Source organism: Haematobia irritans, chromosome 3 (assembly GCF_050003625.1).
Source record: "Haematobia irritans isolate KBUSLIRL chromosome 3, ASM5000362v1, whole genome shotgun sequence".
Classification (NCBI taxonomy): Eukaryota; Metazoa; Arthropoda; class Insecta; order Diptera; family Muscidae; genus Haematobia; species Haematobia irritans.
Genome location: NC_134399.1, coordinates 25,546,260 through 25,834,617, shown reverse-complemented (window position 1 = coordinate 25,834,617; position 288,358 = coordinate 25,546,260). Strand labels below are relative to the sequence as shown.

The following is a 288,358-nucleotide window of genomic DNA, read 5'->3' as shown; positions in this document are numbered from 1 at the left end:
TAGGACGCATATTTAAGGAGATATGGCCAAAAGAAGTTTTTCATATAAAAATTTCAATTTTTTTAGGTTTTGGGTGGATTTTTCAATTTTTTGAGAGTGATCACGAATTATCGTCCTTTTCGCTCTAGGACGCATATTTAAGGAGATATGGCCAAAAGAAGTTTTTCATATAAAAATTTCAATTTTTTTAGGTTTTGGGTGGATTTTTCAATTTTTTGAGAGTGAACTCGAATTATCGTCCTTTTCGCTCTAGGACGCATATTTAAGGAGATATGGCCAAAAGAAGTTTTTCATATAAAAATTTCAATTTTTTTAGGTTTTGGGTGGATTTTTCAATTTTTTGAGAGTGATCACGAATTATCGTCCTTTTCGCTCTAGGACGCATATTTAAGGAGATATGGCCAAAAGAAGTTTTTCATATAAAAATTTAAATTTTTTTAGGTTTTGGGTGGATTTTTCAATTTTTTGAGGGTGATCACGAATTATCGTCCTTTTCGCTCTAGGACGCATATTTAAGGAGATATGGCCAAAAGAAGTTTTTCATATAAAAATTTAATTTTTTTTAGGTTTTGGGTGGATTTTTCAATTTTTTGAGGGTGGTCACGAATTATCGTCCTTTTCGCTCTAGGACGCTTAGTTTAGGAGATATGGCCAAAAGAAGTTTTTCATATAAAAATTTCAATTTTTTTAGGTTTTGGGTGGATTTTTCAATTTTTTGAGGGTGATCACGAATTATCGTCCTTTTCGCTCTAGGACGCATATTTAAGGAGATATGGCCAAAAGAAGTTTTTCATATAAAAATTTAAATTTTTTAGGTTTTGGGTGGATTTTTCAATTTTTTGAGGGTGGTCACGAATTATCGTCCTTTTCGCTCTAGGACGCTTAGTTTAGGCGATATGGCCAAAAGAAGTTTTTCATGTAAAAATTTAAATTTTTTTAGGTTTTGGGTGGATTTTTCAATTTTTTGAGGGTGGTCACGAATTATCGTCCTTTTCGCTCTAGGACGCTTAGTTTCGGAGATATGGCCAAAATAAGTTTTTCATATAAAAATTTCAATTTTTTTAGGTTTTGGGTGCATTTTTCAATTTTTTGATGGTGGTCACGAATTATCGTCCTTTTCGCTCTAGGACGCATATTTAAGGAGATATGGCCAAAAGAAGTTTTTCATATAAAAATTTAAATTTTTTTAGGTTTTGGGTGGAATTTTCAATTTTTTGAGGGTGGTCACGAATTATCGTCCTTTTCGCTCTAGGACGCTTAGTTTAGGAGATATGGCCAAAATAAGTTTTTCATATAAAAAGTTAAATTTTTTTAGGTTTTGGGTGGATTTTTCAATTTTTTGAGGGTGATCACGAATTATCGTCCTTTTCGCTCTAGGACGCATATTTAAGGAGATATGGCCAAAAGAAGTTTTTCATATAAAAATTTCAATTTTTTTAGGTTTTGGGTGAATTTTTAAATTTTTTGAGAGTGATCACGAATTATCGTCCTTTTCGCTCTAGGACGCATATTTAAGGAGATATGGCCAAAAGAAGTTTTTCATATAAAATTTCAATTTTTTTAGGTTTTGGGTGGATTTTTCAATTTTTTGAGAGTGAACTCGAATTGTCGTCCTTTTCGCTCTAGGACGCATATTTAAGGAGATATGGCCAAAAGAAGTTTTTCATATAAAAATTTAAATTTTTTTAGGTTTTGGGTGGATTTTTCAATTTTTTGAGGGTGATCACGAATTATCGTCCTTTTCGCTCTAGGACGCATATTTAAGGAGATATGGCCAAAAGAAGTTTTTCATATAAAAATTTCAATTTTTTTAGGTTTTGGGTGGATTTTTCAACTTTTTGGGGGTGATTACGAATTATCGTCCTTTTCGCTCTAGGACGCATATTTAAGGAGATATGGCCAAAAGAAGTTTTTCATATAAAAATTTAATTTTTTTTAGGTTTTGGGTGGATTTTTCAATTTTTTTGAGGGTGGTCACGAATTATCGTCCTTTTCGCTCTAGGACGCTTAGTTTAGGAGATATGGCCAAAAGAAGTTTTTCATGTAAAAATTTAAATTTTTTTAGGTTTTGGGTGGATTTTTCAATTTTTTGAGGGTGGTCACGAATTATCGTCCTTTTCGCTCTAGGACGCTGAGTTTAGGAGATAAGGCCAAAAGAAATTTTTCATATAAAAATTTCAATTTTATTAGGTTTTGGGTGGATTTTTCAATTTTTTGAGAGTGATCACGAATTATCGTCCTTTTCGCTCTAGGACGCATATTTAAGGAGATATGGCCAAAAGAAGTTTTTCATATAAAAATTTCAATTTTGTTAGGTTTTGGGTGGATTTTTCAATTTTTTGGGGGTGATCACGAATTATCGTCCTTTTCGCTCTAGGACGCATATTTAAAGAGACATGGCCAAACGAAGTTTTTCATATAAAAATTTCAATTTTTTTAGGTTTTGGGTGGATTTTTCAATTTTTTGAGGGTGGTCACGAATTATCGTCCTTTTCGCTCTAGGACGCTTAGTTTAGGAGATATGGCCAAAAGAAGTTTTTCATATAAAAATTTCAATTTTTTTAGGTTTTGGGTGGATTTTTCAATTTTTTGAGGGTGATCACGAATTATCGTCCTTTTCGCTCTAGGACGCATATTTAAGGAGATATGGCCAAAAGAAGTTTTTCATATAAAAATTTAAATTTTTTAGGTTTTGGGTGGATTTTTCAATTTTTTGAGGGTGGTCACGAATTATCGTCCTTTTCGCTCTAGGACGCATATTTAAGGAGATATGGCCAAAAGAAGTTTTTCATATAAAAATTTCAATTTTTTAGGTTTTGGGTGGAATTTTCAATTTTTTGAGGGTGGTCACGAATTATCGTCCTTTTCGCTCTAGGACGCTTAGTTTAGGAGATATGGCCAAAATAAGTTTTTCATATAAAAAGTTCAATTTTTTTAGGTTTTGGGTGGATTTTTCAATTTTTTGAGGGTGATCACGAATTATCGTCCTTTTCGCTCTAGGACGCATATTTAAGGAGATATGGCCAAAAGAAGTTTTTCATATAAAAATTTCAATTTTTTTAGGTTTTGGGTGGATTTTTCAATTTTTTGAGAGTGATCACGAATTATCGTCCTTTTCGCTCTAGGACGCATATTTAAGGAGATATGGCCAAAAGAAGTTTTTCATATAAAAATTTCAATTTTTTTAGGTTTTGGGTGGATTTTTCAATTTTTTGAGAGTGAACTCGAATTATCGTCCTTTTCGCTCTAGGACGCATATTTAAGGAGATATGGCCAAAAGAAGTTTTTCATATAAAAATTTCAATTTTTTTAGGTTTTGGGTGGATTTTTCAATTTTTTGAGAGTGATCACGAATTATCGTCCTTTTCGCTCTAGGACGCATATTTAAGGAGATATGGCCAAAAGAAGTTTTTCATATAAAAATTTAATTTTTTTTAGGTTTTGGGTGGATTTTTCAATTTTTTGAGGGTGGTCACGAATTATCGTCCTTTTCGCACAAGGACGCTTAGTTTAGGAGATATGGCCAAAAGAAATTTTTCATGTAAAAATTTAAATTTTTTTAGGTTTTGGGTGGATTTTTCAATTTTTTGAGGGTGGTCACGAATTATCGTCCTTTTCGCTCTAGGACGCTTAGTTTCGGAGATATGGCCAAAATAAGTTTTTCATATAAAAATTTCAATTTTTTTAGGTTTTGGGTGCATTTTTCAATTTTTTGATGGTGGTCACGAATTATCGTCCTTTTCGCTCTAGGACGCATATTTAAGGAGATGTCCAAAAGAAGTTTTTCATATAAAAATTTAAATTTTTTTAGGTTTTGGGTGGAATTTTCAATTTTTTGAGGGTGGTCACGAATTATCGTCCTTTTCGCTCTAGGACGCTTAGTTTAGGAGATATGGCCAAAATAAGTTTTTCATATAAAAAGTTCAATTTTTTTAGGTTTTGGGTGGATTTTTCAATTTTTTGAGGGTGATCACGAATTATCGTCCTTTTCGCTCTAGGACGCATATTTAAGGAGATATGGCCAAAAGAAGTTTTTCATATAAAAATTTCAATTTTTTTAGGTTTTGGGTGAATTTTTAAATTTTTTGAGAGTGATCACGAATTATCGTCCTTTTCGCTCTAGGACGCATATTTAAGGAGATATGGCCAAAAGAAGTTTTTCATATAAAATTTCAATTTTTTTAGGTTTTGGGTGGATTTTTCAATTTTTTGAGAGTGAACTCGAATTGTCGTCCTTTTCGCTCTAGGACGCATATTTAAGGAGATATGGCCAAAAGAAGTTTTTCATATAAAAATTTAAATTTTTTTAGGTTTTGGGTGGATTTTTCAATTTTTTGAGGGTGATCACGAATTATCGTCCTTTTCGCTCTAGGACGCATATTTAAGGAGATATGGCCAAAAGAAGTTTTTCATATAAAAATTTCAATTTTTTTAGGTTTTGGGTGGATTTTTCAACTTTTTGGGGGTGATTACGAATTATCGTCCTTTTCGCTCTAGGACGCATATTTAAGGAGATATGGCCAAAAGAAGTTTTTCATATAAAAATTTAATTTTTTTTAGGTTTTGGGTGGATTTTTCAATTTTTTGAGGGTGGTCACGAATTATCGTCCTTTTCGCTCTAGGACGCTTAGTTTAGGAGATATGGCCAAAAGAAGTTTTTCAGGTTTTGGGTGGATTTTTCAATTTTTTGAGGGTGGTCACGAATTATCGTCCTTTTCGCTCTAGGACGCTGAGTTTAGGAGATATGGCCAAAAGAAATTTTTCATATAAAAATTTCAATTTTATTAGGTTTTGGGTGGATTTTTCAATTTTTTGAGAGTGATCACGAATTATCGTCCTTTTCGCTCTAGGACGCATATTTAAGGAGATATGGCCAAAAGAAGTTTTTCATATAAAAATTTCAATTTTGTTAGGTTTTGGGTGGATTTTTCAATTTTTTGGGGGTGATCACGAATTATCGTCCTTTTCGCTCTAGGACGCATATTTAAAGAGACATGGCCAAAAGAAGTTTTTCATATAAAAATTTCAATTTTTTTAGGTTTTGGGTGGATTTTTCAATTTTTTGAGGGTGGTCACGAATTATCGTCCTTTTCGCTCTAGGACGCTTAGTTTAGGAGATATGGCCAAAAGAAGTTTTTCATATAAAAATTTAAATTTTTTTTAGGTTTTGGGTGGATTTTTCAATTTTTTGAGGGTGATCACGAATTATCGTCCTTTTCGCTCTAGGACGCATATTTAAGGAGATATGGCCAAAAGAAGTTTTTCATATAAAAATTTAAATTTTTTTAGGTTTTGGGTGGATTTTTCAATTTTTTGAGGGTGGTCACGAATTATCGTCCTTTTCGCTCTAGGACGCTTAGTTTAGGAGATATGGCCAAAAGAAGTTTTTCAGGTTTTGGGTGGATTTTTCAATTTTTTGAGGGTGGTCACGAATTATCGTCCTTTTCGCTCTAGGACGCTTAGTTTAGGAGATATGGCCAAAAGAAGTTTTTCATATAAAAATTTCAATTTTTTTAGGTTTTGGGTGGATTTTTCAATTTTTTGAGGGTGATCACGAATTATCGTCCTTTTCGCTCTAGGACGCATATTTAAGGAGATATGGCCAAAAGAAGTTTTTCATATAAAAATTTAAATTTTTTTAGGTTTTGGGTGGATTTTTCAATTTTTTGAGGGTGGTCACGAATTATCGTCCTTTTCGCTCTAGGACGCTTAGTTTAGGAGATATGGCCAAAAGAAGTTTTTCATATAAAAATTTCAATTTTTTTAGGTTTTGGGTGGATTTTTCAATTTTTTGAGGGTGGTCACGAATTACCGTCCTTTTCGCTCTAGGACGCTTAGTTTAGGAGATATGGCCAAAAGAAGTTTTTCAGGTTTTGGGTGGATTTTTCAATTTTTTGAGGGTGGTCACGAATTATCGTCCTTTTCGCTCTAGGACGCTTAGTTTAGGAGATATGGCCAAAAGAAGTTTTTCATATAAAAATTTCAATTTTTTTAGGTTTTGGGTGGATTTTTCAATTTTTTGATGGTGGTCACGAATTATCGTCCTTTTCGCTCTAGGACGCTTAGTTTAGGAGATCTGGCCAAAAGAAATTTTTCATGTAAAAATTTAAATTTTTTTAGGTTTTGGGTGGATTTTTCAATTTTTTGAGGGTGGTCACGAATTATCGTCCTTTTCGCTCTAGGACGCTTAGTTTAGTAGATATGGCCAAAAGAAGTTTTTCATGTAAAAATTTAAAATTTTTTAGGTTTTGGGTGGATTTTTCAATTTTTTGAGGGTGGTCACGAATTATCGTCCTTTTCGCTCTAGGACGCTTAGTTTGGGAGATATGGCCAAAAGAAGTTTTTCATATAAAAATTTCAATTTTTTTAGGTTTTGGGTGGATTTTTCAATTTTTTGATGGTGGTCACGAATTATCGTCCTTTTCGCTCTAGGACGCATATTTAAGGAGATATGGCCAAAAGAAGTTTTTCAAATAAAAATTTCAATTTTTTTAGGTTTTGGGTGGATTTTTCAATTTTTTGAGGGTGGTCACGAATTATCGTCCTTTTCGCTCTAGGACGCATATTTAAGGAGATATGGCCAAAAGAAGTTTTTCATATAAAAATTTAAATTTTTTTAGGTTTTGGGTGGATTTTTCAATTTTTTGAGGGTGATCACGAATTATCGTCCTTTTCGCTCTAGGACGCATATTTAAGGAGATATGGCCAAAAGAAGTTTTTCATATAAAAATTTAAATTTTTTAGGTTTTGGGTGGATTTTTCAATTTTTTGAGGGTGGTCACGAATTATCGTCCTTTTCGCTCTAGGACGCATATTTAAGGAGATATGGCCAAAAGAAGTTTTTCATATAAAAATTTCAATTTTTTAGGTTTTGGGTGGAATTTTCAATTTTTTGAGGGTGGTCACGAATTATCGTCCTTTTCGCTCTAGGACGCTTAGTTTAGGAGATATGGCCAAAATAAGTTTTTCATATAAAAAGTTCAATTTTTTTAGGTTTTGGGTGGATTTTTCAATTTTTTGAGGGTGATCACGAATTATCGTCCTTTTCGCTCTAGGACGCATATTTAAGGAGATATGGCCAAAAGAAGTTTTTCATATAAAAATTTCAATTTTTTTAGGTTTTGGGTGGATTTTTCAATTTTTTGAGAGTGATCACGAATTATCGTCCTTTTCGCTCTAGGACGCATATTTAAGGAGATATGGCCAAAAGAAGTTTTTCATATAAAAATTTCAATTTTTTTAGGTTTTGGGTGGATTTTTCAATTTTTTGAGAGTGAACTCGAATTATCGTCCTTTTCGCTCTAGGACGCATATTTAAGGAGATATGGCCAAAAGAAGTTTTTCATATAAAAATTTCAATTTTTTTAGGTTTTGGGTGGATTTTTCAATTTTTTGAGAGTGATCACGAATTATCGTCCTTTTCGCTCTAGGACGCATATTTAAGGAGATATGGCCAAAAGAAGTTTTTCATATAAAAATTTAATTTTTTTTAGGTTTTGGGTGGATTTTTCAATTTTTTGAGGGTGGTCACGAATTATCGTCCTTTTCGCACAAGGACGCTTAGTTTAGGAGATATGGCCAAAAGAAATTTTTCATGTAAAAATTTAAATTTTTTTAGGTTTTGGGTGGATTTTTCAATTTTTTGAGGGTGGTCACGAATTATCGTCCTTTTCGCTCTAGGACGCTTAGTTTCGGAGATATGGCCAAAATAAGTTTTTCATATAAAAATTTCAATTTTTTTAGGTTTTGGGTGCATTTTTCAATTTTTTGATGGTGGTCACGAATTATCGTCCTTTTCGCTCTAGGACGCATATTTAAGGAGATGTCCAAAAGAAGTTTTTCATATAAAAATTTAAATTTTTTTAGGTTTTGGGTGGAATTTTCAATTTTTTGAGGGTGGTCACGAATTATCGTCCTTTTCGCTCTAGGACGCTTAGTTTAGGAGATATGGCCAAAATAAGTTTTTCATATAAAAAGTTCAATTTTTTTAGGTTTTGGGTGGATTTTTCAATTTTTTGAGGGTGATCACGAATTATCGTCCTTTTCGCTCTAGGACGCATATTTAAGGAGATATGGCCAAAAGAAGTTTTTCATATAAAAATTTCAATTTTTTTAGGTTTTGGGTGAATTTTTAAATTTTTTGAGAGTGATCACGAATTATCGTCCTTTTCGCTCTAGGACGCATATTTAAGGAGATATGGCCAAAAGAAGTTTTTCATATAAAATTTCAATTTTTTTAGGTTTTGGGTGGATTTTTCAATTTTTTGAGGGTGGTCACGAATTATCGTCCTTTTCGCTCTAGGACGCATATTTAAGGAGATATGGCCAAAAGAAGTTTTTCATATAAAAATTTAAATTTTTTTAGGTTTTGGGTGGATTTTTCAATTTTTTGAGGGTGGTCACGAATTATCGTCCTTTTCGCTCTAGGACGCTTAGTTTAGAAGATATGGCCAAAAGAAGTTTTTCATATAAAAATTTCAATTTTTTTAGGTTTTGGGTGGATTTTTCAATTTTTTGAGGGTGATCACGAATTATCGTCCTTTTCGCTCTAGGACGCATATTTAAGGAGATATGGCCAAAAGAAGTTTTTCATATAAAAATTTAAATTTTTTAGGTTTTGGGTGGATTTTTCAATTTTTTGAGGGTGGTCACGAATTATCGTCCTTTTCGCTCTAGGACGCTTAGTTTAGGAGATATGGCCAAAAGAAGTTTTTCATATAAAATTTTTTGAGGGTGGTCACGAATTATCGTCCTTTTCGCTCTAGGACGCTTAGTTTAGGAGATATGGCCAAAATAAGTTTTTCATATAAAAAGTTCAATTTTTTTAGGTTTTGGGTGGATTTTTCAATTTTTTGAGGGTGATCACGAATTATCGTCCTTTTCGCTCTAGGACGCATATTTAAGGAGATATGGCCAAAAGAAGTTTTTCATATAAAAATTTCAATTTTTTTAGGTTTTGGGTGGATTTTTCAATTTTTTGAGAGTGATCACGAATTATCGTCCTTTTCGCTCTAGGACGCATATTTACGGAGATATGGCCAAAAGAAGTTTTTCATATAAAAATTTCAATTTTTTTAGGTTTTGGGTGGATTTTTCAATTTTTTGAGAGTGAACTCGAATTATCGTCCTTTTCGCTCTAGGACGGATATTTAAGGAGATATGGCCAAAAGAAGTTTTTCATATAAAAATTTCAATTTTTTTAGGTTTTGGGTGGATTTTTCAATTTTTTGAGAGTGATCACGAATTATCGTCCTTTTCGCTCTAGGACGCATATTTAAGGAGATATGGCCAAAAGAAGTTTTTCATATAAAAATTTCAATTTTTTTAGGTTTTGGGTGGATTTTTCAATTTTTTGAGAGTGAATTCGAATTGTCGTCCTTTTCGCTCTAGGACGCATATTTAAGGAGATATGGCCAAAAGAAGTTTTTCATATAAAAATTTCAATTTTTTTAGGTTTTGGGTGGATTTTTCAATTTTTTGAGGGTGGTCACGAATTATCGTCCTTTTCGCTCTAGGACGCTTAGTTTAGGAGATATGGCCAAAAGAAGTTTTTCATATAAAAATTTAAATTTTTTTTAGGTTTTGGGTGGATTTTTCAATTTTTTGAGGGTGATCACGAATTATCGTCCTTTTCGCTCTAGGACGCATATTTAAGGAGATATGGCCAAGAGAAGTTTTTCATATAAAAATTTAAATTTTTTTAGGTTTTGGGTGGATTTTTCAATTTTTTGAGGGTGGTCACGAATTATCGTCCTTTTCGCTCTAGGACGCTTAGTTTAGGAGATATGGCCAAAAGAAGTTTTTCAGGTTTTGGGTGGATTTTTCAATTTTTTGAGGGTGGTCACGAATTATCGTCCTTTTCGCTCTAGGACGCTTAGTTTAGGAGATATGGCCAAAAGAAGTTTTTCATATAAAAATTTAAATTTTTTTTAGGTTTTGGGTGGATTTTTCAATTTTTTGAGGGTGATCACGAATTATCGTCCTTTTCGCTCTAGGACGCATATTTAAGGAGATATGGCCAAAAGAAGTTTTTCATATAAAAATTTAAATTTTTTTAGGTTTTGGGTGGATTTTTCAATTTTTTGAGGGTGGTCACGAATTATCGTCCTTTTCGCTCTAGGACGCTTAGTTTAGGAGATATGGCCAAAAAAAGTTTTTCATATAAAAATTTCAATTTTTTTAGGTTTTGGGTGGATTTTTCAATTTTTTGAGGGTGGTCACGAATTATCGTCCTTTTCGCTCTAGGACGCATATTTAAGGAGATATGGCCAAAAGAAGTTTTTCATATAAAAATTTAAATTTTTTAGGTTTTGGGTGGATTTTTCAATTTTTTGAGGGTGGTCACGAATTATCGTCCTTTTCGCTCTAGGACGCTTAGTTTAGGAGATATGGCCAAAAGAAGTTTTTCATATAAAAATTTCAATTTTTTTAGGTTTTGGGTGGATTTTTCAATTTTTTGAGGGTGGTCACGAATTATCGTCCTTTTCGCACAAGGACGCTTAGTTTAGGAGATATGGCCAAAAGAAATTTTTCATGTAAAAATTTAAATTTTTTTAGGTTTTGGGTGGATTTTTCAATTTTTTGAGGGTGGTCACGAATTATCGTCCTTTTCGCTCTAGGACGCTTAGTTTAGGAGATATGGCCAAAATAAGTTTTTCATATAAAAATTTCAATTTTTTTAGGTTTTGGGTGCATTTTTCAATTTTTTGACGGTGGTCACGAATTATCGTCCTTTTCGCTCTAGGACGCATATTTAAGGAGATATGGCCAAAATAAGTTTTTCATATAAAAATTTCAATTTTTTAGGTTTTGGGTGGAATTTTCAATTTTTTGAGGGTGGTCACGAATTATCGTCCTTTTCGCTCTAGGACGCTTAGTTTAGGAGATATGGCCAAAATAAGTTTTTCATATAAAAAGTTCAATTTTTTTAGGTTTTGGGTGGATTTTTCAATTTTTTGAGGGTGATCACGAATTATCGTCCTTTTCGCTCTAGGACGCATATTTAAGGAGATATGGCCAAAAGAAGTTTTTCATATAAAAATTTCAATTTTTTTAGGTTTTGGGTGAATTTTTCAATTTTTTGACGGTGGTCACGAATTATCGTCCTTTTCGCTCTAGGACGCATATTTAAGGAGATATGGCCAAAATAAGTTTTTCATATAAAAATTTCAATTTTTTTAGGTTTTGGGTGGAATTTTCAATTTTTTGAGGGTGGTCACGAATTATCGTCCTTTTCGCTCTAGGACGCTTAGTTTAGGAGATATGGCCAAAAGAAGTTTTTCATATAAAAATTTAAATTGTTTTAGGTTTTGGGTGGATTTTTCAATTTTTTGAGGGTGATCACGAATTATCGTCCTTTTCGCTCTAGGACGCATATTTAAGGAGATATGGCCAAAAGAAGTTTTTCATATAAAAATTTAAATTTTTTTAGGTTTTGGGTGGATTTTTCAATTTTTTGAGGGTGGTCACGAATTATCGTCCTTTTCGCTCTAGGACGCTTAGTTTAGGAGATATGGCCAAAAGAAGTTTTTCATATAAAAATTTCAATTTTTTTAGGTTTTGGGTGGATTTTTCAATTTTTTGAGGGTGGTCACGAATTATCGTCCTTTTCGCTCTAGGACGCTTAGTTTAGGAGATATGGCCAAAAGAAGTTTTTCAGGTTTTGGGTGGATTTTTCAATTTTTTGAGGGTGGTCACGAATTATCGTCCTTTTCGCTCTAGGACGCTTAGTTTAGGAGATATGGCCAAAAGAAGTTTTTCAGGTTTTGGGTGGATTTTTCAATTTTTTGAGGGTGGTCACGAATTATCGTCCTTTTCGCTCTAGGACGCTTAGTTTAGGAGATATGGCCAAAAGAAGTTTTTCATATAAAAATTTAAATTTTTTTTAGGTTTTGGGTGGATTTTTCAATTTTTTGAGGGTGATCACGAATTATCGTCCTTTTCGCTCTAGGACGCATATTTAAGGAGATATGGCCAAAAGAAGTTTTTCATATAAAAATTTAAATTTTTTAGGTTTTGGGTGGATTTTTCAATTTTTTGAGGGTGGTCACGAATTATCATCCTTTTCGCTCTAGGACGCTTAGTTTAGGAGATATGGCCAAAAGAAGTTTTTCATATAAAAATTTAAATTTTTTTAGGTTTTGGGTGGATTTTTCAATTTTTTGAGGGTGGTCACGAATTATCGTCCTTTTCGCTCTAGGACGCTTAGTTTAGGAGATATGGCCAAAAGAAGTTTTTCATATAAAAATTTAAATTTTTTAGGTTTTGGGTGGATTTTTCAATTTTTTGAGGGTGGTCACGAATTATCGTCCTTTTCGCTCTAGGACGCTTAGTTTAGGAGATATGGCCAAAAGAAGTTTTTCATATAAAAATTTCAATTTTTTTAGGTTTTGGGTGGATTTTTCAATTTTTTGATGGTGGTCACGAATTATCGTCCTTTTCGCTCTAGGACGCTTAGTTTAGGAGATCTGGCCAAAAGAAATTTTTCATGTAAAAATTTAAATTTTTTTAGGTTTTGGGTGGATTTTTCAATTTTTTGAGGGTGGTCACGAATTATCGTCCTTTTCGCTCTAGGACGCTTAGTTTAGTAGATATGGCCAAAAGAAGTTTTTCATGTAAAAATTTAAAATTTTTTAGGTTTTGGGTGGATTTTTCAATTTTTTGAGGGTGGTCACGAATTATCGTCCTTTTCGCTCTAGGACGCTTAGTTTAGGAGATATGGCCAAAAGAAGTTTTTCATATAAAAATTTCAATTTTTTTAGGTTTTGGGTGGATTTTTCAATTTTTTGATGGTGGTCACGAATTATCGTCCTTTTCGCTCTAGGACGCATATTTAAGGAGATATGGCCAAAAGAAGTTTTTCAAATAAAAATTTCAATTTTTTTAGGTTTTGGGTGGATTTTTCAATTTTTTGAGGGTGGTCACGAATTATCGTCCTTTTCGCTCTAGGACGCATATTTAAGGAGATATGGCCAAAAGAAGTTTTTCATATAAAAATTTCAATTTTTTTAGGTTTTGGGTGGATTTTTCAATTTTTTGAGGGTGGTCACGAATTATCGTCCTTTTCGCTCTAGGACGCTTAGTTTAGAAGATATGGCCAAAAGAAGTTTTTCATATAAAAATTTCAATTTTTTTAGGTTTTGGGTGGATTTTTCAATTTTTTGAGGGTGATCACGAATTATCGTCCTTTTCGCTCTAGGACGCATATTTAAGGAGATATGGCCAAAAGAAGTTTTTCATATAAAAATTTAAATTTTTTAGGTTTTGGGTGGATTTTTCAATTTTTTGAGGGTGGTCACGAATTATCGTCCTTTTCGCTCTAGGACGCTTAGTTTAGGAGATATGGCCAAAAGAAGTTTTTCATATAAAAATTTCAATTTTTTTAGGTTTTGGGTGGAATTTTCAATTTTTTGAGGGTGGTCACGAATTATCGTCCTTTTCGCTCTAGGACGCTTAGTTTAGGAGATATGGCCAAAATAAGTTTTTCATATAAAAAGTTCAATTTTTTTAGGTTTTGGGTGGATTTTTCAATTTTTTGAGGGTGATCACGAATTATCGTCCTTTTCGCTCTAGGACGCATATTTAAGGAGATATGGCCAAAAGAAGTTTTTCATATAAAAATTTCAATTTTTTTAGGTTTTGGGTGGATTTTTCAATTTTTTGAGGGTGGTCACGAATTATCGTCCTTTTCGCTCTAGGACGCTTAGTTTAGGAGATATGGCCAAAAGAAGTTTTTCATATAAAAATTTAAATTTTTTTTAGGTTTTGGGTGGATTTTTCAATTTTTTGAGAGTGAACTCGAATTATCGTCCTTTTCGCTCTAGGACGGATATTTAAGGAGATATGGCCAAAAGAAGTTTTTCATATAAAAATTTCAATTTTTTTAGGTTTTGGGTGGATTTTTCAATTTTTTGAGAGTGATCACGAATTATCGTCCTTTTCGCTCTAGGACGCATATTTAAGGAGATATGGCCAAAAGAAGTTTTTCATATAAAAATTTCAATTTTTTTAGGTTTTGGGTGGATTTTTCAATTTTTTGAGAGTGAATTCGAATTGTCGTCCTTTTCGCTCTAGGACGCATATTTAAGGAGATATGCCCAAAAGAAGTTTTTCATATAAAAATTTCAATTTTTTTAGGTTTTGGGTGGATTTTTCAATTTTTTGAGGGTGGTCACGAATTATCGTCCTTTTCGCTCTAGGACGCTTAGTTTAGGAGAAATGGCCAAAAGAAGTTTTTCATATAAAAATTTAAATTTTTTTTAGGTTTTGGGTGGATTTTTCAATTTTTTGAGGGTGATCACGAATTATCGTCCTTTTCGCTCTAGGACGCATATTTAAGGAGATATGGCCAAGAGAAGTTTTTCATATAAAAATTTAAATTTTTTTAGGTTTTGGGTGGATTTTTCAATTTTTTGAGGGTGGTCACGAATTATCGTCCTTTTCGCTCTAGGACGCTTAGTTTAGGAGATATGGCCAAAAGAAGTTTTTCAGGTTTTGGGTGGATTTTTCAATTTTTTGAGGGTGGTCACGAATTATCGTCCTTTTCGCTCTAGGACGCTTAGTTTAGGAGATATGGCCAAAAGAAGTTTTTCATATAAAAATTTAAATTTTTTTTAGGTTTTGGGTGGATTTTTCAATTTTTTGAGGGTGATCACGAATTATCGTCCTTTTCGCTCTAGGACGCATATTTAAGGAGATATGGCCAAAAGAAGTTTTTCATATAAAAATTTAAATTTTTTTAGGTTTTGGGTGGATTTTTCAATTTTTTGAGGGTGGTCACGAATTATCGTCCTTTTCGCTCTAGGACGCTTAGTTTAGGAGATATGGCCAAAAGAAGTTTTTCATATAAAAATTTCAATTTTTTTAGGTTTTGGGTGGATTTTTCAATTTTTTGAGGGTGGTCACGAATTATCGTCCTTTTCGCTCTAGGACGCATATTTAAGGAGATATGGCCAAAAGAAGTTTTTCATATAAAAATTTAAATTTTTTAGGTTTTGGGTGGATTTTTCAATTTTTTGAGGGTGGTCACGAATTATCGTCCTTTTCGCTCTAGGACGCTTAGTTTAGGAGATATGGCCAAAAGAAGTTTTTCATATAAAAATTTCAATTTTTTTAGGTTTTGGGTGGATTTTTCAATTTTTTGAGGGTGGTCACGAATTATCGTCCTTTTCGCACAAGGACGCTTAGTTTAGGAGATATGGCCAAAAGAAATTTTTCATGTAAAAATTTAAATTTTTTTAGGTTTTGGGTGGATTTTTCAATTTTTTGAGGGTGGTCACGAATTAGCGTCCTTTTCGCTCTAGGACGCTTAGTTTAGGAGATATGGCCAAAATAAGTTTTTCATATAAAAATTTCAATTTTTTTAGGTTTTGGGTGCATTTTTCAATTTTTTGACGGTGGTCACGAATTATCGTCCTTTTCGCTCTAGGACGCATATTTAAGGAGATATGGCCAAAATAAGTTTTTCATATAAAAATTTCAATTTTTTTAGGTTTTGGGTGGAATTTTCAATTTTTTGAGGGTGGTCACGAATTATCGTCCTTTTCGCTCTAGGACGCTTAGTTTAGGAGATATGGCCAAAATAAGTTTTTCATATAAAAAGTTCAATTTTTTTAGTTTTTGGGTGGATTTTTCAATTTTTTGAGGGTGATCACGAATTATCGTCCTTTTCGCTCTAGGACGCATATTTAAGGAGATATGGCCAAAAGAAGTTTTTCATATAAAAATTTCAATTTTTTTAGGTTTTGGGTGAATTTTTCAATTTTTTGAGAGTGATCACGAATTATCGTCCTTTTCGCTCTAGGACGCATATTTAAGGAGATATGACCAAAAGAAGTTTTTCATATAAAAATTTCAATTTTTTTAGGTTTTGGGTGGATTTTTCAATTTTTTGAGAATGATCACGAATTATCGTCCTTTTCGCTCTAGGACGCATATTTAAGGAGATATGGCCAAAAGAAGTTTTTCATATAAAAATTTCAATTTTTTTAGGTTTTGGGTGGATTTTTCAATTTTTTGAGGGTGATCACGAATTATCGTGCTTTTCGCTCTAGGACGCATATTTAAGGAGATATGGCCAAAAGAAGTTTTTCATATAAAAATTTCAATTTTTTTAGGTTTTGGGTGGATTTTTCAACTTTTTGGGGGTGATTACGAATTATCGTCCTTTTCGCTCTAGGACGCTTAGTTTAGGAGATATGGCCAAAAGAAGTTTTTCATGTAAAAATTTAAATTTTTTAGGTTTTGGGTGGATTTTTCAATTTTTTGAGGGTGGTCACGAATTATCGTCCTTTTCGCTCTAGGACGCTGAGTTTAGGAGATATGGCCAAAAGAAATTTTTCATATAAAAATTTCAATTTTATTAGGTTTTGGGTGGATTTTTCAATTTTTTGAGAGTGATCACGAATTATCGTCCTTTTCGCTCTAGGACGCATATTTAAGGAGATATGGCCAAAAGAAGTTTTTCATATAAAAATTTCAATTTTGTTAGGTTTTGGGTGGATTTTTCAATTTTTTGGGGGTGATCACGAATTATCGTCCTTTTCGCTCTAGGACGCATATTTAAGGAGATATGGCCAAAAGAAGTTTTTCATATAAAAATTTCAATTTTTTTAGGTTTTGGGTGGATTTTTCAATTTTTTGAGGGTGGTCACGAATTATAGTCCTTTTCGCTCTAGGACGCATATTTAAGGAGATATGGCCAAAAGAAGTTTTTCATATAAAAATTTAAATTTTTTTAGGTTTTGGGTGGATTTTTCAATTTTTTGAGGGTGATCACGAATTATCGTCCTTTTCGCTCTAGGACGCATATTTAAGGAGATATGGCCAAAAGAAGTTTTTCATATAAAATTTGAATTTTTTTAGGTTTTGGGTGGATTTTTCAATTTTTTGAGGATGGTCACGAATTATCGTCCTTTTCGCTCTAGGACGCTTAGTTTAGGAGATATGGCCAAAAGAAGTTTTCAGGTTTTGGGTAGATTTTTCAATTTTTTGAGGGTGGTCACGAATTATCGTCCTTTTCGCTCTAGGACGCTTAGTTTAGGAGATATGGCCAAAAGAAGTTTTTCATATAAAAATTTAAATTTTTTTTAGGTTTTGGGTGGATTTTTCAATTTTTTGAGGGTGATCACGAATTATCGTCCTTTTCGCTCTAGGACGCATATTTAAGGAGATATGGCCAAAAGAAGTTTTTCATATAAAAATTTAAATTTTTTTAGGTTTTGGGTGGATTTTTCAATTTTTTGAGGGTGGTCACGAATTATCGTCCTTTTCGCTCTAGGACGCTTAGTTTAGGAGATATGGCCAAAAGAAGTTTTTCATATAAAAATTTCAATTTTTTTAGGTTTTGGGTGGATTTTTCAATTTTTTGATGGTGGTCACGAATTATCGTCCTTTTCGCTCTAGGACGCTTAGTTTAGGAGATATGGCCAAAAGAAATTTTTCTTGTAAAAATTTAATTTTTTTTAGGTTTTGGGTGGATTTTTCAATTTTTTGAGGGTGGTCACGAATTATCGTCCTTTTCGCTCTAGGACGCTTAGTTTAGGAGATATGGCCAAAAGAAGTTTTTCATGTAAAAATTTAAAATTTTTTAGGTTTTGGGTGGATTTTTCAATTTTTTGAGGGTGGTCACGAATTATCGTCCTTTTCGCTCTAGGACGCTTAGTTTAGGAAATATGGCCAAAAGAAGTTTTTCATATAAAAATTGCAATTTTTTTAGGTTTTGGGTGGATTTTTCAATTTTTTGATGGTGGTCACGAATTATCGTCCTTTTCGCTCTAGGACGCTTAGTTTAGGAGATATGGCCAAAAGAAGTTTTTCATGTAAAAATTTAAATTTTTTTAGGTTTTGGGTGGATTTTTCAATTTTTTGAGGGTGGTCACGAATTATCGTCCTTTTCGCTCTAGGACGCTTAGTTTAGGAGATATGGCCAAAAGAAGTTTTTCATATAAAAATTTCAATTTTTTTAGGTTTTGGGTGGATTTTTCAATTATTTGATGGTGGTCACGAATTATCGTCCTTTTCGCTCTAGGACGCTTAGTTTAGGAGATATGGCCAAAAGAAGTTTTTCATATAAAAATTTAAATTTTTTTAGGTTTTGGGTGGATTTTTCAATTTTTTGAGGGTGGTCACGAATTATCGTCCTTTTCGCTCTAGGACGCTTAGTTTAGGAGATATGTCCAAAATAAGTTTTTCATATAAAAATTTCAATTTTTTTAGGTTTTGGGTGGATTTTTCAATTTTTTGATGGTGGTCACGAATTATCGTCCTTTTCGCTCTAGGACGCATATTTAAGGAGATATGGCCAAAAGAAGTTTTTCATATAAAAATTTCAATTTTTTTAGGTTTTGGGTGGAATTTTAAATTTTTTGAGGGTGGTCACGAATTATCGTCCTTTTTGCTCTAGGACGCTTAGTTTAGGAGATATGGCCAAAATAAGTTTTTCATATAAAAAGTTCAATTTTTTTAGGTTTTGGGTGGATTTTTCAATGTTTTGAGGGTGATCACGAATTATCGTCCTTTTCGCTCTAGGACGCATATTTAAGGAGATATGGCCAAAAGAAGTTTTTCATATGAAAATTTCAATTTTTTTAGGTTTTGGGTGGATTTTTCAATTTTTTGAGAGTGATCAAGAATTATCGTCCTTTTCGCTCTAGGACGCATATTTAAGGAGATATGGCCAAAAGAAGTTTTTCATATAAAAATTTCAATTTTTTTAGGTTTTGGGTGGATTTTTCAATTTTTTGAGAGTGAACTCGAATTATCGTCCTTTTCGCTCTAGGACGCATATTTAAGAAGATATGGCCAAAAGAAGTTTTTCATATAAAAATTTCAATTTTTTTAGGTTTTGGGTGGATTTTTCAATTTTTTGAGAGTGATCACGAATTATCGTCCTTTTCGCTCTAGGACGCATATTTAAGGAGATATGGCCAAAAGAAGTTTTTCATATAAAAATTTCAATTTTTTTAGGTTTTGGGTGGATTTTTCAATTTTTTGAGAGTGAACTCGAATTATCGTCCTTTTCGCTCTAGGACGCATATTTAAGGAGATAATGCCAAAAGAAGTTTTTCATATAAAAATTTAAATTTTTTTAGGTTTTGGGTGGATTTTTCAATTTTTTGAGGGTGGTCACGAATTATCGTCCTTTTCGCTCTAGGACGCTTAGTTTAGGAGATATGGCCAAAAGAAGTTTTTCATATAAAAATTTCAATTTTTTTAGGTTTTGGGTGGATTTTTCAATTTTTTGAGGGTGATCACGAATTATCGTCCTTTTCGCTCTAGGACGCATATTTAAGGAGATATGGCCAAAAGAAGTTTTTCATATAAAAATTTAAATTTTTTAGGTTTTGGGTGGATTTTTCAATTTTTTGAGGGTGGTCACGAATTATCGTCCTTTTCGCTCTAGGACGCTTAGTTTAGGAGATATGGCCAAAAGAAGTTTTTCATATAAAAATTTCAATTTTTTTTAGGTTTTGGGTGGATTTTTCAATTTTTTGAGGGTGGTCACGAATTATCGTCCTTTTCGCACAAGGACGCTTAGTTTAGGAGATATGGCCAAAAGAAATTTTTCATGTAAAAATTTAAATTTTTTTAGGTTTTGGGTGGATTTTTCAATTTTTTGAGGGTGGTCACGAATTATCGTCCTTTTCGCTCTAGGACGCTTAGTTTAGGAGATATGGCCAAAATAAGTTTTTCATATAAAAATTTCAATTTTTTTAGGTTTTGGGTGGAATTTTCAATTTTTTGAGGGTGGTCACGAATTATCGTCCTTTTCGCTCTAGGACGCTTAGTTTAGGAGATATGGCCAAAATAAGTTTTTCATATAAAAAGTTCAATTTTTTTAGGTTTTGGGTGGATTTTTCAATTTTTTGAGGGTGATCACGAATTATCGTCCTTTTCGCTCTAGGACGCATATTTAAGGAGATATGGCCAAAAGAAGTTTTTCATATAAAAATTTCAATTTTTTTAGGTTTTGGGTGAATTTTTCAATTTTTTGAGAGTGATCACGAATTATCGTCCTTTTCGCTCTAGGACGCATATTTAAGGAGATATGACCAAAAGAAGTTTTTCATATAAAAATTTCAATTTTTTTAGGTTTTGGGTGGATTTTTCAATTTTTTGAGAATGATCACGAATTATCGTCCTTTTCGCTCTAGGACGCATATTTAAGGAGATATGGCCAAAAGAAGTTTTTCATATAAAAATTTCAATTTTTTTAGGTTTTGGGTGGATTTTTCAATTTTTTGAGAGTGAACTCGAATTGTCGTCCTTTTCGCTCTAGGACGCATATTTAAGGAGATATGGCCAAAAGAAGTTTTTCATATAAAAATTTAAATTTTTTTATGTTTTGGGTGGATTTTTCAATTTTTTGAGGGTGATCACGAATTATCGTGCTTTTCGCTCTAGGACGCATATTTAAGGAGATATGGCCAAAAGAAGTTTTTCATATAAAAATTTCAATTTTTTTAGGTTTTGGGTGGATTTTTCAACTTTTTGGGGGTGATTACGAATTATCGTCCTTTTCGCTCTAGGACGCTTAGTTTAGGAGATATGGCCAAAAGAAGTTTTTCATGTAAAAATTTAAATTTTTTAGGTTTTGGGTGGATTTTTCAATTTTTTGAGGGTGGTCACGAATTATCGTCCTTTTCGCTCTAGGACGCTGAGTTTAGGAGATATGGCCAAAAGAAATTTTTCATATAAAAATTTCAATTTTATTAGGTTTTGGGTGGATTTTTCAATTTTTTGAGAGTGATCACGAATTATCGTCCTTTTCGCTCTAGGACGCATATTTAAGGAGATATGGCCAAAAGAAGTTTTTCATATAAAAATTTCAATTTTGTTAGGTTTTGGGTGGATTTTTCAATTTTTTGGGGGTGATCACGAATTATCGTCCTTTTCGCTCTAGGACGCATATTTAAGGAGATATGGCCAAAAGAAGTTTTTCATATAAAAATTTCAATTTTTTTAGGTTTTGGGTGGATTTTTCAATTTTTTGAGGGTGGTCACGAATTATCGTCCTTTTCGCTCTAGGACGCTTAGTTTAGGAGATATGGCCAAAAGAAGTTTTTCATATAAAAATTTCAATTTTTGTAGGTTTTGGGTGGATTTTTCAATTTTTTGAGGGTGATCACGAATTATCGTCCTTTTCGCTCTAGGACGCATATTTAAGGGGATATGGCCAAAAGAAGTTTTTCATATAAAATTTGAATTTTTTTAGGTTTTGGGTGGATTTTTCAATTTTTTGAGGATGGTCACGAATTATCGTCCTTTTCGCTCTAGGACGCTTAGTTTAGGAGATATGGCCAAAAGAAGTTTTCAGGTTTTGGGTAGATTTTTCAATTTTTTGAGGGTGGTCACGAATTATCGTCCTTTTCGCTCTAGGACGCTTAGTTTAGGAGATATGGCCAAAAGAAGTTTTTCATATAAAAATTTAAATTTTTTTTAGGTTTTGGGTGGATTTTTCAATTTTTTGAGGGTGATCACGAATTATCGTCCTTTTCGCTCTAGGACGCATATTTAAGGAGATATGGCCAAAAGAAGTTTTTCATATAAAAATTTAAATTTTTTTAGTCCTTTTCGCTCTAGGACGCTTAGTTTAGGAAATATGGCCAAAAGAAGTTTTTCATGTAAAAATTGCAATTTTTTTAGGTTTTGGGTGGATTTTTCAATTTTTTGATGGTGGTCACGAATTATCGTCCTTTTCGCTCTAGGACGCTTAGTTTAGGAGATATGGCCAAAAGAAGTTTTTCATGTAAAAATTTAATTTTTTTTAGGTTTTGGGTGGATTTTTCACGAATTATCGTCCTTTTCGCTCTAGGACGCTTAGTTTAGGAGATATGGCCAAAAGAAGTTTTTCATATAAAAATTTCAATTTTTTTAGGTTTTGGGTGGATTTTTCAATTTTTTGATGGTGGTCACGAATTATCGTCCTTTTCGCTCTAGGACGCATATTTAAGGAGATATGGCCAAAAGAAGTTTTTCAAATAAAAATTTCAATTTTTTTAAGGTTTTGGGTGGAATTTTCAATTTTTTGAGGGTGGTCACGATTATCGTCCTTTTCGCTCTAGGACGCTTAGTTTAGGAGATATGGCCAAAATAAGTTTTTCATATAAAAATTTAAATTTTTTTAGGTTTTGGGTGGATTTTTCAATTTTTTGAGGGTGATCACGAATTATCGTCCTTTTCGCTCTAGGACGCATATTTAAGGAGATATGGCCGAAAGAAGTTTTTCATATAAAAATTTAAATTTTTTAGGTTTTGGGTGGATTTTTCAATTTTTTGAGGGTGGTCACGAATTATCGTCCTTTTCGCTCTAGGACGCTTAGTTTAGGAGATATGGCCAAAAGAAGTTTTTCATATAAAAATTTCAATTTTTTTAGGTTTTGGGTGGATTTTTCAATTTTTTGAGGGTGGTCACGAATTATCGTCCTTTTCGCACTAGGACGCTTAGTTTAGGAGATATGGCCAAAAGAAATTTTTCATGTAAAAATTTAAATTTTTTTAGGTTTTGGGTGGATTTTTCAATTTTTTGAGGGTGGTCACGAATTATCGTCCTTTTCGCTCTAGGACGCTTAGTTTAGGAGATATGGCCAAAAGAAGTTTTTCATGTAAAAATTTAAATTTTTTTAGGTTTTGGGTGGATTTTTCAATTTTTTGAGGGTGGTCACGAATTATCGTCCTTTTCGCTCTAGGACGCTTAGTTTAGGAGATATGGCCAAAAGAAGTTTTTCATATAAAAATTTCAATTTTTTTAGGTTTTGGGTGGATTTTTCAATTTTTTGATGGTGGTCACGAATTATCGTCCTTTTCGCTCTAGGACGCTTAGTTTAGGAGATATGGCCAAAAGAAGTTTTTCATATAAAAATTTAAATTTTTTTAGGTTTTGGGTGGATTTTTCAATTTTTTGAGGGTGGTCACGAATTATCGTCCTTTTCGCTCTAGGACGCTTAGTTTAGGAGATATGTCCAAAATAAGTTTTTCATATAAAAATTTCAATTTTTTTAGGTTTTGGGTGGATTTTTCAATTTTTTGATGGTGGTCACGAATTATCGTCCTTTTCGCTCTAGGACGCATATTTAAGGAGATATGGCCAAAAGAAGTTTTTCATATAAAAATTTCAATTTTTTTAGGTTTTGGGTGGAATTTTAAATTTTTTGAGGGTGGTCACGAATTATCGTCCTTTTTGCTCTAGGACGCTTAGTTTAGGAGATATGGCCAAAATAAGTTTTTCATATAAAAAGTTCAATTTTTTTAGGTTTTGGGTGGATTTTTCAATGTTTTGAGGGTGATCACGAATTATCGTCCTTTTCGCTCTAGGACGCATATTTAAGGAGATATGGCCAAAAGAAGTTTTTCATATGAAAATTTCAATTTTTTTAGGTTTTGGGTGGATTTTTCAATTTTTTGAGAGTGATCAAGAATTATCGTCCTTTTCGCTCTAGGACGCATATTTAAGGAGATATGGCCAAAAGAAGTTTTTCATATAAAAATTTCAATTTTTTTAGGTTTTGGGTGGATTTTTCAATTTTTTGAGAGTGAACTCGAATTATCGTCCTTTTCGCTCTAGGACGCATATTTAAGAAGATATGGCCAAAAGAAGTTTTTCATATAAAAATTTCAATTTTTTTAGGTTTTGGGTGGATTTTTCAATTTTTTGAGGGTGGTCACGAATTATCGTCCTTTTCGCTCTAGGACGCTTAGTTTAGGAGATATGGCCAAAAGAAGTTTTTCATATAAAAATTTAAATTTTTTTTAGGTTTTGGGTGGATTTTTCAATTTTTTGAGGGTGGTCACGAATTATCGTCCTTTTCGCTTTAGGACGCTTAGTTTAGGAGATATGGCCAAAAGAAGTTTTTCATGTAAAAATTTAAATTTTTTTAGGTTTTGGGTGGATTTTTCAATTTTTTGAGGGTGGTCACGAATTATCGTCCTTTTCGCTCTAGGACGCTTAGTTTAGGAGATATGGCCAAAAGAAGTTTTTCATATAAAAATTTCAATTTTTTTAGGTTTTGGGTGGATTTTTCAATTTTTTGATGGTGGTCACGAATTATCGTCCTTTTCGCTCTAGGACGCTTAGTTTAGGAGATATGGCCAAAAGAAGTTTTTCATATAAAAATTTAAATTTTTTTAGGTTTTGGGTGGATTTTTCAATTTTTTGAGGGTGGTCACGAATTATCGTCCTTTTCGCTCTAGGACGCTTAGTTTAGGAGATATGGCCAAAATAAGTTTTTCATATAAAAATTTCATTTTTTTTAGGTTTTGGGTGGATTTTTCAATTTTTTGATGGTGGTCACGAATTATCGTCCTTTTCGCTCTAGGACGCATATTTAAGGAGATATGGCCAAAAGAAGTTTTTCATATAAAATTTGAATTTTTTTAGGTTTTGGGTGGATTTTTCAATTTTTTGAGGGTGGTCACGAATTATCGTCCTTTTCGCTCTAGGACGCTTAGTTTAGGAGATATGGCCAAAAGAAGTTTTTCAGGTTTTGGGTGGATTTTTCAATTTTTTGAATTGAACGAATTATCGTCCTTTTCGCTCTAGGACGCTTAGTTTAGGAGATATGGCCAAAAGAAGTTTTTCATATAAAAATTTAAATTTTTTTAGGTTTTGGGTGGATTTTTCAATTTTTTGAGGGTGGTCACGAATTTTCGTCCTTTTCGCTCTAGGACGCTTAGTTTAGGAGATATGGCCAAAAGAAGTTTTTCATATAAAAATTTAAATTTTTTAGGTTTTGGGTGGATTTTTCAATTTTTTGAGGGTGGTCACGAATTATCGTCCTTTTCGCTCTAGGACGCTTAGTTTAGGAGATATGGCCAAAAGAAGTTTTTCATATAAAAATTTCAATTTTTGTAGGTTTTGGGTGGATTTTTCAATTTTTTGATGGTGGTCACGAATTATCGTCCTTTTCGCTCTAAGACGCTTAGTTTAGGAGATATGGCCAAAAGAAGTTTTTCATATAAAAATTTAATTTTTTTTAGGTTTTGGGTGGATTTTTCAATTTTTTGAGGGTGGTCACGAATTATCGTCCTTTTCGCTCTAGGACGCTTAGTTTAGGAGATATGGCCAAAATAAGTTTTTGGGTGGATTTTTCAATTTTTTTAGGGTGATCACGAATTATCGTCCTTTTCGCTCTAGGACGCATATTTAAGAAGATATGGCCAAAAGAAGTTTTTCATATAAAAATTTGAATTTTTTTAGGTTTTGGGTGGATTTTTCAATTTTTTGAGGGTGGTCACGAATTATCGTCCTTTTCGCTCTAGGACGCTTAGTTTAGGAGATATGGCCAAAAGAAGTTTTTCATATAAAAATTTAAATTTTTTTTAGGTTTTGGGTGGATTTTTCAATTTTTTGAGGGTGGTCACGAATTATCGTCCTTTTCGCTTTAGGACGCTTAGTTTAGGAGATATGGCCAAAAGAAGTTTTTCATGTAAAAATTTAAATTTTTTTAGGTTTTGGGTGGATTTTTCAATTTTTTGAGGGTGGTCACGAATTATCGTCCTTTTCGCTCTAGGACGCTTAGTTTAGGAGATATGGCCAAAAGAAGTTTTTCATATAAAAATTTCAATTTTTTTAGGTTTTGGGTGGATTTTTCAATTTTTTGATGGTGGTCACGAATTATCGTCCTTTTCGCTCTAGGACGCTTAGTTTAGGAGATATGGCCAAAAGAAGTTTTTCATATAAAAATGTAAATTTTTTTAGGTTTTGGGTGGATTTTTCAATTTTTTGATGGTGGTCACGAATTATCGTCCTTTTCGCTCTAGGACGCTTAGTTTAGGAGATATGGCCAAAATAAGTTTTTCATATAAAAATTTCATTTTTTTTAGGTTTTGGGTGGATTTTTCAATTTTTTGATGGTGGTCACGAATTATCGTCCTTTTCGCTCTAGGACGCATATTTAAGGAGATATGGCCAAAAGAAGTTTTTCATATAAAAATTTCAATTTTTTTAGGTTTTGGGTGGAATTTTCAATTTTTTGAGGGTGGTCACGAATTATCGTCCTTTTCGCTCTAGGACGCTTAGTTTAGGAGATATGGCCAAAATAAGTTTTTCATATAAAAAGTTCAATTTTTTTAGGTTTTGGGTGGATTTTTCAATTTTTTGAGGGTGATCACGAATTATCGTCCTTTTCGCTCTAGGACGCATATTTAAGGAGATATGGCCAAAAGAAGTTTTTCATATAAAAATTTCAATTTTTTTAGGTTTTGGGTGGATTTTTCAATTTTTTGAGAGTGATCACGAATTATCGTCCTTTTCGCTCTAGGACGCATATTTAAGGAGATATGGCCAAAAGAAGTTTTTCATATAAAAATTTAAATTTTTTTAGGTTTTGGGTGGATTTTTCAATTTTTTGAGGGTGGTCACGAATTATCGCCCTTTTCGCTCTAGGACGCTTAGTTTAGGAGATATGGCCAAAATAAGTTTTTCATATAAAAATTTCAATTTTTTTAGGTTTTGGGTGGATTTTTCAATTTTTTGATGGTGGTCACGAATTATCGTCCTTTTCGCTCTAGGACGCATATTTAAGGAGATATGGCCAAAAGAAGTTTTTCATATAAAAATTTCAATTTTTTTAGGTTTTGGGTGGATTTTTCAATTTTTTGAGAGTGAACTCGAATTATCATCCTTTTCGCTCTAGGACGCATATTTAAGGAGATATGGCCAAAATAAGTTTTTCATATAAAAAGTTCAATTTTTTTAGGTTTTGGGTGGATTTTTCAATTTTTTGAGGGTGATCACGAATTATCGTCCTTTTCGCTCTAGGACGCATATTTAAGGAGATATGGCCAAAAGAAGTTTTTCATATAAAAATTTCAATTTTTTTAGGTTTTGGGTGGATTTTTCAATTTTTTGAGAGTGATCACGAATTAGTCCTTTTCGCTCTAGGACGCATATTTAAGGAGATATGGCCAAAAGAAGTTTTTCATACAAAAATTTCAATTTTTTTAGGTTTTGGGTGGATTTTTCAATTTTTTGAGAGTGAACTCGAATTATCGTCCTTTTCGCTCTAGGACGCATATTTAAGGAGATATGGCCAAAAGAAGTTTTTCATATAAAAATTTCAATTTTTTTAGGTTTTGGGTGGATTTTTCAATTTTTTGAGAGTGATCACGAATTATCGTCCTTTTCGCTCTAGGACGCATATTTAAGGAGATATGGCCAAAACAAGTTTTTCATATAAAAATTTCAATTTTTTTAGGTTTTGGGTGGATTTTTCAATTTTTTGAGAGTGAACTCCTCGAATTATCGTCCTTTTCGCTCTAGGACGCATATTTAAGGAGATATGGCCAAAAGAAGTTTTTCATATAAAAATTTAAATTTTTTTAGGTTTTGGGTGGATTTTTCAATTTTTTGAGGGTGATCACGAATTATCGTCCTTTTCGCTCTAGGACGCATATTTAAGGAGATATGGCCAAAAGAAGTTTTTCATATAAAAATTTCAATTTTTTAGGTTTTGGGTGGATTTTTCAACTTTTTGGGGGTGATCACGAATTATCGTCCTTTTCGCTCTAGGACGCATATTTAAGGAGATATGGCCAAAAGAAGTTTTTCATATAAAAATTTCAATTTTTTTAGGTTTTGGGTGGATTTTGCAATTTTTTTATGGTGATCACGAATTATCGTCCTTTTCGCTCTAGGACGCATATTTAAGGAGATATGGCCAAAAGAAGTTTTTCATATAAAAATTTCAATTTTTTTAGGTTTTGGGTGGATTTTTCAATTTTTTGAGAGTGATCACGAATTATCGTCCTTTTCGCTCTAGGACGCTGAGTTTAGGAGATATGGCCAAAAGAAGTTTTTCATATAAAAATTTCAATTTTATTAGGTTTTGGGTGGATTTTTCAATTTTTTGAGAGTGATCACGAATTATCGTCCTTTTCGCTCTAGGACGCATATTTAAGGAGATATGGCCAAAAGAAGTTTTTCATATAAAAATTTCAATTTTTTTAGGTTTTGGGTGGATTTTTCATTTTTTTGGGGGTGATCACGAATTATCGTCCTTCTCGCTCTAGGACGCATATTTAAGGAGATATGGCCAAAAGAAGTTTTTCATATAAAAATTTCAATTTTTTTAGGTTTTGGGTGGATTTTTCAATTTTTTGAGGGTGGTCACGAATTATCGTCCTTTTCGCTCTAGGACGCTTAGTTTAGGAGATATGGCCAAAAGAAGTTTTTCAGGTTTTGGGTGGATTTTTCAATTTTTTGAATTGAACGAATTATCGTCCTTTTCGCTCTAGGACGCTTAGTTTAGGAGATATGGCCAAAAGAAGTTTTTCATATAAAAATTTAAATTTTTTTAGGTTATGGGTGGATTTTTCAATTTTTTGAGGGTGGTCACGAATTATCGTCCTTTTCGCTCTAGGACGCTTAGTTTAGGAGATATGGCCAAAAGAAGTTTTTCATATAAAAATTTAAATTTTTTAGGTTTTGGGTGGATTTTTCAATTTTTTGAGGGTGGTCACGAATTATCGTCCTTTTCGCTCTAGGACGCTTAGTTTAGGAGATATGGCCAAAAGAAGTTTTTCATATAAAAATTTCAATTTTTTTAGGTTTTGGGTGGATTTTTCAATTTTTTGATGGTGGTCACGAATTATCGTCCTTTTCGCTCTAGGACGCTTAGTTTAGGAGATATGGCCAAAAGAAATTTTTCATGAAAAAATTTAATTTTTTTTAGGTTTTGGGTGGATTTTTCAATTTTTTGAGGGTGGTCACGAATTATCGTCCTTTTCGCTCTAGGACGCTTAGTTTAGGAGATATGGCCAAAAGAAGTTTTTCATGTACAAATTTAAATTTTTTTAGGTTTTGGGTGGATTTTTCAATTTTTTGAGGGTGGTCACGAATTATCGTCCTTTTCGCTCTAGGACGCTTAGTTTAGGAGATATGGCCAAAAGAAGTTTTTCATATAAAAATTTCAATTTTTTTAGGTTTTGGGTGGATTTTTCAATTTTTTGATGGTGGTCACGAATTATCGTCCTTTTCGCTCTAGGACGCTTAGTTTAGGAGATATGGCCAAAAGAAGTTTTTGATGTAAAAATTTAATTTTTTTTAGGTTTTGGGTGGATTTTTCAATTTTTTGAGGGTGGTCACGAATTATCGTCCTTTTCGCTCTAGGACGCTTAGTTTAGGAGATATGGCCAAAAGAAGTTTTTCATATAAAAATTTCAATTTTTTTAGGTTTTGGGTGGATTTTTCAATTTTTTGATGTTGGTCACGAATTATCGTCCTTTTCGCTCTAGGACGCATATTTAAGGAGATATGGCCAAAAGAAGTTTTTCAAATAAAAATTTCAATTTTTTTAGGTTTTGGGTGGAATTTTCAATTTTTTGAGGGTGGTCACGAATTATCGTCCTTTTCGCTCTAGGACGCTTAGTTTAGGAGATATGGCCAAAATAAGTTTTTCATATAAAAAGTTCAATTTTTTTAGGTTTTGGGTGGATTTTTCCATTTTTTGAGGGTGGTCACGAATTATCGTCCATTTCGCTCTAGGACGCTTAGTTTAGGAGATATGGCCAAAAGAAGTTTTTCATATACAAATTTCAATTTTTTTAGGTTTTGGGTGGATTTTTCAATTTTTTGAGAGTGATCACGAATTATCGTCCATTTCGCTCTAGGACGCTTAGTTTAGGAGATATGGCCAAAATAAGTTTTTCATATAAAAAGTTCAATTTTTTTAGGTTTTGGGTGGATTTTTCCATTTTTTGAGGGTGGTCACGAATTATCGTCCATTTCGCTCTAGGACGCTTAGTTTAGGAGATATGGCCAAAAGAAGTTTTTCAAATAAAAATTTCAATTTTTTTAGGTTTTGGGTGGAATTTTCAATTTTTTGAGGGTGGTCACGAATTATCGTCCTTTTCGCTCTAGGACGCTTAGTTTAGGAGATATGGCCAAAATAAGTTTTTCATATAAAAAGTTCAATTTTTTTAGGTTTTGGGTGGATTTTTCCATTTTTTGAGGGTGGTCACGAATTATCGTCCTTTTCGCTCTAGGACGCTTAGTTTAGGAGATATGGCCAAAAGAAGTTTTTCATATAAAAATTTAAATTTTTTTAGGTTTTGGGTGGATTTTTCAATTTTTTGAGGGTGGTCACGAATTATCGTCCTTTTCGCACTAGGAAGCTTAGTTTAGGAGATATGGCCAAAAGAATATTTTCATGTAAAAATTTAAATTTTTTTAGGTTTTGGGTGGATTTTTCAATTTTTTGAGGGTGGTCACGAATTATCGTCCTTTTCGCTCTAGGACGCTTAGTTTAGGAGATATGGCTAAAAGAAGTTTTTCATATAAAAATTTCAATTTTTTTAGGTTTTGGGTGGATTTTTCAATTTTTTGAGGGTGGTCACGAATTATCGTCCTTTTCGCACTAGGAAGCTTAGTTTAGGAGATATGGCCAAAAGAATATTTTCATGTAAAAATTTAAATTTTTTTAGGTTTTGGGTGGATTTTTCAATTTTTTGAGGGTGGTCACGAATTATCGTCCTTTTCGCTCTAGGACGCTTAGTTTAGGAGATATGGCCAAAAGAAGTTTTTCATATAAAAATTTCAATTTTTTTAGGTTTTGGGTGGATTTTTCAATTTTTTGATGGTGGTCACGAATTATCGTCCTTTTCGCTCTAGGACGCATATTTAAGGAGATATGGCCAAAAGAAGTTTTTCATATAAAAATTTAAATTTTTTTAGGTTTTGGTGGAATTTTCAATTTTTTGAGGGTGGTCACGAATTATCGTCCTTTTCGCTCTAGGACGCTTAGTTTAGGAGCTATGGCCAAAATAAGTTTTTCATATAAAAAGTTCAATTTTTTTAGGTTTTGGGTGGATTTTTCAATTTTTTGAGGGTGATCACGAATTATCGTCCTTTTCGCTCTAGGACGCATATTTAAGGAGATATGGCCAAAAGAAGTTTTTCATATAAAAATTTCAATTTTTTTAGGTTTTGGGTGGAATTTTCAATTTTTTGAGGGTGGTCACGAATTATCGTCCTTTTCGCTCTAGGACGCTTAGTTTAGGAGATATGGCCAAAAGAAGTTTTTCATATAAAAATTTCAATTTTTTTAGGTTTTGGGTGGATTTTTCAATTTTTTGATGGTGGTCACGAATTATCGTCCTTTTCGCTCTAGGACGCTTAGTTTAGGAGATATGGCCAAAATAAGTTTTTCATATAAAAAGTTCAATTTTTTTAGGTTTTGGGTGGATTTTTCAATTTTTTGAGGGTGATCACGAATTATCGTCCTTTTCGCTCTAGGACGCATATTTAAGGAGATATGGCCAAAAGAAGTTTTTCATATAAAAATTTCAATTTTTGTAGGTTTTGGGTGGAATTTTCAATTTTTTGAGGGTGGTCACGAATTATCGTCCTTTTCGCTCTAGGACGCTTAGTTTAGGAGATATGGCCAAAAGAAGTTTTTCATATAAAAATTTCAATTTTTTTAGGTTTTGGGTGGAATTTTCAAGTTTTTGAGGGTGGTCACGAATTATCGTCCTTTTCGCTCTAGGATGCTTAGTTTAGGAGATATGGCCAAAAGAAGTTTTTCATATAAAAATTTCAATTTTTTTAGGTTTTGGGTGGATTTTTCAATTTTTTGAGAGTGAACTCGAATTATCGTCCTTTTCGCTCTAGGACGCATATTTAAGGAGATATGGCCAAAAGAAGTTTTTCATATAAAAATTTCAATTTTTTTAGGTTTTGGGTGGATTTTTCAATTTTTTGAGAGTGAACTCGAATTATCGTCCTTTTCGCTCTAGGACGCATATTTAAGGAGATATGGCCAAAAGAAGTTTTTCATATAAAAATTTCAATTTTTTTAGGTTTTGGGTGGATTTTTCAATTTTTTGGGGGTGATCACGAATTATCGTCCTTTTCGCTCTAGGACGCATATTTAAGGAGATATGGCCAAAAGAAGTTTTTCATATAAAATTTGAATTTTTTTAGGTTTTGGGTGGATTTTTCAATTTTTTGAGGGTGGTCACGAATTATCGTCCTTTTCGCTCTAGGACGCTTAGTTTAGGAGCTATGGCCAAAATAAGTTTTTCATATAAAAAGTTCAATTTTTTTAGGTTTTGGGTGGATTTTTCAATTTTTTGAGGGTGATCACGAATTATCGTCCTTTTCGCTCTAGGACGCATATTTAAGGAGATATGGCCAAAAGAAGTTTTTCATATAAAAATTTCAATTTTTTTAGGTTTTGGGTGGAATTTTCAATTTTTTGAGGGTGGTCACGAATTATCGTCCTTTTCGCTCTAGGACGCTTAGTTTAGGAGATATGGCCAAAAGAAGTTTTTCATATAAAAATTTCAATTTTTTTAGGTTTTGGGTGGAATTTTAAATTTTTTGAGGGTGGTCACGAATTATCGTCCTTTTCGCTCTAGGACGCTTAGTTTAGGAGATATGGCCAAAATAAGTTTTTCATATAAAAAGTTCAATTTTTTTAGGTTTTGGGTGGATTTTTCAATTTTTTGAGGGTGATCACGAATTATCGTCCTTTTCGCTCTAGGACGCATATTTAAGGAGATATGGCCAAAAGAAGTTTTTCATATAAAATTTGAATTTTTTTAGGTTTTGGGTGGATTTTTCAATTTTTTGAGGGTGGTCACGAATTATCGTCCTTTTCGCTCTAGGACGCTTAGTTTAGGAGATATGGCCAAAAGAAGTTTTTGATGTAAAAATTTAATTTTTTTTAGGTTTTGGGTGGATTTTTCAATTTTTTGAGGGTGGTCACGAATTATCGTCCTTTTCGCTCTAGGACGCTTAGTTTAGGAGATATGGCCAAAAGAAGTTTTTCATATAAAAATTTCAATTTTTTTAGGTTTTGGGTGGATTTTTCAATTTTTTGATGTTGGTCACGAATTATCGTCCTTTTCGCTCTAGGACGCATATTTAAGGAGATATGGCCAAAAGAAGTTTTTCAAATAAAAATTTCAATTTTTTTAGGTTTTGGGTGGAATTTTCAATTTTTTGAGGGTGGTCACGAATTATCGTCCTTTTCGCTCTAGGACGCTTAGTTTAGGAGATATGGCCAAAATAAGTTTTTCATATAAAAAGTTCAATTTTTTTAGGTTTTGGGTGGATTTTTCCATTTTTTGAGGGTGGTCACGAATTATCGTCCATTTCGCTCTAGGACGCTTAGTTTAGGAGATATGGCCAAAAGAAGTTTTTCATATAAAAATTTCAATTTTTTTAGGTTTTGGGTGGATTTTTCAATTTTTTGAGAGTGATCACGAATTATCGTCCTTTTCGCTCTAGGACGCATATTTAAGGAGATATGGCCAAAAGAAGTTTTTCATATAAAAATTTAAATTTTTTTAGGTTTTGGGTGGATTTTTCAATTTTTTGAGGGTGGTCACGAATTATCGTCCTTTTCGCACTAGGAAGCTTAGTTTAGGAGATATGGCCAAAAGAATATTTTCATGTAAAAATTTAAATTTTTTTAGGTTTTGGGTGGATTTTTCAATTTTTTGAGGGTGGTCACGAATTATCGTCCTTTTCGCTCTAGGACGCTTAGTTTAGGAGATATGGCTAAAAGAAGTTTTTCATATAAAAATTTCAATTTTTTTAGGTTTTGGGTGGATTTTTCAATTTTTTGAGGGTGGTCACGAATTATCGTCCTTTTCGCACTAGGAAGCTTAGTTTAGGAGATATGGCCAAAAGAATATTTTCATGTAAAAATTTAAATTTTTTTAGGTTTTGGGTGGATTTTTCAATTTTTTGAGGGTGGTCACGAATTATCGTCCTTTTCGCTCTAGGACGCTTAGTTTAGGAGATATGGCCAAAAGAAGTTTTTCATATAAAAATTTCAATTTTTTTAGGTTTTGGGTGGATTTTTCAATTTTTTGAGGGTGATCACGAATTATCGTCCTTTTCGCTCTAGGACGCATATTTAAGGAGATATGGCCAAAAGAAGTTTTTCATATAAAAATTTAAATTTTTTTAGGTTTTGGTGGAATTTTCAATTTTTTGAGGGTGGTCACGAATTATCGTCCTTTTCGCTCTAGGACGCTTAGTTTAGGAGCTATGGCCAAAATAAGTTTTTCATATAAAAAGTTCAATTTTTTTAGGTTTTGGGTGGATTTTTCAATTTTTTGAGGGTGATCACGAATTATCGTCCTTTTCGCTCTAGGACGCATATTTAAGGAGATATGGCCAAAAGAAGTTTTTCATATAAAAATTTCAATTTTTTTAGGTTTTGGGTGGAATTTTCAATTTTTTGAGGGTGGTCACGAATTATCGTCCTTTTCGCTCTAGGACGCTTAGTTTAGGAGATATGGCCAAAAGAAGTTTTTCATATAAAAATTTAAATTTTTTTAGGTTTTGGGTGGATTTTTCAATTTTTTGATGGTGGTCACGAATTATCGTCCTTTTCGCTCTAGGACGCATATTTAAGGAGATATGGCCAAAAGAAGTTTTTCATATAAAAATTTCAATTTTTTTAGGTTTTGGGTGGAATTTTAAATTTTTTGAGGGTGGTCACGAATTATCGTCCTTTTCGCTCTAGGACGCTTAGTTTAGGAGATATGGCCAAAATAAGTTTTTCATATAAAAAGTTCAATTTTTTTAGGTTTTGGGTGGATTTTTCAATTTTTTGAGGGTGATCACGAATTATCGTCCTTTTCGCTCTAGGACGCATATTTAAGGAGATATGGCCAAAAGAAGTTTTTCATATAAAAATTTCAATTTTTTTAGGTTTTGGGTGGAATTTTCAATTTTTTGAGGGTGGTCACGAATTATCGTCCTTTTCGCTCTAGGACGCTTAGTTTAGGAGATATGGCCAAAAGAAGTTTTTCATATAAAAATTTCAATTTTTTTAGGTTTTGGGTGGAATTTTCAATTTTTTGAGGGTGGTCACGAATTATCGTCCTTTTCGCTCTAGGATGCTTAGTTTAGGAGATATGGCCAAAAGAAGTTTTTCATATAAAAATTTCAATTTTTTTAGGTTTTGGGTGGATTTTTCAATTTTTTGAGAGTGAACTCGAATTATCGTCCTTTTCGCTCTAGGACGCATATTTAAGGAGATATGGCCAAAAGAAGTTTTTCATATAAAAATTTCAATTTTTTTAGGTTTTGGGTGGATTTTTCAATTTTTTGAGAGTGAACTCGAATTATCGTCCTTTTCGCTCTAGGACGCATATTTAAGGAGATATGGCCAAAAGAAGTTTTTCATATAAAAATTTCAATTTTTTTAGGTTTTGGGTGGATTTTTCAATTTTTTGGGGGTGATCACGAATTATCGTCCTTTTCGCTCTAGGACGCATATTTAAGGAGATATGGCCAAAAGAAGTTTTTCATATAAAAATTTCAATTTTTTTAGGTTTTGGGTGGAATTTTAAATTTTTTGAGGGTGGTCACGAATTATCGTCCTTTTCGCTCTAGGACGCTTAGTTTAGGAGATATGGCCAAAATAAGTTTTTCATATAAAAAGTTCAATTTTTTTAGGTTTTGGGTGGATTTTTCAATTTTTTGAGGGTGATCACGAATTATCGTCCTTTTCGCTCTAGGACGCATATTTAAGGCGATATGGCCAAAAGAAGTTTTTCATATAAAATTTGAATTTTTTTAGGTTTTGGGTGGATTTTTCAATTTTTTGAGGGTGGTCACGAATTATCGTCCTTTTCGCTCTAGGACGCTTAGTTTAGGAGATATGGCCAAAAGAAGTTTTTCAGGTTTTGGGTGGATTTTTCAATTTTTTGAGGGTGGTCACGAATTATCGTCCTTTTCGCTCTAGGACGCTTAGTTTAGGAGATATGGCCAAAAGAAGTTTTTCATATAAAAATTTAAATTTTTTTTAGGTTTTGGGTGGATTTTTCAATTTTTTGAGGGTGATCACGAATTATCGTCCTTTTCGCTCTAGGACGCATATTTAAGGAGATATGGCCAAAAGAAGTTTTTCATATAAAAATTTTAATTTTTTTAGGTTTTGGGTGGATTTTTTAATTTTTTGAGGGTGGTCACGAATTATCGTCCTTTTCGCTCTAGGACGCTTAGTTTAGGAGATATGGCCAAAAGAAGTTTTTCAGGTTTTGGGTGGATTTTTCAATTTTTTGAGGGTGGTCACGAACTATCGTCCTTTTCGCTCTAGGACGCTTAGTTTAGGAGATATGGCCAAAAGAAGTTTTTCATATAAAAATTTAAATTTTTTTTAGGTTTTGGGTGGATTTTTCAATTTTTTGAGGGTGATCACGAATTATCGTCCTTTTCGCTCTAGGACGCATATTTAAGGAGATATGGCCAAAAGAAGTTTTTCATATAAAAATTTCAATTTTTTTAGGTTTTGGGTGGATTTTTCAATTTTTTGAGAGTGAACTCGAATTATCGTCCTTTTCGCTCTAGGACGCATATTTAAGGAGATATGGCCAAAAGAAGTTTTTCATATAAAAATTTAAATTTTTTTTAGGTTTTGGGTGGATTTTTCAATTTTTTGAGGGTGATCACGAATTATCGTCCTTTTCGCTCTAGGACGCATATTTAAGGAGATATGGCCAAAAGAAGTTTTTCATATAAAAATTTAAATTTTTTTAGGTTTTGGGTGGATTTTTCAATTTTTTGAGGGTGGTCACGAATTATCGTCCTTTTCGCTCTAGGACGCATATTTAAGGAGATATGGCCAAAAGAAGTTTTTCATATAAAAATTTACATTTTTTTAGGTTTTGGGTGGATTTTTCAATTTTTTGAGAGTGAACTCGAATTATCGTCCTTTTCGCTCTAGGACGCATATTTAAGGAGATATGGCCGAAAGAAGTTTTTCATATAAAAATTTAAATTTTTTTTAGGTTTTGGGTGGATTTTTCAATTTTTTGAGGGTGATCACGAATTATCGTCCTTTTCGCTCTAGGACGCATATTTAAGGAGATATGGCCAAAAGAAGTTTTTCATATAAAAATTTAAATTTTTTTAGGTTTTGGGTGGATTTTTCAATTTTTTGAGGGTGGTCACGAATTATCGTCCTTTTCGCTCTAGGACGCATATTTAAGGAGATATGGCCAAAAGAAGTTTTTCATATAAAAATTTAAATTTTTTTAGGTTTTGGGTGGATTTTTCAATTTTTTGAGGGTGGTCACGAATTATCGTCCTTTTCGCTCTAGGACGCTTAGTTTAGGAGATATGGCCAAAAGAAGTTTTTCATATAAAAATTTAAATTTTTTTAGGTTTTGGGTGGATTTTTCAATTTTTTGAGGGTGGTCACGAATTATCGTCCTTTTCGCTCTAGGACGCTTAGTTTAGGAGATATGGCCAAAAGAAGTTTTTCATATAAAAATTTAAATTTTTAAGGTTTTGGGTGGATTTTTCAATTTTTTGATGGTGGTCACGAATTATCGTCCTTTTCGCTCTAGGACGCTTAGTTTAGGAAATATGGCCTAAAGAAATTTTTCATGTAAAAATTTAAATTTTTTTAGGTTTTGGGTGGATTTTTCAATTTTTTGAGGGTGGTCACGAATTATCGTCCTTTTCGCTCTAGGACGCTTAGTTTAGGAGATATGGCCAAAAGAAGTTTTTCATGTAAAAATTTAAAATTTTTTAGGTTTTGGGTGGATTTTTCAATTTTTTGAGGGTGGTCACGAATTATCGTCCTTTTCGCTCTAGGACGCTTAGTTTAGGAGATATGGCCAAAAGAAGTTTTTCATATAAAAATTTCAATTTTTTTAGGTTTTGGGTGGATTTTTCAATTTTTTGATGGTGGTCACGAATTATCGTCCTTTTCGCTCTAGGACGCTTAGTTTAGGAGATATGGCCAAAAGAAGTTTTTCATGTAAAAATTTAATTTTTTTTAGGTTTTGGGTGGATTTTTCAATTTTTTGAGGGTGATCACGAATTATCGTCCTTTTCGCTCTAGGACGCTTAGTTTAGGAGATATGGCCAAAATAAGTTTTTCATATAAAAAGTTCAATTTTTTTAGGTTTTGGGTGGATTTTTCCATTTTTTGAGGGTGGTCACGAATTATCGTCCATTTCGCTCTAGGACGCTTAGTTTAGGAGATATGGCCAAAAGAAGTTTTTCAAATAAAAATTTCAATTTTTTTAGGTTTTGGGTGGAATTTTCAATTTTTTGAGGGTGGTCACGAATTATCGTCCTTTTCGCTCTAGGACGCTTAGTTTAGGAGATATGGCCAAAATAAGTTTTTCATATAAAAAGTTCAATTTTTTTAGGTTTTGGGTGGATTTTTCCATTTTTTGAGGGTGGTCACGAATTATCGTCCTTTTCGCTCTAGGACGCTTAGTTTAGGAGATATGGCCAAAATAAGTTTTTCATATAAAAAGTTCAATTTTTTTAGGTTTTGGGTGGATTTTTCCATTTTTTGAGGGTGGTCACGAATTATCGTCCTTTTCGCTCTAGGACGCTTAGTTTAGGAGATATGGCCAAAAGAAGTTTTTCATATAAAAATTTAAATTTTTTTAGGTTTTGGGTGGATTTTTCAATTTTTTGAGGGTGGTCACGAATTATCGTCCTTTTCGCACTAGGAAGCTTAGTTTAGGAGATATGGCCAAAAGAATATTTTCATGTAAAAATTTAAATTTTTTTAGGTTTTGGGTGGATTTTTCAATTTTTTGAGGGTGGTCACGAATTATCGTCCTTTTCGCTCTAGGACGCTTAGTTTAGGAGATATGGCTAAAAGAAGTTTTTCATATAAAAATTTCAATTTTTTTAGGTTTTGGGTGGATTTTTCAATTTTTTGAGGGTGGTCACGAATTATCGTCCTTTTCGCACTAGGAAGCTTAGTTTAGGAGATATGGCCAAAAGAATATTTTCATGTAAAAATTTAAATTTTTTTAGGTTTTGGGTGGATTTTTCAATTTTTTGAGGGTGGTCACGAATTATCGTCCTTTTCGCTCTAGGACGCTTAGTTTAGGAGATATGGCCAAAAGAAGTTTTTCATATAAAAATTTCAATTTTTTTAGGTTTTGGGTGGATTTTTCAATTTTTTGATGGTGGTCACGAATTATCGTCCTTTTCGCTCTAGGACGCATATTTAAGGAGATATGGCCAAAAGAAGTTTTTCATATAAAAATTTAAATTTTTTTAGGTTTTGGTGGAATTTTCAATTTTTTGAGGGTGGTCACGAATTATCGTCCTTTTCGCTCTAGGACGCTTAGTTTAGGAGCTATGGCCAAAATAAGTTTTTCATATAAAAAGTTCAATTTTTTTAGGTTTTGGGTGGATTTTTCAATTTTTTGAGGGTGATCACGAATTATCGTCCTTTTCGCTCTAGGACGCATATTTAAGGAGATATGGCCAAAAGAAGTTTTTCATATAAAAATTTCAATTTTTTTAGGTTTTGGGTGGAATTTTCAATTTTTTGAGGGTGGTCACGAATTATCGTCCTTTTCGCTCTAGGACGCTTAGTTTAGGAGATATGGCCAAAAGAAGTTTTTCATATAAAAATTTCAATTTTTTTAGGTTTTGGGTGGATTTTTCAATTTTTTGATGGTGGTCACGAATTATCGTCCTTTTCGCTCTAGGACGCTTAGTTTAGGAGATATGGCCAAAATAAGTTTTTCATATAAAAAGTTCAATTTTTTTAGGTTTTGGGTGGATTTTTCAATTTTTTGAGGGTGATCACGAATTATCGTCCTTTTCGCTCTAGGACGCATATTTAAGGAGATATGGCCAAAAGAAGTTTTTCATATAAAAATTTCAATTTTTTTAGGTTTTGGGTGGAATTTTCAATTTTTTGAGGGTGGTCACGAATTATCGTCCTTTTCGCTCTAGGACGCTTAGTTTAGGAGATATGGCCAAAAGAAGTTTTTCATATAAAAATTTCAATTTTTTTAGGTTTTGGGTGGAATTTTCAAGTTTTTGGGGGTGGTCACGAATTATCGTCCTTTTCGCTCTAGGATGCTTAGTTTAGGAGATATGGCCAAAAGAAGTTTTTCATATAAAAATTTCAATTTTTTTAGGTTTTGGGTGGATTTTTCAATTTTTTGAGAGTGATCACGAATTATCGTCCATTTCGCTCTAGGACGCTTAGTTTAGGAGATATGGCCAAAATAAGTTTTTCATATAAAAAGTTCAATTTTTTTAGGTTTTGGGTGGATTTTTCAATTTTTTGAGGGTGGCCACGAATTATCGTCCTTTTCGCTCTAGGACGCATATTTAAGGAGATATGGCCAAAAGAAGTTTTTCATATAAAAATTTCAATTTTTATAGGTTTTGGGTAAATTTTTCAATTTTTTGAGGGTGGTCACGAATTATCGTCCTTTTCGCTCTAGGACGCTTAGTTTAGGAGATATGGCCAAAAGAAGTTCATTTTTTTTAGGTTTTGGGTGGATTTTTCAATTTTTTGAGGGTGGTAACGAATTATCGTCCTTTTCGCTCTGGGACGCTTAGTTTAGGATATATATTTTTAAATTTTTTAATGGTGGTCACGAATTATCGTCCTTTTCGCTCTAGGACGCATATTTAATGAGATATGTCCAAAAGAAGTTTTTCATATAAAAATTTCAATTTTTTTAGGTTTTGGGTGGATTTTTCAATTTTTTGAGGGTGGTCACGAATTATCGTCCTTTTCGCTCTAGGACGCTTAGTTTAGGAGATATGGCAAAAAGAAGTTTTTCATATAAAAATTAAAATTTTTTTAGGTTTTGGGTGGATTTTTCATTTTTTTGAGGGTGGTCACGAATTATCGTCCTTTTCGCTCTATTACGCTTAGCTTAGGAGATATGGCCAAAAGAAGTTAAATTTTTTTAGGTTTTCGGTGGATTTTTAAATTTTTTGGGGGTGGTCACGAATTATCGTCCTTTTCGCTCTAGGACGCATATTTAAGGAGATATGGCCAAAAGAAGTTTTTCATATGAAAATTTCAACTTTTTTAGGTTTTGGGTGGATTTTTCAATTTTTTGAGGGTGGTCACGAATTATCGCTCTTCTCGCTCTAGGACGCTTAGTTTAGGAGATATGGCCAAAAGAAGTTTTTCATATAAAAATTTCAATTTTTTTAGGATTTGGGTGGATTTTTAAAATTTTTGAGGGTGGTCACCAATTATCGTTCTTTTGGCTCTAGGATGTACATTTAAGGAGAATTTCAATTTTTTTTAAGATTTGGGTGAATTTTTCAATTTTTTGAGGGTGGTCACGAATTATCGTTCTTTTCGCTCTAGGACGCTTAGTTTAGGAGATATGGCCAAAAGAAGTTTTCCATATAAAAATTTAATTTTTTTTATATTTGGGTGGATTTTTCAATTCTTCTTTTGGCTAAAAAATCAACTTTGGCTTAGAAATATATTAGTGGGACAACCTAATATCGTAAATATGTGACATATGTACCATATACTACTCAATCTTTTCTCCATTAGAGCATTTTTAATTCTCCACAAAAATTGGGTGGTTTTAATCACTGTATTGTGTGGTTGCTTGAATCAGCAACAAGCTAATTAACGCCAACACTGCAACGAATTCATTTAACCAACCATCCAATGTCTCACAATTATTCTCATCAATTTTCCTTGAGTTGTGATTAAGGGGATTATGGAAATTTTGTTAATTAAACTCTGACTGCTGATATTAGTCTGTGCGTTCGTCCGTCCGCCCGTCAGTCTGTCTGTCTGTGTGTAGCTGTATGTCGTGGTTGCTTAATAACATAAATGAGTTGCCAACTGCAAGTTAACAAATGTTGCAAATCCTAAATGACAGATTGTGAGAAAGGTTAGTGGCATCATATTGAGATGGATATCTATAATTGAGTATAATTTGTGAGGATTTTAAGCGAGGCTAATTGTAATGAAATGAAGTGATATTTACGACTTTGCTAAAGCATTTGGGGTAAGAGGACTTCTAGTGGTGAAGTGTTCACGGTTGCCACAGTTTGTAGAATTCTACCAAAACTGGTAGATTTAGTACTGTTTGATAGATTGGTAGATTTCTTGATATTTTGGTAGATTTTGAAAAATATTCCTCTACAACTAAGAGTTACTCCACAAATTTTCTATAAAAACAAGTAAGGAAAGTCTAAAGTCGGGCGGGGCCGACTATATTATACCCTGCACCAATTTGTAGATCTAAATTTTCGATACCATAATGTGTTGGGTGCTATATATAAAGGTTTTTCCAAAATACATACATTTAAATTTTACACGATTTGGACAGAATTTGATAGACTTTTACAAAATCTATAGACTCAAAATTTAAGTTGGCTAATGCACTAGGGTGGAACACAATTTTATTAAAAAAAATATGGAAAGCAATTAAATCTGAAGCACTTTTAAGAAAACTTCTCAAAAGTTTATTTATGATTTATCGCTCGATATATATGTATTAGAAGTTTAGGAAAATTAGAGTCATGTTTACAACTTTTCGACTAAGCAGTGGCGATTTTACATGGAAAATGTTGGTATTTTGACCATTTTTGTCGAAATCAGAAAAACATATATATGGGAGCTATATCTAAATCTGAACGGATGTCAACCAAATTTGGCACGCATAGCTACAATGCTAATTCTACTCCCTGTGCAAAATATCAACTAAATCGGAGTTAAAAATTGGCCTCTGTGGTCATATGAGTGTAAATCGGGCGAAAGCTATATATGGGAGATATATCCAAATCTGAACCGATTGTAACCAAATTTAGCACGCATAGTTACAATGCTAATTCTACTCCCTATGCAAAATTTCAACTAAATCGGAGCAAAAAATTGGCCTCTGTGGGCAAATGAGTGTAAATCGGGTGAAAGCTATATATGGAAGCTATATCTAAATCTGAACCGATTTGGCTGATATTTTGCAAGTTTTTCGAGACTCATAAAATATTCGGATGTACGGAATTTGAGGAAGATCGGTTGATATACACGCCAATTATGACCAGATCGGTGAAAAATATATATGGCAGCTATATCTAAATCTGAACCGATTTTTTCGAAAATCAATAGGGATCGTCTTTGAGCCGAAAAAGGACCATATACCAAATTTTAGGACAATCGGACTAAAACTGCGAGCTGTGCTTTGCACACAAAAATACATCAACAGACAGACGGACATCGCTAAATCGACTCAGAATTTAATTCTAAGCCGATCTGTATACTAAACGGTTGGATCATGATTACTCCTTCTTGGCGTTACATACAAATGCACAAACTTATTATACCCTGTACCACAGTAGTGGTGAAGGGTATAATAAAGTTTTGACAAAATTTTCTATAGACATAATATTTTGAATAATTTTTCTATTGAAATAAAATTTTGACTAAATATTCTATAGAAATAAAATTTTGAAAAAATTTTCTGTAGGAATAAAATTGTGACAAGATTTTGCTATAGAAATAAAATTTTCACAAAATTTTTCTGTAAAAATAAAATTTTGACAAAACTGGCTATAGAATACAATTTTGACAAAATTGTGAAAAAAAATCTACAGAACTACAATTTTGACAAAATTTTTTACAGAAATAAAATTTTGACAAAATTTTCAATAGAAATAAAATTTTCTACAGAAATAAAATTTTGACAAAATTTTCTATAGAAATACAATTTTGAAAAAAATTTCTATGGAAATAAAATTTTGACAAAAATTTCTATAGAAATAAAATTTTGACAAAATTTTCTATAGAAATAAAACTTCGATAAAATTTCCTATAGAAATAAAATTTTGACAAAATTTTCTATAGAAATAAATTTGTGACAAAATTTTCTATAGAAATAAAATTAAGACAAAATTTTTTATAGAAATAAGATTTTGACAAAATTTTGCTATAGAAATTAAATTTTGACAAAATGTTCTATAGAAATAAAATTTTGAGAAATTTATCTTTAGAAATAAAGCTTTGACAAAATTTTCTTGAGTATGCTATAGAAATTAAATTTTTAACAAAATTTTCTATAGAAATAAAATTTGTACAAAATTTTCCGTGGAAATAAAATTTCGACATAAAATTCGACATAAAATAAAATGTTGATAAAAGTTTCTATAGAAATAAAATTTGCTATAAAAATAAAATTGTGACAAAATTTTCTATAGAAATAAAATTTTTAGAAAATTTTCTATAGAAATAAAATCCTGAGAAAATTTTCTATGGAAATAAAATTTTGAGAAAATTTTCTATAGAAATAAAATTGTGACAAGAGTATGCTATAGAAATAAAATTATCAAAAAAAAATTTTTTCTATAGAAATAAAATTATGACAAAATTTTCTATAGAAATAAAATTTTGAGCAATTTTTCTTTAGAAATAAAGTTTTGACAAAAATTTTCTACAGAAATAAAATTTTTACAAAATTTTCAATAGAAATAAAATGTTGACATAATTTTCAATAGAAATAAAATGTTTATAAAATTTTCTATAGAAATAAAATTTTGAAAAAATAGAAATAAAATTGTGACAAAATTTTCTATAGAAATAAAATTTTTGAGAAAATTTTCTATAGAAATAAAATTTTGAGAATATTTTCTATAGAAATAAATTTTGACAAAATTTTGCTATAGGAATAAAATTTTGAGAAAATTTTCTATAGAAATACCATTTTGACAAAATTTTGTTATAGAAATAAAATTTTGACAAAATCTTCCATAAAAATAAAATTTCGACAAAATTTTCTAAGAAATAAAATTTTGACAAAATTTTCTATAGAAATAAAATTTTGTACAGAAATAAAATTTTGACAAAGTTTTCTATAGAAATACAATTTTGAAAAAATTTTGTACAGAAATACAATTTTGACAAAATTTTCTATAGAAATATAATTTTGACAAAATTTTCTATAGAAATTAAATTTTGAGAAAATTTTCTATAGAATTACCATTTTGACAAAATTTTGCACAAGCATTGTTGTTGTTTTTTTATTTCAGCTTAAAACCATACATTGACTAAACTACAAGTGTAGCTTAACCAAGAGAGGAAAATAATGTTTGTCAAATTTATTGGTTGATAGTTTTGCTGCAAGTAGAGGATGCTGATGAGGAATGTGGTAATTCCGAAACGTGCGTCCATCCAACCATCTAGCATTCTATAGGGCTTTGCCCAAATAAATTTGACAAACATTATTTTCCTCTGTTGGTTAAGCTACACTTGTAGTTTAGTCAATTTAAGGTTTTAAACTGAAATAAAAAAACAACAACAATGCTTGTGACAAATATTTCTATCGAATTAAATTTTTAGAAAATTTTCTATAGAAATAAAATTCTGAGAAAATTTTCTATCGAAATAAAATTTTGAGAAAATTTTCTATAGAAATAAAATTGTGACAAGAGTATAGCATATATGCTATAGAAATAAAATTTTCAAAAAAAAAATTTTATAGAAATAAAATTTTGACAAAATTTTCTGTATAAATAAATTTGTGACAAAATTTTGCTATAGTAATAAAAATTTTACAAAATTTTCTACAGAAATAAAATTTGGACCAAATTTTTTATAGAAATAAGATATTGACAAAATTTTGCTAAAGAAATAAAATTTTTACAAACTTTTCTATAGAAATAAAATTTTGAGAAAATTTTCTTTAGAAATAAAGTTTTGACAAAATTGTGTATAAACATAAAATGTTGACAAATTTTTGTATAGAAATAAAATTTCGAGAAAAATTTTCTTTAGAAATAAAATTTTGAGAAATTTTTCTATAGAAATAAAATTTTGAGAAAATTTTCTGTAGAAATAAAATTGTGACAAGAGTATGCTATAGAAATAACATATTCACAAAATTTTCTATATAAATACAATTTTGACAAAATTTTCTATAGAAATAAAATTTTGACAAAAATAAAATTTCGACAAAATTTTCTATAGAGTTGAAATTTGTACAAAATTTTCTATAGAAATAGAATTTTGACATAATTTCCAATAGAAATAAAATGTTGATAAAATGTTATATAGAAATAAAATTTTGAAAAAATTTGCTATAAAAATAAAATTGTGACAAAGTTTTCTATAGAAATAAAATTCTGAGAAAATTTTCTATAGAAATAAAATTTTTGAGAAAATTTTCTTTAGAAATAAAATTGTGACAATTATATAGAAATAAAACTTCGATAAAATTTCCTATAGAAATAAAATTTTGACAAAACTTTCTATAGAAATAAAATTTAGACCAAATGTGGATAAAATTTCCCATAGAAATACAATTTTGACAAAATTTTTTATAGAAATTCAATTTTGATTAAATTTTTATAGAAATATATTTTTTTTTAATTTTAAAATTTTTCTGGTTGGTAGTTTTTTTGGTAAAATTTGCTCCAAATTTTGGTAGATTATTTTTGGCTCGAGTGGCAATCGTAGAAGTGTTACATTCTTGAGGATATCTTAACAATTATTAGAAATTCTGTAAAAATACTTTCAAATAAATTTAATCGATCTGTTTAAAATTTTTGGCATTGTAGTCTTATCGGTTGTTATCTGCTCCCATAGCGCTAAGGTCAAGGTAACCGTTGTGCCATATTAGTGGCAAATTTGGCATCTTTTTCAAGCATTAATACTAACGACCATTTTCATATAGCTCCGTTAAGCTTTAACTGGCAGTTAACAGAAAAAAATGGAAATATCTTTTCTCCAGTTAATTTAACTGAAAATTTTTCAACAGTTAAGTTTCTAACTGGCATATGGAATATATACGCAAGATGACAGATATGTAGATATCACGGTTTAAAAGTTCGTTAGCTAACGTAGCTCTAACGGAGCTTCATGAAAATGGGGTGGTATTTTCATGTCACAAAAAAAAAAAATTAAAATAAACTTTAAAGCCCTTCAGCTATTGCCCTGAATCTGGGCATAAAAATTGTTTATGATGTTTAAACCTCAAAATAAATTGAATTCCTTTGTCTACGTCTTATCCAATTTCCAGAATAAAATAATTCAAGTCGAAAAATCTCACATTTCTATTGATAAGCCCATTCATGTTCAAGTTCAATTGATTTTGGTTTTTCTAAAATCCTTTAACATGGATTGAATTTATTTTCGGCTATCGTATCGTGATTCCATTTATACTTCAAACAGGAATTTATATTCATTTTCAATTTCTATGAAAATAGAAAATTCTATTAAGTGAAAACCAATCCGCAATGTAAATAAATAGCGGTGAAGAAAAATCTATATTTCCTCAAATCGTTGAGGCTGCCAAAGAGCCTGTTAGGCATATTCGTTTCTCCACATATGATTGATGATTTTACCATTAGCTTTGAGTGGTGCCTAAAGGAATATTATGGTGTGATTGGGAATTGCTGTTTCTTCTTTTTCATTGGTTTTCGTTTTTCTCCGAAGTCTGAAATATGAAAACACGTTCACATAAAAATAAATACACGAGAAATGTTTGCAATCACTTCTACATAATGTGAATTTCAAGCCAATGGTGGAAATATGAAATCTTTCATCCGAGCCAGTGGTTTTTCGATGGAAACATGAAATTGCGGTTTTCCTTTTCCACTCTCCAAACAAAAAATGGCGGGTGGGCCATACTAGTATGTGGTTCCTGTTTAGACTTCAGAAGAGTTTTCATTTCTGAGGAATATACATTTAGCCAAGCCAAAATTTCTTTTGGCGATAGTTTTTTTTTTTACTTTTTAAAACGATTTGTGACAATCATATAATCTTTTCTTATAAGTACAAGTTTAATTGCTCTTAAAGAAAATTTAAATTATTAAAGAGGAACTTCGTTTGTTTAAAATTTCGCTCTGGAAGTAAGTAGTTTTTCTTTGGGTGCGGGTATCTTTCCGATTTCACTTGAAAGGCTGACGGAGATATTTTCCCCTCGAGATTGTCATGCTAAGTACTTTCCCCCCACCGATGGTGGAACTATTCACATACGTTTTTTTTATGGTTGAAACAAAGATAGTCTGCCTTATTTGCAAATAGAAGGGTTTGAAACTTAATTAAATATTATATTATAATTTTTTCAAAAATTAAAATTCAATATGATAAACCCTCACAAATTGAAAATTCCTTCCAAATTAAAAAAAAAACCCTTTGCTCATATCTTCTGAACTAAGCGTTCTAGAGTGAAAAGGAGGTTAATTCGTTATCATTGAAAATTCCGATATCCGAAAACTGAAAAAAATTCGAATTTTTTTTTATGAAGAATTTATTTTGCTCATATCTCCTAAACAAAGCATCATAGCATAGCGGTTCCAAATCGTTTTTTTTTTTAAATAATTCTTGAACTTTGGAACAGATAAAAGATATATCCAATAAAGGAAAAATCATCGTAATCGGTCCATAATTGCGGAATTGAAATCTAAAATAAAATTTCATACCCCCGAGATGACCAATTTTCAACGCCTACAGGTCAGCTCGTGGACTCACTAGGGACCCATAAACTTGCAAAAAGAGGAAAACACCTCAGCTTTCACACAAAGAAAAAAATGTCAAAAAAAATCTATTTGGAACCCCTGTGCGTAGGGAGAAAATAAAAGAGGTTAATTTGTGATCCCCCCAAAAAATCGAAAATTTCATCCAAATTCTGAAAAAAATTGATTTGTTTAATATTTATTGTACATCTACTTTTCGGTCGTATCTTCTTAGGTAGACGTTTCAAAATACCCACAAAATTTAAATTGTTAATCATACAGTCAGTCCGACCGATGGTTACCACAGTTTGTAGAATTCTACCAAAAATGGTAGCTTTTTTACTTTGTGGTGTATTGGTAGAATCCCTAATGTGTTGCTTGATTTTACAAAATATTCCTCTCCACCTAAGAGGTACTTCGTAATTTTTCACAGAAATAAAATTTTAGCAAAATTGTTTCTAGGAAGAAAATTTTAACCAAAATTTCTCTAGAAATACAATTTTGACCAAATTTCTTCTTTATAAATAAAATTTTATAAAAATAACTAAATCTATATATATAAAATTCAATCTATGTTTGTTTAATTGTTTGTTTGTTTGTTTGTATGTTCCGAGTTGGCTCCGAAACGGCTGAACCGATTTACTTGAAACTTTCAGAGATCGTAGGGGGCGTTCATGTGGTGAAAATAGGGTACCTCATTTTTTGACACCTGGTCGCGGAGGGGGACCTCCCCTTTGTCGGACTTTTTGAAAATTGGACCAAAGTTGACCGATTTGCTTGAAATTTTCATTGAAGATTGGGGTTGGCATCTAGATCCAAGATCCGCTACTTTTTATTTCCATATTTGGCGGAGGGGGCCTCCCCTTTGTTCGACTTTTTTAAATTACAGTGAAAAAACTAAAATTCTCTAAATTATCTGAGATTTACAGAGAACATGTGGTGAGGTTATGGAATTAATATGGGGTACCTGATGATTTCATATGTGGATGGGGAGGGGGACCTCCCCCTTGCCCTACTTTTTGAAACTTGGAACAAAATTATGCGATTTGCTTGAAATTTTCATTGAATGTTGGGGTTGGCATCTAGACAAGAATACGCTACATTTTTTTCGGTATTTGGTCGGGGAGGGGGACCTCCCCTTTGCCGATTTTTTTGAAAGTACAAACAAAACTAAACTCCCCCGACTGAAATTTTACGGAAAAATTGGGTTATGAAATTTATATCAGGTTCCTGATTTTTTAATAAAAATAAAAGGGCATAGGGAGACATCCGCTTCTCTTAAGTACATACAGAGAAACAATTAAACTTTTACCGAGTTACTTGAAATTGACAGAGGACTGGGGAGAGGTTACGATATTAATAGTTGATACCTGATTTTGTGATATTTGGACGGAAGAGAGGCCGCCCCTTTAGGCTTATAATTTGCTTGACATTTTCTGGGACGTTTACAAAAGATACTCTACATCACTTTTCGGTCGGGGAGGAGGTCCTCCTCTAAAACTGCAAAAAAAATTTAAGTTTTCTTGAAATTTACAAAAGCAGTGGGGGAAGGTTATGAACGAAGAGGTAACCTTCCTTGCCCCACACTTGAAGGAAAGTTTTAAGAATTTTCAGGGAAGGTTAGGGGTGCTATTCACTACGGTGTTTGTCGATATTGTATCGGGGAAAGTGACGTCCCTTTAAAACAATAGAGCAAAATTTAAACATCGCCGATCTACTTGAAATTTACAGGGAATGTGGGAGGAGGTGATTAAATTTATACATGATTTTTAAATTAGTATATGATTTTTCGATATCTGGTTGGGGAAGGGGAAAATTGAAATAAACTTTGTCGATTTACTTCGATAGAATTTATAGGGACCATTGAGTAGTTGCGAAATTAATATAGAGTACGTGATAGCCCAATATCAGGTCGGAGTGGAGCGAAGGTGGGGAGAGGGTTCCCTTTTATCTGTTTTTTTTTTTCTTAAATTGAAAGTAGACGATTTTCCGTAAATAGGAACTCGGTACATAATTTTATGATTTTTGCACAGGCTTCTGCCAGACTTCTTTTTAGTAAAGAACTTAAATTTACATGAAATTGGTAGCCAACGTAGAGGGTGCATCATTCTCCAACATTTTAGCAAATGTTAATGTGGTAAAATTTTTTACTACTTTTGCTTTTTCCGATTTATTGCTTAATTTTCAGATATGTTGAGGAAAAGGATACCTTTCCTTGACAAACCACACTTAAAATTCACAAGAAATATAGAAGATTGTCCAACTACTTGAATACAGAACATTATTAAAAAATTTTGGAGGAAAGGGTACACCCTCTCCCGCCGTATTTGTACCTATAAACGAAAAATCAAGTAGTCCGATTTGTTTAAAAGAATTCAAATCTTTTCGAACTTGTTTTCAGCACGAAGGATATAGTTGACTAAGTTAACGCAAAATGTTCCTCCAAATATGCTTCGGAAGGCGCAGCGAAGCGGGCCGGGTTACGCTAGTTTTCTATAAAAGTTCCTATAGAAAAGAAAAATTTCTATAGAAATGATATTCTGACAAATTTTCTATAAATAAAATATATAAAGTTTTGAAAAAATTTTCCATAGAAATAAAATTTTGACAATATTTTCTGTAGATATAAAATTTTGGCAAAATTTTCTTTAAAACTTAAATGTTGACAAAATTTTCTATAGAAATAAAATTTGGACAAAATTGTTTCTAGGCAAAACATTTTGACAAAATTTTCTTTTATAACTAAAATTTTATAAAAATAACCAAATATTCTATAAAAGTTTCTATAGGAAAGACATTTTTTGTACAGAAATAAAATATTGACAAATTTTTCCATAAAAATACAATTTTAACAACATTTCCTCTAGGAATAAAATCATGACAAAATTTTTTCTAGGACTAAAGTTTTGACAAAATTTTCTTTAAAAATAAAATTTTCTATAGAAATAAAATTTGGACGATATATTCTATAAACATAAAATTTGACAAAATTTTCTATGGAGATAAAATTTAGACAAAATTGTTTCCAGGAATAAAATTTTGACAAAATTTCCCTTATCAATAAAATTTTATAAAAATGAGCGAATGTTCTGTAAAAGTTCCTTTAAAAAGAAAGGGAAATTTGACTAATGTTTCTATAAAATTAAAATTTGGACAAAATTTTCTATAGGAAAAAAATGATTGACAAAGTTTTTTCTGGGACTAAAATTTTGACAAAAGTTTTTCTAGGATTAAAATTTTGACAAAAATTTCTATATAAATAAAATTGTACACAAATGACCAAATGTTCTATAAAAGTCCCTATAAATTTCTATAGAAATATAGCTAAAATTTTATAAAAATTAACAAATGTTCTGTAAAAGTCCCTGTACACACAAAAATTTTTTTTTCTGATTCAATCACGAAATTAATTGATCCAATTAATTTTTTAATTGAAATGTCTTCAATCACAGAAATGATAGTATCAATTAAAAAATTAATTGAAGGTCAATTAAAAATTAATTGATCCAATTAAAAAATTAATTGATACTATTAATTTTTGTGATTGATTTTTGTTTCAATTAAAAAATTTTCTGAATCAATTAAATTATTAATTGAAAAATTTTTAAAACTCAATTAAAATTTTAATTGGAAAAATGTTCGTGAATTTTTTTTTTCTGTGTAGAAAAGAAGATTTTCTACAGAATTGAAATTTTGACAGATTTTTCTATAAAAATAAAATTTAACTAATTTTTCTATAAAGTCAATATGAAGTCAACAATTTTACAAATTTTAACTCTCATTTTAGATAATATTATCACAGTTCATTATGGGTAAGTTCCCCTGTTGGTGCAATCTAAAAATATTTAAAATTTTCACACACTTGTAATTTAAGGGATAGTTAGAGACCCAAATAAATTTTCGCTATTAGAATTGATCATAAAATAGTAAATAAGCTTCTAAAATAATCTTTTCGAAGAAACCTTGTTTTTCATAATAACCACACACAAAAATTTTTTTTCTGATTCAATCACGAAATTAATTGATCCAATTAATTTTTAATTGAAATGTCTTCAATCACAGAAATGATAGTATCAATTAAAAAATTAATTGAAGGTCGATTAAAAAGTTAATTGATCCAATTAAAAAATTAATTGATACTATTATTTTTGTGATTGATTTTTGTTTCAATTAAAAAATTTGTTGAATCAATTAAATTTTTAATTGAATATTTTTTAAAACTCAATTAAAATTTTAATTGGAAAAATTTTCGTGAAATTTTTTTGTGTGCACCATAAGTTGAACAAAAGCTGCAAAATAAGATTTTTTGTTTGGTTGTTTTTTGGTAACCATGCCGACATTCCACATATGTCTCATGCAACGGATACCTTTCCGAAAATCTTGGGCGACTTCAAGTGCACTTGACATCCTCTATGTACAGTGCTCTTTATGTGGCTTCAATTCGAATTATTATCGATTTTCTTGTTGTTTAACACGATAACTCGTATTAAATGGTATGTTTGAATAATTTGGAATTTTAAATTCCTTAAATTGGAATTTTAGTATGCGAAAATATTTCTCACTGTGAATTAAGCTCTATTAGCAGTTACTTTATTTACACATGGAACGTGAGCAGAAATGCGTATCCTCATTTCATATAAACATTTTCGTTTCTAATCACAATTGGCATGTGTTATGGATTGAATGAGTGTATGTGTGTGTGTGTGTGTTTGGGGTATATCCTTACACTGTCATTCTTTAAAGATACATTGGCTTACACACACACAGAATACCCCATTTGTATTTAAATTTGAAGCTTACTTAGTTCGAGTGTTTATTCATACATTTCACGTTCTTACAATTCTTGAATTCGTCGAGAGGGAAATAATATTATAAGGATATTTCCAAGAGTCCTTTTGAGTGTATAAAGTAGTAGTTTTGTTTTGTTTCTTTATAAGCAAAAATACTTGAGGAATTCTTAGTATGTTCTTTGGAATTATTTTACTCTATAATCTAGATATGTGATTCTTAGGGTGTATCATAAAAAAATAGACAGTTGAAAGTATTTGGTTTTAGGTTATTTGGAAAAAAGATTTATACGCTTTACAAAATGTATGCAAACTAAGAAATCAATAACTAAAGGTTTTGCATTTCATAATGATAAGATAGTCACTCTTTCATTCATTTAAAGGTTTTTGTAACCTAAACCCCATAGTGATTAGGGTATATTGACAATAATTTACAAAAGATGTGCCTGCAAGAAATGTTGATTTTAGACTCTATAAAATATATATTGATCGAATCAACACCTGAGTGTCCGTCCGTTTGTCCATGTATTTATTATTCGTAAGATTCCGGTCCCATTTTTTGATGAAATTTGATATCTACACGCCAAAAACGGTAGGAAAACGTGTTCTTTTGTTAATTTTTTTTTATTTTTTTCGAAAATTTCTAACTTTTATCATCAAAAAATTGTTCATGCCACACTGTGGAACAGGGTATTATAAGTTAGTCAGTGTTGCCAGAAGTAGGGGAAATTCCCTACATGTAGGTTTGATTCTAATATTAAGCATCTTGTAGGGACGTACTGGCACAATGTAGGGTCTTTCTTAATCAATACAATTTTCAAAGAGGAGGAAAAAGCCGGCAAGACTTGATCTTTAGCAATGTTTGGTAACCACGGTTCCCAAAAAAAAATATCAACATTTAAAGAAAATCTTACCAGGAATCTACTAAAAGAATATTTCTATAGAAAATTTTATTTTTATAGAAAATGTTGTCAAAATGTTATTTCTATAGAAATTTTTGTCAAAAATTTTTTTCTATTGAAATTTTTCTCAAAATTTTATTTCTATAGAAAATTTTTTCAAAATTTTATTTCTATAGAAAATTTTTTCAAAATTTTATAGCTATAGAAAATTTTCTCAAAATTTTATTTCTATAGAATATTTTTTCAAAATTTTATTTCTATAGAAAATTTTGTGAAAATTTTATTTCTAGAGAAAATTTTGTAAAAATTTTATTTCTATAGAAAATTTTCTCAAAATTTTATTTCAATAGAAAATTTTCTCAAAATTTTATTTCTAAAGAAAATTTGTTCAAAATTTTATCGCTATAGAAAATTTTCTTAAAATTTTATTTCTATAAAATTTTTCAAAATTTTGTTTCTATAAAATTTTTCAAAATTTTGTTTCTATAAAAGATTTTGTCAAAATTTTGTTTCTGTAGAAAATTTTCTTAAAATTTTATTTCTATAAAAGATTTTGTCAAAATTTTATTTCTTAAAAATATTTTTGAGTGTTGTTGACCTATTTTATGTTTATTCTGATTATTAATTTTGTTCGGCTTGAGGTCATAGAAACAATCGATTATTGATTTGTTTTAATATTTATTTCCAATATTTCGGTTAGTGCCACTAACCATCTTCTGGGATTTGTGGCACTAACCGAAATATTGGAAATAAATATTAAAACAAATCAATAATCGATTGTTTCTATGACCTCAAGCCGAACAAAATTAATAATCAGAATAAAATTTTATTTCTGTAGAAAATTTTGTGAAAATTTTATTTCAATAGGAAATTTTGTCAAAATTTTATTTCTATCGAAAATTTTGTCAAAAAAAATTTAATTTTATAGAAAACTTTGTGAAAATTTTATTTCTATAAACAATTTTTTGAAAATTGTATTTCAATAGAAAATTTTGTCAAAATTTTATTTCTATCGAAAATTTTCTCAAAATTTTATTTCTATAGAAAATTTTTTAAAAATTTTATCGCTATAGAAAATTTTCTTAGAATTTTATTTCTATAGAAAATGTTATTAAAATTTTATTTCTATAAAAAATTTTGTCAAAATTTTATTTCTATAGAAAATTTTGTTAAAATTTTATTTCTATAGAAAATTTTGTCAAAAATGTATTTTCATAGAAAATTTTGTGAAAATTTTATTTATATAGATATTTTTTTCAAAATTGTATTTCAATAGAAAATTTTTTTCAAAATATTATTTCTTAAGCAATTTTTTTCAAAATTTTATCGCTATAGAAAATTTTCTCAAAATTTTATTTCTATAGAAAATCTTTTCAAATTTTTATCGCTATAGAAAATTTTCATAAAATTTTATTTCTATAAAAAATTTTCTTAAAATTTATTTCTATAGAATTATTTTTCAAAATTTTTTTTCTATAGAAAATTGTGTTTCCATAGAAAATTTTGTCAACATTGTATTTATATAGAAAATCTTGTGAAAATTGTATTGCTATAGAAAATTTTATGAAAATTTTAGAAAATCTTGTCAAAATTTTATATCTATAAAAAATTTTCTTATAATTTTATTTCTATAGAAAATTTTGTTTAAATTTTATTTCTAAAGAAAATTTTGTCACAATGTTATTTTGATAGAAAATTTTGTGAAAATTTTATGTCTATAGAAAATTAGACATTTTTGTGAAAATTTTATTTCAATAGGAAATTTTCTCAAAATTTTATTTCTACAAAAATTTTTTCAAAACTTTATTTCCATAAAAAATTTTGTCAACATTGTATTTCTATAGGAAATTTAGTGAACATTTGATTTCCATAGAAATTTTTTTGAAAATTTTATTTCTATTGAAAATTTTGTGAGAATTTTGTGAAAATTTTATTTCAATAGAAAATTTTGTCAAAATTTTATTTCTATGGAAAATTTTCTCAAAATTTCATTTCTTTAGAAAATTTTGTCAAAACTTTTTTTCTATCGAAAATTTTGTTAAAATTTTTTATTTCTATAAAAAATTTTGTCAAAATTTTATTTCTATAGAAAATTTTGTCAAATTTTTTTTCGACCGAAAATTTTCTCAAAATTTTATTTGTATAGAAAATTTTCTTAAAATTTTATTTGTATAGAAAATTTTCTTAAAATTTTATCGCTATAGAAAATTTTCTTAAAATGTTATTTCTATAAAAATTTTTTTAAAAATTTTATTTCCATTAAAAATTTTGTCAAAATTTTATTTCCATAGAAATTTTTGTCAAAATTTTATTTCTATAGACAATTTTGTGAAAATTTTATTTCTATAGACAATTTTGTGAAAATTTTATTTCAATAGAAAATTTTATCAAAATTTTATTACTATAGAAAGTTTTGTCAAAATTTTATTTCTATAGAAAATTTTGTTAAAATTATATTTCTATAGAAAATTTTGTGAAAAAGTATTTCCATAGAAAATTTTGTGAAAATTTTATTTCTATAGCAATTTTTTTATAGAAATTGTTTTCAATATTTTATCGCTATAGAAAATTTTCTTAAAATTTTATTTCTATAGATTTTTTTTTCAAAATTTTATTGCTATAGAAAATTTTCTCAAAATTTTATTTCTATAGAAAATTGTTCCAAAATTTTATCGCTATAGAAAATTTTCATAAAATTTTATTTCTGTAAAAAATTTTCTTAAACTTTTATTTCTATATAAAATTTTGTCAAAATTTCATTTCTATAGAAAATTTTGTGAAAAATTTATTTCAATAGAAAATTTTTTCAAAATTTTATTTCTATAGAAACTTTTTCCAAAATTTAATTTCAAAAAAAAATTTTAGTTTTTTTCAGAAACTTTTTCCAAAATTTTATTTCTATAGAGATTTGGTCTACCAAAATAACAAGAATTCAACAAATCTACCAAACAGAAAAAAATTTACTATTTTTGGTAGGATTCTACCAACTGTGTTAAGCATGGTGGTAATAGAAATTAATTGTTACGCAATATACGTTGCATTTTTATATTTTTTAAGATAATAAAGTACATGGTTTTGTAAATTTTGTTTAAATTTAACGAAAAATATTGTAGGGAAATTTTTTTGGGAATATAGGGGAAAGTAGGGAATTTTTTGCCCTTATAGGGTAAACCGTAAATTTTCCCAGGCAACACTGAAGTTAGTGCATATGTTTGCAATACCCAGAAGTCCGTCTCTCTGTGAACACAAAGCCTAGGTCGCAATTTTAGACCAATCGACTTCATATTTGGCACAACTATGTGTTTTCAGTCAGAGTAGAACCCTATTAATTTTGAAAGAAATCGGTTCAGTTTTCGATATAGCTCCCATATATATCTTTCGCCGGATATCTACTTATATGGCGCCAGAAGCCAGAATAATTGATAGTGTCGTAAAGTGTGCCTAATTTGGTTGAAATCGGTTCAGATTTAGGTGTAGCCATATATATCTTTCGCCCGATATGCAGTAGAGTTTTTCCCTGCTAAACGAGTTTATTACAATGCACTGAATAGTCTTAGTGAGCGTGAAACTAAATCGGGCTGCCACTTTAGCCTAAACAACGTTAAAAAAGCCAGTAGGAAAAACGCCAAATTGGCAACACTACCCAGGAGTATCCTAGCTACGTCAATGGAAACAGGGAAAAGAATATGGACCTGTAATTGTAGTTGTTTTGATAATGAGACTGATATTGCCTTTCATTAATAGGGTCATGCACTTCTCTTAAATATGAAATAAATGTCCGTTCATTTATCTTAAAACAAATAAATTTTTCTTGGAATACGGAAAACAGCCTTTTATTGGAGAAACTTTTACGAAATTTACCCCATCCCAACGTATAACAGTATAAAAGCAATAGTTTAACTTTATGCTTAGCTAAAGTTAGTAATTTTGTTCCATTGTCTAATAAAGTTCAAGGCAAAAAAAAAAAAAACTAAAACTAAACGTCATGCTTAATAAAGGACATAACTGTTAGAAGATCCTTGAAAGAATAGAATTAAAAAATAGTTTTTTTTACACCTTGACACCTGACAGAAGCCAGAAATGTTTTAGTTTTGGCAAATTGCAAGGTAAAAGGAATACAAATGAAAACAGAAAAAATTATGAGCATTCTGTTTTAATAATAGCTCTCATGAAAGTTCGAAAGTAAAATACGAAAATTTATGTAAAAGTTTTGCTTGATAGCCAATTATTTTTATTTCGATTAATTAAAAATGTTTGATTTTTATTTTTGATGACTAAAAATTGTGCATAAATGGAATATCATGTAGCTGGGATTACATTGAAACAAAATTATTGATCCATTATTAAAGATTATACAATACAAATTTTTGGAAACATATTTCTTAAAAATAAAGAAATTTTAATTTAAACAAGTTCATAATTTTTGCTTTAATTTTTATACCATAAACCACATAGTGATCAGGGTATAATAACTTTGATTTGCCAAAAAATGTGCCTAACAGAAATTTAGATTTTAGACCCCATACAATACATAGCGATCGTCTCAGAATCACCTCCTGAGTCGATCTAGCCCTTGGTGTTCGTCCGTCCGTCTGTCCATGTATTTGTTCTTCGCAGGATTTCGGTCGCATTTATTTATTTGGAAGAAATCAGATCAAATTTAGATATAATTGGTAGATTTTTTCTGTTTGGTAGATTGGTAGAATTCTTGATGGTTTATTAGATTTAGCAAAATATTCCTCTACAACTAAGAGATGCTTCATAAATTTTCTATAGAAATAAAATTTTTCAAAAATTTTCTATAGAAATAAAATTTTCCAAAAACTTTCTTAGAAATAAAGTTTTGACAACATTTTCTATAGAAATAAAATTTTCCCAAAATTTTCTATAGAAATAAAATTTTTCAAAAATTTTCTAGAGAAATAAAATTTTTCAAAAGTTGTCTATAGAAATAAAGTGTTGACAAAAGTTTCTGTAGAAATAAAATTTTGACAAAATTTTCTATAGAGCTAAAAATATGACAAAAATTTCTATAGAAATAAAATTTTTCAAAATTTTCTTTAGAAATAAAATTTTTCAAAAATTTTCTATAGAAATAAAATTTTGACAAAATTTTCTATAGAAATAAAATTTTCCAAAAATTTTCTATAGAAATAAAACTTTTCACAAATTCCCTATATTAATAAAATTTTCCAAAAATTTTCCATAGAAATAAAATTTTGGCAAAAGTTTCTGTAGAAATAAAATTTAGACAAAATTTTCTTTAGGAATACAATTTTTCAAAAAATTTCTATAGAAATAAAATTTTTAAAAAAATTTCTATATAAATAAAATTTTTTACAAAATTCTCTATAGAAATAAATTTTTTCAAAAGTTTTCTATAGAAATAAAATTCTGACATATTTTTTTTATTTTTTGTTATAATTTTCTTCAAATTGTGGTACATTTATTTTGGCTCGAGTAGCAACCGTGTATAGCTCCCATATATACGTATTACCCGATTAAGACAAATATATAAATAAAATTTTCAAAAATTTTCTATAGAAATAAATTTTTTTACAAATCTATATATATAAAATTCAATCTATGTTTGTTTATTTGTTTGTATGTTCCGAATTGGCTCCGAAACAGCTGAACCGATTTACTTGAAACTTTCAGAGATCGTAGGGGGCGTTCATGTGGTGAAAATAGGGTACCTCATTTTTTTTGACACCTGGTCGCGGAGGGGGACCTCCCCTTTGTCGGACTTTTTGAAAATTGGACCAAAGTTGAGCGATTTGCTTGAAATTTTCATTTATTTTATTTATTTATTTCACATATTATCCTACACAACAAGATTTGAATCTTATAATTATAGTGTAGGAGTACAAACGCACATTAGTAAAAAGGTATATAAAGCATAAAAAATTACATATATAAAAACAAAATAAACGCTAAAAAAAATTAAAATTAGAACTACTTGAGTATCCATCATACATTGAAACAACAAAGAAGAAAAAATTATAAACTTGTAAAACAAAATTTAGTTTTAGTTTGATAAAAACCAAAAGAAAATAAAAAAAATAAAAATAAAAAGAAAATAAATAAAACACTTTAATTCTAATTAAATTAATGATATTAACTTAGATTAAATTGAAATTTAAATACTTTTTAATAATTTAAGATTGGGGTTGGCATCTAGACAAAGATCCGCTACTTTTTATTTCGATATTTGGTGGCGGAGGGGGGCCTCCCCTTTGTTCGACTTTTTTAAAGTACAGTGAAAAAACTAAAATTCTCTAAATTATCTGAGATGTACAGAGAACATGTGGTGAGGTTATGGAATTAATATGGGGTACCTGATGATTTCATATGTGCATGGGGAGGGGGTCCTCCCCCTTGCCCTACTTGTTGAAACTTGGAACAAAATTATGCGATTTGCTTGAAATTTTCATTGAATGTTGGGGTTGGCATCTAGACAAAAATCCGCTACATTATTTTTCGGTATTTGGTCGGGAAGGGGGACCTCCCCTTTGCCGATTTTTTTTTTAAGTACAAACAAAACTAAACTCCCTCGACTGAAATTTTACGGAAAAATGGGTTATAAAATTTATATCAGGTTCCAGATTTTTTAATAAAAATAAAAGGGCATAGGGAGACATCCGCTTCTCTTAAGTACATACAGAGAAACAATTCAACTTTACCGAGTTACTTGAGGACTGGGGAGAGATTACGATATTAATAGTTGATACCTGATTTTGTGATATTTGGACGGAAGAGAGGCCGCCCCTTTAGTCTTATAATTTGCTTGACATTTTCTGGGACGTTTACAAAAGATACGCTACATCATTTTTCAATATTTGGTCGGGGAGGAGGTCCTCCTCTAAAACTGCAAAAAAAAATTAAGTTTTCTTGAAATTTACAAAAGCAGTGGGGGAAGGTTATGAACGAAGAGGCAACCTTCCTTGCCCCACACTTGAAGGAAAGTTAGGGGTGCTATTCACTACGGTGTTTGTCGATATTGTATCGGGGAAAGTGACGTCCCTTTAAAACAATAGAGCAAAATTTAAACATCGCCGATCTAGTTGAAATATACAGGGAACGTGGGAGCAGGTGATTAAATTTATACATGATTTTTAAATTAGCATATGATTTTTCGATATCTGGTTGGGGAAGGGGAAAATTGAAATAAACTTTGTCGATTTACTTCGATAGAATTTATAGGGACCATTGAGTAGTTGCGAAATTAATATAGGGTACGTGATATTCCGATATCAGGTCGGAGTGGTGCGAAGGTGGGGAGAGGGTTCCCTTTTGTCCGTGTTTTTTTTTTCTTAAATTGAAAGTAGAGTGTTGTCCCTAAATGGGAACTCTGTACATAATTTTATGATTTTTGCACATGCTTCTGCCAGACTTCTTTTTAGTAAAGAACGTAAATTTACATGAAATTGGTAGCCAACGTAGAGGGTGCATCATTTTCCAACATTTTAGCAAATGTTAATGTGGAAAAATTTTTTACTACTTTTGCTTTTTCCGATTTATTGGATAATATAGTGCTTAATTTTCAGACAAACCACACTTTCCTTGACAAACCACACTTAAAATTCACAAGAAATATAGAAGATTGTCCAACTACTTGAATACAGAACATTATTAAAAAAATTTGAAGGAAAGAGTACACCCTCTCCCGCCGTATTTGTACCAATAAACGAAAAATCAAGTAGTCCGATTTGTTTAAAAGAATTCAAATCTTTTCGAATTTGTTTTCAGCACGAAGGATATAGTTGACTAAGTTAACGCAAAATGTTCCTCCAAATACGCTTCGGAAGGCGCAGCGAAGCGGGCCGGGTTACGCTAGTTTCCTATATAAATAAAATTTTCCAAAAATTTTCTATAGAAATAAAATTTTTCAAAATTTTTCTATAGCAATAATATTTTTCAAATATTTTCTATAGAAGTAAAATTTTTCAAAAATGTTCTATAGAAATAAAATTCTGACAAAATTTTCTATAGAAATAAAATTTTTCACAAGATTTCTATAAAATAAAATTTTTCAAAAATGTTCTATAGAAATAAAATTCTGACATATTTTTTTAGTTTTTGGAATAATTTTCTTAAAATTTTGGTACATTTAATTTGGCTCGAGTGGCAACCGTGTATAGCTCCCATATATATGTATCACCCGATTAAGACAAATATAAAAATAAAATTATTCAAAAATTTTCTATAGAAATAAAGTTTTGACAAAAATTTCTATAGAAATAACATTTTGACAAAATTTTCTATAGAAATAAAATTTTCCAAAAATTTTCTATAGAAATAAAATTTTTCAAAATTTTATAAAATTTTTCAAAATTTTATAAAATTTTTCTACAGAAAAAACATTTTTCAAAAATTTTCTATAGATATAAAATTTTCCAAAAATTTTGACAAAAGTTTCTGTAGAAATAAAATTTTGACAAAAGTTTCTGTAGAAATAAAATTTTTCAAAAATTTTCTATAGAAATAAAATTTTTCAAAAATTTTCTATAGAAATAAAATTTTAACAAAAGTTTCTATAGAAAAAAAAATTTTCAAAAGTTTTCTATAGAAATAAAATTCTGACATAATTTTTTGGATTTATTTTGGCTCGAGTGGCAACCGTGTATAGCTCCCATATATTTGTATCACCCGATTAAGACAAATGGGGGCACATTGTGCTTCCTTTCTAACCTATTATCGTCAAATTTAGCACAAGGTAATTCAATTCACCATTCTTTAAGTGTGCATCGAATTTCATCGAAATCGATTCAGATTTAGTTATAGCTCCCATATATATGTATCGCTCGATTTTCTTAAATTTGCTATGAAACCCTAATTTATCAACCGATCTTACTCAAAGTTGGCTAGATCTAGGCTAGTTTATGGTAGTAACTGTATGTGCGAAATTTAATCAAAATCGGTTCAGATTTAGATATAGATCCCGTATATATGCATCGCCCGATTTCCCAGAATGTGGTCATAATAGCCTTATTTATTAACCCATCTACTCAAATTTAGTAAAAGGTAACCTTCTGTGATATCAACCAAACCTGCCAAATATCATTCAAATCGGTTCAGATTTAGATATAGCTTCCATAAAACTCTAATTTATCAACCTATCTGACACAAAGTTGGCTTACTCTATACTTTAGTCACTTGTTTTTAAATATGCGTAGCATTCATTCTTGTAATTTGTGTAGCTTACGAGCAAGTAAAATCCACTGGGATGTGGATTTCGCATAAATCTGGTCTTAGCTTTTCAGATCATTTCTGGTCTTTGTACCACTTTATTCGTTCACTGCCAGTAGCACGATAATGAGAAATGATACAGAAAATAAAAAATTTATTCACATTTAAAGGCGGCTCTTACGATAGCCACTTGTTGTTTTCCATGCAAATATACAGCATTCACATTATCACACTTGAATGCCATCACGTATAACATTAATTCTGAATGATATAGATAAAAATGCTTTTGTAAACAATAAAATGAACTGTCTCTGGAATAAATCATTCAACTGCCAGACGAGCGGTTTAGAAATGATAGCAACCTGAAGTTGATTGCACTACATATTAGCCACCCTGTATGTTTATATGAGGATACTGTATTATAAAAATATGAGGCAAAATATCTTGGAATTACTACAGCAAAGCTTACACTCATATGAAAAGTCTCCTCCGGAGTTCACTCACAGGACACAAACATGTCATAATTCTACATCCTTGTTCGGAGAACTACGAGACAATAATAATTTCACATTTTCTCCATATTTGCTTTCTGTAACATCTGGGCACATATTTATTATTTACATTTCATGCTGTTGTGAATGGAAATGCAATATATTAATATTTCACTCATGTTCCACAATATCCTTGAAACTCATCATCTGCTCCCTTGTCCTTTCCACATTGGAGTTTTGTTACAATACTCGTATTTCTCATGTAACTCAATTGCCTTAATGGGGAGATTCTCTGTTATAAACTGGGGTTGTCAGTCATGCAGGATGGATGTGCAAATAAAATAAAATAAAAAAAAAAGAAAACAGCATTTTATTATTTACAACTTAATATGAGTAATAACAAACCACATACTCGTATATGTGTATGTATGTCCAATGTATTATCAACTCTCTACTGTGTATATGAGAACTGATGAAAATTTTATTGGAGTAAATTGTGTGAAATGATTTTATAAAACAGGATCAAATTAAGATACATTAACTAACAAAAGACTCTACACTATCATGTTCATATTATAAGGAGATTGTAAAAACGTTTTTGGAAAAGCCAATTCCATATACGAGTAGTACTAATAATTTTGGGCCAAGAATATATTTGGCTATAATGTGAATAATAATAGAAAAGGATTTTCGCGAATTTTTATTTGTATAGGAAATTTTTGCAAATATTTATTTCTATAGAAAATTTTTGCAAAATTTTATTTCTAAAGAAAATTTTTGCAAATATTTATTTCTATAGAAAATTTTTGAAAAATTTTATTTCTATAGAAAATTCTTACAAAATTTTTTTTTATAGAAAATTTTTGCAAAATTTTATTTCTTTAAAAATTTTTTTAAAATTTTTATTTATATAAAAGATTTTATTTCCATAGAAACTTTTTGCAAAATTTTATTTCCATAGACAATTTTTACAAAATTTTATTTCTATATAAAATTTTTGCAAAATTTTATTTCTACATACAATTTTTGCAAAATTTTATTTCTATAGAATTTTTTTTTTAACTTTTATTTCTAAAAAATTTTATTTCCATAGAAAATTTGTGCAAAGTTTTATTGCTATAGAAATTTTATCAAAATTTTATGTCTATTGAAAATTTTGTCGAAACTTTGTTTCTATAGAAATTTTTGTCAAAATTTTATTTCATTAGAAAAAATTTCCAAAATTTTATTTATATTGAAAATTTTTGCAAAATTTTATTTCTATAGAATTTTTTTGCACAATTTTATTTGTATAGAAAATTCTTACAAAATTTTAGTTATATAGAAAATTTTTGCAAAATTTTAGTTATATAGAAAATTTTTGCAAAATTTTATTTCTTAAGAAAATTTTTTTAAAATTCTTATTCCTACAAAAGATTTTATTTCCATCGAAACGTTTTGCAAAATTTTATTTCCATAGAAAATTTTTGCAAAATTTTATTTTTACAGAAAATTTTTGCAAAATTTTATTTCTACAGAAAATTTTTGCAAAATCTTATTTCTATAGAAAATTTTTTAAAATTTTTATTTCTAAAAGATTTTATTTCCATATAAACTTTTTGCAAAATTTTATTTCCATTGAAAATTTGTTCAAAGTTTTATTGCTATAGAAATTTTATCAAATTGTTTAGGCAGTAGCCGACTATCAACCCCTTTTTCGGGAGGTTCAAGTGTAGTTCTCTTTGGGTTGAATGAATTACCCGAATTTATTCTGATAATTGGTTGATAGTTTTGCTGCAAGTAGAGGATGCTGATGAGGAATGTGGCAATTCCGAAACAGCTGTACATCCAACCATCTTGCAGTCTATAGGGCTTTGCCCAAATAAATTTGACAAGCATACTTTTCCTCTGTTGGTTAAGCTACACTCATAGTTTAGTCAATGCATGGCTTTAAGCTGAGATAAAAAAACAACAATAATTTTATCAAAATTTTATATCTATAGAAAATTTTGTCAAAACTTTGTTTCTATAGAAATTTTTGTCAAAATTTTATTTCATTAGAAAATTTTTCCACAATTTTATTTATATTGAAAATTTTTGCAAAATTTTATTTTTATAGAAAAATTTGTCAAAATTTTATTTCCATAGAAACTTTTTGCAAAATTTTATTTCCATAGAAAATTTTTGCAAAATTTAATTTCCACATAAATTTTTTGCAAAATTTAATTTCTACATAAAATTTTGTCAAAATTTTATTTCTATCGAAAAATTTTGCAAAATGTTATTTTTATAGAAAATTTTGTCAAAATTTTATTTCCATAGAAAATTTTTGCAAAATTTTATTTCTATAGAAAATTTTTGCAAAATTTTATTCCTATAGAAAATTTGGGCAAAGTTTTGTTGGTATAGAAATTCTATCAAAATTTTGTATCTGTTTAAGTTCAAATTCGTAAGGTCAAAATTTATTCGTTAGATGGGGACTTAAAATCTTGTAAAATGACAATTTCCCCCTCGTTAGAAAATGTACCCTAAGCTCTGGATGCAGCTCTGTGCTTTCAGCACAATTCGTTACATTTTTCTAACGAGTCGCGCCATTACCGTCTTGCGGCGTCTAAGCTTTTGTTATTATTCGTTACTGGATTACGTCCGTCCAACGATTGTTTTGTAAAAGGTAAATTAATCTCCCAAAAAATTCAATAAAATTACGTTTTATTGAAAGAATATTGAAAAGAAAAACTAAATCCTTGTGTTTTTATTTATTTTATTTCTCGGTGCTACGCATTCATTGGTCCAATCGAGCCGGATACTTGCTTACAGCAATTAATAAAGGATTTTGTTTTGTCTTTTTTTCAAAGGAAAGTGCTGATATTGTGAAGCAACAACAAAAAGCAGCCACTTTGCAGCCATATTTGTGAAGGATTTATATTGAAAATTTATTTAAATAATTAGTTATCAACACACAGGTGCGTATGTCAGTGTTTTATTAAAATAATTGAGCAAATCGCGAGTGTTTTAAATTTAAACCGCGGTCGTTTTACAACATTGATTCAATTATTTCGTTTTGCCGACGGCAAATTGCATTTCAAAAAACACACATTCGTTGCTACATACATACGTACGTTTCTTTCGTTTGTTTAATTTCGTTTTGCTAAAAAATATTCAAGTGAAGGAATAGTCAAAATAAAAAGTGAAAAATCTATTGTATATATTGGTGTTGTGTGGTGAATTTAAACGTTGACAGTGCTTATTTACTTCAAAACATTATTTGCAATTACGTTGCCTTTAACTTGAAGTAAATAAAACAATAACAAAATACACGCAGACTCTAAAGGCTCTGTTGGTCGTATTACCATTGTAAACAAAGATCAATCGTCACTGCAGTCAACGTTTGAATTACATACCTACGTATGATCAGTGATACACACACGTATATACATACATATTTTTTTTGAGCTGTGTTTCTTTGGTTTATTTGTTAACCCTCACGGGGCCGCGAGTTGTAAATATTTTGAAGAAAATTATAAAAATTTTTGAAATTGAGTTTTTTGGGTTATCGTGTTGTATGACCCATTAGCGTTACGCGCATTAGTAAAAATTATCGTTTTGGTCACTGTGCACCCTACAGGCGGTCCGGTACGATCGTATAATTTTTATTTTATCGTATATATTACGTATATATATTTTTATTTCTATATTTTTTATTATTTGTGATTTTTAATTTTTTTTGGGGAGATTATTTGGCGTGGAAGTGTAGAGGTGTATTTTACAGTCCGTGCACCCTACATTTGGTCTTACAGACATTTTTTAAAATTTCTTATAAGTTGTTGAATTTTTTTGATTATTTGGTTTTCGTGTGTGAAATTTTGATACAAATTGGCGGCAGTCAGTATTCTTCGGTACACTGAGCGTAATTTTCGTAAATTCATTCTTACACTGAGAGAAATAGTTTGAAAATTTTAGTAGAATTTTGAGATTTTTTGAATTCAACTTGAATAATTTGCCTATTTTTTGTACAAGGGGAAAATATTTTGTGATTCGGTACACTGAACGAAAATTAATTGTTTCTACACTGAGAGAAAAATAGTCCAATAGTTTACAAATTGTTTGAAATTTTTGATTTTGAGTTTTGAAGTGGTTGTTTTACGAACAATTGTTTACACTTCAAGAAATTTTGTGGTAATTTCGGTGCAGTGTGAGAATTTGATACACTGAAAGAAAAATTTTGTAAATTTTTGTTTTTGCATTTTTGGGCATTTTGTGCAAATTTATTGATTTTTCGGCCAGTTTTCGCTGTCGATAAGTGCGTGTTCACATACTTTACGAGTTTTTGTGAATTTTTGTGACGCTAAATTATTTTCAATATGCCAGTCAATACATTCGCGCGATTCATTAGAGCCGCTGATGCGGTTGTGAAGCTTGGGACACGGGTTAGCTCTTTGAAGGAGGAGAATTTAGATGTTTATTCTCTAAGGGCTCAGGTCGAAGAGACGAAATCACTCTGGGAGAAAGTGAAAGAGAGGTATGAGGAGTGTTTAGACGATCTTCAGGAGGATTCAGATAAGGGAAAGGTAGAATCTGCTGACGGCAAGTATGAGGCAACTTATGATGCCTATATTCGTATTGTTTCCTCTATCGAAAGGAAGATAGACGGTCTAAAAGCCGTTCATAGGGCGTCAACTCCTATACAGCAGGCCGATGTGGCGGATATTTCTGCTCGTTCTGGTAATGTGGATGTATCGGGAAATTCTCTTTTGTTAGGTGTTGACCATGGTGCGGTCCATAGTTTGGCTTTACCACCATGCGATATTGAGGTTTTCGATGGTGACTTTCAGTCTTGGCCAACATTTAGGGATTTGTTTACTGCTGTTTATGTAAAAAATTCCCGTCTGAGTGATATTGAGCGCTTGTGTCATTTGCTCAAAAAGACTAGTGGCGACGCCCGTGAAGTTGTAAGAAGATTTCCTCTCACTGATAGGAGTTTCGAGTTAGCTTGGAGGACGTTAAAGGAAACTTATGACAACTTGAGAATTTTAGTCAGCAATCAGTTGAAACTACTTTTTGACCTTCCGGTCTTAGACACTGAGACAAGTTCTGGGTTGAAGAACTTGCAGCGTGGTATAAACGCATGTATTTCGGCGATGGCTGTGAATAACGTTCCTACGAACGATTGGGATCCGATTTTGATATATTTGTGTGTGCAACGTCTACCGAAGATTAGTGTTACTTTGTGGGAACAGGGTATAAGTGATAAGTCTGCGTTGTCGTCTTGGGTGGACATGGATCGTTTTCTTACGGAAAGGATTCAGACACTCACGTGTCTCCGCGATTTGAAGGGTATCGATGCTTCGAAGAAAACTGATGGCAGGAAACTGCGAACGCATTTTACGAATGCAGCTCCGAAATCTTCGCCATCTAGGTCGCGTAATTCGCAATACACTTCTCATTCTTCTAGAGATTCCGTCGATAAGATGTGTGTTCTTTGTCCACGACAAAGCCATCATCTTCGTGTTTGTCCGAAATTTAGGAATCTTTCTGTGAATGATCGGTTGACTGCTGTGAAACGGTACCGCTGTTGTTTCAATTGTCTATCTCGTAGACATGACGTTAACAACTGTGCTACATCTCGCAGTTGTGAGAAGTGTCAAGGAAGGCATCATACTTTGCTTCATCGCGATTCTTCCCATTCTACGAATGTGGCGACTACGTCTTCGACGGTTTCGGCCGCTTGTCCTACGGATTCTAGCGGTTTGATTGACCCGCAGCCTTCCACTTCGTCTGGAATTGTGTCTGGCACTTCGGCCAGGCAAGTATTTCATGTTTCCCAGAACAGGTCGGTACTATTAGGGACGGCTATGGTGAACATCGTTCATCAGGGTACGACGTACCCAGCTCGGGCTCTTATTGACCCAGCATCGGAAGCCTCCTTTATAACCGAAAAAATGCAAAAGTTGCTTAGGATTTCGATAACGAGTGCGACGTCTTCGATATCGGGCGTGAATCAATCGGTTTCGATAACTTCTCGCGGTATTTGCCCTCTGAGTATAGGGTCACCAATAGATGAATCGGTCTTGGTAGAGGCGACTGCGTTGGTCCTGCCTAAGATTTCTGGGAATTTACCGTCTTTCCAAGTGAGTCGGAATTATATGTCACGTTTGCCTAATTTACGTTTAGCTGATCCTAATCTGTTCGATAGTCGTCCGGTTGATCTATTGTTGGGGGCAGACGTGTATCCCAGAATTATATTACAGGGGGTTCGGTCTGGTATTTTAGGATCGTTGATTGCTCAACAGACAGTCTTCGGTTGGCTCATTACTGGTTCAATTCCCACTTCTAATGTGACGGTTTTTTCAACGACTGTTGAATTTATGGAAGAAGATGGTCTTGACAAGACTCTTCTTCGGTTTTGGGAATTAGAGGACTTACCAAGACGGGCAATTTGTTCTCCCGCAGATAAATTTTGTGAAGAAAATTTTAAGAATACCACATATAGGGATTCCGATGGAAGATACGTAGTGACTCTTCCGATAAAACCCGAATTAAAGGGACAAGTTTTGCTTGGACATTCGCGGACAAGTTGTTTGAAGCAGTTTATTCGTGGTGAGGCTTCGCTTTTACGAAAGCCTGAAACAAAATTAATGTATGACGGGGTGATTAAAGAATATTTGGACTTGCAACATATGAGACCAGTGTCGTCGACTTCTCCTGCAGATCAAACTGTGTGTTATTTGCCACACCACCCGGTAATCAATCCGGACAAATTGACGTCCAAACTTCGAGTTGTCTTTAATGCTTCGCATAAGACCTCAAATGGTAAAAGTCTGAACGACATTCTTTATGTGGGACCCACATTACAATTGGAATTGGTTCATTTGATTTTGAGGTGGAGATTTTTCAGATATGTTTTTAATTGCGACATCACACAGATGTACCGCCAAATTAGGGTAAATTCGGCCCATACTTCTCTGCAGCGAATTGTCTTTAGGGACTCCCCACAAAAAGATGTACAAGACTATGAGCTGCAGACCGTGACATTTGGAGTGAATTGTGCTCCCTATTTAGCCATACGGACGTTATTGCAATTGGCCGATGACTCCGAAGATGACTATCCCCACGCGGCACATATTCTACGAAGGTGCATGTACGTGGATGATGTTTTGACAGGGTACCATGACGTGGATACTGCTGTTGAATCTAGGGATCAATTGATTAGGGTATTATCATCGGCAAAGTTCGAACTGAGGAAGTGGACTTCTAATGAGCTAGCCATTTTAGAATCGCTTTCGGCTGACCATTTGGTTGACGCCAAATTACTGGAGTTTGTTGAAGCTAGTAGTTCGAAACCGTTGGGTATTAGGTGGAATGCGCAGTTGGACTTATTTTATTTTGAGATGAAACCGATTGAGCGAAAATCTCGGTTTACGAAGAGAGAGGTTTTATCGGCTATAGCTAGGCTATTTGACCCTGTTGGCTGGCTGGGGCCAGTTATTATAGTGGCGAAGATAATTATGCAACAGGTTTGGTTGGATAAGATAGGATGGGACGAGTCTCTTCCGTTACAAACTGAGCGACAATGGCGAAAGTTTGTCGAGACCTATCAGGATGTGAATCACGTTCTTATTCCTCGATGGGTCAATTACTCCACAGACTGTGAGGTAGAATTACATGTTTTTTCCGACGCCTCGGAAAAAGCATACGCGGGGGTAGTATATGTTCGTGTGGTTACGCCGCAGGGACATATCTTCACCCATTTGCTATCTTGTAAGACTAAGGTAGCCCCCATCAAATCTATATCTTTGCCACGTTTGGAGCTTTGTGGGGCAGTTTTGGCCTCAGAACTTTACAAGTCTATAGCCAGGGAGTTAGATATTGAATTTCGACGTGTTTATTGTTGGACGGATTCTACGATCGTCCGCTCTTGGCTTCGAAAGACGCCATCTACGTGGTCTACTTTCGTTGCGAATCGCGTATGTAGGATTCAGGAGAATACTGGGGGACAGAATTGGTACCATGTTCGCTCTGAGGACAATCCGGCCGACTTGGGAAGTCGCGGAGTGTCGCCTGCAGAGTTGGCGGTTTCGTCGCTTTGGTGGCATGGACCAGAGTGGCTCTGCTCAGATAGTTCTCAGTGGGATATAAATGATTTCACCCCTCTTGAGACTGACGTTGAGGTACGGGCGGTCAAGACTCACGCATCGTTTTTTACGAACTATGAGGACATTTTAGAGAGATTTTCTTCGTTAGATAGGGCTCTACGAGTCATCGCATATATATTTAGGTTTTATCACAGGACCCATTATTCACATGCTAGTCGAAATGTGTATCACGACACGACGTTGACGGCAACCGAATTAAAGGCAGTGAGATTACGTCTAGCTGTTCTTTCTCAAAGGGCTCATTATCCGGATGAGTGCCGTTTTTTGATGGAAAAGAAACCGTTAGGTTCCTGGAGCTCGCTGTTGTCATTGAATCCATTCCTGGATGAGGAGGGGGTTATGAGGTTGAATGGTCGTTTGAGTAGGTGTCCTACCCTGTCGTATAGTGAGCGACATCCAATTATAGTGCCGTATAATAGTAGATTCGCTAGGTTACTAGTGAAATATGTTCACGACATATCTATTCACGGAGGGAACCAGTTGGTTCTACGTCTTATTCGGATTGAGTATTGGATTCCTCGTTTAACATCTTTGATTAGATCGACTATTAACCGGTGTAAACGGTGTCTGTTGGATAGGAAGAAGTCTTGTACGCAGATCATGGCGGCTCTCCCACCGGAGAGAACTGTACTTACCAGACCGTTTACTACGACTGGCGTTGATTTTGCGGGGCCTTTCGAAATTAAGTCATTTATAGGGCGCGCATGTAAGATAACAAAGGGTTATGTTTGCGTTTTTGTATGCTTTTCGACGAAGGCCATACACTTGGAAGCCACATCAGACTTGTCTACGACAACGTTTCTGGCCGCTTTTCACAGATTTATATCTCGACGCGGTTGTCCCAAGACCATTTTTTCGGATAATGGTACAAATTTTGTAGGCGCTTCACGCGAAATGGAAAAGGATTTGAGATGTGTTTTTAAAGAAGGTCGTGATAAGGTGTGTTCCGCATACCAGTTTCAGCAGCTTTCCTGGCAGTTTATCCCTGCCGGGGCGCCACATATGGGTGGTCTCTGGGAAGCTGCTGTCAAAAGCTTCAAGACGCATTTTAGGAAACATGCATCAGGATTCAAATTTACATTTGAAGAGTTTTCGACTGTTCTTTCGAGAATTGAGGCTTGTTTAAATTCTAGGCCGTTGTGCCCAATGAGTGAAAGTTCTCAAGAATTGGTAGCACTTACGCCTGGCCATTTTTTGGTAGGATCTCCGATCTTGGCGCCTCCTGAACAGTTAGAGGAGGAATCACCACTTCATTTGGTGCATCGATTTAGGAAAATGAAGGCGCTGTCGCAACAGTTCTGCTTACGGTGGAAAGATGAATATTTGAAAGGCTTACAGAAAAGGTATAAATGGAAATTTCCGCAGCGTGATATCGAAGTAGGGGACTTGGTAGTAATTCGTGATGAGCAATTGCCTCCTACATCGTGGAAATTAGGTCGTGTGGATGACGTCCACCCAGGATCTGACGGTCGCGTTAGAGTTGCAGACGTGAGAACGGCAAACGGTGTTGTAAGACGACCGGTGGTAAAATTGGTCATACTGACCGAATAGTTTTCGATCGTTCATATAGTAAGCGTCATCTTTCTTTTCGCAGTACAATGGAAAATATGAGGGAAATTGTTAAGACTCTCCCTGACTACGAGGATGACGTCCCGATGTCCGATGAGGAAAAAGAGATTTTAGAAAATAATGTTGCACCGGTTCTCCGCGAGCCGTTACCAGCCATCGAGCAGGTCCCTGACGTCGGGATGACCCCAGTCGTCGCCTCTTCACAAGGGGTAGTACCGACGCAGAAAGTTGTCCCTCCGTCGGGGGCTGATACGGCTCCTGCTGACGTATCCGCAACCAACGTAGCCAAACCATCGTCATCCCCTACGGGGACTGCCCAAAAGAATTCAGGTGTGAATAAAAGAGGGCACTCGAATGTCTGTGTGTTGTGTATGCGAAGTCACAATCTACGGTCGTGTCGCAAATTTTTGAACATGCGTTTGGAGCAACGATTGCGCACTGTAGTGTTGCATCGGGTATGTTCAAACTGTCTGGGCAGGTCTCACATGCGATCGACCTGCAATAGTCGCGAGAGGTGCCGCGAATGTGGAGATAGCCACCATACGCTGCTACATTCATTTGACCAGCAACAACGTCCTTCCGCTCAAACCTTGTCGAAGAGAAAGTCCAAGTCAAGTTCGTCCGTTAACTCGTCCGCGTACTGTATCACGAATACCGCTCCCCTATCTGATCCGATGTTGGTTCTACAACCAATCGTCACGCTTGGTCCCACTATAGTCCTCTTGCTTGTCTTGTCCGATCGTCGAATTCCTGTCCGAGCTGTCCTCGACCCGTGTGCGGGGTACAGTATGATTTGTAGCAGTTTAGCTCTCAGCCTACGGCTTGTCTCAGCGATGACGTCGCAAGACGCATTTTGTCCGCTTGTTGCTGTCTCCCGACACAATGCAGAAAGTAAATTGGTTTTTTCTGCCCGGGTAACAGACCTGACCCGTGTTGTCACCCCATCGTCGTCGGCTCCAGATACGATACGGGAACATTTCGAGTGTCTTCAGCTGGCCGACCCAAGGTTTTACCGTCCTTCCGGGGTGGGGTTGGTTCTAGGGCCCGATGTCTACGCACGGGTTCTAAAGACACAAATATTTTCGAGTCCTGGATTCCCATTGGCGCAGCTAACGATGTTTGGCTGGATAGTGTCAGGTCAATGCCAACCATAAGTGTCGTAGGTCATCCTGGCCAATAACCCAGACACTGCAGACCCTCCGGGTCAACGGCTCTACGAGCATTTAGTTAAGAAAGAATGAAGTTGGAAAAGATGAATACATGAACTAATAAAAAAAAAAAATTGCTCAATTTGAAAATGAAACTGACATCGCATTTTATATTTATTTTGATATTAAAATATTGTATGTAATGTCTATGTATTAATGAATTTCAATTACAACATAGCTGGATGTTGCAAGGCGGGCGGAATGTTTAAGTTCAAATTCGTAAGGTCAAAATTTATTCGTTAGATGGGGACTTAAAATCTTGTAAAATGACAATTTCCCCCTCGTTAGAAAATGTACCCTAAGCTCTGGATGCAGCTCTGTGCTTTCAGCACAATTCGTTACATTTTTCTAACGAGTCGCGCCATTACCGTCTTGCGGCGTCTAAGCTTTTGTTATTATTCGTTACTGGATTACGTCCGTCCAACGATTGTTTTGTAAAAGGTAAATTAATCTCCCAAAAAATTCAATAAAATTACGTTTTATTGAAACATTATTGAAAAGAAAAACTAAATCCTTGTGTTTTTATTTATTTTATTTCTCGGTGCTACGCATTCAGTATCTATTTCAAATTTTGTTAAAATTTATTTTTATAGAAAATTTTGTCAAAACTTTGTTTCTATAGGAAATTTAGTGAAAATTTTATTTCTATAGAAAATTTTTGCAAAATTTTATTTCTATAGAAAATTTTGTCAAAATTTGATTTCTATAGAAAATTTTCCCAAAATTTTATTTCTATAGAAAATTTCTGCAAAGTTTTATTTATATAGAAAATTCTTGCAAAATTTTATTTATATAGAAATTGTTCTCATAATTTCATATCTATAGGAAATTTTGTTAAAATTTTATTTTTAAAGAAAATTTTGTCAAAATTTTATTTCTATAGAAGATTTTATCAAAATTTTATTTTGTAGAAAATTTTGTCAAAATTTTATTTCTATTAAAAATTTTGTGAAAATTTTATTTCTTTAAAAAAAATTCTCAAAATTTTATTTCTAAAGAAAATTTTGTTAAAATGTTATTTCTATAGAAAATTGTGTCAAAATTTTATTTCTATAGAAAATTTTGTCAAAATTTTATTTCTATAGAAAATTTTGTCAAAATTTTATTTTTAAAGAAAATTTTCCCAAAATTTTATTTCTTAGAAAATTTTGTCAAAATTTTATTTCTTAGAAAATTTTGTCAAAATTTTATTTCTATATAAATTTTTCGCAACGATTTTATTTCTATAGAAAATGTTTGCAAAATTTTATTTCTACCAAAAAAATTGCAAAATTTTTTTTTAAGGAAAAATTTGTCAAAATTTTATTTCTATAGAAAATTTTCGCAAAATTTTATTTGGTAGAAAATGTTGCCAAAATTTTATTTTATTTCTTTAAAAAAATTCTCAAAATTTTATTTCTAAAGAAAATTTTGTTAAAATATTATTTCTATAGAAAATTTTTGCAAAATTGTATTTCTATAGAAATTTTTTGCACAATTTTATTTTTTCCGTTTTAGAGGAGGTCCCCCCTTCCCGAACAAATATCGAAAAGTGATGTGGCGTATCTTGTGTAAACTTCGCAGAGAATTTCAAGCAAATTATAAGTCCAATTTTCAAAAAGCAGGGCAAGGGGCGGCCCCTCTCCCCATCCAAATATCACCAAATCAGGTATCCAATATTAATTTCCTAACCTATCCCTACGTCTTCTATAAATTTCAAGTAAATTGGAAAAGCTTAATTGTTTCTCTGTGTGTAAACTTAAGGAGAAGCAGATGTCTCCTTATGCCCTTTTATTTTTCCCCGACCAAATATAAAAAAATAAGAATCCCAGTTTTTCCGTAAAATTTCAGTCGGAGGATTTTAGATTTGTTTTCACTGTACTTTAAACAAGTGGGCAAAGGGGAGGTCCCCACTTCTACCAAAATATCGAAAAATAAAGTAGCACTTATTTGTTTAAACGCCCCCTTCAACTGTCCCTAAAAATTTCAAACAAATCGGATAATTTTGTTCCAAGTTTCAAAGGGGGAGGTCCCCCTCACCGTCCAATTACGAACCTCATATTAATTTAACACTCTCATCGCATGTTATCTGTAAATCTCAGATCAATTAGAGAATTTTAGTTTTTTCACTGTACTTTAAAAAAAGTCGGACAAAGCGGAGGTCCCCTTCTGCGACCAAATATCGAAAAATAAAGTGGTCCATCTTTGTCTAGATGGCAACCCAACTTTCAATGAAAATTTCAAGCAAATCGGTCAACTTTAGTCCAATTGTCTAAAACCCGGACAAAGAGGGGCCCTATTTTCACCGCATGAGCGCCCCCTACGATCACTGAAAGTTTCAAGTAAATCGGTTTAAACGTTCCCGTTACATACAAACAAATAAACAAACATAATTGATATATATATATATATATATATATATATATATATATATATATATATATATATATATATATATATATATATATATATATATATATATATATATATATATATATATATATATATATATAAGTTAGTCCATACGGGGTATATATTAAGCAAAAATAAAAAAAGGTCGATTAAATACGTATATAATACAGTTTGAGAAATTTTTCGATAGAAATAAAATTGTGACAGAAATAAAATTTTGATAAAACTTTCTATAGCAATAAAATTTTGATAAAATTTCCTATAGAAATAAAATCTTGGCAAAATTTTGTTTAGTAATAAAATTTTGACAAAATTTTCTATAGAAATAAAATTTTGACAAAATTTTGTATAGTAATAACATTTTGACAAAATATTTTTAAGTAATAAAATTTTGACAAAATTTATATAGAAATCAAATTTTGGTAGATTATTTTTGGGGATCGAAAATTTTAGCAAGGTTGTTAGCGGCCATATACTAGCGCAATGTACCAAATTTCATCACGCACGAAATTTCAACCGAATCGGATGAATTTTGCTCTTCCAAGGGGCTTCGGACGTCAAATCTGGGGATCGGTTTATATGAGGGCTACATAACATATAATTATGGACCGATGTGGACCAATTTTTGCATGGTTGTTAGATACCATATACTAACACCATGTACCAAATATCAGCCGGATCGGATGAAATTTGCTTCTCTTAGAGGATCCCCAAGCCAAATTTGGGGGTCCGTTTATATAAGGGCTATACGTAAAAGTGGACCGATATTGCCCATTTGCAATACCATCCGACCTACACCAATAACAACTACTTGATCCGAGTTTCAAGTCGATAGCTTGTTTCGTTCGGAAGTTAGCGTGATTTCAACAAACGGTTGGACGGACATGCTTAGATCGACTCAGAATTTCACCACGACCCGGAATATATATATACTTTATGGGGTCCTAGAGCTATATTTCGATGTGTTACAAACGGAATGACAAAGTTAGTATACCCCCATCCTATGGTGGAGGGTATAAAAAGAGTAACTGTTACTGGCACTTTGGCAGTATCCAAGGGATAAAAAATCCACCAGAGGTTTACAAAAACGGCATCAACGTCTTCATAACAGTCATCATTCGCGTTCATGCGAAATAGACACATAAATTGATGTCAAATGCAGCAATTTATGCTGAATGAAAAAAAATATATATTATCTCATATATTAGAAAAAGAAGAAGGGAAGGGATATAACACCAAAAGACATTAGGCTATGTACAAGTAAAAGATCTTGTTTTAAATTAAGTCATAATAATTTCTTATAATATATATTTTTTATTTGTTATAAATTAATTTTATTTAATAAATTAGTATTAAATTTAGTAAATAGATATAAGTAAATTTTAAACTAACATTTACTTACTCAAAAATATAATAAATTTACACTGTATTTATAAGCTGGAAGACTCCACACTGTTAAGTTTTTTCAAGAACTCCTAAGAATATTTTAAAAAGTTTTTGTTTTACAACTTTTTCTTACGTGATATGCAAGTGAAAACTTGAGTTTCCTTTCAACTGTCCTTTTTAATGCCCATTTATAGTTACAATGTTAAGTCTTCTACTTAACATTGTTACATGGATAGGGAATCTTTCGGAAGCAACGCTTGCACTTGCACTTCACTAGCATTGGGGACTAGTTGAACCACAGCATAAAGCATTCAAGAATTTTTCCAACACAGTCATCTTACTACTTGTTCTCCATTAGAAATTCTAAGCAATTTTTTGCAATTTTTCTTCTTTTCGCAGCGTTAACAAGAAATAACAATGAAATGAATTGTAGTTGGCATTTGGACTGGATTTGAATGGGGGAGAGCAATACCCGTAGGAATGTAAAGAAAATAAGAAAAGAAAAAAGAACGCAACCACGAATGCTCTTTGTGAAATGAAAGTATGTACATACACAAAAGAAAAGGTACTTCAAAAAATGGAGGAATATAAATATACACTAATCGATAAAAGTGTTCACGAAATATTTTGTTGTAGTTTTAAGATTAATATCCAAATTGAAAATTAGGTTAATTTAGGTTAGGTAAGGTAACTGTCTGTTTTTACAGACAAGTGGCAAAATTTTATCATTTTGGTGCAAATAATTTGTTAAGATTCTGAAGAGGTAACAAGACATCTATATTAGATTTAGTGTTGATTCAAAGTGGTTCTCAAAACGACAACTACTTGAAGGGTAAATCGACGGAGACAGTATTACATGAACTACCCAGCAAAAAAAAAGCGTGCCAAAAAAATAGTGAAAATGTTTATTTGGATTCAGAAGTGGTGCCAAATTGACGCAAAAGCGATGAATTTAACATGGGCTTGTCATAGGATGGGTGTCCACCATTTCAATAGCCGCTGCACTGAATTTGCATCACCAAGGCCGTAGCCAGGATTTTAATTCGGGGGGGGGGTTCAACTTTAAAAAAAATATTCATATAATCTCATGTGTAGAAAATTTTATTTATGTATAGGTATGTATACAATATCTTTATAATATTAAATTGAGCCGACGGGCTTTTTGGGCACACGCAGAGAAGAAACATGATTGCCACAATCATATTCGAAGAGCAAAATAATATGATAGCAGCTATTTTTGCGGCGACCATGTAACATTTTAACCTGCAACCATGTTGGCTCAGTGAACATGGTTCTAAGAAAAATACAATTGTCCTCATCTAAAATGTTATTATATTGATAAAAAGAATTTTGTTTCCATTAAAAGACAATGGTCACGATCTAAAATGTTATGTTATTCGTCAAAAATGTTTTTCTTCTAGTTAAAAGAACATGGTCACAACCTAAAATGTTTTGATTTTTATGAAAAAACTTTTTTCGTCGTCGAAAAAAGGACGCCACTTGAGAAAAGAAAACACAAAATCAACTTTATTTATTTGTTTTTATTTATTTATAAACTAATTCATTGTTTATTTGTATTTATAATGTCGTGCAAGCAAACTTCACATATTTTTACACACTCCAGTTTGGTTCAATTTCAACAATAAGTAATCATTCCATATTTACTTCGTGACCATCAAATGTACAAACGCAGACATCATGTAACTGCAAATAAAAATAAATTATACCATATATCAAAATGCAGAACAAAAACCAGGTATATTTTTTTCAATTACACTTTCCTTGTTTGTATTCACATAAAACCACGTGCCATTTCTGAATAAATAAATTAACACAAAACACAATAATTCCGTATTCTCCGTCCATTCCAAGAAACAATCAACACACGACTGACGCGCAAAATGAAAATCGTGTGTACCTTCTCAATGTTTTTATAAAATTCTTGTCGCTGCAAAAAAATTAAAAAATTAAATGGTCACGAAAACAATGTACATGGTCTTTATGGCCATGTAATGGTTGTAGACATGTCTATACGTAAACTATAAAAATATTTTTTTCTCTGCAAAAAAGTAAAAAAATTGAATGGTCAGATACATGATTTTCCTGACCATATAATGGTCTCAAATTCTTTCATTTAAATAATAGAACATGTTTGCGGCATTTGAGAACCATTTAAATGCTTATTGCCAACATATATTTTTCTCCGCTCGAAAATTATTTTTACAAAGACAAAATACATGGTTTTCGCGACAATTACATACTCTAAATAAGCATTAAATGGATGCGGCAACCATGTCCAAACATGTTTTTTCTGTGCGTACAGCAAATAAATCAATGACTTCTTTAGTCGGCACATTTATTCGGCGATGAACCGAAATTAATGTCAATCCATTGAGTCTACTCTCGCTAGTCGAATTTCTAAGATACGTCTTTAATCTCTTCATTGTTGAAAATGAACGTTCGGATGAGCAGGGATGGAAAATGCAGTACTATAGTACTTTTTTCAATACTTTTTCACCCCGGTCAGTACCGTAGTACCCCCGCGAAGGATTTAGTACCTTTTGTGTAGACATTTTTGAGTCGATATTTATGGTACAATCGCTTTGACAAAATATTTTAATATTTTGAGAAAGTTTTTATCAATCTTATTTGCTAATAGTCTTTTACAAATATGGCAAAACAGACATGTTCATGTGGGAAGAAAATCTCGATTTTGTAAAAGACATAGTCAAAAACAGGATTTTATTGAACTTCAAGAATGTTTTAGTCGAAAAAAGAATGCGATTCTATATTATCGATTTTTTATTTCGGTAGAAAATGTTGTCAAAGTTTTATTTCTATATAGAATTTTTGCAAAATTTTATTTTTATAGAAAATTTTTTCAAAATTTTATTTCAATTGAAAATTTTGTAAAAATTTTATTTCTATAGGAAATTTTTGCAAAATTTTATTTCTATAGAAAAAATTTTGCAAAATTTTATTTCTATAGACAATTTTTGCAAAATTTTATTTATATAGAAAATTTTGTCAAAATTTTATTTTCTTTAAAATTCAGTCTCTTGACAATAATCTTCCAGTGAAATTTTTGTTGAAATTTAGTAAAAAGTACCTTTCCGCTCAAAAAATACCTTTTTTGTACTTTCTTAAAAATTGTATTTTCCATCCCTGAGTAACTGGCAAAGTGACCAAGATTTTTAAAAGAATATGCACGTTTGGAAATATCTCTTTATTGCACTCTCCAAGTGCTTCCATCGCTGAATTAGGCAGGTTCTCCAGCTTTTCTTCAACATCTTCGATAAGATTTTTCTATGCAGCTAAAAATATATATTTATTTATATAAAAATATTCATTCATTTCGGGGGGGGGTTTGATCCCCCTCATCCCCCCCCCTGAATACGGCCTTGTGCATCACTACTTTAGGGGTGAGGCGAATTCAGTGTTTTGGATGTGAATTAAGGATCTAGTGATATTTTGACAAATAAATAATTTCTAAATTTTTTAATGATTTTTAACGTATTATAACGCTTGTCTGGAACGTTTTTCATCAAATATTTTCAAAAATTCGCAATTTTTATAGAAAGCCTTTAGAATTTTTTTTGGCAAAATTTAAATAATTTGTACCATTTTATTAATTCTTAATCTGTTTTTAACCTATTTGAAAAAAAAAAAAAACAAATATATACGGCCGAGAGTTCGGCCAGGCCGAAGCTTATGTACCCTCCACCATGGATTGCGTACACGCTCACAAAAAATCGTTTCTGTAACATATACTCCCAAACATATTTTGCTTCAAGCATATACATTTTTGGGTATTGCCCAAACATTTATATGTTTGATCTCTTCCAATATATAATATGTTTGAAAGCATATTGGTCTAAACAATATATGTTTGGGTAGTCTAAGTTCCAAACATTTTGTATTTTTGCATCCAAATTCAATAATGTTGTCTTCCAAAAAACAATATGTTATTATGTGAACATATAATATGTTTGGAAGCATTTTGCACCCAAAAATACTATATGCTTAAAAAAAATCTCCCAAACAATATTGTGCTCAAAATTTTATTTATTTATTTATATATTTACAATCATAATGAATTATGAAAATAAACAGGTAATATAGGTGCTAACAACATAGGTTTTCGACCTGAATGCTCAAAATTTTGTTTCTGCCCAATTGTATATTCCTCCACATCTTTCTCACTTCCACGAGATTTTTTAGTTCTTAGCACCTTTTTCTGTAATACAAACATTGTAGAAGAAATTATTCAATTTTATGATTTTTTTTTATCCGATCCCCATTTACCTTTTGCCGGACGGGGATTCGAACAGCGGACCACACAGTTTGTAAGGATCAAAGAAGTAGCTGATCAATTGCCCAAGGAAAAATAAAATGTTAATTTTGTAATAACAAGCAACAACCACCAACTTAGTTCAATATCGCTCCCTGTTAAGTAGCGCTCCAAGCTACTAAACACATATATGTTTATAGGCTATTTCTAAATTAATATATGTTTGCATCCAAGCATATTATATTCACAAACATTTTATGTCCCAAACATAATATGTTCTAACATATTAACATATATGTCCCAAACATGTTATGCTAGTTTATGAACATTATATGCTTGCACTCAAAAATATTGTGTTTAAAAATTTGTGTTCCAATCATATAATGTTTATAGCCAAACATATGAAAAACAGTCTTTTTCATCCGTGTAGAAACTCCTTCTAAACACTACCATCCACAATCGAATTACCTAAGTTGCCGTAACGCTTGCCGATGGCAAGGTATCCTAAAACCTCCTAACACCGTCTTCTAAATTGTATGTATGTCCATACGTGGTATATATTAAATAAAATAAAAATCGATTAAATACGTATATAATTCAGTTTCACAAATTTTTCTATAGAAATAAAATTGTGACAAAATTTCTATAGACATAAAATTTTGACTAAATTTTCTATAGAAATAAAATTTTGACTAAATTTTCTATAGAAATAAAATTTTGACAAAATTTTCTATAGAAATACAATTTTGACAAAATTTTCTATAGAAATAAAAATTTTCTATAGAATTTTCTATAGAAATAAAATTTTGACAAAATTTACTATAGAAATGAAATTTTAACAAAATTTTCTATAGAAATAAAATTTTAACAAAATTTTCTATAGAAATAAAATTTTGACAAAATTTTCTATAGAAATAAAATTGTGACAAAATTTTCTATAGAAATAAAATTTTGACAAAATTTTCTATAGAAATAAAATTTTGACAAAATTTTCGATAGAAATCAAATTTTGACAAAATTTTCTATAGAAATAAAATTTTGACAAAATTTTCTATAGAAATAAAATTTTAACAAAATTTTCTATAGAAATAAAATTTTGACAAAATTTACTATAGAAATGAAATTTTAACAAAATTTTCTATCGAAATAAAATTTTAACAAAATTTTCTATAGAAATAAAATTTTGACAAATTTTCTACAGAAATAAAATTTTGACAAATTTTCTATAGAAATAAAATTTTGCCGACAATATTTTCTGTAGAATTAAAATTTTGGAATGTAAATTTTGACAAAATTTGATCGAAAATTTCATTATACCCTTCACCACTACTATGGTACAGGGTATAATAAGTTTGTGGAGAAGGAGTAATCATAGACCAACCTTTTAGTATACGGATCGGCTTAGAATTAAATTCTGAGTTGATTTAGCGATGTCCGTCTGTCTGTCTGTCTGTCTGTTGATGTATTTTTGTGTGCAAAGTACAGCTCGCAGTTTTAGTCCGATTGTCCTAAAATTTGGTATAGGGTCCTGTTTCAGCTCAAAGACGATCCCCATTGAAAATCGGTTCAGATTTAGATATAGCTGCCATATATATCTATCACCGAATTGGTCATAGTTAGCGTGTTTATCAACCGATTTTCTTGAAATATCGTACATCCAAATATTATATGAATCTCGAAAATCTTGCAAAATATCAGCCAAATCGGTTCAGATTTAGATATAGCTCCCATATATATCTTTTGTCCGATTTAGACTCATATGACCAAAGAGGCCAAAGTTTACTACCGATATTCGTGAAATTTTGCACAGAGGGTAGAATTGACAGTCTACCAATGCTTGGTAAATTTGATTGAAACCAGTTGAAATTTAGATATAGCTCCCGTATATATCTTTCGTCCGATTTGAACTTATATGGCCACAAAAGCCCGAGTTTTGCCGTGATTTGCTTCAAATTTTGCACAAGAGGTGCATTTATTAGTATCGTTAAGTGTGTCAAATTTTGTTAAAATCGGTTCAGATTTAGGTATAGCTCACATATATATCTTTCGCCCGATTTGGACTTATATGGTCTCAAAAGCCAGAGTTTTGCCCTGACTTACTTCAAATTTTGCACAAGCGGTACTTTTAACGATACTATTATATATGCCAAATATGGTCGAAATCGATTCAGATTTAGATATAGCTCCCATATATATCTTTCGTCCGATTTGAACTTATATGGCCTCAAAATCCAGGGTTTTGCCGTGATTTGCTTCAAATTTCGCACAAGGAGTACCTTAAAGTAGTATTGGTAATTGTGCCAAATTTGGTTGAAATCGGTTCAGATTTAGATATGGCTCCCATATATATCTTCCATCTGATTTGCACTCATATGACCAGGGGGGCCTAAGTTATACTCCCATTTACGTGAAATTTCGCATAGATAGCAGAATTATTATTCTAACTATACATGTCAAATTTAGTCAAAATCGGTTCAGATTATATATAGCTCCCATATATACTTACACCAGAGTTGGGGAAATATGGTAGACTTTAGACCCATTTCCAATGGAAGTTTCCTCCAATTAACTGGATAGCGTTAGCCGATTTAAATTTTAATTCTAGATATTTTGTAGAAGTAAAAAAATTGTCTCCTTTATATAGCTTCCAGCAAATGTGAAGTATTTGAGATGGTAACACAAATTTTGGCCTACATAGGGATCAGCGTTGCCAGAATTGTTTCACCAAAAACCGCTAGATTTGCCCAAAAAAATAGCTAAAAAAAGCTAAAAAATGTTAAAAAATAGCTAGAAAAAAAGCTAAATTTTTTTGTATCAAAAGTCGCATTTTTGATTGAAATTTAACAAACTTAAAGGCTTTATTTCACTTACAATGCATATTATTTTCATTTTAATTCCACTTCTGTGAGACTGTAACAATATCTAAGGCATATTAGCTCTGTTTGAGTATTCGATACATTTTGATTACTATCACAAATTTTTTACTGGAAGTCCTTCGTTTTGTGGGAGCTACCTTCCCAACACCTCTATTTTATTTACTTGTTATTTTAAAATATTAAATGATCTAAGCATGCTTTGGATTTGGTAAAAAAATGATTTGTCATTTTTTTAAATAAAATTTTAGTTTGGATTTGAAATTGTGAAAAATTCGAAATACATTACTTTTATTTAAATTGTAGAAAATACCTATAGTTTACATTTCCCAGTAAAAACATTTTCCTTTTCTTCATGAGTTATCAAAGTGCTTTAAAAACGTGCTAACGCCAACTTAAATTTCCAAATTGTGAATCGACTTCAAGTAGAAATTATTGTATATATACGTTTTTAAAATAAAGTGTTGAAAAACATCTTCTATTTTTGAACACTATTTTGGTATGTGGTTAAGATGCAAAAACTCCTCACATTTAAAGACTATTTCATTAATTCTTCCTTCTTTCATGAAAACATACCCATTTTTAAGTTGAATCACTTAATTATAAGGACAAAACGACTTTATCGTCTTTTGGACAAGGAAAACAGTTTATATAAAAGAAATTCACAAATGCTATTATAACCAAAATTCGCGTTCGTATTTTAAGGAGACGACAATATTTTTTCAGTGCACAAAGCTATTCACATCTACTATTTTAATTTAGTAATATCGTAATAACTTTAGAATATTATAATAACATAAAAAGGATAAACGACTCAAATGATAATATTCCCAATAATTTACTGACAGAGTATCTAACAAATTTGTATGGTAATAGTAGATTTAAAGTTTACGATAACTTTTATGTATATAATGAAAAAACTTTACAACAAGGTGTATTTGCTACAAAAATGCCCGCATAATGGCTGGACTCATTATTAATGTTTCAACTGAGCTTTGAAATATGTGGAAACCCTTATACTTGCAGCAAGGCTTAGATAAAAACGCCGATTTATCCATATTTCAATAGAAACATGTCGAAAATAAAAAAGCCAAAAATAGCTAAAAGGGTCATGAAAAAAAGCCAGAAAAAAAGCTAAAAGCTAAATGCATTTTTTTCCCGCTAAACGTCTTCAAAAAAAGCCAAATCTAGCGGGAAAAAAGCTAAATTGGCAACGCTGATAGGGATGAAGGGTATAATATAGTCGGCCCTGCCCGACTTTAGACTTTACTTACTTGTTTTTTAAATTTGGTAGGTTTTTAGTAAATTTTTCTTAAAATGTTGGTAGATTTTTTTGGTACCTGTGGCAATCGTGTTCCAGAGCCAATTTCAACCGATCCGGAACAAAATCGATTTTAACGAATTCCATACCATTCGAGGATCCATAGAAATAATAAACATAAATTTGCCATAACAATGTATTCGATAAATTATCTTTTTAAATTGCTTTGCATATAGGTACACACTTATATTATTAAATAGTTTTTGTTGATTTAAGCATTGTGTCACACTGTTTCACAATAGTGTACCCTAGTAATGTCAAAACTTATTTGAAGACAGCCCGGTTGTGATTTATATGTTGGCATTGGCGTTAAGGGTATATACATTTCTTGGAATTACAATAGATGGATGGATGGCGTTATATGCCGTAAGAAATCAACCGCACTCAATATCTATCATCCATATCATTTCAATAAGAAGTTTTTTTTTTTTGCCTATTACCATTTGCAATTTCTTGTATTTATTTATCCATTTTTATTCTCGCTGTTTACTTTGCTAGAAAGAGAAAGCCAATTATTTTCCCAACTACAATTGTTTGTTGTTACTCCACTTGGTTTACGTGTGGATGTTGACACAATAGGCAATTTAAGTTATTGGGAAATGAACAAATATCTTGAGAGTTGCCTTTAGTCATCATTGTCATCAATCAAAATAAGATTTTTATAAAAGATAATTTGTATGGAATTTTTATGGATATTGATCTTGTATGTCTACGCTGTCAAATGGCGATTTAACAAGGAAAATGTTGGTATTTTGACCATTTTTGTCGAAATCAGAAAAATCTATATATATGGGAGCTATATCTAAATCTGAACCGATTTCAATCAAATTTGGCACACATGACTATACTACCAATTGTACTCCTTGTGCAAAATTTCAAGCTAATCGGGATAAAACTCTGGCTTCTGGGTCCATATAAGTCCATATCGGGCGAAAGATATATATGGGAGCTATATCTAACTCTGAACCGATTTCAACCAAATTTGGCACGCATAGCTACAATGCTAAATCTACACCCTGTGCAAAATTTCAACCAAATTGGGCCAAAACTCTTTTAGGACCATATTAGTCCATATCGGCGAAAGATATATATGGGAGCTATATCTAAATATGAACCGATTTCAATCAAATTTTGCACACTTGACTATACTACTAACTGTACTCCTAGTGCAAAATTTCAACCAAATTCGGCCAAAAATCTGGCTTCTGGAGCCATATAAATCCATATCGGGCCATATAAATCCATATCGGGCGAAATATATATAGGAGCTATCTAACTATGTAACTCTGAACCGATTTCAATCAAATTTTATACGACTAAGTGTTATGTTTGTACAAAATTTCAAGCAAATCGGTATAAAACTCTGGCTGCTGGGTCCATATTAGTGCATATCGGGCAAAAGATATATATGGGAGCTATATCTAAATCTGAACCGATTTCTTCCAAAATCAATAGGTTTCTATTCAGACCCAAATTAGGAACATGTGCCAAATTTAAAGGCGATTGGACTTAAATTGCGACCTAGACTTTGATCACAAAAATGTGTTCACAGACAGACGGACGGACGGACAGACGGACATTGTTATATCGACTCAGGGACCCACCCTGAGCATTATTGCCAAAGACACCATGTGTCTATCTCGTCTCCTTCTGGGTGTTACAAACATATGCACTAACTTATAATACCCTGTTCCACAATGTGGCGCAGGGTATAATCACCAAAATATTTCCAAAACAAAGATAATGGAATTGAATATGAGTAGTGACTATAATTTTGAGATAAATGGGAAAGAAATAGAAAAAGTGACACAAATAAAATACCTTGGCTTCGTAATTGACTATAAATTAAACCTTAACGAACATGTTGACTACATTTGTAAAAAAATTAGTAAGAAAATTGGCTTCTTTAAAAGAATAAGAAATAATATAAACACGTTAACTGCAATAAATGTGTACAACACGATAATCAAACCGCATTTCGAATACTGTTCAACAATTTTATATACATGTTGCACGGAAACACAAATAGAAAGAATGCAAAAACTGCAAAACAAGGCGATGAGAGCAATACTAAAATGCAATAGATATACAGCAATAGACACTATGCTATGCACTCTAAAATGGCTAAATATAAAACAAAGACTAACTTTCAATATCATTAAACTGATTCGGAAAATGAACAATGGCGAAGCACCAGATTATCTCACAGAAAGATTGCGATATGTTGGAGATGTACAACCATATAACCTCAGAAATATAGGAGACTTCAGATTACAACGCGTAAATTCATCAGCTTCACAGAGATCTCTTTTTTACAAAGGCCTTCAATTATACAACAGTCTACCCAATTATATAAAAAATGAGGAGAATGTGAATTTATTTAAAAAATTTTGTATTAATTATATAAGAAATAATAATATTGGTTCATTCTGTTAAATATCTTAATTAAAACGTATATAATATCTACATAATTTGTTAATATTTATAGTATTTACAATACTGAAATAAATGAATTCAATCAATCAATCAAAAAGTTGATTGAAGTTGGAAATTTTTCCAATTAATAAATTAGTTTATACAATTAACTTTTTAATCAAAATGGAAACATTAATATAGTTAAATTTAAAAATGTTTAAAATTACAAAATAAATTAATACAATTAACTTTTTAGTCAAACTCGGAAGACTAAGTCACTTAAAAAAAGTGATCGAATTCTTGCAATTTTTAACTAAAAATTTATTTCAAAAAAGTTTTTAATCAAACTAAAAAGACTAAGTCAGTTAAGAAAGCAATTGAAAATAGTTACGTTTTTAATGAAAAAATTAACTCAGTTTTGCATTCGACATCAATTAAATTTTTAATTGAATCAATTAAAAAATTAATTGAAATTTGCTAAAGGGTGATACGGTCAAAATTTGGTCAAGGGAAAACGCGTGTAAATCGGTGAAATCGTTTATTTAAAAAATCAAATTAAATTTCTTTTTCAAGTTCAATTAGTATAAAATTCAGGAAAAATATTCAGTTAGGCTTTCGCTTTTCCAAATCTGAATTGCCGGGCCTCACGCTTGACACCTGCCATCAGATTTTGTACAGCCACCTTGTCCACCTTCTTCGCCGCAGAAAGCCAGTTTGCCTTGAACTGTTGCTCGTCCTTAGCAGTGTTTTTGTTCTTCTTTAGGTTCCGCTTGGCAATAGCCCAGTATTTCTCAATTGGGCGGAGCTCTGGCGTGTTGGGAGGGTTCTTGCTCTTGGGAACCACCTGCACGTTGTTGGCGGCGTACCACTCCATGACTTTTTACCATAATGGCAGGATGCCAAATCCGGCCAAAACAGTACGGAACAACCGTGTTTCTTCAGGAAAGGCAGCAGACGTTTATTCAAACACTCTTTCACGTAAATTTCTTGGTTGACAGTCCCGGAAGCTATGAAAAAGCTGCTTTTCAAGCCACAGGTACAGATGGCTTGCCAAACCAGATATTTCTTTGCGAACTTTGACAGTTTTATGTGCTTGAAAATATCTGCTACCTTTCCCCCTCCTTTTGCCGTGTAAAACTCCTGTCCCGGAAGCTACTTGTAGTCGGCTTTGACGTAGGTTTCGTCGTCCATTACCACGCAATCAAACTTCGTCAGCATCGTCGTGTACAGCCTCCGGGATCGCGCTTTGGCCGTCGTATTTTGTTTATCATCGCGATTTGGAGTCACTACCTTCTTGTAAGTCGATAGTCCGGCTCGTTTTTTGGCTCGATGCACGGTTGTAGACGATACACCCAGCTTATTTGCGGCATCTCGGAGAGAGAGTTTAGGGTTTCGCTTGAAACTACCGGCAACTCTCTTTGTCGTCTCAGCGGCTTCCGGTTTTCGATTTCCCCCCGATCCAGACTTACTGGCTGTCGACAAACGTTCCCCAAACACTTTAATTACATTTGTAACGGTTGATTTGGCAACTTTTAGCAATTTTGCCAGCTTTGCGTGCGAGTAGCTCGGATTTTCGCGATGCGCGAGCAAAATTTTGATACGCTGCTCTTCTTGCTTTGACTGCGTTTTGACAACTGAAGAGTGAATTCCAAAATCAAAATAGGAACAACATTCTACACACATACACCTTCAAAATGAGGGGTGTCCAGGTTTTTTAAATGCAAAATTGAAAGAAATACGTCAAGTTTATATTGACCAAATTTTGACCGTATCACCCTTTAATGAAATCAATTAATTTTTTAATCAAGTATTTTTATACCCTTCACCACTACTGTGGTACAGGGTATAATAAGTTTGTGCATTTGTATGTAACGCCAAGAAGGAGTAATCATAGACCAACCTTTTAGTATACGGATCGGCTTAGAATTAAATTCTGAGTCGATTTAGCAATGTCTGTCTGTCTGTCCGTCTGTCTGTCTGTCTGTTGATGTATTTTTGTGTGCAAAGTAGCAGTTTTAGTCCGATTGTCCTAAACTTTGGTATAGGGTCCTGTTTCGGCTCAAAGACGATCCCTATTGATTTTGGAAGAAATCGGTTCAGATTTAGATATAGCTGCCATATATATTTTTCACCGATCTGGTCATAATTGGCGTGTATATCAACCGATCTTCCTCAAATTCAGTACATCCGAATATTTTATGAGTCTCGAAAAACTTGCAAAATATCAACCAAATCGGTTCAGATTTAGATATAGCTCCCATATATAGCTTTCGCCCGATTTACACTCAATTGCCCACAGAGGCCAATTATTTGCTCCGATTTAGTTGAAATTTTGCATAGGGAGTATAATTAGCATTGTAAACATGCGTGCCAAATTTGGTTGAAATCGGTTCAGATTTGGATATATCTATCTATCTATATATAAAATTCAATTTATGTTTGTTTATTTGTTTGTTTGTATGTACCGAGTTGGCTCCGAAACGGCTGAACCGATTTACTTGAAACTTTCAGAGATCGTAGGGGGCGTTCATGTGGTGAAAATGGGGTACCTCATTTTTTGACACCTGTTCGCCGAGGGGGACCTCCCCTTTGTCGGACTTTTTGAAAATTGGACCAAAGTTGACCAATTTGGTTGAAATTTTCGTTGAAGATTGGGGTTGGCATCTAGACAAAGATCCGCTACTTTTTATTTCGATATTTGGTGGCGGGGGGGCCTCTCCTTTGTTCGACTTTTTTTAAAGTACAGTGAAAAAACTAAAATTCTCTAAATTATCTGAGATTTACAGAGAACATGTGGTGAGGTTATGGAATTAATATGGGGTACCCGATGATTTCATATGTGGTCGGGGAGGGGGACCTCCCCCTTGCCCTACTTTTTGAAACTTGGAACAAAATTATGCGATTTGCTTGAAATTTTCATTGAATGTTGGGGTTGGCATGTAGACAAAACTCCGCTACATTATTTTTCGATATTTGGTCGGGGAGGGGGACCACCCCTTTGCCCAAATTTTGTTTTTTTTTTTTTGAAAGTTCAAACAAAACTAAACTCCCCCGACTGAAATTTTATGGAAAAAATGGGTTACGAAATTTATATCAGGTTCCTGATTTTTTAATAAAAATAAAAGGGCATAGGGAGACATCCGCTTCTCTTAAGTACATATAGAGAAACAATTAAACTTTACCGAGTTACTTGAAATTTACAGAGGACTGGGGAGAGATCGTAACCTCCGTCAACCGTAATAGTTGATACCTGATTTTGTGATATTTGGACGGAAGAGAGGCCGCCCCTTTAGGCTTATAATTTGCTTGACATTTTCTGGGACGTTTACAAATGATACGCTTTTCGACATTTGGTCGGGGAGGAGGTCCTCCTCTAAAACTACAAAAAAAATTAAGTTTTCTTGAAATTTACAAAAGCAGTGGGGGAAGGTTATGAACGAAGAGGCAACCTTCCTTGCCCCACACTTGAAGGAAAGTTTCAAGAATTTTCAGGGAAGGTTAGGGGTGTCGATATTGTATCGGGGAAAGTGACGTCCCTTTAAAACAATAGAGCAAAATTTAAACATCTCCGATCTACTTGAAATTTACAGGGACGTGGCAGGAGGTGATTAAATTTATACATAATTTTTAAATTAGTATATGAATTTTCGATATCTGGTTGGGGAAGGGGAAAATTGAAATAAACTTTATCGATTTACTTCGATAGAATTTATAGGGACCATTGAGTAGTTGCGAAATTAATATAGGGTACGTGATAGTCCGATATCAGGTCGGAGTGGAGCGAAGGTGGGGAGAGGGTTCCCTTTTGTCCGTTTTTTTTTTCTTAAATTGAAAGTAGAGGGTTGTCCGTAAATGGGAACTCGGTACATAATTTTATGATTTTTGTACAGGCCTCTGCCAGACTTCTTTTTAGTCTTCATTTTAGTAAAGAGAGGGTTCCCTTTTGTCCGTTTTTATACCCTTCACCACTACTGTGGTACAGGGTATAATAAGTTTGTGCATTTGTATGTAACGCCAAGAAGGAGTAATCATAGACCAACCTTTTAGTATACGGATCGGCTTAGAATTAAACTCTGAGTCGATTTAGCGATGTCCGTCTGTCTGTCTGTCCGTCTGTCTGTCCGTCTGTCTGTCTGTCTGTCTGTCTGTCTGTCTGTTGATGTATTTTTGTGTGCAAAGTACAGCTCGCAGTTTTAGTCCGATTGTCCTAAAATTTGGTATAGGGTCCTGTTTCGGCTCAAAGACGATCCCTATTGATTTTGGAAAAAATCGGTTCAGATTTAGATATAGCTGCCATATATATTTTTCACCGATCTGGTCATAATTGGCGTGTATATCGACCGATCTTCCTCAAATTCCGTACATCCGAATATTTTATGAGTCTCGAAAAACTTGCAAAATATCAGCAAAATCGGTTCAGATTTAGATATAGCTCCCATATATAGCTTTCGCCCGATTTACACTCATTTGCCCACAGAGGCCAATTTTTTGCTCCGATTTAGCTGAAATTTTGCATTGGGAGTAGAATTAGCGTTGTAACTATGCATGCCAAATTTGCTTGAAATCGGTCCAGATTTGGATATATCTCCCATATAAAGCTTTCGCCCGATTTACACTCATATGACCACAGAGGCCAATTTTTAACTCCGATTTAGTTGAAATTTTGCACAGGGAGTAGAATTAGCATTGTAGCTATGCGTGCCAAATTTGGTTGACATCGGTTCAGATTTAGATATAGCTCCAATATATATGTTTTTCTGATTTCGACAAAAATGGTCAAAATACCAACATTTTAATTGTAAAATCGCCACTGCTTAGTCGAATAATTGAAAAAATGACTCTAATTTTCTTAAACTTCTAATACATATATATCGAGCGATAAATCATAAATAAACTTTTGCGAAGTTTCCTTAAGATTGCTTCAGATTTAAATGTTTCCCATATTTTTTTACTAACATTGTGTTCCACCCTAGTCCATTAGCCGACTTAAATTTTGAGTCTATAGATTTTATAAAAGTCTATCAAATTCTGTCCAAATCGAGTGATATTTAAATGTATGTATTTGGGACAAACCTTTATATATAGCACCCAACACATTTGACAGATGTGATATGGTATCGAAAATTTAGATCTATAAAGTGGTGCAGGGTATAATATAGTCGGCCCCGCCCGACTGTAGACTTTCCTTACTTGTTTTTTACTAACATTGTGTTCCACCCTAGTCCATTAGCCGACTTAAATTTTGAGTCTATAGATTTTGTAAAAGTCTATCAAATTCTGTCCAAATCGAGTGATATTTAAATGTATGTATTTGGGACAAACCTTTATATATAGCACCCAACACATTTGACAGATGTGATATGGTATCGAAAATTTAGATCTATAAAGTGGTGCAGGGTATAATATAGTCGGCCCCGCCCGACTTTAGACTTTCCTTACTTGTTTTTAACTAAAAATTTATTTCAAAAAAGTTTTTAATCGAACTAAAAAGACTAACCCCCATTTTCATAAAGCTCCGTTAGTGTTCCGTTAACTAACCAACTTTTAAACCGTATTATGGACGAAGCTGTCATCTTGTCTTTATATTCCATAGGCCAGTTAGGAACTTAACTGACGAAAAATTTTCAGTTAAAGTTAACCGGAGAAAAGATATTTGCAATTTACTTTTTGTTAACTGGCAGTTAAAGCCTAACGGAGCTACATGAAAATGGCCGTAAGTCAGTTAAGAAAGCAATTGAAAATAGTTACGTTTTTAATGAAAAAATTAACTCAGTTTTGCATTCGACATCAATTAAATTTTTAATTGAATCAATTAAAAAATTAATTGAAATTTGCTAATGAAATCAATTAATTTTTTAATCAAGTATTTTTATACCCTTCACCACTACTGTGGTACAGGGTATAATAAGTTTGTGCATTTGTATGTAACGCCAAGAAGGAGTAATCATAGACCAACCTGAGTCGATTTAGCAATGTCTGTCTGTCTGTCCGTCTGTCTGTCTGTCTGTTGATGTATTTTTGTGTGCAAAGTACAGCTCGCAGTTTTAGTCCGATTGTCCTAAAATTTGGTATGGGGTCCTGTTTCGGCTCAAAGACGATCCCTATTGATTTTGGAAAAAATCGGTTTAGATTTAGATATAGCTGCCATATATATTTTTCACCAATCTGGTCATAATTGGCGTGTATATCAACCGATCTTCCTCAAATTCCGTACATCCGAATATTTTATGAGTCTCGAAAAACTTGCAAAATATCAGCCAAATCGGCTCAGATTTAGATATAGCTCCCATATATAGCTTTCGCCCGATTTACACTCAATTGCCCACAGAGGCCAATTTTTTGCTCCGATTTGCATAGGGAGTAGAATTAGCATTGTAAATATGCGTGCCAAATTTGGTTGAAATCGGTTCAGATTTGGATATATCTCCCATATATAGCTTTCGCCCTAGTGCATTAGCCAACTTAAATTTTGAGTCCATAGATTTTGTAAAAGTCTATCAAATTCTGTCCAAATCGAGTGATATTTAAATGTATGTATTTGGTACAAACCTTTATAAAGGGTGATTTGTTAAGAGCTTGATAACTTTTTTTTTAAAAAAACGCATAAAATTTGCAAAATCTCATCGGTTCTTTATTTGAAACGTTAGATTGGTCCATGACATTTACTTTTTGAAGATAATTTCATTTAAATGTTGACCGCGGCTGCGTCTTAGGTGGTCCATTCGGAAAGTCCAATTTTGGGCAACTTTTTCGAGCATTTCGGCCGGAATAGCCCGAATTTCTTCGGAAATGTTGTCTTCCAAAGCTGGAATAGTTGCTGGCTTATTTCTGTAGACTTTAGACTTGACGTAGCCCCACAAAAAATAGTCTAAAGGCGTCAAATCGCTTGATCTTGGTGGCCAACTTACCGGTCCATTTCTTGAGATGAATTGTTCTCCGAAGTTTTCCCTCAAAATGGCCATAGAATCGCGAGCTGTGTGGCATGTAGCGCCATCTTGTTGAAACCACATGTCAACCAAGTTCAGTTCTTCCATTTTTGGCAACAAAAAGTTTGTTAGCATCGAACGATAGCGATCGCCATTCACCGTAACGTTGCGTCCAACAGCATCTTTGAAAAAATACGGTCCAATGATTCCACCAGCGTACAAACCACACCAAACAGTGCATTTTTCGGGATGCATGGGCAGTTCTTGAACGGCTTCTGGTTGCTCTTCACTCCAAATGCGGCAATTTTGCTTATTTACGTATTGCTTACTTGGTCGATTATGTAGACCATAAATCGGACGTAAAGCGCGAAACACATTTCGAACCGAACACTGATTTTGGTAATAAAATTCAATGATTTGCAAGCGTTGCTATTCATGATGAAATGTCAAAGCATACTGAGCATCTTTCTCTTTGACACTATGTCTGAAATCCCACGTGATCTGTCAAATACTAATGCATGAAAATCCTAACCTCAAAAGAATCACCCTTTATATAGCACCCAACACATTTGACGGATGTGATATGGTATCGAAAAAAGTGTTGTATACAAATGGTACAACATTTTATGGTGTTACCACAGTGTTGCCGAAACCCCTTGCAATGACAACACCGTTTGCGTGTGAAAACGAACAAGAAATGTGCAACACTGATATAAAATCAAAACAAAAGAAATTTGGCGGAATATTTCGATTATTATTAACAACTATTATTGGAATCTCGACACGCAAATTTTTCTTGAACTAAGGGAAATTGTTAAAACTTTTGTTTTGTTGTTAAATTTTTTGGTACGACCTTCTTATTCTTTATTTTTGGTTATTTTTAGATCTGTTCTAAAATGGGCTTTCAAAGGTCTCTCAATATGCAAATAAAAAGACTTTATTTCATATTTAGATCCGACGTTTCGTTGCTGATTTCCAACTTCTTCTGGGATGAATTTTTTATTGAAATATTAGTCTTTTATCATATTTTTTAAAATTAATTTTAAATTGTAAAAAGTAACGGCACAGGAACACCACGACATTAAACAAATATTTAAAATAATTACAAAACTAAATTAAAATATCACAGATGTTTTTCCTTATGACTTTATTACTATTTATTATATTTATTATTTTGATTGTATATATTTTTAATGATCTTACTTCTACTTCAGAGTACAAATTAATTACATCCTCAACAAAGTTTTTAACTCGCCGTTGGTAATTTCATCCAAGCAATGATGTTGTAACTTCTTCATTGTCGTCAGAAGAACTACTCTCCAATAGCGCATCTACAATGGTGTTGGCTTAAAAAAAACGCATTTGCTTTTTGCATTTTGCTATTATATTAAAAATATTTAATATCGAATTTTGTTGTCGCGGCACTAAACAATTGATATGCTTCTTCTTGGTAAATTAATCAGCTGTGTTGTAGCAATTGAAAAGCAACTGCAATACACGTGTCACGCACTTTCTTTTGTATTTGCAACAACGCTATTATTTAGGTCGAAGAATAAAAACGTCTTCAACATCTGATTGAAAGTGTAACCATCTGCACCGTAGACCAGCTACGGTGTAAAATGGGTTACACTTTTGCTCTTGCGATGGGTAACACCCCGTCAATCGAACGTGCACATTTTGGGTAGGCTGCACCGAATTTTCCAATCGAACAAACATTTTCGATTTATGGGGGTAAGGTGTAAAATATGCAACATATTTTTTACCAATCGAAATTACCATAACATATCATCATACACAGAAAAAAATATTTTATTGTCTTCAATCACGAATTTAATTGATTCAATTCATTTTTAATGGAAATTTCTTCAATCACAGAAATGATAGTATCAATCACCAACGTCAATTAAAAAATTAATTGATCCAATTAAAAATTTAATAATACTAATAATTTTTGTGATTGATTTTTGTTTCAATTAAAAACAAATTTTTGAATCAATTGAAGTTCAAATTTTCAATTTTTATACCCATCACCATAGGATGGGGGGGTATATTAACTTTGTCATTCCGTTTGTAACACATCGAAATATTGCTCTAACACCCCATAAAGTATATATATTCTGGGTCGTGGTGAAATTCTGAGTCGATCTGAGCATGTCCGTCCGTCCGTTCGGCCGTCTGTTGAAATCACGCTAACTTCCGAACGAAACAAGCTATCGACTTGAAACTTGGCACAAGTAGTTGTTATTGATGTAGGTCGGTTGGTATTGCAAATGGGTCATATCGGTCCACTTTTACGTATAGCCCCCATATAAACGGACCTCAAAATTTGGCTTTGGAGGCCTCTAAGAGAAGCAAATTTCATCCGATCCGGCTGAAATTTGGTACATGGTGTTAGTATATGGTCTCTAACAACCATGCAAAAATTGGTCCACATCGGTCCATAATTATATATAGCCCCCATATAAACCGATCCCCCGATTTGGCTTGCAAGGCCTCTAAGAGAAGCAAATTTCATCCGATCCGGCTGAAATTTGGTACATGGTGTTAGTATATGGTCTCTAACAACCATGCAAAAATTGGTCCACATCGGTCCATAATTATATATAGCCTCCATATAAACCGATCCCCCGATTTGGCTTGCGAGGCCCCTAAGAGAAGCAAATTTCATCCGATCCGGCTGAAATTTGGTACATGGTGTCAGTATATGGTCTCTAACAACCATGCAAAAATTGGTCCACATCGGTCCATAATTATATATAGCCCCCATATAAACCGATCCCCCGATTTGGCTTGCGAGGCCCCTAAGAGAAGCAAATTTCATCCGAACCGGCTGAAATTTGGTACATGGTGTTAGTATATGGTCTCTAACAACCATGCAAAAATTGGTCGACATCGGTCCATAATTATATATAGCCGCCATATAAACCGATCTCCAGATTTGGCTTGCGAGGCCGCTAAGAGAAGCAAATTTCATCCGATCCGGCTGAAATTTTGTACGTGATGTTAGTATATGGTCTCTAACAACCATGCACTAATTGGTCTACATCGGTTCATAATTATATATATCCCCCATATAAACCGATCACCAGATTTGACCTCCGGAATGTCTTGGAAGACCAAAATTCATCTGATTCAGTTGAAATTTGGTACATGGTGTTAATATATGGCCTCAAACTCCCATGCAAAAATTGGTCGATATCGGCCCATAATTATATATAGGCCCCATATAAACCGATCACCAGATTTGACCTCCGGAACCTCGTGGAAGACCAAAATTCATCTGATTCAGTTGAAATTTGGTACGTTATGTTAGTATATGGTATCCAACAACCATGCAGGAATTGGTTCCTATCAGTCCATAATTATATATAGCTCCCATATAAACCGATCCCCAGATTTGACCTCCGGTGCCTTTTGGAGAAGCAAAATTCATCCGATCTGCTTGAAAGTTGGTACGTGGTGGTAGTATATGATATTTAACAACCATGCCAAAAGTGGTCCATATCAGTCCATAATCGTACATAGCCCCATATAAACCGATCCCGAGATTTGGTTTTGGAACCTCTTGGAGGAGCAAATTTCATCCGAGTGAGTTGAAATTTGGTACATTGTGCTAGTATATGGTCGTTAACAACCATGCCTAACTAGGTCCATATCGGTCTATAGTTATATATGGCCCTCAGATAAATCGATCCCCAATCACACAAAACTTGGACCATATCAAGTTCATAATTGTATATAGCCCCCATATAAGCGACCCCCATATTTCAATTCTGGCTCTCTACGTACAAAAAGTCCATATCTATTCGTAATTATTTGTAGACTTAACTATACATAACTTTTTTGTCTAATATATACCATGTATGGACTAAATCACAATTTAGAAAACGATGTTAAGAAGTTTTAAGATACCACAACCCAAGTAATTAGATTGTGGATGAAAGTCTTTCGTAGAAGTTTCTACGCAATCCATGGTGGTGGGTACATAAGATTCGGCCTGGCCGAACTTGCGGCCGTATATACTTGTTTAGTATTCAATTAAAATATTAATAATATTAATTATGCGAAATCTATGCAGCGGATGCGTAATGTGATCTCATAATAATTCTCTTACATTTTTATATTCACCCTCCCACTTTTCTCATCCTCACACCCATAATCTCTCCTTCACATGGATTTTGTTGGAGTCGGAGTTGTAAAAATATTGTTGACTCCCACTCTAACATAACTAACATTTAGAAAATTCATATCTTTGTAAAAAACGAAATACTTGCCAGTTCAATTGATGACAATTGACGACTTAAACCGTTTTTAATGCTAATGATATAATGTATACCCATAAATTGAATTACATAGATATGCAGACATTTCTAGGAATCCCATCCTAGAAAATTTTCTCCATAGTATCACTTTAACTTTTATTTTTCTTCTCTCAACGACACGGTACTTTTCTCGAGAAACATCTGCATTTCCATTTCACTTGGAATTGTCTTTCCAAAGTGTTGCCATTTAAATTGTCCTTTAGCTAAATCAAAAGAATTGAAACTATAGGTGTTGGAAAAAAGTCATTATGCAAATTTGTATGCAGAGACAAGAAGTAGAGAAGAAAAATTCTTAAGCCAAGCATTAATTCATCATAATGAAATTCAAAGTTGGCCAAGGCATTTCCCAGTAAAAAAGTTGTGGTGAATGGGGAAAATAGAAAAATAGAAAAAATGTGCATTTTGATTTTGAATATGAATTCGATATTGAAAAGAATGAAAGGAAAATAAAAGAAATAAATATTGATTATTAAAGAGGAACCGATTATACACGCAAAGAAAAAAAACGTTCGGAAAACGTGTACCGAAAACGTTTTTCTTTTGTTAGAGTTTTTTGAATTGCTTCGAAAATTTTAAACTTTTATGACCAAAAAAATTCGTTTGATACAAAATTTTTATTTTTTCAACAAAAAAAAAAAATATTTTTGAACCAACAACACAGTTTTTTTTTTGAACCAACAACACATTCTTCCAAATAAACTTGCGTACAGCGAAAAGCAATTGAAAAACGATCATTGGTTGTCTAAAACTTCGTTTGGGAGGAAAGAATTACATTTTTTGCGTGTTTGATAACCTAAACAAATCCTCTGGAAATTGAGACATTTGGAAAAATTTAGAGGAATAAAAACAAGTAAATATGGCCGCATATCAAATACTCACTACCATGGAACGCAGAATTTTCTTTAAAACAACCCTACTAGAATATTTATAAGATAGGAGCCACTCTGGTGCAACGGTTAGCAAGCAAGCCTTGGATAAAAAGGGTCATGGATTCAATTCCAATTTCGGCCCAACAGCAAAAATTAAGGCTGGCGAAATTTTCTATAGAAATACAATTTTGAGAAAATTTTGTATAGGAATAAAATTTTGACAAAATATTCTAAAGAAATAAATTTTTAAGAAAAGTTTCTATAGAAATAAAATTTTGACAATTCTATAGAAATAAAATTTTGACAAAAGCTTCTATAGAAAAAAAAAATTTCAGGAAATTTTCTTTAGAAATAAAATTTTGACAAAATTTTCTATAGAAATAAAATTTTAAAAAAATTTCTATAGAAATAAATTTTTGAGAAAATTTTCCATAGAAAGAAAATTTTGAGAAAATTTTCTATTGAAAGAAAATTTTGACAAAATTTTCTATAGACATAAAATTTTACAAAGTTTTCTATAGAAATAAAATTTTGACAAAATTTCCTATTGGAACAAAATTTTGACAAAATTTTCTATAGAAATTAAATTTTGCGAAAATTTTCTATAGAAATAAAATTTTGACAACATTTCCTATGGAAATAATATTTTAAGAAAATTTTCTATAGAAATAAAATTTTGACAAATTTTCTATAGAAATAAAACTTTGACCAAATTTTCTATAGAAATTCAATTTTGAAAGATTTTTCTATAGAAATAATGAGACAATTTTCTATAGAAGTAAAAATTTGAGAAAAATTTCTATAGGAAGAAACAAATTTTCTATTGAATTAAAATTTCGATAAAATTTTCTATAGAAATAAAATTTTGACAGAATTTCCTGTAGAAATAAAATTTTTACATATTGTATAGAAATAAAATTTTGACAAAACTATCCATAGTAATAAAATTTTAAGAAAATTTTCTATAGAAATAAAATGTTGAGAAAATTTTCCATAGAAAGAAAATTTTGACAAAATTTACTTCAGACATAAAATTTTACAAAGTTTTCTATAGAAATAAAATTTTGACATAATTTCCTATTGGAACAAAATCTTGACAAAATTTTCTATAGAAATTAAATTTTGAGAAAATTTTCTATAGAAATAAAATTTTGACAACATTTCCTAGGAAATAAAATTTTAAGAAAATTTTCTATAGAAATACAATTTTTACATAATTTTCTATAGAAATTCAATTTTGAAAGAGTTTTCTAAAGAAATGAGACAATTTTCTATAGAAGTAAAAATTTGAGAAAATTTTCTATAGAAAGAAACAAATTTTCTATTGAATTAAAATTTCGACAAAATTTTCTATAGAAATAAAATTTTGACAGAATTTCCTGTAGAAATAAAATTTTTGCATATTGTATAGAAATAAAATTTTGACAAAACTATCCATAGTAATAAAATTTTAAGAAAATTTTCTATAGAAAGAAAATTTTGACAAAATTTTCTATAGAAATAAAATTTTACAACGTTTTCTATAAAATTAAAATTTTGAAAAAAGTTTCTAAAGAAATAAAATGTTGGCAGTTCTATAGAAATACAATTTTGTCAAAATTTTCTATAGAAATAAAATTTTGAGAAAAATTTTTTTAGAAATAAAATTTCGACAAAATTTTCTATGGAAATACAATTTTGATAAAATTTTCTTCAGAAAAAAATTGTCAAAAGAAATAAAATTTTTGGAAAATTTTCTACAGAAATAAAATTTTTGGAAAATTTTCTACAGAAATAAGATTTTAAGAAAATTTTCTATAGAAATAAAATTTTGACAAAATTTTCTATTGAAATAAATTTTTGACAAAATTTTATATCAAATAAAATGTTGACAAGATTTTCTATTGAAATAAATTTTGACAAAATTTTCTATAGAAATAAAATTTTGAGAAAAATTTCTTTAGAAATAAAATTTCGACAGAAATACAATTTTGACAAAATTTTCTTCAGAAAAAAATTTTTGAAAAAATTGTCAAAAGGAATAAAATTTTTGGAAAATTTTCTACAGAAATAATATTTTGAGAAAATTTTCTATAGAAATAAATTTTTGACAAAATTTTCTATTGAAATACATTTTTCACAAAATTTTATATAAACTAAAATTTTGACAAGATTTTCAATACACGCTTACAAAAAATCGCTTCTGTAACATATACTCCCAAACATATTTTGCTTCAAGCATATATATTTTTGGGTATTGCCCAAACATTTATATGTTTGATCTCTTCCAATATATAAAATGTTTGAAAGCATATTGGTCTAAACAATATATGTTTGGGTAGTCTAAGTTCCAAACATTTTGTATTTTTGCATCCAAATTCAATAATGTTTGGAAGCATTTTGCACCCAAAAATATTATATGCTTAAAAAAAATTCTCCCAAACAATATTGTGCTCAAAATTTTATTTATTTATTTATATATTTACAATCATAATGAATTATGAAAATAAACACGTAATATAGGTGCTAACAACATAGGTTTTCGACCTGAATGCTCAAAATTTTGTTTCTGCCCAATTGTATATTCCCCCACATCTTTCTCACTTCCACGAGATTTTTTAGTTCTTAGCACCTTTTTCTGTAATACAAACATTGTAGAAGAAATTATTCAATTGTATGATTTTTTTATTTTAATTTTACCTTTTGCCGGACGGGGATTCGAACAGCGGACCACACAGTTTGTAAGGATCAAAGAAGTAGCTGATCAATTGCCCAAGGAAAAATAAAATGTTAATTTTGTAATAACAAGCAACAACCACCAACTTAATTCAATATCGCTCCCTGTTAAATAGCGCTCCAAGCTACTAAACACATATATGTTTATAGGCTATTTCTAAATTAATATATGTTTGCATCCAAGCATATTATATTTACAAACATTTTATGTCCCAAACATAATATGTTCTAACATATTAACATATATGTCCCAAACATGTTATGCTAGTTTATGAACATTATATGCTTGCACTCAAAAATATTGTGTTTACAAATTTGTGTTCCAAACATATAATGTTTATAGCCAAACATATGAAAAACAGTCTTTTTCATCCGTGTAGGAATAAAGTTTTGACAAATTTTTCTATTGAAATAAAATTTTAAGAAAATTTTCTATAGAAATAAAATTTTGACAAAATTTTCTATAGAAATATAATTTTAATCGAATTTTCTATAGAAATACAATTTCGACAAAATTGTCTATAGAAATAAAATTTTGACAAAATTTTCTATAGAAATAAAATTTTGGCAACATTTTCTATGGAAATAAAATTTTAAGAAAATTTTGTATAGAAATAAAATTTTGACAAATGTACTATAGAAATAAAATTTTGACAAATTTTTCTATAGAAATACAATTTTGACAAACTTTTTATAGAAATAAAATTTTGTTAAAATTTTCTATAGAAATAAATTTTTGACAACATTTTCTATGCAAATAAAATTTTGACAAAATTTTCTATAGAAATAACATTTTAAGAAAATTTTCTATAGAAATAAAATTTTAAGAAAATTTTCTATAGAAATAAAATGTTGAGAAAATTTTCCATAGAAAGAAAATTTTGACAAAATTTTCTATAGAAATAAAATTTTGCAAAGTTTTCTATAAAAATAAAATTTTGAAAAAAGTTTCTAAAAAAATAAAATTTTGGCAATTCTATAGAAATACAATTTTGACAAAATTTTCTACAGAAATAAAATTTTGAGAAAAATTTCGTTAGAAATAAAATTTTGACAAAATTTCCTTAGAAATACAATTTTGACAAAATTTTCTTCAGAAAAAAATTTTTGACAAAAATTGTCAATAGAAATAAAATTTTTGGAAAATTTTCTACAGAAATAAGATATTGAGAAAATTTTCTATAGAAATAAAATTTTGACAAAATTTTCTATTGAAATAAATTTTTGACAAAACTTTATATAAAAATAAAATTTTGACAAGATTTTCTATAGGATTTTCTATAGGAAAATTTTCTATGGAAATAAAATTTTAAGAAAATTTTCTATAGAAATAAAATGTTGACAAAATTTTCTATAGAAATAAAATGTTGACAAAATTTTCTATAGAAATACAATTTCGACAACATTGTCTATAGAAATAAAATTTTGAAAACATTTTCTATGGAAATAAAATTTTAAGAAAATTTTCTATAGAAATAAAATTTCGACAAATGTAGTATAGAAATAAAATTTTGACCGAATTTTCTATAGAAATAAAATTTTGACCAAATTTTCTAGAGAAATACAATTTTGAAAGAGAAATAAAATTTTGAGAAAAATTTCGATAGAAATGAAATTTTGATAAAATTTTTATAGAAATTAAATTTCATTCGTTTTTTTGTTATTGTTGGTTTTGTTCTTTAAGCATTGGTGTTTTTTTTTTTGATTTCAGCTTAAAACCATGCATTGACTAGACTACAAGTGTAGCTTAACCAACAGAGGAAAATAATGTTTGTCAAATTTATTTGGGCAAAGCCCTATAGACTGCAAGATGGTTGGATGGACGCACGTTTCGGAATTACCACATTCCTCATCAGCATCCTCTACTTGCATCTACCTTGATAAAATGGTTTATAGAAATAAAATTTTGGCAAATTTTTCTATAGTAATAAATTTTTGAGAACATTTTCTATAGAAATGAAATTTTGACAAAATTTTTTAAAGAAATGAAATTTTGACAAAATTTTTATAGAAATAAAATTTTGATAAAATTTTCTTTAGAAATAAACATTTGACAACATTTTCTATAGAAATAGAATTTTGACAACATTTTCCCTAGAAATAAAATTCCCAGCAAAACTCTCATTACCCGGTAATCTTGTAGGTAAGCCTATTTAAAAATTAATAACCACTTATTAATTGGCATCGCTTCGGATTACATTTACATACGCATGTCCTAGGAGGAAAGTACTTCTCCCCAGGCATACTTTCGGCCATAAAATAAGTAGTGCATTTAAAGCATATTTAATATGTAATGACTTATTCGTAGATACACCAAAGCTTGCAAAATAGCCACTTATTGTCTCAGACAACCAAATCTCGAAAATATTATGGCGAGTGGTGCTGCAGTAGGAGAACTATTTGAATAGAAATAGAATATTGTATAAATAAACAAAAAACCTAATAAATAATCTAAATAAGATTACGCTCAAATTAATTTCACACTTAAAATAGAAATAAATGTAGGTTGTTTAAGGGAGTTGGATTCGTGAATTACGTTATAATATATCCAATAGCCAATTCACATAAGGTTCGAAATCTACTAAAAGTGGATTTTAAGTCTCTTATAAGGCAAATGGCATTTGAAATTTAGTTTAAGCGCATTTTGGAAGTGTAATGTCAATGAGGTATAAGAAAGCATTTATTTAAAACATAATACGATAATGTCATTAAACACAATTATTATGAAATATTTGTGATAAAAAATTCTTATCGGAAAAATCTTCAGAATTACCGTTACATTACATATTCTTTTTGATCTTTTATGTAAGTGCTCGATTATGTGAATAATTATATTAACTACAACTGCCTAAAAATTTGAGAATAACAATTCGAAAATTACCGAGAAGTATTTATTTTTGTCATTACAAGTTAGTCATTATAACTCGCCGCAATGTAATGCAACGTGTAATGACAGCTTTACTCCTGGTAATGTCAATTGTAATAAGATGTGGTTACCTAGTTTTTGCTGGGTTTTGACAAAATTTTCTATAGAAATAAAACAAGTAAGTAAAGTCTAAAGTCGGGCTGGGCCGACTATATTATACCCTTCACTCTATGTAGGCCAAAATTTGTGTTACCATCTCAACTACTTCACATTTGCTGGAAGCTATATAAAGTAGACAATTTTTTTACTTCTACAAAATATCTAGAATTAAAATTTAAATCGGCTAACGCTATCCAGTTAATTGGAGGAAACTTCCATTGGAAATGGGTCTAAAGTCTACCATAACAGTCTACCATATTTCCCCAACTCTGGTGTAAGTATATATGGGAGCTATATATAATCTGAACCGATTGACTAAATTTGACATGTATAGTTAGAATAATAATTCTGCTATCTATGCGAAATTTCACGTAAATGGGAGTATAACTTAGGCCCCCCTGGTCATATGAGTGCAAATCGGATGGGAGATATATATGGGAGCTATATCTAAATCTGATCCGATTTCAACCAAATTTGGCACAATTACCGATACTACTAAATATACTCCTTGTGCGAAATTTGAAGCAAATCACGGCAAAACCCTGGATTTTGAGGCCATATAAGTTCAAATCGGACGAAGGATATATATGGGAGCTATATCTACATCTGAATAGATTTTGACCATATTTGGTACATACAATAGTATCATTAAAAGTACCGCTTGTGCAAAATTTGAAGTAAGTCAGGGCAAAACTCTGGCTTTTGAGACCATATAAATCCAAATCGGGCGAAAGATATATATGTGAGCTATATCTAAATCTGAACCGATTTCAATCAAATTGGTAGAATGTCAATTCTACCCTCTGTGCAAAATTTCACGAAGATCGGTAGTAAACTTTGGCCTCTGTGGTCATATGAGTCTAAATCGGACGAAAGATATATATGAGAGCTATATCTAAATCTGAACCGATTTGCATGATATTTTGCAAGATTTTCGAGATTCATAAAATATTTGGATGTACGGTATTTCAAGAAAATCGGTTGATAAATACGCTAACTATGACCAAATCGGCGATAAATATATATGGCAGCTATATCTAAATCTGAAGCGATTTTTTCCAAAACCAATAGCGATTGTCTCTGTCCCAAGAAACGGCGCTATGCCAAATTTGAGGACGATCGGACTTAAATTGCGAGCTGTACTTTGCGCACAAAATTACATATACAGACAGACGGACGGACAGACAGACAGACAGACAGACAGGCTAAATCGACTCAGAATTTAATTCCAAGCCGATCGGTATACTAAAAGATGGGTCTATGACCACTATTTCTTGGCGTTACATACAAATGCACAAACTTATTATACCCTGTACCACAGTAGTGGTGAAGGGTATAATTATAAGAAAAATTATATAAAAATAAAATTTTGAAAAAATTTTCTATAGACTTCAAATTTTGACAATATTTTCTATGGAAATAAAATTTTAAGAAAATATTTTATAGAAATAAAATTTTAAAAAAATTTTCTATAGAAATAAAATTTTGACACAATTTTCTATAGAAATAAAATTTTGAGAAAATTTTCTATAGAAATAAAATTTTGAGAAAATTTTCTATAGAAATAAAATTTTGAGAAAATTTTCTATAAAAATAAAATTTTGAAAACATTTTGTATAGAAATAAAATTTTGACAATATTAACATTATTAATAACATTTTGAGAAATTTTTCTATAGAAATAAAATTTCACCACAGTAGTGGTGAAGGGTATAATTATAAGAAAAATTATATAAAAATAAAATTTTGAAAAAATTTTCTATAGACTTAAAATTTTGACAATATTTTCTATGGAAATAAAATTTTAAGAAAATATTTTATAGAAATAAAATTTTGAAAAAATTTTCTATAGAAATAAAATTTTGACACAATTTTCTATAGAAATAAAATTTGGAGAAAATTTTCTATAGAAATAAAATTTTGAGAAAATTTTCTATAGAAATAAAATTTTGAGAAAAATTTTCTATAGAAATAAAATTTTGAGAAAATTTTCTATAAAAATAAAATTTTGAAAACATTTTGTATAGAAATAAAATTTTGACAATATTAACATTATTAATAACATTTTGAGAAATTTTTCTATAGAAATAAAATTTTCTGGAGGGCGGTAATATATACAACATTTTGTTGCAATACATTTCACCCACCCTGTACGTATTCCATTTTTTGGAGCAGCATTACTGTAATTGGTAATTATTTGAAGAATTCCGTTTAGATGTTCTTTGAGTCTATCTGGCAAGACTGGCTGCTTAACATTTTCTGGGATTAATCCATTGATACGTATGGGTCCACAGAGAACAGGATAAATATTACACCACTGTGTCTTCCATTAGTTGCTACATATATCATTCTAATTAAATTAACTTAGTTGAACTAATTGATTTGGCAGACATGTTCTCATGTTTCGTAACGCACATGCAATACAATCTGGTATTCAATGACGTCACGTATAAAGGAAATAGCATCATATTCCCAGAGGCTTATTAGAAGTTCATTGATTACCTGGACAGAATATTGAGTATAAAACGGAAATTGAAAAAGACAAAAATATAACAAAAATTTCGATATCTTACATCAAAGATTCCCACTATTTGATTCCCCATTGTTATATCGTAGCAACTTTCTCTTCTGGGGGTGGGCGGGTTTGTATTTTTAATCAAATCGTAAAGTATGCTATTTTATAAACTTTATTATCAAATAGAAAATATTTTTATATTACTCATTTATTTTCATTGAATTAGCATTTGTTTGCTAAAGTAGTGGGTGGAGAATAGAGTAAAGAATTTAAGAAAAAAAACTTCTATTTGATGTCGAGTAAGGGGAACAATATTTTCTTATAGACCAATGAAGCTTTAAATTTAATGGATCTAAAGTTTGTTTGATTTTATGTAAGATTTTAGTTTTAAGATCTGAAAGAGCATCATAATTCCACACTGAAAAAATATTTAGCTTCAAAAAAATTTATTAAATTTAGAACACAAATTTTTGAAATTTGCGTTCCTCCGTTAAAATTGCATGTCTTTGAACTAAGGCAAATTAGATTGAAAATGAAATTAAAACATGCACCGATAATCACTATTTTCGGCTGACCTATTTATAGTCCTAACAAGTAAGTAAAGTAGAAAGTCGGGCGGGGCCGACTATATCATACCCTAAACCACCATTACAGAATTAGTAATCATAAGCATTTGTGGGGTAACATATAGGTCTGGGAGATAAACCGCAATTGCATATATAAGAAAATTAAGGGGTACATGTCTATGGGTGCTTTGTGTCAATCTGACTATAGCTCATAGTCAGTGTTGCCAGGGAAAATGTTTGGTTTACCCTACAAGGCCAAAAAAAGTTCCCTACTTTCCCATACATTTCCAAACAATTTTCCATACATATATTTTCGTTAAATTTGAAAAATTTTACAAAACCAAAATGGTTCTAAGTACTTTACTATCTCAGAACATGAATATGCAACGTATATAACTTAGAATATAAATTTGTATTACCACGGTTGCCACAGTTGGTAGGATTCTACCCAAATTAGTAATCTTTTTTGTTAAATCTCTATAAAAATAAAATTTTGGAAAAAGTTTCTATAAACAAATTTTTGTGAGAAATTTTTCTATAGAAATAATATTTAGACAATAAATTCTATAGAAATAAAATTTTGAGAAAAAATTCCACAGAAATAAAATTTTGTGAAAATTTTTTATAGAAATAATATTTTGAAAAAAAATTGTATAGAAGTACAATTTTGACAAAATGTTCTATAGAAATAAAATGTTGACAAATTTCTCTACAGGAATAAAGTTTACCACACATTGTTAAAGATCAAGCATTGCCGGCTTCTAATTTCCTCCACTAGAGCCACCAAAATGTAAAAATTTTTACAAATTGTGTTGAGTGAAAATGTCCTACATTGTGGCCCTACGTCCCTACAAGACGCTAAATATTAGAAAAACCCTACATATAGGGAATTTCCCCTACTTTTAGCAACACTAGCTGTGTTGATATTGCGTCTACGGAGTTAGTATGCCACTAATATTGAGCCCATTATTAAAAAAGAGAAAATCGTTGAATTTGTAAAAATCGAGCAATATTCTTATGTAAGAGCTACAAGTACGTATAAATACGATCGGCTAGTACATCAAAATTTGAAATTTGAGTAACATTGTTTAATAAATAAGGGTTCTATGGCCAAATTTGGGAAAATCGAGCGATGCATATATATGGAAGCTATACCTAAATCTGAACCAATTTGCATAATATTATGCGGGTTTGATTAATACCACAAATGGTTACCTTGTGCAAGATTTGAGTAAGGTCAGTTAAGAAATGAGGCCTGTATGGTCAAACATAAGGTTATTAGTGGCGAATTTTTCAAAATCGGGTGATACATATATGGGAGCTATATCTAAATTTGAACCGATTTCGTTGAAATTTTGCACATATAGTTAGTACTATAGAGGACTGGATCTAGCCAACTTTTAGTAAGATCGGTTAATAAATAAGGGTTCTATGGCCAAATTTGGGATAATCGGGCTATACATATATATGGGAGCTATATCTAAATCTGAACCGATTTCTAGGATTTTTTGCACATATGGTTAGTGCTATTGAAGACTACATTTAGCCAAATTTGGGTAAGATCGGTTGATAAATAAGGGTTTTATGGCCAAATTTAGAAAAATCGAGCGGTACATATATATGGGAGCTATAGCTAAATCGGAACCGATTTCGATGATTTTTTGCACATATAGTTAGTGCTATAGAAGATTATATTTAGCCAACTTTGAGTAAGATTGGTTGATAAATAAAGGTTTTGTGGCCAAATTTGGGAAAATCGGGCGATACATATATATGAGAGCTATATCTAAATCTGAACCGATTTGGATTGAATTTTGCAGACTTGAAGGGCGATGAAAAAGATTACCTTTTGCCAAATTTGCTGACGATCCGTTTGAAAAAACGTGCAACGTGACGCCATTTGTCGAAATCGGTCGATATATATATATATATATGGGAGCTATATCTAAATTTGATCCGATTTATTCCCAATTCAATAGCGTTCGTCCTTGTGCCCAAAAAACTCCCTGTACCAAATTTCATCAAAATCGGTTAATAATTGCGACCGGAATCCTGTAAACAACAAATACATGGACAGACGGACGGACGGACGGACACCAAGCGCTAGATCAACTCAGGAGGTGATTCTGAGTCGATCGGTATATATTTTATGGGGTCTAAAATCAATATTTCTGGTAGGCACATTTTTTTGGCCGATCAAACTTAGTATACCCTGACCACTATGTGGTTTAGGGTATAAAAAACAGATTTTCAATTTCAGGCAAATTGGATAAAAACTACGGATTCTAGAAGCTCAAGAAGCAAAATCGGTAGATCGGTCTATATGGAAGCTATACACAAACATGTACCGATAATCACCATAAAATACCTCTATATTTCTAATTTCAGGCAAATTGGATAAAAACTACAGTTTCTATAAGTCCAAAACCCCAAATCGGGAGATCGGTTTATATGGGGACTATATTAAAACCTGGACCGATACAGCCCATTTTCGAACTTGACCAACCTGCGGACAAAGGACGAGTTTGTGCAAAATTTCAGCACGATAGCTTCATATTGAAGACTGTAGCGTGATTACAACAGACAGACAGACAGACAGATATATAGTCGGAAATTGATATTTCGATGTGTTACAAACGGAATGACAATCTTATTATAGCCCCATCACCATTTTGTGGTGATGGGTATAAAAATATGGGAAACATTGAACTCTGAAGCAATTTTTAGGCAACATCGCAAAAGTGTATTTGTGATTTATCGGTTGATAGATAAGTATTAGAAATATAGAACAAGTATATACGGCCGTAAGTTCGGCCAGGCCGAAGCTTATGTACCCTCCACCAGGATTGCGTAGAAACTTCTACTGAAGACTGTCATTCACAATCGAATTACTTGGGTTGCGGTAACAATTGCCGATGGCAAGGTATCTTAAAACTTCCTAACACCGTAATATATACCACATAGTCCATACGTGGTATATGTTAAACTAAAAAAGGCCGATTAAATACGTATATAATCAAGTTTAAAGTTTCTATAGAAATAAAATTTTGACAAAATAAAATTTTGACAACATTTTCTATAGAAGTAAAATTTGGAAAAAATTTTCTATAGAAATAAAATTTGGATAAAATTTTCTATAGAAATAAAATTCTGACAAAATTTTCTATAGAAATAAAATTTTGACAAAATTTTCTATAGAAATAAAATTTTGACAAAATGTTCTATAGAAATAAAATTTTGACAAACTAACATTTTGACAATGTTTTCTATAAAAATAAAATTTTGGTAGATTATTTTTGGCTCGAGTGGCAACCATGATTATGAACCGATATCGACCAATTTTTGTGTGATTGGGGATCGCCTATATATAACTTTAGACCGAAAAGGGCCAATTTTGGCATGGTTATTAGAGGCCTTATACTAACACCTAGTTGTAAATTTCAACCGGATCGGATGAATTTTGCTCCTCTAAGAGGCTCCGGAGATCAAACCTGGGGAACGGTTTATATGGGGGCTATATATAATTATGGACCGATATGGACCAATTCTTGCGTGTTTGTTGGAGACCACATTCTAACACCATGTTCCAAATTTCAACCGGATCGGATGAATTTTGCTCCTCCAAGAGGCTCCGGAGGACAAATCTGGGGATCGATTTATATTGGGGCTATATATAATTATGGACCGATATGGACCAATTCTTGCATGGTTGTTAGAGACCATATACTAATACCACGTACCCAATTTCAACCGGATCGGATGAATTTTGCTCCTCTAAGAGGCTCCCGAGGTCAAATCTGGGGATCGGCTTAAAGGGGGGCTATATATAATTATGGACCGATATGGACCAATTTTGGCATGGTTGTTACAGACAATATACTAACACCACTGACCAAATTTCAATCGGATCGGATGACTTTTGCTCTTCTAAGAGGCTCCGGAGGTCAAATCTGGGGATCGATTTATATGGGGGCTATATATAATTATGGGCCGATGTGGACCAATTTTTGCAGGCTCATTAGAGAACATATACCAATACCATGTACCAAATTTCAGCCGGATCGGATAAAATTTGCTTCTATTAGAGGCTCCGCAAGCCAAATCTGTGGATCGGTTTATATGGGGGCTATATATAATTATGGGCCGATGTGGACCAATTTTTGCAGGCTCATTAGAGAACATATACCAACACCATGTACCAAATTTCAGCCGGATCGGATGAAATTTGCTTCTCTTAGAGGCTCCGCAAGCCAAATCTGTGGATCGGTTTATATGGGGGCTATATATAATTATGGACCGATATGGACCAATTTTTGCATGGTTGTTAGAGACCATATAATAACACCATGTCCCAAATTTCAGCCGGATCGGATGAAATTTGCTTCTATTAGAGCAATCGCAAGCCAAATTTGGGAGTCCGTTTATATGGGGGCTATACGTAAAAGTGGACCGATATGACCCATTTGCAATACCATCCGACCTAAATCAAGAATAACTACTTGTTCCAAGTTCCAAGTTTCAAGTTTATAGCTTGTTTCGTTCGGAAGTTAGCGTGATTTCAACAGACGGACGGACGGACATGCTCAGATCGACTTCACCACGACTCAGAATATATATACTTTATGGGGTCTTAGAGCAATATTTCGATGTGTTACAAACGGAATGACAAAGTTAATATCCCATCCTATGGTGGAGGGTATAAAAATGTATGTATATATGAAAAGTTTTCGACTTAGCAGTGGCGATTGTGTGAGGAAAATGTTGGTATTTTGGCCATTTTTGTCGAAATCAGAAAAACACATATATGGGAGCTATATCTAAATCTTAACAGATTTCAACCAAATTTGCCATGCATAGTAACAATGTTAGTTTTACTCCCTGTGGACAATTTCACGTAAATCGGATTACAAATTTGATCTCTGTTGTCATATGAGTCTAAATCGGACGAAAGATATATATGAGAGCTATATCTAAATCTGAACCGATTTCAACCAAATTCGGTACGCATATTTAATTCTACTCCCTGTGCAAAATTTCACGTGAATCGGAACAAAAGATTGTCCTCTGGGCCTATAAGAGTGCAAATCGGGCGAAAGCTATATATGGGAGCTATATCTAAATCTGAACCGATTTCAACCAAATTCGGTATGCATATTTATAATGTTAGTTCTACTCCTTGTGCAAAATTTTACGTAACTCGGGGTAAAACTTTGGCCTCTGGGGCCATAGGAGTGTAAATCGGGCGAAAACTATATATGGGAGCTATATTTAAATCTGAACCGATTTCAACGAAATTCAGTGTGGTTATTTATAATGTTAATTCTACTCCCTGTGCAAAATTGTACGTAACTCGGGGTAAAACTTTGGCTTCTGGGGCCATAGGAGTGTGATCTGAATCTGAACCGATTTGACAGATATTTTGCAAAATTTACGAGACTCACAAAATATACGGTTATATGAAATTTGATATGAATAGATCGGTTATAAATATATATGACAGCTATATCTGAATCAATAGGCATCGTCTTTGAGCCGAAAAATGACCTTATGCCAAATTTGAGGACGATCGCAGTTAAACTACGAAGTGGACTTTGCACACAAAAATACATCAACAGACACACAGACAGAGAGACGGACATCGCTAAATCGACTCAGAATTTTATTCTAAGCCGATCGGTATACTAAAAGATGGGTCCATGACTACTCCTTCTCGGCGTTACATACAAATTATTATACCCTGTACCACAGTAGTGGTGAAGGGTATAAATATGGGAATTAAACCTTAAGTCCGATTTATGAAATGTGACATAAGTGCATTTATGATTTATGGGGCCATACGTATGCAGTAGAGGTATAGAAGAATTTAAGTAATTTTTTACAATGTTGGCTACTTAGCAGTGGTGATTTTACAAGGATATTGGCTAGATCTCTTCAAGATATGTGGTAAATGGTGGGTTGTGAGATATTATTTGGGCAAATCAGGCGACCTTTACAATAGTCGGAGCCTTATCTCAATCTCACCGTTTAAACCGAAAGAATATAATTGAAACAAATTCGAGACACTTACGTTAAATATAATATTAAATCTATTCTTTGAGTACAATGTCAAGTCAATTGTAGTAAAATTCCGTTGAAAATATGGGTACAAAATATGAAATATTCTACCATATTTCCCCAAATCAGGCGTCCATATATAAGGCAGCTATATCTAATTATTAACCAAATTTGGCACATATGGCTAGAATGTTAATTCTACTCTCAGTGTAAAATTTCATGTAAATCGGAATGAAACTTTGGCCTCCGGTGAATTTATATATATGGAAGCTATAATTTGAAACAAATAATATAACATAAATGCATATCGGTTGAGTGTACTCGTAATGTAAACGTCACAAAATAACCTTTGGAAAATTGTAAAACAAACAAGTATATACGGCCGTAAGTTCGGCCAGGCCGAATCTTATGTACCCTCCACCATGGATAGCGTAGAAACATCTACGTAAGACTGTCGTCCACAATGAAATTATTTGGGTTGTGTTATCTTAAAACTTCTTAACATCGTTTTCTAAAATGTGAGTTAGTCAATACGTAGTATATATTACACAAAAAATGTATGTATAGGTAAGTCTACAAATAATTACGAATCGATATGGACTTTTGCACGGTACGTAGAGAGCCAGATTTGAAATATGGGGGTCGCTTATATGGGGGCTATATAAAATTATGAACTTGATATGGACCAATTTTTGTGTGATTGCGGATCGATTAATCTGAGGGCTATATATAACTATAGACCGATATGGACCTAGTTAGGCATGGTTGTTAACGGCCATATACTAGCACAATGTACCAAATTTCAACTGACTCGGATGAAATTTGCTCCTCCAAGTGGCTCCAAAACCAAATCTCGGGATCGGTTTATATGGCGGCTATATATGATTATGGACTGATATGGACCACTTTTGGCATGGTTGTTAAATGTCATATACTACCACCACGTACCAAATTTAGGATGTATTTTGATTGTCCAAAAGGCACCGGAGGTCAAATCTGGGGATCGGTTTATATGGGGGCTATATACAATTATGGACTGATATGAACCAATTCCTGCAGGGTTGTTGGATACCATATACTAACATCACGTACCAAATTTCAACCGAAACGGTTGAATTTTGCTCTTCCAAGGGGCTCCGGAGGCCAAATCTGGGGATCGGTTTATATGGGGGCTATATATAAATATGGACCGATTTCGTCCAATTTTTGCATTGTTGATTGAGGCCATATATTAAAACCACGTACCAAATTTCAACTGAATCAGATGAATTTTGGTCTTCTAAGAGGCTCCGGAAGTCAAATCTTGTGATCGGTTTATATGGGGGCTATATATAATTACGGACCGATGTGGACCAATTTTTGCATGGTTGTTAGCAGGGCTGTGGAGTCGAGCCAATTTTGCTCGACTCCGACTCCGACTCCAGCATTTTTCATCAGCTCGACTCCGACTCCGGAGTCGACTCCGGGTAATATAACTAAATCTCATTTTAATACCACTAATTTGTAGTTCTATTGTGGGGGTACCGTAAGTGGATCGATATAAAGTATCGTATTTATTTATGTGTGCAAAAGAGGTCTTAATTTCACATTAAATGCCAATTGAACTCTATATTTCAAATTTAGGGCAATGTTTAATAAATAAAATAATGATATAAATACCCATCATAATATGAGAAGATACCAACAGTATATGTCATGTATTTGTGGACCAAAATTTTTGATACTATCTCAAATCATTTAAATTTGTTGCGAGCTATATAAAGGTTTATATTCCCATATGCATGAATTTGAATCTGAATCGATTTAGACAGAATTGTATATACTTCTAAAAATCTATGTACTTAAATTTTAAATCTAACGTTATGGGACGTAACACAATTTTAACAAAAAATAAAAATGCAAGGAAAGTCTAAAGTCGGGCGGGCCGATTATAATATACTCTGCACAACTTTGTATTTAGATCTACATTTTGATAAAATCTCAAATCAGACTTCTACAAAATCTCGGGCAATATTTGGGAAATATTTATAATTGTTTAGACAATTTCGCAGAAATGCATTTATGATTCATTCATTGAAAATTTTGAAAATTTGAGTCATTTCTACAAGTTTTCGACTTAGCAGTGAGTATCAGTGAGCATACAATTTTGGAAAAATTTTTGTCTAGTAAATAACATTTTGCAAAATTTTATATAGAAATAAAATTTTGCAAAATTTTCTACAGAAACAACATTATGACTAAATTTTCTATAGAAATAAAATTTTGGCACAATTTTCTATAGAAATCAAATTTTGACAAAATATATAGAAATAACATTTTGAATACAATTTTTATAGAAATAAAATTTGGCAAAATTGTTTATAGAAATTAAAGTTTGAAAAAATTATCAATAGAAATACAATTTAAAAAAAAATATGTAGCAAAAAAAATTTTGCAAAATTTTGTATATTCTATAGAAACAAAATTTTGACTAAATTTTCTATAGAAATAAAATGTCGACTAAATTTTATATAGAAAAAATTTTCTATAGTAATAAAATTTTGAATACATTTTTTATAGCAGTGAGTATCAGTGAACATTAGTAAGAAAAAAAATGTTGAGAAAATTTGCTATAGAAATAAAATTTGAAAATTTTTTTCTTATAGAAATAAAATTTTGAAAAAATTATCAATAAAAATACAATTTTAGAAAAAATTTTGTGTAGTAAATAAAATTCTGCAAAATATTCTTCAGAAACAACATTTTGACTAAATTTTCTATAGAAATAAAATTTTGACAAAATTTTCTATAGAAATAAAATTTTGACCAAATTTTCTAATAAAAAAATCTATTACTATACAATTTTGGCAAAATTTTCTGTAGAAATAAAATTTTGACCAAATTTTCTAATAAAAAAATCTATTACTATAAAATTTTGGCAAAATTTTCTATAGAAATAAAATTATCAATAGAAATAAAATTTTGAAAAAATCTTTGTGTAACAAACAAAATTTTGCAAAATTTTCTATAGAAATAAAATTTTGCCAAATATTCTATAGAAACATAATTTTTTACCCAATTTTCTATAGAAATAAAATTTTGACTAAATTTTCTATAAAAAAAATATTTCTATAGTAATAAAATTTTGAATAAATTTTTTATAGAAATAAAATTTTGACAAAATTTGCTATAGAAATAAAATTTTGACAAAACTTTTTATAGAAATAACATAGTGACAAAATTTTCTATAAAAAAAAATTTTGAAAAAATTTTCTGTCAATATTCCACATATGTATATGGCCTTAAAATAAAATAAAAAAATAATTTCGATTGTTCGAAATATTTCAAATAAATTGATATGGGCATTAAAATGGATCGATCCAGCACATCTGCTAGTCTAACATTCTAGGAGACATAAAAAGATAGCCGTAATTGGAAGTTGATTTTCATTTACAACAATGCTGTACATTGATCGATTGAATAACGCAATGGAAACTAATTTGCGTAAAAACTTGATTAGTTACAAAAATGTGAAGTGTTTTAAAAAATTTGGTTTAGCCGGAGTCGGAGTCGAGCAAAATTTTTACGACTCCGACTCCGACTCCAAGACTCCGACTCCGGCTCCACAGCCCTGGTTGTTAGATACCATATACTAAAACCATGTACCGAATTTCAACCGGATCGGATGAAATTTGCTTCTCTTAGAGGATCCGCAAGCCAAATCTGGGGGTCCGTTTATATGGGGGCTATACGTAAAAGTGGACCGATATGACCCATTTGCAATACCATCCGACCTACATCAAGAACAACTATTTGTGCCAAGTTTCAAGTCGATAGCTTGTTTCGTTCGGAAATTTGCGTGATTTCAACAGACGGACGGACGGACATGTTTAGATCGACTCAGAATTTCACCACGACCCAGAATATATATACTTTATGGGGGTCTTAGAGCAATATGTCGATGTGTTACAAACGGAATGACAAAGTTAATTGACATAATAAGCAACAACACTGCATTGAAAGTTTGGTTTTAATTTTTTGTATTTTCATTATAATTACGGTTTATTTTCAAAAGGGTTGCAAATGTTTTGATCAGCACTGTATATGGGAGCTGTATCTAAAATTGATTCGATTTCTTACAAATTCACTATTGTTAGGTTCGGTTAATAGATGCGACAGAATCCTGCGAACACCAAATACATGGATGGACGGACATCAAAGTCTAGATCGACTCTGGAGGTGATTAAGAGTCGATCGGTACATATTTTATGGGGCCTAAAATCAATATTTCTGTACGCAAAAAAAAAATACGTTTGGAAAACGTGTACCGAAAACGTTTTTCTTTTGTTAGAGTTTTTTGAATTGCTTCGAAAATTTTAAACTTTTATCACCAAAAAAATTCGTTTGTTACAAAATTTTTATTTTTTCTATAAAAAAGTTATTTTTGAAACAACAACACAGTCCATTTCGTTTATATCAAACACTGTTCTTTTCTGACTTTAGGTCTTTAGTAAGACACATTTTACAATTCAAAATTTAATATACTACAATGTAATGTTGAACATTTTTTCGGAATCTTCCGAACATTTCTGGAATATATGTAAAAAACAAACAAACAAAAAAACTTTGATCGAAGCAGGGATCGAACCCACGACCCTTGGCATGCAAGTCGGACGTAGCAACCACTGCTCCACGGTGCCAAACTAAATATTTGTTTCTGTTAAATAAACTTTGTATATTCGGTTTGTGGGCGCCGCAAGCTATGCTATATAAATATAACTTATATGGATATTTATCTATTGATGACCATAACAGGTACATAGCTCAGTGGTTAGTGTGTTGGCTTACAAAGTGCATGGTCCGCGGTTCGATTCTCCGTCCAGGCGAAAGGTAAAAAAATTTTTAAAATTTATAAAATCGTATAATTTCTTCTACATTGTTGGTATTACAGGAAAAGGTGTTAAGAACTAAAAAACCTCGTGGATGTGAGGTAAAATGCAATTAGCAAGAAAACAATGTTTTTTTTTTTTTGGAGTTTGTCTTTATGAAATTGTTTTTACATCCTGGAAGAGAATAAACGTTTATCACAAAAAGTATATACTTTTCTTCCAAATACACTTCCTTACAGCGAAAAGCAAATGAGAAAGGAACTTTGTTTGTCTAAAATTTCGTTTGGGAGGAAAGAATTATTTTTTTGCGTGTGGTAGGCACATTTTTGTTCAAAGTTATTATACCCTAACCTCTATGTGGTTTAGGGTACACAAATTGGTAAAATGGTATATATCGGTCAATCAATAGATATAGCTCTTATGGCCAATTCGAAAAGCCTTAAGTCGACTTTTTAAAATTGTGAAAATATCAAAACGTCGACTTTTCAAAATATTGAAGAATTCGAAAAGTTGGCATTGCAATTCTCACGCTATACCTAATTCAGTCTTTTATAGATCCGGACTTCCGGAAAAAAATTGTATAGGTCGGTCTGTAGTTAGACATAGCTCCCATATAAATCAATAAACCGACTTATGAACCATTCTATCATTATCACATTCCATATTAACTAAAAGAATTATTTACTAATACAAAATGACCTCCACCTAAATATTGTTATATAAATCTTTGATTTCGGTGTTAATCCATCTGGAGATATGTACATGAATACCTAAAATTAGGAATTAATAATGTATGGGAAATTCTACATTTAAACGAGTATAACATGAACATCATCATATTCATCCAGTTTAGAAACATAAGGTAAAAGTTTTCTCCCCTAAATGGAATTTAATTAGAATTATGTCACGACCATACGATAGAGGAGCATCAATAATTGTTTTCTACTTCTAGGACAGCTGTGTACGAAATAAATAAAAAAGCGTTGTCAAAAAAGAGCAAAAAAAAAAAGCACACACACACGTACACATCTAGCGACAGATGTAGGATAAATAGGACATTAGAGTATTTTCTTGTTAAAGTTATTGTCCTCCAAATAGCCATCATCCTCGTCATCATTTCTAAACTTGGACTTTAGCATGAAAACAGAAAAAGCGATTTTCTTAAAGCCAGCATAGTGTTGCCAAGTTGGGGGGTTTTCACATCCAAAATTTTGGGGTTCGCAAACCCCATAAACCATATTTATTCTGGGTACTGGTGAAATTCTGAAATTCAATATAGCGATGTCCGTGCGTGTGATATGCAAACATTTGAGCGTAACTGGCTATCTACTTACGAACAAAATCAGATAACATCACAAGTAGCAGCAATTGATGTAGGTCGGAAGGTAGGTTAGGTATAGTGGCAGGCCGATATTTCAGGCTCACTTAGACTATTCAGTCCATTGTGATACCACAGTGGTAAACTTCTCTCTTATCACTGAGTGCTTCCCTATTCTATGTTAAGCTCAAGGGCAAGGGACCTCCTTTTTATAGCCGAGTCCGAACGGCGTTCCACATTGCAGTGAAACCACTTAGAGAAGCTTTGAAACCCTCAGAAATATCACCAGCATTACTGAGGTGGGATAATCCACCGCTGAAAAACTTTTTGGTGTTTGGTCGAAACTGGGTTTGAACCCTCGACCCTGTGTATGCACGGCGGGTATGCTAACCATTGCACCACGGTGGTTCGGAAGGTATTCCGCAGCCTATTGGTTGAAATATATTAGATGATGCCCCCCTATAAGCGTACATCCAGATTTGATTTCTGTAGTCTTATAGAAGAGCAAATTTCATCCGAACCGGTCGAAAATTAGTGTATGATGTTAGTAGAATTCCTCAAAGAACCATGCAAAAATTGGTCCATATCACTCCATAATTATATATAACCCCACATATATAAACCGATCCCCACATTTGACTTCCGCAGCCTTTTGGAGAAGAACATCTCATTCAATCCGGTTTGGTATGTAGCCCCTATATAAATCGATCTACAGATTTTAATTCTTGAACCTGCTGGTGGAGGAATATTTGTTATGTGATATTAGAAAACGTCCTCCTACAACATGCAAAAATTGGTGCCTATCGGTCTATAATTAGATACTCCCATACAAAACCGATCTCAAAATTTGACTTCTTGAACGTCCTGGAGTAGGAAATGTCTTCCCAACCGTTTAAAATTTTTTACTGTAGTCAGTATATGCTCTATTACACTAGGTCACAAATAACAAAATTTTCTCTGTTATTTGTTTCTAGCATACTTTTTCCCATTGATTTTGACCTACTAAACACGAAAATGAGTTTAAAAAATTTTCTGTCGATTGGTTTTCGTGATACAAATTTTTGAACTTTTTATACCCTGCTCCACACTGTGGAACAGGGTATTATAAGTTAGTGCATATGTTTGCAACACCCAGAAGGAGACGAGATAGACACATGGTGTCTTTGGCAAAGATGCTCAGGGTGGGCTCTTGAGTCGATATAGCGATGTCCGTCTGTCCGTGAACACATTTTTGTAATCAAAGTCTAGGTCGCAGTTTTAGTCCAATCGACTTCAAATTTGGCACAAGTATGTGTTTTGGCTCAGAATAGATCCCTATTGATTTTGGAAGAAATCGGTTCAGATTTAGATATAGCTCCCATATATATATTTCGCCCAATATGGGCTTATATGGCCCCAGAAGCCAGAGTTTTGCCCTAATTTGCTTAAAATTTTGCACAAGAAGAACTATTAGTACTATAGTCAAGTATGTCAAATTTTATTGAAATCGGTTCAGATTTAGATATAGCTCCCATATATATCATTCGCCCGATTTACACTCATATGACAACAGAGGCCAATTTTTTCTCCGATTTAGTTGAAATTTTGCACAGGGAGTAGAATTAGCATTGTTGCTATGCGAGCCAGGTTTGGTTGAAATCGGTTCAGATTTAGATATAGCTCCCATATATAGCTTTCGCCCGATTTACACTCATATGACCACAGAGGCCAATTTTTTGCTCCGATTTAGTTGAAATTTTGCACAGGGAGTAGAATTAGCAGTGTAGCTATGCGTGCCAAATTTGGTTGAAATCGGTTCAGATTTAGATATAGCTCCAATATATAGCTTTGGGCCGATTTACACTCATATGACCACAGAGACCAATTTTTTGCTCTGATTTAGTTGCACACAGGGAGTAGAATTAGCATTGTTGCTATGCGTGCCAAGTTTGGTTGAAATCGGCTCAGATTTAGATATAGCTCCCATATATATATGTTTTCTGATTTCGACAAAAATGGTCAAAATACCAACATTTTCCTTGTAAAATCGCCACTGCTTAGTCGAAAAGTTGTAAAAATGACTCTAATTTTCATAAACTTCTAATACATATATATCGAGCGATAAATCATAAATAAACTTTTGCGAAGTTTCCTCAAAACTGCTTCAGATTTAAACGTTTCCCATATTTTTTTTACTAACATTGTGTTCCACCCTAGTGCATTAGCCGACTTAAATTTTGATTCCATGGATTTTGTAGAAGTCTATCAAATTTTGTCCAGATCGAGTGATATTTAAATGTATGTATTTGGGGCAAACCTTTATATATAGCCCCCAACACATTTTCCGGATGTGATATGGTATCGAAAATTTAGATCTACAAAGTGGTGCAGTCGGCCCCGCCCGACTTTAAACTTTCCTTACTTGTTTTTTTTTTTTAATTTTTGGAGGTACACTTACAATTTTGAGCATACCTTTCGTCTTCTTTGACCTATTTCATCCTAGTGCTACTCAAATTAAAGCAAATTGAGCCGTCTACAACTCGTTCTCAGAAAATTTTCAAATCGGGTAAGTAGTTTGGATGTTGGCGGCTTAAAAAGTAAAAAAACGGCGTTTTTTTTAGTGAAAATGTGGCAGAAAAAACCATATAAAAATTCATATAAAATGTAAAAAAACGATGCTAACAGCAATTTTGGTTTTTTACGTATGGCTGAAATTTTACAAAGGGGGGCTACATCCAAAATTCTCGTTTGTTTCAAAACACATACTTGTGCGAAATTTAAAGTCGATTGGACTAAAACCAGTTTTCTATAGAAAAAAATTGATGCAATTTTCTATATAAATAAAAATTTCTATAGAAATAGAATAATATATAGAACTAGCGTAACCCGGCCCGCTTCGCTGCGCCTTCCAAAGCGTATTTGTAGGAACATGGTGCGTGAACTTAGTCAACCATATCCTTCGTGCTGAAAACAAATTCGAAAAGATTTGAATTCTTTCAAACAAATCGGACTACTTGCTTTTTCGTAAAATCGGACTAATTGCATATGTAAAACGGTTCGTCTTAAAAAATGTCGGGGAGAGGGTGTACCCTTTCCTCCAAATTTTTTTAATAATGTTCTGCATTCAAGTAGTTGGACAATCTTCTATATTTCTTGTGAATTTTTTAGTGGTTTGTCATTTTTAAGTGGTTTGTCAAGGAAAGGTATCCTTCTCCTCAACATATCTGAAAATTAAGCACTATATTATAATAACGTACAAAGAATTACTGTTTCCCATCCAATAAATCGGAAATTGCAAAAGTAGTAAAAAATTTTACCACATTAACATTTGCTAAAATGTTGGAAAATGATGCATCCTCTACGTTGGCTCCCAATTTCATGTAAATTTAAGTTCTTTACTAAAAAGAAGTCTGGCAGAAGCTTGTGCATAAATAATAAAATTATGTACCGAGTTCATAAACAATAAAATTATGTACCATCTACGAACAACCTACTTTCTTCTACTTTCAATTTAAGAAAAAAAAAAAACGGACAAAAGGGAAACCACCTTCGCTCCACTCCCACCTGATATCGGACTATCACGTACCCTATATTAATTTCACAACTACTCAATGGTCCCTATAATTTCTATCGAAGTAAATCGACAAAGTTTATTTCAATTTTCCCCTTCCCCAACCAGATATCGAAAAATCATATACTAATTTAAAAATCATGTATAAATTTAATCACCTCCTCCCACGTCCCTGTAAATTTCAAGTAGATCGGAGATGTTTAAATTTTGCTCTATTGTTTTAAAGGGACGTCACTTTCCCCGATACAATATCGACACCCCTAACCTTCCCTGAAAATTCTTGAAACTTTCCTTCAAGTGTGGGGCAAGGAAGGTTGCCTCTTCGTTCATAACCTTCCCCCACTGCTTTTGTAAATTTCAAGAAACCTTAAATTTTTTGTAGTTTTAGAGGAGGACCTCCTCCCCGACCAAATGTCGAAAAGCGTATCTTTTGTAAACGTCCCAGAAAATGTCAAGCAAATTATACGCCTAAATGGGCGGCCTCTCTTCAGTCCAAATATCACAAAATCAGGTATCAACTATTACGGTTGACGGAGGTTACGATCTCTCCCCAGTCCTCTGTAAATTTCAAGTAACTCGGTAAAGTTTAATTGTTTCTCTGTATGTACTTAAGAGAAGCGGATGTCTCCCTATGTCCTTTTATTTTTATTAAAAAATCAGGAACCTGATATAAATTCCCATTTTTTCTGTAAAATTTCAGTCGGCGGAGTTTAGTTTTGTTTGAACTTTCAAAAAAAAAATTTGGGCAAAGGGGTGGTCTCCTCCCCGACCAAATATCGAAAAATAATGTAGCGGATTTTTGTCTACATGCCAACCCCAACATTCAATGAAAATTTCAAGCAAATCGGTCAACTTTGGTCCAATTTTCAAAAAGTCCGACAAAGGGGAGATCCCCCTCCGCGACCAGGTGTCAAAAAATGAGGTACCTTATTTTCACCACATGAACACCCCCTACGATCTCTGAAAGTTTCAAGTAAATCGGTTCAGCCGTTTCGGAGCCAACTCGGTACATACAAGCAAACAAACAAACAAATAAACAAACATAAATTGAATTTTATATATATAGATTTAGTTATTTTTATAAAATTTTATTTATAAATAAGAAATTTAGTCAAAATTGTATTTCTAGAGAAATTTTTGTTAAAATTGGAAGAACTGAACTTGGTTGACATGTGGAAGAACTGAACTTGGTTGACATGTGGTTTCAACAAGATGGCGCTACATGCCACACAGCTCGCGATTCTATGGCCATTTTGAGGGAAAACTTCGGAGAACAATTCATCTCAAGAAATGGACCGGTAAGTTGGCCACCAAGATCATGCGATTTGACGCCTTTAGACTATTTTTTGTGGGGCTACGTCAAGTCTAAAGTCTACAGAAATAAGCCAGCAACTATTCCAGCTTTGGAAGACAACATTTCCGAAGAAATTCGGGCTATTCCGGCCGAAATGCTCGAAAAAGTTGCCCAAAATTGGACTTTCCGAATGGACCACCTAAGACGCAGCCGCGGTCAACATTTAAATGAAATTATCTTCAAAAAGTAAATGTCATGGACCAATCTAAATTTTCAAATAAAGAACCGATGAGATTTTGCAAATTTTATGTGTTTTTTTTTAAAAAAAAGTTATCAAGCTCTTAACAAATCACCCTTTATATAGATTAAAAATTTTTTATAGAAATAAAATCTTGCCAAAATTTTCTTTAGAAATAAAATTCTGACAAAATTTTCTATAGAAATAAAATTTTGACAACATTTTCTATAGAAATAAAATTTTGACAAAATTTTCTATAGAAATAAAATTTTGAAAAAAAAAATCTATGGAAATAAAATTTGGACAAAATTTTCTATATAAAAAAAATTTGGACAAAATTTTCTATATAAATAAAATTTTGACAAAATTTTCTATAGAAATACAATTTTGACAACATTTTCTATAGAAATAAAATTTTGACAACATTTTCTATAGAAATACAATTTTGAGAAAATTTTCTATAGAAATAAAATTTTGACAAAATGTTCTATAGCTATACAATTTTGATAAAATCTTCTATAGAAATAAAAAAAAATTGAAAAAGAAAATTTTGACAAAATTTTATTTTTATATAGAAAATTTTGTCAAAATTTTATTACTATAGAAAATTTTGTCAAAATTTTATTACTATAGAAAATTTTGTCAAAATTTTCTATAGAAATAAAATTTTGACAAAATTTTGTATAGAAAGAATTTAAAAAAAGATCATTCGTTTTGTTTTGTTATTGTTGTTTTTATACCCACCACCATAGGATGGGGGGTATATTAACTTTGTCATTCCGTTTGTAACACATCGAAATATTGCTCTAAGACCCCATAAAGTATATATATTCTGGGTCGTGGTGAAATTCTGAGTCGATCTGAGCATGTCCGTCCGTCCGTCCGTCCGTCTGTTGAAATCACGCTAACTTCCGAACGAAACAAGCTATCGACTTGAAACTTGGCACAAGTAGTTGTTATTGATGTAGGTCGGATGGTATTGCAAATGGGCCATATCGGTCCACTTTTACGTATAGCCCCCATATAAACGGACCCCAAAATTTGGCTTGCGAGGCCTCTAAGAGAAGCAAATTTCATCCGATCCGGCTGAATTTTGGTTCATGGTGTCAGTATATGGTCTCTAACAACCATGCAAAAATTGGTCCACATCGGTCCATAATTATATATAGCCCCCATATAAACCGATCCCCCGATTTGGCTTGCGAGGCCTCTAAGAGAAGCAAATTTCATCCGATCCGGCTGAAATTTGGTACATGGTGTCAGTATATGGTCTCTAACAACCATGCAAAAATTGGTCCACATCGGTCCATAATTATATATAGCCCCCATATAAACCGATCCCCCGATTTGGCTTGCGAGGCCTCTAAGAGAAGCAAATTTCATCCGATCCGGCTGAAATTTGGTACATGGTGTTAATATATGGTCTCTAACAACCATGCAAAAATTGGTCCATATCGGTTCATAATTATATAGCCCCCATATAAACCGATCACCAGATTTGACCTCCGGAACCTCTTGGAAGACCAAAATTCATCTGATTCAGTTGAAATTTGGTACGTGGTGTTAATATATGGCCTCAAACTCCCATGTAAAAATTGGTCGATATCGGTCCATAATTATATATAGGCCCCATATAAACCGATCTCCAGATTTGACCTCCAGAGCCCCTTGGAAGAGCAAAATTCTTCCCATTCGGTTGGAATTTGGTACGTGATGTTAGTATATGGTATCCAACAACCATGCAGGAATTCGTTCCTATCAGTCCATAATTATATATAGCTCCCATATAAACCGATCCCCTGATTTGACCTCCGGTGCCTTTTGGAGAAGCAAAATTCACCCGATCTGCTTGAAATTTGGTACGTGGTGGTAGTATATGATATTTAACAACCATACCAAAAGTGGTCCATATCAGTCCATAATCGTGCATAGCCCCATATAAACCGATCCCGAGATTTGGTTTTGGAACCTCTTGGAGGAGCAAATTTCATCCGAGTGAGTTGAAATTTGGTACATTGTGCTAGTACACACAAAAAATTTTTTCTCTGATTCAATCACCAAATTAATTGAGCCAATTAATTTTTTAATTGAAATGTCTTCAATCACGAAAATTATAGTATCAATCACAGTTTTAATTGGGCATAGAAAAAATTCTTGATTAAAAAATTAATTGATTTTTTCAGCAAAATTCAATTAATTTTTTAATTGATTCAATTAAAAATTTAATTGATGTTGATTGCAAAACGCAATTAATTTATTAATTAAAAAAGGTAACTATTTTTAATTACTTAGTTAGATTGGCTTAGAGTTTTTATTTGGATGAACAAATGATTGTTTGAAATACATTTTTAATTAAAAAAGTAAAAAAAAAATCAGCACTTTTTTAACTGAATTAGTCTTCCGAATTTGATTAAAAAGTTAATTGTATCAATTAATTTTTTAATTAAACATTTTAAAAATTTCAATCATTGACTTAATTAACTTAATGTTTCTATCATGATTAAAAAGTGAATTGTATCAATTAATTTATTAATTGAAAAAATTTTCAACTTCAATTAACTTTTTAATTGGAAATATTTTGGTGATATTTTTTTCTGTGTATATGGTCGTTAACAACCATGCCTAACTAGGTCCATATCGGTCTATAGTTATATATGGCCCTCAGATAAATCGATCCCCAATCACACAAAAATTGGTCCATATCAAGTTCATAATTGTATATAGCCCCCATATAAGCGACCCCCATATTTCAATTCTGGCTCTCTACACCCTTACAAAAAACCGCTTCTGTAACATATACTCCCAAACATATTTTGCTTCAAGCATATACATTTTTGGGTATTGCCCAAACATTTATATGTTTGATCTCTTCCAATATATAATATGTTTGAAAGCATATTGGTCTAAACAATATATGTTTGGGTAGTCTAAGTTCCAAACATTTTGTATTTTGGCATCCAAATTCAATAATGTTGTCTTCCAAAAAACAATATGTTATTATGTGATATATAATATGTTTGGAAGCATATTGCACCCAAAAATATTATATGCTTAAAAAAATTCTCCCAAAGAATATTGTGCTCAAAATTTTATTTATTTATTTATATATTTACAATCATAATGAATTATGAAAATAAACAGGTAATATAGGTGCTAACAACATAGGTTTTCGACCTGAATGCTCAAAATTTTGTTTCTGCCTAATTGTATATTCCCCCACATCTTTCTCACTTCCACGAGATTTTTAGTTCTTAGCACTTTTTTCTGTGATACAAACATTCTAGAAAAAATTATTCAATTTTTTTTTTTTTTTATTTTTTAATTTTACCTTTTGCCGAACGGGGATTCGAACAGCGGACCACACAGTTTGTAAGGATCAAAGAAGTAGCAGATCAATTGCCCAAGGAAAAATAAAATGTTAATTTTGTAATAACAAGCAACCACCACCAACTTAATTCAATATCGCTCCCTGTTAAATAGCGCTCCAAGCTACTAAACACATATATGTTTATAGGCTATTTCTAAATTAATATATGTTTGCATCCAAGCATATTATATTTACAAACATTTTATGTCCCAAACATAATATGTTCTAACATATTAACATATATGTCCCAAACATGTTATGCTAGTTTATGAACATTATATGCTTGCACTCAAAAATATTGTGTTTAAAAATTTGTGTTCCAAACATATAATGTTTATAGCCAAACATATGTAAAACAGTCTTTTTCATCCGTGTACGTACAAAAAGTCTATATCGATTCGTAATTATTTGTAGACTTAACTATACATAACTTTTTTGTCTAATATATACCATGTATGGACTAAATCACAATTTAGAAAACGATGTTAAGAAGTTTTAAGATACCACAACCCAAGTAATTCGATTGTGGATGATAGTCTTTCGTAGAAGTTTCTACGCAATCCATGGTGGTGGGTACATAAGATTCGGCCTGGCCGAACTTGCGGCCTTATATACTTGTTTTCTTTAATCATTGTTGTTGTTTTTGATTTCAGCTTAAAACCATGCATTGACTACACTACAAGTGTAGCTTAACCAACAGAGGAAAATAATGTCAAATTTATTTGTGCAAAGCCCTATATACTTCAAGATTGTTGGATGGACGCACGTTTCGGAATTACCACATTCCTCATCAGTATCCTCTACTTGCAACAAAACTATCAACCAATTATCAGAACAAATTCATGCAGTTCACTAAACCCAAAAGTGAACCACACTTGAAACTTCCGAAAAAAGGTTTTGTATGATAGCTGGCTTATGCCGAAATAAATTTGAAACAAACATATCTCTTTTCCTATGCCACTGTCAAATCATCGATTTGAGTGTAGTTGGCTGGGTTTATTTTGAGCGTGCTTCCTCTTCTTTTTCCATTCGGTTTGTTTTGTTATTATTGGTTTTGTTCTTTAAGCATTGTTTTTTTTTTTTTTTTTTTTTTTTAATAAAAATTTGAAATACAATTTTGACAAAATTTCCTATAGAAATAAAATGTTCACAAGTTTTTTTATAGAAATAAAATGTTGACAACATTTTTTATAGAAATAAAATTTTGTCAAAATTTTCTATAGAAATAAAATTTGAACTAAAATTTGTACAAAACTTTCCATAGAACTAAAATTTTGACAAAATTTTCTATAGAAATAAAATTTTGTATAGAAAAAAAATTTTGACAAAATTCTCTCTAAAAAAAAATTAAACAAAAAAAATCTTTAAAAATAAAATTTTGACAAAATTTTGTATAGAAATAATATTTTGAAAAAAAATTATATGGAAATAAAATTTTGTTAAAAGTTTCTATAGAAATAAAATTTTGAAATAGAATTAAATTGGCTTTAGTGCCATATACATTTAAAATAGAAGGAAAAATATCGCTATTGGGAGAGATCATAATATATAATATTGCAAATACTGAAATAAACTTCTCAAATAAAATCATAAAGCATTTCTTTCGAAGAAACAACAGTTTTTCATACTAACATTAGAAACTTTATAGACATTTCATAAGTTTTTTTTTTATTTGGTAGATTTTTGGTATAATTTTCTTCAAATTTTGGTAGATTATTTTTTGCACGAGTGGCAACTGTCTTCAGGGGCCGACCCTGAGCATTATTGCCATAGACACCATGCGTATATCTCATGCCCTTCGGGGTATTATTCCAGGGTATAAAAATGAAAAAAATATAGCGATTTACTTTGTCACATCACATATCATCCACCCTGTATATCGCTACATGATTTTTGTTGCCAATTTTGGAAGGTCATTTCGTCGCTTATTATATTCCTACACAATTTTTTGGGGTTAAAAAAAAAACAAACTTGACCAATTTAGAGGACATTTTGATTATATTTAGGGGGCCATTTAAAATGCTTGGCAACACTGAATCAGCTTCAGTTTGAACCAATCGATGTCACTCTACAACATACTGTCAATGGTAGGGATTTTCGTGTTCAGAATTATGACTGGCTGAGAGAGAGGATAAAATCGAAAAATAATAATAAATAATAGAAGGTCACAACTTCAAGAAGACAATCAAATAGTGGAGAAAAGAAGATTTCGTTTTCAATGAATTTCATAGAAAAACAAAATGACCACTTGTCATAACAATTGTCAACGATAAAATCGATTCATCATGGGTGGGGTGAAAACATGGACATACCAACAAGGACATAATATTTGTTTTTTTTCCTTAATGCCATATGCATGTTTCAAAAATAAGTCTGTGTTTTTCTTTAAGTCTAAAATCAGGTATAAATCATTTCTACAAACATACTAAGGGGTTCTTGAGACCACTTCTGATTTTCTGGGTAATGACTATGGCTAGCAGTAAGTTGTTGAACTGGAAATTTCAAATACAAACAAGTATATGTTATACAGCAGTAAGTTCGGCCGGGCCGAATCTTAAATACCCACCACCATGAATCAAATATACTACCACAGATAAATGTTTGAGTTTTAGAGGAATCATTAACATCTCTTGTAAGTGTGCAAGAAAATGATGAAATAACATACCGCCTTGATTTGAAATCTAAAATCTGTAGATTTTCATCCCGATTATTTAAATGATTACGAGAAGTAAAATCTGGAAATTTTGCATTCAGTTTCAAGCAATTTTCATGATCAGTGCGCCTTCTAAAGGGTGATACGGTCAAAATTTGGTCAATATAAACTTGACGTATTTCTTTCAATTTTGCATTTAAAAAACCTGAACACCACTCATTTGAAGGTGTGTGTGTGTGTAGAATGTTGCTCCTATTTTGATTTTGGAATTCACTCTTCAGTTGTCAAAATGCCGTCCAAGCAAGAAGAGCAGCGTATCAAAATTTTGCTAGCGCATCGCGAAAATCCGAGCTACTCGCACGCAAAGCTGGCAAAATCACTAAAAGTTGCCAAATCAACCGTTACAAATGTAATTAAAGTGTTTGGGGAACGTTTGTCGACAGCCAGGAAGTCTGGATCGGGGGGAAATCGAAAACCGATAGCCGCTGAGACGACAAAGAGAGTTGCCGGTAGTTTCAAGCGAAACCCTAACCTCTCTCTCCGAGATGCCGCAAATAAGCTGGGTGTATCGTCTACAACCGTGCATCGAGCCAAAAAACGAGCCGGACTATCGACTTACAAGAAGGTAGTGACTCCAAATCGCGATGATAAACAAAATACGACGGCCAAAGCGCGATCCCGGAGGCTGTACACGACGATGCTGACGAAGTTTGACTGCGTGGCAATGGACGACGAAACCTACGTCAAAGCCGACTACAAGCAGCTTCCGGGACTGGAGTTTTATACGGCAAAAGGAAGGGGAAAGGTAGCAGATATGTTCAAGCACATAAAACTGTCAAAGTTCGCAAAGAAATATCTGGTTTGGCAAGCCATCTTTACCTGTGGCTTGAAAAGCAGCATTTTCATAGCTTCCGGGACTGTCAACCAAGAAATTTACGTGAAAGAGTGTTTGAATAAACGTCTGCTGCCTTTCCTGAAGAAACACGGTTGTTCCGTACTGTTTTGGCCGGATTTGGCATCTTGCCATTACGGTAAAAAGGCCATGGAGTGGTACGCCGCCAACAACGTGCAGGTGGTCCCCAAGGACAAGAACCCTCCCAACACGCCAGAGCTCCGCCCAATTGAGAAATACTGGGCTATTGTCAAGCGGAACCTAAAGAAGACCAAAAAAAAACTGCTAAGGACGAGCAGCACTTCAAGGCAAACTGGCTTTCTGCTGCGAAGAAGGTGGACAAGGTGGCTGTACAAAATCTGATTTCAGGTGTCAAGCGTGAGGCCCGGCAATTCGGATTTGGAAAAGCGAAAGCCTAACTGAATATTTTTCCTGAATTTTATACTAATTGAACTTGAAAAAGAAATTTAATTTGATTTTTTAAATAAACGATTTCACCGATTTACACGCGTTTTCCTTTGACCAAATTTTGAGCGTATCACCCTTTATATTAGACTAAAAAGTTATGTGTAGGTAAGTCTACAAATAATTACGAATCGACATGGACGTTTGAACGGTACGTAGAGAGCCAGAATGGAAATATGGGGGTCGCTTATATGGGGGCTATATACAATTATGACCTTGATATGGAACAATTTTTGTGTGATTGGGGATCGATTTATCTGAGGGCTATATATAACTATAGACCGATATGGACCTAGTTAGGCACGGTTGTTAACGGCCATAACTAACATAAGTACCAAATTTCAACTGACTCGGATGAAATTTGCTCCTCCAAGAGGCTCCAAAACCAAATCTCGGGATCGGTTTATATGGAGGCTATATATGATTATTGACTGATATGGACCACTTTTGGCATGGTTACTAAATATCATATACTTCCACCACGTACCAAATTTCAACCAGATCGGATGAATTTTGCTTCTCCAAAAGGCACCGGAGGTCAAATCTGGGGATCGGTTTATATGGGGGCTATATATAATTATGGACTGATAGGAACCAATTCCTGCATGGTTGTTGGATACCATATACTAGCATCACGTATCAAATTTCAAGCGAAGAAAGAATTTTGCTCTTCCAAGGGGCTCTGGAGGTCAAATCTGAGGATCGGTTTATATGGGGCCTATATATAATTATGGACCGATATCGACCAATTTTTGCATGGGAGTTTGAGGCCATATATTAACACCACGTACCAAATTTCAACCGAATCAGATGAATTTTGGTCTTCCAAGAGGCTCCGGATGTCAAATCTGGGGATCGGTTTATATGGTGGCTATATATAATTATGGGCCGATGTGGACCAATTTTTGCATGGTTGTTAGAGAATATATACTAACACCATGTACCAAATTTCAGCCGGATCGGATGAAATGTGCTTCTCTTAGAGGCCTCGCAAGCCAAATCGGGGGATCGGTTTATATGGGGGCTATATATAATTATGGACCGATGTAGACCAATTTGTGCATGGTTGTTAGAGACCAAACCATAACACCATGTACCAAATTTCAGCCGGTTCGGATGAAATTTGCTTCTCTTTGAGGCCTCGCAAGCCAAATTTGGGGGTCCGTTTATATGGGGGCTATACGTAAAAGTGGACCGATATGGCCCATTTGCAATAAAATCCGACCTACATCAATAACAACTACTTGTGCCAAGTTTCAAGTCGATAGCTTGTTTCGTTCGGAAGTTAGCGTGATTTCAACAGACGGACGGACGGGCGGACGGACGGACATGCTCAGATCGACTCAGAATTTCACCACGACCCATATCGGTTCATAATCATGGTTACCACTCGAGCCAAAAATAATCTACCAAAATTTTATTTCTATAGAAAATTTTTTCAAAATTTTATTTCCATAGAAAATTTTGTCAAAATTTATTTTGTTAAAATTTTATTTCTATAGAGAATTTTGTTAAAATTTTATTTCTGTAGAAAATTTTGTCAAATTTTTATATGTTAAGAAAATTTTGTCAAAATTTTATTTCTATAAATTTTTTTTTGAAAATTTTATTTCTATAAAAAGTTTTTTGAAAATGTTATTTCTATAGAAAATTTTATTAAAATTTTATTTCTACAGAAAATTTTGTCAAAATTTTATGTCTATAGAAAATTTTGTCAAACTGAATTATATACGTATTTGATCGATCTTTTTTGATTTAATATATACCACGTATGGACTTACATATAATTTAGAAGACGGTGTTAGGAGGTTTTAAAATACCTTGCCATCGGCAAGCGTTACCGCAACTTAAGTAATTCGATTGTGGATGGCAGTGTTTCTACGCAATCCATGGTGGAGGGTACATAAGCTTCGGCCTGGCCGAACTTACGGCCGTCTATACACACAAAAAAATTTCACGAAAAAATTTCCAATTAAAATTTTAATTGACTTTTAAAAAATATTCAATTAAAAATTTAATTGATTCAACAAATTTTTTAATTGAAACAAAAATCAATCACAAAAATAACACTATCAATTAATTTTTTAATTGGATCAATTAACTTTTTAATTAACCTTCAATTAATTTTTTAATTGATACTATCATTTCTGTGATTGAAGATATTTCAATTAAAAATTAATTGGATCAATTAATTTCGTGATTGAATCAGAAAAAAATTTTTTTATGTGTACTTGTTTGATTTAATATATACCACGTATGGACTTACATACAATTTAGAAGACGGTGTTAGGAGGTTTTAAGATACCTTGCCATCGGCAAACGTTACAACAACTTAAGTAATTCGATTGTGGATGGCAGTGTTTCTACGCAATCAATTGTGGAGGGTACATAAGCTTTGGCCTGGCCGAACTTACGGCCGTATATACTTGTTTCTTATTTTATGATCACTCCTAAAATCGACAATTTATTTGGGCGTATAAATAAATATGTCGAAGTATTAAATATTTTTAACTAATAAGGTGAAATTACTACTTCTACAAAAAGGGAGAACTTTTATTTCTATAGAAAAATTTGTCAAAATTTTATTTCTTTAGAAAATTTTGTCAAAATTTTATTTCTGTAGAAAATTATGTCAACAATTTATTTCTATAGAAAATTTTGTCAAAAGTTCATTCCTATAGAAAAATTTTGTCAAAATTTAGTTTCTATAGAAAATGTTGTCAAAATTGTAGTTCTATAGAAAATTTTGTCCAATTTTCATTCCTATAGAAAATTTTGTCCAAAATTTTTTTTCTTTAGCAAATTTTGTCAAAATTTTATTTCTGTAGAAAATTTTGTCAACATTTTATTTCTATAGAAAATTTTGCTAAAATTATATTTCTATAGCAAATTTTGTAAAAATTTTACTTCTATATGAAAATTTAGTCAAAATGTTATTTCCAGAGAGAATTTTGTCAACATTTTATTTTTAGAGAAAATTTATAAAGTAGCTCTTGTTTGGAGAGGAATATTTTGCAAAATCTACCACACCATAAAGAATTCTACAATCTAGAAAACAATAAAAAATCTACCTAACTATTTTGGTAGAATTCTACCAACTGTGGCAACCGTGAAATCTCTTTGCTCACAGCTAATTTCAAATAAAAAATTTACAGACCTCAATGATTTACTGAGAGTTTATTCAATTAATCAACCACCTTGTTGAAGAAAATAAAATACGAATGTCTATTGAAATAATCCTGAGCCATAATAACTTGGAAGCTCTACCCAAAGTAAAGACAAAACAAATTTTTTTATTTGTTTCAACAAATTTTTATTTTCACAAAATTAACAGCATTTTATCTAAAGTTTTATAAACTTACACATTCACATAAACATGTATACATATAATTTTTTTAATTTATAGTATTTTCTTATTATACTTAAAGTCATTGTTTATTAATATTAAACTTAATTAGTATTTAATGTAATTGTAAAGGTGTTTCTGTAGAAATTTTAATTGTGTGAAGAGTGTATCAGTCAACCATGGGACGAAGTGCTATAAAAACAATATAAATTTTATATTGATCGATAAGTGATAAATAGAAAACTAAAATTGTTGAACTAAAAATTGAAGTGTACATTTGTTAATAATTATTTGACACAGATATTTGTGTTATTATTATTTTTTTAAATCTTCCAAATTTTTATTTATTTTATCTACATAGTTTGTCATCTTATATTCTAGTAGGTTTTTTTCCACAGCTTTGCTTATTAGTAAAATTACATTTATTATTCTAATATTTTTGTATTTTTGTGTGGGGAAATGGGAAGCTAAAAATTTTCGGGTATATAAAGCGGTCTATTATATAGGATTAAACAAGTTAGGAAGGTCTTAAGTCGAGCGGGGCCTACTTCATTCATAGCCTTCACCACTTCGAAGACCAATTCTGTGCTTACAATCCAAAACTGTCCAATGTTGCTATGAACTAAATATACAAATGAGCCGATTTCAACAAAATTTGGCACATATACATTTTGAGAACCTACTTCAATTATTTCAAGAGCTATATGAGCTAGTTCAGAAATTTTAATTCTAGAATTGTGACCAAATGGCCTTACGAAAATAAGCGCTATTTGGCCTATAATATCGTTCAAAGTGTGAGTAAAAATACAAAAAAAAAAAAAAACTCGAAAAATTAGCAGCTATAGTTTTTGTATAAATTTCCACACCTAAACGCCAAGTTTTTTCCGAATTTTAAAGGGTGGTTAAATTGTAAGGGCCGATGTTGAATGTGAACCACACCTAAACGCCAAGTTTTTTTCCGAATTTTATTTTACATTTCTCTATTTCAGACTTACTCAATTTGAACCATGGAGAGATACACAATCCAACAACGTGTTAAATGGTTCCAAGAAATGGCAACAGTGGATGATCAATTTTCGAAGAAAATCATCTTCAGTGATGAGGCACATTTTCACCTCAGTGGATTCGTCAATAAACAGAATAGCCGCATTTGTGCGAATGAGAATCCAAGAGTGATTGCCGAAAAACCAATGCACCCACAAAGAGTGACTGTTTGGTGCGGTTTATGGGCTGGCGGCATCATCGGGCCGCATTTTTTTTTCCAAATTGAGGCCGGTCAGGCAGTTACTGTGAATGGTGTTCGCTATCGTGAGATGATAACGAAATTTTTATGGCCCGAATTGGAAGATATGGATGTGGACGATATATGGTTTCAGCAGGACGGTGCCACTTCCCACACAGCTAACGAAACAATGGCTCTTTTGCGCAACAAATTCAATGGCCGTGTTATCTCACATAATGGCGATGTCAATTGGCCGCCAAGATCATGTGATTTGACACCGTTGGACTTTTTTTCTTTGGGGTTATTTGAAAGAAAAGGTGTACGTCGATAAGCCAGCAATTAGTCAAGAGCTAAAGGATGAGATAATTCGGCACATTAACGGCATAGAACCTCCATTATGCCTCAGCGTCATCGAAAATTTGGACCATCGGATGAAGGTGTGCCACCGAGGTCGCGGCGCCCATTTGGCCGATATTTTGGTTCCATACATAATTGAGTAATACCAATATATCATAATAAAATAAAATTACAATAATTTCCTAAATAGTTTGTGTGTTTATTCAAAATCAACATCGGCCCTTGAAATTTTAACATACAGTAGAAAAATTGTCTCAAATTTTCGTATTTTTCGTTTATTGTTAGAGAAGTTTATAAAAAATTATTTTAGTGCTCACCAATATGGAAAATATTTATAGTTTATTTATATTAAAGCCTCTACTTTAAAATAACATCGAGAAAAAATCGAAACTATGTGGAAAAATAGAATTTGGTGTCTTTTTCGAATGTCCTTCTAAGTGAACATCGGTAGTGAAAGGTTTAATTATCTTGTAGAAGCGTGCAAGAAAATCCAAGGGAACAATGCCTTTCATAAGATTTGAAATCGAAATTCTATAGATTTTTACCACCATTACTCGAATGAGCACGAGATGTACAAATTGGAAATTTTACTTCTAATTTCGTGCAATCGATGTCTTAAAATTGGAAAGTCGGTCGATCGGGGGACTTACCAAACCGAATTCGACATAGAGGCACCCTCCAAATCCCTCCAAATTTCCATCTTCACACAAATCTGTTAAAAATTGGCGTGGCTTGAAGGGCTGCCATTTTGGTCCGATCGGACCAAAATTGGTCCAAGAAATTATTAAATTTTAAACTTGGTCCGATGGTCGGACCAAATGGAATTTGTTTGATTTTGGTCCATTTTCGTCAAATCGGTATTTTTATACCCTCCACCATAGGATGGGGGGTATATTAACTTTGTCATTCCGTTTGTAACACATCGAAATATTGCTCTAAGACCCCATAAAGTATATATATTCTGGGTCGTGGTGAAATTCTGAGTCGAACTAAGCATGTCCGTCCGTCCGTATGTTGAAATTAGGCTAACTTCCGAACGAAACAAGCTATCGACTTGAAACTTATTGATGTAGGTCGGATGGTATAGCAAATGGGCCGTATTGGTTCACTTTTACGTATAGCCCCCGTATAAACGCACCCCCGGATTTGGCTTGCGGAGCCTATAAGATTAGGATATTTCATCCGACCTGGCTGAAATTTGGTACATGGTGTAAGTATATAGTCTCTAACAACCGTGCAAAAATTGGTTCACATAGGTCCATAATTATATATAGCCCCCATATAAACCGATCCCCAGATTTGGCTTGCGGAACCTCAAAGAGAAGCAAATTTCATCCGATCCGGCTGAAATATGGTACATGAGGTTGGTATATGGTCTCTAACAAACATGCATAAATTGGTACACATTGGTTCATAATTATATATAGCCCCCATATAAACCCTTCTCCAGATTTGACCTCCGGAGCCTCTTGGAGGAGCAAAATTCATCCGATCCGGTTGAAATTTGGTACTTGGTGTTAGTATATGGTCTCTAACAACCACGTAAAAATAGGTCCATAACGGTCCATAATTATATATAGCCCCCATATAAACCGTCCTCCAGATTTAACCTCCGGACCCTCTTGAGGAGCAAAATTCATCCGGTCCGGTTCGAATCCATAATTATATATAGCCCCATTTAAACCGATTCCCAGATTTGAACTCCGTAGCCTCTTGGACGAGCAAAATTCATCCGATCCGGTTGTAATTTGCAACGTGGTGTTAGTATATGGCCGCTAATAACCATGCCAAAATTGGTCCATATTGGTCTATAGTTATATATAGCCGATCCCCGATAACACAAAAATTGGTCCATATGGGTTCATAATCATGGTTGCCAGTCGAGGCAAAAATAATCTAGCAAAATTTTATTTCTATAGAAAATTTTGTCAAATTTTTTTTCTATAGAAAATTTTGTCAACATTTTATTTCTATAGAAAATTTTGGCAAAATTTTATTTCTATAGAAAATTTTGTCAAATTTTATTTCTATAGAAAATTTTGTCAAATTTTATTTCTATAGAAAATTTTGGCAAAAAATTATTTCTATAGAAAGTGTTGTCAAAATTTGAAATCAAAATTTTATTTCTACAGAAAATTTTGTCAAAACGTTATTTCTATAGAAAATTTTGTTCAAATTTTACTTCTATAGAAAATGTTGTCAAAATTTTATTTCTATAGAAAATTTTGTTAAACTTAATTATATACGTATTTAATTGGCCTTTTTTAGTTTAATATATACCACATATGGACTACGCTGTATATATTACGGTATTAGGAAGTTGTAAGATACCTTGCCATCGGCAAGTGTTGCCGCAACCCAAGTACTTCGATTGGGGATGACAGTCTTCAGTAGAAGTTTCTACGCAATCCATGGTGGAGGGTACATAAGCTTCGGCCTGGCCGAACTTACGGCCGTATATACTTGTTTTAATTCAAATGGGTGAAAATCACATTAAAAATTAATAAAATTATGTAAATTATTTAAATTTTTCCGAAAAAAATCCTTTCTAAAAAAATTGCGAATTTTTGAATACATTTGATGTTAAACGTTCCAGACAAGCGTTATAATGCATTAAAAATCATAAAGAATTTTAAAAATTATTGATTCGTCAAAATATCACAAAATTTCTTTATTCACATCCAAATCACTGGATTCGTATCACACCTTAAGAAGTGTTGCAAATTCAGTGCAACGGCTGTTGATATAGTGGACATCCGTCCTATGACAAGCCCATGTTAAAATCATCGCTTCTGCGCCAATTTTGCACCAATTCCGGATCCAAAAAGAACATTTTCACTACTTTGTTGGCGACGCTTTTTTTGCTGGGATGTTACAGGTTAAGTAACTAAAAACATTTTATAACCTATCATAAAATATCATGTATTAAATAATTGTTTAAATAATTCAATACCAGTGTACTTTTACTGTTTTTTTATTAATAGTCAAAATAAATATAACGAACAATTTGTGGTATAGCTTACAATTGTTTTCATTTATTAACTTTACTAAATACCCAGTAATTGAATATGAGTCCAGCTCTAATGGAATTCAACTAATTTATTTTAATTGTTTTGTTTTTTTTTTCAGTATTCAGTTCCATACGGTGCATTACATTTAATAAACATTTATATATGTATGTATGTAGTTTTTTTTGGTTATCAATTTCATCTAATAAAAATAGTTTACACAGTTTGGATGTGTTCAGTTATAGTAACTTTAGTCACTTGATTTTATTTTATTTTATATCTAGGAACATATAAAGCATTTAACATTTCTTATTTCTATTTATAATTATAATGATATTTTTTATTATTATTTTTGCGTGTATATATATTTTAATTTTATTATCTAGAGAATTTTCTTTAGAAGAAAACTATTAAATATAACATTAAAATAAAGTAACTTACTGTCATGTGACTAAGTGTGTAGAGTCCTGGGTGGTGACTATTTCTGTTATCTAAAGATCGCCAACTTTATATTCTGAATTTCAGATGCATTTGAGGAAAAGCTATCTTTTTAGATATTTAATAAGATATACATATACATAATCGGGGCCCTATAAAATCCTACGATCCATAGCTTTTAGAAGTATTTTAGCAAATTTCCTATATTTTTTTTGAAATTTCAAATATTTTATTTCTCACAACAAAAATTGCCTTCCAAAATAATAGTTTGTATCATCGACTTGGGGTCCGAAAGTAGACCAAATTGCAGAATCTCCAATCAAAACAAAAAAGAGCTTCCAAAAAATGAGATTGGATCCTCGACTTGTGATCCGGACATAGTGCAAATGTGGATCATCTCCAATGAATTTTATATGGACTTGTTCACCCAGCAAAAAAATTTGGAAGTTGTTCCACAAACATTTCTTTTTGAGAGCATCGCGGGATCCTTCATAAATTTTTTCCACTTCCAATGAAGTTCTTTTGGACCAGTCTTAGAAAATACGATATTTGAAAAAATTAAAAATTTCGCCTCCATGGGGATTTGAACCTGTACTTATAGACTTTTTCATTTCCATAGAAGTTCTTTGGAGAAGGTTTTAGAAATTACTAAAATTTTTTTTTATTGAGTTTAAATGAAAAAAAAAATATAAAAACGATGTAAAACATAAAAAGCAATCATTTGAATAAATACATACAGCATTTTCTATAGAAATAAAATGTAGACAAAATTTTCTATAGAAATAAAATGTAGACAAAATTATCTATAGAAATAAAATTTTGACAAAAGTTTCTATAAAAATAAAATTTTGACAAAATTTTCTATAGAAATAAAATTTTGACAAAATTATCTAACGAAATAAAATTTTGACAAAAGTTTCTATAGAAATAAAATGTTGACAAAATTTTCTATAGAAATAAAATTTTGACAAAATTTTCTATAGAAATTAAATTTTTTGGTAGATTATTTTCGACTCGAGTGGCAACCATGATTATGAACCAATCTGTACCAATTTTTTGTGATTGGAGATCGGCTATATATAACTATAGACCGATATGGACCAATTTTGGTATGGTTGTTAGCGGCCATATACTAACACCACGTTGCAAATTTCAACAGGATCGGATGAATTTTGGTCCTCCAAGAGGCTCCGGAGGTCAAATCTGGAGAACGGTTTATATGGGGGCATTTATAATTATGGACCAATATGAACCAATCCTGGCACGGTTGTTAGAGACCATAAACTAACACCATGTTGCAAATTTTAACTGGATCGGATTAAATTTGCTTCTCTTAGAAGCTCCGCAAGCCAAATCTGAGGACCGGTTTATATGGGGGCTATATACAATTGTGAACCGGTGTGGACGAATTTTTGCATGGATGTTAGAAACTATATACTAACACCACGTTGCAAATTTGAACCGGATCGGATGAATTTTGCTCCTCCAAGAGGCTCCGGAGGTCAAATCTGGAGAAGGGTTTATGTGGGGGCTATATATAATTATGGACCGATGTGGACCAATTTTTGCATGGTTGTTAGAGACCATATATCAAAAGCATGCATCAAATTTCAGGCGGATTGGGTAAAATTTGCTTCTCTGTGAGGCTCCGCAAGCCAAATCTGGGGATCGGTTTATATGGGGGCTATATATAATTATGGACCGATGTGGACCAATTTTTGCATGGTTGTTAGAGACCATATACCAACACCATGTACCAAATTTCAGCCGGATCGGATGAAATATGCTTTTGTTAGAGGCTCCGCAAGTCAAATCTGAGGGTCCGTTTATATGGGGGCTATACGTAAAAGCTTGCAATACCATCCGACCTACATCAATAACAACTACTTGTGCCAAGTTTCAAGTCGATAGCATGTTTCGTTCGGAAGTTAGCGTGATTTCAACAGACGGACGGACGGACGGACGGACATGCTTAGATCGACTCAGAATTTCACCACGACCCAGAATATATACTTTATGGGGTCTTAGAGCAATATTTCGATGTGTTACAAACGGAATGACAAAGTTAATATACCCCCATCCTATGGTGGAGGGTATAAAAATATAAAAACGATGTAAAACATAAATTTTCTATAGAAATAAAATTATGACACAATTTTCTATAGAAATAAAATTTTGACAAAATTTTCTATAGAAATAAAATTTTGACAAAATTTTTCATAGAAATACAATTTTGACAAAGTTTTCTATAGAAAAAAAATTTTGACAAAATTTTCTATAGAAATAAAATTTTGACAGAATTTTCTATAGAAATAAAATTTTGACAAAATTTTCTATAGAAATAAAATTTTGACAAAATTATCTATAGAAATAAAATGTTGACAAAATTTTCTATAGAAATAACTTGCTGACGAAATTTTCATAAGAAATAAAATTATGACACAATTTTCATAAGAAATAAAATTTTGAAAAAATTTTCTATAGAAATAAAATTTTGACAACTTTTTTTATAGAAATAAAATTTAGACAAAATTATCTATGGAAATAAAATTTTGCAAAAATTTTCTATAGAAATAAAATTTTGCAAAATTTTTCTATACAAATAAAATTTAGCAAAAAAAATTTTATAGAAATAAAGTTTTGACAAAATTTTCTATAAAAATAAAAATATCTATAGAAATAAAATTTTGCAAAAATTTTCAAAAGAAATAAAATTGTGACAAAATTTTCAATAGAAATAAAGATTTGAAAATAAAAATTATATAGAAATAAAATATTGACAAAATTTTAAGATACCGTGACATTGGTTACAATTAACGCAAATTCACTTAATTCAATGCTGGATGACAGCCTTTAATACAAAATTTGTACGTAATCCATGGACTTTCTTGGCTTTTCTTAGTTCTTTGCAAAATTAAAATTCAGTTTATAAAGGGTAGTTAAATTGTAAGGGCCGATGTTGAATGTGAACCACACCTAAACGCCAAGTTTTTTCCGAATTTTATTTTACATTTCTCTATTTCAGACTTACTCAATTTGAACCATGGAGAGATACACAATCCAACAACGTGTTAAATGGTTCCAAGAAATGGCAACAGTGGATGATCAATTTTCGAAGAAAATCATCTTCAGTGATGAGGCACATTTTCACCTCAGTGGATTCGTCAATAAACAAAATTGCCGCATTTGGGCGAATGAGAATCCAAGAGTGATTGTCGAAAAACCAATGCACCCACAAAGAGTGATTGTTTGGTGCGGTTTATAGGCTGGCGGCATCATCGCGCCGTATTTTTTCCAAAATGAGGTCGGTCAGACAGTTACAGTGAATTGCCGCATTTGGGCGAATGAGAATCCAAGAGTGATTGTCGAAAAACCAATGCACCCACAAAGAGTGACTGTTTGGTGCGGTTTATGGGCTGGCGGCATCATCCGGCCGTATTTTTTCCAAAATGAGGTCGGTCAGACAGTTACAGTGAATGGTGTTCGCTATCGTGAGATGATAACAAACTTTTTATGGCCCGAATTGGAAGATATGGATGTGGACGATAAGTGGTTTCAGCAGGACGGCAGGACCACTTGCCACACAGCTAACGAAACAATGTCTCTTTTGCGCAACAAATTCAATGGCCGTGTTATCTCACGTAATGGCGATGTCAATTTGCCGCCAAGATCATGTGATTTGACAACATTGGACTTTTTTCTTTGGGGTTATTTGAAAGAAAAGATGTACGTCGATAAGCCGTTAATGTGAGATAATTCGGCACATTAACGGCATAGAACCTGCATTATGCCTCAGCGTCATCGAAAATTTGGACCATCGGATGAAGGTGTGCCACCGAGGTCGCGGCGCCCATTTGGCCAATATTTTGTTCCATACATAATTGAGTAATACTAAAATATCATAATAAAATAAAATTACAATAATTTCCTAAATAGTTTGTGTTTTATTCAAAATCAACATCGGCCTTGAAATTTTAACCACCCTTTATATCGTTAAGCGATTGGATATTCTGGTTGAAGTAAACTCTCTCTACATTTGTGGGAACTGTATTTAAATCGACTAAGTCCTAATTCTCTAGAACCGTGGTGCAATGGTTAGCATGCCCGCCTTGCATACACAAGGTCGTGGGTTCGATTCCTGCTTCGACCGAACACCAAAAAGTTTTTCAGCGGTGGATTATTCCACCTCAGTAATGCTGGTGACATTTCTGAGGGTTTAAAAGCTTCTCTAAGTGGTTTCACTGCAATGTGGAACGCCGTTCGGACTTGGCTATAAAAAGGAGGTCCCTTGTCATAGAGCTTAACATGGAATCGGGCAGCTCTCAGTGATAAGAGAGAAGTTCACCAATGTGGTATCACAATGGACTGAATAGTCTAAGTGAGCCTGATACATCGGGCTGCCACCTAACCTAACCTAACCTAGTCCTAATTCTCTAACCATCTGTCTCGATATTTATTACAGAACTGAGTATTTTCGAGGGGAAAAAATAAATAGAAACTAAAAATTATTCTAAGTGTAATTTAATGAGCTTCATATTCTCAATCCAAGCATTTGAAATAACAAGGACCTCTATTATACTTTCATTCAAAAAAAAAAAAATCCGCATTTTCTTAGTAACTCTTATTACAATATTCGTAATATAACATTCTTCAGCAAATAAGAAACCTGTTTTGTTTTTGCGATATTAAAATCCTTTGTTTTTAACCTATTTTCTTTTTGTGGAATATATGACGCAATAATCAAAATCACACTCCATTGGAAGAGCTATCAGCTGTGGTTGGCCCCTCTTTGGAATCTTGCCTCGAGCGAGAAGTTTCTGCCGTATGAATTTCCTGGATCTGATTGATACTTAACTCATGGGACACCTGAGGTGATACACTCTTATGTTCCATTTCCAGATGATCCTTATCGCTTGGATGTTCTTCAAATCGTGGCATATTACTGCTATGTATTTGGGCCACATGTATTACATGTTCCAATTTACTGAGATTTTCTTCATGACTTACAATACCTGCAACTTCAGGTTCTTCATCGAGATCTTTGGCTATAGTTTCACTACGTACTAAAGTTCTTCTACGACTGGTGGAGGGTAGATGGTCAATATCTTCATCGGTACTGGAGACCATGGGACTGGCTGTACTACCACCAACACCATCACCACCACTAGTGACCTGCGAAACTTTTATATGGATCCTATCATCATCAACCGATTCAATACGATCCAAGGTATGGCCGACCGAAAATTCCTGATTCGATTCTACTCTGGATGTCAGGGCTTTCGATTTATTACCATTTTTCTTGGAAGCAGGCACATCATCTAGGGCCAATTTCTCTACTTGCATTTCTGACAAATGTCTTTGCTCCTCATCTATATGGACCAAGACAAAGGGTAATTTCAATGACAATTCTCCACCCATACCCGATAGGGTTAATTTCACTTTAACATAATAGGAGACATATATGGCGAAGACATTACGTTCATCATTGGTGGAAGGATTTCCACTGGACGTTGTAGCTGTGGGTGCTGGTGGTATAAATACAGCCGGACTGGAGCAATAATTTGGTGAATGATTTGCTTGCATTAGAAAATGGGGTGTGCGCACAGCTGATGCCGCTATGGCTCCAGTAATTTCATCCGGTTCAGTACTCCTTTGTAGTGTATCCTCTAAAGCTATCCAATTTTTAGTAGGTCCTCGTTGAGGCTTCAGTGTTACTGTGGTATTCAATGTAGCCCCTGGAGGTACTGTACGATCTATGGGAGGTGGTGATAGATTATCGGAATCTGCAACGACATTTTTGAATTTGCCATTGTTGAACATGCACACATCGACATGTTGTATGGCACAGACCTGTAAAACAGAAAAGGGAAGGAGAAAATGATTTTGTGAAAACTATAATAAGATCTACGGACTTAGTTAAAGAAAATATATATATATATATATATATATATATATATATATATATATATATATATATATATATATATATATATATATATATATATATATATATATATATATATATATATATATATATATATATATATATATATATATATATATATATATATATATATATATATATATATATATATATATATATATATATATATATATATATATATATATATATACTGCATTAAATTCGACCTGGCCGAATCTAAAATACCCATCACTATAAATCAAATACAAAAGCTTACTTTCCAATTGAGTTGTAAAAAATATTTAATTAAAATTTAATTGATTCAGCAAACTTTTTAATTCAAACAAAAATCAATCACAAATATTAAAAGTATGAATTAATTTTTTAATTGTGGTTGAAGACAATCCAATTAAAAAATTCATTTCGTGATGGAAGCAGATTTTTTTTTGTATGTAGAAAAAAAATTTTGACAAAATTTTCTATAGAAATAAAATTTTCGAAAATTTAGTACCGAAATAAAATTTTGACAAAATTTACTATAGAAATAAAATTTTGACACAATTTTCTATAGAAAAAAAAATTTTTTTTATAGAATTAAAATTTTGACAACATTTTCTGTAGAAATAAAATTTTGACAAAATTTTCTATAGAAATAAAATTTTGACAAAATTTTCTATAGAAATAAAATTTTGAAAAAATTTCCTTTTTTTTACCAAATTTTCGATAAAAAACTTGACAAAATTTACTATAGAATTAAAATTTTGACAACATTTTCTGTAGAAATAAAATTTTGCAAAAATTTTCTATAGAAAAAAAATTTTGACAAAATTTTCTATAGAAATAAAATTTTGACAAAATTTCCTAAAGAACCAATTTTTTTACCAAATTTTCGATAAAAAAAATTGACAAAATTTACTATAGAATTAAAATTTTGACAACATTTTTTGTAGAAATAAAATTTTGACAACATTTTTTGTAGAAATAAAATTTTGACAAAATTTTCTATAGAAATAAAATTTTGACAAAATTTCCTTTAGAACCAATTTTTTTTTACCACATTTTCGATAATAAAATTGACAAAATTTACTATAGAATTAAAATTTTGACAACATTTTCTGTAGAAATAAAATTTTGACAAAATTTTCTATAGAAATAAAATTTTAACAAAATTTTCTATAGAAATAAAATTTTGACAAAATTTTTTATTGAACTAAAATCTTGCAAAAATTTTCTATAGACATAAAATTTTGCAAACATTTTCTATAGAAACAAGTATATACGGCCGTACGTTCGGTCAGGCCGAAGCTTATGTACCCTCCACCATGGATTGCGTAGAAACTTCTTTTAAACACTGCCATCCATAATCGAATTACTTGGGTTGCAGTAACGCTTGCCGATGGCAAGGTATCTTCGAACTTCCTACCACCGTTTTCTAAATTGTAAGTAAGTCCATACGTGGTATATATTAAATTAACAAAATTTTCTATAGAAATAAAATGTTAACAAAATTTTCAATGGAAATAAAATTTTGACAAAATTTTCTACAGAAATAAAGTTTTGACAAAATTTTCTTTAGAAATGAAATTTTAACAAAATTTTCTATAGAAATATAATTTTAACAAAATTTTCTATAGAAATATAATTTTAACAAAATTTTCTATAGAAATAAAATGTTGACAAAATTTACTATAGAAATAAAATTTTGACAAAATTTTCTATAGAAATAAAATTTGGACAAAATTTACTAAAGAAATAAAATTTTGGCAAAATTTTCTGTAGAAATAGAATTTTGACAAAATTTACTTTAGAAATAAAATTTTGACAAAATTTTCTATAGAAATAAAATTTTGACAAAATTTCATACAGAACAAATTTTTTTTACCAAATTTTCGATAAAAAAAATTGACAAAATTTACTATAAAATTAAAATTTTGACAACATTTTCTGTAGAAATAAAATTTAGACAAAATTTTCTATACAAATAAAATTTTAACAAAATTTTCTATAGAAATAACATTTTGACAACATTTTTTATTGAAATAAAATCTTGCAAAAATTTTCTATAGACATAAAAGTTTGCAAACATTTTCTATAGAAATAAAATTCTGCAAAAATTTTCTGTAGACATAAAATTTTGCAAAAATTATAGAAATACAATTTTAACAAAATTTTCTATAGAAATAAAATTTTGACAAAATTTTTTATTGAACTAAAATCTTGCAAAAATTTTTTATAGACACAAAATTTTGCAAAAATTTTCTACAGAAACAAGTTTATACGGCCGTAAGTTCGGCCAGGCCGAAGCTTATGTACCCTCCACCATGGATTGCGTAGAAACTTCTTCTAAACACTGCCATCCACAATCGAATTACTTGGGTTGCGGTAACGCTTGCCGATGGCAAAGTATCTTAAAACTTCCTAACACCGTCTTCTAAATTATAAGTAAGTCCATACATGGTTAAATTAACAAAATTTTCTATAGAAATAAAATGTTATCAAAATTTTCCATAGAGATAAAATTTTGACAAAATTTTCCATAGAAATAAAATTTTGACAAAATTTTCTACAGAAATAAAGTATTGACAAAATTTTCTTTAGAAATGAAATTTTAACAAAATTTTCTATAGAAATATAATTTTAACAAAATTTTCTATAGAAATAAAATGTTGACAAAATTTACTATAGAAATAAAATTTTAACAAAATTTTCTATAGAAATAAAATTTGCATAAAATTTACTAAAGAAATAAAATTTTGGCAAAATTTTCTGTGGAAATAGAATTTTGACAAAATTTACTATAGAAATAAAATTTTGACAAAATTTTCTATAGAAATAAAATTTTGACAAAATTTCCTATAGAAATAAAATGTTGGTAGATTATTTTTGGCTCGACCAATTTTGGTATGGTTGTTAGTGGCCATATACTAATACCACGTTCCAAATTTGAACCAGATCGGTTGAAGCTTACTTCTCTAAAAGGCTTAGGAGGTCAAAATCTGTTCCAAAATTGAACCGGATCGGATGAAATTTGCTTCTCTTAGTGGCTCCGCAAGCCAAATCTGGGCATCGGTTTATATGGGGGCTATATATAGTTATGGACCGATGTGGTCCATAAGACTATATGCCAAAACCATGTACCAAATTTCAGCAGGATCAGATGAAATTTGCTTCTCTTTGAGGTTCCGCAAGCCAAATCTGGGGATCGGTGCCAAGTTTCAAGTCGATATCTTGTTTCGTTCGGAAGTTAGCGTGATTTCAACAGACGGACGGACATGCTTAGATCGACTCATAATTTCACCACGACCCAGAATATATATACTTTATGGGGTCTTAGAGCAATATTTCCATGTGTTACAAATGGAGTGACAAAGTTAATATACCCCCCATCCTATGGTGGAAGGTATAATAAAATTTTGCAAAAAATTTCCATAGAAATAAGATTTTGCAAAAATTTTCTCTAGAAATAAAATTTTGACAAAATTTGTTATAGAAATAAAATTTTGCAAAAATTTTCTATAGAAATAAAATTTCACAAAATTTTTCTATATTAATAATATTTTGCAAAAATTTTCTATATAAATAAAATTTTGCAAAAATTGTCTATAGATTAAAATTTTGCAAAAATTGTCTATATAAATAAAATTTTGCGAAAAATGTCTATAGAATTAAAATTTTTCAAAAATTTTCTATAGAAATAAAATTTTGATTACATTTTCTTTAGATATAAAATTTTCACAAAATTTTCCAGAGAAATAAAATGTTGACAAAATTTGTTATAGAAAAAAAAATTGCAAAATATTTTTTGTTTTGTAGTTTTTTTCCAAATTTTGGTAGATTTTTTTTCGGCTCGAATAGCTATATGGGGGCTATAGCGAGACATGAACTGTATTTGGCGTACCCAAAATACCTTCAGAGGTATGAGGACTATATCAAAACCTGGGCCGGTTTTTTTATAGAAATAAAATGTTAACAAAACTTTCTTGATGTTGAAATTCATTCAAATCGGATGAAAATTGCAGACCCCAAAATCTGTGGGTGGGGGTCGGTTTATATGAGGCCTATATTAATATCCATATTCGAACTTAACCTACGTGCAGAAAGAATACGAATCACAGCCAAATTTCAGGTCGATAGCGCCAAATAGTGAAGGCTGTGGTGTGATTACAACAGACAGGCGGACATGGTTCTATCGTCTATAATTTTTCGAATTTGTAAAAAAATATGTCTCGTATTTTTCCAATTCATAAAAATCCACGTTTCTATCTCATTTCATCATTTGTACACATTTGGATTTCATTAACTTGATTCCAGGACATTAAAGTCATCTTCCCACCTACTACAAAGTCCCTACTTTCCAACTACAATCTGACTATGAGTTGTAATGACCATTTTATCTAGTGAAGATACCTATTATTTACAGAAGCTTGTTAAATTAACAGACATTGTTTGCAGCAATGTTTATTCTATCCCTAAGGTGCAAAATTTTATACATTTTGTAAATACACATTGTAAATTGGATATTTAATTAAATTCAGCCTAAAGACAGTCTATATTAAAGTTTGATATTTTTATAATAGATTGAACAATGGTAATTAATGTATTCAATTTATGAAACTTATGGAAATATTCAATATTGTCTAAGGTATACGAGGAATTTTCCTTTGGAAAATCTTAGGGAGGACCATAATTTTTATACCCACCACCATAGGATGGGGGGTATATTAACTTTGTCATTCCGTTTGTAACACATCGAAATATTGCTCTAAGACCCCATAAAGTATATATATTCTGGGTCGTGGTGAAATTCTGAGTCGATCTGAGCATGTCCGTCCGTCCGTCTGTTGAAATCACGCTAACTTCCGAACGAAACGAGCTATCGACTTCAAACTTGGCACAAGTAGTTGTTATTGATGTAGGTCGGATGGTGTTGCAAATGGGCCATATCGGTCCACTTTTACGTATAGCCCCCATATAAACGGACCCCAAAATTTGGCTTGCGAGGCCTCTAAGAGAAGCAAATTTCATCCGATCCGGCTGAAATTTGGTACATGGTGTTAGTATATGGTCTCTAACAACCATGCAAAAATTGGTCCACATCGGTCCATAATTATATATAGCCCCCATATAAACCGATCCCCCGATTTGGATTGCGAGGCCCCTAAGAGAAGCAAATTTCATCCGATCTGTCTGAAATTTGGTACATGGTGTTAGTATATGGTCTCTAACAACCATGCAAAAATTGGTCGACATCGGTCCATAATTATATATAGCCCCCATATAAACCGATCCCCCGATTTGGCTTGCGAGGCCTCTAAGAGAAGCAAATTACATCCGATCCATCTGAAATTTGGTACATTGTGTCAGTATATGGTCTCTAACAACCATGCAAAAATTGGTATACATCGGTCCATAATTATATATAACCCCCATATAAACCGATCCCCCGATTTGGCTTGCGAGGCCTCTAAGAGAAGCAAATTTCATCCGATCCGGTTGAAATTTGGTACATGGTGTTAGTATGTGGTCTGTAACAACCATGCAAAAATTGGTGCACAGCGGTTCATAATTATATATAGCCCCCATATAAACCGATCACCATATTTGACCTCCGGAACCTCTTGGAAGACCAAAATTCATCTGATTCAGTTGAAATTTTGTACGTGGTGTTAATATATGGCCTCAAACTCCCATGCAAAAATTGGTCGATATCGGTCCATTATTATATATAGGCCCCATATAAACAGATCCCCCGAGTTGGCTTGCGAGGCCTCTAAGAGAAGCAAATTTCATCCGATCCGTCTGAAATTTGGTACGTGGTGTTAGTATATGGTCTCTAACAACCATGCAAAAATTGGTCCACATAGGTCCATAATTATATATAGCCCCCATATAAACAGATCCCCCGATTTGGCTTGCGAGGCCTCCAAGAGAAGCAAATTTCATCCGATCCGGCTGAAATTTGGTACGTGATGTTAGGATATGGTCTCTAACAACCATGCAAAAATTGGTGCACATCGGTTCATAATGATATATAGCCCCCATATAAACCGATCACCAGATTTGACCTCCGGAACCTCTTGGAAGACCAAAATTCATCTGATTCAGTTGAAATTTTGTACGTGGTGTTAATATATGGCCTCAAACTCCCATGCAAAAATTGGTCGATATCGGCCCATTATTATATATAGGCCCCATATAAACCGATTCCCAGATTTGACCTCCAGAGCCCCTTGGAAGAGCAAAATTCTTCCCATTCGGTTGGAATTTGGTACGTGATGTTAGTATATGGTATCCAACAACCATGCAGGAATTGGTTCCTGTCAGTCCATAATTATATATAGCTCCCATATAAACCGATCCCCAGATTTGACCTCCGGTGCCTTTTGGAGAAGCAAAATTCATCCGATCTGCTTGAAATTTGGTACGTGGTGGTAGTATATGATATTTAACAACCATGCCAAAAGTGGTCCATTTCAGTCCATAATCGTACATAAACCGATCCCGATATTTGGTTTTGGAACCTCTTGGAGGAGCAAATTTCATCCGAGTGAGTTGAAATTTGGTACATTGTGCTAGTATATGGCCGTTAACAATCTGCCTAACTAGGTCCATATCGGTCTATAGTTATATATGGCCCTCAGATAAATCGATCCCCAATCACACAAAAATTGGTCCATATCAAGTTCATAATTGTATATAGCCCCCATATAAGCGACCTCCATATTTCAATTCTGGCTCTCTACGTACAAAAAGTCCATATCGATTCGTAATTATTTGTAGACTTAACTATACATAACTTTTTTGTCTAATATATACCATGTATGGACTAAATCACAATTTAGAAAACGATGTTAAGAAGTTTTAAGATACCACAACCCAAGTAATTCGATTGTGGATGATAGTCTTTCGTAAAAGTTTCTACGCAATCCATGGTGGTGGGTACATAAGATTCGGCCTGGCCGAACTTGCGGCCGTATATACTTGTTATTTCTATTGACAATTATAAAACATTAATTTGAATTAATCCATTCGTAATAATATTGAGCGGACTTGCAGATAGCGAGATTTTCTGGCACAGAAAGTGGACTATTTCTACACCGAGACAAGTAAGTAAAGTCTAAAGTCGGGAGGGGCCGACTATAAATATTACACCCTTCACCAATATGTATATCAAAATTTTTGATACCTCTTAACACCTTCAAATTTGTTCGGAGCTATATAAAAGTTTACATTCCCATATACAAATATTTAAATATGAACCGATTTGTACAAATTCTTTTAAACTTCTATAAAATCTCTAGATTCAAAATTGGTGAATGATCGGGACGGAGCACAATGCTAGTAAAAATAAATATATATTGGAAATATTTAAATCTAAAGCCATTGCATAACATTTAGCAAACCTGCATTTATGATTTATCGGTCGACTTGGCTATAAAAAGGAGGTGCCTTGTCACTGAGCTTAACATGGAATTGGGCAGCACTCATTGATAAGAGAGAAGTTCACCAATGTGGTATCACAATGGACTGAATAGTCTAAGTGAGCCCGATACATCGGACTGCCACCTAACCTAACCTAACCATCGGTCGAGGTCGATACAAACGAATTAGACTATAGGTAAATTTGAATCATTTTTACGAGTTTTCGACTAAGTAGTAGCGAATTTACAGGGAAAATGTGGGTATTTTGGCCATATTTAAATCGGAAGAATTTATATGGGGAGTTTGTCTAAATCTGACAATTTTGACAAAATTTGGCACACATTGCACTCTCTGTGCAAAATTTAAAAATGTTGGCAATTAAACTTTGGCCTCCATTGTCATATGAAAGATATATATGTGGCAGTTATATCTAATCAGAACCGATTTTGACCAAATTTGGCATACATAGCAAGAATGTTAATTCTACTCTCTGTGTAAAACTTCAAGTTAATCGTAGTGAAATGTTGGCCTCTGGGGCCATATAAGTGCATATCGGACGAAAGCTATATATGACAGCTATATCTAACTCTGAACCAATTTCAACCAAATTTGGCATGCATACACGCAGAGAAGGAATATGATCACCCCAACCATGTTCCAAGAGCAAAATGTTACTTTTTCACCGAAAACATGTTGCATGTTTGTCGAAACCATGTTCTATCTCGGAAATTATGTATCTGATTTCGGAAAGCATGTTATGTTTGACGAGAAAAGAATATGTTTACGTCAAAAATGCTACATGATCGCTGTAAAAAAGTAACATGGTGCTCTTGAAACATGTTTGAGGTGATCATATTCCTTCTCTGGGTGTAGTAAAAATGTTAATTCCATTTCCAGTACACAGTCAATTGGAGTAATATTTTGACATACGGTGGACATAGGATTGTAAATCGGGCAAAAGCTATAAATGAGAGCTATATCTAAATCTGAACCGACTTCAACCAAATATGGTAAGCATATTTGTAATATTAATTCTAGTCCCTGTGCAAAAATTTCACGTAACTCGGATTAGAGCTTTGGCCTCTGGGACCATATAGATATAAATTGAGCGAATGCTATATATCAACCAAAATTGGCAAACTATGTCCTCTGTGGTTATATAAGTGCATATGCGGCGAAAGATATATATATGGGAGCTATATCTAAATCTGAACCGATTTAACTGATATTCTGCAAAATTTACGAGACTCACAAAACATTCGAATATACGAAATTTGAAGAAGATCGGTCGATAAATACGTCATTTATGACCAGATCTGTTATTAATGTATATGACAGCTATATCTAAATCTGAAGCGATTTTTTCCAAAATCATTAGGGATCTTATTTGAGCCAAAAAAAGGACACTGTATGAAATTTGAGGACGATCGGACTTAAACAGCAAGCTGGACTTTGCTCACAAAAAAAAACACATCAACAGACAGACGGACGGACATCGCTGAATTGATTCAGAATTTAATTCTAAGACGATCGTATACTAAACGATGGATCTCTGACTACTCCTTCTTGACGTTACTTACAAGTGCACAAAATTTTTATAGCCTATACCACAGTAGTGGTGAAGGGTATAAATACACATGTTTTATTTCAAGTATATTTTTGAAAAATTTTTCTCCAAGTGTTTGCCATTTTAAAATTTTTATTAAATTTTTGTAATTGTAATTTGGCCGTAAGTTCGGCCAGGCCGAAGCTTATGTACCCTCCACCATGGATTGCGTAGAAACTTCTACTGAAGACACAATCCACAATCGAATTACTTGGGTTGCGGTAACACTTGCCGATGGCAAGGTATATAAAAACTTCCTAACACCTTCTTCTAAATTGCAAGGTAGTCCATACATGGTATATATTAAACTAAAAAAGGCCGATTAAATACGTATATAATTAAGTATGACAACATTTTCTGTAGAAATAAAATTTTGACAACATTTTCTATAGAAGTAAAATTTGGATAAAATTTTCTATAGAAATAAAATTTTGACAAAATTTTCTATAGAAATAAAATTTTGACAAAATTTTCTATAGAAAAAAAATTTTGACAAAATTTTCAATAAAATTAAAATTTTGACAAAATTTTCCATACAATTACAATTTTGACAACATTTTGACAACATTTTCTATAAAAATAAAATTTTGCCAACATTTTCTATAGAAATACAATTTGACAAAATTTTCTATAGGAATAAAATTTTGACATAATTTTCTATAGAAATAAAATTTTGACAAAATTTTCTATAGAAATAAAATTTTGGTAGTTTATTTTTGGCTCGAGTGGCAACCATGATTATGAATATAGACCCATTTTTCAGTGAATGGTGATCGGCTATAAATAACTATATATAGACCGATATGGACCAATTTTGGCATGTTTATTAGCGGCAATATACTACCACCACGTTACAAATTTCAACCGAATCGGATGAATTTTGCTCCTGCAAGAGGCTCCGGAGTTCAAATCTGGGGGTCGGTTTATATGGGAGCTATATATAATTATGAACCGAAAGGGACCAATTTTGGCATGGTTATTAGCGGCCATATACTCACACCACGTTACAAATTTCAGCCGAATCGGATGAATTTTGCTCCTCCAAGAAGTTCCGGAGGTCAAATCTGGGGATCGATTTATATGGGAGCTTTATATAATTATGAACCGATAGGGATCAATTCTTGCGTGTTTGTTAGAGACCACATTCTAACACCACGTACCAAATTTCAACCGGATCGGATGAATTTTGCTCCTCCAAGAGGCTCCGGAGGACAAATCTGGGGATCGGTTTATATGGGGGCTATATATAATTATGAACCGATATGGACCAATTCTTGCGTGTTTGTTAGAGACCACATTCTAACATCACGTACCAAATTTCAACCGGATCGGATAAATTTTGCTCCTGCAAGAGGCTCCGGAGGTCAAGTCTGGGGGGTCGGTTTATATGAGGGCTATATACAACTATGGACCGATATGGACCAAGTTTTTGCATGGTCGTTAGAGACCATATACTAACACCACGTACCAAATTTCAGCTGAATCAGATGAATTTTGCTCCTCTAAGAGGCTCCGGGGTCAGATCTGGGGACCGGTTTATATGGGGGATATATATAATTATGAACCCATATTGACCAATTTTTGCATGGTTGTTAGAGACCATATACTGACACAATGTACAAAATTTCAGCCAGATCGGATGAAATATGCTACTCTTATAGGTTCCGCGAGCCAAATTTGGGGGTCCGTTTATAAGGGGGCTCTACGTAAAATTGGGCCGATATGGATCATTTGCAATACCATCCGACCTACATCAATAACAACTACTTGTGTCAAGTTTCAAGTCGATAGCTTGTTTCGTTCGGAAGTTAGCGTGATTTCAACAGACGGATGGACGGAAGAACGGAGGGAGATGCTCAGATCGACTCAGAATTTCACCACGAGAATATATATACTTTATGGGGTCTTAGAGTAATATTTCGATGTGTTACAAAAGGAATGACAAAGTTAAGGTTAGGTTAGGTGGCAGCGCGATGTATCAGGCTCACTTAGACTTAGATTCAGTCCATTGTGATACCACATTGGTGAACTTCTCTCTTATCACTGAGTGCTGCCCGATTCCATGACAAGAGACCTCCTTTTTATAGCCGAGTCCGAACGGCGTTCCACATTGCAGTGAAACCACTTAGAGAAGTTTTGAAACCCTCAGAAATGTCACCAGCAATACTGAAGTGGGATAATCCACCGCTGAAACTTTTTGGTGTTCGGTCGAAGCAGGAATCGAACCCACGACCTTGTGTATGCAAGGCGGGCATGCTAACCATTGCACCACGGTGACAAAGTTAATAGGCCCCCATTCTATGGTGGAGGGTATACAAATCATGTACACCCAGAAAAAAGGGGGTCTAATGCCAACTGAACTTTATTTTAGTTCATGAAGATTAGTTGATTTTAGTTAAATTTTGCACAATATGAGTAAATGTTCCTTATTTGAATATTTTTTTGCTAACATTAATGACGTGAACTAAAAATAAGAAAAAAGTTGTATACAAATATAGTGAACAATTTTACTACAAAATAAAATAGTTCACAGTTTCCTAAAATGGCAGAAGTTTGCTTTGTTCATAAGTCTCTCAAATGAGTAAATTTTACTAAAATTATACCTGTCTTGAACTTCGTACAGCGCTAAAGACATTTTAACAATTTTTAAATCCAATTTTTTCTTTCAACATATGAAATTTTCTTAAACAACAGAAAAAAATTATTTTAAAAAAAATTTCTTCAGTTTGACAAAAAGCATTAACTTATTTATAACATGTTGCAATTAGAAAACTATTTTAGTTAAAATTTTCTAAAATAGACCTACATTTTCTTCCACGGTGGGTTCACTTTTTTTTTGGTGTACCAAATTTCAACCGAATAAGATGAAATTTCCTCCTCCAAGAGCCTCTGTAACATAATGGCCTCTGTTTTTTGGGATGCGCATGGAATAATTTTTATCGATTATCTTGAGAAGGGAAAAACCATCAACAGTGACTATTATATGGCGTTATTGGAGCGTTTGTAGGTCGAAATCGCGACAAAACGGCCCCATATGAAGAAGAAAAAAGTGTTGTTCCAGCAAGACAACGCACCGTGCCACAAGTCATTGAGAACGATGGCAAAAAATCATGAATTGGACTTCGAATTGCTTCCCCACCCACCGTATTCTCCAGATCTGGCCCCCAGCGACTTTTTCTTGTTCTCAGACCTCAAAAAGATGCTCGCAGGGAAAAAAATTGGCTGCAATGAAGAGGTGATCGCCGAAACTGAGGCCTATTTTGAGGCAAAACCGAAGGAGTACTACCAAAATGGTATCAAAAAATTGGAAGGTCGTTATAATCGTTGTATCGCTCTTGAAGGGAACTATGTTGAATAATAAAAACGAATTTTGACAAAAAATGTGTTTTTCTTTGTTAGACCGGGGACTTATCAGCCAACCTGTTACATCTCAGAATGTCGCACGATCAATAATGTATATAAAGTTATGGGGTCTGAGATCAATATTTGGTTACAAGCGGAATAACAAAGTTTGAATTCTCTTCTTCCTAGGGTAAGGGTCCAACATATAATTTACCTGAAGTAACCATAAATTACATTTTATTATTTTAATCGCTTATTCATATATATAATTAAATACTTTTATAGAATATTTCAATTTATTTATTTTCTTTCGTTGAAATTTTTGAATATTTTATTATTATCTTTAATTTATTATTATTGTGAAAATACTAACTTTTTATTCAATTAAAAATTTACTTATTGGCCAATTTATTTGAAGATTATGATCAAATCCAACCACACAAGCAGACGCGCTCAATTTAGCGCTCCATCATGCGAACATATGTAAGTTCACCATGCGCCCTTGTAGGCGTTACATGGGCTGTTATAAAAACTCATATTCATACTTCACTTAAAAATTATCTGCCTTTTAATTGGTTTTCAATTTTTGTTACATCCCTTTTATAATAAACAAGACCAAAAACAAGAAAAAAACTGATAATCCTTTTTGCCTGTAGTCTAATTCTTACCGTCAGAAGCTTATTAAACATCAAAAGTTTGTTTTTATATTGAATTCTTCGAATTTTTAATTAAATACAGCCTTAAGGTAGGCTACAAAATTTCACATATTTATGAAAGAAAATTAAAAAGGACCCCAAAAACAAATGAACATTTTTAATAAAGTTTTTCGTAAGTATGAAAAAGGGGGATTTTATTTCTACTTTTTCTAGGTAATAGGGTTAACTAAACTTTAATAATCTATTTTTATTATTTTAGGGCTTCATAGAGAAATGGGAATAACATTTTTTTGGAGTATTCTAGGGGCGTATGGTTGTTGCTATCCTTTTTGGGCATATTTATAATTTTAACGAAATAGAAATTAGGTCATACATCTCATGGGTCACATCAAATTGCAACTACTTCACAAAGGTGTGCTTCATTTCATAGTCACGAAAGGCTTTGGAAACATGCCTAACGATGATGTTTTTGGGGTGAGGCCATGAATGTCATAGGTTGGACTAAACCGATGCGTTCAGACTTATATGAACCCGAAGAGGATGAAAAAATCAAGATTTTTCAGTGTATTGACATATGATGGTACTCTCGTCAAAACAATCGGAAAAACTATCTGAAAACGGTAACAGACACTTTGCTGAAAGGCAGTAAACTAAAAATGAGCTCAAACACGTAAAGAAGGCCAATTCTGATATACGATTTAATTGCGATTGACATTCGAACATGATAATGCTGCGAAGAGACAAGCGGACATATTGTCGCGGAATAAGTTGGGCAACCAAGACCCTGTCTACAGTGCCAACGGAGCATCTTGAACATCACTCGTATTGGTACACAGGTCAAAAGTTTGACATTCTAACAGATTAATCAATCGAAGTATTGTCCATCACTAAACACTACTTTTTCATTGCTTTCTGGAAACTTACGGATACCGCAACGAAACCCCGATTTTCATTTTGACTCAATCCACGAATCGCCATTTTTGACTTCCTCATAAGAACGGGAATGTTGATCAGCCAAGTCAGGCGTAATGGAACAGAACTAGTTATAACCAGAAGAAACAATATCTGGGTTATATCAGATACTTTGCCATTTTTTTATACCCTCCACCATAGGATGGGGGGGGGGGGGGTATATTAATTTTGCCATTCCGTTTGTAATACATCGAAATATTGCTCTAAGACTCCATAAAGTATATATATTCTGGGTCGTGGTGAAATTCTGAGTCGATCTAAGCATGTCCGTCCGTCCGTCCGTCTGTTGAAATCACACTAACTCCCGAACGAAACAAGCTATCAACTTGAAACTTGGCACAAGAAGTTGTTATTGATGTAGGTCGGATGATATTGCAAATGGGCCATATCGGTCCACTTTTACGTATAGCCCCCATATAAAGGGACCCTCAGATTTGGCTTGCGGAGCGCCTAAGTGAGGCACATTTCATCCGATCCGGCTGAAATTTGGTACATGGTGTTGGTATATGGTATCTAACAACCACGCAAAAATTGGTCCACATCGGTCCTTAATTATATAAAGCCCCCATATAAACCGATCCCCAGATTTGGCTTGCGGAGCCTCAAAGAGAAACAAATTTCACCCGATCCCGTTCAAATGTGGAACGTGGTGTTAGTATATGGTCTCTAACATCCATGCAAAAATTGGTCCACATCTGTTCACAATTATATATAGCCCCCATATAAACCGATCCCCAGATTTGGCTTGCAGAGCCTCATAGAGAATCGAATTTCATCCGATCCGGCTAAAATTTGGTACATGGTGTTGGTATATGGTCTCTAACAACCATGGAAAAATTTGGTCCATATCGGTCCATAATTATATATAGCCCCCATATAAACGTTCTCCAGATTTGATCTCCAGAGCCTCTTGGAGAGCAAAATTCACCCGATCCTGTTCAAATGTGGAACATGGTGTTGGTATATGGTCTCTAACAACCATGCAAAAATTGGTCCACATCGGTCCATAATTATATATAGCCCCCATATAAACCGTTCTCCAGATTTGAACTCCGGAACCTCTTGTAGGAGCAAAATTCACCTGATCCAGTTCAAATGTGGAACGTGGTGTTAGTATATGGTCTCTAACAACCATGCAAAAATTGGTCCACATCGGTCAATAATTATATATAGCCCCCATATAAACCGATCCCCCGATTTGGCTTTCGGAGCCTCTAAGAGAAGCAAATTTCATCCTATCCGTCTGAAATTTGGTACATGGTGTTAGCATATGGTCTCCAACAACCATGCAAAAATTGGTCCACATCGTTCCATAATTATATATAGCCCCCATATAAACCGATCCCCCGATTTGGCTTGAGGAGCCTCTAAGAGAAGCATATTTCATCCGATCTGGTTGAAATTTGGAACCTATTGTTAGTATATTGTCTCTAACAACCGTGCAAGAATTGGTCCATATCGGTGCATAATTATATATAGCCCCCATATAAACCGTTCTCCAGATTTGACCTCCGGAGCCTCTTGGAGGAGCAAAATTCATCCGATCCGGTTCAATTCGATTGTGGATGGCAGTGTTTAGAAGAAGTTTCTACGCAATCCATGGTGGAGGGTACATAAGCTTCGGCCTGACCAAACTTACGGCCGTATGTACTTGCAAATTTTTCTATGGAAATGAAAATTTGACAGTATTTTCAAAAGAAATAAAATTTTGACGATATTTTCTATAGAAATAAATTTTTGCCAAAATTTTCTACAGAAATAATTTTTAGACAAAATTTTCTATAAAAATAAAATTTTGACAAAATTTTCTATAAAAATAATATTTTGACAAAAGTTTCTATAAAAATAAAATTGTGAAAAAAAATTTATAGAAATAAAATTTTGACAAAATTTTCAATAGATATAAAAATTTGACAATTTTTTTTATAGAAGTAAAAACTTGACAACGTTTTTCTATAGATATAAAATTTTGGCACGACTTGTGGCCTTCAAACGGCGACAAAGCCGTCATATACAGCACGAAAGAGGCTCTGCGGTATTTATTTTTATAGAATATTTTGTCAAAATTCTATTTGTATAGAAAATTATGTCAAAATTTTATTTCTATAGAAAATTTTTTCAAAATTTTATTTCTATAGAAAATTTTGTCAAATTTTTATTTCTACAAAAAATTTTGTCAATTTTTTTTTCTATGGAAAATTTGGTAAACATTGTATTTCTATAGAAAAGGCTCTGCGGTATTTATTTGTATAGAATATTTTGTCAAAATTCTATTTCTATAGAAAATTTGGTCAACATTTTATTTGTATAGAAAACTATATAAATAAAATAAAATTTTGACCAAATTTTCCATAGAAAAAAAAATTGACAAAATTTTCTGTAGAAATAAAAATATGACAAAATTTTCTATAGAAATGAAAATTTGACAAAATTTTCTATAGAAATAAAATTAAGACAAAATTTTCTATATTTCTATATTTTCTTGACAACGTTTTTCTATAGAAATAAAATTTTGACCAAATTTTCTATAGAAATAGAATTTTGACAAAATATTCTATACAAATAAATACCGCAGAGCCTTTTCTATAGAAATACAATTTTGAACAATTTTTCCCAAAAAAAAAAAAAATGACAAAAGTTTCTGTAGAAGTAAAAATGTGACCAAATTTTCTTAGAAATTAAAATTTGATAAAATTTTCTATAAAAATAAAATTGTAACAAAATTTTCTATAGAAATAGAATTTTGAACAAATTTTCTATAGAAATAAAATTTTGACAAAATTGTCTATACAAATAGAATTTTGACAAAATATTCTACAAAAGTAAATACCGCTGAGCCTCTTTCGTGCTATATATGATGGCTTTGTCGCCGTTTGAAGGCCATAGGTCGTGCCAAAAATAGCCTGTTCGAACAAATCTAAACATATTCTAAAATTTTGTAATATTTATGACATTGCATATAATCCACCCTGTATATGTAGAAATAAAATGTTGACAAAATTTTCTATAGAAATAAAATTTTGAAAAAATGTCTATAGAAACCATATTTTGACAAAATTTTCTATAGAAATAACATTTTGACAACATTTTCTATAGAAATAAAATTTTGAATTACCACGTTTTGGAATTACCACATTCCTCATCAGCATCCTCTACTTGCAGCAAAACTATCAACCAATTAATATCAGAATAAATTCGGGTAGTTCACTAAACCCAAAGTGAACCACACCTGAAACTTTCGACAAAAGGTTTGTGATAGTCGGCTTTTGCTAAATAAATCTTTGTACAAACTTCTCTCTTTTCATTTGATGAGATCAAAATAAAAAAAAATTGTTGAACAAACCAACATTTTGTTTCCAAAATTTTCTACAGAAATAAAAGTTAGATACAATTTTCTGTAAATTTAAAATTTTGTCAAAATTTTCAATAAAAATTTGAAAAAATTTTCTATACAAATAAAATTTTTAAACATTTTTTATACAAGTAAAATGTTGACAAAATTATCTATAGAAATAAAAATTTGACAAAACTTTCTGTGGAAATAAAATTTTGACAATATTTTCTATATATAAAATTTTGACAATATCTTTTTATACATAAAGTTATAATATTTTGACAAAATTTTCTATAGAAATAAAATTTTGACAAAAGTTTCTATAGAAATAAAATCTAGACATAATTTGCCATACAAATGAAATTTTGACAAAATATTTTTGGTTTGGTACTTTTTGGGTAAGATTTTCTCTAAATTTTGGCAGATTTTTTTTGGCTCGAGTGACGACCGTGGTTTTAACCAGTGTGCGGAGCTTTGCCGCGAATAAGGCAAAATACCGCAGAGCCACTTTCGTCCTATATATGATAGCTTTGTCGGCCGTTTGAAGGCCGTAGTTCGTGCCAAAAATAGTCTATTCGAACAAATCTATTGATTCTAAATTTTTTTGTTATTTCCGACAATTTTTGCATTACATATAACCCACCCTGTATATGTGAACAGCCTAATTGACTTATCTGATGAAACTGAGCGAAGGTCACTTTACACGTCGTGATATACCTGAAAGGATATACTAAAGCTCCATAAGAAAATCCTCTTACTTTATTACAACTTGTTTTTCTATCCTTTCAAATTAAATGCTTCCCCGTTAAAGCCTTTTTTCCCAAATGTTTGAGACATTTAATTCATAACATATTCCCTTTTGATGCCTTTGGTATCATACTGCGTATGGGTATATGGAAAATCTCATATTTTTATGTTTATCCCTAATGTTTTATATTTGTGAACCTAGCCGTCCCGCCACTCCCACCCCCTAAAGTAGGCAACACAATTATTCAATCTACGCAGTACATGAAAAGTATGCTAGACATTTGCGTATTAAAGAGCATAAGGCTAAAAGCAATTTCCTTATCATTTTTATGACTTCCATACTGTTAAGAGAAATAAAACTCCGAAAAGGAATAAAAAACGAGAATTCATGGCAGTATGTGAGTTTTCTGTGTGGACAAAATTCAACACTTTTCCCTTCTAATACGTTTAAGGTGGTGTGAGAACCTTAGAGAAGAATCCCTGCTGAGATGGATTTGTTCGTCTTGAGCTTATTTTTCACGTTGTAACACGGCCAAAATAGGGACATAAACATTTTACATAAAAAAGCAATTTTACATTAGCCAGATTTGTTAAAGGAAAGGACTAAAAGAAAGTCATCATTGAAATTTATGGTCCTTGAAAGAGACCATATTTTTGGGAAAACTGTATAAAATAAAAATGACCTTCAAGAGTAAGATTTCGTTCTTAACTGATGAGATAGCACATTAGCAATGAATTTGTTTTTTTTTTTTTTTTTTTGGAAAAACTCGTATCTATGGCGAAAATCAATATACTTAGAAACCTTAAATTGAGGTGTTAATAAATTATTTGGTTACATAAATATTTTATTTAAGATAACTGGATAAAACAATAGCGATCTTTTTGGAGCCAAAACAGTTGCTAGTAAAACCTATAGAGCCGCTAAGAAGCTTTCCACGTCCATCCAAGTGAACGAGCTAAGAGAAGAGTTGTGGAGAAAACTTCGAACGAATATTTCCTAATCTTAACACTATGGTTTAAAAAAAAATTAAATTAATACATCAATAATAATAAAAATTAATACAAATACGTACATACGGCCGTAAGTTCGGCCAGGCCGAATCTTATGTGCCCTACACCATGGATTGCGCAAAAAGCTATACTGCAGATTGTCATCCACAATCATAAAAATAATATTTTGACAAAATTTATTATAGAAATAAAATTTTGGAAAAATTTTCTATAGAAATAAAATTTTACAAAAATCTTCTATAGAAATGAAATTTTGCAAAAATTTTCTATAGAAATAAAATTTTGCAAAAATTTTCTATAGAAATTTAATGTTGACAAAATATTCTATAGAAACAAAACTTTGACAAGATTTTCTATAGAAATAAAATTTTGACAACATCTATATATATAAAATTCAATCTATGTTTGTTTGTTTGATTGTATGTTCCGAGTTGGCTCCGAAACGGCTGAACCCATTTACTTGAAACTTTCAGAAATCGTAGAGGGCGTTCATGTGGTGAAAATGGGGTACCTCATTTTTTGACACCTGGTCGCGGAGGGGGACCTCCCCTCCGTCGGACTTTTTGAAAATTGGACCAAAGTTGACCGATTTGCTTGAAATTTTCAGTGAAGATTGGGGTTGGCATCTAGACAAAGATCCGCTACTTTTATTTCGATATTTGGTGGCGCAGGAGGGCCTCCCCTTTGTTCGACTTTTTTTAAAGTACAGTGAAAAACTAAAATTCTCTAAATTATCTGAGATTTACAGAGAACATGTGGTGAGGTTAATGAATTAATATAGGGTACCCGATGATTTCATATGTGGATGGGGAGGTGGACCTCCCCCTTGCCCTACTTTTTGAAACTTGGAACAAAATTATGCGATTTGCTTGAAATGTTCATTGAATGTTGGAGTTGGCATCTAGACAAAAATCCGCTACATTATTTTTCGATATTTGGTCGGGGAGGTGGTCTCCTCACCCCTTGGCCAGATTTTTTTTTTTTTGTTTGAAAGTACAAACAAAACTAAACTCCCCCGACTGAAATTTTACGGAAAAATGGGTCTTGAAATATATATCAGGTTCTTTATTTTTTAATAAAAATAAAAGGGCATAGGGAGACATCCGCTTCTCTTAAGTACATACAGAGAAACAATTAAACTTTTACCGAGTTACTTGAAATTTACAGAGGACTGGGGAGAGGTTACGATATTAATAGTTGATACCTGATTTTGTGATATTTGGACGGAAGAGAGGCCTCCCTTTTAGGCTTATAATTTGCTTGACATTTTCTGGGACGTTTACAAAAGATACGCTACATCACTTTTCGATATTTAGTCGGGGAGGAGGTCCTCCTCTAAAACTGCAAACAAAAAAAAAAAAAAAAAAACAATTCTTAAGTTTTCTTGAAATTTACATAGGCAGTGGGGGAAGGTTATGAACGAAGAGGCAACCTTCCTTGCCCCACACTTGAAGGAAAGTTTCAAGAATTTTCAGAGAAGGTTAGGGGTGCTATTCACTACGGTGTTTGTCGATATTGTATCGGGGAAAGTGACGTCCCTTTAAAACAATAGAGCAAAATTTAAACATCGCCGATCTACTTGAAATTTACAGGGAACGTGGGAGGAGGTGATTAAATTTATACATGATTTTTAAATTAGTATATGCTTTTTCGATATCTGGTTGGGGAAGGGGAAAATTGAAATAAACTTTGTCGATTTACTTCGATAGAATTTGTAGGGACCATTGAGTAGTTGTGAAATTAATATAGGGTACGTGATAGTCCGATATTAGGTCAGAGTGGAGCGAAGGTGGGGGAAGGGTTCCCTTTTGTCCGTTTTTTTTTTTTTTCTTAAATTGAAAGTAGAGGGTTGTCCGTAAATGGGAACTCGGTACATAATTTTATGATTTTTGCACAGGCTTCTGCCAGACTTCTTTTTAGTAAAGAACTTAAATTTACATGAAATTGGCTGCCAATGTTAATGTGATAAAATTTTGTACTACTTTTGCTTTTTCCGATTTATTGGATGGGAAACAGTAATTCTTTGTATGTTATTATAATATAGTGCTTAATTGTCAGATATGTTGAGGAGAAGGATACCTTTCCTTGACAAACCACACTTAAAATTCGCAAGAAATATAGAAGAAGGTACACCCTCTCCCGCCGTATTTGTACCTATAAACGAAAAATCAAGTAGTCCGATTTGTTTAAAATAATTCAAATCTTTTCGAATTTGTTTTCAGCACCAAGGATATAGTTGATTAAGTTAACGCAAAATATTCCTCCAAATATGCTTCGGAAGGCGCAGCGAAGCGGGCCGGGTTACGCTAGTTTTCTATAAAAATAAAATTTTGGCAATATATTCTGTAGAAATAAAATTGTGACAAAATTTTCTATTTATAGGAATAAAACATTGACAAAATTTTCTGTAGAAATAAAATTTTGACAAAATTTTCTATAGAAATAAAAGTTTGAGAAAATTTCTGTAGAAATAAAATCTTGACAAAATTTTCTATAGAAATAAAATTTTGAGAAAATTTTCTGTAGAAATAAAATTTTGACAAAATTTTCTATAGAACTAAAATTTTGACAAAATTGTCTATGGAAATAAAATTTTCACAAAATTTTCTGTAGACATAAAATTTTGACAAGATTTTGTATAAAAAGAAAATTTTGACAAAATTTTTGATAGAAATAAAATTCAGACAAAATTTTCTATAGAAATAAAATTTTGATAAAATTTTCTATAGAAATAAAATTTTGCAAAAGTTTCTATAGGAATAAAATTTTGACAATATTTTCTATAGAAATAAAATGTTTACAAAATATTCTATAGAAATAAAACTTTGAAAAGATTTTCTATAGAAATAAAATTTTTACAAAATTTTTGATAGAAATAAAACTCAGACAAAATTTTCTATAGGAATAAAATTTTGATAAAATTTTCTATAGAAATAAAATTTTGCAAAAATTTCTATAGGAATAAAATTTTGACAATATTTTCTATAGAAATAAAATTTTGCAAAAATTTTCAATAGAAATACAATTTTCTATAGAAAAAAATAGTGGACAAGATTTTTATAGAAATAAAATTTTGAAAAAATTTTCTATAGAAATACAATTTAAACAAAATCTTCTATAGAAATAAAATTTTGACAAAATTTTCTAAAGAAGTAAAATTTTGACAAAATTTTCTATGGAAATAAAATTTTCACAAAATTTTCTGTAGAAATAAAATTTTGACAAGATTTTGTATAAAAATAAAATTTTGACAAAATTTTTGATAGAAATAAAATTCAGACAAAATTTTCTATAGAAATAAAATTTTGATAAAATTTTCTATAGAAATAAAATTTTGCAAAAGTTTCTATAGGAATAAAATTTTGACAATATTTTCTATAGAAATAAAATGTTTACAAAATATTCTATAGAAATAAAACTTTGAAAAGATTTTCTATAGAAATAAAATTTTTACAAAATTTTTGATAGAAATAAAACTCAGACAAAATTTTCTATAGGAATAAAATTTTGATAAAATTTTCTATAGAAATAAAATTTTGCAAAAATTTCTATAGGAATAAAATTTTGACAATATTTTCTATAGAAATAAAATTTTGCAAAAATTTTCAATAGAAATACAATTTTCTATAGAAAAAAATAGGGGACAAGATTTTTATAGAAATAAAATTTTGAAAAAATTTTCTATAGAAATACAATTTAAACAAAATCTTCTATAGAAATAAAATTTTGACAAAATTTTCTAAAGAAGTAAAATTTTCATAAAATTTTCTATAAAATAAATTTGGACAAAATTTTTTATAGAAATAAAATTTTGCAAAAATTTTCTACAGAAATAAAAGTTTTCAAACATTTTCTATAGAAACAAAATTTTGCAAAAATTTTCTATAAAAATAAAATTTTGAGAAAAGTTTCTATAGAGATACAATTTTAACAAAGTTTTCTATAGAAATAAAATGTAGACAAAATTTTCTATAGAAATAACATTTTGACAACATTTTCTATTGAAATAAAATTTTGACAAAATTTTCTATTGAAATAAAATTTTGACAAAATTTTCTATAGAAATAAAATTTTCTAAAGAAGTAAAGCTTTCATACAATTTTCTATAAAATAAATTTGGACAAAATTTTTTATAGAAATAAAATTTTGCAAAAATTTTCTACAGAAATAAAAGTTTTCAAAAATTTTCTATAGAAACAAAATTTTGCAAAAATTTTCTATAAAAATAAATTTTTGAGAAAAGTTTCTATAGAGATAAAATTTTAACAAAGTTTTCTATAGAAATAAAATTTTGACAAAATTTTCTATAGAAATAAAATTTTGACAAAATTTTTTATAGTAATAAAATTTTGACAACATTTTCTATTGAAATACAATTTTGACAAAATTTTCTGTAGAAATAATTTTTTGACAAAATTTTCTATAGAAATAAAATGTTTACAAAATATTCCATAGAAATAAAACTTTGACAAGATTTTCTAAAGAAATAAAATTTTGACAAAATTTTTGATAGAAATAAAATTCAGACAAAATTTTCTATAGGAATAAAATTTTGATAAAATTTTCAATAGAAATAAAATTTTGCAAAAATTTCTATAGGAATAAAATTTTGACAATATTTTTTATAGAAATAAAATTTTGCAAAAATTTTCTATAGAAATACAATTTTCTATAGAAAAAAAGTGGACAGAATTTGTATAGAAATAAAATTTTGAAAAAAATTTCTATAGAAATACAAATTAAACAAAATCTTCTATAGAAATAAAATTTTGACAAAATTTTCTATAGAAATAAAATTTCCTAAAGAAGTAAAATTTTCATAAAATTTTCTATAAAATAAATTTGAACAAAATTTTTTTATAGAAATAAAATTTTGCAAAAATTTTCTACAGAAATAAAAGTTTTCAAAAATTTTCGATGGAGACAAAATTTTGCAAAATTTTCTATAAAAATAAAATTTTGAGAAAAGCTTCTATAGAGATAAAATTTTAACAAAATATTCTATAGAGATAAAATTTTAACAAAATTTTCTATAGAAATAAAATTTTGACAAAATTTTCTATAGATATAAAATTATGACAAAATTTTCTATAGGAATAAAATTTTGACAAAATTTTCCATAGAAATAAAAGTTTACTAAAATTTTCTATAGAAGTAAAATTTCATTTGATACAAAAATTCGCACACAGACGGACATAGCTAGATCGACTCAGGAGCCGACCCTGAGCTTTATTGCCAAATACACTATATGTCTCTCTAGTCTCCTTCTGCTAAACATATGCACTAACTTATAATACTACGTTCCACATTTAACTTTCAAAACAATAGATCTCTCTCAACTTTATCTTTGAAAAAAATCTTTTAAGAAAATCTTTAAGCTTCCATACTTTATTAATATCCTTGTTAATTTCAATGTCTTAATATTTCTAAAAGAAATGTTTCCATCCATCTATTTGTTCTTCCTAGCTACGCATTTTAACCTTACTCGTATTGAGCAGTAAAACATTCGACTGCAATACTTCAAGGACATCAATGGGATACCAGAGCATAACCACATCTATCTGTCTGTATGTCTGTCCTCGTAATAGCTGATAATAATACCCCTGCTGGTTTGCTGTCGGCTGAAACGGTTGCTGAGCAAAGAGAAAATAATCAGATTTATCAAAAATTTTATGGATTCAATGATTTATTGAATTTCTCTTTGTTATTTTTTATGTTGTACTGTGGTCTTCTACAAGAATGGCATTCTAGTGTAAGCCATACTACCGTAGGGAGGATGAGTGTTTGAAGAAAACATTTGAAGGACATTGTAATAAACTGAAATTACTATGAGGTTATTTCATGCAGGATATTCGATTATTGGCTGATGGATATTAGGAACACAGTTGATGATGACGATGACGAGAGGATGAACAATGCATAAAGTAATATAATACATTTATGTGGTGTTCCCTTAAGGATAATGGGTGAAATATACAAGGACGAGAATTTGATTTGGAATATTTATAAAACAAGGATATGTAACATATATAACATTTATGTTATATATTAATAGCAAACAATTTTATTATTTTTGACAGTAAATTCGTTGATAATGCTGTGAGGTAAAGCAATTCGTTGAGGGCTACCAGTGAGAGAGCGAAATCAGAGATAAATAGCAAACCATTAGACATGAGGATTTTTTTATACCCTCCACCATAGGATTGGGGTAAAGGGTGATACGGTCAAAATTTGGTCAATATAAACTTGACGTATTTCTTTCAATTTTGCATTTAAAAAACCTGAACACCCCTCATTTTGAAGGTGTGTGTGTGTGTGTAGAATGTTGCTCCTATTTTGATTTTGGAATTCACTCTTCAGTTGTCAAAATGCCGTCCAAGCAAGAAGAGCAGTGTATCAAAATTTTGCCCGCGCATCGCGAAAATCCGAGCTACTCGCACGCAAAGCTGGCAAAATCGTTAAAAGTTGCCAAATCAACCGTTACAAATGTAATTAAAGTGTTTGGGGAACATTTGTCGACAGCCAGGAAGTCTGGATCGGGGGGAAATCGAAAACCGGAAGCCGCTGAGACGACAAAGAGAGTTGCCGGTAGTTTCAAGCGAACCCCTAACCTCTCTCTCCGAGATGCCGCAAATAAGCTGGTTGTATCGTCTACAACCGTGCATCGAGCCAAAAAACGAGTCGGACTATCGACTTACAAGAAGGTAGTGACTCCAAATCGCGATGATAAACAAAATACGACGGCCATCTGTACCTGTGGCTTGAAAAGCAGCATTTTCATAGCTTCCGGGACTGTCAACCAAGAAATTTACGTGAAAGAGTGTTTGAATAAACGTCTGCTGCCTTTCCTGAAGAAACACGGTTGTTCCGTACTGTTTTGGCCGGATTTGGCATCTTGCCATTACGGTAAAAAGGCCATGGAGTGGTACGCCGCCAACAACGTGCAGGTGGTTCCCAAGGACAAGAACCCTCCCAACACGCCAGAGCTCCGCCCAATTGAGAAATACTGGGCTATTGTCAAGCGGAACCTAAAGAAGACCAAAAAAACTGCTGAGGACGAGCAGCAGTTCAAGGCAAACTGGCTTTCTGCGGCGAAGAAGGTGGACAAGGTGGCTGTACAAAATCTGATGGCAGGTGTCAAGCGTGAGGCCCGGCAATTCGGATTTTGAAAAGCGAAAGCCTAACTGAATATTTTTCCTGAATTTTATACTAATTGAACTTGAAAAAGAAATTTAATTTGATTTTTTAAATAAACGATTTTCCCTTGACCAAATTTTGACCGTATCACCCTTAGGCTAACTTTGTCATTCCGTTTGTGCCATATCAAAATATTGGTCTCAGATCCCATAATCACGGTAACTTCCGAACGAAATAAGCCATCGACCTGAAACTTTGCGCAATTGGTTTTTATTGATGTAGGTCGGATGGTAATGCAAATGAGCCCTATCGGACCACTTTTACTTATAGCCTTATTAAATAAAAAATTTTAGATAAAGTTCAGAAAATGGCTTGCTTGTGTATCTCAGGCGCATTCAGAAAGACATGAACAGATTTCCTTAATGTCATGTTATATCTATTACCTTTAGACATATTAGCCCAAAAGTTAGCAGCAACAACGGCTGTACGATTGAGTGAGCTATCACCAAAATGTTTCAAAGTAGGTATTATTAGTTAATGTGGTATTGCTACACAGAAAAAAAAATTCACGAAAATTTTTCCAATTCAAGACTTAATTGAGTTTTATACATTATTCAATTAAAAATTTAATTGATTCACAAATTTTTTTAATTGAAAACAAGTAACATATATACGGCCGTAAGTTCGGCCAGGCCGAAGCTTTTGTACCCTCCACCATGGATTGCGTAGAAACTTCTACTGAAGACTGTCATCCACAATCGAATTACTTGAGTTGCGGTATCACTTGCCGATGGCAAGGTATCTTAAAACTTCCTAACACCATCCCCTAAATTGCACGGTAGTCCATATGTGGTATATATTAAACTAAACAAGTATATACGGCCGTAAGTTCGGCCAGGCCGAATCTTATGTACCCTCCACCATGGATTGCGTAGGAACTTCTACTAAAGGCTGTCATCCACAAACGAATTACTTGGGTTGCGATAACACTTGCCGATGGCAAGGTATCGTAAAACTTTTTAACACTGTCTGCTAAATTGTAAGTTAGTCCATAAGGGGTACATATTAAACAAAAAAAAGGCCGATTAAATACGTATATAATTCAGTTTGACAAAATTTTCTATAGAAATAAAATTTTGACAAAATTTTCTATAGAAATAAAAACTTGACAAAATTTTCTATAGAAATAAAATGTTGACAAAATTTTCTATGGAAGTAAAATGTTGACAAAATTTTCTATAGCAATAAAATTTTGACAAAATTTTCTATAGAAATAAAATGTTGACAAAATTTTCTATAGAAATAAAATGTTGACAAAAAGTTCTATAGAAATAAAATGTTGACAAAATTGTCTATAGAAATAAAATGTTGACAAAATTTTCTACAGAAATACATTTTTTACAAAATTTTCTATAAAAATAAAATTTTGACAAAATTTTCTATGGAAATAAAATGTTGACAAACATTGCTATAGAAATAAACTTTTTACAAAACTTTCTATAGAAATGAAATTTTGACAAAACTTTCTATAGTAATAAAATTTGACAATTTTTACATGGCTGTTAGAGGCCATATACTAACGAAATGTACCAAATTTCAACCGCATCGGATGACTTTTGCTCCTCCAAGAGGCTCCGGAGGTCAAATCTGGGGATCGGTTTATATGGGAGCTATATATAATTATGGACCGATATGGACCAATTTTTGCATGGTTGTTAGAGACCATATACTAACACCACGTACTAAATTTCAATTGGATCGGATGAATTTTGCTCATCCGAGAGGCTCCAGAGTTCAAATCTGGGGATCGGTTTATATGGGAGCTATATATGATTATGGACCGATATGGACCAATTTTTGCATGCTTGTTAGAGACGGTATACTAACATCAGGTACCCAATTTCAAACGGATCGGATGAATTTTGCCCCCCCAAGAGGCTCCGGAGGTCAAATCTGGGGATCGGTTTATATGGGAGCTATATATAATTATGGACCGATATGGACCAGTTTTTGCATGGTTGTTAGAGTCCATATACCAACACCATGTACCAAATTTCAGCCGGATCGGATGAAATTTGCTTCTCTTTTAGGCTCCGCAAGCCAAATCTGGGGATCGGTTTATATGGGGGCTATATATAATTATGGACCGATGTGAACCAATTTTTGCATGGTTGTTAGAGACCATATACCAACACCATATACCAAATTTCAGCCGGATCGGATGACATATGCTTCTGTTAGAAGCTCCACAAGCCAAATCTGAGGGTCCCTTTATATGGGGGCTATACGTAAAAGTGGACCGATATGGCCCATTTTCAATACCATCCGACCTACATCGATAACAACTACTTGTGCCAAGTTTCAAGTCGATAGCTTGTTTCGCTCGGAAGTTAGCGTGATTTCAACAGACGGACGGACGGACGGACGGACGGACATGCTTAGATCGACTCAGAATTTCACCACGACCCAGAATATATATACTTTATGGGGTCTTAGAGCAATATTTCGATGTGTTACAAACGGAATGACAAAGTTAATATACCCCCATCCTATGATGGAGGGTATAAAAAGTGTTGTTCCAGCAAGACAATGCACCGTGCCACAAGTCATTGAGAACGATGGCAAAAATTCATGAATTGGGCTTCGAATTGCTTTCCCACCAACCGTATTCTCCAGATCTGGGCCGCAGCGACTTTTTCTTGTTCTCAGACCTCAAAAGGATGCTCGTAGGGAAAAAATTTGGCTGCAATGAAGAGGTGATCGCCGAAACTGAGGCCTATTTTGAGGCAAAACCGAAGGAGTACTACCAAAATGGTATCAAAAAATTGGAAGGTCGTTATAATCGTTGTATCGCTCTTGAAGGGAACTATGTTGAATAATAAAAATGAATTTTGACAAAAAAAGTGTTTTTCTTTGTTAGACCGGGGACTTATCAGCCAACCTGCTATATATATTATGGTGCTTAAAATAAATATTTTTTGTAGGCACATTTTTTCGCAGATACCCAGACGCCTATGTGGTTTAAGGTTCTGTGCCAATACTTATGTGCGGCACTGTATGTTCCTTATATCATAATCCATTACGAGGAATTTTATATTAAACAAAAATTATTTGATGCGTTCCATGGTGTTGGGGATTTTAAGATTCGTCCTGGCCGAATTTTTTGCCGTATATACTTGTTTTACGTATAATTACCTCCTATTAATTAAATATTAAATAAATATATTACAAAAAAAAAAAAAATCTTCGAAAAGAATTTCTACCATTTGATTTAATGATACTTTTCCCCTCTCTAAAAATGAACAATAAGAAATCTTTATTATTTCAAAAACGAAAACCTACTGGAAACCACATTTTATTTTTGGTCCTTACAAAGCCAGCCACAGAAATCCCAAGAAAATAAAATAAAAGCTTGTGGTATGCCTTTATTGTCCCATAGACAGTAAAATGCTTATATTAATGGTGATTGCAATGAAAAATGAAATAAAAATACTTTTATTAGGAGATCCTAAGATGTAGAGATTTAATTTGAAGAAAAATGATTTTAATTTAAAAATTTTTGTGAGAAGTGATGGGGGGGGGTATAAGAAAAGCATCGCTACTCTTTGCAAAAGGATATGTAATGAAATCAATGATTTTATAAATTTTGGGGGTTTTACCTTACCTTTTTGTATTCGAAAATATAAGGTTTTCAATATTACATACACTTTCCGCCAAAGGTTGTGTTTATACTGAATAGTAGAGTTGATAAATGGAGCAACTTGAAACCCGTTTCCTTGAGTTTTATTTAGATCCAATTACCCGTAAAATATTAATTTATGGTGATTTGTATTTTCTACTGAAAACCTTAAGAAAATTTTCATCATTTTCCCCTCGTGGTTTCTATATTGATTTGTTTATTAATATTCTAATAACTTGAGACAATAGAATGAATACGAAATTAATTTGATGTTGAAAAAGAGGTTATTTAATGTAATAACATTTCACAAATTAACTGATGTGGAACCCCAAGGTGTTCACTTTTTTTGAATGAACAAAACCTTCATCTCCCATATTGGATATTTTGAATAGGCTTCAAATGCTTGATGAAAATTAGTATTGGAACATTGTCAATACAGAACAACATCCTTTGAAGAAAAACCGAATCGAGACACAATAGATGCTAAGAAAATTCCATGAAATGTTTTTGACATATGTGCCAACCACATATATAACCTTGTGGTTCATTATTGTCATTGTTGTCATCGTAAAAATTAACCAGTTTACTATCCTGATTTGCTCGTGACGTTTGTGGAAGTTTGTTGTAAACTGGCATTCGAACCATAATTTTTTGCCTGTATTCACCATGTATATCCCCACGCCCTCTGCCTATCATCAACATAGCAGTGTTATAGTTACTAGCCTTTGCTATTTGTTCTGGTGTCCGGATCCAGGACCCTATCCTAAATTCATATGCAACGATTTTAGTCTCCTCGTTATTGTAGCCTTTTCTAATGCCACCTATTTCTCTATTATTCCCTGATGTCCTGTCATGTTTCCTCTACTCGTTAATATGGCCATCATCTTTTATCATCTCGAAATCATGGGCGTCAAGGATTTTTGTCTACACTCCCAAAAGTCCTTGCTGATGTGATATTCATTGTCCTTTGTGAGTAGAATAACATGTCCCACGTACCATAAAGTCTTTATGTGACACTAGCTCTTCACCAATGTTAGTCAGACTGTTGCTACATGTGTTTGGATTTGCCTAATTATGCTTTTGAATATTCCATTTTTGTGGTTTAGGCCATATTTTGAGCTAGGGATAAAAACAGTAGAAAATCAGTTTTCGACTAATCTAAATCAGAACCGATATGCAACAAATTTGGCATCATAGCCAGAATTTTAATTTTATTCTCTGTGCAGAGCTTCAAGTAAACCGGAGTGAAAATTTGGCCTCTTGGACCATATAGCTGCATATAAATATAAATTCCATTTCCTGTGCATTATTGCAAGTAAATTGGCGTGAAATTTTGATCTACGATGGTCATATGAGATTAAATCGGACGAAAGATATATATGGGAGCTATATCTAAATTTGAACCGATTACAATCAACTTCAGTATGCATATTTGTAATGTTAATTATACTCCCTGTGCAAAACCTTAGGAAACTCGGAATAAAACTTTGGCTTCAGGGTCCATATGAGTGTAAATAGGCAGTAAAGATTTGAAAAAAAATTTCTTTGGAAATAAAATTTGACAAAATTTTTTCTAGATATAAAATTTTCTATAGAAACAAAATTTTGACAAAATTTTCTATAGAAATAAAATTTTGACAAAATTTTCTATAGAAATTAAATTATGACAACATTCTATAGAAATAAAATTTTGATAAATTTGTCTAAAAAAATTGAACAAAATTTTCTATAGAAATAAAATTTTGACAAAATTTTCTATAGAAATACAATTTTGACAAAATTGCCTAAAGAAAATTTTCTATAGAATTTTTTTTACAAACTAAATTATGGCAAAATTTTCTATAGAAATAAAATGTTGATAAAATTGTCTAAAGAAAAAAAAATGGACAAAATTTTCTATAGAAAAAAAATTTTGACAAAAGTTTCTATAGAAATAAAAATAGAAATTAAATTATGACAAAATTTTCTATGTCTGTCAAAAAAAAAATTGGACAAAATGTTCTTTCTTTAGAAAATCTTGTCAAAATTTATTTCTATAGAAAATATTGTCAAAATTTTATTTCTATAGAATTTTGTCATAATTTAATTTTTATAGAAAATTTTGTCAAAGTTTTATTTCTATAGAAAATTTTGTCAAAATTTTATTTCTATAGAAATTTTTTTCCAAATTTTTTTTCTTTAGACAATTTGATCAAAATTTTATTTCTTAGAAAATTTTGTTAAATGTTTACTTCTATAGCAAATTTTGTAAAAATTGTATTTCTATAGATAATTTTGTCAAAATTTTATTTTATAGAACATTTTGTCCAATTTTTTTTTTCTTTAGACAGACATAGAAAACTTTGTCATAATTTATTTTCTATTTTTATTTCTATAGAAAATTTTGTCAAAAATGTTTTATAGAAAATTTTGTCCAATTTTTTTTCTTTAGACAATTTTATCAACATTTTATCAAAAATTTTATTAAAAATTTTGTCATAATTTAATTTTTTAGAAAATTTTGTCCAAGTTTTTTTTATTTAGACAATTTTATCAAAATTTTATTTCTTAGAAAATTTTGTCAAATATTTACTTCTATAGCAAATTTTGTCAAAATTTTATTTCTATAAATAATTTTGTCAAAATTTTATTTTACAGAACATTTTGTCCAATTTTTTTTTCGTTAGGCAGACATAGAAAATTTTGTCATAATTTAATTTCTATAGAAAATTTTGTCAAAATTTTTTTTCTATAGACAATTTTGTCCAATTTTTGTATTTTATACAATTTTATCAACATTTTATTTCTATAGAAAATTTTGTCCAAGTTTTTTTTATTTAGACAATTTTATCAAAATTTTATTTCTTAGAAAATATAGTCAAAATTTATTTCTTTAGCAAATATTGTCAAAATTTTATTTCTATAGAATTTTGTCATAATTTAATTTTTATAGAAAATTTTGTCAAAATTTTATTTATTTTGACAAAATTTTCTATAGAAATTAAATTATGACAAAATTTTCTATAGAAATAAAATTTTGATAAAATTGTCTAAAGAAAAAAATATTTGACAAAATTCTCTATACAAATAAAATTTTGACAAAATTTGTTGTAGGTATAGGAATAACATTTTGACAACACTTTCTATAGAAAAAAAAATTTGACAAAATTTTCTATAGAAATAAAATTTTGACAAAATTTCTATAGGAATTAAATTATGACAAAATTTTATATAGAAATAAAATTGTGAGAAAATTGTCTAAATAGAAATAAAAGAAATAAAATTTTGACAAAATTTCTATAGGAATTAAATTATGACAAAATTTTATATAGAAATAAAATTGTGAGAAAATTGTCTAAATCAAAATAAAAAAAACAACAACAATGCCGTACAAAATTTTCTATAAAAATTAAATTATGACAAAATTCTATAGAAATAAAATTTTGACAATATTTTCTAAAGAAATAAATTTTGACAATATTTTCTTAAGAAAGAACATTTTGTCAATTTTTTTTTCTTTAGACAGACATAGAAAATTTTTTTCATAATTTAATTTCTATTTTTGTTTCTATAGAAAATTTTGTGAACATTTTTTTCTACAGAAAATTTTGCCCATTTTTTTTCTTTAGACAATTTTATCAATATTTTATTTCTATACAAAATTTTGCCATAATTTAATTTCTATAGAAAAAAATCTACAGAAAATTTTGTCAAAATTTTATTTTATAGAAAATTTTATTTTATAGAAAATTTTGTTCTTTAGACAATTTTATCAAATTTTTATTTCCATAGAAAATTTTGTCAAATTTTTACTTCTGTGGCAAATTTTGTCAAAATTTCATTTCTTTAGTAAATATTGTCAAAATTTATTTCTTTAGAAAAAATTGTCAAAATTTGATTTCTATAGAATTTTGTCATAATTTAATTTCCATAGAAAATTTTGTCAAATTTTTATTTCTATAGAAAATTTTGTCGAAATTTTATTTCTATAGAAAATTTTGTCCAAATTTTTTTTTCTTTAAACAATTTTATCAAAATTTTATTTCTTAGAAAATTTTGTCAAATTTTTACTTCTATAGCAAATTTTGTCAACATTTTGTTTCTATAGATAATACAATTTTGACAAAATTTTCTATAGAAATAAAATTTTGACAAAATTTTCTATAGAAATAAAAATTTGACAAAATTTTCTATAGAAATAAAAATTTGACAAAATTTTCTATAGAAATTAAATTACGACAAAATTTTCTATGAAAGAAAATGTTGATAAAATTGTCTAAAGAAAAAAAAAATTGGACAAAATTTTCTATAGAAATAAAATTTTGACAACATTTTCTATAGAAATTAAGTTTTGACAAAATTTTCTATAGAAATTAAATTATGACAAAATTTTCTATAGAAATAAAATTTTGATAAAATTGTCTAAAGAAAAAAATATTTGACGAAATTCTCTATACAAATAAAATTTTGACAAAATTTGTTGTAGGTATAGGAATAACATTTTGACAACACTTTCTATAGAAAAAAAATTTTGACAAAATTTTCTATAGAAATAAAATTTTGACAAAATTTCTATAGGAATTAAATTATGACAAAATTTTATATAGAAATAAAATTGTGAGAAAATTGTCTAAATCAAAATAAAAACACAACAACAATACCGAACAAAATTTTCTATAAAAATTAAATTATGACAAAGTTCTATAGAAATAAAATTTTGACAATATTTTCTAAAGAAATAAATTTTGACAATATTTTCTAAAGTAAGAACATTTTGTCAAATTTTTTTTTCTTTAGACAGACATAGAAAATTTGTTCATAATCTAATGTCTATTTTTATTTCTATAGAAAATTTTGTGAACATTTTTTTTTCTACAGAAAATTTTGCCCAATTTTTTTTTTCTTTAGACAATTTTATCAATATTTTATTTCTATAGAAAATTTTGCCATAATTTAATTTCTATAGAAAAAAATCTATAGAAAATTTTGTCAAAATTTTATTTTATAGAAAATTTTATTTTATAGAAAATTTTGTTCTTTAGACAATTTTATCAAAATTTTATTTCCATAGAAAATTTTTTCAAATTTTTACTTCTGTGGCAAATTTTGTCAAAATTTTATTTCTTTAGAAAATATTGTCAAAATTTATTTCTTTAGAAAATATTGTCAAAATTTGATTTCTATAGAATTTTGTCATAATTTAATTTCCATAGAAAATTTTGTCAAATTTTTATTTCTATAGACAATTTTGTCAAAATTTTATTTCTATAGAAAATTTTGTCCAATTTTTACTTCTATAGCAAATTTTGTCAAAATTTTATTTCTATAGATAATAAAATTTTGACAAAATTTTCTATAGAAATAAAATTTTGACAAAATTTTCTATAGAAATAAAAATGTGACAACATTTTCTATGGAAATTAAATTATGACAAAATTTTCTATGAAAGAAAATGTTGATAAAATTGTCTAAAAAAAAAATTGGACAAAATTTTCTATAGAAATAAAATTTTGACAACATTTTCTATAGAAATAAAATTTTGACAAAATTTTCTATAGAAATAAAATTTTGACAACATTTTCTATAGGAATTAAATTATGACGAAATTTTATATAGAAATAAAATTGTGAGAAAATTTTCTAAATCAAAATAAAAAACAACAACAATGCCGAAATAAATTCGTACAAACATATCTCTTTTCCTTTGCCACCGTCAAATCATCGATTTGAGTGCAGTTGGCTGGGTTTATTTTGAGCGTGCTTCCCAACAATGAACCACACTTGAACCTTCCGAAAAAAGGTTTTACATGATAGCCGGCTTATGCTGAAATAAATTCGGAAGGTGTGGTTCATTGTTGGGTTTAATGAACTGCCTGAATTTATTTTGATAATTGGTTGATAGTTTTGCTGCAAGTAGAGGATGCTGATGAGGAATGTGGTAATTACGAAACGTTCGTCCATCCAACCATCTTGCGGTCTATAGGGCTTTGCCCAAATAGATTTGACAAACATTATTTTCCCTGGTTGGTTAAGCTACACTTGTAGTTTAGTCAATGCATGGTTTTAAGCTGAAATCAAAAACAACAACAATGATTGAGGAACAAAACCAACAATAACAAAACAAAACGAATGAAATTAAATTATGACAAAATTGTCTAAAAACTGTTGACAAAATTCTCTATACAAATAAAATTTTGACAAAATTTTCTATAGAAATAAAAGTTTGAAACAATTTTCCATAGAAATAAAATTTTGCCAAAATTTTCTATAGAAATAAAATTTTGACAAAATTTACTATAGAAATTTAATTATGATAAAATTTTCTAAAAAAACAAATATTTTGACAATATTTTCTAAAGAAATAAAATGTTGACAAAATTTGCTATAGAAGTAAAAATTTGACAAAATTTGCTATAGAAGTAAAAATTTGACAAAATTTTTTAAGATATAAAAATTTGACAAAATTGTCTAATAAAAATTAACTTTTCTAATTTTTTAAAAAGGCCAGAAGCTTAAAAAAAATCGAATTATTCAAATAAAAAAAAAAAAATACGAAAATCAACTTTCACAAATTTAGAAAAATCGTGAAGTCGAATGATCGACTTTTAGATATTGGTTAGAATTCCTATTTCTACACTTCCACTCCAGTGCATCCAAATTACTATCCTTAATGACACATTTCCAATTCAATTTTCTGTCGTAAGCAAAAATAAAAACCCCTTACAATCAAAGTCTTTGGCATGTCAGTGTTATGCTCCTCAATTTTCACACACAACATGAAATCTTCTTACTTGCATGGGCAAGGTCAGTTGGAAATTATCCTGAGTGCAAATCATATGGTTTCCATACTAATAGCCTAGGTCATAGCAATTAAAAGTGAGGTCTTGATTTTTCAAGGTAATTTCCCTTATGCCAAAATCTCCATTCATTGCCATTTCTGTAACCATATTTGAGTAATTTTTCTTAACTCTTATGCTTGTTGTTTCAGATCAATGGTCATTGATTATGACCATGTAGTGGCTACACCAATCAATGCTTGATGTCCATTTCGATTTTCAGTTCTGTAATGACTCTTCATGGTATTACCATTGCTCTCTATGGGAGGATTTTCCTCTTGTACTATGGACATATAAGCAAAAAAGAAAACAGAAAAACTTTGTTAATTTTACAAAGTAAAAGCTATAAGTAGGCTTCCTAAGAAGATTACGAGCTCACAACATCAATTGTGATGAAGAGACTTTTGTGCAGGAAAAAAATACTATAACATTCACTTTTCCTTCTTTTTATCCTTAAAATGTTACTTTGTAAGTTTCTTTTTTCCGCAAGTCTTTGTTTCCCACCAAAGGCTTGAGTAAATAACCACTATATTGTCTTTGAGAGAAAAATTATAAGATTGGGGGAAAATAAGGCTACAAGGGAAAACACTAGTGGGAAGATTTTTCATAGTGTACTTAGTGCACTGGTGGACAAGTATATACGGAATTTTAAACATCTCGTGTATGTGTGCAAGAAGTTCTGATGAAACGACACTTTTCATATGATTTAAAATCTAAATTCTATAGATTTTTATGCCAATTACTCGAATGAGTTCGCGAAGTAATATCGGTATATTTTACTTTCAGATTCAGGCAATGTCAATGATAGGTGCGGTTTCTATCCCCCAAAGAAATTAAATCAGGAGACTGGTGTATATGAGGGCTATATCAAACTCTTACAGATATAAATTTTTACACGATCTTTTATAGACCTAAGATATCTCGAATTTCTAACAAATCGGGTAGAAATTGCGGCATCCAAGTTCTCAAAGAATCGAATAGGGAGATCGACCTATATGGAGCCTATACCAAAACATAAACTTGATAGGTAAGTTATTCGGTACATTTACCCAGTAAAAAAATAAAGGAATAACTTTAAAACAAGTATATACGGAGTAAATTCGGCCAGATTGAATCTTATGTACCCTCCACCACACGCAGAGAAGGAATATGATCACCTCAACCATGTTTTGAGAGCAAAATGTTATTTTTGGACGGTGACCATGGAGCTTTTTTTGTCGCAAAAATGTTGTTTTCTCGGCAAACATATACATGGTTGCTGAAGTGAGAAATAGGGTTTTTGAGAAAATAACATGTTTGCTGCAAACATGTTACATGTTCTCCGTCCAAAAATAACATTTTGCTCTCGAAACATGGTTGATGCGACCATATTCCTTCTCTGCGTGCATGGATTGCATAGAAACTTGTACTAAGGACTGTCATCCACAATCGAATTACTTGGGTTGCGGTAACACTTGCCGATGGCAAGGTATCTTAATACTTCTTAACATCGTCTTCTCAATTGTAAGTTTGTCCGTACGAGGTATATATTAAATAAAACAAGTATATACTGCCGTAAGTTCAGCCAGGCCGAAGCTTATGTACCCTCCACCATGGATTGCGTAGAAACTTCTACTGAAGACTGTCATCCACAATCGAATTACTTGGGTTGCGGTAACACTTGCCGATGGCAAGGTATCCTAAAACTTCCTAACACCGTAATATATACCACATAGTCCATACGCGGTATATATTAAACTAAAAAAGGCCGATTAAATATGTATATAATTAAGTTTAAAGTTTCTATAAAAATAAAATTTTGACAAAATAAAATTTTGACAACATTTTCTATAGAAATAAAATTTGGAAAAAATTTTCCATAGAAATAAAATTTGGAAAAAATTTTCTATAGAAATAACATTTTGACAAAATTCTCTTAGAGGCTCCGCAAGCCAAATCGGGGGATCGGTTTATATGGGGGCTAATATAATTATGGACCGATGTCGACCAAGTTATGCATGGATGTTAGAGACCATATACTAACACCATGTACCAAATTTCAGCCGGATCGGATGAAATTTGGTTCTCTTAGAGGCTCCGCAAGCCAAATCGGGGGATCGGTTTATATGGGGGCTATATGTAATTATATACCGATATGGACCAATTTCTGCATGGTTGTTAGAGACCATATACTAACACCATGTACCAAATATCAGCCGGATCGGATGAAATTTGCTTCTCTCAGAGCAATCGCAAGCCAAATTCAGGGGTCCGTTTATATGGGGGCTATACGTAAAAGTGGACCGATATGGACCAATTTTTGCATGGTTGTTAGAGATCATATACTAACACCATGTAACAAATTTCAGCCGGATCGGATGAAATTTGCTTCTTTTAGAGGGTCTGCAAGCCAAATTTGGGGGTCCGTTTATATGGGGGCTATACGTAAAAGTAGACCGATATGGCCCATTTGCAATACCATTCGACCTACATCAATAACAACTGCTTGTGCCAAGTTTCAAGTTGATAGCTTGTTTCGTTCGGAAGTTTGTGTGATTTCAACAGACGGACGGACGGACAAGCTCAGATCGACCCAGAATTTCACGACGACCCAGAATATATATACTTTATGGGGTCTTAGAGCAATATTTCGATGTCTTACAAACGGAATGACAAAGTTAATATACCACCCAACCTATGGTGGAGGGTATAATTAATTGAATCAATTAAATTCTTGATTGAATAAATTTTTTGTTGTGTGTACGTCATACTTGTTTCAGTTTTTTGCCATCGTTTTTTACCCTCCACCGTTGGATGGGGGGTATTTTAACTTTGCATTCCGTTTGTAACACAGCGATATATTGTTCTAAACAGCTTATTTAGGACACCTTATGAGAAATGGAAAATAAAATCTCCTCCAAAATATCGTAAGAACCAAAATAGAAGGACGCCGTTCGAGAGGGAGACGAGAAATAACATGGATAAAAACATTCAGAAATGGACGCCAAGATGAAATAAGCCTTTTACGGAGAACAGAGAACTAACTATAATTGAATGACTTTTTTAATTTTGTATGACCGCTAATATCCGAATACGGGTTTGCAAATACAGGTCTTGGTGAAATTTAGACACGTCCATCAGTCAGTCTGTTGAAATCACGCTAACTTGTGAACGAAATAAGATATCGACTTGAAACTTGGCACAAGTAGTTGTTATTGATGGTATTGCAACTGGGCCATATCGGATTAATTTTACGTATAGCCCCCCAAGCAGAGCCTCTTGGAGGAGTAAAATTCATCTGATTCGGTTGAAATTCGATACGTGATGTTAGTATAAGTTCTCTAGCAATCATATAAAAATTAGTCCATATCGGTCTATAATTATATACAGCCCCCATATAAACCGATCCCCAGATTTGACCTCCGAAGCCTCTTGGAGGAGCAAAATTTATCCGATTCGCTTGAAATTTGATACTTCGTTTTAGTATATGGTCTCTGACAACCATGCAAAAATGTATCCATATCGGTCCATAATTACATATAGCTGCCATATAAACCGATCCCCAAATTTGACCTGCGGATCCATTTGGAGAAGGAAAACTCATCCGATCCGGTTGAAATTTGGTACGTGGTGTTAGTATATGCTCTTTAACAACCATGCCAAAATTGGTCCATATCGGTTAATAATCATATATAGCCCCCATATAAACCTATGCCCAGATTTGGTTTTGAAGCCTTTTGGAGGAGCAAATTTCATCCGATTCAGATTAAATTTTGTATTATATAAACCGATTCCCAGACTTGAACTCTGAGGTTCCTTGGAGGAGCAAAATTTGAAATTTGGTACATTGTGCGCTAACACCCATGCCAAAATAGGTCCATATCGGTCTATAGTTATATATAGCCCACCGATCTTATGTATACCTTTTTTGTCTCATATATACCAAGTATGGACTAAGTAACAATTTAAAAGACGACGTTAAGAAGTCTTAAGATATCTTGCCATCGGTAAGTATTACCATAACCCAAGTGATTCGATTGTGGATGACAGTCTTTCGAAAAGTTTCTACGTAATCCATGGTGGAGGGTACATAAGATTCGGCATGGCCGATCTTACTGCTGTATATACTTGTTTTAATTGTGTCACTTTTTTTTAATTTTGTGTCACCATCTATGGTGAGCATTTACGAATTGATTGTACGAAGTACATTTAACGTACCTAAGACAAACAAACGAGTGAAGAACAAAAACGACAAGTTATTTGCCACCTTTTATAGTGATTGGCACTTTTAAAAATTTTCAGCGTCAAGAAATATCAACAAAATTTATCATTAAAATTGAGTCAACGAAACCAACAATTTGATAAATACAAACAAACTTTTCATTATTGAATTTATGATTTTTCTATTAAATAATGGACATTTACATTTGTCTGAATTGTTTAATTATCTTAGTGAAGAAATCTCGTTCAGCTCAATTTTAATACGGAATATTTTCTCTCTGTGTACTTACCCGAATTTTACGAACAGTTTTCCTACTATCATTGCGTATATTGATGGTTACACAAACATCTTCTCCATGGGTATACCAGGCCTTATCCAAACTGGCACGTAATCCAACACGACCATCTTGTAGCAGGAAGGGTTTATCAACAGCACCTTGTGGTCCACCACCACTGCCACAAGTTGTAACACCAGCTGCGCTGTCATACTACAAGCGGCAAAGATAAGCATCAAGGGAGACATGACAATCACGATTAGAACAAAGTTTGTGAAAGATGGGGATAAGTTTGTGGGTTGGTTAGTTGTTAGTCGAGCCGCCAGAGGGCATTATGAGAGTGTTGATGGTTTGATGTTTTGGTGCAACAGAATCCATTTTACCCCATAAGGATTTCATTATAATTGCATTGCAAATATTTTTTTTTTTTTCAAGAATGAAAGAAAGAAGAGAATAAGAAAAATTGCATTAGAATCGTGTTGATGAGACCATGCTTGATGATTCTAGAAAAGCTTAAGGACATACTTTAAATGTATACTAAAGGACCATCTAAATGTTTTTTTTTTCAAGTACTGTGGGATTCAATTAGTCCCACTTCCATTATTACTTTTGTTTCTCAATGATTTTCGTTTCTAATCCTTAAGTCTTTCAATTGAGATTAAGAAAAGAGGAGAATAAAATTCTACAGACCATAATTGAAAATAACGTTATTTGGTAGAAGTGAATGCTTGAATAATATTGAAAGAGTGAAGGCTTGATGGCCAACATGGGATATATGGGCCCTGGTCTTTTAGACCTCCTACCGATAGATACACATAAAACTAGTATTCAGGCTTAAATGGGTCGCCACATAAAGGTCAGGGTATAATACCTTTGCTCTGCCAGAAAATGTGCCGATCTACTCATATCGATTCACCTACCGAGTTGAGCTAGCACTTGGTGTCCGTCCGTCTAGCCATATAACATATTTACTGTTCGCGAGATTAGAATTTCGGGAGCCACAGTGTACAATGGTTAGTACGCCCGGCCTGAATACAAGTGGTCCTGGGGTTCAATCTCAGTTTCGACGAAATACCAAAAATTTTTTAAGCTGAGTATTATTCCCTCTCAGTAATTCCGGGACATTTCTGAGTATTTACCAGACCACGAAATAAGTTTAAATAACTCGGATATAAGACGAGACCACAAAACGTAAACATTTTCACAGATTGTCGGTGCGGTGGCAATGAATGAAATAGCGGTTCAATCGCGCACAGTAGTGGAATGGAAAAACATGATCAACGAATACTCCGAATACGGCAGGATCTGGTTATCCGGAAATGACGGAATAAGGGGATACGAAAATTAACTGAAGACCATGGCTATTTGAGCCTTGGAGATAGATAGTAGACTCAAGACCTATAAAGGTTCAAATCAAAAGCGAAGCCACTATGTCTGCGACGAGGGTGAAGATGTTGGGAGAATGGACGGAAACACGAAACATGACGAACCATCAAAGGATAATAGAGGAAACGGTGGGTGAAATGTCGGATGCCGCAACTACCCGTGATACCTGAGATGGCCATAGCTGTTGAGTGTGAAATTCTGACTAAGAGATTGGAACCCCAAAACAGACACCTGTGGGAAACGACTACTCGGATGGATCGAAGATGGATGAGAGAACGGGTCTGGGTGAATATGTGTAGGACCGAGATCCTATTCCGATTACATAACCACAGTGCAATCTTGCAGGCAGAAGTGCTTGCCATAACGGAATATTTTAAATGGCTCGGAAGTAACACGAGGCAACAAAACATGAAACTTTATTGCCTGGAGGGTAATGAATGAAATAGCAGACATTGTGATTCTATCGCACACTGTATTGGAATTCAAAAGCATGATCAACGAATACTCCGAATTCGGCAGAATTCGCACCATTTAGTTGCCGCGACATGCCGGAATAAGTTAAAACGTAAAGGAAAATGAACTGGCGATAAGTCCTAGGTTAGGTTAGGTTAGGTGGCAGCCCGACGTATCAGGCTCACTTAGACTATCCAGTCCATTGTGATACCACATTGGTGAACTTCTCTCTCTCACTGAGTGCTGCCCGATTCCATGTTAAGCTCAATGACAAGGGACCACCTTTTTATAGCCGAGTCCGAACGGCGTTCCACATTGCAGTGAAACCACTTAGAGAAGCTTTGAAACCCTCAGAAATGTCACCAGCATTACTGAGGTGGGATAATCCACCGCTGAAAAACTTTTTGGTGTTCGGTCGAAGCTGGAATCGAACCCACGATCTTGTGTATGCAAGGCGGGCATGCTAACCATTGCACCACGGTGGCTCCCGATAGGACCTAGGACACATAGGGAAGTGAACATTATGAACGCAATCCCAATAGAGGCAACGCGGGCCGAATTGAATGAATGGGCACGGAAGACACATAAAGCGATGTGGACCAATGCAACGGACGGAAAGGCGACGAAAATACAGTGGGGTTATCCAGACAGGAAAACTTCTGTAGAGGGCTGTGAGAATAACGGCCGGGCACCTAGAATTGAGATAACATCTGCGCCGAATAGGAGCAATAGGGGAATGGTGGGACTTTGGTCACTGAGTTAACCATATCGGTGAAGAGGTGATTCTGGACATGTTCCGACTTGGAAGCAGTGACTGGAAACAAACTAGGAAAATCGTTAGGGACGCAGAGTTCCTGGACGTGGACCAATAGAACGGTCGAAAGATCAACGAAATTACTATTGGATGGACAAGAAAAAGACAGTGGAACTCAAGGAGAGTACGAAGACAGGCAGGAGGGCTGTGGGAATAATGACCAGGAACAGCAGAGACTGTAGGGCCTGTTTCGAGGATGATGCATATAGGCCGTGTTTCGAGGATGATGAGACTTTGGAACACTACCTTAGTCAATACCCTGCCTTTACTAGGCCAAAAAGTTAACCATATCGGTCACGAGGTGATTCGGTATCTGACCCAGATTGGAGACAGGGACTGGGTCAGGTACCGACCCATCCTCTGCTGGGACGCAGAGTTCCTGGAATAAAAGAAATAACCAGGCAATAAAACGTGAACATTTCCACAGATTATCAGAGGGCAATGAATGAAATAGCAGACATACTCAGAATACAGCATGACACGCATCATATGGTCACCGGGACATGTTGGAATAAGATGAAACGTAAAGGCAAATGAACTGGCGATAGGACCTAAGACACATAAAGATATGAACTTAGAGAAAGCGAAGACAATGCGAGGCGAGTTGAATGAATGGGCACGAGACACACATAGCATAAAGCGATTGGCACCAATGGGACGGCCGAAAGACCTGGGAATTGAAAACATATCTGCGCCGAATAGGAAGAGCAGAGGAAGGTGCATGTAGGCCAATGAGACCTTGGAACACTACCTTTGTCACTGTCCTGCATTTAATAGGCAATGTGATAACCATAGCGGCGAAGAGGTGATTCTGGACCTGACCTAGATAGTTAGGAAAAAGGGACAGGAAACAAATTAGGGAGTTCGTTAGGGACACAGAGCTCCTGGAATGAAAGAAGGGTACGACGGAAAATGAAAAGTATATGTCTGCCGACATGAGATAGGACAGAATCAAAATCCATGTCGCAGTGGTAGAAAACCTGCTCGTGAGCTAAACATATGGCGAGTACAACAACTCACCGATGCACAAAAAAGATGGACTGAGATGAGCCAAGGAATTGCTTTGCTTGCACAAAATTGGCAATTTACTGAATTTGGTTTTCTCACATGAGAAGCCTTGACAAAGAGATTAGTTGACAATTTGCACCTTCGATTGGTCACCATAACTAAAGCGCCGCCGATTGTAATGGCATGGGCCGCCGTAACGGTTACTGATCGTTGGCCATATGTATTCATCGACAGAGGGGTTCAAAATAAATACAAAATATTATCGTGAGCCACCATGGTGCAATGGTTAGCATGTCCGCCTTGCATACACAAGGTCGTGGGTTCGATTCCTGCTACGACCGAACACCACAAAGTTTTTCAGCGGTGGATTATCCCACCTCAATAATGCTGGTGGCATTTCTGAGGGTTTCAAAGCTTCTCTAAGTGGTTTCACTGGAATGTGGAACGCCGTTCGGACTCGGCTATAAAAAGGAGGTCCCTTGTCATTGAGCTTAACATGGAATCGGGCAGCACTCAGTGATAAGAGAGAAGTTCACCACTGTGGTATCACAATGGACTGAATAGTCTAAGTGAGCCTGATACATCAGGCTGCCACATAACCTAACCTAACCTATCGTGAATATCTTCAAAAGACAATTGAAGCCATAGGGAGAGAAAGATTTCGGTCGCAGACTATGGAAATTCCAACAAGAGCCAGCACCCTCGCTCGCAATACGCGTCAACCAAAAATGGTTCACATTGGCCACCAAAATCTCAGGTCAGCTCAAAATTTGCACCTTCGATTGGCACCAGAACTTAAGCGCCAACGATGGTCGTGGTGGGGGTCAAAATAAATGCCGAATATTAACGGGAATATCTTCTAAAGATAGTACTGAAGCCTTAGGCAGAGAAATATTTCGGTCACAGACCATGGACAATCCAACAAGACCCAGCACCATCTCACGCCATACGTGCCAACCCAGAATGGTTTCTCGCTTTATTTCTTCCACACAATGACCACCAAAATCTCCACATCCCAATCCGTTGGAATTTTGAGCCGGTAGCATTTTAGAGAATAAGGTTGGCGTTAAAACTATCAAAGTGTTGATTATCTCAAGAGGGATCTTCGCCGAAATCGGTCAAAATGCCGCAGAACCACTTTCCTGCAGTGTGTTTCAGTCGTTTAAAGCTCATAATTTGAACAAATTTCGAAAATTCACATAAATCGAAGTAAAACTTTCACTGCTGTTGTCATACGAGTATAAATCGGGCTAAAGATTTTTGTTTATGGGAGTTATATATAAATCGAACCCAATTTCTTTCAAAATCAATAGGTTCTATTCTGACCCAAAACACATATTTGTGGCAAATTTGAAGACAATTGGACTTAAACTGCGACCTTTACTTTGATCTTAAAAAATTGTTTCCACAGACGGACGGACTGACTGACATTGCTAGATCGGCACATGCTCCGTCCAGAGTATAAGTTTATCCGGACGACATTGCTCGTGTCAAACATACCCCAAAGAGGGTCACACTATATCTTATGTTCGACGACATAACCGATATTGTAAGATTCTTTACAAACACAGACATTCCATCCGGATAAACTTATAGTCTGGACGGCCCATCAGGGGCCGGCTCTGAGCATTAATACCAAAGACACCATGTGTCCATCTCGTCTACTTCTTGGTGATACTTCTTGAGCCTGATACATCGGGCTGCCACCTAACCCAACTTATACTGCCCAGTTCCACAGGCATCGGTTTCCTTATGGGGTCTAAATCTACACAGCTCCTCTTCGAGTTGATTCGTGATTCACATAATTCTGACGACAAACGTCTTCAATCACAGAAATGCATCTTTTATGTCCCCACTATAGGCCTTTTATATCAGACCTACACTATGGCTTTCCTTCTTAACTCGACACCATTTAATATCCTGAAAATATTTTAGTCCAACTCACCTCTTGAAATGATTTACTATAATTATAAAATGGATCGTTGGGACATTTTTCCACTTCACTTTTGCTACGTCCAAAACGACTGCTAAAACGAAAGGATTTCGGCGATAAACGTAATTTAGGAAATGAGTCGCCCCTCTCAGATTTGCGACTTTTACCACAGGATGCTTTTGTCTCATTCATGCCCGAGGATGAAGATGGTGCAATTGTGGCTGATGAAGGATTCGAGTCAGTTGCCACCAATGTTGATGAATCAGAGTTATTTGATGTGGGTGCTGCTGCTGTAGATGTTGTTGTCTGCGATTGCATTGCTGATGTAGCTGTCGTTTGAGTGCATGCCAACGTGACAGGAGGTGAAGATACCGGATTATTGAAAAGAGCAGCAAAATTTTCTGCTCCATGTATGCCATGATTGAAGACATCCGTACGGTAGATAACACGTACACCCATTTTCACAGAAGCCCGACGATGGAATTTTTCATCAGTTTTATCAGCTGAAAATATGAAAAGGAAAAATGTGTTATTACAAGGTTTTGTGTTATATTTTTAGGGCTATGAGAAGGTTAATAGCAAAACAAGCACAACATCTCATTATTTTAATATTGCGTAGGAACCCTCTCGAAAATCGGCAGGGTTTTGCACAAAACTTTCCTACCGCCAGTTTATTTCGTATTGTGGAAGTGATAGAGCTCAAATGACAGCTAATTGTTGCATTCGTGGCCGCCAACCCAACAACATTCCGTAATTTATCTCAGTGGCCGATTTTTGACGTTATCAAAAACAGCACAAGATTCTTCAAGGTCCTAAGTCCTGACGGAATCTCATTGCTGATATTGAAGCATCTAAGCATACAGATAGTTTAGTATGTGACCACGCTCCTCACGTTGTCCTTGGACTCACTAGGAATATTCGACTTGTCGATGATGATGACGATGCAAAGATTTGAGTATGGCTGAATCATACAAGCAATAGATGCAACATGACATTAAGGAAATCTGTTTTATCTTACTGTATGCGCCTGGGACACACAAATTCGTCATTAGCTGAACTTGATCTAAACTTGTCGGCCGCTGAAGTGCCGGCCACCAGACCACAGGCTTTTGCAGGATTTAGCCCCAGACGATTGTCCTTTGTCCATTTCGCAGTCATCCGGACGGCTCTCTGTATAATATCTCAAATTGTAGATGGAAATTTCCCCCTGACTGCTAGGGCCACATCATCTCCATAACAGGTTGTCTGAAAAGTCCCCGGTCTAACAAAGAAAAACACATTTTTTTGTCAAAATTCGTTTTTATTATTCAACTTAGTTCCCTTCAAGAGCGATACAACGATTATAACGACCTTCCAATTTTTTGATACCATTTTGGTAGTACTCCTTCGGGTTTGCCTCAAAATAGGCCTCAGTTTCGGCGATCACCTCTGCATTGCAGCCAATTTTTTCCCCTGCGAGCATTCTTTTGAGGTCTGAGAACAAGAAAAAGTCGCTGGGGGCCAGATCTGGCGAATACGGTGGGTGGGGAAGCAATTCGAAGCCCAATTCATGAATTTTTGCCATCGTTCTCAATAACTTGTGGCACGGTGCGTTGTCTTGGTGGAACAACACTTTTTTCTTCATATGGGTTCATTTTGCCGCGATTTCGACCTTCAAACGCTCCAATAACGCCATATAATAGTCACTGTTGATGGTTTTTCCCTTCTCAAGATAATCGATAAAAATTATTCCATGCGCATCCCAAAAAACAGAGGCCATTACTTTGCCAGCGGACTTTTGAGTCTTTCCACGCTTCGGAGACGGTTCACCGGTCGCTGTCGACTCAGCCGACTGTCGATTGGACTCAGGAGTATAGTGGTGGAGCCATGTTTCTTCCATTGTCACATATCGACGGAAAAACTCGGGTTAACAGCTGCAAACACCGCTCAGAATCATCAACACGTTGTTGTTTTTGTTCAAAAGTGAGTTCGCGCGGCACCCATTTTGCACAGAGCTTCCGCATATCCAAATATTGATGAATGATATGACCAACACGTTCCTTTGATATCTTTAAGGCCTCTGCTATCTCGATCAACTTCATTTTACGGTCATTCAAAATCATTTTGTGGATTTTTTTTATGTTTTCGTCGGTAACCACCTCTTTCGGGCGTCTACTGCGTTCACCGTCCTCCGAGCTCATTTCACCACGCTTCAATTTTGCATACCAATCAATTATTGTTGATTTCCCTGGAGCAGAGTCCGGAAACTCATTATCAAGCCAAGTTTTTGCTTCCACCGTATTTTTTCCCTTCAGAAAACACTAAATTCCTTTTTTCCATTTTTTTTCACAATAACAAAAGTTGCTTCCCAAAAGACGATATATCTCACAAACTAATTGACTTACAGACGTCAAATTTTGACACGAATCATTTGAAGGTTGATACTATATAAAAATAATATGCATTTAATACTGGAGACGCCATCTGTGTGTCAGACCGGGGACTTATCAGCCAACCTGTTATGGTACCACTTTTATCCTTTCTTTTTCTAGGGAAACCAGAAGGTTGATTATAAAACTTCCGCTTGGGGAGCGCCTCTGTACACATACCTTTGAATTCTTATTTGACCTAGAGTGGCTAAAATATGTCTCTTTGTTTTTGTTTGTCTATCAGTCTCAGTATCTCTTGATGCATATACTATTGAACTCGGATGGATGTTATTGAATGCCCTTTCGATGACTAGAAAAGCCACAATTGTGTAGTTATTGCCAGATACTGGGCTTCCAATAAAGTTGACGAGTTCATGGAATGCAGTCTCAGTATACCTGTCCTTCGCGTAAGCATGTTGTTTCGAGAGCAATCTTGAATCGAAGCTAGTTCTAAGACGAATATTTACCAGCTTCTCATCATGCAAGCGTCCCAATCCTCCTTAGTTCTGGTCAATATCCGGCGTAAAAAACTGGGACATCCATTTACCCAATTCAAATTTAATTGGAAAAAAGTAAGGGATCTTGTCTAAATCCTGTCGTTTTGTATTTGAACAGGGATCCTGGGGGAGTCTCTGTGGTGGAATCATGTGTTTTAAAAGTCAATAGAATTTAAGCGATTTGTTTGAACATCACAGAAAAAAATTTCACGAAAATTTTTCCAATTAAAATCTTAATTGACTTTTAAAAAATATTCAATTAAAAATTTAATTGATTCAACAAATTTTTTAATTGAAATAAAAATCAATCACACAAATTAATAGTATCAATTAAATACTTAATTGGATCAATTAATTTTTTAATTGACTGTCAATTAATTTTTTAATTGATACTATCATTTCTGTGATTGAAGACATTTCAATTAAAAAATTAATTGGATCAATTAATTTCGTGATTGAATCAGAAAAAAATTTTTTTGTGTGATCAAATATCAGAATTCACTCTATCAAATATCAAAATTTAGTTGTCCTATGTGGTCCATTTGCAATACCGACTATTTACCTCAGTAACAACTGCTGGTACTGTGCAATCTGCCGAAGCCAAATTCACCATTGTTCGGTTTCGGTGCAGTGTAAACGGTGCTTGGAATGGGTGCACTTCCGGAGCTATTCCGGCTTAACATCGTTGCGAGAGTATAGTCATACTGACTACGTAGCAGGATGCTGTGTCAACGATAGCAGCAGTGGGTCGTCAGACTATGCGATGATGAGGACTTGATGAATCGGAAGAGAATCAGGGACGCAGCGATCCAAGAGAGGAAGGTGAATGACACTTGCAGCGTGCGCCATTGTGATGCTTACAAAGTTATACGAAAGGATCGCACAAGAAGTGGGGCTGTGGCTTGGCTTTGATATGAGAGTCCTCTCGAACCCCGCTACTAGGCATGATGGTATTTCAGTTATCTTTGGCAATGTGAAAGTAACTGATCCGAAGAGGTGCGCTATATTCTTCAACCGAACTTCTCCCGCTTAACATCGTCATACTGATTACGTAACAGGATACTGTGCTAACGATAGCAGCAGTAGGTCGTCAGACTATGTGATGATGAGGACTTACTGAATCGAAAAAGAATCAGGGACGCAGCGATCCAAGAAAGGAAGGTGAATGACACCTGCATCGTGCGCCATTGTTATGCATACAATGTTATATGAAAGATTCGCACAATAAAAGGGCAGTGGCTTGGCTTTCATATGAGAGCCCTCTCGAACCCCGTTACTAGGGATGATAGTATTTCATTTACCTTTGGCAACGTGACAGTAACTGATCCGAAGAAGTGCGCTATATTCTTCAAACGACAGTTTGTCGAGCATCCCGAGAGTGATATGGCGAAAAGGAGAGCCATTTTTCGCATCCGTTATCTCCGAGCCCGACGGAATCTCTATGCTAATGCTGAAAGCATCTGGGAATACTGGGAGTTGAGTACTTGACCAGACTCCTCAATTCGTCATTGGAATCCCTCATTATACCCGATGTCTGGAAAATTCGTTGGGTGATTCCTCAACTGAAACCAGGCAACGACTCGAGCAAGGGTGAATCGCACCGACCGATTTCTCTACTCTCACCAGTAGCCAAGACAATTGAGGCACTACCCTTCCCAGCCTTTTGGGCAATTTTCCAGCAGCTAATCATCAACATGGATTTAGCAAAGTACATAGTACGACCACGACTTTGCATGCCATTTCAGTATATATAAATAGGGGACTCATTCAGCCCAAGCCATGTCATAGAATAGTCCTCAAGGCGCTTGATCTATCGAAGGCATGCGATACGGTCAGCCATGCCAGACTTTTCGAGGACATCGATAAAACCTCCTTACCGGCAAGAACTAAGCGTTGGGTTACTAGTTATCTGTACGGGCGCCAGTCGAAATTTAGGACCCCGTATGACCCTGTAGAGTGAAACAGGGAGTTAGGTTAGGTGACAGCCCGATGTATCAGGCTCACTTATACTATTCAGTCCATTGTGATACCACAGTGGTGAACTTCTCTCTTATCACTGAGTCCCGCCCGATTCCATGTTAAGTTCAATGACAAGGGATCTCCTTTTTATAGCCGAGTCCGAACGGCGTTCCACATTGCAGTGAAACTACTTAGAGAAGCTCAGAAATGTCACCAGCATTACTGAGGTGGGATAATGCACCGCTGAAAAACTTTTTGGTGTTCGGTCGAAGCAGGCGTCGAACCCACAACCTTGTGTATGCAAGGCGAGCATGCTAACAATTGCACCCTCCTGATGGCTTCGAGATTGTATCATACGCAGACGACTGTACGACTGTACTGAACCGATTCCGACCACAAATTACCCCAAGCTTCTCGGGGTCACATTCGTAGTAAACTATGCAGCACCAGTGTGGACACCTCAGACAAGTGATATGCAGTGGAATAAGATACAGACCTGCCAGAACATACAGACATCCGCAGCACAACACTCCACCACATAAAGCTGGAGACAAAGATCATCCTTGTGCGTAGACACAACCACATGTTGTCGAAGCAATATTTCCTGGGTTGTTATCGCAGTAATCATCCAAACCACCATTTCATGGATAGACAATCATCAGCCAGGAGTGTAAGGGTTAACAGGTTGGCTGATAAGTCCCCGGTCTGACAAATAGATGGCGTCGCTAGTATTAAATGCATATTATTTTTATATAGTACCAACCTTCAAATGATTCGTTTCAAAATTTGACGTCTGTAAGTAAATTAGTTTGTGAGATAGAGCGTCTTTTGTGAAGCAACTTTTGTTATTGTGAAAAAATGGGAAAAAAAGGAATTTCGTTTTGATAAAATACTGTTTTCTGAAAGGAAAAGATACGGTGGAAGCAAAAACTTGGCTTGATAATGAGTTTCCGGACTCTGCCCCAGGGAAATCAACAATAATTGATTGGTATGCAAACTTCAAGCGTGGTGAAATGAGCACGGAGGACGGTGAACGCAGTGGACGCCCGAAAGAGGTTGTTACCGACGAAAACATCAAAAAAATCCACAAAATGATTTTGAGTGACCGTAAAAGGAAGGAAGGAAAGAATATGACCAACACGTTCCAACAAAGGAACGTGTTGGTCATATCATTCATCAATATTTGGATATGCGGAAGCTCTGTGCAAAATGGGTGCCGCGCGAGCTCACATTTGACCAACAACAACAACGTGTTGATGATTCTGAGCTGTGTTTGCAGCTGTTAACTCGTAATACACCCGAGTTTTTCCGTTGATATGTGACAATGGATAAAACATGGCTCCATCACTACCCTCCTGAGTCCAATCGACAGTCGGCTGAGTGGACAGCGACCGGTGAACCGTCTCCGAAGCGTGGAAAGACTCAAAAGTCCGCTGGCAAAGTAATGGCCTCTGTTTTTTGGGATGCGCATGGAATAATTTTTATCGATTATCTTGAGAAGGGAAAAACCATCAACAGTGACTATTATATGGCGTTATTGGAGCGTTTGAAGGTCGAAATCGCAGCAAAATGGCCCCATATGAAGAAGAAAAAAGTGTTGTTCCACCAAGACAACGCACCGTGCCACAAGTCATTGAGAACGATGGCAAAAATTCATGAATTGGGCTTCGAATTGCTTCCCCATACACCGTATTCTCCAGATCTGGCCCCCAGCGACTTTTTCTTGTTCTCAGACCTCAAAAAAATGCTTGCAGGGGAAAAAATTGCCTGCAATGCAGAGGTGATCGCCGAAACTGAGGCCTATTTTGAGGCAAAACCGAAGGAGTACTACCAAAATGGTATCAAAAAATTGGAAGGTCGTTATAATCGTTGTATCGCTCTTAAAGGGAAATATGTTGAATAATAAAAACGAATTTTGACAAAAAAATGTGTTTTTCTTTGTTAGACCTGGGACTTATCAGCCAACCTGTTAATATACATCATCAAGGAAAAAGCGCGAGATCCAGTGCTACAAAAGAGAGGCTCTAGATCAAGAAGCGTACCAGGTAGGTCTGAACAGGATTCATGTATCCTCATGCTGCGGCGGTGAGAAGCTATAAGGATAAGCGGTTCTCAGAGTCCGATCACCGCTATTAGTACCGGAGGAAAGGGACCTCCCACAGCAGACTTGGGAAGTTTTGGCCCAATCAAGAGCAAGCAAGTGCAGCAGCCTCAATACTTATCTATCAGTGATTGATAGCAGCGCAGCTGACGTGTTTGCCATCTGTAACCAAGGGTCACATGGCACGCGTCATCTTTACTCTTGCCCAGCTAAACCTACCCGACTCACCAACAGATCACTCTGGACACATCCCACCTTAGTCGCAGAGTTTCTTGACCTGGATACAAGCTGAAGTACGGATAGCTTGTTTCGTTCGGAAGTTAGCATGACTTCAACAGACGGATGGGCCTCGCTAGATCGGATTTCACCACGTTCCAGAATATATGTAGTTATGCATCCTGACACCTATATTTCGATGTGTTACAAACGGAATGACAAAGTGTACAATTTAACAAGTATATACGGCCGTAAGTTCGGCCGGGCCGAAGCTTATGTACCCTCCATCATGGATTGCGTAGCAACTTCTTCTAAACACTGCCATCCACAATCGAATTACTTAAGTTGCGGTAACGCTTGCCGATGGCAAGGTATCTTAAAACCTCCTAACACCATCTTCTAAATTGTATGTCCATACGTGGTATATATTAAATCAAAAAAAATCGATCCAATACGTATATAATTCAGTTTGACAAAGTAGACATAAAATTTTGACAAAATTTTCTACAGAAAAAAAATATTAAAAATTTTTTTATGGAAATAAAATTTTCACAAAATTTTCTATAGAAATAAAAATTTTGACAAAATTTTCTATAGGAAGAAAATTTTGACAAAAATTTCTACAGAAATAAAATTTTAACAAAATTTTCTATAGAAATAAACTTTTGACAAAATTTTCTATAGAAATAAAATCTTGGTCGATTATTTTTGGCTCGAGTGGCAACTATGATTATGAACCGAATAAAATTTGAACAAAATTTTCTATAGAAATAAAATTTTGGCAAAATTTTCTATAGAAATAAAATTTTGGTAGATTATTTTTGGCTCTAGTGGCAACCATGATTATGAACCGATATGGACCAATTTTTGTGTGATTGGACCAATTTTGGTATGGTTGTTAGCGACCATATACTAACACCACGTTCCTACTTTGAACCGGATCGGATGAATTTTGCTCCTCCAAGAGGCTCCGGAGGTCAAATCTGGAGAACGTTTTATATGGGGGCTATATATAATTATGGACCGATATGGACCATGTTCCAAATTACAACCGGATTGGATGAAATTTGCTTCTCTTGGAGACTTCGCAAGCCAAATCTGGGGATCGGTTTATATGGGGGCTATATATAATTATGAAGCGATGTGGACCAATTTTTGCACGGTTGTTAGAGGCCATATACCAATATCATGTACCAAATTTCAGGCGGATCGGATAAAATTTGCTTCTCTTTGAGGCTCCGCAACCCAAATCTGGGGATCGGTTTATATGGGCGCTATATATAATTAAAGACCGATATGGACCAATTTTTGCACGGTTGTTAGAGACCATATACCAACATCATGTACCAAATTTCAGCCGGATCGGATGAAATTTTCTTCTCTTTGAGGCTCCCCAAGCCAAATCTGGGGATCGGTTTATATGGGGGATATATATAATTATGGACCGATGGGAACCAATTTTTGCATGGTTGTTAGAGACCATATACCAACACCATGTACCAAATTTCAGCCGCATCGGATGAAATTTGCTTCTCTTTTAGGCTCCGCAAGCCAAATCTGGGGATCGGTTTATATGGGGGCTATATATAATTATGGACCAATGTGAACCAATTTCTGCATGGTTGTTAGATACCATATACCAACATCATATACCAAATTTCAGCCGGATCGGATGAAATATGCTTCTTTTAGAGGCTACACAAGCCAAATCTTAGGGTCCCTTTATATGGGGGCTATACGTAAAAGTGGACCGATATGGCCCATTTTCAATACCATTCGACCTACATCGATAACAACTACTTGTGCCATGTTTCAAGTCGATAGCTTGTTTCGTTCGGAAGTTAGCGTGATTTCAACAGACGGACGGAAGGACGGACGGACATGCTTAGATCGACTCTGAATTTCAACCCGACCCAGAATATGTATACTTTATGGGGTCTTAGAGCAATATTTCGATGTGTTACAAACGGAATGACAAAGTTAATATACCCCCATCCTATGATGGAGGGTATAAAAAGTAACAGCGCAGCTGGCTGCCGTCAGCTATTTTTACTTTATATTTCTTTAGTTTTCAAATGGTTCATTGTTTAGTTTGTCAGTGTCTAAAGTTTAAATAAAATTTTAAAAGTTAACCTAATATTAAGGTTTTTCTTTGATTATTTTGGACCTACTTTGTTTAGAAATAGACTACAAAAAGAAGCCTCAACCAACTTTCCAAAAATGGAACATTAGTTCACAACATTCTAACCTCAGACCTTATGGCAAAACACAAAGCAAATAGAGTTCAAACTCAAAGGGGGAATAAAGAACCCGACTTGGTTCTTTAAAAAAGTTTCCAAACATTCCCGGAAACATTTGCAACAAAGTTTCTGGGAAATTTCCACTTGTCAATATGAAATGTGCTTCAACTAAAGTTTAATATTGACTTTAATTTGACCCTTTGGGTTATGAAAAGACTAAGCAGAAATAGACTCTTGTCCCCACATACAAGTCCATTACTGTCAAAGAGTTTGTTTGGTCCTTTTGCAAGGAAAAACTTTACAAAAAAAAAAACCAAACGGAATTCCATACATTTACTACAGAAACCTGAATAATTGAAGAGTTGGTCAGTGAAAAGAAATGAAAGAGGAGACCAATCAACCAAAGGATATTTTGCACCAAAAACAAAAAAAAAGGATTACAGTTACCTTTGATTGTCTTTAGTCTATGAAATGATAAAGGTATCGGGAAAGAAGGAAGTAAGAAATTTCGTTTGTTTTTTTTTTGGTAGAGTAACCATTTATAATAGCAATAATTTTCCTAGGTATTTTCGTGTGAAAGCATTTCTTTGAAACAGGAATAGGTTAAAAGGAAAGGTAAATCCTCTTATCACCTTTAGTGCTGGGATCATTACAAAATTGTATTCTCCTTTTTTGGGGGGCTAATAAAATCATATTCCCAAAAACATGTGTTTCCTATTGTAAAATGTGAAATGTTGTGGTTCCTTTTTTCTAATTCCTATTAAGGTTATAGCCTTCATGGGGTAACATAAAAATAATTTGATTTTGTGTAGCAACTGGGAGGGTATTTAATTACAATTTGTAATTTAATTCCACATAGGAGACAAACACAAGACGAGAAAGGCTTCTAATGAGAAAGAACCCTAAGTCGTGTCTTCACTCAAAAAAAAGTTTACTTGGATCCAAAGATTTTGACCTTCCCTTAAGGATTTTGGTATTGATTCCGAGCCAAAGATGCGGCTTCTTCAAAATAAAGAAATTTTTATGCGACCTATCTGACTTTAAATTTAGGATCAATAAAATTAAAATTAGGATACAGATCTCATTTATCAAATTTTCATTATGTTTCTCTCGGTTTATAAATAAAAGTACTCAGGTACAAACAAATGCCGGTTTAAAAATCCAAATTATAACGGACACATCAAAGTAAAAAATGTTTTCTTAATTCCAACAAAAAAATACTTTAAACCAAAGACGCTTAATCCTCAAAATAAGTCTTAGCCTAAAGGGTGATACGGTCAAAATTTGGTCAAGGGAAAACGCGTGTAAATCGGTGAAATCGTTTATTTAAAAAATCAAATTAAATTTCTTTTTCAAGTTCAATTAGTATAAAATTCAGGAAAAATATTCAGTTAGGCTTTCGCTTTTCCAAATCCGAATTGCCCTGCCTCACGCTTGACACCTGCCATCAGATTTTGTACAGCCACCTTGTCCACCTTCTTCGCCGCAGAAAGCCAGTTTGCCTTGAACTGCTGCTCGTCCTTAGCAGTTTTTTGGTCTTCTTTAGGTTCCGCTTGACAATAGCCCAGTATTTCTCAATTGGGCGGAGCTCTGACGTGTTGGGAGGGTTCTTGTCCTTGGGAACCACCTGCACGTTGTTGGCGGCGTACCACTCCATGGCCTCTTTACCGTAATGGCAAGATGCCAAATCCGGCTAAAACAGTACGGAACAACCGTGTTTCTTCAGGAAAGGCAGCAGACGTTTATTCAAACACTCTTTCACGTAAATTTCTTGGTTGACAGTCCCGGAAGCTATGAAAATGCTGCTTTTCAAGCCACAGGTACAGATGGCTTGCCAAACCAGATATTTCTTTGCGAACTTTGACAGTTTTATGTGCTTGAAAATATCTGCTACCTTTCCCCATCCTTTTGCCGTATAAAACTCCTGTCCCGGAAGCTGCTTGTAGTCGGCATTGACGTAGGTTTCGTCGTCCATTACCACACAGTCAAACTTCGTCAGCATCGTCGTGTACAGCATCCGGGATCGCGCTTTGGCCGTCGTATTTTGTTTATCATCGCGATTTGGAGTCACTACCTTCTTGTAAGTCGATAGTCCGGCTCGTTTTTTGGCTCGATGCACGGTTGTAGACGATACACCCAGCTTATTTGCGGCATCTCGAAGAGAGAGGTTAGGCTTTCGCTTGAAACTACCGGCAACTCTCTTTGTCGTCTCAGCGGCTTCCGGTTTTCGATTTCCCCCCGATCCAGACTTCCTGGCTGTCGAAAAACGTTCCCAAAAAACTCTATTATTACATTTGTAACGGTTGATTTGGCAACTTTTAGCGATTTTGCCAGCTTTGCGTGCGAGTAGCTTGGATTTTCGCGATGCGCGAGCAAAATTTTGATACGCTGCTCTTCTTGCTTGGACGGCATTTTGACAACTGAAGAGTGAATTCCAAAATCAAAATAGGAGCAATATTCTATACACACACACCTTCAAAATAAGGGGTGTTCAGGGGTGTTTTAAATGCAAAATTGAAAGAAATACGTCAAGTTTATATTGACCAAATTTTGACCGTATCACCCTTTATATTTGAAGCGTTTTTATCTTAAATCTAAAGTTTCAATATTACAGTTAATTTAAAGACAATTTCTTTAAACCAAAAATGTGTTTCGTTACTTTAAGGAAAATTTTACTTAGTTCAAAAAGATGCGACTTTAACGGAGGGACCCAGATTTACAAAATTTGTGTACTAAATTTACTGAAAAAAATTTTTTGAAGCAAAGATTATAAACTTTATTTTAATTAAAATGTCATTGTTTTAAAGAAATTTGTCCTTAATATTTTGTAAATTTCACATCCTAAAATTTAGATTGCGTAATCTTTAATATCACGTAAATGTGCTGCTGCAAAGTTTCTTTAACAATTTAAAGAAAGAAAAAACTCAATAAACCTTTAAACATAATTTCAAAATTCTTTATTTATTCTGGAAAATCTAATTCTCAGTAACGTCACCAGCGTTACTGAGAGGCTGGATTATCCCCTCCCCGCTGAAAAAATGTTTGTTGTTCGGTCGAAACAGGGATTGAACCCACGACCCTTTGTATGTAAGGTGGGCATGCTGAACATTGCACCACGGTGGTTTCAATCATTGAATAGAGGATCCAGGGTTTTATATCTATAGGCAATTTTGTCAAAATTTTATTTATATAGAAAATTTTGTCAAAATTTTATTTATGTAGAAAATTTTGTCAAAATTTTATTTCTATGAAAATTTTGTCAAAATTGTATTTCTATAGAAAATTTTGTAAAAATTTTATTTCCATAGAAAATTTTGTCAAAATTTTATTTCTATAGAAAATTTTGTCAAAATTTTATTTCTATAGAAAATGTTTGCAAAAAATTATTCCTATAGAAAATTTATTTCTATAGAAAAAATATTTCTGAAATAAATTTTGTCAAAATTTTATTTTTATTGACAATTTTGTCAAAATTTTATTTGTATAGAAAATTTGTCAAAATTTTATTTCCATAGAAAATTTTTGTAAAATTTTATTTCTACAGAAAATTTTGTCAAAATTTTATATCGATAGAAAATTTTTGCAAAATTTTATTTCTGTAGAAAATTTTGTCAAAATTTTATTTCTATAGAAATTTTGTCAAAATGTTATTTTATATAAAAAATTTTTGGACAATTTTTTTTCTATATAAAATTTTGTCAAAATTTTATTCCTATTGAAATTTTTTTCAAAATCTCATTTCTTAGAAAATTTTGTCAAAATTTTATTTCTAAGAAAATTTTGTCAAAATTGTATTTCTATAGAAAAATTTTTTTTTGTAGAAAATTTTGTCAAAATTTTATTTCTATAAAAAATGTTGTCAAAATTTTATTACCATAGCAAATTTTGCCAAAATTTTATTTCTTTTTCATTTTATTTCAGAAAATTTTGTCAAAATTTTATTTCTACAGAAAATGTTGTCAAAATTTTATATCGACAGAAAAATATGTCAAAATTTTATTTCTGTAGAAAATTTTGTCAAAATTTTATTTCTGTAGAAATTTTTGTCAAAATTTTATTTTTATAGTAATTTTGTCAAAATGTTATTTCTATAGAAATTTTTTGCAAAATTTTATTTTGCAAAATTTTATAAAATTTTGTCAAAACTTTATTTCTATAGAAAATGTTGCCAAATTTTATTTTTATAGAAAATTTTTTCAAAATTGATAATTGGTTGATAGTTTTGCTGCAAGTAGAGGATGCTGATGAGGAATGTGGTAATTCCGAAACAGCTGTACATCCAACCATCTTGCAGTCTATAGGGCTTTGCCCAAATAAATTTGACAAGCATACTTTTCCTCTGTTGGTTAAGCTACACTTGTAGTTTAGTCAATGCATGGCTTTAAGCTGAGATAAAAAACAACAATAAAAATTTTATTTGTATAGAAAATTTTGTCAAAATTTTGTTTCCATAGAAAATTTTTGCAAAATTTTATTTCTATCGAAAATGTTTGCAAAAATTTATTTCTATAGAAATATTTTGCAAAATATTTTTTCTATAGACAATTTTGTCAAAACTTTATATCTATAGATAATTTTGTCAAAATTTTATTTCTATAGAAAATTTAGTCAAAACGTTATTTCTATAGAAAATTTTGTCAAAATTTTATTTTTATAGACAATTTTGTCAACATTTTATTTCTATAGAAAATTTGTCAAAGTTTTATTTCCATAGAAAATTTTTGTAAAATTTTATTTCTATAGAAAATTTTGTCAAAATTTTATATCGATAGAAAAGTATGTCAAAATTTTATTTCTATAGAAAATTTTGTCAAGATTCTATTTCTGTAGAAAATTTTGTCAAAATCTCATTTCTAGGAAAATTTTGTCAAAATTTTATTTCTAATAAAATTTTGTCAAAATTTTATTTCTATAGAAAATTTTGTCAAAATTTTATTTCTATAGAAAATTTTGTCAAAATTATATTTCTATAGAAAATTTTGTCAAAATTTTATTTTTATAGAAAATTGTTCAAAATTCTATTTCTGTAGAAAATTTTTCAAAATTTTATTTCTAGCGAAAATTTTATATCGATAGAAAATTATGTCAAAATTTTGTTTCTGTACAATTAATCAAAATTTTATTTCTATAAAAATTTTTCATTTGTTTTGTTTTGTTATTGTTGGTTTTGTTCTTTAAGCATTGTTGTCGTTTTTTTATTTCAGCTTAAAACCATACATTGACTAAACTACAAGAGTAGCTTAACCAACAGAGGAAAAGAATGTTTGTCAAATTTATTTGGGCAAAGCCCTATAGACTGCAAGATGGTTGGATGGACGCACGTTTCGGAATTACCACATTCCTCATCAGCATCCTCTACTTGCAGCAAAACTATCAACCAATTATCAGAATAAAAAAAAATTTTATATCGATAGAAATGATAGATAGAAAAATTATGTCGACATTTTATTTCTGTAGAAAATTTGTCAAATTTTTATTTCTATAAAAATTTTTGTCAAAATTTTATTTCTACAGAGAATTTTGTCAAAACTTTATTTTTATAGCATTTTTGTCAAAATTTTATTTGTATAGAAAATTTTTTCAAAATTTTATTTCTGTAGAAAATTTTCTCAAAATATTATTTCTATAATATGTACCACGTATGGACTTACCTACAATTTAGAAGACGGTGTTAGGAAGTTTTAAGATACCTTGCCATCGGCAAGCGTTACCGCAACCCAACTAAATCGATTGTGGATGGCAGTGTTTAGAAGAAGTTTCTACGCAATACAGGGTGGAGGGTACATAAGCGTGGGCCTGGCCAAACTTACGGCCTTATATACTTGTTTCTATGGAAAATTTGTGCAAAATTTTATGTCTATAGAAAATTTTTGCAAGATGTTATTTCAATAATAAATTTTGTCAAAATGTTATTGCTATAGAAAGTTTTGACAAAATTTTATTTCTATAGAAAATTTTGTCAAAATGTTATTTCTATAGAAAATTTTGTCAACATTTTATTTCTACAGAAACTTTTGTCAAAATTTTATTCCTATAGAAAATTTTGTCAAAATTTTATTTTTATAGAAAATTTCGTCAAAATTTTATTTTTATAGAGAATTTTTGCAAAATTTTATTTCTATAGAAAATGTTTGCAAAATTTTATTTCTATAGAAAATTTTGTCAAAATTTTATTTTTATAGACAATTTTGTCAACATTTTATTTCTATAGAAAATTTGCAAAATTTTATTTCCATAGAAAATATTTGTAAAATTTTATTTCTATAGAAAATTTTGTCAAAATTTTATATCGATAGAAAAGTATGTCAAAATTTTATTTCTATAGAAAATTTTGTCAAAATGTTATTTCTTTAGAAAATTTTGACAAGATTTTATTTTTACAGAAAATTTTGTCAAAATTTTGTTTTTATAGAAATTTTTTTTAAAATTTTATTTCTATAGAAAACTTTTGCAAAATTTTTTTATAGACAATTTTGTCAAAATTTTATTTCTGTAGAAAATTTTGTCACAATCTCATTTCTAAGAAAATTTTGTCAAAACTTTATTTCTAAAATTTTGTCAAAATTTGATTTCCGTAGAAAATTGTGTCAAATTTGTATTTCTATAAAAATTATGTCAAAATTTTAATTTTATGGCAAATTGTGTCTAAATTTTATTTCTATAGAAAATTTTGTTAACATTTTATTTCTATAGACAATTTTGTCGATATTTTATTTGTATAGACAATTTTGTCAAATGTTTACAATGGGTTCATGCCAAATTTTTTTCTCTGTGTGTATAATCTTCTACAATGAGCAACAGCTTATTGTATGTATTTTACAAAAACAAAAATTGTCTCAACTCTCCGATTACTTGTTATTTTTTATTCATCTAGAAAATTGCATAATTTATAATGAAACCTTAGGCCATCAGAAGAAAAACAAATTATTTATGTAGTAATTTTACGAAATTGCTACTGTTTCGGATAACATTCCCAACAAATCCTTTTTTGTTTATATTACAGGTTTAATATTGCCAGGAATCCTTCCAATTTTCATTAAATAAGTTGCCTTAATAAAATTGTAGTAATTGTATGTGTCCTTTAGGTCTTTTTGTTTGAATTTTTTTTCATATTTTTTAAAAATTCAAAGCGTACCAATGGGGGCATATTTAAGGTATGGTTTTGTACATTCATTTGCAATAAAAATATATTTCAGTTTTTTTCCTTTTATGGTTGAGTTGTATAATTTTACATTGGGCATGCTTTTCCACATCTTCAACATCATAGTCATAAAGAGTTTTATTTTGTTTTTATATTTTTATTTGAGTCTTTGGACCAGCACCTGATGCTTTGTGGTATTTTTATTTATTTTATTTTTCAGATAATAACATTGCTTAATTTTTTTTGAGGCAAGTAATTCTGTTTTTATTTGCCTCTTTGTCTAAGAAAAAATAAAAGTTCAAATCTTATTTGGCCAATAATATATATTTTTTTTAAACAAATTCAATAAAACATTACAGCAAAAAAATGTAAGGCAAGTCTAAAGTCGGGCGGGCCGATTATTCTATACCCTGCACTACATTGTGGATCCACATTTTCGATACCATATCAAATCCTTGCAGTTTTTTGGGTTTTTTATATAAAGGTTTATATTCCCATTTTTTTTACTTCTACAAAATCTATTGACTTAAAATATAAATCGGCTAATGCCCTGGCTCGAAGCCCACTGTTAGTAAGAAATATGAAAAATTTTAAATCTACTGCTATTTTTATGCAATTTCGCAAAAGTGCATTCATGATTTATCGGTCGATAGCTATGTAATAGAGGTATAGGAAAATTTGATTTTGATTCATTTCTACATTAGCCGTGGCGATTTTACAAGGGTATTTTGGCTTAATTAACCCAATTCGGAAAAATACCTACTAATATGGAAGTTACATCTAAATCTGCACCGATTTCAATTTAGCACACTTGACTATACTACGAATTGTACTCCATGAGTACAATTTCAAGCAAATCAAGATAAAACTCTGGCTTCTGGGACCATTTCAGTTTATATTGGACCAAAGATATATATTGGAACTATAACCATATCTGAACCGATTTCAATCAAATTTAACACGACACTACAAATTGTACTCCTTGTGCAAAATGTTAAGCAATTTTGGATAAAACTCAGGATTTTGGGGCCATATGGACTTTGGATTTTGGCGCCATTTTTCATAAAGTTTTGACAAGATTTTCTATAACAACAAAATTAACAAAATGTTCTATAGAATTAAAATTTTGACAAAATGTTCTATAGAAATAAAATTTTGACAACATTTTCTATAGAGATATATTCTTGACAAAATATTCTATAGAAATAAAATTTTGAGAGAATTTTCTATAGAAATAAAATTTTGAGAAAATTTTCTATAGAAATAAAGTTTTCTGTAGAAATAAAATTTTTTGTAGAAGTAAAATTATGACAAAATTTTCTGTAGAAATAAAGTTTTGACAAAATTTTCTATAGAAATAAAATTTTGAGAAAATTTTCTATGGAAGTAAAATTTTCACAAATTTTTCTTTAGGGATAAAAATTTGTACAAATTTTCTTTAGATATAAAATTTTGACAAAATTTTCTATAGAAATAAAATTTTGACAAAATTTTCTATAGAAATAAAATTTTGACAAAATTTTCTATAGACATAAAATTTTGACAAAATTTTCTACAAAAATAAAATTTTGACAACATTTTCTATAGAAATAAAATTTTGACAAAATTTTCTATAGAAATAAAACTTTGACAAAATTTTCTATAGAAATAAAATTTTGACAAAATTTTCTATAGAAATAAAATTTTGACAAAATTTTCTATAGAAATAAAATTTTGACAAAATTTTCTGTAGAAATAAAATTTCGACAAAATTTTCTATAGAAATAAAATATTGAGAAAATTTTTTATAGGAATAAAATTTTAAGAAAATTTTTTATAGAAATAAAATTTTGACAAAATTTTCTATGGAAATAAAATCTTGACAAAATTTTCTATAGAGGTAAAACTTTGACAAAATTTTCTATAGAAATAAAATTTTGACAATATTTTCTGTAGAGATATAATTTTAACAAAATTTTCTATAGAAATAAAATTTTGACAAAATTTTCTATAGAAATAAAAATTTGACAACATTTTCTATAGAAATAAAATTTTGACAAAATTTTCTATAGAAATAAAATTTTGATAAAATTTTCTAGACATAAAATTTTGACAAAATTTTCTATAGAGATAAAACTTTGACAAAATTTTCTATAGAAATAAAATTTTGAGAAAATTTTCTATAGAGGTAAAATTTTCACTAATTTTTCTTTAGGGATAAAAATTTGTACAAATTTTCTATAGAAATAAAATATTGAGAAAATTTTCTATAGGAATAAAATTTTAAGAAAATTTTCTATAGAAATAAAATTTTGACAAAATTTTCTACAGAAACAAAATTTTCTATAGAAATAAAATTTTGACAACATTTTCTATAGAAATAAAATTTTGACAAAATTTTCTATAGAAATAAAACTTTGACAAAATTTTCTATATAAATAAAATTTTGACAACATTTTCTGTAGAAATAAAATTTTGAAAAAATTTTCTATAGCAAATAAATATTGAGAAAATTTTCTATAGGAATAAAATTTTAAGAAAATTTTCTATAGAAATAAAATTTTGACAAAATTTTCTACAGAAATAAAATTTTGACAAAATTTTCTTTAAAAATAAAATTTTGACAAAATTTTCTATAGAAATAAAATTTTGAGAAAATTTTCTATAGAAATAAAATTTTGAGAAAATTTTCTATAGAAATAAAATTTTTTGTAGAAGTAAAATTATGGCATAATTTTCTATAAAAATAAAGTTTTGACAAAATTTTCTATAGAAATAAAATTTTGACAAAATTTTTTATAGAAATAAAATTTTGACAAAATTTTCTGTAGAAATAAAATTTTGACAAAATTTTCTATAGAAATAAAATATTGAGAAAATTTTCTATAGGAATAAAATTTTAAGAAAATTTTCTATAGAAATAAAATTTTGACAAAATTTTCTACAGAAATAAAATTTTAACAAAATTTTCTACAAAAATAAAATTTTGGCAACAGTTTCTATAAAAATAAAATTTTGTACAGAAATAAAATTTTGAGAACATTTTCTATAGAAATAAAATTTTTGTAAATTTTTCTCGAGGTATAAAAATTTTTACAAATTTTACTTTAGGTGTACAATTTTTAGGTATTAAAATTTTGACAAAATTTTCTATAGAAATAAATTTCGACAAAAATTTTTATAGAAATAAAATTTTGAGAAAATTTTCTATAGAAATAAAATTTTGTTATATTACATGTTAGCCTGATACCGAAACAGGCAATTGACGTCCAAATGCATTATATCTAATTATACAATTATTATTCGAGCTTTATGGACAGATATAGATTAAGGAACATGGTTAATAGAGCCATTGAAAAGAAAACGCCAGATACAAATCTATACACGCCTGGACTGTACATGTTTCGGTTCGGGCGAATGAACCTTTCCACAGCCTTTAGTATAGATCTGGCTGGGAGAGATAACTCAATTTTGGGCCCTTTATGCTAACTCCTTATGGAGAAAACATTTGGGAAATTTCCTCTTACAAATTGAATCATCTTTTCTCCCACTGTACATCATCTTTTCATATAACTTACAATTTGGCTGGGTTTATTTTGAAAAAAAGAGGAAGCACGCTCAAAATAAACCCAGCCAACTGCACTCAAATCGATGATTTGACAGTGGCATAGGAAAAGAGATATGTTTGTACGAATTTATTTCGGCATAAGCCGGCTATCATGCCAAACCTTTTTTCGGAAGATTCAAGTGTGGTTCATTGTTGGGTTTAATGAACTGCCTGAATTTATTCTGATAATTGGTTGATAGTTTTGCTGCAAGTAGAGGATGCTGATGAGGAATGTGGTAATTCCGAAACGTGCGTCTATCCAACCATCTTGCAGTCTATAGGGCTTTGCCCAAATAAATTTGACAAACATTCTTTTCCTCTGCTGGTTAACCTACACTTGTAGTTTAGTCAATGCATGGTTTTAAGCTGAAATCAAAAAACAACAACAATGCTTAAAGAACAAAACCAATAATAACAAAACAAAACGAATTAAATAAAATTTTGACAAAATGTTCTATAGAAATAAAATTTGACAAAATTTTCTATAGAAATACAATTTTGATAAAAATTTGATTAAAACCTTCTAGATAAGATTTTAAAATTTGGTAGATTTTTGGTAAAATTTTCTCAAATTTAGGAGGATTATTTTTGACACGAGTGGCAACCAGAAGTCCATTATTTCAGCGAATTTAGACACGACAACTAGATCAACACTGAATACTGCCGTATTCTATGTTTAGCTCAGTGACAAGGGACGTCCGTGTTTAAAACCGAGTCCAAACGACAAACACATTGTCGGTAAAACCACTTAAAGAAGCTTTGAAACATCCAGAAATGTCACCAGCATTGCTCAGGTGGGATAATCCACCGCTGAAAAACTTTTTGATGTTTGGTCGAAACTGGATTTGAACCCATGACCCTGTGTATGCAAGGCGGTCATGCTAATCATTGCACCACGGTGTTGGGTATACTATCCCCTGGACCATGTAGCTCTTATTGTCAACAACGCACAATTATCGCTATAGCCATCAACGTATACAGTCAAGCAGTTCTATTTATAGACTACATTGTTGGGAACACACAAACCGATGTAAAGAAACTTTATTTAGGGGAAACTGGGAGCCACCGTGGTGCAATGGCTAGCATGCCCGCCTTGCATACACAAGGTCGTGGGTTCGATTCCTGCTTCGACCGAACACCAAAAAATTTTCAGCGGTGGATTATCCCACCTCAGTAATGCTGGTGACATTTCTGAGGATTTCAAAACTCGGCTATAAAAAGGAGGTCCCTTGTCATTGAGCTTAACATGGAATCGGGCAGCACTCAGTGATAAGAGACAAGTTCGCCAATGTGGTATCACAATGGACTGAATAGTCTAAGTGAGCCTGATACATCGGGCTGCCACCTCCTAACCTAGGGGAAACTGCGCACCTTAGTCGGTACCTTTCTTAAAAACGGTGTACCATATAAAACTTTTGGAAACGGAAACAATGTAAATTAAAATTGTATTTTTGTGTGACAAAACTTTGATTTTTTTGATTTGATTTTGCAATTAGAGAGAAAGAACTGGCATCAATATGCGGTATGTGAATTAAATTTGATTCCGATGAATTAATTGTGAAATGTAACTTCCCTATTATAGGGATCATATTTCCACGAGTAAGTACATTCAAATAATAGCCCAATTTAATTTTGATTTTCCAACCATCTGGCCTCTTAATCCAAATTAATGAAATCCCAAAAATATATTCTCGTATCATTAAAAAGTTAATTATATACTTACCAATAAAACAACGAACATCATAGCTGGTACCAATTGGTGCTCCATAGTAACGTTTAGCTGGTACCAATTGTACACTGGGTGGTGCCTGGGCTGTTAGGGTCAAAGTAAAAGGATGAGCGCCATCACCCAAACGTTTTAGTAAGGCTTCCTGGAAAATTGGGAAAAATGAAAGAAAATGTGAATAAATCACGTCACAAATCACTGGCATCGCACAATACTCGTATAATTGTCGGTCTTCAGTTGTTTTGTTCATCCACAAGCCAATAGATCCTTGGACCAAAACTGTGTTCAGCATAATTTCAAAATTAATTATTTTAATTGAAATGCCTGTAGAAGAAGAGCATCTGTGTTTGCTTTTAATATGTAGTGCTTCCTTCTTTGAAGGTTTTGTTTCACTGGTAGGAGGTAAGCGTGAATTTTTCAAGTTGGCGAGATTATATTGGAATTATTTCTTATAATTATTTCATAAATATTTACTATACATTAGTTTTGTATGTAAGAGAAAATTCACAAATTTCCATGAAATAGGAGAAAGCAATTAAAAATAATTTTTAAAAGCTTAATAACAAAGCAACGACTTAAATTCTCATTTCCCATATAAAATTTGCATATAAACAACGACAAAGAATTTGATGGAATTTAAAAACATTTTATCAAATTTAATATGTAAATTTCTGAAAATATCTTCTTTTGAAGAATTGTCATCCTTGGGTAGCAATCAATACCAGAATCCTTAAAGGATGGCCATATAGAAAACATGTAAAATGTTTGATAAAAAATTAACTACGTCATGCGAAAATTGAACTAAATTTAACTCCACTTTTTGAGATTGGGGCAAAATAGGACCTAGTATACTTTTTAACTACAATTTACGAAATTCCAACCTCTCATGGAAGAAAAAACGAACTGAAAGCAAAGAAAAACTCATTGGCATCAAATGGTCATGACCATTTTTACCATACAGTAGTTCGTTCTTACTATACTATTTTTGGGATTCGACGAAAATTTTTGTTTGCTTTAGTTCATATTGAACTCATTGAACTTTATACCCATGATTAATTCAAAACATTTTTACAACATATTTGGGATAATTGGGCTGTGGAAAATTTCGAAAAATATAATAAAAATTGACTTAGTATTTTGCCATGCACTACGAGTATTAATCCGACCGATGCCACAGGCACTTACAAACCACTACAGGACACAAGTCATCATTATGCTGAACAGCTTAGTGGCCGTGTGTTGCTGCATAGAGGCGATTGCTGGTGACAAATAATCAATCCAAGTATTGGACCTTTGCCAACCAAAGACAGATTCGGATAGGTGTGTCTGCCAGATCGTTCTACGAGTGGCTCATTGCACATCGTTTTGCTCGTAGTTCGGTGGTATTTTAGCCGTCATCTGAGGAATATATTACCAGACGTGAAATAAATAGTAACACAGTGACCTTCGGGCCTACTGTTCCACTTCAGACACCTTCAGGCCTACAGTTCCAACACAGAGATCTTCGGGCCTACCGTTCCACCACAGAGACCTTTGGGACTATTGCTCCACCACAGAGACCTTCGGGCCTACTGCTTTCCCAAAGAGACCTTCGAGCATGATGTTCTACCACAGAGGCCTTTGGGCCTACTGTTCCCGAGTGGCTCATTGCACATCGTTTTGCTAGTAGTTCGGTGGTATTTTTGTTGTCGTCTGAAGAATTTATTCCCAGACGCGAAATAAATAGTAACACAGAGACCTTCGAGTCTACTGTTCCACCACAGAGACCTTCGGGCATACTGTTCCACCGCCGAGATCTTCGAACCTATTGTTTCACCACAGGGACCTTCAGGCCACCACAGAGATTTCGGGCTTTCTGTTCCCCCACATAGACCTTCAGGCCTACTGTCCACCACAGAGATCTTCGGGCCTACTGTTCCACCACAGAGAGCTTTGTGGCTACTGCTCCACCACAGAGACCTTCGAGCATGACGCCTTTGGGCCTATTGTTCCCGCACGGAGACCTTCGGGACTACTGTTCCACCACAGAGACCTTAGGGCCTACTGCTTCAGGCCTACTGTTCCACCTCAGAGATTTTTGTGACTACTGCTCCACCACAGAGACCTTCCCAAAGAGACCTGCGAGCATGACGCCTTTGGGCCTACTGTTCAGACGTACTTTTCCACGCAAAGGCCTTCGGGCTTTCTGTTCCCCCACATAGGCGTTCAGGCCTACTGTCCACCACAGGGATCTTCGGGCCTACTGTTCCACCACAGAGATCTTTGTGGCTACTGCTCCACCACAGAGACCTTCCCAAAGAGACCTTCGAGCATGACGCCTTTGGGCCTATTGTTCCCGCACGGAGACCTTCGGGACTACTGTTCCACCACAGAGACCTTAGGGTCTACTGCTTCAGGCCTACTGTTCCACCACAGAGATCTTCAGGCCTACTCTTCCACCACATAGATATTCGGGGCTACCATTTAACCACAGGCCTACTGTTCCACCACAGAGATCTTTAGGCTTATTGTTCCACCACAGAGATCATCGGGCCTACCGTTCCACCATAGAGACCTTTGTGACTACTGCTCCACCACAGAGACTTTCAGGGCTACTGCTCTCCCAAAGAGACCTTTGGGCCTACTGTTCCTGCACAGAGACCATCGGGACTACTGTTCCACCACAGAGACCTTCGGGTCTACTGCTCCACCATATAGACCTTCGGGCCTAATGTTCAACCATAGAGACTTTCCTATCCACTGTTCTACCACAGATACATTCAGGCCTACTTTTCCCCGCAGAGGCCTTCAGGCCTACTGTCCACCACAGAGATCTTCAGGCCTACTGTTCCACCACAGAGATCTTTGTGACTACTGCTCCACCACAGAGACCTTCCCAAAGAGACCTTCGAGCATGACGCCTTTGGGCCTATTGTTCCCGCACAGAGACCTTCGGGACTACTGTTCCACCACAGAGATTTTTGTGACTACTGCTCCACCACAGAGACCTTCCCAAAGAGACCTGCGAGCACGACGCCTTTGGGCCTACTGTTCAGACCTACTTTTCCCCACAGAGGCCTTCGGGCTTTCTGTTCCCCCACATAGACCTTCAGGCCTACTGTCCACCACAGAGATCTTCAGACCTACTGTTCCACCACAGAGATCTTTGTGACTACTGCTCCACAACAGAGACCTTCCCAAAGAGACCTTCGAGCATGACGCCTTTGGGCCTACTGTTCCCGCACGGAGACCTTCGGGACTACTGTTCCACCACAGAGACCTTCGGGTCTACTGCTTCAAGCCTACTGTTCCACCACAGAGATCTTCAGGCCTACTGTTCCACCACATAAGTCTTCGGGGCTACCGTTTAACCACAGGCCTACTGTTCCACCACAGAGATCTTCAGCCCTACTGTTCCACCACAGAGATCTTCAGGCTTATTGTTCCACCACAGAGATCTTCGGGCCAACCGTTCCACCACAGAGACCTTTGTGACTACTGCTCCACCACAGATACCTTCGGGACTACTGCTTTCCCAAAGAGACCTTTGGGCCTACTGTTCCTGCAGAGACCTACGGGACTACTGTTCCACCACAGAGACCTTAGGGTCTACTGCTTGAGGCCTACTGTTCCACCACAGAGATCTTCAGGCCAACTGTTCCAGCACATTTATCTTCGTGCCTACCGTTCCACCACAGAGACCCTTGTGACTACTGCTCCACCACAGAGACCTTCGGGGCTACTGCTTTCCCAAAGAGACCTTCGAGCATAGGCCTTTGGGCATACTGTTCCACCACAGATATCTTCAGGCCTACTGTTCCACCACAGAGATTTTCAGGCCTACCGTTCCACCACAGAGACTTTTGTGACTACTGCTCTGCTACAGAGACCTTCGGGGCTACTGCTTTCCCAAAGAGACCTTCGAGCATGAGGCCTTTGGGCCTACTGTGCCCGCACAGAGACCTTCGGGACTACTGTTCCACCTCACAGACCTTCGGGTCTACTTCTCCACCATATAAACCTTCGGGCCTAATGTTCACCCATAGAGACCTTCGGATCCACTGTTCCACCACAGATACCTTCAGGCCTACTGTTCCACCAAACCAAAGAGATCTTCGGGCCTAAAGCATGATAGTCGTTATTGATACTAAAATCGACCTAAGAGATTACCGACCCCGAATGATTATCGCGCCACATCCGATACCGATGTTGACACTACACCGCAACACTAGCAACCGTCACCTACAAATCGACGAATAAACAAGATCTCGGTTGACTACAAATCAATGAATACAAAACATCCCAATTGCCAACGAACCGAACTACCCAGCAACGACAATCTTCCACGTTTCAATAAGTACAATAGGGAGAGACCTTTTGACCTACTGTCCACCACAAAGGCTTTCGAGCCTACTGTTCCTCCAGAGAGACCTTCGTATCTACTGTTCGCCGCAGAGACTTTCGGACTTACTGTCCCACGACAGAGACCTTCGGTAGTAGTTTGCATGATAGTCGTCATTGATACCAAAACTGACCGTAACCGATTTCCGACCCCGGCCGACTATCGCAGCACTGCCACAGAGACCTTCGGGCCTACTGTTCTACCACAGAGATCTTCGGGACTACTGTTCCCCCACAGAGACATTCAGTCCTAATTATCGATGAATCATCAACAACATCGACGAACCGATGTTCTCCTTCACTAACGATTACAAATGAACCGAACTGCTCATCAACTACCGAACATGGATAGAGCCACGATCTCATCATCAACGAAACGTATTTCTTACCAACTACGAATAATCAATAAACCAAACTTCTCATCAATCGATAAACCGGCGTTCTCATCATTACTGATAATCAAAGAACCGAATTGCTCACCGACTATGGATTATCAACGAACCGAGTTCTCATCCCTCGCCAACGAACCGAATTCTAAACATACACCGATCTTCACGGAACTGACGCACTCATCAACGAGCCGAATCTGGATTATCAAGCTACCGAAGAATCGAAGTACTTATTATCTACAAACCGAATTCCTTCTTCATCTTAGCGAAGACGCCAGCTGTCGATTATCTACAAATCGACGACATCCCGAATGCCTGTTCCCATTAGATCCTGATCATATTAAAGAGATTGTCATAGAATAAAACCGAATTAATATTTAACTCGAAAGAGGTAAACACGCATGTTCTTATTCCCAAAAGTTTAGTGGGTCCTTATGGAAACCCTAGAGGCGACTGAGCTTACGTCAGCCGATGAGAAAACCGCGTTACAAATTAGCTACAAACAACTACGAACATCTTTTCTGTACAAAATCTAATCCTATTTTTTTTTTTTGGAGTGTTCTTTAGTCCTCTCATTTCGCATCACTAAACTTACCTGTAATGGACTCAACGAATCTCTGGATGGTTCTTCATTTCTTGGCCATATCTGATGTAGCGACATAATTGCCTCGTTACAAAATCGCAAACCCATAACCTCTTCATCTTCACGGCCATATCTGAAAAGGGAAAAGATTTATGATATTAGCATATATGTAGAAACCCATATTTTCTACATGAAAATACAATTGCTAGGTAATAAATCAATGTTGAGAATTTTCTAATGCTAGTACTTTTTCTATACCCAAATTTTGTGAACCTTGGATACAGCTCTGAAAGGATGTAAGAAAATCAAAATAAAATATACATAATTTATTTTTTGTACACATGGCATAAAGTAATTTATTGTATAACAATTTCATGGAGGAAAAAATTATGTTCATTTAATTGATTCTCCACAAAATGACCAAAGTAATAAATCGTTTGCTGATTTATTTATATATTAATATGTGATGGAAATTTAATTGCTATTAGACAAAATAAAAATTTAAGAATAAAACAAAAATATGCGACATCGAGTTCGGACACACCGAAGTTAGGTTGGGAAAATGGTTTATACACCCGGAAGGGCATCCACACGCCGTGTGCCACGTGACTTCGTCATAATCGGCGATAAACTGAACCTGTGTCCTGTGTAATATTCACCCCATAATCATTTCCCATGTAGCCTGAAATTAACCAAAATTTGCTTCTGGCTATTTCTAGACTGACTAGGGAAGTGTATGCATTGTTCAACGAAGGAAACAGAAATATATTTAGTTCGATTTCAGCAATGATACAGGCTCGATTAAAATCTTCACCAGTCAGTATACTGCAATCGTTTGAAGTTTGAGTTCTTATTTCATCATTCATGAATAAGAACCACATCTATGTTGTAGAACGTTAAGCCATAAAAATTATAAGCCGCTTTGATTGCGTCATCAAGAATAACCTGTCATCACAGATCTCGATGGCTTTCGCTGCAACACTCGGTTCAACTTTGGCGAATTTTGAGGTTACACAAACCTTCTCTCGCATCTTCTTTGATGTCTTCATCTTCGGTATCTCCGTCGTAAGAAAGCCTTCTCTTACACGGTCCTGGGTATTGACTAGATGCAAACGATCAATCTTCCAATCAGCGGTTGAAAGATCTGGGTTGAATTCTTTTAGTTTGTTTAATATAGTTTCAGGATTAGGAGGTTTGCAGGTATCCATGCATGTGCTCCAGGTCTAGCCTTCTTCTCGACTAACTCCAAAGCGGCTCCTTCCCAAACTTAACCAATTAATATCAAAATTGAAAACAAGCTATAGACCTTTGGTCCGCAAATGAGAATAACTGAAATCGGCCTTTATACCATGCAGCCTTGGCGTCCCGAATTTGTACGGGGAGAACTTGTCCAGCGCCTGTGAGTAGAGGCAAGAGATTGTATTCTCAATTTCCCCCATTTTAGACTTTGGAACCATACCATTCCACAGCTCTCTTCTTAATGACAATCATCACAAAAATGTCTTTTGCAACTGAGGCAAACGATCTTCGATCAACTCATCCGGCGATCGTTACCCTTTGCCAGCTTCAAGAGTTTCTTGCACCCATTTGTAGGAATTGCTTAGCCGACAACGTCGATACCATAGGGAAGATCCGACTAGTGAAACAGGTATTGCAGCCTGTCGAGCCGTCTGCAGATCCACTAATAGGGCCTAACTCTTGGTCATTGTCCAAATTGTTACCTTCAGTCGAAACACGTCCACCGAGTCCTGAAGTTGGTAGCCCATTGGATGGCATTGAATTTCGTTGCATGATCTACCATCACACTTGGAATTTTTAATAAGTACCTATTACGCTAAATTGAAGTAATCCGTTTTAGAAAACACGTCCGTTCAGTTCGAAAATGCATCGGTTTTTTTGCTGGGAAGGTTACCATTGAACATTCTCAATTCTTCTGTTGATTCAACCTGATTGTTCCAAAAACAGCACCTGTGAGTAGAATCAAGACATTGCATTCTCAATTTCCCCTATTTTAGACTTTGGAACCATACCATTCCACAGCTCTCTTCTTAATGACAACCATCACAAGACTGTCTTTCGCAACTGAGGCAAACGATCTTCGATCAACTCATCCGGCGATCGTTCCCCTTTGCCAGCTTCAAGACTTTCTTGCACCCATTTGCAGGAATTGCTTTGCTTAGCTGACCACGTCGATATTATAGGGAAGATCCGACTAGTGAAACAGGTATCGCAGCCTGTCGAGCCGTCTGCAGATCGACTAATAGGACCTAACTCTTGGTCGTTGTCCAAATTGTTACCTTCAGTCGAAACACATCCACCGAGTCCTGAAGTTTGTAGCCCAATGGATGGCATTGAATTTCGTTACATGATTTACCATCACACTTGGAATTTGTAATAAGTACCTATTACGCTAAATTGAAATAATCCGGTTTAGAAAACACGTCCGTTCAGTTCGTAAATGCATCGGTTTTTTTGCTGGGAAGGTTATCATTGAACCTTCTCAATTCTTCTGTTGATTCAACCTGATTGTTCCAAAAACAGCACCTGTGAGTAGAATCAAGACATTGCATTCTCAATTTCCCCTATTTTAGACTTTGGAACCATACCATTCCACAGCTCTCTTCTTAATGACAACCATCACAAGACTGTCTTTCGCAACTGAGGCAAACGATCTTCGATCAACTCATCCGGCGATCGTTCCCCTTTGCCAGCTTCAAGACTTTCTTGCACCCATTTGCAGGAATTGCTTTGCTTAGCTGACCACGTCGATATTATAGGGAAGATCCGACTAGTGAAACAGGTATCGCAGCCTGTCGAGCCGTCTGCAGATCGACTAATAGGACCTAACTCTTGGTCGTTGTCCAAATTGTTACCTTCAGTCGAAACACATCCACCGAGTCCTGAAGTTTGTAGCCCAATGGATGGCATTGAATTTCGTTACATGATTTACCATCACACTTGGAATTTGTAATAAGTACCTATTACGCTAAATTGAAATAATCCGGTTTAGAAAACACGTCCGTTCAGTTCGAAAATGCATCGGTTTTTTGCTGGGAAGGTTATCATTGAACCTTCTCAATTCTTCTGTTGATTCAACCTGATTGTTCCAAAAACAGCACCTGTGAGTAGAAGCAAGATATTGCATTCTCAATTTCCCCATTTTAGACTTTGGAACCATACCATTCCACAGCTCTCTTCTTAATGACAACCATCACAAAACTGTCTTTCGCAACTGAGGCAAACGATCTTCGATCAACTCATCCGGCGATCGTTCCCCTTTGCCAGCTTCAATACTTTCTTGCACCCATTTGCAGGAATTGCTTTGCTTAGCTGACCACGTCGATACTATAGGAAAGATCCGACTAGTGAAACAGGTATCGCAGCCTGTCGAGCCGTCTGCAGATCGACTAATAGGACCTAACTCTTGGTCGTTGTCCAAATTGTTACCTTCAGTCGAAACACATCCACCGAGTCCTGAAGTTTGTAGCCCAATGGATGGCATTGAATTTCGTTACATGATTTACCATCACACTTGGAATTTGTAATAAGTACCTATTACGCTAAATTGAAATAATCCGGTTTAGAAAACAAGTCCGTTCAGTTCGAAAATGCATCGGTTTTTTTGCTGGGAAGGTTACCATTGAACCTTCTCAATTCTTCTGTTGATTCAACCTGATTGTTCCAAAAACATTAGCAGACTCTGCTGAAGTCAACGTTTTCCAGGTCCGCCAGTAATCTAAAGCTATGTGCCCCTAAAATTCGCTTACGACTTACACAAAATGTAGGACACTCACACAAGAGGCGTTTAATTGATTACTGTACCTCCTCATCATGACAGCTTTTCACTAGGGGGAGAAAAGCCACCATGTATAAGGACCCACAATTTTAAGAAAGTCGGCCATGTACTTAGGAGTTGTGTTCGACTCCAGACTAAACTGGCAAGAGAATACGGTTGTTAGGCTATTAGAAGACTTGTAGGTACCTACGAATGTCACGTCTGGTGGACCATTACGAACCATCGGAATCAAATACAAAGACCTTCGATCCTACTGTTCTACCACAGAGACCTTCGGGCCTAGTGTTACTCACAGAAGTCTTCAGACCACCATAGAGACCTTCTGGTCTTCTGTTCCACGACAGAGGCCTTGGGGCCTACGGTTCACTCAGAGATCTTCAGGCCTACAGTTCCCCCATGGGAGCCACAATGGTTAGAATGCCCGTCTTGCATACACAAGGTTGTGGGTTCGATTCCTGCCACGACCGAACACCAAAAAATTTTTCAGCTGTGGATTATCCCACCTCAGTAATGCTGGTGACATTTCTGAGGGTTTCAAAGCTTCTCTAAGTGGTTTCACTGGAATGTGGAACGCCGTTAGGACTCGGCTATAAAAAGGAGGTCCCTTGTCATTGAGCTTAACATGGAATCGGGCAGCACTCAGTGATAAGAGAGAAGTTCACCACTGTGGTATCACAATGGACTGAATAGTCTAAGTGAGCCCACATAGACTTTTTGTCTAACTGATCCACCACGGAGACCTTTGGGTCAACTGTTGCATCACAGAGACCTTCGGGCCTAAAGTTCCTGCAATACAGAGACCTTGGATCCTACTGTTCCACCACAGTCGAGCCTAATTATCAACGAATCATCAAATACCGAACATCGACGAACCGAGATCCTCTATTGATTACACCAACGTTCTCATCACCAATGAACCGAATTTCTCTCCAACTGTGAATTATCAAGGAACCGTACTTCTCATCAATCGATAAAGCGACGTTCTCATCACTACTGATCATCAACGGACTGAATTTCTCACCAACGACGAATTATCAACAAATCGAATTCTCTTCGGTTTGTTGATCCATCCACCCAACATCCACCGATCATCACGAAACGCATGTCTTGTGGACCATTACGAACCAACGGAATCAAGTACAGAAATTCAACAGAACGAACATAACGGCCTTATTTATATGACTGGTGCAATGTGAACAACAGCCATCGCAAGTCTGGAGGTACTGACAGGAGCCTGCCCACTTGATCTGCATATCAGGAAAATAGCTAAGGTGATACTCATAAGACTCAAGAGCCTGGACACGCTCGGAAGAGCGGAATGCAGACACAGGGAACTCGTTGCTTCAGTTGGGCAATATATCAGGACAGACTTTATGACGACTCAGCATGTATATGAGGACACGTTGAAATCGATTAAAGGTTTGGATGGAGCATATATTTTGGAAACTTGAAAATTTGACAGATGGATCAAACAAGGTTGAAGGCACTGACAGTGGTATATACTGCGAAGAGCTGGGGATTAGAGGTTATATAATGGGTAGCTACGCCAATAAAGGCCTTGTATAATCAGAATATAATGTCAAAGGTAGTCAGCCGTTGTCGTAGAGACCTTAGAGCTCTCACTGAAAAGCAAAATATTACTCTGTGTTGGGTACCTGAACATTATGGAATAATGGATAATGAGAAGGCTGATGTGCTGGCTGAAGAAGGCGCACGAGGAACGAATATCATCGTTACAGATGTCTCCCCGCTATCTTTATATATTTTCAAGGTACTGGGTTCCTTTTTCTTTCAGGTTGTTACCGATGTACGGAGCTATAATTTGAAGGATATAATTGACTTCATCAAAGCTTCGGGATGGAAAACTTCGAAAGCTCACGTTGCTTGATGAAGGGGAGAGAAAACAACTAAGAGGAATCACAATGGACCAATATGGTCTAAGTGGGAACCAATCCCTTTTCTAAGGATTGGCCTCATCCTCTAGAACCCAACCTAACGTAACAGTCTTAAAGAGTTGTAGTTACCAGTTTCTCTTGAAAATATTCTTTGTGACTTCCACAAAAGCATTTTTTTTTTCTGTATAATCTTTTAGACTGATACCTGTTTACTTATGCCTGATATCAATCGTGCCTATTTTTTCCCTCTAGCACTTTGATATCTCTATGGAATTTATTTTTTTTCTTCCACTCTTGTTAATTTATTACTTACCGAAATGTCAATGTCAATTGAGCATAGACACGATATCCTTGAATGGCCTTTGGATCGACATAAACAATGCCACGCAATATCGACGGTGTTGTACCAGACAAAGTTATTTCACGTGATGGCAAATACAAGGTGAGCACGCAATTTGGTGAGGTTTTTTTGTAGACTCGCTGTGTACCGAATTCATCCTTGTTTGGTGTCCTGTGAAAAAAAAAGGAATTGGGTCATTTGGATAAGATTGAAACATTGAAAATAATACAAAAAAATATTTAAAAAATAATTTTAAAAATTATGGTGAGTTGGTTATACTGTAGCTAACCACAAACAATTGTGGGGGGATATATACTCTCAATTTCTAAAAGAGTTGTGAGTTTTCTATTGCCATACTTGAGTTTTACCTACGAGATCTGACCATAAAATAAAAATAAGCAAAACTGATCATTGCCTATTGTTCACAGAAATTGAATTAAGTCTTCATTTGTGAATATTTTATAGCATTTAATAGTTTCTTCATCAAAAGTTCTTGATTTCCATTCAATCAAGAACAATAAAAAAATTATGATTTATTTCCATTGCGCAAAATAATCAATGCTTAGAATGGCTTTCCTTAGTGACAACTCAATAAATAAACCTAGAGAAATCCATCATATAATCCATGAAAATCTGATAAAAATAAATGTTGTGATATTTCATTTCGCAATACATACTTCGTTATGAGTAAAGCTTTGTGGAGTATTCCAGGAATACCCAAAACAACCAAAGGATAATGAAGCTCTTAACTCGTCTACATTTATCCCCAAAACAAATTGTGGCGAAAATCAAACAGAGTGAAAGAATGCTAATGAGCTTCATGTCCCACAAAAAACAAGCTCAACTGAATCCTCAATCATTATGGTGGTGTCGACTTCCATTAGCATTTTTTTGTCATGTTGATTAATTCTTTTTGTGTTGTTAGTTTGTGCTGATGCTAGGAGAAACATTTCTAGGGAAAAATTTAATATGAAAAGACATGAAACGTTCACATGTCTGTTGCTTCCTTAGGCAATTTTGTTTGTTGGCTAAAGAAAAAAAAAATCGGATAAATTCTAGGAGGGTGGAAAATCTATTTATAGACAGGGATTAAAGTTAGATTTTTGGTTGCTCTGCACTTTAAAGATAAAATTTATTAGGAGAATACAGGAAACTGTTGTTAATAAACGAAGTGGATATCGGCTTCTTATACAACAAATTCTTCAATTTAGAAAATACGAGTGTTACTGTCAAATTTTGACAAAATTTTCCATAGAAATAAAATTTTGACAAAATTTTCTTTGAAATAAAATTTTGATAAACTTTTCGATAGAAATAAAATTTTGACAAACTTTTCCAACGAAATAAAATTTTGACAAAATTTTATATAGAAATAAAATTTTGACAAAATTTTATATAGAAATAAAATTTTGACAAAATTTTATATAGAAATAAAATTTTTACAAAATTTTCTATAAAAATAAAAATTTGACAAATTTTGGGTTGAGTGAATTACCCGAAGTTATTCTGATAATTGGTTGATAGTTTTGCTGCAAGTAGAGGATGCTGATGAGGATTGTGGTAATTCCGAAACAGCTGTACATCCAACCATCTTGCAGTCTATAGGGCTTTGCCCAAATAAATTTGACAAGCATACTTTTCCTCTGTTGGTTAAGCTACACTTGTAGTTTAGTCAATGCATGGCTTTAAGCTGAGATCAAAAAAAAAAACAACAATAACGATTGAAGAGAAGCCAACAATAACAAACAAAACGAAAAAAAAATTTTCTATAGAAAAAAAAGTTGACAAAATTTTCTATAGAAAAAAATTTTTGACAAAATTTAATATAGAAATAAAGTTTTGACAAAATTTTCTATAGAAATAAAATTTTGACAAAATTTTTTATAGAAATAAAGTTTTATTGTTGTTTTTGATCTCAGCTTAAAGCCATGCATTGACTAAACTACAAGTGTAGCTTAACCAACAGAGGAAAAGTATGCTTGTCAAATTTATTTGGGCAAAGCCCTATAGACTGCTAAATGGTTGAATGTACAGCTGTTTCGGAATTACCACATTCCTCATCAGCATCCTCTACTTGCAGCAAAACTCAACCAATTATCAGAATAAATTCGGGTAATTCACTGAACCCAAAGTGAACTACACTTGAACCTTCCTTGTTTAGGCAGTAGCCGACTATCAAACCCCCTTTTTCGGAAGGTTCAAGTGTAGTTCACTTTGGGTTCAGTGAATTACCCGAATTTATTCTGATAATTGGTTGATAGTTTTGCTGCAAGTAGAGGATGCTGATGAGGAATGTGGTAATTCCGAAACAGCTGTACATCCAACCATTTTGCAGTCTATAGGGCTTTGCCCAAATAAATTTGACAAGCATACTTTTCCTCTGTTGGTTAAGCTACACTTGTAGTTTAGTCAATATGGCTTTAAGCTGAGATCAAAAACAACAATAACGATTGAAGAGAAGCCAACAATAACAAACAGAAGTAAAGTTTTTACAAAATTTTCTATAGAAATAAAGTTTTGACAAAATTTTCTACAGAAATAAAATTTTGACAAATTTTTTTTGTAGAAATAAAGTTTTTACAAAATTTTCTATAGAAATAAAATTTAGACAAAATTTTCCATAGAAATAAAAATTTGACAAAATTTTCCATAGAAATACAATTTTGACAAAATTTTCCATAGAAATAAAATTTCGACAAAATTTTCTATAGAAATAAAATTTTGACAAAATTTACTATATAAATAAAATTTTTACAAAATTTTCTATTTAAATAAAATTTTGACAAAATTTTCTATCTAAATAAAATTTTGACAAAATTTTCTATAGAAATAAAATTTTGACAAAATTTTCTATAAAAATAAAATTTTGACAAAAGTTTTCCATGAAAATAAAATTTTAACAAAATTTTCTATAGAAATAAAGTTTTGACAAAATTTTTTATAGAAATGAAATTTTGACAAAATTTTCTATCTAAATAAAATTTTGACAAAATTTTCTATCTAAATAAAATGTTGACAAAATTTTCTACAGAAATAAAATTTTGACAAAATTTTCTATAGAAATAAAATTTTGACAAAATTTTCCATAGAAATAAAATTTTGACAAATTTTTCTATAGAAAAAAATTTTGACAAAATTTTCCATAGAAATAAAATTTTGACAAAATTTTCCATACAAATAAAATTTTGACAAATTTTTCTATAGAAATACAACTTTGATAAAATTTAATATAGAAATAATATTTTGACAAATTTTTCTATAGAAATAAAATTTTGACAAAATTTTCTATAGAAATAAAATTTTGACAAAATTTTCCATAAAAATAAAATTTTGACAAAATTTTCTATAGAAATAAAATTTTGACAAAATTTTCCATAGAAATAAAATTTTGACAAAATTTTCCATAGAAATAAATTTTTGACAAAATTTTCTATAGAAATAAATTTTTGACAAAAATTTCCATAGAAATAAAATTTTGACAAAATTTTACATAGAAATAAAATTTTGACAACATTTTCCATAGAAATAAAGTTTTGACAAAATTTTCTATAGAAATAAAATTTTGACAAAATTTTCTATAGAAAAAAAATTAACAAAATTTTCGATAGTAATAAAATTTTGACAGAATTTTCTATAGAAAAAAAAATTGGCAAAATCTTCCATAGAAATAAAGTTTCGACAAAATTTTCTATAGAAATAAAGTTTTGACAAAATTTTCTATAGAAATAAAATTTTGACAAAATTTTCTATGGAAATAAAATGTTGACAATATTTTCTATAGAAGTAAAATTTTGACAATAGAAATAAAATTTTGACAAAATTTTCTATAGAAATAAAATTTTGACAAAATTTTCCAAAGAAATAAAATTTTGACAAAATTTTCTATAGAAATATTTTTACAAAATTTTCCATAGAAATAAAATGTTGACAAAGTTTTCTACAGAAATAAAATTATGACAAAAATTTCTATAGAAATAAAATTTTGACAAAATTTTCTATAGAAATAAAATTTTGGCAAATTTTTCCATAGAAATAAAATTTCGACAAAATTTTCAAAAGAACTAACATTTTAACAAAAGCTTCTATAAAAATAAAATATTGACAAAATTTTCTATAGAAATAAAATTTTGAAAAAATTTTCTATAGAAATAAAATTTTGACAAAATTTTCTATAAAAATAAAATTTTGACAAAATTTCTATAGAAAAAAAAGTTGACAAAGTTTTCTATAAAAAAAAAAATGTTGATAAAATTTTCATATATATAAAAATTCTATCAAAATACAGTTTTGACAAATAGAAATAAAATTTTGACAAACTTTTCCATAGAAATAAAATTTTGTCAAATTTATATATAGAAATAAAATTTTGACAAAATTTTCTATAGAAATAAAATTTTGACAAAATTTCCTATAGAAATAAAATTTTGACAAAATTTGCTATAGAAATAAAGTTTTGACTAAATTTTCTATATAAATAAAATTTTGACAATTTTTTTTTTTGAAGAAATAAAGTTTTTACAAAATTTTATATAGAAATAAAATTTTGACAAAATTTGCCATAGAAATAAAATTTTGACAAAATTTTCTATAGAAATAAAGTTTTGACAAAATTTTCTATAGAAATAAAATTTTGACAATTTTTTTTTGTAGAAATAAAGTTTTTACAAAATTTTCTGTAGAAATAAAATTTAGACAAAATTTTCCATAGAAATAAAAATTTGACAAAATTTTCCATAGAAATAAAATTTTGACAAAATTTTCCATAGAAGTAAAATTTCGACAAAATTTTCTATAGAAATAAAATTTTGACAAAATTTACTATATAAATAAAATTTTGACAAAATTTTCTATCTAAATAAAGTTTTTACAAAATTTTCTGTAGAAATAAAATTTAGACAAAATTTTCCATAGAAATAAAAATTTGACAAAATTTTCCATAGAAATAAAATTTTGACAAAATTTTCCATAGAAGTAAAATTTCGACAAAATTTTCTATAGAAATAAAATTTTGACAAAATTTACTATATAAATAAAATTTTGACAACATATTCTATAGAAATAAAATGCTGACAAAATTTTCTATCTAAATAAAATTTTGACAAAATTTTCTATAGAAATAAAATTTTGACAAAATTTTTCCATAAAAATAAAATTTTAATAAAATTTTCTATAGCAATAAAGTTTTGACAAAAATTTTTATAGAAATGAAATTTTGACAAAATTTTCTATCTAAATAAAATTTTGACAAAATTTTCTATCTAAATAAAATGTTGACAAATTTTTCTTTAGAAAAAAAAATTTGACAAAATTTTCCATAGAAATAAAATTTTGACAAAATTTTCCATACAAATAAAATTTTGACAAATTTTTCTATAGAAATACAACTTTGATAAAATTTAATATAGAAATAATATTTTGACAAATTTTTCTATAGAAATAAAATTTTGACAAGATTTTCCATAGAAATAAAATTTTGACAAAATTTTCTATAGAAATAAAATTTTGACAAAATTTTCCATAGAAATAAAATTTTGACAAAATTTTCCATAGAAATAAAATTTTGACAAAATTTTCCATAGAAATAAAATTTTGACAACATTTTCCATAGAAATAAAATTTTGACAAAATTTTCTATAGAAATAAAATTTTGACAAAATTTTCTATAGAAAAAAAAACTAACAAAATTTTCGATAGTAATAAAATTTTGACAGAATTTTCTATAGAAAAAAAAATTGGCAAAATTTTCCATAGAAAAAGTTTCGACAAAATTTTCTATAGAAATAAAGTTTTGACAAAATTTTCCATAGAAATAAAATTTTGACAAAATTTTCTATGGAAATAAAATGTTGACAATATTTTCTATAGAAATAAAATTTTGACAATAGAAATAAAATTTTGAAAAAATTTTCCATAGAAATAAAATTTTGACAAAACTTTCCATAGAAATAAAATTTTGACAAAATTTTCTATAGAAATATTTTTACAAAATTTTCCATAGAAATAAAATGTTGACAAAGTTTTCTACAGAAATAAAATTATGACCAAAATTTCTATAGAAATAAATTTTTGACAAAATTTTCTATATAAATAAAGTGTTGACAAAATTTTCTATAGAAATAACATTTAGACAAAATTTTCCATAGAAATAAAAATTTGACAAAATTTTCGATAGAAATTAAATTTTGACAGAATTTTCCAAAGAAATAAAATTTCGACAAAATCTTCTATAGAAATAAAATTTTGACAAAATTTTCAATAGAAAAAAAATTTCTATAGAAAAAAAATTTACAAAATTTTCCATAGAAATAAAATTTTGACAAAATTTTCTATAGAAATAAAATTTTGACAAAATTTTCTATAGAAATAAAATTTTGACAAAATTTTCTATAGAAAAAAAATTTACAAAATTTTCCATAGAAATAAAATTTTGACAAAATTTTCCATAGAAATAAAATTTTGACAAATTTTTCTATAGAAATAAAACTTTGATAAAATTTTATATAAAATTAAATTTTGACAAAATTTTCTATAGACATAAAATTTCGACAAAATTTTTTATAGAAATAAAATTTTATAGAAATAAACATTTTACATAATTTTCTATAGAAATAAAATTTTCTACAAAAATAACATTTTAAAAAAAAAGAAATAAAATTGTACAAAATAAGATTTTGTGTTTGTTAGTTTTTTGGTAAAATTTTCTTCAAATTTTCATTAGGTCACAAAACGTTTTCACCGATTACAGGATCCGCATCATATGGGTACCGGGGCATGCCGTAATAACAAGAAACGTAAAGGCAAATGAACTGGCGATAAGAGCTACGACACATAGGGAAATGAACTTAGAGGACGCAAAGCCCTTAGAGGCGACGAAGGCCGAGTTGGATGAATGGAGACACATAAAGCGATGTGGACCAATCCTATGGTCGGAAAGACGACAAAAATACTACGAGGAGACCCAGACAGGCAACAGCCTGAAGAACTACTCAAGGAGAGTAAGATGATAATCAGGAGGCTCGTGGGGAACGGCCTTGTGGACGGACGGACATTGTTCGATCGACTCAGAATTTCACCACGACCAAGAATATATACTTTATGGAAAGGGATTCAGTATTTCAATGATTTCTAATAGGATGAACGTTGCTCTTCTAGGAGGCTACCGAAGCGAAATCTAGAGGAGGATAGTCTTGCGGATGGAGCTAAGGGCGGACATCACTAGAACGACTCAAAATCTCACTATGATCAAAAATGTATGTAATTCAAAGGAACAGGGATTTCAATGATATATTATCATATGAACTTTGCTCTTCCAGGAAGCTCCAGAAGTCAAATTTGGGGGACAGTCTTGCGGATGGATGTAGGGACGGGCATCGCTAGATCGACTCAGAATTTCGTTACGACCAAGAATATATGGGGTCAATATTTTAATGATTTACAAGCAGATGAACTGCGCTCCTCCAGGAGGTTGTAGACTCAACATGTGGTGGAAGGTCTTGCGGATGGACGTACGGTTGGACATCGACTCAGGACTTCACCACAACCAAGAAAATATGTAATTTATGGGGAACGGGATCAATATTCCAATGATTTATAATAGGATTGACTTTACTCTTGCGGGAGGCTCCAGAAATTAAATCTGAGTGATGGTTTTGCGGACTTAGATACGAAAGGACATCGCTAGAAGGACTCAAAATTTCATTATGACCAAAAATATATGTAGTTTAAGGGGAAGGGGATCAATATTTCAATGATTTATAATCGGATGAAATTTTCTAGAAGTCAAATCTGGGAGACGGGATTACGGATGAACCGACGGACGGAAATCGACTCAAAATTTCATCACGACCTAGAATGTATTTTATGGGGAACGGCCTAGTATATGCTTTATGGGGAATGAGACCAATATTTTAATGATTTATAATCGGATGAACTTTACTCCTCCAGGAGTGAAATCTGGGAGACGGTCTTGCGGATGAATCTACTGGCGGACATCGCTAGATCTACTCAGATTTCTACCAATTCGACCAAAGACGTATGAACTTTATAGTGAATTGGATCAATATTTCGACAATTAATTAAATGATGGATGACCTCCCACCATATGGCGGAATATAAAAGGTCCCAATTTGTCATTAAATTTTTATGAGAGCATTTTGCCGGGAGACGTTTGTATGATGTGTGAATTGCTTTATGTTCATCCTCCTTTTTATTATAACCGCCACCATAGGGTGGGGGGTATATTAACTTTGTCATTCCGTTTGTAACACATCGAAATATTGCTCTTAGACCAAATAAAGTATATATATTCTGGGTCGTGGTGAAATTCTGAGTCGGTCTGAGCATGTCCGTTCGTCCGTCCGTCTGTTGAGATCACGCTAACTTCCGAACGAAATAAGCTATTGACTTGAAACTTGGCACAAGTAGTTGCTATTGATGTAGGTCGGATGGTACTGCAAATGGGCCATATCGGTACACTTTTACGTATAGCCCTCATATAAACGGACCCCCAAATTTGGCTTGCGAGGCCTCTAAGAGAAGCAAATTTCATCCGATCCGGCTGAAATTTCGTACATGGTGTTAGTCTATCGTCTCTAACAACCATGCAAAAATTGGCTCACATCGGTCCATAATTATATATAGCCCCCATATAAACCGATCCCCCGATTTGGCTTGCGGAGCCTCTAAGAGAAGCAAATTTCATCCGATCCGGCTGAAATTTGGTACATGATGTTAGTATATGGTATCTAATGACTATGCATATCGGTCCATAATTATATATAGTCCCCATATAAACCGATCACCAGATTTGACCTCCGGAGCTTCTTGGAAGACCAAAATTCATTTGATTCAGTTGAAATTTAGTACGTGATGTTAATATATGTCCTCAAATACCCATGCAAAAATTGGTCGATATCGGTCCATAATTATATATAGGCCCCATATAAACCGATCCCCAGATTTGACCCCCGGAGCACCTTGGAAGAGCAAAGTTCTTCCCATTCGGTTGAAATTTGGTACGTAATGTTAGTATATTGTATCCAATAACCATGCAGGAATTGGTTCCTATCAGTCCATAATTATATATAGCTCCCATATAAACCGATCGCCAGATTTGACCTCCGGTGCCTTTTGGAGAAGCAAAATTCATCCGATGTGGTTGAAATTTGGTACGTGGTGGTAGTATATGATAGTTAACAACCATGCCAAAAGTGGTCGATATCAGTCCATAATCATATATAGCCCCCATATAAACCGATCCCGAGATTTGGTTTTGGAGCCTCTTGGAGGAGCAAATTTCATCCGAGTGAGTTGAAATTTGGTACATTGTGCTAGTATATGGCCGTTAACAATCATGCCTAACAAGGTCCATATCGGTCCATAGTTATATATAGCCCTCAGATAAATCGATCCCCAATCACACAAAAATTGGTCCATATCAAGTGCATAATTCTATATAGCCATCATATAAGCGACCCCCGTATTTCAAATCTGGCTCTCTACGTACCGTAGAGAGCCATTGTGGACGACATTCTTTCGTTGAAGTTTCTACGCAAACCAATGTGGAGGGTACATTCGGCCTGGCCGAACTTACGGCCGTATATACTTGTTATATTTTATAAAATTTAAATAATTCTATTTTATAAAATATTCTAAAAATCTCCAAGCAATTTCAAGAGTTAGATAATGTGTGAAATATTTTGAAGATTATCCTGTTTAAAATGTTCCTCGAAATGGGACCTATTCAAAAAACTTATTTCATTATTCGCCCTTACATAGCTTTGCTATTATCTCTTTTTTTCAACATTTCTGTTGCCAACACATTCTCCCCCATGGAAGTCACTAGGTGCTGGATCATTAATCTCTTTCTGTTTTGCAAGCAACAGCAACAACTATTTAACACCATTATCCTGCTATTGCTTGCATCCACTACTATTACACTACTAATTGTCCCATAAGTACCAAAGTATCCTGAAATGCTAAGGGAGTTGTCCCATTCGAGGAATGGAAATGGAAGCCAGTTTACTGTGATTTATTATTCAACAACCACACAATGGTAAGCCAAACATAATTCTTTTAATGGATTTTATAACTGGGAATTGTTTTTTTTTCGCTTTTTCATTTCAGTTTTTTTTTGTTTCCAACCTTTGGTCCTGTGACAATAGGAGTGTTACAACAGTTGTATTAAAAATGATATCGTTATCTGTCGTTTTGTATGAGTATAGGTGAGTGTAGTCCTTTGTAACAATTGTAAAGTCTTTTTCAATGGATATAAACATTTTTTTTTTGTATTTCTTCCACACATAAGCTCAAAAAATTCGCAGAGCAAAAACGGAAAAACTGAAGTTTTGTTAGGTTGTTAATTTTTATTGGGATTTCTTTTGAAACAAGAATTTGTTAAAATTGCTAGCAATCTCGTTAAAACTTTTCCTACTCCAAATAAACAAGTTTAGAAAAAAATTTAATTTTTTTTTAAATTACAAAAACAAAAAAAAAACAATTATAAAGTTGAACATTGTGAAATTAATAAAAACAATTGTACTCTCTAGCCTTTTGGATAGTTTTATGGAGCTTATAAGTAAAATTGCAAATTGCTATCCCTGCAAAAGGTTGTTTGGCAATTTGGGGAATTAAGTTTATACCAATGCAGTAGTTTACTTCAATGTAAGGAAGAAAGAAGTGTAAAAAGTTTATATTGAGGACCTGTGGTTAGAGACCAGCATGAGTAAACCAGGAAATTTGACTAAACATTCATAAAGTGTCTTGAGGATATGGAATAGAAAAAAAGTTATTCCAATAAACATTTTTCGGAATTTTGAATGAATTTGGTATTTTTTTTTTTTTTGTTTTGGCAAAGACCAAGTCAAGCTAAATTTCGCTTTAGGTCGCATAATTTTGAATATACGATATTTCTGGATCTTAATGGAATTTTCGATTTACTTGAAGGTGAGCACGCATAACCACACATGGTTTCACAAAATTTTGACAAAATATTCTACAGGAATAACATTTTGACTAAATTTTCTATAGAAAACAAACTTTGAAAAAATTTTCTTTAGAAAAAAAGTTTGAGAAAAATGTCTTTAAAGAATACAACATTTTTTATAGACTAAATGTTGACAAAATTTTCTATACAAATAAAATTTTGTCCAAATTTTCTATCGAAAAAAAAAAATTGACAAAAATTTTCTATCGAAATAAAATTTTGACAAAATATTCTCTACGAATAAAAATTTTGAAAATTTTTATACCATCCCATCCCATTTATTATAACCATCTTATGGTGGAGGATGGGGTATATTAACTTTGTCATTCCGTTTGTAATCGAAATATTGCTCTAAGACCCCATAAAGTATGTATATTCTGGGTCGTGGTGAAATTCTGAGTCGATCTAAGCATTTCCGTCCGTCCGTCTGTTGAAATCACGCTAACTTCCGAACGAAACAAGCTATCGACTTGAAATTTGGCACAAGTAGTTGTTATTGATGTAGGTCGGATGGTATTGTACATGGGCTATATAAGTCCCCTTTTACGTATAGCCCCCATATAAACGGACTCCCAAATTTGGCTTGCGAATCCTCTAATGCGCTTTACAGACTATCAGTTATTCCGGGGTGTCGGATCGATACGACTTGTCGGCGATGATTAAATAATCGGTAAATGTGTTATCGATCCCATAAATATGCAGCAGTATCGATTATGCCTTCGGACTTAACTTATAATGTGCACAATATATGAGATATGTTCGACACGAGCACTGTCGTCCGGAATAACTGATAGTCTGCAAAGCGCATAAGAGAAACAAATTTTATTCGATCCGGCTGAAATTTGGTACATGGTGTTAGTATATGGTCTCTAACAACCATGCAAAAATTGGTCCACATCGGTCCATAACATATTTATATATAGCCCCCATATAAACCGACGCCCCGATTTGGCTTGCGGAGCCTCTAAAAGAATCAAATTTAATCCAATTCGGCTGAAATTTGTTACATGGTGTCAGCATATGATCTCTAACAACCATGAAAGAATTGGTCCACATCGGTCAATAATTATATATAGCCCCCATATAAACCGATCCCCCGATTTGGCTTGCGGAGCCTCTAAGACAAGCAAATTTCATCCGATTCGGCTGAAATTTAGTACATGATATAAGTATATGGTCTCTAATGACCATGCAAAAATTGGTCCACATCGGGCAATAATTATATATAGCCCGCATGTAAACCGATCACCAGATTTGACTTCCGGAGCCTATTGGAAGACCAAAATTCATCTGATTCAGTTGAAATTTGGTACGTGATGTTAATATATGGTCTCAAACACCCATGCAAAAATTGGTCGAAATGGGTCCATAATTATATACAGGCCCCATATAAACCGATGTCCAGATTTGACCTCCGGAGCCCCTTGGAAGAGCAAAATTCATCCAATTCGGTTGAAATTTGGTACGTGATGTTAGTATATGTTATCCAACAACCATGCAGGAATTGGTTCATATCAGTCCATAATTATATATAGCCCCCATATAAACCGATCCCAAGATTTGACCTCCGGTGCTTTTTGGAGAAGCGAAATTTATCCGATCTGTTTGAAATTTGGTACGTGGTTGTAGTATATTATATATAACAACCATGCCAAAAGTGGTCCATATCAGTCCATAATCATATATAGCCCCCATATAAACCGATCCCGAGATTTGGTTTTGAAACCTCTTAGAGGAGCAAATTTCATCCGAGTCAGTTGAAATTTGGTACATTGTGCTGGTATATGGCCGTTAACAACCATACCTAACGAGGTCCATATCGGTCTATAGTTATATATAGCCCTCAGATAAATCGATCCCCAATCACACAAAAATTGGGCCATATCAAGTTCATATGTTAATTCTATATAGCCCCCATATGAGCGACCCCCATACTCACAATTTAGACAACGATGTTAAGAAGTTTTAAGATACCACAACCCAAGTAATTCGATTGTGGGTGACAGTCTTTCGTAGAAGTTTCTACGCAATCCATGGTGGAGGGTACATAAGATTCGGCCTGGCTGAACTTACGGCCGTATACACTTGTTTCTATTGGAATAAAATTTGCACAAAAATTTCTATAGGATAAAATGTTGACAAAATTTTAACAACATTTTCTCTAGGAATAAAATTGTGACAAAATTTTCTATAGCATAAAATATTGACCACTTTTTCTTTAGGAATAAAATGTTTACAAAATTTTCTCTAGGACAGAAATTTTGTCAAAATTTTCTATCGAAATAAAATTTTGACAAAATTGTTTATCGAAATAAAATTTTGACAAAATTTTCGCTATTTAAGAATAAAATTTTGAAAAATTTTTCTATAGGAATAAAATTTACACAAAATTTTCTATAGGATAAAACGTGGACCAAATTTTGACAACATTTTCTCTAGGAATAAAATTATAGAAAACAAACTGTGACAAAATTTTCTAAAGAAATAAAACGATGACAAAATTTTCTAAAGAAATAACATTTTGACAAAATTTTCTAAAGAAATAAAATTTTGACAAAATTTTCTAAAGAAATAAAATTTTGACAAAATTTTCTAAAGAAATAAAACGATGACAAAATTTTCTAAAGAAATAAAATTTTGACAAAAATTTCTAAATAAATAAAATTTTGACAAAATTTTCTAAAGAAATAGGATTTTGACAAATTTTCTATAGCATAAAATGTTAACGAAATTTGCCGTAGGAATAAAATGTTGACAAATTTTTCTCTAGGACAAAATTTTTCACAAAATTTTCAACAGAAATAAAATTTGAGCAACATTTTTTACAGAAATAAAATTTTATTGTTGTTTTTGATCTCAGCTTAAAGCCATGCATTGACTAAACTACAAGTGTAACTTAACCAACAGAGAATTTTGACAAAATTTTCTATAGAAATATAATTTTGACAACATTTTCTCTAGGAATAAAATTTTGACAACATTTTCTCTAGGAATAAAATTTTGACAAAATTTTCTATAGAAAACAAACTTTAACAAAATTTTTTATAGAAATAAAATTTTGACAAAATTTTCTATACAAAAAGAATTTACAAAATTTTCTATAAAAATAAAATTTTGACAAAATTTTCTATTACATAGGTTATATAGGGAGCCACCGTGGTGCAATGGTTAGCATGCCCGCCTTGCATACACAAGGTCGTGGGTTCGATTCCTGCTACGACCGAACACCAAAAAGTTTTTCAGCGGTGGATTATCCCACCTCAGTAATGCTGGTGACATTTCTGAGGGTTTCGAAGCTTCTCTAAGTGGTTTCACTGCAATGTGGAACGCCGTTCGGACTCGGCTATAAAAAGGAGGTCCCTTGTCATTGAGCTTAACATGGAATCGGGCAGCACTCAGTGATAAGAGAGAAGTTCACCAATGTGGTATCACAATGGACTGAATAGTCTAAGTGAGCCTGATACATCGGGCTGCCACCTAACCTAACCTAACCTACATAGGTTATAGGTTAAAGTGGCAGCCCGATTTAGTTTCAGACAAAATTGTTTATCGAAATAATATTTTGACAAAATTTTCACTAAGAATAAAATTTTGAGAAATTTTTCTATAGGAATAAAATATACACAAAATTTTCTATAGGATAAAACGTTGACAAAATTTTGACAACATTTTGTCTAGGAATAAAATTATAGAAAACAAACTTTGACAAAATTTTCTAAAGAAATAAAATTTTGATAAAATTTTCTATAGCATAAAATGTTGAAGAAATTTGCTGTAGGAATAAAATGTTGACAAAATTTTCTATAGGACAAAAATTTTGACAAAATTTTCAATAGAAATAAAATTTTTACAAAACTTTCTATAGAAATAAAATTTTTACAAAACTTTCTATAGAAATAAAATTTGAGCAAAATTTTTTATAGAAAAAAAATTTTGACAAAATTTTTTATAGAAATAAAATTTTGACAAAATTTTCTAAGATTTTGACAAGATTTTCCCTAGGAAAAAAATTTTGAAAAAATTTTCTATAGAAAACCAATTTAACAAAATTTTTTATAGAAATAAAATTTTGACAAAATTTTCTATACAAAAAGAATTTACAAAATGTTCTATAAAAATAAAATTTTGACAAAATTTTCTATTAAATAGGTTATAGGTTAAAGTGGCAGCCCGATTTAATTTCAGGCTTACTTAAACTATTCAGTCCATTGTGATTTCTATAGCATAGAATGTTGACAGCTTTTTCTCTAGGAAAAAATATTGACAATTTTTTTAAGGGATCAAATTTTGAGAAAATTTTTTCTAGGAATAAAATTTTGTTAACATTTTTCATGGAAATAAAAATTTACAAAATTTTCTTTTCGACATAATTTTAATAACTTTTGCTGTAATTTTGCAAGGTACCTGCTAGGAGTCCCTAACAGGTCCCTTGGGCATTGAAAGTTGATCACCTCGAATGTATGAAATTTTGTTTAACTGCTGGGCGAATATCTCTAATAATCCACCAGACCTTAGAATTATTTTTTTTCCAAAATTTTAACAGAGTGGCATCAATATTTTGGACCTAGAAGGACCGTGTTAAAAAAAATTTAATTTGACCAATTTTTTCGAACAAAGACCGACATACTATTTGTCGTAACAATTAGTTTCCTAGACTTCTCCAAATATTGTTAATGGTTTCTTATACATAAAGACAAAGAAAATGTGCGATAGAGATGTTCCAGATTTGCTAATCTTTTTTGCGGATCATAATTTGCGGAGCCACAACACTGAAATGTTTTTGCCTAATCGAAATTGCCATTGGATTTGTGACTAATGACAGTTAAATGTACTTCAATATTTGTTATTGCAAAGTTTCCACATTATATTGACATCATCTGTCTTTGGCCATTTACAAAAATATTTTTTGTTTTCACTCTTAAAGTTTTCCGGTAGTCCGAAGAAGTTCTATAGCATTTGTTGACATTTTTTACTTATTGTTTTCTCAATATTCTGATTTAATATTCTGTTCATAATATTCGTGTTTTTCCACTCTATATTACTTGCGAAATGAAAAAGTTTTCCAATTTTCAATAAGTCAACTTCCATTTGCCACCAGCTATGTAGCGTTGATAGATTTTTTTTGTTGTAAGCAAAATGAAAGTAATGCACGAAACCGCAGTTTTCTTGTATCTCCATACAAATCAGAGACACATTCGTGATGGAAAATTCTATAGAATATAGAACACATTTCACTACCATCGAATTTATTACATTACAGATGTTTCAGACATGGAGCCATCGAATGAAACGGCTATGAATGCATAATCAATCAAAGGCAGTGGCACACAATTAACTCAATATGGATGAGATGGACCCAGTTTTCCGTTTTTGTGGTTGAAAGGTCAACAATGAAAACAGGGGAATATATAAACAAAATTTATTTATGCCAATCACGTTTGAGAGACACGAAATTCAGTTTGGTCGAATATGGAATTCAGAAAATATTTTTTTTTTTGTGAAATTTGAAAAACAAGTGCCCAAGTTAAATAAGTAATTTATTACTAATTAATTAGCCATTAGTAAATTTATTATTACAAAATAAAATATATTTTTAATAAATAAAAATATAATTTTATTAAGTAAAGCCAGCCAAAAATACTCTACCAAAATTTGGAGAAAATTTAAAAAAAAACTAAAAAAAAAACTTATTTTGCAAAATTGCATTTCTATAGAAAATTTTGTCAAAATTGTATTTCTATAGAAAATTTTGTCAAAATTATATTTCTATAGAAAATTGTTGTCAAAATTGTATTTACATACAAAATTTTGTCAAACTTTTATTTCTATAGAAAATGTTGTTCAAATTTTATTTCTATAGAAAATTTTGTCAAATTTTTATTTCTATAGAAAATTTTGTCAAAATTTTATTTCTATAGAAAATTTTGTCACCATTTTATTTCTATAGAAAATTTTGTCAAAATTGTATTTCTATAGAAAATTTTGTCAAAATTGTATTTCTATAGAAAATTTTGTTCAAATTTTATTTCTATAGAAAATTTTGTCAAAGTTTTATTTTTATGGAAAATTTTGTCAAAATTTTATTTCTATAGAAAATTTTGTCAAAGTTTTATTTTTATGGAAAATTTTGTCAAAATTTTATTTCTATAGAAAATTTTGTCAAGTTTTTTTATAAAAACTTTTGCATAATTTTATTTCCATAGAAAATTTTGTCAACATTTCTAACGAAAATTTTCAAAATTTCTGTAGAAAATTTTGTAAAAATGTTATTTCTATAGAAAACTTTGTAAATTTTTTTTATAAAAATTTTTGTCAAAATTTTATTTGTATAGCAAATTTTGTCAACATTTTATTTCTATAGAAAATTTTGTAAATTTTTTTTTATAAAAATTTTTGTCAAAATTTTATTTGTATAGCAAATTCAAAATTTTATTTCTATACAAAATTTTGTCGAAATTTTATTTCCATAGAAAATTTTGCCAAAATTGTATTTTTATAGCAATTTTTGTCAATATTTTATTTCTATAGAAAATTTGTTCAAATTTTATTTCTATAGAAAATTTCGTCTAATTTTTATTTCTACAGAAAATTTTGACAAAATTTTATTTCTATAAAAAATTTTGTCAAAATTGTATTTCTATAGAAAATTTTGTTCAAATTCTAATTCTATAGAAGATTTTGTCAAAGTTTTATTTCTATAGAAAATTTTGTCAAAGTTTTATTTCTATAGAAATTTTGTCCAAATAGTATTTTTATGGAAAATTATGTCAAATTTTTATTTCTATAGAAATTTTTGTCAAAATTTCTATAAAAAATTTTGTCAACATTTTATTTCTATAGAAAATTTTGTATTTTTTTTTTATAAAATTTTTTGTCAAAATTTTATTTCCATAGAAAATTTTGTCAAAATTTTATTTCTATAGCAAATTTTGTCAAGATTTTATTTCTATAGAAAATTTTGTTCAAATTTTATTTCTATAGAAAGTTTCGTCAAATTTTTATTTCTATAGAAAATTTTGTCAAAATTTTATTTCTATATAAATTTTGTCAAAATTTTATTTCTATATAAATTTTGTCAAAATTGTATTTTTATGGAAAATTTTTTCAAAATTTTATTTCTATAGAAAATTTTGTAAATTTTTTTATAAAAAACTTTTTTCAAAATTTTATTTGTATAGCAAATTTTGTCAAAATTTTATTTGTATAGCAAATTTTGTCAAAATTTTATTTATAAAGCAAATTTTGTCGAAATTTTATTTCCATAGAAAATTTTGTCAAAATTTTATTTCCCTAGAAAATTCTGCCGAAATTTTATTTCTATAGAAATTTATTCAAAATTCTATTTCTTATTATGAATTACCTCTTAGTTGGAGAGTAGAATTTTGAAAAGTCTACCAAAACATTTAAAATTATACTAAGCGGAAAAAAACTATCCATTTTTCGATAGATTTCTACCAACTGTGGCAACATTTTTTAGCATTCCCATGTATACAAGAACTTAGCTATGATGGAAAAGGATGCCAGTGTAAATTCCAGTGTTTCAGACTGATTTGGATTGGGTGTGAACTCTGGAAAAAATGTAGTACTCTTCACTAGAATAAGCAAGTATATACGGCCGTAGGTTCGGCCAGGCCGAAGCTTATGTACCCTCCACAATGAATTGCGTAGAAACTTCTGATGAACACTGTCACCCAGAATCGAATTACTTGGGTTGCGGTAACACTTGCCGATGACAAGGTATCTTAAAACTTCCTAAAACCGTAATATATACCACATAAACCATACGTGGTATATATTAAACTAAAAAGGCCGATTAAATACGTATATAATTAAGTTTAAAATTTCTATAGAAATAAAATGTTGACAAAATAAAATTTTGACAATATTTTCTATAGAAGTAAAATTTGGAAAAAAATTTCTATAGAAATAAAATTTGGAAAAAAATTTCTATAGAAATAAAATTTTTACAAAATTTTCTACAGAAATAAAATTTTGCCAAAATTTTCCATAGAAATAAAATTTGACAAGATTTTCTATAGGAATAAAATTTTGACAAAATTTTCCATAAAAATAAAATGTTGACAAAATTTTCTATATAAATAAAATTTTGGTAGATTATTTTTGAGCCGAGAGGAAACCATGATTATGAACCGAAATGGACCAATTTTTGTGTGATTGGGGATCGGCTACATATAACTATAGACCGATACGGACCAATTTTGGCATACTAACATCACGTACCAAATTTCAATCCGATTGGATGATTTTTGCTCCTCTAATAGGCTCCGGAGGTCAAATCTGGGGATCGGTTTGTATGGGGGCTATATACAATTATGGGCCGATGTGGACCATAGGATAGCGGTATATTAACTTTGTCATTCCGTTTGTATATATATATATATATATATATATATATATATATATATATATATATATATATATATATATATATATATATATATATATATATATATATATATATATATATATATATATATATATATATATATATATATATATATATATATATATATATATATATATATATTCTGGGTCGTGATGAAATTCTGAGTCGATCTGAGCATGTCCGTCCGTCCGTCCGTCTGTTGAAATCATGCTAACTTCCGAACGAAACAAGCTATCGACTTGAAACTTGGCACAAGTAGTTGTTATTGATGTAGGTCGGACGGTATTGCAAATGGGCCATATCGGTCCACTTTTACGTATAGCCCCCATATAAACGGACCCCCAAATTTGGCTTGCGATTGCTCTAAGAGAAGCAACTTTCAGCCGATCCGGCTGAAATTTGGTACGTGGTGTTAGTATATGGTCTCCAAACACCACGCACAAATTGGTCCATATCAGTCCACTTTTACGTATAGCCCCCATATAAACGGACCCCCAAATTTGGCTTACGATTGCTCTAAGAGAAGCAAATTTCATCCGATCCGGCTGAAATTTGTTACATGGTGTTAGTATATGGTCTCTAACAACCATGCAAAAATTGGTCCATATCGGTCCATAATTACATATAGCCCCCATATAAACCAATCCCCCGATTTGGCTTGCGGAGCCTCTAAGAGAACCAAATTTCATCCGAACCGGCTGAAATTTGGTACATGGTGTTAGTATATGGTCTCTAACAACCATGGAAAAATTGGTCCACATCGGTCCATAATTATATATAGAGCCCATATAAACCGATCCCCCGATTGGGCTTGCGGAGCCTCTAAGAGAACCAAATTTCATCCGATCCGGCTGAAATTTGGTACATGGTATTGGTATATGTTCTCTACTGACCGTGCAAAAATTGGTCCACATCGGTCCATAATTATATATAGCCCCCATATAAACCGATCCCCCGATTTGGCTTGTTATTTCTATAGAAAATTTTGTCAGCATTTTATTTCTTTAGAAAATTTTGTCAAATTTTTATTTCTATAGAAAATTTTGACAAAATTTTATTTCTATAGAAAATTTTGTTAAAATTTTATTTCTATAGAAAATTTTTTCCAAATTTTACTTCTATAGAAAAAGTTGTCAAAGTTTTATTTTGTCAAAATTTTATTTCTATATAAACTTTTCTCAGAATTTTATATCTATAGAAAACATTGTCAAACTTTATTATATACGTATTTAATCGGCCTTTTTTAGTTTAATATATGTGGTATATATTAAACTACTATCTTGCAATTTAAAAGACAAAATGTTCTACAGAAATTAAATTTTGACAAAATCTTCTATAGAAATAAAATTTTCTCAAAAATTTCTATAGAATTAAAATTTTGACAAAATCTTCTGTAGAAATAAAATTTTTAAAAAATTTTCTATAGAAATAGAATTTTGACAAAATATTCTATAGAAATAAAATTTTGACAAAATTTTCTAATGAAATAAAACTGTGACAAAATTTTCTATATAAATAAAATGTTGACAAAGTTTTCTATAGAAATAAAATTTTTATAAAATTTTCTATAGAAATAAAAATTTTCTATTGAAATAAAATTTTGACAAAATTTTCTAATGAAATAAAATGTTGACAAAATTTTCTATAGAAAAAAATTTGGAAAAAATTTTCTATAAAATCAATACCTTTAAAAAATTTAAATTTTGGTTTAGGCCAGAGTATCAAAGTCTCCATTTGTCGGTATTTTGTGTTGTAGTAGGTTAGGTTAGGTTATGTGGCAGCCCGATGTATCAGGCTCACTTAGACTATTCAGTCCATTGTGATACCACAGTGGTGAACTTCTCTCTTATCACTGAGTGCTGCCCGATTCCATGTTAAGCTCAATGACAAGGGACCTCCTTTTTATAGCCGAGTCCGAACGGCGTTCCACATTGCAGTGAAACCACTTAGAGAAGTTTTGAAACCCTCAGAAATGTCACCAGCATTACTGAGGTGGGATAATCCACCGCTGAAAAATTTTTTGGTGTTCGGTCGTAGCAGGAATCGAACCCACGACCTTGTGTATGCAAGGCGGGCATGCTAACCACTGCACCACGGTGGCTCCTTGTGTTGTAGTAACTTTCTCTTGTTGATGCAAACTAAAACTATTTAAAACTTCGACACATTTACAATTCAAGGGACGATCAAAAAATAATAAAAAAATACTTCTGAAATAAAATAATAAAAATTTTCTATTAAAAATTTTTTTTTTATGGCGGCCAAAGTGGAAGACTTCTTCCCCAAGAAAACAATCTCGCTACTCAACCAAAATTAGTTTAATAACATTGAGTTCCTGTATACAAAACTTTGGCATAGGTTTCACGAATGTTGTACTATCTGGAGTATGAAATAAATTTCCTGCAAATTCAATTTAATTTTCCAAACTTTAGCAGATCCGCCTCACATTCCCAAATGACACTGGAGTATACTACTCACAAGAATTCTTCATAAACATTTTCACATCCCCATGGGGCAACAGAACTTCCCCAGCATTTTGTTTCTTAGCAAGCATTTTGTACACATTTGTAGAGTAGTGAATATGAAAATCTGATGTAGGGCCTGAGACCAATGAGGAAACATGAAACATGGACTATGTATGTCACTGTTGTGTTTGTACCTTTCCATGGCATCATTGATTTCTCCACTTGTCAGATTCAGAAAAAATATTTCACTTTGGTAGCTGAGGCATGTGGTGCTATACAAAGAGCTACGTGTTTGTTGCTGAGGCTGTTCTACATGGAGAAGATTTTGCTGTTGATGATGGTAATGGTGATGCGAATGAAATGGCTGTTGGTGTTGTCCATCGGCCACATTGTTACTGCCATTGCTGATGTTAATAATGATGCCGCATAGGGGACTATTGCCAAAACACAGAGCACTACTTTCATTGCCAGCAAGAGGAGGATGAGGAGGAGCAGGAGCCATTTGACCCTGAATCTGGGTGCCAGAATATGGTGACACTGGACTAGAATGTCGGGATGAGGTATTACTGCTACTACTACCACTCAAACCACAGCCAAATGTGGTAGGTTGGTCTTGTTGATGATGTTGCTGCTGCTGCTGATGATGATGGTGTCTTGGCACATTTAATAAATCCAAAAATTGTGAAAGTCTTCTACATCTGTGAAGTGTTAAATGAAAATTTTGAAAATAACCATAAGCATGAAATGGCAGAAAACTCCCCTCTTTATGGGGAGGTGGACAATTGATGGCCACCATTAAAGTGTTTGGTCAATTTTGGGGTGAACAAAAAAATGGAAGTTAATGGTAGAAAAACACATACTAAGTTCGAATTTTTTCTGGGTCATAACAACAGACATTTTCACAATTTCCTTCATATACTTGGGTTTGTTTTTGTTTCCACACAATATAAATCGATAAACAAGCCATGAAAATGCAAAGAGGGTTTTTTTTTGGGTGGTTGGTAGTCTTACACATACATTAGAATATTTTTACATTTGCTCTCATGTATGAAAGCTTTAATTTTTTTTTTGCCTGGCTTTAATATATGCAATAAAAATATTTCTATTGAGTTTTTAAACAGACATCCTTAAGGTATGCTATAATTTTGTTACAATCATGCACACAGCCTTTAAAGTATGCCATAATAAATATTGAATTATTTATAAATAAACACACACACATATAAATTTGTAACTCATCGCATTGTATCTTCTTCGTTTTGATTTTGCCATGCATTCAGCCATAAAATATGCAATTATTTTCAGATAATAAATTTTTAATAGATTAATTGCTATCATTATTGATTGATGTTTGTGGTAGTATTTTAAGCACATCACTTATAAATATAATTGTAATGTCATTGTACCTTAGTTATACAGATTTATTTATATTGTGGTTATATATCAAAATTCTATATGTGATTATACTACTGCGAAATCAAAATTAAGATGGTATTTGAAATTTAAATTGTAACGTCGTGAGCTTTACATTTCAAGGGAATTCTTATTTTTCGTGAGTTGGCAGGACTCTATCTGATGATGTATGAGCCAAATTGCATGGCAATTCTTTATATGACAATTACAAATCAAGTGACCTCTTTTAAAAATCAAATGAAACTGTTTTCATAACCAATGAAACCTTTTTCAAACCAAATAAAACGTTTTCTCAATACAAATGAACCGTTTTCAAACCAAATGACAATTTTTCAAGCCAAATGAAACCTTTCTCCAAAACAAGTTAAACTTTTTTCAAAACACATAAATACTCCAATCCAAGTGGATCCTTCGTAACTTAAATGAACCCTTATTCAAATGAACCCAAATAAAACCTTTTTTCAAAACAAATGAAACCTTTTGGAAAACACATGAATGCATTAGTAGAAAAACTTTCATTGCATTAACGAAATGTGTCGTTAAAAGTCAGCCAATGAAACAAATTCGTTAATACAACGAAAATTTTCGTTATTATAACGAATTTTCTGTCAATCAACGTAACGTTTCGTACTATTAACGAATATTTTCATTATATTTATGAAAATGTTTCGTTATATCAATGAAAATTTTTTGGTTGTCTGACTTTTAGTGAAATTTTCTTTGTGTGTACTTTAAACGAAACCTCAACTCAATTGGAACCTTTTGCAAACCAAAGGAAATCCTTCTTACATCAAATGAAACCTTTTTCAAATCAAACGAAACTTTTCTTCAAAACAAAATGAACATTTGTTCGAAACAAATGAACCCTTTTCAAACCAAATAAAAATTTTTCAAGAAAACTTTTTGCAACACAAGTGAAATCTTTTCTCAAAACACATGAACCCTTCAATTCCAATGAAGCATTCCTCAACTCAATTGAAACCTTTTTTAAATCAAATGAAACCTTTCTGAAATCAAATGAAACTTTTTTCAAATTAAATAAAACTTTTCTTCAAAACAAAAGAACCTATTTTCAAATCAAATGAATATTTTTCGAAACAAATGAACCCTTTTTTCAAAACAAGTGAAAACTTTTTTCAAAACACATGAATCCTTCATTTCAAATGCACATTTTTTCTACCCAATTGAAGGTTTATATGGAGGTGATATATAATTATAGACCGATATTAACTAATTTATGCATGGTTGTAAGAGGCCATATACTAACTCAACGTACAAATTTTTAATCGAATCGGATGAATTTTTCTTCTCCAAAGGGCTCCAAAACCAAATCAGGGGATCGGTTTATATGGGGATATATATAAAAACGGACCGATAAGGGCCAATTTTGGCCAGGTTGCTAAAGACCATATACTAACACCACGCACCAAAATTTCAAAAGCATCCACAAAAAGAAAATTTCATTAAAATTGAGCCAACGCACATTTTTCATTGATATAACGAAACATTTTCATTAATACAACGAAAATATTCGTTAATAGTACGAAACGTTACGTTGATTAACAGAAAATACGTTATAATAACGAACAATTTCGTTGTATTAACGAATTTGTTTCATTGGCTCACTTTTAATGACACATTTCGTTAATATAACGAAACTTTTTCTATCAGTGTCGTATGAATTTTGCTTCTGCACAAGGCTCCGGAGGTCAAATCTGGGGACCAGTTTATATGGGGGCTATACTCGTATATAATTATGGACTGATATGGACCAATTTTTGTATGGTTATTAGAAACTATATACTGACACCACATACCAATTTCCAACCGAATCGTACGAAATTTGCTCCTCCAAGAGAATCCACAAGCCAAATCTGGAGGTCGGTTTGTATGGGGGCTATATATAATTATGGACCGATATGGATAAAGTTTTGCATCATTGTTAGAGACCATATACTAACACCACATACCAAATTTCAACCGGATCGGATAAATTTTGCTCCTCCAAGAGGATCCGCAGGTCAAATCTGGGGATCGGTTTAAATGGGGGCTATATATAAATATGGACCGATATGGACGAATTTTGGTATCGTTGTTAAAGACCATATACTAACAACACGTACCATGTTTCAATCAGATCGCATGAATTTTGCTCCTCCAAGAGGCTCCGGAGGTCAAATCTGGGGATCGGTTTATATGCGGGCTATATATAATTATGGACCGATATGGATAAATTTGTGCATGGTTGTTAGAGACCATATACTTACACCATGTACCAAATTTCAATCGGATCGGATGAATTTTGTTCCGCCAAGAGGCTCCGGATAGTGTTGTAAATTTTGATTACTTTTGACTACTCGTTACTTTTGAATTGAGTACTCGTTACTACTCGTTACTTTTATAAAAAAAAATAAAAAAGACATTGTAGGCACTTTTTTAATAATATCTTCCTCTTTTTATACCCACCACCATAAAATGGTGACGGGGGTATAATAAGTTTGTCATTCCGTGTGTAACACATAGAAATATCGATTTCCGACTATATAAAGTATATATATTCTTGATCAGGGAGAAATTCTAAGACGATATAAGCATGTCCGTCTGTCTGTCTGTCTGTTGTAATCAAGGCCGTATTCAGGGGGGGGGGGATGAGGGGGATCAAACCCCCCCCCCCCCCGAAATGAATGAATATTTTTATATAAATAAATATATATTTTTAGCTGCATAGAAAAATCTTATCGAAGATGTTGAAGAAAAGCTGGAGGTTTTATTTTGAAAAACGCTTACCTATAAAACTTGCACAAATCATAGAATACTAGTTGAAAAGCCCGTCAAACGACGGTTGAAAAAACAAATTGTTTTTGTTCTCGCACCACAAATTTCATTTTTGGAAAATGTATTTCTGCTTTTTATGTGTGTTTGTTGTTCTTTTTGTGAACATGACTCGCTTTGTTTGGCCATAGAACAACAACGAAACAGCCAAACACACGTGTGTAAATGAAATGGAGCAAAACCTGCGAAAAGAACCTGCCTAATTTAGCGATGGAAGCAATAAAGAGATATTTCCAAACGTGCATATTTTAAAAATTTTGGTCACTTTGCCAGTTTTGATCGGAAAGGTACTTGTTACTAAATTTCAACAAAAATTTCACTTGAATATTATTGTCAAGAGACTGAATTTTAAAGAAAATACAATTTTGACAAAATTTTCTATATAAATAAAATTTTGCAAAAAATTTCTATAGAAATAAAATTTTCCATTCGTTTTGTTTTGTTATTGTTGGTTTTGATCTTTAAGCATTGTTGTTTTTTGTTGCAGCTTAAAAGCATACATTGACTAAACTACAAGTGTAGCTTAACCAACAGAGGAAAAAATGTTTGTCAAATTTATTTGGGCAAAGACCTATAGACTGCAAGATGGTTGGATGGTTTCGGAATTACCACATTCCTTATCAGCATCCTCTATTTGCAGCAAAACTACCAACCAATTATCAGAATAAATTCAGGCAGTTCATTAAACCCAACAATGAACCACACTTGAACCCTCCGAAAAAAGGTTTGTATGATAGCCGGCTTATGCCGAAATATTTTGCAAAAAAATTCTATAGAAAAAAAAATTTGCAAAATTTTTTCTATAGAAATAAAATTTTGCAAAAATTTCCTATAGAAATAAAATTTTTACAAAATTTTCAATTGAAATAAAACTCTGACAAAATTTTCCATAAAAATAAAATTTTGCAAAAATTCTATATAGAAATAAAATATTGACAACATTTTCTACCGAAATAAAAAATCGATAATATAGAATCGCATTCTTTTTTCGACTAAAACATTCTTGAAGTTCAATAAAATCCTGTTTTTGACTATGTCTTTTACAAAATCGAGATTTTCTTCCCACATGAACATGTCTGTTTTGCCATATTTGTAAAAGACTATTAGCAAATAAGGTTGATAAAGACTTTCTCAAAATATTAAAATATTTCGTCAAAGCTATTGTACCATAAATCTGATATCGACTCAAAAATGTCTACACAAAAGGTACTAAATCATTCGCGGGGGTACTACGTTACTGACCGGGGTGAAAAAGTTTTGAAAAAAGTATTATAGTACTGCATTTTCCATCCCTGCAGTTACTACGTGCTCATCCGAACGTTCATTTTCAACAATGAAGAGATTCATGGCTGAACAAGAAGGTTAAATCATGCGGCCATATGATTACAATTTTTTTATTTCGACCAAATTTTAAGATGTCAAAATCATATGTTTATGGTGATTGCAGCTCTCCAAATGACACTGCATAGCAAATGCATCTCAAACGCATTCATAGCTGGAGAATTGTTCAAAGATGACTTGAGTATCTTGATAACATATTCCAGACCCAAAATACCACGCACATCAGTTTTTAAACTGCATCATAAACGGTTTTTATTAATAGATGGCGAATATCCATTTGACTGACTTCCATTCTTAACTTTGGTCTCATATCGGCGTTCCTCGGATGAATTATCCACTTCACAATAACTCATAGGTGACGCAATTAAATTTGAACCTTTATTTTTCTCTGGATTTGAATTATTTTTTCAGGACAATTGAAAGAATAAATAATTGCCACTTTTACCAATGCCATACGATTCTTTTATCAGCTGATTTTGACTTCTTAAAATTGTAAACAACATATTGAAATTTGTTGTTTTTGTTATCGTGATTCAATCTCCTTATTCAGCCATGGAATAGATTATAGTATCTTAGAAATTCGACTAGCGAGAGTAGACTCAAAGGATTGGCATTAATGTCGGTTCATCGCCGAATAAATGTGCCGACTGAAGAAGTCATTGATTTATTTGCTGCCCAAAAAGCCCGTCGGTTCAATTTAATATTATAAAAATATTGTATACATACCTATGCATAATTAAAATTTTCTACACATGAGATTATATGAATATTTTTTTTTAAGTTGAACCCCCCCCGAATTAAAATCCTGGCTACGGCCTTGGTTGTAATCACGCTACAGCCTTCAATAATGGCGCTATCGTCCCGAAATTTGGCACAGATTAGCCTTTTGTTTGCAGGCAGGTCAATTTCGAAGATGGGCTATATCGGTCCAAGTTTTTATATAGTCCCCATATAAACCGACCTCCCGATTTGGGGTCTTGCGCCTATAAAAACCGTAGTTTTTATCAGATTTGCCTGAAATTAGAAATCTAGAGGTATTTTGGGACCATAAAGAGGTGTGTCGAAAATGGTCCGTATCGGTCGATGTTTTAGTATTTTGCTTCTTAGGCATCTAGAAACAGTATTTTCTATCCGATTTGTCTGAAATTGAAAATCTAGAGGTATTTTAGGACCATAAGGAGGTGTGTCGAAAATCGTTCGTATCGGTCCATTTTTTGATATAGCCCCCATATAGACCCATCTCCCGATTTTGCTTCTTGGGCGTCTAGAAACTATATTTACCATCCGATTTGCCTGAAATTGGAAATCTATAGGTATTGTGGGACTATAAAGAGGTGTGCCGAAAATGGTCCATATCGGTCCATGTTTTGATATAGCCCTCATATTAACCAACCTCTCGATTTGGAGTCTTGGGCCTATAAAAACCGTAGTTTTTATCCAATTTGCTGAAATTGGAAATATAGAGGTATTTGAGGACCATAAAAAGGTGTGCCGAAAATGGTGCTCATCGGTCCATGTTTTGATATAGACCCCATAGAGACTGATGTCCCGATTTTGCTTCTCGGGCTTCTAGAAACTATATTTTCTATCCGATTTTCCTGAAATTGAAAATCTAGAGTTTTTTTGGGACCATAAAAAGGTGTGCCGAAAATGGTGCTCATCGGTCCATTTTTTGATATAGCCCCCATATAGACCAATCTCCCATTTTGCTTCTTGGGCTTCTAGAAACTATATTTACCATCCGCTTTGCCTGAAATTCTTGAGCTACAATAAACTGTACTTATTACATAATTTGCCTGAAATTCGAAGTCTAGAGGTATTTTTAGACCACAAATAAGAGTGCCGAAATTGAGGTATATCGGTCCATTTTTTGGTATAACACCCATATAGACTGATCTCTCGATTTTTACTTCTATATTTTCTGGCCGATTTGTTTGAAATTGAAAATCTGGAGGTATGTTAAGATCACAAATATGTGAGTAGCAAATGGTGCCTATCGGTCCATGTTTTGGTATAGCCCCCATATTATCCGATCTCCCGGCTTTATTTCTTTGGCTTCTAGAATCCGTAGTTTTCATCCGATTTGCTGGAAATTAGTAATCTATAATAAAATTTTAGACAAACGAAATTTCTTTTTCTTATATAAAGTGTTTCCGTTTATTCAATGATTGTCTCTAAAATTTGTGTCAAAAGAAAACTTTGCTTGTCTAAAATTACGTTTCTCAAAAAAGAAAACACTTCTTTCAGGGTATAGCAGGCCACTGATCATGAAAATTGCTTCAAACTGAAAGCAAAAGTACCAGATTTTACTCATCGTATTTAAATAAAATTTAAATAAATGCGGAAAAATCTACAGATTTAAGATTTTAAATCAAGGCGTAATTTCAACATATACACGATATGTTTATATTTTCTCTAAAACTCAAACAAAATTGGTTCTCATAAATCCAGATTCTTATCTGGTCTTCATAGGTAGAATCTTTAAAGTTTGTCTTCGGTAGCTGGCTCGTTTGGGAGAAGATTTGTCATCAAACCCCCTACAATTCTATATATTATCAAGTAACCCACTACGACGAAGAGTTTTCATAGTAAACTATTATACTTGATTCATGGTGGTGGGTATTTAAAATTCGGCCCGGCCGAATTTACTGCTGTTTATACTTGTTTAAATTTAAAAACAGTATAGAAAAGCAAATTACATTATCCAGTTTTATTCTAGTGTTATAAAATGTGGTGTTGTAGATATATGGGTCTCGTTAGAAAAAGATTTTCACCAATCATTCAAATTTTTAGAGCCAATTTCGTATTCACTATTTGGTATTTTTTCGTCAGGGTATATCTAAATGGCATTGTGTATTAGTGGTGCTTGCAATTTGCCAACTTTTTAAATCCACCATTTTCCACCATTGACGGTGGATGAAAATATTTAGCGATTATTTTTATCGTGAGACTCAATGTTGAAATTTTCCAAGGGTTTTTGAATAAGCTTGGGTACCTTCTCTGAAAACAATTGGATTGAACCAGCTGAAGTTAACGACATTATTATTCATACTATTCGCATGAGACGTGATCCATGTGATGATTTAAATTATAGCTCCCACCTACACCCAATGCAAATGTTTTTAAGAAATCAGATAAATTTTTCGCTTTCTTCAAAGGAAGAAGCCATATATCCTTTTCGTGTTATTTTAACTGATAAAACGATTTTCGAAAACTTCAATTAATATTTTCCAAGAAGTCAAGAATTTTACTTCCAAACCGCCAACTTACTTACCGTCAGAAGAAAAAAACTGACATTGAAGATATTGAGTACTCTTTTACTAGTAACAAGTACTCAAAAAATTAGTCAGTAACGAGTACTTGTAATCAAATACTCGTTACTTTCCCAACACTAGCTCTGGAAGCCAAATCTGAGCGTCGGTTTATATGGGTGGTGGTCCGATATAGCCCATTTGCAATACCATCCGACCTACGTCAATAACAACTACTTGTGCCAAGTTTCAAGTCGATAGCTTGTTTCGTTCGGAAGTTAGCGTGATTTCAACAGACGGACGGACGGATGGACGTGCTTAGATCGACTCCAAATTTCATCACGACCCAGAAAATATACATATATACTTTATGGGATCTTAAAACAATATTTCGATGTGTTACAAACGGAATCCTTTCAATTAATTTTTTCAATTAATTTTTTAATTGATACTATCATTTCTGTGATTGAAGACATTTTAATTAAAAACAAGTATATACGGCCGTAAGTTCGGCCAGGCCGAAGCTTATGTATCCTCCACCATGGATTGCGTAGAAACTTCTACTGAAGACTGTCATCCACAATCGAATTACTTGGGTTGCGGTAACACTTGCCGATGACAAGGTATCTTAAAACTTCTTAATACCGTAATATATACCACATAGTCCATACGTGGTATATATTAAACTGAAAAAGGCCGATTAAATACGTATATAATTAAGTTTAAAGTTTCTATAGAAATAAAATTTTTACAAAATAAAGTTTTGACAACATTTTCTATAGAAGTAAAATTTGAAAAAAAATTTCTACAGAAATAGAATATGGAAAACATTTTCTATACAAATAAAATTTGGAAAACAAATTTTATAGAAATAAAAATTTTACAAAATTTTTTATAGAAATAAAATTTTGACAAAATTTTCTATAGAAATAAAATTTTGACAAAATTTTCTATAGAAATACCATTTTGACAAAATTTTCTATAGAAATAACATTTTGACAATGTTTTCTATAAAAATGAAATTTTGGTAGCTTATTTTTGGCTCGAGTGGCAACCATGATTATAAACCGATATGAACCAATTTTTGTGTGATTGGGGATCGGCTATATATAACTATAGACTATATGGACCAATTATGGCATGGTTATTAGCGGCCTTATACTAACACCACGTTGCAAATTTCAACCGGATCAGAAGAATTTTGCTCCTCTAAGAAGCTCCGGAGGTCAAATCTGGGGATCGGTTTATATGGGGTCTATATGTAAAAGTGATCCGATACAGCCCATTTGCAATACCATCCGACCTATATCAATAACAACTACTTGTGCCAAGTTTCAAGTCGATAGCTTGTTTCGTTCAGAAGTTAGCGTGATTTCAACAGACGGACGGACGGATGGACGGACGGACATGCTCAGATCGACTCAGAATTTCACTACGACCCAGAAACCAAATTTCATTGGGATCGGATGAATTTTGTTCCGCCAAGAGGCTCCGCAAGCGAAATCTGAGCGTCGGTTTATATGGGGTCTATACGTAAAAGTGGTCCGATATGGCCCATTTGCAATACCATCCGACCTACATCAATAACAACTACTTGTGCTTAGACGACTCCAAATTTCATCACGACCCAGAAAATATATATACTTTATGGGATCTTAAAACAATATTTCGATGTGTTACAAACGGAATCCTATGGTGGAGGGTATAAAAATTAATAGTATCAATTAAGTTTTTGATTGGATCAATTAATTTTTTAATTGACTTTCAATTAATTTTTTAATTGATACTATCATTTCTGTGATTGAAGACATTTTAATTAAAAAAAATAATTGGATAATTTTGTGTGTTACACCCATTTCCAATGGGATTTTACTCGGTTTAGGCCAATTTGGCCAAAGTGCCCACATTTTACCACTATGATAATTTCTGCATATTGTAGTGAAGTTCTTCACTCTATAATGCCAGACTTTAGATAACGATCCGAATTGTGTAAATGTGGCCCGATTTAACCAAAATAATATCTCACAACCCACAGTTTACCGCCCCTCTTAGTGAAATCTAGCCAATATCATTGTCTAATCGCCTTTGCTAAGTAGCAAAAATTATAAAAATTACCCAAATTGCCCTATACCCCTAATACATATGCAACGTCCAATAAATCATAAATGCACAAATTTCATAAAAATGGGTTTAGGTTAAATCATTCCCATATTTATTTTTATTAACATTGTGTTTCTTTCCAGGGTTAAAAATTCGTTTTTACTAGTACATACATATTCCTCACTCTCATTTTGTAGTGTGAACATATTTATCAAACAAAATTATCATTTTGAAATAAGTGCTTTCTAAACTGTTTCTATAATTTCTTAAAATTAATACAAACAAAATTAATTGAATGAACACTTGGGGATATATAGAAATATTTATAGTATATTTACTATGTATTTACTTATGCACCCAGCAAAAAAAGCGTCGCCAAAATAGTAATGAAAATGTTCTTTTTGGATCCGGAAGTGGTGCAAAATTGACGCAGAAGCGATGAATTTAACATGGGCTTGTCATAGGACGGAAGTCCGCCGTTGCACAGAATTTGCATCACTTCTTTAGGTGGGACCCGAGTTAAATGTTTTGGATGTGAATTAACAAATTTTGTGATATTTTGAAAAATAAATAATTGTTAAAAATTTTTATGAGTTTAAATGCATTCTTACACTTATGTGGAAGTTTAATATTTTAAAAAATTTGCAATTTTTCAGATTGGACTTAGCATTTTTTTTCGACAAAATTTAAATTATTTGTACCATTGTATAAATTCTTACTCTGTTTTTAACCCATTTGAAACAAAAAAAGTTGAAATTAGCCATTAAAAGTATGAAAAAACCAAGTTATAAAAAATTGAATTAAAAGAACTTCCTGGGTACCTAAAATAAAGAACATCGTGGGGAGTGCATCTTCTGGAAGTGCTTATAAAGTTGTGCCTTTGGAAGAACTTCCAAATTTTTTTGCTGGGCACCAACACAAGTTAGTTACAAGAATTTTCACATTTGCATCACCCTTCTCCAAAGGCAATTATGACGTTTGTGTCACTTAGGTAACATTGAAGAAGTCCTTAATGTTTTATAAATATTAGAACAGGTTTCAATTTCGTTAGAAATTCTATAAATAAATAGATAAATACACATATCAAATAGAGCAAAACACATGGATGGAAAGAAATTCAGGAATTCAAGAAGAAGAAGCATATGTAAAGAAAATCCCAACAACAAATGTACGAGTAGTTGGTCTACAATGGTGCTTATGGCAATGCTCTGAGCTATAAAACAAACGTATAGTTGGGAATATATTGAATTACATACAGCATACTTTTAGGATATAAAAAGATTTTCCTTGTTGATGTGCATGCATATATCCACACATATTTAAAATAAGTTTGTGAGTGGGTTTGTTTGTAAGTGTTACAATTGCTTTAATTTATTTTAGTTGCGTTATTTTTAAAACTTAATTGCATTTAACATCCATGGAGAACACGGTTGCCACTCGTGCCAAAAATAATCGACCGAAAACTGAAAAAAACTTTGGCAAATGTAAACAAAATATTTTTTGATCGATATGACTTTCTTTCTTAAACTTTACCTTCAAAATTTTACTTCCATAGAAATTTTTGCCAAATTTTTATTCCTATACAAAATTTTGTCAAAATTTTATTACTATAGAAATTTTTCTCAAAATTTGATTTCTATAGAAAAATTTCACCGAAATTTTATTTCTATAGAAAAATTTCCAAACATTTTATTTCTATAGAAAATTTTGTCAAAATTTTATTACTATAGAGAATTTTGTCAAAATGTTATTTCTATAGAAAATTTTGTCAGAATTTTATTTCTATAAAAATTTTTGTCGAAATTTTCTTTATATAAGAAAATTTCTCACAATTTGTCACAATTTTACTATTATAGAAAATTTTGTCACAATTTTACTATTATAGAAAATTTTGTCAAAAATTTATTTCTATCGAAAATTTTTGAAAATTTTATTTCTATGGAAATTGCCTCAACATTTTTATACCCTCCACCATAACTTTGTCATTCCGTCTGTAACACATCGAAATAATGCTTTATGGGGTCCTAAAGCAATATTTCGATATGTTAGAAACGGAATGACAAAGTTATGGTGGAGGGTATAAAAATGTTGAGGCAATTTCCATAGAAATAAAATTTTCAGAACATTTTCGATAGAAATAAATTTTTGACAAAATTTTGCTGCAGAAATAAAATTTTGACAAAATTTTCTATAATAGTATAATTGTGACAAAATTTTCTGTATTAGTAAAATTGTGAGAAATTTTTCTATATAAAGAAAATTTCGACAAAATTTTTTATACAAATAAAATTCTGACAAAATTTTCTATAGAAATAAAATTTTTACACAATATATTCTGGGTCGTGGTGAAATTCTGAGTCGATCTGAGCATGTCCGTCCGTCTGTTGAAATCACGCTAACTTCCGAACGAAACAAGCTATCGACTTGAAACTTTGCAACAAGTAGTTGTTATTGATGTAAGTCGGATGGTATTGCAAATGGGCATATCGGTCCACTTTTACGTATGTGGCCCCCATATAAACCGATCCCCAGATTTGGCTTGCGGAGCCTCAAAGAGAAGCAAATTTCATCCGATCCGGCTGAAATGTGGTACATGAGGTTGCTATATGGTCTCTAACAACCATTCAAAAATTGGTCCACATCGGTTCATAATTATATATAGCCCCCATATAAACCGTTCTCCAGATTTGACCTCCGGAGCCTCTAGGAGGAGCAAAATTCATCCGATCCGGTTCAAATGTGGAACATGGTGTTAGTATATGGTCTCTAACATCCATGCAAAAATAGGTCCACATCGGTTCATAATTATATATAGCCCCCATATAAACCGATCCCCAGATTTGGCTTGCGGAGTCACTAAGAGCAGCAAATTTCATCCGATCCGGTTTAAATTTGGAACATGGTGTTAGTATATGGTCTCTAACAAGCGTGCCAGTATTGGTCAATATCGGTCCATAATTTATATAGCCCCCATATAAACCGTTCGCAAGATTTGACTTCCGGACCCTCTTAGAGAAGCAAAATTCATCCCACCCGGTTTAAATTTGGAACGTGGTGTTAGTATATGGCCTCTAACAACCATACCAAACTTGGTCCATATCGGTCTATAGTTATATATAGCCAATCCCCAATCACACAAAAATTGGTCCATATCGGTTCATAGTCATGGTTGCCACTCGAGCCAAACATAATCTACCAAAATTTTATTTCTATAGAAAATTTTGTCAAAATTATATTTCTATTGAAAATTTTGTTAAAATTTTATTTCTATTCAAAATTTTGTTAAAATTTCATTTCTAAAAAAAATTTTGTTAATTTGATATATACCACGAATGGATTTACTTCCAATTTAGAAGACGGTGTTAGGAAGTTTTAAGATACCTTGCCGTCGGCAAGCGTTACTGCAACCCAAGTAATTCGATTGTGGATGACAGTGTTTAGAAGAAGTTTCTACGCAATCCATGGTGGACCTGGCCTGGCCGAACTTAAGGCCGTATATACTTGTTTTTCTATAGAAAAGTTTGTCAAGATTTTATTTCTATAGAATTTTTTTCCAAAAATTTAATTCTATCGAAAATTTTATTTCTATGGAAAATTTTCTCAAAATTTTATTTCTATAGAATATTTTGGCAAAATTTTATTTCTATAGAAAATTTTGTCAAAGTTTTATTTCCATAGAAAATTTCTAAAGAAAATTTTGTCAGAATTTTAAGATACTTTACCGTCAGCAAGCGTTACCCAACCCAAGTAATTCGATTGTGGATGACAGTGTTTAGAAGAAGTTTCTACGCAATCCATGGTGGACCTGGCCTGGCCGAACTTAAGGCGGTATATACTTGTTTTTCTATAGAAAAGTTTGTCAAGATTTTATTTCTATAGAATTTTTTCCAAAAATTTAATTCTATAGAAAATTTTATTTCTATGGAAACTTTTCTCAAAATTTTATTTCTATAGAATATTTTGGCAAAATTTTATTTCTATAGAAAATTTTGTTAAAGTTTTATTTCCATAGAGAATTTCTAAAGAAAATTTATCAGAATTATTTTTGACAAAATTTATTTCTACATCAACATTTAGTCAAATTTTTATTTCTATCGAAATTTTTCTCAAAATTTTATTTCCCTAGAAATTTTTTTCAAGATTTTATTTCAATAGAAAATTTTTGCAAAATGACAATTTTATAGAAAATTTTTGCAAAATTTTATTTCTATAGAAAATTTTTACAAAATTTCATTTCTATAGAAAAATTTGTCAAGATTTTATTTCTATAGAAAATTTTTGCAAAATTTTATTACTATAGAAAATGTTCTCAAAATGTTATTTCTACAGAAAATTTTCTCAAAATTTTCCTTCTGTCGAACATTTTCTCAAAAATTCATTTCTATAGAAATAAATTTTGTCAATATTATTTTTCTATAGAAAATTTTGTTCAAAATTTTATTTCTATAAAAAATTTTCTCAAAATTTTATTTCTATAGAATATTTGGTCATAATTTTAATTTTGCAGAAAATTTGGTGAAAATTTTATTTCTATAGAAAATTTGTCAAAATTTTATTTCTATTGAAAATTTTGTCGAAATTTTATTTCTATAGAAAGTTTTTGTCAAAATTTTATTTCTGTAAAAAATTTTGTCAATATTTTATTTCTAAAGAAAATTTTGTTTAATTTTATTTCTTTAGAAAATTTTGTCAAATTTTTTTTTTCTGTAGAAAATTTTGTCAAAATTTCATTTCTATAGAATATGTTCTCCAAATGTTATTTCTATAGAAAATTTTCTCAAAATTTTCCTTCTGTCGAAAATCTTCTCAAAAATTCATTCCATAGAAATAAATTTTGTCAAAATTATTTTTCTATAGAAAATTTTGTCAAAATTTTATTTCTATAGAAAATTGTGTTAACATTTTATTTCTATAGAAAATGTTGTCAAATTTTTATTTTATATAAAAAATTTTCTCAAAATTTCATTTCTGTAGACAATTTTCTCAAAATTTTATTTCTATAGAAAAATTTCTCATAATTTTATTTCTCTAGACAAAATTTGTCAAAATTTTATTTATATAGAAAATTTTCTCAAAATTTTATTTTTATAGAAAATTTTCTCAAAATATTATTTTTTAGAAAATTTTCTCATAATTTTATTTTTATAGAAAATAGCGTAATCCGGCCCGCTTCGCTGCGCCTTCCGAAGCGTATTTGTAGGAACATTTTGCGTTAACTTAGTCAACCATAACCTTCGTGCTGAAAACAGTTCGTCTTAAAAAATGTCGTGGAGAGGGAGGATACACCCTCCAAATTTTTTAAATAAGTTTCTGTATTCAAGTAGTTGGACAATCTTCTATATTTCTTGTGAATTTTATGTGTGGTTTGTCAAGGAAAGGTATCCTTTTCCTCAACATATCTGAAAATTAACCACTATATTATAATAACATACAAAGAATTACTGTTTCTTATCCAATAAATCGGAAAAAGCAAAAGTAGTAAAACATTTTACCATATTAACATTTGCTAAAAAGTTGGAAAATGGGTGCATCATTTGGCTGCCAAATTCATATAAATTTAAGTTCTTTACTAAAAAGAAGTCTGGCAAAAGCCTGTGCAAAAAATCGAAAAATTATGTACCGAGTTTCCATTTACGGACAACCATCTACTTTCAATTCAAAAAAAAAAACCGACAAAAGGGAACCATAACCCCACCTTAGCTTCACTCTTGAAACTCTTGAAACTTTCCTTCAAGTGTGGGGCAAGGAAGGTTGCCTCTTCGTTCATAATATCGAAAAGTGATGTAGCTTACCTTTGTAAACGTCACAGAAAATATCAAGCAAATTATAAGCCTAAAGGGGCGTCCAACAAAATCCGTCCAAATATCACAAAATCAGGTATCAACTATTAATATCGTAACCTCTCCCCAGTCCTCTGTAAATTTCAAGTAACTCGGTAAAGTGTAATTGTTCCTCTGTATGTACTTAAGAGAAGCGGATGTCTCCCTATGCCCTTTTATTTTTATTAAAAAATCAGGAACCTGATATAAATTTCATAACCCATTTTTTCCGTAAAATTTCAGTTGGGGGAGTTTAGTTTTGTTTTCACTGTACTTTAAAAAAAAAAGTCGGGCAAAGGGGTGGTCCCCCTCCCCGACCAAATATCAAAAATAATGTAGCGGATTTTTGTCTAGATGCCAATCCCAACATTCAATGAAAATTTCAAGCAAATCGCATAATTGTGTTCCAAGTAGGGCAAGGGGGAGGTCCCCCTCCCCGTCCACATATGAAATCGTCAGGTACCCATTTTATTTCCATAACCTCACCGCATGGTCTCTGTAAATCTCAGATCATTTAGAGAATTTTAGTTTTTTCACTGTACTTTAAAAAAAGTCTAACAAAGGGGAGGTCCCCCTCCGCCAACAAATATCGAAATATAAAGTAGCGGATCTTTGTCTAGATGCCAAGCCCAACCTTCAATGAAAATTTCAGGCAAATCGGTTAACTTTGGTCCAATTTTCAAAAAGTCCGACAAAGAGGAGGTCACCCTCCGCGACCAGGTGTCAAAAAATGAGGTACCCTATTTTCACCACATGAACGCCCCCTACGATCTCTGAAAGTTTCAAGTAAATCGGTTCAGCCGTTTCGGAGCCAACTCGGAACATACAAACAAACAAATAAACAAACATAGATTGAATTTTATATATATAGATTTTGTGCAAAATTTTATTTCTATAGAAAATTTTGTCAAAACTTTTAATAGAATTCTACCAACAGTGGCAACCATGATGAACACATGTGTATGATTGTTGTAATGTTCTTGGCAAAAGTTAATTTGCGGATTTATTTGTAAATTATAACAAGTCTCTTTTGTGTGAAGTTGTGGTCATTATACTATATGATACATGTACACCTGTGGTCGTTTTGTATGCCTAGTATAATTTATGATAAAATTACATATGTCAACAGTAATTAAGACATATCCCAGGGGGGTAATAATTACTTTAAATTGGTGTGAACATGTAGGGTCTACAAACAAATTATTTTTGCAATTTGCTGATATGTAGAATAAAATTATAATTACTCTATTTCATGGCATTTTAAAATTTAATGATTATTGTACAAGATATCCGTGTGGTTGGCATTTGATAGTTTTTTCGGATAGGATTCCCAGCATAAATAATTGGAAGTTTTTCGTGAGTCAGGCCATGAAAAGTGTGACTTATGGGTCAGGGATATTTATTTTATTTACGATATATCGAAAGGTTATGCAAAATACAAAATTTCAGAAATTTTCAATTTTGGGTTTACAACAGAGCTTCCCAACCCAATTTGCTTTGCGCCCCCCAAAAAATGCATCAATTTCTTTGCAAATTTTGTTACCCAAACAACCAGAAATAAATACTAACAAAAGCTAAAAATATGATTAACAATAATTAATTAAATTATTAAAAATAGCAATGTTAATGAGTATTAATAAAAAAAAGTTTATCAACTAGCGAGAAATTTGGCAATTGTTCTTTTCATTAGCTAGATTTTTAATATTTGCTACTATTACTGATAAAGTACGCCTTAAATCAGTTTCAACATGGCATGACAGATATTTTGACTTTATTTCTAAAAGTGACGAAAATGGTTTCAAATTTTTTAAAGTATGTGAATACAAAAGTGGGTACTGACACAATATATATATATATGGGCATAACCTTCCGATTGACAAAATTTTCTATAGAAATAAAATTTTGCAAAAACTTTATATATAAAAAATATTTTGACAAAATTTTCTATAGAAATAAAATTTAAAATGTTTACAAAATTTTCGATAGAAAAAATTTTAAATTTTGACAAAATTTTTGATAGAAATAAAATTTTGAGAAGATTTCTATGGAAATAAAATTTTCGTTTTTATTTTTTATTGTTGGCTTGAACTTCAATCTTGTAGTTTAGTCAACACAATGATTTTAAAGCTGAGATCAAAACAATAAATATCAAATAAAATTTTGACAAAATTTTCTATGGAAATAAAATTTTGAGCATTTTTCCATGTACTTTAAAAATAATGAATTAGGAAGAACTTCCAATTTTTGTTTTTTGCTGGGAATACGAGTTGGAGGTCTCTGATGCGTGTGACGGACGATTGCACTGAAAAAACAGTGAACCCACCAGGAAGAAAAATTTTGGTTAATTTTAGAAAATTTCGATTATTTTTAGAAAATTTTAACTAAACAGTACTACAAACGCTAACATCACGCCGATATCACAAAAATAAGTAAATATTTTTCGACAAATTCAAGAAAATTTATTAGACATAATTAATTTTTTTCACTTGTTAAATAATATTTTATAGTTTGAAGGAAAAAATTGGAGTTCAAAATGGCAAGAATGTCTTTAGTGCCATACGAAGTTCAAGATGGGCGCATTATTGGTAAAATTTTCAAAATTTTAGAAATTCTGAACTATTTTTTGGGATACACGATTTTAGTTAATCGTTATGCTTCATTTGTGTATAATTTTTTCCTCTGTCTTAGTTAATTTAACTAACGTACACAAAAAAATATTAGATTCATGGAAACTTTCTTAAAATGTAATAATTCCATGAACTAAAAGAGAGTTAAATCGGCTTTAGTGAAATATAGGGTTCACTTTTTTTGAGTGTGGGATTGCGTTGTAAAGTAGCAAAAAATTTAACCCTATTTAAAAACTAATGCATAACGAACATTCAGCTATATATTATGACTGCCAACAACTTTCATTGAAAAAGGTTTATTTGTTATTCCAGTCAAATGAACATAAAGCTCTTTGACTATACCACATATTGATATTGTACAATTCAAATGTATCAGAAAAGCAGCTCATTATGTACAAGAGGCTTAAAAGATAATAAAAAGTTTATATATGAAACACACACATGGTGTTAGTATATGGTCTCTAACAACCATGCAAGAATTGGTCCACATCTGTCCATAATTATATATAGCCCCCATATAAACCGATCCCCTGATTTGGCTTCGGTCCATAATTATATATAGCCCCCATATAAATCGATACTCAGATTTGTCCTCCGGAGCCTCTTGGAGGGGCAAAATTCATCCGATACGGTTGAAATTTTGAACATGGTGTTAGAATGTCGTCTCTAATAAACACGCAAGAATTGGTCCATATCGGTCCATAATTATCCCCCCATATAAACCGTTCCCCAGATTTGATCTCCGGAGCCTCTTGGAGGAATAAAATTCATCCGATCCGGTTGAAATTTGCAACGTGGTGTTAGTATAAGGCCGCTAATATCCATGCCAAAATTGGTCCATATCGGTCTATAGTTATATATAGCCGATCCCCAATCACACAAAAATTGGTCCATATCGGTTCATATTCATGGTTGCCACTCGAGCCAAAAATAATCTACCAAAATTTTATTTTTATGGAAAACATTGTCAAAATGTTATTTCTATAGGAAATTTTGTCAAAATTTTATTTTTATAGAAAATTTTGTCAAAATTTTATTTCTATAGAAAATTTTGTCAAAATTTTATTTCTATAGAAAATTTTGTCAAAATTTTATTTCTATAGAAAATTTTTTCCAAATTTTATTTCTATAGAAATTTTTTTCCAAATTTTATTTCTATAGAAAATTTTTTCCAAATTGTACTTCCATAGAAAATGTTGTCAAAATTTTATTTTGTCAAAATTTTATTTCTATAGAAACTTTAAACTTAATTATATACGTATTTAATCGGCCTTTTTTAGTTTAATATATACTACGTATGGACTACCTTGTAATTTAGAAGACGATGTTAGGAAGTTGTAAGATACCTTGCCATCGGCAAGTGTTACCGCAACTCAAGTAATTCGATTGTGGATGACAGTCTTCAGTAGAAGTTTCTACGCAATCCATGGTGGAGGGTACATAAGCTTCGGCCTGGCCGAACTTACGGCCGTATATACTTGTTTTTTTTTTTTATAAATTCGTAATCATTATGTTTTCAGATCATGAATGCTGGTTGTTGTTTATCGTTGTCGGATTGACGTCATCTGTTCTCCATTTGACACCACATGTGTGTTGACACACTTTCATGAAAGGAACGTCTTGAAACGTGCACGCCGTTCATGATTTTTTCTATGGGTGTACTTTAAAAACAAGAAATCTTGTAGTTTATTGCCAAATTGTTTTCGATATACATTTTTTTTTTAATATACGACCAATTTGGATAAATATACAGCCTTAAAGTATACCACAAAAAATGTGTCATAAAATTAAATTTTATTTTTATAGCCTTCACCATCTCTCTGCCTGACTTTGCTGAAATTGAAAATCCAGAAGAATTTTAAGTCCATAAATAGGTGTGCCAAATATGGTGGATATCGGTTAATGTTTTGATATAGCCCTCATCTCCCGATTTGGGCTTTTGGGCTACTAAAAAGACCAATTTACATTCAATTCAATTTACCTGAAATTGGAAATCTAGTGGCCTTGAGGTCCAACAATGAGGTGTGGTAAATATGATGTGAATCTTTCCATATTCTGATCTAGCCTTAGGTTAGGTTAGTTATAGTGGCAGTCCGATATTTCAGCCTCACTTAGGCTATTCAGTCAATTGTAATACCACAGTGGTGAACGTCTCTTTTATCACTGAGTGCTGCCCGATTCTATGTTAAGCTCATTGACAAGAGACCTCATTTTTACAACCGAGTCCGAATGGCGTTCCACATTGAAGTGAAACCACGTAGCGAAGCTTTGAAACACTCAGAAATGTAACCAGCATTACTGAGATGTGATAATCCACCACCGGAAATCTTTTTGGTGTTTGGTCAAAATTGGGTTTGAACCCACGACCCTGCATGCAAGGCGGGCATTCTAACCATTGCACCACGGTGGCTCCCATACAATGCTCACATAACTATTGGCCAGCTCAAGAGAAGTCTCTACATTTTCACAACAACTTGAAGCATATACAGCCTTAAAGTTGTTATGATTGCCTATAGTAGGGTGTGTATCATATAAACGATGTTATCTTGACACGGTGGCTCCTCCGGCTATTAATCAGTCATTTGGGATAGGGTTCACTAACATTACGATACACTCAATCATATCATATACTTCGTGTCAGAAAAGTAATTAATACAGGCAAAATAAACCGAGTCTCAGACTGAACACAAGTCCTAACAAAAAAAGAGTCTACCAAATGTTGGCATAAAAAAAAATCCGTCCGTCCGTGTATTGAGCCTCCCTCCCTCTTCTGCGCATACGACAAAAAAAAAACGCAGCCATGTATTGCCAGGCTCCCAGAATCCTTATTCGGCAATACCCAAATTCACCTAGCATGTCCGTTTGTCTAAATGTTAACACACAACTTCATCCTTAACAACCTGGACGCAAGTATCTAGCACCCCCAATACGATCTACATTTTAGCTAAACATTTTTCAGAATCCTCCAAAAGAAAAATCATCACAAAGTGTAAATTTCATAGATTACAAACATTCTTCATATATTTATTATTTTTCTCGTTGATCATAAATATGAAGAAAAAAAAAACTTAAATATAAAAGGAAAATAATATAAAATATTTGTAGTATTTGATATATATTCAAAAAAACTAGAAATCCAATGGTGATCACCCTTTTGGTAAATACAATACACCTCTATGTGCAACTTCTACATTATTATATTTTTGTTTTAACATTCATAGGTACATTTCTATAAGCAAAAGTAACTTTTCTCTTAAATTATCAACAATAAGAGTGAACATACATGCCACAAGTGATAATGAATTAAGAGAATTTGCTGCTCTTAACTAATTGTACTCACCCAATCACACAGTACTGGGCTATACTGTAAGACAAGAAAGATAAAAGAGTATTTGAAGGAATTGTCTCACCCTCTTTTTTTTTTTTTGGCACTTGTCTGTGACATTTATGTTTCCTCTTCTAAATTACTTTTTGGTTACTTAAGCTTTGTTGTGTTTTTTTTTCTTTCTATACAGCTTGTTATTTATTTTATTCTTTTTTTTTTTTTTAATTTATTGTTTTCTTTTGATTCCTTTTGTTTTATTCTTTAATTCTATACTTTTCTTTGAAATTACTTACATATATACATGAAATTAATAATTACGGAGTATAAATTGTGAAAAAATAAATATAAGATGAAAAGTATATATATTACAATTAGTTTTGTTTATCATGCAATTATAACAGCAATTCAATTCGGCAAAAAGTTAACCACTTGCAAAAGGAATAATAGCATCGGCATTAGATTAACAGCAGATCCACAGCCTACTTTCAAATTGAAGGTTTTGTTGTTGGGTACTTTAAATTGACATTTCATAAATGTAAAGGTTTGGGCTTATTTTCTGTTTTGGCAGTTTTTTTCCTCTATACATTTTTAATTTTCGATCTCACTTTGGTGATTTGGTAAAGAAATTATTTAGGCTCATAGCAATATCAAAGTTATATTTTACGAACAAAAAAAAAACAAATGAGGGATTATCATTTTGTTATTGCAAAAGTTTGACTTTTAGTTCGTACGTTTTTACAAAACAAATATTTTCTTTTCGCTCAGTTTAGTTATGATCTTTCGGCTTTTGTGTTTTTTTTTTTTTGTCACCACAATTTGGTTTTTAATATTCAAAAGAAAAAGATAGTTTTAGACTTCACAAGTTTTTTTGTAATCATTCACATTCAATTTATGATCTTTAAGTTTCTCAATTTGATAGAAATTGCTCCCATTTTTTTTCTTTAATTTCATTATTATTTCATTTAATTATTGAGTCCATTTAACAAACTTTATTTTATATATTTGGGCATTGAACTGAGTTTTTATTTTTCACTCTCGAGGTTAGGTTTTCTTTTCTTCTCAAAAAAAAAATCAACCAAATCATCCCAAACCACCCAAAAAAACGTGTCTCCAAAAAAGTCTTCTTCTTCCCTTTTTTTTCTCTTATCGAACTGTCTCTCCTGTAAAAATTTTTAGTACCAGCGTTGATCCCGTATCTAACAATTAGTGGTAGTAGATTATATGATTATGAAACCTAGGTATTCGTAAGTCCCAATTAGTCATACGATACGCAACAGGCTCGCACCCGTCGATACCGATATAAGGCATGGAACGAGTGCGTAAAACCATGGTCATCCTTAACGTGTGGCCTCGACCCATGAAAAGCCGGGCTTAATTTCGGATCACACAGCGAATAAATCCTTCCCGTGATAGACACCCATTAGTTTTCCGTCCATTCCTGCAACTTTATATAGTGAATTCCCAAGAGTTTCTAAAATCATGCACTTAATTCTAGTGGGGGCTAATTTGCTATTAAAATTATCAACTTTCTTACTGAGGGAAAAGTTTTTACGATACACAATTTGGCCTTTTCGGAATCTGATATCCTTAGAACGTAGGTTATAATTCCTTCTGCCCCGTTCATGGGTTAATTCCAAATTCGCAAAAATCTTGTTCCTTATAAGTTGTAGTCTGTCAGGAGTGTTATCAATGGTAAAATCAGCGTTCCTAAGTGATGTAATATTCCTTACTATGTCATAGGTCGAACCATGCTGTATCATTTGCAGGCCAAAAAGAGCATAATAGGGTGCAAGACCAATAGCGCTATGTTGAGTGCTTCTTAATGCGAACGCTACATCGCTTAAGTGCTGGTCCCAGGTTCGCTGGTCGTGACTTATGTAAGACCGAATCATTTGAAGTACTGATCGGTTTACCCTTTCAGCGGCATTAGCCTGAGGGGAATAAAGTCCGGTTCGAATATGCTTTACACCATATCTGGACAGTAATTCCAGAAACATCTCGGAAGTAAACTGTCTTCCATTATCCGAATGGATATACTCAGGAACTCCAAATGTGTGGAAGATACGTTTCTCTAAAAAGGCAACAACGTTTGCAGTTGTAGCGGCCCTCATGGGTTCGAGATGAACAAATTTGCTGAAATGATCAAGACACACGAATATAAAAGAATTTCCGTCCTTACTTCGGGGATAAGGACCCATGAAGTCTATATACAGACGTTGATATGGACGCTCAGTTAAAAATTGTTGACCCATCAACGGTCTCTTAAGGGCATTTGTTGATTTGCAGGAATTACAAATATCACATCCCTTCACCATTTCTTGCACATCCTTTACCATATTTGGCCAATAATAGCGATCTCTAAGACGTGACAACGTCTTAGATATCCCTCCATGCCCCGAAGATGGTGAGTAATGCGCGGCGTCAGCTAAATCCCCTCTTACTTCTTCAGGAACCCACAACTTCCACGCCCTTTCCTCGTCAATGGCATCACCGGTCGCAAACTTGGTCCTCTTATATATGTAGCCATCAGATACGCATAAATCCGGCAAATTCCCTTTTTCCTCCAAGATCTGGGTCTTGAGTGTCTGATATGCTTCTGATTGAAAGTGTGGGCTACTCAAATCAATATCCAAACTGCGTCGTATCTGAATTTCAGCGACATCCATACGAGAGAGGCTATCCGCGACTACATTTAGTGATCCCTTTCGATGCTGGATATCGAACTCAAATGCTTGGAGCTTTAAGCTCCATCTGGCCAATCGTCCGGTTAACTCCGTCTGACCCATTAGCCATTTGAGGCTGGCATGATCAGTTACGATGGTGAATGGCAGTCCTTCAATATAGGGTCGAAATTTCTTCACACTGAGAACTGCAGCATAGCATTCCAGCTCAGTTACACTGTAATTGCGCTGAGCCTTGTTTAACTTTGCGGACATATATGCTATGGGATGCTCATGTCCATCATCGTCCATTTGGCATAATACACCGCCTACGCCCAAGGATGAAGCATCACATTGCACGAAAAATCGGCGCTTAAAATCAGGGTTGACAAGAACGGGAGCCGAAGTAAGGCTCACCTTGAGGGCCTCAAAGGAATCTATTGCTTCCTTTGTTAGTCCAAATGTCTTTACACGGACCTTAGTCAAGCACTCATGGAGAGGCGCAGCGATCGAAGCGTAGTTCCTTATGAAGCGGCGATACCATCCGCACATTCCCAAAAACCTTCGAAGTTGTTTAGCAGTTTTGGGAATAGGAAATGACCTAACTGCCTCAACCTTTGCCTCATCCGTTCGGATACAGCCCTCACCAACTATAAACCCTAAATAGCGTACTTCCCTATTGCAAAACTTACTTTTTTCTAGATTTATTGTAAGGCCGGCATCACTCAACCGACGTGCTACTTCTGCGAGCAACCCCATGTGAGATTCAAAATCGGCAGAAACCACTAGGAGATCGTCGAGGTATACGAACACATTCTCGCGCATTGCTGCGGGAATGACTTTGTCCATCAGCCTACACATTCGCTGGGCGGCGTTACATAGCCCAAAGGGCATAACCGTGAATTGATATAATGGCCGCCCAGGTACTGTGAAGGCTGTTTTCTCCCTCGACCTTCTCTCTAATGGAATCTGCCAGAACGCGTCTTTTAAATCTATCGCCGATATGAATCTAGTCTCTTGAAGCCTACTCAAAATTCCCTCTATGTGGGGTAGAGGATACGCATCTTTTACGGTCCTTGCGTTGACTTTACGGGCATCAAGACACAGGCGATTTTTGGACTCCTTTCTCACCAATGTGACTGGCGAGCTCCAGCTGCTGTTGCTCGGTTCAATGACACCAAGCGCCAGCATACGGTCTAACTCGTCATAGAGAAGTTTTTGTATCACAGGGGAAACAGGGTAATGCCTCTGTTTTATGGGAATATCGTCATTAGTCACTTCTATGGTATGTTGCTCCAGGGAAGTTCGACCTAGCCCAAGAACTGCAAAGGAAGGAAACTTCAGCTTAACACTGGAAAGTTTAGCCTCTTGGTCCTCCGACAAAACATGCCTCTTCGATTCCTCAATGCAATCTTTACCCTCTAGAATCTCTGATATGCCTATTGACTGAACAACGGGCTCTCCAACAACCGAAAGCCCAAATGCACGCCAAAAATTGATCCCAAAATATATTTCCTGCTCTAAATCGGGTACAATCAAAAAATCTATATTTTTCGATTCATCCTTCCATATGACCGGAAGAGTTACCATCCCTTTTACAGCCACAGCCCCTCCATTTGCTGTCCGTACGTTCTGATTATATAACCTAACCACACATTCTTCCATACCGTCCAGAAATTTCTCAGCATCTCTACCAATACAACTCGCTGCCGCCCCAGAGTCCAATAAAGCCATCACCATTTTTCCCCCAACTAAGGTATTCGCAAAGAATCGATTGTCACTACCTACGTTCACTATGGTCTCAATAGCCAGTCGTTTTGCCTTCCTAAATTTCGCACTTTTTTCCCTAAGTTTTGCAATTTTCTTATATTGCCTGCTCTGCATCCGTATCTCCTCATTAAAAATTCGTGCCCTTGCAATCTCATACTCTATTTTCCGTTGATGAAGTGACTTATGCTCCCGATTCACTATTTTTGCCCCCCTTTCATCCTTCAATTCAGTTCTTGGTAATATTTTTACATCAGTGTATCCGGGCTTCCCACATTCTGGCAAGAGGACCCGGTCAGCTCCGCCACGACTCGGTTTTTTAGAACAAATTCGCAATATGATTCATCTTTACCGCAAGAAAAACATTTCATGTCATGGAATGTAGATTTACAAATATTGTCCTGTTTGATTTCCTGAATGTTCTTGCGATAAAAATCACCGGGCATTCCACAGGAAAAACATAAATTCATATGAAATGGAGAAGGACAAAACGATTCTCTAGAAGTTGAACAGATGTTCCTCATGGACTGTGTAGAACTTTCAACCACAGGTGGCTTATTCGAAATATTTCTCCCTGAATACCCACTTGATGGTTTGGTTGTATTCGCAGTGCGCACAGGCCCAGAGACCGCATCAATATGCAAACTATTCTCATCATATTCAGCAAAATTAGATACTGATATCTCACTTATCGGCTTAGTCCTTTGACGTCCTTCCCTAAGGAGTCTTTCCGCGCGGCGACATTCCTTTTTCAGGTCAGCCATTGTGACTATTTTCGAGGAAAATATAAGTGCGGCTATATTGTGACGCAAATTACCTCGGATAATATTGACCAGTTCAGCTTCCGGAATTTTTTTTCGTAGTCTAAAGGTCAAATTATGAATATCCGAGTAAAAGGATTCAAATCCTTCTCCTGGCTGCTGCCTTCGTTCCATAATTTCCCTGATTATCTCATAATCGGAATCACATGATTTAAAATGGTTTAGCAACTCCTCCCTTAATGAGAAATAACCAAAGTCCAAATTGTCTGCGTTGTCTTCCAACATTTGCCAATACCATTGAGCAGCAGAGCCAGAAAGTAGAGACGAAAAATCGCTAAATAATTGCTCATATGGAATATTGTGTTGCTCTCTCATCTTTTCAATTCTGAAGACAAAACTTTCCACTGTCATGTCCCGGCCTGTACCATCAAACCTAATATGCCATTTATCGAGATCTACAGGTCTCCTCTTACTCAACTCTCCCGGGCTAAAAGACAATCCAAGCTCATTGGTAGTACAACCTTGTCGCGCATTACCCGCGACATCACCTCTACTATTTGTCTCATCATCAGGACGGTTAGATGGACCCATTCCACCAGATTTCTGCGCCGAAGCGTTTGGTGTACTTCTATCAGGAGTCGAACTTGACTCAGGAGGTGCTATCCTCGACGCATGGCATGAGTTCTCAACTTCCGCAACCCTATTGCTAAGTGTAGCCATTTCAACACGGATACGACGAAGTTCGTCCATACAACTGTTCATAAGTTGATTCTGCTGGTATATCAAAGACATCATTTGTGATGTCTGGTCCGCTGAAGAACCACCTGCAGCCTGCTGCTCCCTAACAGTCGGCAAAATCGAATTTGCGCCTTCAGCCTCTGACATTTCGCCTAATTTGTCTAACTTTCTGGAAAAAGTCAAAGAACCTTCCTTTTCATTAACTATCACTTCATCCGTCACACGGACCGATGTACAAGCTGCGTCCGAAGTCCTTCCGAATATTAAATCGGCACACCTGTTCAAGTAATCTGTCGGTACAAAATCTACCGGTTTGGGAATGCCGGTGTCAATCTGTGTCAAAATCGATCCCACTACTTGCGATTCAAGGGCGCGAGTAATACTTCTTGTCACACGTCTTTCCTGAGATATAATCCCGCTTAATGGATTTTCCAATCGTTCCTCACGGTTTTCCATTCACTAAAAATGTCCCTTTCTAATTTATGCCTACCAATTTGAATCAATATGTCATTAAATCCGAAAGTCCTGCAATGCAATCCTATCTATAATCCAAAACAAAAACTCAGCCAAACCAAAATTTTGATATTTTATAAAAATAATAAAAGCAATGTGAAAAATATAAGTCATTAAATTGATCAATGGAAGGTGCCAGATATAGTCTCACTTCGGAAGTAAGAATAAAAGTTGTGTGCTAAACCCCCCCTAAATTCACAAACACAAATAGAAAAATCCGAACACTTCTTTACCACCGCATATCACGCAGAAGTCAAAGGATGTCCGTGAATTCAACAGTACTTACCCCAAAGAAAGCACACTATGTTAAAATCGAAACATAGAGGACTTTCTATCAGAAATGTAAATAAAACCATAACACGATTTGAGAATCAGGTCACTCCTACCCAAACAAACAAGGTAGGGGCTCCTCAAAAACTCATACAAAACAAAGATAAAACCTAACGTCAGTCAAGGCGATCATCGTATTGATTTCGAAACGCACGCTAGTTCATATAAAAAAAATAACTCCAATCTACTTTAGCCTGCGTTGGGCGCCATATGTTATGATTGCCTATAGTAGGGTGTGTATCATATAAACGATGTTATCTTGACACGGTGGCTCCTCCGGCTATTAATCAGTCATTTGGGATAGGGTTCACTAACATTACGATACACTCAATCATATCATATACTTCGTGTCAGAAAAGTAATTAATACAGGCAAAATAAACCGAGTCTCAGACTGAACACAAGTCCTAACAAAAAAAGAGTCTACCAAATGTTGGCATAAAAAAAAATCCGTCCGTCCGTGTATTGAGCCTCCCTCCCTCTTCTGCGCATACGACAAAAAAAAAACGCAGCCATGTATTGCCAGGCTCCCAGAATCCTTATTCGGCAATACCCAAATTCACCTAGCATGTCCGTTTGTCTAAATGTTAACACACAACTTCATCCTTAACAACCTGGACGCAAGTATCTAGCACCCCCAATACGATCTACATTTTAGCTAAACATTTTTCAGAATCCTCCAAAAGAAAAATCATCACAAAGTGTAAATTTCATAGATTACAAACATTCTTCATATATTTATTATTTTTCTCGTTGATCATAAATATGAAGAAAAAAAAAACTTAAATATAAAAGGAAAATAATATAAAATATTTGTAGTATTTGATATATATTCAAAAAAACTAGAAATCCAATGGTGATCACCCTTTTGGTAAATACAATACACCTCTATGTGCAACTTCTACATTATTATATTTTTGTTTTAACATTCATAGGTACATTTCTATAAGCAAAAGTAACTTTTCTCTTAAATTATCAACAATAAGAGTGAACATACATGCCACAAGTGATAATGAATTAAGAGAATTTGCTGCTCTTAACTAATTGTACTCACCCAATCACACAGTACTGGGCTATACTGTAAGACAAGAAAGATAAAAGAGTATTTGAAGGAATTGTCTCACCCTCTTTTTTTTTTTTGGCACTTGTCTGTGACATTTATGTTTCCTCTTCTAAATTACTTTTTGGTTACTTAAGCTTTGTTGTGTTTTTTTTTCTTTCTATACAGCTTGTTATTTATTTTATTCTTTTTTTTTTTTTTAATTTATTGTTTTCTTTTGATTCCTTTTGTTTTATTCTTTAATTCTATACTTTTCTTTGAAATTACTTACATATATACATGAAATTAATAATTACGGAGTATAAATTGTGAAAAAATAAATATAAGATGAAAAGTATATATATTACAATTAGTTTTGTTTATCATGCAATTATAACAGCAATTCAATTCGGCAAAAAGTTAACCACTTGCAAAAGGAATAATAGCATCGGCATTAGATTAACAGCAGATCCACAGCCTACTTTCAAATTGAAGGTTTTGTTGTTGGGTACTTTAAATTGACATTTCATAAATGTAAAGGTTTGGGCTTATTTTCTGTTTTGGCAGTTTTTTTCCTCTATACATTTTTAATTTTCGATCTCACTTTGGTGATTTGGTAAAGAAATTATTTAGGCTCATAGCAATATCAAAGTTATATTTTACGAACAAAAAAAAAAACAAATGAGGGATTATCATTTTGTTATTGCAAAAGTTTGACTTTTAGTTCGTACGTTTTTACAAAACAAATATTTTCTTTTCGCTCAGTTTAGTTATGATCTTTCGGCTTTTGTGTTTTTTTTATACCCACCACCATAGAATGGTGACGGGGGTATAATAAGTTTGTCATTCCGTTTGTAACGCATCGAAATATCGATTTCCGACTGTATAAAGTATATATATTCTTGATCAGGGAGAAATTCTAAGACGATATAACGATGTCCGTCTGTCCGTCTGTCTGTCTGTCTGTCTGTCTGTCTGTCTGTCTGTTGTAATCACGCTACAGCCTTCAATAATGAAGCAATCGTGCTGAAATTTTGCACAAACTCGTCTTTTGTCTGCAGGCAGGTCAAGTTCGAAGATGGGCCATATCGGTCCAGGTTTTGATATAGTCCCCATATAAACCGACCTCCCGATTTGGGGTCTTGGGCTCATAGAAATCGTAGTTTTTATCCAATTTGCCTGAAATTTGAAATCTAGAGGTATTTTATGACCATAAAGAGGTGTGCCAAAAATGGTGAGTATCGGTCCATGTTTTGGTATAGCCCCCATATAGACCGATCTCCCGATTTTACTTCTTGGGCTTATAGAAACCGCAGTTTTTATTCAATTTACCTGAAATTGGAAGTCTAGAGGTATTGTACGACCACAAATACGTGTGCCAAAATTTGTGAGTATCGGTCCATATTTTGGTATAGCCCCCATATAGACCGATCTCCCGATTTTACTTCTAGGGCTTATAGAAACCGAAGTTTTTATTCAATTTACCTGAAATTTGAAATCTAGAGGTATTGTAGGACCACAAATACGTGTGACAAAAATTGTGAGTATCGGTCCATATTTTGGTATAGCCCCCATATAGACCGATCTCCCGATTTTACTTCTTGGGCTTATAGAAAACGCAGTTTTTATTCAATTTACCTGAAATTGGAAATCTAGAGGTATTGTAGGACCACAAATACGTGTGCCAAAAATTGTGAGTATCGGTCCATATTTTGGTATAGCCCCCATATAGACCGATCTCCCGATTTTACTTCTTGGGCTTATAGAAACCGCAGTTTTTATTCAATTTATCTGAAATTGGAAATCTAGAGGTATTGTAGGACCACAAATACGTGTGCCAAAAATTGTGAGTATCGGTCCATATTTAGGGATAGCCCCCATATAGACCGATCTCCCGATTTGGGGTCTTGGGCTTATAGAAACCGTATTTTTTATCCAATTTGTCTGAAATTGGAAATCTAGAGGTATTTTAGGACCATAAAGAGGTGTGCCGAAAATGGTGAGTATCGGTCCATATTTAGGGATAGCCCCCATATAGACCTATCTCCCGATTTGGGGTCTTGGGCTTATAGAAACCGTATTTTTATCCAATTTGTCTGAAATTGGAAATCTAGAGGTATTTTAGGACCATAAAGAGGTGTGCCGAAAATGGTGAGTATCGATCCATATTTTGGTATAGCCCCCATATAGACCGATTTCCCAATTTTACTTCTTGGGCTTCTAGAATCCGAAGTTTTTATCCTATTTGCCTGAAATTGGAAATCTAGAGGTATTTTCGGGTCACAAAGAGGTGTGCCGAAAATGGTGGGTATCGGTCCATATTTTAGTATAGCCCCCATAAGAACGATCTCCCGATTTAACTCCTTGGGTTTCTAGAAACCGTAGTTTTTATCTGATATGCCTGAAATTGTAAATATTCTGGTATTTTAGGCTCACAAAAACGTGTATCGGATTAAGTTTTTATCGGTCCATTTGGTAATGCCTCCATATAGACCGACTTCACTTCTTGAGGGTGTAGAAGGCGCACTGATAATGAAAATTGGTTGAAACTCAATGTAAAATTTCCAGTTTTTACTTCTACAGATTTAAGATTTCAAATCAAGACATTATTTTATAATTTTCTTGCACACTTACAAGAGATGTTAATGATTCCTCTAAAACTCAAACAAAAATGGTTCTTACAAATCCAGAATCTGATATAGTCCTCATAGGTGAAATCTTTAAATTTATCTTCGGGTTGTGTCCTCAAGTCCTCAAGCCCTCCTGAAATTTCAAAGGAAACCCTAATATTTGGTTCATGGTGGTGGGTATTTAAGATTCGGCCCGGCCGAACTTACTGCTGTATATACTTGTTTTTTTTGTCACCACAATTTGGTTTTTAATATTCAAAAGAAAAAGATAGTTTTAGACTTCACAAGTTTTTTTGTAATCATTCACATTCAATTTATGATCTTTAAGTTTCTCAATTTGATAGAAATTGCTCCCATTTTTTTTCTTTAATTTCATTATTATTTCATTTAATTATTGAGTCCATTTAACAAACTTTATTTTATATATTTGGGCATTGAACTGAGTTTTTATTTTTCACTCTCGAGGTTAGGTTTTCTTTTCTTCTCAAAAAAAAATCAACCAAATCATCCCAAACCACCCAAAAAAACGTGTCTCCAAAAAAGTCTTCTTCTTCCCTTTTTTTTCTCTTATCGAACTGTCTCTCCTGTAAAAATTTTTAGTACCAGCGTTGATCCCGTATCTAACAATTAGTGGTAGTAGATTATATGATTATGAAACCTAGGTATTCGTAAGTCCCAATTAGTCATACGATACGCAACAAAGTATACCCCAAAAAATTTATCATCAAATTTTTTAGGTTTTGTTTAAGGCTTTTCTTGTATTATTTCTAAGCACTCAGCTTTAAATTCCCATTTATCTCAAATTGGTTTGGTTTTTATACCCTCCATCATAGGATGGGGGTATATTAACTTTGTCATTCCGTTTGTAACACATCGAAATATTGCTCTAAGACCCCATAAAGTATATATATTCTGGGTCGTGGTGAAATTCTGAGTCGATCTAAGCATGTCCGTCCGTCCGTCCGTCCGTCCGTCCGTCTGTTGAAATCACGCTAACTTCCGAACGAAACAAGCTATCGACTTGAAACTTGGCACAAGTCGTTGTTATCGATGTAGGTCGGATGGTATTGAAAATGGGCCATATCGGTCCATAATTATATATAGCCCCCATATAAACCGATCCCCAGATTTGGCTTGCGGAGCCTCAAAGAGAAGCAAATTTCATCCGATCCGGCTGAAAATTGGTACATGGTGTTGGTAGATAGTCTCTAACAATCGTGAAAAAATTGGTCCACATCGGTCCATAATTATATATAGCCCCCATATAAACCGATCCCCAGATTGGGCTTGTGGAGCCTCTAAGAGAAGCATATTTCATCCGATCCGGCTGAAATTTGGTACATGGTGTTGGTAGACGGTCTCTAACAATCACGCAAAAATTGGTGCACATCGGTCCATAATTATATATAGCCCCCATTTAAACCGATCCCCAGATTTGGCTTGCGGAGCCTCAAAGAGAAGCAAATTTCATCCGATCCGGCTGAAATTTGGTACATGATGTTGGTATATGGTCTCTAATAACCATGCAAAAATTGGTCCACATCGGTCCATAATTATATATGGACCCCATATAAACCGATCTCCAGATTTGGCTTGCGAAGCCTCAAAGAGAAGCAAATTGCATCCGATCAGGCTGAAATTTGGTACTTGGTATTGTTATATGGTCTCTAATAACCATGCAAAAATTGGTCCACATCGGTTCATAATTATATATAGCCCCCATATAAGCCGATCCCCAGATTTGGCTTGCGAAGTCTCCAAGAGAAGCAAATTTCATCCAATCCGGTTGTAATTTTGAACATGGTGTTAGTATATGATCTTTAACAACCGTGCCAGAATTGGTCCATATCGGTCCATAATTATATATAGCCCCCATATAAAACGTTCTCCAGATTTGACCTCCGGATCCTCTTGGAGGAGCAAAATTCATCCGATCCGGTTCAAATTAGGAACGTGGTGTTAGTATATGGTCGCTAACAACCATACAACAATTGGTCCAATCACTCAAAAATTGGTCCATATCGGTTCATAACCATGGTTGCCACTAGAGCCAAAATTAATCTACCAAAATTTTATTTATATAGAAAATTTTGTCAAAATTTTATTTCTATAGAAAATTTTGTCAAAATTTTATTTCTAGAGAAAATTTTGTTAATATTTTATTCGGTTCACAATAAAATTTTCATCATTGTCAAAATTTTATTTCTATAGAAAATTTTGTTCAAATTTTATTCGGTTCATAATCATGGTTGCCACTCGAGCCAAAAATAATCTACCAAGATTTTATTTCTATAGAATATTTTGTCAAAAGTCTATTGCTATAGAAAATTTTGTTAAAATTTTATTTCTGTAGAAATTTTTATCAAAATTTTCTTTCTATAGAAAATTTTGTCACAATTTTTATTTCTATAGAAAATTTTATTTAAAATTTTATTTCTGTAGAAAATTTTTTCAAAATTTTATGTCTACTTTGTCAAACTGAATTATATACGTATTGGATCGATCTTTTTATACCCTCCACCATAGGATGGGGGTATATTAACTTTGTCATTCCGTTTGTAACACATCGAAATATTGCTCTAAGACCCCATAAAGTATATATATTCTGGGTCGTGGTGAAATTCTGAGTCGATCTAAGCATGTCCGTCCGTCCGTCCGTCTGTCCGTCTGTCCGTCCGTCCGTCTGTCCGTCTGTCCGGCTGTCCGTCCGTCTGTGGAAATCACGCTAACTTCCGAACGAAACAAGCTATCGACTTGAAACTTGGCACAAGTAGTTGTTATTGATGTAGGTCGGATGGTATTGAAAATGGGCCATATCGGACCACGTTTACGTATAGCCCCCATATAAACCGATCCCCAAATTTGGCTTGGGGAGCCTCCCGGAGCAGCAAAATTCATCCGATCCGGTTGAAATTTGGTACGTGGTCTTAGTATACGGTCTCTAACAACCATGCAAAAATTGGTCCATATCGGTCCATAATTATATATAGCCCCCATATAAACCGATCCCCAGATTTGACCTCCGGAGCCTCTTGGATGGGCAAAATTCATCCGATCCGATTGAAATTTGGTACCTGATGTTAGAATATGGTCTCTAACAACCATGCAAAAATTGGTCCATATCGGTCCATAATTATATATAGCCCCCATATAAACCGATCCCCAGATTTGACCTCCGGAGACTTTTGGAGGGGCAAAATTCATCCGATCCGGTTGAAATTTGGTACGTGGTCTTAGTATACGGTTTTTAACAACCATGCAAAAATTGGTCCATATCGGTCCATAATTAAATATAGCCCCCATATAAACCGATCCCCAGATTTGACCTCCGGAGCCTCTTGGAGGGGCAAAATTCATCCGATCCGGTTGAAATTTGGTACCTGATGTTAGTTTACGGCCTCTAGTAACCATGCAAAAATTGGTCCATATCGGTCCATAATTATATATGGCCCCCATATAAACCGATCCCCAGATTTGACCTCCGGAGCCTCTTGGAAGAGCAAAATTCATCCGATCCAGTTGAAATTTGGTACATGGTGTTAGTATATGGTCTCTAACAACCATGCAAAAATTGGTCCATATCGGTCCATAATTATATATAGTTCCCATATAAACCGTCCCCAGATTTGACGTCCGGAACCTCTTGGAGGAGCAAAAGTCATCCGATACGGTTGAAATTTGGTACATTTTGTCAATATATGGCATCTAACAGCCATGTAAAAATTGGTCCATATCGGTCTTTAGTTATATATAGCCGATGACTTATTACACAAAAATTGGTCCATATCGCCAAAAATAATCTACCAAAACTTTATTTCCATAGAAAATTTTGTCAAATTTTATTACTATAGAAAGTTTTGTCAAAATTTCATTTCTATAGAAAGTTTTGTCAAAAGTTTATTTCTATACAAATGTTTGTCAAAATTTTATTTCCATAGAAAATTTTGTCAAAATTTTATTTCTATAGAAAATTTTGTAATCTACCAAAACTTTATTTCCATAAAAAATTTTGTCAAATTTTATTACTATAGAAAGTTTTGTTAAAATTTCATTTCTATAGAAAGTTTTGTCAAAAGTTTATTTCTATAGAAATGTTTGTCAAAATTTTATTTCTATAGAAAATTTTGTAAAAAATTTATTTCTGTAGAAAATTTTGTCAACATTTTATTTCTTTATTTAAATTTTATCAACATTTTATTTCTATAGAAATTTTTGTCAAAATTGTATTGCTATAGAAAATTTTGTCAACATTTT

At 32.6% G+C, this 288,358-nt stretch overlaps 2 protein-coding genes across 2 annotated transcripts; one reads left to right on the top strand and one right to left on the bottom strand.

The window, feature by feature from the left end:
- The first annotated feature begins 67,884 nt into the window (after positions 1-67,884).
- Positions 67,885-73,227, top strand: LOC142230802 (uncharacterized). The gene has a single exon (XM_075301427.1). It carries the CDS (start codon positions 67,885-67,887, stop codon positions 73,225-73,227), a length of 5,343 nt encoding a protein of 1,780 aa, XP_075157542.1.
- Positions 73,228-147,814: 74,587 nt separating this feature from the next.
- LOC142230801 (uncharacterized) lies at positions 147,815-273,787 on the bottom strand. The gene is made up of 9 exons (XM_075301426.1): positions 273,753-273,787; positions 273,683-273,706; positions 251,154-251,657; positions 229,080-229,277; positions 223,088-223,208; positions 217,721-217,868; positions 195,862-196,352; positions 190,271-190,468; positions 147,815-148,987 (listed from the first exon to the last, which is right to left on the bottom strand). Exons 1-9 carry the CDS (start codon positions 273,785-273,787, stop codon positions 147,884-147,886), a joined length of 2,823 nt encoding a protein of 940 aa, XP_075157541.1. The 3' UTR covers positions 147,815-147,883.
- Between the last annotated feature and the right edge of the window lie 14,571 nt (positions 273,788-288,358).

Coding starts and splice junctions, on each gene's coding strand:
- LOC142230802 (XM_075301427.1), top strand. CDS start 67,885: ATGCCAGTCAATACATTCGCGCGATTCATTAGAGCCGCTGATGCGGTT.
- LOC142230801 (XM_075301426.1), bottom strand. CDS start 273,787: ATGTCACAGACAAGTGCCAAAAAAAAAAAAAGAGG. Junction 273,707..273,752: donor GCCAAAAAAAAAAAAAGAGG/GTGAGACAATTC, acceptor CTTGTCTTACAG/TATAGCCCAGTACTGTGTGA. Junction 223,209..229,079: donor CAATTGACATTGACATTTCG/GTAAGTAATAAA, acceptor TTCCCTTTTCAG/ATATGGCCGTGAAGATGAAG.